We start from the raw sequence: 259,022 nt of genomic DNA, 5'->3' as shown, positions 1-259,022 counted from the left end.
TTATTACATCTCAGGACAACATGATGGCGCAATGGTTAGCACTGCTGCCTCACGGCACCTAAGTCCCAGGTTCGATCCCGGCTCTGGGTCACTGTCCGTGTGGAATTTGCACATTCTCCCTGTGTTTGCGTGGGTTTCGCTCCCACAACCCAAAGATGTGCAGGGATAGGTGGATTGGCCACGCTAAATTGCCCCTTAATTGGAAAAAATGAATTGTGTGCTCTAAATTTATTTTAAAAATATTATTACATCTCAGTATAACACAACCACTGCCGGGCACCACTGGAACCCACTATAAATACAAGCACCTAGAGGATCTTGGTCACTCTTCCTACCAGGAATGACTAGACAGCAGAGTGTATGAGAGATAGATCACAGCATAGTTAGCATGTGTAGTTTGAATTAGTCAATACTTTAATATTAATTACTTGATCACCAGTTATAGTTCTGTGGAGTGTGTAAACTCAGTATTAATCAATTGTTGCAGTCATCCGCAAACACCCCCACTTCTGACCTTGATGGAGGAGCTGAAGATGGTTGGGTGTAGAATATTCCCTTCAGGAACTCCGGCAAAGGTTTCCTGGAGCTGATATCATAGATTATCATAGAATTTACAGTGCAGAAGGAGGCCATTCGGCCCATCGAGACTGCACCGGCTCTTGGAAAGAGCACCCTACCCAAGGTCAACACCTCCACCCTATCCCCATAACCCAGTAACCTCACCCAACACTAAGGGCAATTTTGGACACTAAGGGCAATTTATCATGGCCAATCCACCTAACCTGCACATCTTTGGACTGTGGGAGGAAACCGGAGCACCCGGAGGAAACCCACGTACACACGGGGAGGATGTGCAGACTCCGCACAGACAGTGACCCAAGCCGGAATCGAACCTGGGACCCTGGAACTGTGAAGCAATTGTGCTATCCACAATGCTACCGTGCTGCCCTCCAGCAACCTGGAGCCCTCCAGCAACCAGTATGACTGACCTCCAGCAACCTGGACCATCTTCCTTTGTGTTAGGCATGACTTTGTCCAGCAGAGAGTTTTCCCCTGATTCCCATTCACGCTAGTTGTGATAGGGCTCAGGGTGCCATACTCAGTCAAACGCTGCCAAATGATGTAAAGGGCTTCTCATCTCACCTTTACCGTTCAGCTTTTTTGTCCATGTTTGTAATGAGACCAGGAGCTGAGAGGCCCTGGCAGAACCCAAACTGGGTGTCAGTGAGTAGGTTATTGCTCAGCAAGTGGTGCTTGATGGCACTGTTAATGATCCCTTCCATCATTTTACTGGTGATCGAGCGTAGACTGATGATGCGCTAATTAGCCAGGTTGGATTTGTCCTGCTGTTTGTGTACAGGACCTACCAAGGCAATTTGTTTACATTGCTGGGTAGATGCCATTGTTGTAGCTGTACTGAAACAGCTTGGTTAGGGGTGCGACAAGTTCTGGAGCACAAGACTTCAGTACTATTGAATATTGTCAGGGCCCACAGCCTTTGCAGCATCCAGTGCCTTCAGCTTTTCCTTGATATCATATGGAGTGAATCGAATAGGCTGAAGACTGGCATCTGTGATGCTGGGAATTCCAGAGTGGGCCACTATGCACTTCTGGCTTCTGGTTGAAGATTGTGGCAAATGCCTCAGCGTCATCTTTTGCACTGATGTTCCGGCTCCCCTTCATTGAGGATGGAGATAGTTGTGGAACCTTCTCCTCCAGTTCATTGTTTAATTCTCCACCGCCATTCACGACTGGATGTGGCAAGACTGCAGAGCTTAAATCTGATCCATTAGTTGTGGGATTGGTTAGCTCTGTCTATCATTTGCTGCTTATGTTATTTGGCATGTAAGTAGTCCTGTGTTGTAGCTCCACCAGTTTCCCGTCTCATTTTTAGGTATGTTTGGTGCTGCTCCCAGCATGCCCTACCCCACTCTTCGTCGAACCAGGGTTGATCCACTGGCTGAAGGATAATGGTAGAGTGGGGGATGTGCTGGGCCGTGAGATTATAGATTGTGGTTGAGTACAATTCTGCTGCTGCTGCTGATGGTCCACAGTGCCTCATGGTTGCCCAGTCTGAAGTTGCTGGATCTGTTTGAAATCTATCCCATTTAGCACATTGGTAGTGCCACACTACACGATGGAGGGTTTCCTCAAAATGAAGACAGGACTTTGTCGCTCAAGAAAAATAAAATGCTCACAGTGCAGAAGGAGGCCATTCAGCCCATCGCTTATGTACCGACCCTCCAAAACAGCACTCTACCCAGGTCCATTCCCACCCTATCCTCATAATCTAACCTGCATAGCTCTGGACACGGAGGGTAATTTAACATGCCCATTCCAGCTAACTTGCACATCTTTGGAGTCCTACCAATTCTGTCATGGACAGATGTATTTGCGACAGCCAGGTTGGTGAGGATGAGTTCAAGTATGTTTTTCTCTCTTGATGGTTACCTCACCACAAACCGCAGACTCAGTCAAGCAGCTATGCCCTTTAGGACTCGGACAGCCTTGTCAGTAGTAGTGGTACTGAGCCACTCTTGATGGTGTTCCAAATAGAGAAGTATATGCATCCGCTGAGGGAGGGTGGTACATGGTAATCAGCAAGAAGTTTCCTTGCACATCTTTGAGCAGATGTCATAAAACATCATGGGATCTGGAGTCAACGTTGAGGACTCCCAGGGCAACTCCCTCCTGACATTATACCATTGTGTCGCCCACCTCTGCTGGTGATGGTGATGTCTGGTGATGGTGAGTCCATGATTATGTCAGGCTGTTGCTTGACTCGTCTGTGAGACACCTCCCCCAATTTTGGGAACTATCACCCAGATGTCAGTAAGGAGGGCTTTGCAGGGTCGTTAGGGCGGAGTTTGCCGTTGTCGTTTCCTGTGCCTTGGTTGATGTCAGGTAGTCCGTCAGATTTCATTCCTTTCAATTTTTCCCACAGTTTAATACAACGGAGTGCCTTGCTGGGTGATTTCGGAGGGCATTTAGGGGTCCACCATATTGATGCAGGTCTGTAGTCACATGTAGGTAGGAAGGCCCATTTCCTTCCCAAATGGGCATTAGAAAACAGATAGATTTTATGACAATCGTCAACGGTTTCATTGTCATCATTAGATACTGAACTCCAGAGTTTTTTTATTCGTCTGCCATAGTGGGATTCAAACCCGGGTCACCAGAGCATTATCCTGGTTCTCTGGATTCCTGGTCCAATGGCAACACTGCACAACTGCCTACCCTATGCTGCGAGAGCTGCTCAGTATTTCCAGCATTTGCTGTTTTTATTTCTGGCTGCCATTGCCTAGTAAGATATAATTGTCAACTCAGTCCAGTCACCGACATTACAGTTACCCAGCACATGAGCAGCAATATTATAACCTCAATTCTTTTGCTGTTTTTGACAGATTATCAGAATCACAATATTACCAACTTTAGATGGGTCGTTTTTGTCCAATGTGTGCAGGAGGGTTTCCTGACACAGTATGTAGATAGGCCAACGAGAGGCGAGGCCATTTTAGATTTGGTACTGGGTAATGAACCAGGACAGGTGTTAGATTTGGAGGTAGGTGAGCACTTTGGTGATAGTGAGCACAATTCGATTACGTTTACTTTAGTGATGGAAAGGGATAGGTATATACCGCAGGGCAAGAGTTATATCTGGGGGAAAGGCAATTATGATGCGATGAGTCAAGACTTAGGATGCATCGGATGGAGAGGAAAACTGCAGGGGATGGGCACAATGGAAATGTGGAGCTTGTTCAAGGAACAGCTACTGCGTGTCCTTGATAAGTATGTACCTGTCAGGCAGGGAGGAAGTGGTTGAGCAAGGAAACCGTGGTTTACAAAAGCAGTCGAAACACTTGTCAAGAGGAAGGAGGAGGCTTATGTAAAGATGAGACATGAAGGTTCAGTTAGGGCGCTCGAGAGTTACAAGTTAGCTAGGAAGGACCTAAAGAGAGAGCTAAGAAGAGCCAGGAGGGGACATGAGAAGTCCTTGGCAGGCAGGATCAAGGAAAACCCTAAAGCTTTCTATAGATATGTCAGGAATAAAAGAATGACTAGGGTAAGAGTAGGGCCAGTCAAGGACAGTAGTGGGAAGTTGTGCTTGGAGTCCGAGGAGATAGGAGAGGTGCTAAATGAATATTTTTCGCCAGTATTCACACAGGAAAAAGATAATGTTGTCGAGGAGAATACTTAGATTCAGGCTACTAGACTAGAAGGGCTTGAGGTTCATAAGGAGGAGGTGTTAGCAATTCTGGAAAGTGTGAAAATAGATAAGTCCCCTGGGCCGGATGGGATTTATCCTCGGATTCTCTGGGAAGCTAGGGAGGAGATTGCTGAGCCTTTGGCTTTGATCTTTAAGTCACCTTTGTCTACAGGAATAGTGCCAGAAGACTGGAGGATAGCAAATGTTGTCCCCTTGTTCAAGAAGGGAAGTAGAGACAACCCCGGTAACTATAGACCAGTGAGCCTTACTTCTGTTGTGGGCAAAATCTTGGAAACGTTTATAAGAGATAGGATGTATAATCATCTGGAAAGGAATAATTTGATTAGAGATAGTCAACACGGTTTTGTGAAGGGTAGGTCGTGCCTCACAAACCTGATTGAGTTCTTTGAGAAAGTGACCAAACAGGTGGATGAGGGTAAAGCAGTTGATGTGGTGTATATGGATTTCAGTAAAGCGTTTGATAAGGTTCCCCACGGTAGGCTACTGCAGAAAATACGGAGGCATGGGATTCAGGGTGATTTAGCAGTTTGGATCAGAAATTGGCTAGCTGGAAGAAGACAAAGGGTGGTGGTTGATGGAAAATGTTCAGACTGGAGTCCAGTTACTAGTGGTGTACCACAAGGATCTGTTTTGGGGCCACTGCTGTTTGTAATTTTTATAAATGACCTGGAGGAGGGCGTAGAAGGAGGGGTGAGTAAATTTGCAGATGACACGAAAGTCGGTGGAGTTGTGGACAGTGCGGATGGATGTTACAAGTTACAGAGGGACATAGATAAGCTGTAGCGCTGGGCTGAGAGGTGGCAAATGGAGTTTAATGCAGAAAAGTGTGAGGTGATTCATTTTGGAAGGAATAACAGGAAGACAGAGTACTGGGCTAATGGTAAGATTCTTGGCAGTGTGGAGGAGCAGAGAGATCTCGGTGTCCATGTACATAAATCCCTGAAAGTTGCCACCCAGGTTGAGAGGGTTGTTAAGAAGGCGTATGGTGTGTTAGCTTTTATTGGTAGAGGGTTTGAGTTTCGGAGCCATGAGGTCATGTTGCAGCTGTACAAAACTCTGGTGCGGCCACATTTGGAGTATTGCGTGCAATTCTGGTCGCCGCATTATAGGAAGGATGTGGAAGCATTGGAAAGGGTGCAGAGGAGATTTACCAGAATGTTGCCTGGTATGGAGGGAAGATCTTATGAGGAAAAGCTGAGGGATTTGAGGCTGTTTCCGTTAGAGAGAAGGTTAAGAGGTGACTTAATTGAGGCATGCAAGATGATCAGAGGATTGGATAGGGTGGAGAGTGAGAGCCTTTTTCCTCGGATGGTGATGTCTAGCACGAGGGGACATAGCTTTAAATTGAGGGGAGATAGATATAGGACAGATGTCAGAGGTAGGTTCTTTACTCAGAGAGTAGTAAGGGCGTGGAATGCCCTGCCTGCAACAGTAGTGGACTTGCCAACTCTAAGGGCATTCAAATGGTCATTGGATAGACATATGGATGATAAGGGAATAGTGTAGATGGGCTTTAGAGTGGTTTCACAGGTCGGCGCAACATCGAGGGCCGAAGGGCCTGTACTGCACTGTAATGTTCTATGTTAGACCATAAGACCATAAGACATAGGACCGGAAGTAAGGCCATTCGGCTCATCGAGTCCACTCCACCATTCAATCATGGCTGATTTCAACTCCATTTACCCGCTCTCTCTCCATAGCCCTTAATTCCTCGAGAAATCAAGAATTTATCAACTTCTGTCTTAAAGACACTCAACGTCCTGGCCTCCACCGCCCTCTGTGGCAATGAATTCCACAGACCCATCACTCTCTGGCTGAAGAAATTTCTCCTCATCTCTGTTCTAAAGTGACTCCCTTTTATTCTAAGGCTGTGCCCCCGGGTCCTAGTCTCCCCTGCTAATGGAAACAACTTCCCTACATCCACCCTATCTAAGCCATTCATTATCTTGTAAGTTTCTATTAGATCTCCCCTCAACCTCCTAAACTCCAATGAATATAATCCCAGGATCCTCAGACGTTCATCGTATGTTAGGCCTACCATTCCTGGGATCATCCGTGTGAATCTCCGCTGGACCCACTCCAGTGCCAGTATGTCCTTCCTGAGGTGTGGGGCCCAAAATTGCTCACAGTATTCTAAATGGGGCCTAACTAATGCTTTATAAAGCTTCAGAAGTACATCCCTGCTTTTATATTCCAAGCCTCTTGAGATAAATGACAACATTGCATTTGCTTTCTTAATTACGGACTCAACCTGCAAGTTTACCTTTAGAGAATCCTGGACTAGGACTCCCAAGTCCCTTTGTACTTCAGCATTATGAATTTTGTCACCGTTTAGAAAATAGTCCATGCCTCTCTTCTTTTTTCCAAAGTGCAAGACCTCGCACTTGCCCACGTTGAATTTCATCAGCCATTTCTTGGACCACTCTCCTAAACTGTCTAAATCTTTCTGCAGCCTCCCCACCTCCTCAATACTACCTGCCCCTCCTCCTATCTTTGTATCATCGGCAAACCTAGCCAGAATGCCCCCAGTCCCGTCATCTAGATCGTCAATATATAAAGAGAACAGCTGTGGCCCCAACACTGAACCCTGCGGGACACCACTCGTCACCGGTTGCCATTCCGAAAAAGAACCTTTTATCCCAACTCTCTGCCTTCTGCCTGACAGCCAATCGTCAATCCATGTTAGTACCTTGCCTCGAATACCATGGGCCCTTATTTTACTCAGCAGTCTCCCATGAGGCACCTTATCAAAGGCCTTTTGGAAGTCAAGATAGATAACATCCATTGGCTCTCCTTGGTCTAACCTATTTGTTATCTCTTCAAAGAACTCTAACAGGTTTGTCAGACACGACCTCCCCTTACTAAATCCATGCTGACTTGTCCTAATCCGACCCTGCACTTCCAAGAATTTAGAAATCTCATCCTTAACAATGGATTCTAGAATCTTGCCAACAACCGAGGTTAGGCTAATTGGCCTATAATTTTCCATCTTTTTCCTTGTTCCCTTCTTGAACAGGGGGGTCACAACAGCGATTTTCCAATCCTCTGGGACTTTCCCTGACTCCAGTGACTTTTGAAAGATCATAACTAACGCCTCCACTATTTCTTCAGCTATCTCCTTTAGAATTCTAGGATGTAGTCCATCTGGGCCCGGAGATTTATCAATTTTTAGACCTCTTAGTTTCTCTAGCATTTTTTCCTTTGTGATGGCTACCATATTCAACTCTGCCCCCTGACTCTCCGGAATTGTTGGGATATTACTCATGTCTTCTACTGTGAAGACTGACGCAAAGTACTTATTTAGTTCCTCAACTATTTCCTTGTCTCCCATCACAAAATTACCAGCGTCATTTTGGAGCGGCCCAATGTCAACTTTTGCCTCCCGTTTGTTTTTAATGTATTTAAAGAAACTTTTACTATCATTCCTAATGTTACTGGCTAGCCTACCTTCATATTTGATCCTCTCTCTCCTTATTTCTCTCTTTGTTATCCTCTGTTTGTTTTTGTAGCCTTCCCAATCTTCTGAATTCCCACTACTCTTTGCCACATTATAGGCTTTCTCTTTTGCTTTGATGCATTCCCTAACTTCCTTTGTCAGCCATGGCTGCCTAATCCCCCCTCTGATAACCTTTCTTTTCTTTGGGATGAACCTCTGTACTGTGTCCTCAATTACTCCCAGAAACTCCTGCCATTGCTGTTCTCCTGTCTTTCCCACTAGGCTCTGCTCCCAGTCGATTTTCGTCAGTTCCTCCCTCATGCCCCTATAGTTACCTTTATTTAACTGTAACACCTTTACATCTGATTCTACCTTCTTTCTTTCAAATTGGAGATTGAATTCTACCATATTATGATCACTGCCTCCTAAGTGCTCCCTTACTTTAAGATCTTTAATCAAGTCTGGCTCATTACATAACACTAAGTCCAGAATGGCCTGTTCCCTCGTGGGCTCCATCTCAAGCTGTTCCAAAAAGCCCTCCTGTAAACATTCAATGAATTCCCTTTCCTTGGGTCCACTGGCAGCATTATTTACCCAATCCACCTGCATATTGAAGTCCCCCATGATCACTGTGACCTTGCCTTTCTGACATGCACTTTCTATTTCGTGGTACATTTTGTGCCCCCGGTCCTGACCACTGTTAGGAGGCCTGTACATAACTCCCATTATGTTTTTTTTGCCTTTGTGGTTCCTCAACTCTACCCACACAGACTCCACATCATCTGACCCTATGTCATTTAGTGCTATTGATTTAATTTCATTCCTAGTTAACAAGGCAACCCCGCCCCCTCTGCCCACCTCCCTGTCTTTTCGATAGGTTGTGAATCCCTGGATGTTTAAATGCCAGTCCTGAACCCCCTGCAACCATGTCTCTGTGATGCCTACCACATCATACCTGCCAGTCACAATCTGGGCCACAAGCTCATCTACCTTGTTCCGTACACTGCGCGCATTTAAATATAGCACCTTTATTCTCTATTGATCATCCCTTTTTGTTTTCTTAGTGTGGTGGACCTTGGTTTACTGAGCCTTTCCATACACTTTTGTGGAATGGGGACTATCGTAACCTCTCCTGAGTTTTGTCTTTTCGTGCTTTTTTGTATTCCTAAGCAGCTACGCTTCCCATTGATTACTTCACCTCTTGGTTCCCTGACTTTCCCTTCCCCCCCAATCTTTAGTTTAAAGTCCTATTGACCACCCTATTTATTCTTTTCGCCAGAACACTGGTCCCAGCTCGGTTCAGGTGGAGACCATCCCAACGGTATAGGTCCCCCCTGTCCCAAAACTGATGCCAGTGTCCCATGAAAAGGAACTCCTCTTTCCCACACCACTCTGTTCTATGATTCCATCAGCTACAATGATAAATGAGTGAATGCAGTTGCTTTCAGTAGCCTTAAAGATTTTAGGTACAGTGCAGTGTCCTTGTAGAAGATTGCGATGAGATCATTACTGGAAAACTTCCTGTCACTATGGTGTAGTATGTGTGTTGGCAAGGAGCCTCAATTGTAATTGAGTGTTAAATCAGCAGAAATTGTTCAGTTGCCTGCCAAACACCTCCACCGTTATTTTTTCAACTAATCAATCAAGCAAAACACTTCAAATTGCAAACCCAAGTCTTTGCTCCCATTATACACGTCTTCTGCAGTTTTGCTGGCATCCACTTTTACATGCCAATTTGCTGCATGAGTAGAAATAGAACACCGCTGAACATAGGACTTTATTGGAATAAATTTAAAAATAAGAGAGAAAAATACTTCCAGGGTGTAAATTTGTTGAGACATGCAAGCAATCCTGCAGATCATTTTTATTCTATATATTTTCTCAAGGGGGAGTTAATCTTTTAAAATTTCAGTTAATATTTTTATTGCACCACACTGGGCCATAACTTCCTTTCGGGTCCCCGACTTAATGCGCAGCGCGACGACCTGGAAGTGCGGACGCATGGGCACGCGTGCTGGAAGTGCGCGGTGTTCAAACTCCCAGCCCCCTTTTTCTTTTACAATATTGAACTCATGCACTACGCTGGACCTGCTGAATTAAAAATCCAGGGACAGCACCAACTTGGTCGACCTGCCCTAATGTTAGGTACGTTTTTACATCTTTTTATTTGCCCTTTTTTTTCCTCAGTCCAGGATCATTGAGCAGAGGCAGGAAACATTTGTTTGGTTGGTTGAAGTTTTATATTGTTAGTGTTTAGCATTTATAAATATGTTTAAAATGCAAAGAAAGTGAAAGGAAGATAGATTTTTAATTTTTTTAATTTTGGTTTATCATGAGGCTGTTAATTCCATGAAAAAAGTACTTTACTGTACGAAGTGAGTTTGGAGTCATAGAAAGTGAAAGAAAGATTTTTTTTACTTTGGTTTGTCATGAGGATGTTATTCGTTTAAAGGAACTATAACAGAGGGGCGGCACGGTGGCGCAGTGGTTAACATTGCAGCCTACGGTGCTGAGGACCCGGGTTCAATCCCGGTCTGTGTGAAGTTTGCACATTCTCCTCGTGTCTGCGTGGCTTTCACCCCCACAACCCAAAGATGTGCAGGTTAGGTGAATTGACAATGCGAAAATTGCCCCTTAAATAGAAAAAAATAATTTGTTACTCTAAATTATAAAAAAAATAAAGGAACTATAACGGCTCGAATGGGTTGATCACTTACTAGCGAGTATGCTTGTCCACTTAAGATACTCTGTATTACTGGTCATGGGTTCAGTGGGTCCTTGCGTGGCTGATGTGCCCGATCCTAGAACCGTATCTTCAATCACTCACTTGGCAGGAGTTTCCAAAAGGTGGGATTGAACCTTGGACTCTAGGTCGTGGGTATTCCTTTCTCAGGCTCATTTTTGGGCCCTCCTCTTGCCCTTGTATTTTCTCGAAGAATTGAGTCCCTTCGATCAAAAGGTGGGATGGATTGGATTGGATTTGTTTATTGTCACGTGTACCGAGGTACAGTGAAAAGTATCTTTCTGCGAGCAGCTCAACAGGTCATTAAGTACATGAGAAGAAAAGGGAATAAAAGAAAATACATAATAGGGCAACACAAGGTACACAATGTAAATACATAACCACCGGCATCAGATAAAGCATACAGGGTGTAGTGTTAATGAGGTCAGTCCATAAGAGGGTCATTTAGGAGTCTGGTAACAGCGGGGAAGAAGCTGTTTTTGAGTCTGTTCGTGCGTGTTCTCAGACTTCTGTATCTCCTGCCCGATGGAAGAAGTTGGAAGAGTGAGTAAACCGGGTGGGAGGGGTCTTTGATTATACTGCCCGCTTTCCCCAGGCAGCGGGAGGTGTAGATGGAGTCAGTGGATGGGAGGCAGGTTCGTGTGATGGACTGGGCGGTGTTCACAACTCTGAAGTTTCTTGCGGTCCTGGGCCGAGCAGTTGCCATACCAGACTGTGATGCAGGCAGATAGGATGCTTTCTATGGTGCATCTATAAATGTTGGTATGGGTTAATGTGGACATGCTGAATTTCCTTAGTTTCCTGAGGAAGGATAGGCGCTGTTGTGCTTTCTTGGTGGTAGCGTCGACGTGGGTGGACCAGGACAGATTTTTGCAGATGTGCACCCCTAGGAATTTGAAACTGCTAACCATCTCCACCTTGGCCCCGTTGATGCTGACAGGGGTGTGTACAGTACTTTGCTTCCTGAAGTCAATGACCAGCCCTTTAGTTTTGCTGGCTTTGAGGGAGAGATTGTTGTCGCTGCACCACTCCACTAGGTTCTCAATCTTCCTCCTGTATTCTGACTCATCGTTATTCTTTTATTCGTGATCCGGCCCACTATGGTCGTATCGTCAGCAAACTTGTAGATGGAGTTGGAACCTTGAACTCTCAGTTGCCGGTATTCCCTTCTCGGGATCCTTTGCATCCCCCCCCCAAGCATGTACAGTCAAAGGACATCGTATGAAATGATGTCAGAGGAGATGTGTACCAGCTGACTGTGCTTCAGCAAGGCAGCAATAGGACACCTTTATGAAATGTTGAAAGAAGACCTGAAGCCAAAGTCTAACTGTCGCACTGTCTTAATAGTGGAAATTAAACTCACAACATCGCTGAATGTTTTTGCATCTGGGTCCTCTCAACTTGCCATTAGTGACACATGTAACATTTCACAGATAACTGCGAGGACTTGTATTCGCCAGGTAATGAATGCAATTTATCGTAAGGCGTTGGAGTTTATTATTTTTGACACATCCCCTATGAAGATGCAGGAGAGGTCCATCGCGTTGTACAGGATAAAAGCAAATTGCTGCGGATGCTGGAATATGAAACAAAAACAGAAAATACTGGACAATCTGAACAGGTCTAGCAGCTAACGTTTCAAGTCCAGGTGGCTCTTTGTTTTTCTACAGGATTGTTGGTTTCCCAAAAGTAATCGGGACAGTGGATGGAACACATATTGCATTGAAGGCATCAAGAAATTACATTGTTTCATTGATCAAATGTGATGATAGTGTGTGATGCACACATGAGGATCCTCAGTGTAAATGCAAACAACCGGGAAGTGCCCATGACTCATTTGTCTTTGAAAGCTCAATGTTACACTGGTTCATGACCATACGATGAGGAATTAAAGGATGGTTACCGGGTGATGAGATATACCTATTGAATACATGGCTCATGACACCATTCCGGAGGACCAACAATGAAGCACAGGAGTGATACAACTGTGCAAGTAGTGGAGAGGACAATGAATGTTTTGAAATCACGTTTCCGATGTCTGGACAGGTCAGGGTGTGTTACAGTATGCACCGGAGATAGTCTCAAACATTGTTATGATGTGTTGTGCATTGCACAACTTTGCCATTCAGCATGGACTGAGATTTCACCTGGAAGATGTCTTGCCAACAGAAATGGACGAGCTGGAGGAAGGTAATATGAAACCTGATGCAGGCATGCCTCCTGGTGCAGATGTACAAGCCCAAGCTCCAGGTGACACAAGGGCCATTCGAGATCGCCTGGCAGCTGCTGCTTTCAGACATAGAGCTTGTAAAATTAACAATTGATATGTCAAAACCCTCCCTCCCCTTTCCCCCACTTCCCTTCTCTTTACAAAAAGACAGAACTGTTTTATTGTCATGATAGGGAGGTGTTAGGAACTTGGGTTCGGAAATGGGGTCCAGGTTATGGAAGATATTAGGAAATGGGGTCCAAGATGTAGCAGGCAATTTAGGGTTACAACAGACTGAAAAGAAAAAATGACTGCAAGCAGCAGAATCAAAGGGATTTGCCCAAACCTGGCTGAGCCACATGGACGCATTCAGAATGGAACTCGTTCGGGAATGCATAAGATGATTCACTTGAGATCCATTGTCAAGGGGCTGGTTTAGCACAGGGCTAAATAGCTGGCTTTTAAAGCAGACCAAGGCATGCCAGCAGCACGGTTCAATTCGTCCCCGAACAGGCGCCGGAATGTGGCGACTAGGGGCATTTCACAGTAACTTAATTTGAAGCCTACTAGTGACAATAAGCGATTTTCATTTCATTTGGGACAACCTTGTTTGACATTATCCCATTATAGAGTCTGACAACCCATTTGTCAGTCAATAGAAGACTAGGTGCATGTGAGCTCTGGTCTCTTGTGTAAATGGGAGTGGGCTATCAAGCCCACATTACAATTGAGTTCCAGTCTGGACATCTCAGAAAAGGACCTTTGTTTGAAGGGTTGGGCAGAGAGAGGGAGAGAATCAATTTGGAACAGAGAGAAGGATGTGAGCAGCCTTGGAGGAGGTCATGAAAAAGCCACAGAGAAAGTTTTGGACAAGGGTTCTGAATGGATGTCCCCAAGAGAAGAAAATTGCTTTCAAAATGCAGTGTTGCCTTTGCCTGTTCATGTAAATAGAACAAGAGCTGTATTTGCATGCAAAGCATTGTTTTAATGGGAACTAGTGTTACGCTCAAGAAACTGCATGTAATCTGTTAGTGTTAGAACTGTGAAATAAAAGTTTAAATATTGTTTTATTTTAATAAAGTTTTGTGAATAAAAAAACCAAGCCCTAATTTTTATATTATCACTGGAATGAATCAGTCTTTCTGCACAGTCTGAAACTGAAAAAATGTTACACATCTGATTCAGTATCTTAGCCATTGTTGAGGGCTGACCAGGCTTCTGTAATATTATGCGGAAACATATTTTATTGACCGTTGTGTTTAAGTGAGAAAATACATCTTACTGCAAGGAAGTTGTAAAAGTCGAGGTAGTTTTAGGTCATTGTTCAGCTGATAAATTTAAACATGTTAAATGTTAATTAGTTTCAAAGTTTTGTACTTCTAAAATAATTTTTGTTAAATGTTTTCCATTGAAATTTACAAGCTTCTACAAATGTCTTATTAAAACATCAAAACAGAACATTTAATTATGAGATAATTATAAATGAATAATTGAAGTAAAGAAGGCAGAGACAAAATAACACAGGTGCCATTTGGAAATTGGAGCACCCAGAGGAAACCCATGCAGACACGGGGAGAACGTACAAACTCCACACAGTCGCCCAAGGCCGGAATTGAACCACGCCGGTTGGGAGAATCGCCTGGGCCACCAAAATTTCCGGGGACGCCGGTCTGACGCCCTCCCGCGATTCTCCCAAGCGGCGGGAACGGCCCGGTCGAGTTTCGCGGGTCGCAGGCCGGAGAATCGCCAGAGACACCGAAAATGGCGATTCTCCGGCACATCCGCTATTCTGAGGCCCGGATGGGCTGAGCGGCCAGGCCAAAACGGCGGGATCCCCCCGGCGCCGTCCACACCTGGTCGCTGCAGTCGTCAGCGGTGCGTGAACGCTGGGGTGGACGAGGGGGGATCCTGCACCGGGCTTTCCCTGAAATGTGGGGTGGCCCGCCGATCGTCAGGCCGCCTTCTCTGAAGGAGGACCTCCTTCCTTCCGCGGCCCCGCAAGATCCGTCTGCTATCTTCTTGCGGGGCGGACTTAGAGAGGACGGCAACCACGCATGCACAGGTTGGTGCCGGCCAACCTGCGCATGCGCGGATGACGCCCGTTATGCGGCGCCGGCCGCGTCATTTATGCGGCGCCGCTTTTACGCGGGCAACAAGGCCTGGCGCGTGTAGATGACGCGGCCCCAATCCTGGCCCATTGTCAGGGCCTGAATCGGTCGGGACCGGGGCCGTTCCGCGCCGTCGTGAACCTCGACGGCGTTCACGACGGCACGGCCACTTCGGCGTGGGAGTGGAGAATCCCGCCCCTGATATATCGGGCTATTCACCACCACAGAACATCCCAAAGCACGTAACAGCCAATTAAGTATTTTTGAAGTATTGGCACTGTTGTGGTGTTGGAAACATGGCAGCTAATTTGAGTATGGCAAGCCCCCATAGGCAGCAATGTGATAATGACCAGATTATGTTTTTTGATGTCAATTGAAAGATAAATATAATTACTCTGCACTTCTTTGAAATAATGCCAAAGGTTCTTTTACAGTTCTGCACTGGAGTCTGAGCTTTGATCTTTCGCAAGTCCTGGCATGGGAGTTAAACCCACAATCTTCCAACACAAAGGAGAATTCTATCAATTAAGCCATAGCTGACACACATACTTTGGTATTTAAGACAGTGGTGATGTATGAGAACTGGGATTTTGACTGCCTTCATATATTTCTCTTATAACTAGCTATCAGATAAGAGGCAACTGTTATCCCAACCAGTTGGGATGATTTAAGGTTCCAGACACGAACAGTTCTTTCAAAGCAGGAATGGTGCAAATCTGTCAACGATTACTAATTTTCTCAAGAGCACTGGAAACGTTTTTTTTTGGAGCACAATGCAAATACTGCTAAATTTCTAACAGCCACTTTACAGCTGGTGAATAGCAATTGCACAAGAACTACAAATCGCGAAGAGGCGTGTGCTTCAATCTCTCACCATCATGGTTATCCAACATTCGCTTTTCCTTCCTGGGAGAGCTGTGAATGAGAACATGCTGTGGGAGTTCAACAGCTTCACCAAAGAATATAGATGTGTGTTTCAACGCTTTGCACTTTTTCTGCTGTTACAGCATTTTGCTGGAGCTCGGAGAATTGAAACTAAATTTGTTTAGCATCTGCCAAAAGGTAATTTGAATACATGGTTCTGGACCAAACCGTATCTGTATTAACATTATGCTGATCCTGTTGAAGAAGAAACTCCATAAATGTAACTGCATTTTAGAATTAAACATGCACAAGTTAATATATATATATATATATACTGGATATTTTTTCATGACCACTGCACCCAAGTCAGTGAACTGGTGCCCCTTTGCAGCTTGCTAGTGAAAAACTAGCCAACTTAGATCCCACGCCTGTGTGCAGTTGAGTTTGGGAATGAAGATGAGGGGAGGGGTGGGGTGGTGGTCCAAGCTAGAGTGATCAAAGCTTGGGACTGCTGTTAAGTGGAATGAAAATCATTGTTTATTTAAAATTCAATTCTGGGATACGAATGGTGCAAAACCAGAATATGGTGCTAATCCCTACCATCCTCGAGGGGGTGGTAGTGGACCTCCTTATTGAAACATTGCAGGTACGAATGGGTCACTTGTCTGTGTGGAGTTTGCACATTCTCCCCGTGTTTGTGTGGGTTTCGGCCCCACAATCCAAAGATGTGCAGGCTAGGTTAATTGGCCACATTAAACTGTCCCTCAATTGGAAAAAAAAGAATTGGGTACTCTAAACATTTATTTTTAAAAAAAAGAATAATTGTAGCTGCCCTGGTTCCATTTGTCTGCCACACTAGTAAAACCGATAACCCAAATAAACACACTTATTGCAGCCTTGAGGAACTGAACTTTTTTTTTCTTCCTTTTTAAAATAAATTTAGTGTACCCAATCAATAATCTGGGTCACTGTCCGTGTGGAGTTTGCACATTCTCCCCATGTTTGCGTGGGTTTCGTCCCCACAACTCAAAAAAAGATGTACTGGATAGGTGCCCGTTAATTAGAAAGAAAAAATAATAAAATGAATTGGGTACTCTAAATTTATTTTTAAAAAGTGTATTGATATACTGGTCCACATGGACTTAAAACTTGAGATTTCCTTGGTATCACACGGAGTCAAGTGGTGCGATGTTAAGGTCAGTCACTCTTACCTCAGCCTTGGAATTCAGCCGGTATCCTTTTTAGACCATGGCTGTAATGTGCTCTGGAGTAATCCTGGTAGTGCCCAAACTGATCATTAGGATTACAGAGTTTTGCCAAGTATGTGCCACTTGATAGCATTGTTTATTATTGGCTTATGAGTCACAGAGTGGTAACTGGTCCAGTTAGTTTTGTCCTTTTTTGTCAACAGGGCATACTTTAGCAAGTTTCATGTCAGCAGGCAGATGTCTGTGTTGTAGCTGTAGTGGAATAGCATGGCCAAAGATGAAGGTATTTCTGGAGCAAGGGTCTTCAGCATTGTGAGAAGAATGTTATCAGGTCCACAACTAGTGCACTCAGATTTCTTGATATCATACGGGTTGAAGATGGACATCTGTAGGGCATGAACTGGTACACTACAACATTCCATCAATCCCACACATCTGAAAGCTATTAAGAATTCATCTCAATGTCTTTTGCAGTTGAACCAATATTTTGCAGATTTATTTTTACCCCAATAGTTAAGTGGAAATTATGGAATTATAAATATTGAGAGCATGTACAGTTAGATAAATGATTCAGTTCACATGAACTTTCATCTATACAGTGCCTGTCATATAACAAACCATCTTCATTCAGAAATTAATGTCAGAAAATATAGCTTATTCAACTCCGAAGAAAGGTCAGAAAACACAATCACTACTGTATCAGGTTGTTTGTGCTAAGTTGAAAGATTGAAAATACTAGATGCCTCATGACATTAATCTATAATCCACTCCAGGCAACACAATGGCTAGCACAACTGCCTCATTGTGCGGAGGACCTGGGTTCAATCCAGGACCTGGGTCACTGTCCATGTGGAGCTTGCACATTCTCCCCGTCTGCGTTGCGCGCCCCCCCACCCCCACAACCAAAGATGTGCAGGGTAGATGGATTGGCCATACTAAATTGCCCCTTAAATGGAAATTAAAAAAAAAATCTACAGTCCACGCACAAGAAAATGTAAATAAAGCTGCATTTGCTCAATTTTAAACTCAGTGCTGTTAACAGTGTGGAAATACGTGGCAGCATGGTGGCGCTGTGGGTTAGCCCTGTTGCCTCACGGCACCGAGGTCCAAGGTTCGATCCCGGCTCTGGGTTACAGTCCGTGTGGAGTTTGCACATTCTCCCTGTGTTTGCGTGGGTTTCGCCCCCACAACCCAAAGATGTGCAGGCAAGGTGGATTGGCCACGCTTAATTGGAAAAATGAATTGGGTACTCTAAATTTTTTTTTTTTTTTAAAACAGTGTGAAAATACACAGGTTCTAACTCGGGTTTACTGGAACAAAACAGAAAGGAATTCATTTATTTTTGTTCGGTGCAAAAATTGCCCGTCACTAAAAAATATATACTAGGTCGCTGATAATATAGAGTACCTTTTTAATGTCTTCCTTTACAGTATAAAATGTGGCTCAATTAAAAATATAAATTCACATTTCATTAATACCCAATTAAACTAAAACATTTGGTGAAAAGGCAATATAGAAGAATCAATGGACAGATAGTTGAACCAGAACAAAATACAGTGAAATGAGTGCGTCATGATGAATGGAACATCCAGTACAGAGCATCCCACTTACCAAGAGAACAGAGCAAAATGCTATATTGACGAGGAAATAAAATAAATAAAATATGTGCGGTAACTGAAGGCTTGATACTATTTAGAATATTTCTATTAAAAATAATCACATGGACACTAATTGCTTTGGAAACATTCACCACCAACTTGGGACATCTGGAATGATTCCAAGTTAGCAATTTAGCCTCAAGTAAACAAAAACAGAAGGAAATAAATTACACACGTCACTTGGTCATTTAATTCATTTATTTAAATTATGGTAATTTTGTTTTTCCGAGAGGTCAAGGGTCACTCTACATTCTTGCTCTCTTACCTTAAAAAGGATTTATTATATTGCCTAAATATTTTTGACTGTACAAGGAAACTGTACAGTACCTCTTTGGCACAAAGCAGTCTGAAGAGGTGAAAGGTCAAATAAGTTATCCCTAATGTTCATTTAAACAAAAACTCAAATTAGAAAGGAAGAATCTAAAAATTAAATATTCATAAGATAAATTACTCATTGTAATATGGAATAAAATAAAGGCATACAGTTAGACACTATGCAATAACATAGTATTAGTATCCTGCTTTTAAGCTGTTCTCTGGATTTTTGGTTGACTTTCTTCTTCAGAGTCCTCTTCAGATATGCGTTTCCCAGTGGAAAGTTCAACATGATCATTGATTTCTGTGACAGGATATAGATGTACATGTGTTGGGGAAGATGACTCAATATTTGAAATGGCTGACTCACTGTCCAAATGGACCTCCACAATTTCAAGTGTTGTCAAACCTGCAGATCCATTTGATGAATTATCATTAGGCTCAATGAAGGATATGACATTCCCAGAAGTGAGGTCCATTTCAGATGCTGCAATCACATCTTGTGATGTTGACATAATCTCATGCTCAGAGTTCATGATTTCATGTGCTGATGTCACTATACTGGTGGGTATGGTCAGTCTAATGCTGTGAGTTTTGGGGGACATATTTGTAGTGCCTACTAATGCCCGTTCAGTTGTACACTCCGTTCCATCCATGCAATCATCTTTAGAGTCTTCAATAGAATCGGAGCTATCGTTAACTTGTTGATTTAACTTGTTATACTCCTTCCTTAGTAGCTCCACCTGCATTTGTAAGAGTTCCTTGTGCTGCATCTCCATCCGTTCAATCTGAAAACATAATGGCAAATTACTTTGTCTTAATTTTTTTTTGCTGTACAAATTGCTCAGTGTATCTAATCAGTCATCTTTTATTGCAATAATCACACAAATAATTTAAGCCTTCAATCTCATTTAGGCTTTTGTAATTAAAAATATACTATTGTTCTGATGTGGTAATTCTGTCCATTACTAAGTGTTTCAATGTACATCTGCTCCAAAATTATTTGCATTTTAAATTGATACAAAAGCATACAGTAAAAGCAAAATTACATTTCAATAGTGAATATCTAGAAGAGATTTAAAAGATAGTAAAACCATTCACAGCATTAAATATTTTTCAGATTTTTATACTTAATATTATCCCGCAAACTCAGACAGGCATCATGTGATTTAAACGCATGGTAAAACTGCCTGTTCAAAAAATGATTTATGGTATCATTGTAAGTGTAAGTCATTCAAACCTGTCACATACCACCTCAAAGTTACTCGAAATGAGCATTGGAAAGGCTAATGAGTAGGTTCAATTGCTAGTTGGAGAATGACTTATTATAGCAACAGGAAGAAAGGAGAGGAGAGAAATGCCTGAACATCTTTAAAATCATTGATGAGGTACCTCCCTTTAGCATTCAGCCATCGACAGCAGCTGGCTAACTCGCTGCTTCGACTGATTTTTACTCTAAATGCTGGCTATTTTCTTGTGTCAATATTTTGTCTGGTCAATCCAATGAAGTTAAATTACAATGCTTAGTTACCTGATTGGCCAACAAGTGGGTTTTGGAGACATTGGCCAATTAGAGGTGCATTCGGAGCTGGAGAAGCTGTTTCAAGAAGAATGGAGGAGTCACAGTAAGAAGAGCAACCAGTTCAGAAAAAAGTTAAAATAGAATACATCAGATCACAAAATTCAGGATTCAAAAGTGATAAGAGAAGATCGTAAGCAGCAACAGAAAATACCTAAACAGCATTGTAAATATAAGTCTGAGTTTTTTGTTAAATAAGGAGTTAGCAGGGCTAAAATCTCTTCCAAAACAGTTATGCATTGCTACTTTCCAGGAAAGGGGAGGGGGGGGGGGGGGGGGGGGGGGGAAGAGAGAGAGTGAGAGCGCCAGAGTGAGTGTGTGGGTGAGTGAGAGAGAGAGTACAAGAGCGAGAGAGAGAGAGAGAGAGATAACTCAAAACACACGTAGGATTGCCTTTGTCTAAAGGGTGTTGGACAGATTTTTTTTTCCTTTAAAAATAAATTTAGAGTACCCAATTCAGTTTTTTTTCCAATTAAGTGGCCAATCCACCTACCCTGCAGATCTTTGGGTTGTGGGGGCGAGACCCATGCAGACACGGGGAGAATGTGCAAACTCCACACAGACGGTGATCCGGAGGCCGGGACTGAACCCAGATCATCGGCGCTGCGAGGCAGCAGTGCTAACTTCTGTGCCACCGTGCTGCCCTGGCAGGACAGATTTCTGTTGTATGATACAAGCTCAAAACATATTCAACTTTTTTTCTTTCAGTACATACTAAAATAAATTTGGTGAACAATGTTCTAGACATCCTGGCTCCGTGGTATGACTCAGAAAATATTTAAAGTTGTTATGAAATATAATGGCCTGTAACCTCCTCAGAGTGGCAATCTCCAGCAACGCTTGATGGACTTGCCTTCACTGGGATTCCAAAGCCCCCGTCTCACCCAACCTTACTCACTCAGGCCGGGTGAGACAGAAGCAGTGAAGTACAGCCCTGGCTGCATTGGCATGGAGTAAATGGGTAGCAGAGATGACGGGGGAGGGGCTTGCGAGGCATGGTCCGGGTTTAAAAAATATAATTACTCTGGAGTTAGAAGTGATTTTTTTTCCCTCTAACTCTTTCAGAGTAACTATCAGGGTAAAACTGGCAGAACCATCTGAAGTTAGTGATATAAATCGCTTTTGTCAAATGGTCCCCAGCCCAGCACAATTGTCCAGAGCAAGTTAGCACTTCTGGACAATGGCAAGATAAATGTGTGACCTTATGTGTGACCTTCGTATTATTGGGGTGCCCCTAAATGTGACACTGAGGAACCAGAAAGGTTTGGGCCAATAAATTCCACCATTTTGGGCCTCCAAACACTCATGTTGGCACTTTGGTTTAGCACAAGGCTAAATCGCTGGCTTTGAAAGCAGACCAAGGCAGGCCAGCAGCACGGTTCAATTCCCATACCAGCCTCCCCGAACAGGCGCCGGAATGTGGCGACTAGGGCTTTTTACAGTAACGTCATTTGAAGCCTACTTGTGACAATAAGCGATTTTCATTTTATTTCATTTATAAATTCATTATGACATTCCAATGAAACAGCTGCTGTACACAATCATGAATAGATGTTGCATTAGTCTTCCATCTTTACCTTTAATATTTTTATTGGATTTTTCCTGTTTCAGAACAGAGCAGTCTGGTTGATTACTTTGATCTACTTGATAAAATGCATGCCATGCAAGCACCCATAATGACAATTTAATTTTCTTATCTAACAGCAGTGTGAGTACCTACACCACCTTCATTGATTCAAGAAGATGGCTCATCATCACCTGCTCAAGAGCAAATGGCAATGGGCAATAAATGCTGATCTTGGAAGTGACGTTAAGATTCCACGAACAAAGAAAAAGTTAAATATGATGTCTTTGCAATGAGCAACAAAGGACCAGTTTTTCAAGTATATATCAAATTTCTGTTTGAAAATGTTGATGCTTTCACCTTTTCAGGCAGTGCATTCCTAACCAGAACAACTTGCTATGCAAAAACCTCTCATCTCCTAACTATTTTTCTGCCAAATATCTTAAATCTGTGCCGTTTCATTACCCTTTCTCCTGATGAGATCTCCCAAAAAGTGGGTGCCTCAATAGGTGATGGAAATACCATTACCACAGTAAGTGATAGTCCAGAACATGCAGGGGCAGGTCAGTCAGATTATTTAGAGTTGGAGACACAATTAGTATAATGCACAAATTACAATTCCCTGCGCCTGTACATAATGTTTCAGAAACTCCGGGGAAAGTTCAGCTGCAAGCGTTTCAAAGAGTTTTACAACTGCTACCAAGATGATCATAGTACGAAGTCTTACAACACCAGGTTAAAGTCCAACAGGTTTGTTTCGATGTCACTAGCTTTCGGAGCGCTGCTCCTTCCTCAGGTGAATGAAGAGGTCTGTTCCAGAAACACATAAAGAGACAAATTCAAAGATGCCAAACAATGCTTGGAATGCGAGCATTAGCAGGTGATTAAATCTTTACAGATCCAGAGATGGGGTAACCCCAGGTTAAAGAGGTGTGAATTGTCTCAAGCCAGGACAGTTGGTAGGATTTCGCAGGCCAGATGGTGGGGGATGAATGTAATGTGACATGAATCCCAGGTCCCGGTTGAGGCCGCACTCATGTGTGCGGAACTTGGCTATAAGTTTCTGCTCGGCGATTCTGCGTTGTCGCGGGTCCTGAAGGCCGCCTTGGAGAACGCTTACCCGGAGATCAGAGGCTGAATGCCCTTGACTGCTGAAGTGTTCCCCGACTGGAAGGGAACATTCCTGCCTGGTGATTGTTGCGCGATGTCCGTTCATTCGTTGTCGCAGCATCTGCATGGTCTCGCCAATGTACCACGCTTCGGGACATCCTTTCCTGCAGCGTATGAGGTAGACAACGTTGACCGAGTCGCACGAGTATGTACCGCGTACCTGGTGGGTGGTGTTCTCACGTGTAATAGTGGTATCCATGTCGATGATCTGGCACGTCTTGCAGAGATTGCCATGACAGGGTTGTGTGGTGTCGTGGTCACTGTTCTGAAGACTGGGTAGTTTGCTGCAAACAATGGTTCGTTTGAGGTTGCGCGGTTGTTTGAAGGCAAGTAGTGGGGGTGTGGGGATGACCTTGGCAAGATGTTCATCGTCATCAATGACGTGTTGAAGGCTGTGAAGAAGATGACGTAGTTTCTCCGCTCCGGGGAAGTACTGGACGACGATGGGTATTCTGTCGGTTGTGTCCCATGTTTGTCTTCTGAGGAGGTCGGTCCGGTTTTTCGCTGTGGCGCGTTGGAACTGTCGATCGATGAGTCGAGTGCCATATCCCGTTCGTACGAGGGCATCTTTCAACGTCTGTAGATGTCTGTTACGCTCCTCCTCGTCTGAGCATATCCTGTGTATACGGAGCGCTTGTCCATAGGGGATGGCTTCTTTAATGTGTTTAGGGTGGATGCTGGAGAAGTGGAGCATCATGAGGTTATCCGTGGGTTTGCGGTAAAGCGAAGTGCTGAGGTGACCGTCCTTGATGGAGACGAGTGTGTCCAAGAATGCAACTGATTTTGGAGAGTAGTCCATGGTGAGTCTGATGGTTGGATGGAACTTATTAATGTCATCGTGTAGTCGCTTCAGTGATTCTTCGCCGTGGGTCCAAAGGAAAAAAATGTCATCGATGTATCTGGTGTATAACATCGGTTGAAGGTCCTGTGCGGTGAGTAGGTCCTGTTCAAACTTGTGCATGAAGATGTTGGCGTATTGGGGTGCGAATTTGGTCCCCATGGCTGTTCCGTGCGTCTGGATGAAGAACTTGTTGTCGAAGGTGAAGACGTTGTGATCCAGAATGAAGCGGATGAGTTGCAGAATTGCGTCTGGAGATTGGCAGTTGTCGGTGTTGAGTACTGAGGCTGTTGCAGCAATGCCGTCGTCATGGGGGATGCTGGTGTAGAGTGCCGAGACGTCCATTGTGACGAGGAATGTTCCTGGTTCAACTGGTCCATGGGTGCTGAGTTTCTGTAGGAAGTCCGTTGTGTCGCGACAGAAGCTGGGTGTACCTTGTACGATGGGTTTCAAGATGCCCTCGATGTAGCCAGAGAGGTTCTCACACAGGGTCCCATTGCCTGAAACGATTGGGCGGCCTGGTGTGTTGGCCTTATGTATTTTTGGGAGGCAGTAGAGATCTCCAATGCGGGGAGTACGTGGGATGAGAGCACGTAGGGTGCTCTGAAGATCTGGATCCAAGGTCTTGATCAGTCTGTTAAGTTGGCGGATGTGTTCCTTGGTCGGATCTGCGGGTAACTGTCTGTAGTGTTCTTGGTTGTTCAGTTATCGGTATACTTCTTTGCAGTAGTCCGTTCTGTTCAGTACGACAGTGGCCCCCCCTTTGCCTGCTGGTTTGATGACGATGCTGTGGTTGGTCTTGAGAGCGCGGATGGCATTGCGTTGTACTTGGGTGACGTTCGGGGTTGTCTTGTGAATGCGACTGATGAATCTGGCATTGACGCGACTCCTGACGGCTTGAGCATACATGTCGAGTCTAAGGCAGCGGCCTTCCAGAGGGGTCCAATTCGACTCTTTCCTCTTCGGTTGCCGCACCGCAGATCTCTCGGTCTGCTGTTCCGGTTCATTGGTAGTCTGCTTGGGTTCTCTGTTGGCCTCTTGGGGTCTGTGGAAGAATTCCCGGAGCCTCATTCGCCTGATGAATTCCTGAGTGTCTGCCGCGAGACTGATGGGGTCCATTTTGGTGGTGGTGCAGAAATTAAGCCCTCTGCTGAGGACTTCGATTTCGTCTGGTTGAAGGGTGTAGTCTGACAAGTTGACAATAGATTTCCCTGTATTGTTTTCTACTGTGACACCGGGGGTGGCTTGGTTGCTGCCGGTGGTGATGCCAAGTTTCTCAAGCTTTCTGTTCTTGGTATGCATATAGGTGGCATAGTATTGTTGTCTCATCTGTTTGGCGGTGTGCCGCAGCTGGTCTGCTGCATCCTGAGCGCAAGTTGAGAATATGGCCTCTATCTTGGTTTCCAGGTGATCATGGAATCGATAATCCCCAAGATTCAAGAATATTGTGCTTAAACCCAGAATTACAGAGGGTGTAAAGTTTGACATGACTTAAGCCAGAATGAGAGTCTGGTGGCGACATGTAGGTGGGGTCGAACTTTTATATAAGCTGTCTTCAGTAAGGTTGCGGGAAGTAGAGGATGTCAAAATTCCAATGCAAGAATACGGCATAACGAGCGCTAGTCTGCCTGCCAAAGTACAGGACCTGGAGAACAGGTCGTGGCGGCAGAATCTTCGGATTGTGGAACTGCCCGAGGGTCTGGAGGGGCCGGGCCGATGGAGAACTTTTCGGGAATGTTCACAAAGTTGTTGGGGGAGGAGGAGAACACCTCCCTCTTTAAGCTGGATAGGGCTTATTGGTCGCTCCGGCTGAAGCCAAAGGCAAATGATCCACCAAGTCTGTTTTCACAGCTATCAGATGAAGGAGAAGGTCTTGAGATGGGCCATACAAAATCAGGAAGTGAGGTGGGAAGTCAGTAGTATTTGAATATACCAGGACGTCACATTGGCAGGAAAGTGGGTGGCCTTTAACAGGGTAAAAGCAGAGCTTTACAAGAGTCGTGTGTTGTTCGGGGTGGTCTACCTGGCGAAGTGGAGAGTTACAAATGAAATTAAATGAAAAACCCCAAGGACTATTTTTTTGAGACAGCGGAGGAGGCGTTCGTGAGGGCTGAAGAACTGGGACTAAACGAAGTTTGGATTCTGATTTCTTCTGTTGTGGCTGAGAGGGGATGGTTTGGGAAGGTAGGTTAATGGGTCAGGGGTTTTCCGCTTTGTTTGGTGTTTAGCGTGTTTGGTTGTTTAGAAGGGCTGTGTGTGGGAGGATATCTCTGTTGGTTTTGTGTTAGTTATGTGGGGGGGGGGGGTGGAAGGGGCTCTGGTGGGGGTCACCTCGCTGGCAAACTGGCTAGTGAATGGGAGCAAGGTGGGGGGAGAGGCCGTGGCCGGCTATGCCTGTGTGGACAGATTTTGACGGGCCTAGGAGGTGCGAATGGTGGGAGGATGGGGAGTATGCAGAGAGAAGCGGTTTCGAGAGGAAGTGGTTGGGGGGTTTCTGGGATGGTGGGGGGTGCGGAAGGAGGGGTAGTTGGTTGATGGTTACTAGATGTGGAGATGCCGGCGTTGGACTGGGGTGAGCACAGTACGAAGTCTTACAACACCAGGTTAAAGTCCAACAGGTTTGTTTCGATGTCACTAGCTTTCGGAGCGCTGCTCCTTCCTCAGGTGAATGAAGAGGTATGTTCCAGAAACACATATATAGACAAATTCAAAGATGCCAAACAATGCTTGGAATGCGACCATCACCTGCTAATGCTCGCATTCCAAGCATTGTTTGGCATCTTTGAATTTGTCTATATATGTGTTTCTGGAACATACCTCTTAGACCATAAGAGCATAAGACATAGGAGCGGAAGTAAGGCCATTCGGCCCATCGAGTCCACTCCGCCATTCAATCATGGCTGATTTCAACTCCATTTACCCGCTCTCTCTCCATAGCCCTTAATTCCTCGAGAAATCAAGAATTTATCAACTTCTGTCTTAAAGACACTCAACGTCCCGGCCTCCACCGTCCTCTGTGGCAATGAATTCCACAGACCCACCACTCTCTGGCTGAAGAAATTTCTCCTCATCTCTGTTCTAAAGTGACTCCCTTTTATTCTAAGGCTGTGCCCCCGGGTCCTAGTCTCCCCTGCTAATGGAAACAACTTCCCTACATCCACCCTATCTAAGCCATTCATTATCTTGTAAGTTTCTATTAGATCTCCCCTCAACCTCATAAACTCCAATGAATATAATCCCAGGATCCTCAGACGTTCATCGTATGTTAGGCCTACGATTCCTGGGATCATCCGTGTGAATCGCCGCTGGACCCGCTCCAGTGCCAGTATGTCCTTCCTGAGGTGTGGGGCCCAAAATTGCTCACAGTATTCTAAATGGGGCCTAACTAATGCTTTATAAAGCTTCAGAAGTACATCCCTGCTTTTATATTCCAAGCCTCTTGAGATGAATGACAACATTGCATTTGCTTTCTTAATTACGGACTCAACCTGCAAGTTTACCTTTAGAGAATCCTGGACTAGGACTCCCAAGTCCCTTTGCACTTCAGCATTATGAATTTTGTCACCGTTGAGAAAATAGTCCATGCCTCTATTCTTTTTTCCAAAGTGCAAACCTCGCACTTGCCCACGTTGAATTTCATCAGCCATTTCTTGGACCACTCTCCTAAACTGTCTAAATCTTTCTGCAGCCTCCCCACCTCCTCAATACTACCTGCCCCTCCACCTATCTTTGTATCATCGGCAAACTTAGCCAGAATGCCCCCAGTCCCGTCATCTAGATCGTTAATATATAAAGAGAACAGCTGTGTCCCCAACACTGAACCCTGCGGGACACCACTCGTCACCGGTTGCCATTCCGAAAAAGAACCTTTCATCCCAACTCTCTGCCTTCTGCCTAACAGCCAATCGTCAATCCATGTTAGTACCTTGCCTCGAATACCATGGGCCCTTATTTTACTCAGCAGTCTCCCGTGAGGCACCTTATCAAAGGCCTTTTGGAAGTCAAGATAGATAACATCCATTGGCTCTCCTTGGTCTAACCTATTTGTTATCTCTTCAAAGAACTCTAACAGGTTTGTCAGGCACGACCTCCCCTTACTAAATCCATGCTGACTTGTCCTAATCTGACCCTGCACTTCCAAGAATTTAGAAATCTCATCCTTAACAATGGATTCTAGAATCTTGCCAACAACCGAGGTTAGGCTAATTGGCCTATAATTTTCCATCTTTTTCCTTGTTCCCTTCTTGAACAGGGGGGTTACAACAGCGATTTTCCAATCCTCTGGGACTTTCCCTGACTCCAGTGACTTTTGAAAGATCATAACTAACGCCTCCACTATTTCTTCAGCTATCTCCTTTAGAACTCTAGGATGTAGTCCATCTGGGCCCGGAGATGTATCAATTTTTAGACCTCTTAGTTTCTCTAGCACTTTCTCCTTTGTGATGGCTACCATATTCAACTCTGCCCCCTGACTCTCCGGAATTGTTGGGATATTACTCATGTCTTCTACTGTGAAGACTGATGCAAAGTACTTATTTAGTTCCTCAGCTATTTCCTTGTCTCCCATCACAAAATTACCAGCGTCATTTTGGAGCGGCCCAATGTCAACTTTTGCCTCCCGTTTGTTTTTAATGTATTTAAAGAAACTTTCACTATCATTCCTAGTGTTACTGGCTAGCCTACCTTCATATTTGATCCTCTCTTTCCTTATTTCTCTCTTTGTTATCCTCTGTTTGTTTTTGTAGCCTTCCCAATCTTCTGACTTCCCACTACTCTTTGCCACATTATAGGCTTTCTCTTTTGCTTTGATGCATTCCCTAACTTCCTTTGTCAGCCATGGCTGCCTAATCCCCCCTCTGATAACCTTTCTTTTCTTTGGGATGAACCTCTGTACTGTGTCCTCAATTACTCCCAGAAACTCCTGCCATTGCTGTTCTACTGTCTTTCCCACTAGGCTCTGCTCCCAGTCGATTTTCGTCAGTTCCTCCCTCATGCCCCTGTAGTTACCTTTATTTAACTGTAACACCTTTACATCTGATTCTACCTTCTTTCTTTCAAATTGGAGATTGAATTCTACCATATTATGATCACTGCCTCCTAAGTGCTCCCTTACTTTAAGATCTTTAATCAAGTCTGGCTCATTACATAACACTAAGTCCAGAATGGCCTGTTCCCTCGTGGGCTCCATCACAAGCTGTTCCAAAAAGCCCTCCTTGAGGTAAACATTCAATGAATTCCCTTTCCTTGGGTCCACTGGCAGCATTATTTACCCAATCCACCTGCATATTGAAGTCCCCCATGATCACTGTGACCTTGCCTTTCTGACATGCACTTTCTATTTCGTGGTACATTTTGTGCCCCCGGTCCTGACCACTGTTAGGAGGCCTGTACATAACTCCCATTATGTTTTTTTTGCCTTTGTGGTTCCTCAACTCTACCCACACAGACTCCACATCATCTGACCCTATGTCATTTAGTGCTATTGATTTAATTTCATTCCTAGTTAACAAGGCAACCCCGCCCCCTCTGCCCACCTCCCTGTCTTTTCGATAGGTTGTGAATCCCTGGATGTTTAAATGTCAGTCCTGGACCCCCTGCAACCATGTCTCTGTGATGCCTACCACATCATACCTGCCAGTCACAATCTGGGCCACAAGCTCATCTACCTTGTTCCGTACACTGCGCGCATTTAAATATAGCACCTTTAATTCTCTATTGACCATCCCTTTTTGTTTTCTTAGTGTGGTGGACCTTGGTTTACTGAGCCTTTCCATACACTGTCATTTTTTGTGGGATGCGGACTATTGTAACCTCTTCTGAGTTTTGTCTTTTCGTGCTTTTTTGTATTCCTAAGCAGCTACGCTTCCCACTGATTACTTCACCTCTTGGTTCCCTGACTTTCCCTTCCCCCCCAATCTTTAGTTTAAAGTCCTATTGACCACCCTATTTATTCTTTTCGCCAGAACACTGGTCCCAGCTCGGTTCAGGTGGAGACCATCCCAACGGTATAGGTCCCCCTTGTCCCAAAACTGATGCCAGTGTCCCATGAAAAGGAACCCCTCTTTCCCACACCACTCTTTCAGCCACGTGTTAACTTCCCTGATTCTTGCCTCCCTATGCCAATTTGCACGTGGCTCGAGCAGTAATCCGGAGATTATGACCCTTGAGGACCTGTTTTTTAATTTGAATCCTAGCTCTTTATAATCTCTAAACAGGTCCTCTTTCCTAGACTTGCCTATGTTGTTGGTACCGACATGGACCACAACAACTGGATCCTCCCCCTCCCTCTCCAGTATCCTTTCAAGCCGGTCAGAGATGTCCCGCACCCTAGCACCGGGCAGGCAACATACCATGCGGGACTCTTTATCCTGCTCACAAAGGATACTATCTATCCCCCTGATAATAGAATCCCCTACAACTACAACTTGCCTATTTACTCCCTCCCCTTGAATGGCCTGCTGAACCATGGTGCCTTGGTCAGCTGACTCATCCTTCCTGCAGCCCTGTTCGCCATCCACACAGGGAGCAAGTGCCTCATACCTGTTGGACAGAGTCAAGGGCTGAGGATCCTGAGTTCCTGACTGCTGGTTCCCTTTACCTGCCTGACTTGCAGTCACACCCTGCTGTCCCTGGCCACTGGCAGGATTTAAACTACTTACTCTGACAGGTGTGACTGCCTCCTGAAACACAGTGTCCAGGTAAGTCTCCCCCTCCCGGATGTGCCTCAGTGTTTGAAGCTCAGACTCCAGCTCATCAACTCCGGAGCTCTTCGAGCAGCCAACACTTACTGCAGATGTGGTCGCTGCAGCTCGCAATGGGATCTGCCAGCTCCCACATCAAGCAGCTCAAGCACATCACCTGACCAGCCATCACTAATTAATTAGTTTAATTTAAGTTTATGAGTTTAGCTGTGTTTTTTTAAAAATTTGGGGCAGATTTGCTATCAACCACTCAGATCACAGCTTCCCTCTGACGTCACTTTTGGGGAAAAAACTGGAAAACAGGACGTTTCCGTTAGGTTTTTATACTCACAGAGACTGCTCCTCCTCCTCCGAACGGCTCCCGAAATTAGGCCCGAAGAAAGAGAGAGAACAAAACAGTAGGGAAAAAGCACCTTCTCCCACTCTTCACCGAATTACCTCACTGCACCAAATTACCAAATTCTCACTCGGTCTGTATCTCTCTCACTCAGGCTGTGTGTCCTTGACCTGCGCAATGCTTCACCTGAGGAAGGAGCAGCGCTCCGAAAGCTAGTAACATCGAAACAAACCTGTTGGACTTTAACCTGGTGTTGTAAGACTTCGTACTATGGTTACTAGAGGCAGGGCTTGGTCTCATTCATGGGGTGGGGACGGGGAGGGGCAGGTACAGTTATGGTGGATAGAAGGGGGAGGGGGGGTTATTCTTTGAGTTATATGTGGGTTGGTTGGTAGAGTGGAGGTGGTTCTTCTGTTATTCTTTTCACTCTGTGTTGTTTTGTTTTATGTCTATAATGTTAAAAACAGAAAAAAACTATTTTAAAATAAAATAAGCCAGTGACTGGAAGATGTCCAGAAATAAATCGCTACCAAAGGTCATAGCCAAAGCCGCTAAATGTTGCTCAATTCAGAAGGAATTTTGCTAGGATATTCAACAGCATTAACAACTTGAAATTTGTATGGTGCCTCTATCAGAATAAAACGTCCCAGGGTACTATTCGCAGCTTGGAGCAGTATAGCTTGGAGCAGTATACTGATGAGTCAATTACGTAATGGCAAACATAAAGATGCCATAATTAAATAAAAGTCACTTTTCTACATCATTGGTGCCATGAAATTCAATGAGAACTAACCAACAGGAAAATGTTATCCCTATCTGAGCATATACTTCTGTAGGTCTACAATGTTTTGCTAGTCTCCTGGACATACTGTACATAATGCTCAAAAACAGCGCCATCCTGAACCACCTTTCATGCATGGTCTTAACCGTTTCACGAGCTTCAATGGGACAGGAGGTTAGAAACTTCTTTGCCAACTACTGTTGACCCTTGATTGTCCACTGCAACAGAAGTTAATTGCTAGAAAATGTTTTCATTAAAACTTTTATCATAACGGCAGGAAAGAGTAATGCAATTTTAGGACATAACACCATCGGCTCACACTGTAACATTAACACACTATAAAGTTATATCAAGATTTGAAGATGTACTATCTCTCTTGTTGCTTCAATTCTGATATAGGATTATTAATATGTACTTGTACAATGAATGGACAAATAAAAATTATGGAATACTTATGCTCAAAATCTAAATAAATTTTTGAATTTCTAACCTTGTAATTATTATGCTGCTTTTGCATCAATGCAAAGTAATTTTCTGTGTACATATAAGTTATTCTAACACTTATCCATTAGAGCCTAAACCAGGAAGTGCAAGTTAAAACTATTTAATTCAATGTAAAATCATGTACAGAAAGCAAATTTCAGAGAGCAAAAAAGATGTGTTGAGAGATTGATGAGAGACAATAAAATTTAAAAAAAAATTATTTTAAGTCTCTAAAGTAGTTAAAATCTGCAGGAATAATGTTACCTTTCAGCCCCAAAGGTTAAAATTCATCACACCATTCAAAATCATTCATATTTCAATAGATAGCCTTTCCTGGTGTGTTTAGTGGATGTCTATTAATAAGTACTGCAGCCTCATGCCTTTCATGCATTTGAGTGGCAAGTCTTTTGGCGAAGTACCAGTATAATGCAGTTTGAACAAGAGCAGGGCAAATCAACTGCAGCTTGCTGGTTGTCACATTTAACTGCGTATGTATAGACAGTAGACATAGACGTCCCATTTTACACCATAATAACAATGAATAGTGATTCCTATTGCAAATTCAGCCAATATTAAAAATTAAGTATGAGGGACCTATTACAGAAATTCTTTTGGAATATCAATGTGACCCAGAGTGGGTAATAAAACTCTGTTGGGCCGACTGATTGATTTTCACAAATATTGGTTTAACAACAACAGCAGCAGTTGAAGTAAAACCTTGGGTGATACAATTTGAACCTGACTTTCTTCTCAGCAACGAAGGAACAGCACATTCCATTTATCTTGCTGACAGCAGCTGCACATAAGCTTGTCAGCAGAGATTTTCTCTAACGCAGTGTCTTTTCCACCGTCATGGCCTCTATAGGGGATCGGTGCTGTGAGTTAGCAGAGCAAGTAACAGCAAGGCTCATCAACCTTATCAAGGCATACCTAGCTGAGACAAAGTTCAAACCAATACCAATTTGCAATTATGTTTCACCTTTAACATCGTGAAATATTCCAAGATGTTTCCTAGGAATTCTATCAAGTCAAATAGCTACAAAAGGATATATTAGAATAAGTTCCCAAATTTTAGCAAAGTGATGTTTTTTTTTAAGGAATGTCTTAAAGGAGAGGGAGTCGTTCAGAGGCAGAGACATTTACTGAGGAAATTCCAGCACTCAAGGCTGTAAGAGGGAAGACACAACTTCCAATCATGGAGCAATTAAAATCAGGGATACTCAAGAGATGAAAAATGGAAATGCACAGACATTTCAAAGGGTTGTGGGGCTGGAGGAGATTATAGAAAAGGAGCGAAAGGTCATGGATAGATTTTGAAAACAAGAATGAAGATTTTAAGATAAAGGGGTGTTGGATCAACAGAGTTAGGACACAGGAAGCAGAGTTTTAGATTCTCTCAAATTTATGAAAGGTAGAATGTTGGAGGTCAACCAGATTTGTGTTGGAATGAATTAGATTTAAATCATGTACAGAAAGTGAAAGAAAGATTAGGAAATACAGATTGGGTTAAAAAAAGAAATAAAAGAAACAAAGAAAAAGGTAAAGATTTTTTTTCTCCAAATCTTCAGCACTAATTTCCTGCTAAGGGAATGATACTCCACATTTGTGAAATTAATCTTTCAGCGCTAGAAAGGTTGTTCAGTCCAATTATCAGGTTGCTAAAAATGTATTTATTCTTGAATGCACCAGCCCCACTTTTTCTGAGGTTTTGTGGAGAACCTATGGGCAAGTTCAAATCAGTACATTTCTTCATTGCAGCCTTTGGGGACAGCAATTTCTAGGTTTGGTCATTTAACTGTACTTGTGCATACTCCAGAAGTTGCTATCAGATGTGTACTGAAAGGCTCACTAATATTCGTATTACAAATTTTAGGCTACATGTACAGTAATGTGCATAGATAATGCAAACACAAAAAGATTAAATATTTCATAATCACCATTTGATTTATTTTGTTCTCAATATCTTCGGAACATTTATATTGCTTTAGTTCTTCGGCCATTTGCCAATTGGCCTCTGAAAGACCTGCAATCTAAAGCAATTTATATGAACAGCTTCTCAGAAAGTTACAGGAATCTTTTTCAGTAAAAGAAATAAATGGGAAACTAACTTAAGTCACATTGGTCATTTTTAAAAATGTATAAACTAAAACTAGCTAAGCTGAAAAAGGAAGCATACATAAGATCTAGGCGACTTAAAACTGATGAAGCTTTGAAGGAATATCGGGAAAGTAGGACAAATCTCAAACGTGCAATAAAGAGGGCGAAACGGGGTCATAAAATATCTTTGGCTAACAGGGTTAAGGAAAATCCCAAAGCCTTTTATTCGTATAAGGAGCAAGAGGGTAACTAGAGAAAGGATTGGCCCACTCAAAGACAAGAGAGAGAATTTATGCGTGGAGTCAGAGGAAATGGGTGAGATTCGTAATGAGTACTTTGCATCGGTATTCACCAAGGAGAGGGACATGACGGACGTTGAGGGAAGGGATGGATGTTCAAATACTCTAGGTCAAGTCGGCATAAGGAAGGGGGAAGTTTTGGGAATTCTAAAAGGCATTAAGGTGGACAAGTCCTCAGGTCCGGATGGGATCTATCCCAGGTTACTGAGGGAAGCGAGGGATGAAATGGCTGGGGCCGAAACAGATATCTTTGCAGCATCCTTGAGCATGGGTGAGGTCCCGGAGGACTGGAGAATTGCTAATGTTGTCCCTTTGTTTAAGAAGGGTAGCAGGGACAATCCAGGGAATTATAGACCTGTGAGCTTGACGTCAGTGGTAGGCAAACTGTTGGAGAAGATACTGAGGGATAGGATCTATTCACATTTGGAAGAAAATAGACTTATCAGTGATAGGCAGCATGGTTTTGTGCAGGGAAGGTCATGTCTTGCAAACCTAATAGAATTCTTTGAGGAAGTGAAAAAGTTAATTGATGAGGGAAGTGCTGTAGATGTCATATACATGGACTTCAGTAAGGCGTTTGATAAAGTTTCTCATGGCAGGTTGATGGAAAAAGTGAAGTCGTATGGGGTTCAGGGTGTACTAGCTAGATGGATAAAGAACTGGCTGGGCAACAGGAGACAGAGAGTAGTGGTGGAAGGGAGAGTCTCAAAATGGATTAAGGTGACTAGTGGTGTTCCACAGGGATCCGTGCTCGGACCACTGTTGTTTGTGATATACATAAATGATCTGGACGAAAGTATAGGTGGTCTGATTAGCAAGTTTGCAGATGATATTAAGATTGGTGGAGTTGCAGATAGCGAGGAGGACTGTCAGAGAATACAGCAAAATATAGATAGATTGGAGAGTTGGGCAGAGAAATGGCAGATGGAGTTCAATCCAGGCAAATGCGAGGTGATGCATTTTGGAAGATCTAGTTCAAGAGCGGACTATACGGTCAATGGAAGAGTCCTGGGGAAAATTGATGTACAGAGAGATCTGGGAGTTCAGGTCCATTGTACCCTGAAAGTGGCAACGCAGGTCGATAGAATGGTCAAGAAGGCATACAGCATGCTTGCCTTCATCGGACGGGGTATTGAGTACAAGAGTCGGCAGGTCATGTTACATTGGAAAGGACTTTGGTTAGGCCACATTTGGAATACTGCGTGCAGTTCTGTTCGCCACATTACCAGAAGGATGTGGATGCTTTACAGAGGGTGCAGAGGAGGTTCACCAGGATGTTGCCTGGTATGGACGGTGCTAGCTATGAAGAAAGGTTCAGTAGATTAGGATCGTTTTCGTTGGAAAGACGGAGGTTGAGGGGGGACGTGATCGAGGTCTACAAAATGATGAGAGGTATGGACAGAGTGGATGGCAACAAGCTTTTTCCTAGAGTGGGGGTGTCAATTACAAGGGGTCACGATTTCAAGGTGAGAGGGGGAAAGTTTAAGGGAGATGTGCGTGGAAAGTTTTTTACGCAGAGGGTGGTGGGTGCCTGGAACGCCTTGCCAACGGAGGTGGTAGAGGCACGCACGATAGCATCATTCAAGATGCATCTAGACAGACATGTGAATGGGCGGGGAACAGAGGGAAGTAGATCCTTGGAAAATAGATGACAGGTTTAGATAAAGGATCTGGATTGGCGCAGGCTGGGAGGGCCGAAGGGCCTGTTCCTGTGCTGTAATTTTCTTTGTTCTTATTGGCAACTGACACTAGAAGAGAGCACAGAGAACAAAGAAATGGGTGCAATCATAAATGTATAAAGGATAATGTTTGTTTTTGTCATTAATGACTTATTAACAATCATCACAGCCAATTTGCAGTTTGACTATTTTTTTAATAAACAGCTAGTTATAAGGAGATCAAGTTTTGCGTTTTGAAGCTTGCAAAATTTCTAAACATTTTGTGCTTCCTCAATTCGCCTCCTTTGTGTTCTTCTGTTCTCAGTTTACATAATGCCTGTAGTACTGCTGATCAATTTGATCCACATTTTCGGTTTCTAATTTCCAAAAGTTGTCATCTTTCTTTTATACATTGTACATGGAGAATAGCCAACGTTGTTCCTTTGTTTAAGAAGGGTAGCAAGGATAATCCAGGGAACTACAGGCCGGTGAGCCTTACGTCAGTGGTAGGGAAATTACTGGAGAGAATTCTTCGAGACAGGATCTACTCCCATTTGGAAGCAAATGGACGTATTAGTGAGAGGCAGCATGGTTTTGTGAAGGGGAGGTCGTGTCTCACTAACTTGATAGAGTTTTTCCGAAGAGGTCACAAAGATGATTGATGCAGGTAGGGCAGTGGTGTGGTGTTCCGCAGGGATCAGTGCTGGGACCTTTGCTGTTCGTAGTATATATAAATGATTTGGAGGAAATTGTAACTGGTCTGATTAGTAAGTTTGCAGACGACACAAAGGTTGGTGGAATTGCGGATAGCGATGAGGACTGTCAGAGGATACAGCAGCATTTAGATCGTTTGGAGACTTGGGCGGAGAGATGGCAGATGGAGTTTAATCCGGACAAATGTGAGGTAATGCATTTTGGAAGGTCTAATGCAGATAGGGAATAGACAGTGAATGGTCGAACCCTCAAGAGTATTGAAAGGCAGAGAGATATAGGTGTATAGGTCCACAGATCACTGAAAGGGGCAACACAGGTGGAGAAGGTAGTCAAGAAGGCATACGGCATGCTTGCCTTCATTGGCCGGGGCATTGAGTATAAGAATTGGCAAGTCAGGTTGCAGCTGTATAGAACCTTAGTTAGGCCACACTTGGAGTATAGTGTTCAATTCTGGTCTCCACACTACCAGAAGGATGTGGAGGCTTTAGAGAGGGTGCAGAAGAGATTTACCAGGATGGTGCCTGGTATGGAGGGCATTAGCTATGAGGAACGGTTGAATAAACTCGGTTTGTTCTCACTGGAACGACGGAGGTTGAGGGGCGACCTGATAGTGGTCTACAAAATTGAGGGGCATAGACAGAGTGGATAGTCAGAGGCTTTTCCCCAGGGTAGAGGCGTCAATTACTGGGGGGCATAGGTTTAAGGTGCGACGGGAAAGGTTTAGAGTAGATGTACGAGGCAAGTTTTTTTTACACAAGAGGGTAGTGGGTGTCTGGAACTCGCTGCTGGAGGAGGTGGTGGAAGCAGGGACGATAGTGACATTTAAGGGGCATCTTGACAAATACATGAACAGGATGGGAATAGAGGGATACGGACCCAGGAAGTGTAGAAGATTGTAGTTTAGTCGGGCAGCATGGTCGGCACGGGCTTGGAGGGCCAAAGGACCTGTTCCTGTGCTGTACTTTTCTTTGTTCTTTGTATAAAGAAAGGAACAAATGCAGATAATTTACAGAAACTGCCCCAGACCCGTGACACCCTAGACAGTTAAATACGATCAGTAAGATTTGCTTTGTGTCTGAGCATTGCCAACATTTCTGAGGCACATCATATGAGAAAGAGGTTAGCACTCACTGTTGGTCATTGTTTTACACACCTGGTCCTTTAACTGTTGAATTTCCATTTGGAGCCTGCGTTCAGTGTCTGCTTTCTCCACTCGAAGCTGATGATTCTGCTGGTGCAGTTCCAATAGTTGTTTTTCGATTAGCAGATTTTGACCCAAAGCTTCATCACTCTGAAATATTTATAGAAATATATGCTTATATCCAAGTTGCAAAAAGTACATAATAATGAAGGCTGGAAGAAAGTTGTGACCTTGGATTTTGTGACGAACAAAATTTGAAAGGATCTTTCCAGATTAGATTTTGGTAGAATACCAGCAAAAGCCAGCATGCAAATACTAGAATACTTGCCCTCCCCACTCACACGTTAATATATTCAAGTTAAAAAAAAGTTGTATGCTCTGCTCACAGACTGATTCAGGGATTGCTACCTTCAGAATAGCTCATAGAAAATGCTGGTATTCCTTCAATTGTGAAAGATGCCTGGAGTATGGCTGTAGTTCTGTCTCACTTGAACATTTATAAAACAAAGCAGCTGACATGGGCAATTTTATGACAGTCATTTTGCAGAATTTGCTGCAAGGATAATGCCATGTGCATGGTGGACACCATTGCTAACGTCTTGAAGAAAAAACAATTTGTGAAGGAGAGATTTGGCATGAGTTGGGGTCACAAGTTGCTGAAGGATTTGCACCTCTCCCATGTTTACAACCTTCATCTGTCTGAGGAGAACTGCCCACAACTTCCAGAGAGAGGTTCAAGAACAGTTGATGCGCAGCAAAAAGGAGTTAAACTTGATGTGGGCTGCTATTTCACAGTACAAGGACCCGTTAAGAGCATAGTTCATGCTTCCAAAAGCTTCCCACCACTTTGAAGCCAATAATTAAGTAATGCTAATTGTTCTGCCACATAAAGCATGCAACCTGGATGCAAGTTAAAATGGAGAGATTATACACGGAAGTAAATTCTTCACAGGGAAACCAAATGCATTAGGGAATGCAACTATTTGATAGAATGGAAAGGAAACAAAAAAAGTACAGATTGCCAAGAGCTAATTGAGAACATATGGGCTTGTGACTCGCTGGTAAAACAAGGAGTGTTACTGGCAAGCAGAGGCGAAGATTATGAAATTTGATTTGTTACATATACACATACAGCAGCTGGAGGATTTTATATTTAATTAATTAATCAATCTGGAATAAAAGGTTAAAATCAGTAATGATGGGTGGAATCTAATGCTCTACTCTGTGGTTGGTTTGGCCAGCAACTCTTGGCAGTGGTCCTTGGTCCCAGGGAAGGGCTGCCAGTGGCCTGTCAAGTGCCCGAGTGGAACTTGATGTGATGGATCTTCCCTAAATTGAGGCAATTAGGGCCCTAAGACGCTGTTCAGCCAGTGAGACCCCTGTCGCATCTATTAAATGGGCGGCATGGTAGCACAGTGGTTAGCACTGTTGCTTCACAGCACCAGAGGCACAGGTTCGATTCCCGGCTTGGGCCACTGTCAGTGCGGAGTCTGCGCATTCTCCCCGTTGTAGCCATCTGGGATGGCCACGTCTCGATTACAAAATGGACACTCGCAAAGAGTGCAGGGAAAATTTGACAATACTAAGAAACAAGCAGGTGCAAGGTCGGTCTGTTGATTAGAACCGTAAGCTCTCAGACAGGACAGAAACTGCTAAGCAATCTACATACTAATGAGCCATTTCTGGGGACAAAGGGGAAACATTTAGATACACAATGTTAAGGCAGACACCCCGGCGCCAGAAGAGACTAAAACAAAGCAGACCAACGGTCACCTAGGACACGCCCAAAAATCAGGGAACCACCCCTCTATTGGAGGAAGAGCGATACGAATGATTGGGAAAGGCCCAATTAATTGAGGCCAAGTTCAAGGCCGCCCAAAAGCACGCGAAGCCCTTTTTAGTATAAAAGGTATTCCCCAAGGTAGAATCTTTCTTCTTTGGTTTTGGCTCTCAGCGAAGAGAGAGACCAGCCTAGCAGCTACACCAGACCAAGTAAGTTCCAAGTCAACGCACGCTAAGAGATAGACGTTCCTAGTTGCTACCCTGTAAACAGCTCAAACCAGCAGCCTCAGAACCGGGCAACGGCCATTGTTCCTCTGACTGAGTGGGCACTCGAAGCTAAGTATAGGCTTTAGTAATAGTGGTAGTTTAGTTTGTAGAGTCTATGCATGAGTAGATTTGACTGTGTGTAAATAAATGAGCATTGCTTTTGAACTTACTAACTGGTGTATCGAGTCATTGATCAGTATTCGGTTCTGAACCTTGTGGTGGTGTCGAAAGATACCTGGCGACTCTTGAGCAAACGTAATTAAACAGAGCCAAATAAAAAAACACAGCCAAAGTTAGCAACATTTACTGCCGACATCTGGCGGGACTCGATTTAGAAGTGGCCTAACCACTCCGAGAGAACCCAAAATTTGAATTAAGAATCCAATTGGAAACAGAAAGAAAAACCACAAGCGTTAAAACAGTATTGATCAAGCCTCTGAGATTAGGAAGTGTGTTAATGCATGCGTACTAACAGGGATATAAGGTAAACCTGAGTAAAACTGTCGGGAGCTTTGTAGGCCGTAAATTAGCGTAAGCCGTACCTTTGTTTACATCACTACTTTATCACCCCTATTCCAAATTCAGTAGAGAACCTAGATAGAGAAAATGTCAATGAAGGCAATGGAACGCCTTATGAACCCCCAGGAATTTGAGGTCGCAGCAACCAGTAGAGTAGGACAGTGTCCCGTTTGGGAAGATGAGATCAGGAAATATCTCAAAGGGAAACGATGGCCCCTTTGGAGTGAATTCTGCGATAATGAGGAAACAGGTCCCGGGAGTATAGGACATACTTGGTGGGAGAACCTGTCAGAGATCCACAAGAAGAGCTTAGGGAAAGCTCGCAAGCCGATGGCAATCGTGTCCTGCTTGGCACAATTGCGAGGCACAAAGGAGATCATTAGAACGCTCCGTGGAGAGATAGAGGAAAGAGACAGAACCAGTGAGGTAGACGTGAGTGAGGTAGAGAAGGAGAATCAAGATTTAAAAGAGCAGTTAGCAGCAAGGGACAGAAAGGTGGATGATGACAAGAGGGCACATCAGTCTTGTCTCGCGCATTTGAACAGTTTTCAGACGCAAAATGATAAGGCCTACCAGGACACGCAACGTGCGGTCTTGTTAAGACAAGAGACAGAACAGCAAGTTGAGAAATTGCAGAGCTGCAATGATTTAAAAGCAGCCCTACGAGCACTCCATACTTCCACGACGGAACAAAGGCAGAGCTCCAGTAGACCACGCAAAGTGCCGGAAGCAAATTGCAGAATTGCAAACTCTGCTTTCCGTTCAAAATGGATTTCAAAGTACATTCGGACCCCAATTAGATCAGGAAAACGGCCCCGATTGGCAGGAATTGAACGAGACTGCCCATAGATACGTACATGGGACATGTACGCAGGAAAAACCCCAGAAAAGGAAAGCGCCCAACCGAACAGGCAGAACCCACCCCCCATGAACCCTGTAACCACACTCCGCAGGGCCACAGCAGAAGGAGAAGCAAATTTCTTTTACACAACCCCGTTAACCGTGACCCAATTACAGGACGCGTGTGGAAAAATTACACCGTTCCTTCCCACATCAGACCCCCACCAATTTTTCGCGAAAGTCAAACAACAGGTTACCATGTACAGCCTTGGACGAAAAGGAGCAAGTGAAGCTCACAGTTTTAAGCCTCGACCCTTCAGTCGTAGCAGCCCTTCCGGCCCACAGAATGTAGGAGGAGGCACAGTCCAAGAGATGCACACAGCGATCCTTGATGCGATCGGCTTTAACAGAGGAGACCCCGTAGAAGGCCTAAATAAGTGTAGGCAAAAGAAGACAGAGCACCCCACAGCGTTTGCTGGACGCTTGTGGATTCACTTCACCGCAGTTTTTGGAGAGTTAGCCCGCGCCCATTTGTCCACAGATAATATGGACCCGAATTCTAGTCTCCCACGCCACAGAAGCAGGACGAAAAGCTTGCGCAAATTATGACCCCTCAGATGGGGCCCACAATGAAAAATGGGTTTTTAAGAGATTGTTCCGTGCTTGGGAGCAATCAATTGCAGGCAAAACCGCATTTATAATACCCGATGAAGAGCAGGCAGAGATGAACCCAGTTAAAGCACACCAGAACCCCGCATGGGTAAATGAGGGCAGGAACAGCCAACCCCAGCCCAAAACTCAGGAATGTTACAACTGTTGACAGCTAGGACACTTTGCACAAGAGTGCAACGCGTCCCAAAAGCAGCAGAGAAGCCAACAGACAGGCACCCTAAATAGGAATAGGGCAAAGCCGATCCATAGCGTTAGCGCCCGTTCAGAGAATGCAGACATGAACGGCACCGACTGACGGAGTTCGGGCTCCCCAACTTGGGTCTGCGACACCCTTTGGGACAAGTCCGGTAGACCGGTAGTAGTAGGCAAAGTCCGGGGACAACCTGTAGAATTTCTTTGGGACACAGGAGGGTCCCGCACCACACTCAATTCCTCCACGATGTTTCAGCGAGACACGTGGCTCACAACAGACACCATAACACTCAGCGGTTTTACAGGCCATTTACAACAGGGACACATGACAGTCCCTGTAGCAATACAGATAGGGAACATCACGATGAAACGTGATGTAGTTTTAGTTGATCTGCCCCAGACAGCAGAACATATCCTTGGGATCGATTTCATGAGCTCCCATAACCTTTCTTTTGACCCAGTTAACAAGTGAGTTTGAAAAATGGCAAAGGCAGCACAAGCCCCCGCCACGCTCACAGTAGGAGAATACGTAAACAGGATTAGCTCAGTAGGAGACTTCTGGTTCGACCCTCGAACTATTAGTGCAGACAAACAGATTAGGGCAGTCCTGCAGGAACATAAAGCAGCATTTGCACAGCACAAGCATGACTGTGGCAATTTGGCTGACTTTGTGAACATTACAGGTCCGGACCCTGAACCCCAGAAGCAGGACGGATTTCCCCAGGAAGCAGAAGGAGAAATCTCCAAAGTAATAGAGAGTTTGTTGGATCAAGGCGTACTCAGATCAGTAGCCTCCACAAACAACAAAAGGACATAGAACAAAGAAATGTACAGCACAGGAACAGGCCCTTCGGCCCTCCAAGCCCGTGCCGACCATGCTGCCCGACTAAACTACAATCTTCTACACTTCCTGGGTCCGTATCCCTCTATTCCCATCCTATTCATGTATTTGTCAAGATGCCCCTTGAATGTCACTATCGTCCCTGCTTCCACCACCTCCTCCGGTAGCGAGTTCCAGGCACCCACTACCCTCTGCGTAAAAAACTTGCCTCGTACATCTACTCTAAACCTTGCCCCTCTCACCTTAAACCTATGCCCCCTAGTAATTGACCCCTCTACCCCGGGGAAAAGCCTCTGACTATCCACTCTGTCTATGCCCCTCATAAATTTGTAGAACTCGATCAGGTCGCCCCTCAACCTCCTTTGTTCCAGTGAGAACAAACCGAGTTTATTCAACCGCTCCTCATAGCTAATGCCCTCCATACCAGGCAACATTCTGGTAAATCTCTTCTGCACCCTCTCTAAAGCCTCCACATCCTTCTGGTAGTGTGGTGACCAGGATTGAACACAGAATTGACCTTCTCAAGAAGCAGGCACCTTGGGAATGGCTTCCACAGCATACAGATGCTGTGGACGCTTTAAAAAGAGGACTCAGCACAGCCCCCGCTCTACAGGTCCCAGGTCCACTTTCCCCATACGCAATTGAAGTTGCAAGCACTGACCGAACCCTTTCGGCCGTGCTCCTCCAGGAACGCCATGACCAATTACGCCCCGTAACAACGCACCAATTTGGCCCGTCAGGAAACCGGATGGATCATGGCGACTGACCATTGATTACCGGGAGCTGAACAAAGTAACCCCAGCAGCTGCCCTCACCGTAGCCACGAGTCCCGAGACCATGCTCAAACAGGGACTCCAGTCAAAATCTTTTCGGTTTTGGACATTAATAATGGCTTTTGGTCCATTCCATTGGCTAAAGCGTGCCAGTACAAATTCACCGTTACATTCTAAGGGCAACAGCACACGTGGACGTGCCTTCCACAAGGCTTCCACAACTCCCCCTCCATTTTCCACCGACAGCTGGCAAATGGTTTAGCAAAGTTTTCCCGCCCCGATTGTCTGGTCCAGTACGTAGACGACTTGTTTCTACAGACAGACACAAAGGGAGAGCACATTTCACTTCTCGCCGAACTCCTAGCACTCCTAAGAGAAATTGGTTGTAAAGTCAACCCCAAGAAGGCCTAGATTCTGAAAGAAAAAGTGATTTACTGGGAACGGTGATCACTCATGGTAAACTCGAGATCGAGCAAAAGAGAATTGACTCGATCGTCAAATTGCCCCTTCCCCACAATATGTCAGCCCTCCGATCATTTTTAGGACTGGTTGGCTACTGCCGAAACCATATTGACGGTTTCGCCACTAAAACAGCACCCCTATCCGACCTTCTCAAGAAGCAGGCACCTTGGGAATGGCTTCCACAGCATACAGATGCCGTGGACGCTTTAAAAAGAGCACTCAGCACAGCCCCCGCTCTACAGGTCCCAGGTCCACTTTCCCCATACGCAATCGAAGTTGCAAGCACTGACCGAACCCTTTCGGCCGTGCTCCTCCAGGAACGCCATGACCAATTACGCCCCGTACCATACGCCTCACGCGTGTTAGACCCCGTAGAGCAAAGATTTTCTGCCTGTGAAAGGCACCTGCTCGCAGTTTTTTGGGCAGTACAATACTTCGCCTACATTACAGTATTCAACCCCATCACCATCCTCACAGAACACATCCTGACACAACTATTGTTAGACGGCCGACTTAAAGATGCTACAGTCAGCCACATCCGCGCAGCCCGTTGGGCCCTTCTTTTACAGGGACGGGACATCACAGTAAAAAAAACCAAGACCCACACCTTCCGTGCTGATAATTTGCAGTATGCAGGCACCCCTCATGAATGTGAGATCATCACCACGAAACAGAACACAGGCCCATTTATTCCCAAAACACCTCCCAGGAAAACAGGTACTACACCCCAGAGACCCCAGCCCACAGACACGTGCGCTCCCCTGAAGATTTATGTGGATGGCTCCTCCACAGTGTTAAATGGAAAGAGAATTACCGGTTGCGGTATTTACGTAGAGGACGTGCAGGGACGCGCCCTAGATGAAATTTCATTAAAGTCGCAAGGACACTTAGGCTCGCAGACAGCAGAACTGGCAGCAATTGCATATATTGTAGACCATCCAGACTCGTCCCGACTCCAGCAGACATCTATTCAAACAGCTTGTATGTCTGTAATAGTTTGACAGAATTCCTACCCCTGTGGGAAACAAGAGGATTTGTTTCCGCGGATGGTAAACCCCTACCCACAGCCCCATTACTCCCCATATCTTAGAGACAGCGAAGGATAGGAAATACGGAATAATTAAGGTTCGCAGTCATCACCGTTCTTCCCCCCTGGTAACATTAAAGCAGACGCCCTAGCGAAGGCAGGCTCCAGGCATGGTTATTTTTGGAATCCCCCGAAAGCACCCCAGTACACGCAGTTCAGGTCTCACAGACCAACATTCAGGATCTAGCGTCATTGGCTCATTTCGGTCAGAAAGAGGACGAGAAACTTAGGGAAGTTTTAAAGGGAACCTTCCCAGCCCCATATGATAAATACAAAAACGCAATCACCATACACAACGGTGTGATTTTAAAGGATGGCATTTATATAGTTCCCAGCCAGGACAGGAACCCGATCATTTGTCAGTTCCATGACAATCATGGACACCAAGGAATTGAACCCACCCTAGCCCACCTCAGACCACTCTGCTGGTGGCCTGATTTAAAAACCGATGTAACACACTACATTGAGAATTGCTTAATCTGTGCCCAGAACAATCCGGACAGATATGGGTGGAAGCATTTCCATCGCGAACTAATACGGCCAAGACAACGGCTAAAATATTAACACACCACATCTTTACAAGATAGGGCCTCCCACGCAGTATAGAGTCCGATCAAGGCTCCCATTTCACCGGACATGTAATGAAAAACATCCTCACGATTTTTGGCATCAGACAAAAGTTCCATATCGCATACCACCCCCAGTCAAGTGGTGTTATAGAATGAATGAATAGGACATTGAAAGCCACCCTCAGGAAAATGGTACAGCAGAATAACAGCACCTGGGATTCAGTACTCCCATTTGCTTTGATGTTTTGAAGAAACACGGTATCCACGTCCACAGGATATACCCCCCACACCCTCATGACCGGACGCCCCATGAAAGGCACTGAGTATTTATTGGGACTGGATTTGGCCAACCCCGCAGTTACAGCCCTCAATCATGGAAATGTGATTAAACAACTGATACAGAACATAAAGGCAGCCCAACTCGCAACAGCAGTGAGACTTGGAACCAGGAAGAAACAGAGCAAGGCTTGTTTCGACAAAACAGTACACGCCACTGAGTTTACAGTAGGGCAACAAGTTATGCTTTCCCTTTACAACCCCAGTTCATTCCTTTCCTCCAAATTTTCCGGACCGTACTCCATTTCGGACAAAGTCAGCCCCTCAGTATACAAAATAACCTATCCCAATGGCAAGTCTGCGTGGTTTCATATAAACCAGCTCAAGGCTTACGGCTCACAGAATAACCACACACACCACAACCTGCTCGCAGCAGCAGACGACAATGCCCCACCCACAGAAGACGTATTCCTACCCTCCCCCACCCAGTCCCGCCCGCCCTCAGACATGACTTCAACTCCGCCCCCAGAGGCACGAGTCCGCCTCATCCTTCCCTCAACCAGCAGCGACAGCGATCATGATGATGATAGCCACAGCACACCATGTTACGACTATACCCCTGCATCAGGCCCCACTCCCAGCGAATCCGAGCAGGATTCTACTGACCCATTTGTATCACTTATATCAAAGCCCCTGACCCAGACACACCGCCTGACGATTACGGACTGAGGCATAGTAGCTCCAACCTCGACACACGATTCTGGCACCGAGACAATTTGTTCAGGCTCATCCGGAATGATGAGATGGACCCCAATTCGCCCCAAGCAGCTTTAGCACGGTTACTACAGTAAAGAGTTTGGCAGCCTGGAGAAGATGATGACTTAGAGTCTGACTCCCACCAAACAAAACCCTTTGCGACCCTGTTCGCTATTGACCAGTGAGGTGTCCAGATGATGGAATAAAAAGGAACCGCTGGAGAGATACGGTGTCCTTTCTGATGGAACCGGCACCATTTTCGTTGTAGGTTTGTTCGTTAGTGTTAACATTAAGTGTTGTTCGTAAACCCGAAAGTTTTCACGGCCCCACGTCACCACTCCTTTGTCGCCCAACGCCTGTTAATGGAACAAGTTTGTCCCCAGACAACAGTTCAGAGGAACTAGTTTGTCGACAGACAGACTCATAGTTACTCTCCTGATTCGAAAGGAAGCCCCCACGACGACCACATTCTTACCCGCTCTTGCCGGTTGCTCAGGCAGTGGAGAAACGGCATTGATCCCCGCCCTGCCTGAGGACCCCCCTCTGTCAGCTACGCTCGGGTAGAGCACATACGGCATTGATCACCGTCCTACCCGGGGATTCCACCCATTTCTTACCCGACGCGGCCCATATGCACCCCATTTTGGCTCATTACGTTCGAAATTCTTTTGTTTGGTTTTGGCAACCCTTAGGTTGCTTCCCTATGCTATTTACATCCTCAAACACTGGGATGGTAAATCACACAGGCTGCGAGACGGCTCGCAGTACGGCAGTATTTTTCTTAGATGTCTAGTCCAAATATTCGGTTTTTAAAAAAAGTGAGGGAGTCACAGATGGTGACCAATTATAAAGGGAAATTGGCAATAAAGGACAGACAGACAGACATATGAGATCTTAAGCAAGATAATAACAGAAATTATGCATGTGTTCACAGAACTCCGGAAACCCAGGAACCCCAGAAGAAGACAAAGAAGAAGACCGACAAAGATGAAGAGAGCCTTCGTGTTCACATGGATCTTAGCGGGATCTCTTCAGTTGCGCGTGGACGCTACCCCCCTGACCCCTACCACACAAACCGTAAATGATTCCCACCCCTGCAATACACGGAACCCCGAGATAATTGGCCCCGCGACAGCTAGCAATACCCCAACCTGGTGTGATAAGTTTATCACTTGGTACTCACTCTCATATGTAGTCAAAGCACTCTTAGTGCTGGCGATACTTTGCAGTGTTGTACAAACATTTAGAGTTAGGAAATGGCGAAAGAGAGCATATTGCTCTCGCACCCCGGTATACAGGTTTAGGTCCCCCATTTTCGGATTTCACCAGACCCCCGAACCCATTGGGACGGATTAAAGAGCATCCATTTTTCTTTATGTATTCTGTGGAATAAAGAGAATACTGTGTCTGACTGCCAGGCCAGAGAAATTTGTGTGCTGCTATTTTGTACAGTTTAAGATATATAGATTATTTTTGGATTGTTTGTATTTTTGGATTGTTTGAGTAAGGATAGTTTATTGAGAATAGTTAGCAGTTCCAGTTTAAAAAATTTTTTTTTAATGCATGTCATAGCGCCCCGTAGAGTTTTATGATAATGAATTTATTTAAAATGGTTTAGGTAAAATTGTGTTGCATAGGATAGGACAGTGTAGAGCCCAGGTATGGGTGCCCCGGTTGGTCAGAAGATGAAGACAACGTAATAGTGTGATCCTTCACGCTTCGCGTGGACCATCACAAGGGGGGAGTGTAGCCATCTGGGATGGCCACATCTCGATTACAAAATGGACACTCGCAAAGAATGCAGGGAAAATTTGACAATACTAAGAAACAAGCAGGTGCAAGGTCTGTCTGTTGATTAGAACCTTAAGCTCTCAGACAGGACAGAAACTGCTAAGCAATCTACATACTAATGAGCCATCTCCGGGGACAAAAGGGAAACATTTAGATACACAATGTTAAGGCAGACACCCCGGCGCCAGAAGAGACTAAAACAAAGCAGACCAACAGTCACCTAGGACACGCCCAGCAATCAGGGAACCACCCCTCTATTGGAGGAAGATGGATGCGAATGATTGGGAAAGACCCAATTAATTGAGGCCAAGTTCAAGGCCCGCCCAAAAGTGCGCAAAGTCCTCTTTAGTATAAAAGGTATTCCCCAAGGGAGAATTTTTCTCCTTTGGCTTTGGCTCTCAGCGAAGAGAGAGACCAGCCTAGCAGCTACACCAGACCAAGTAAGTTCCAAGTCAACGCACACTACGAGATAGACGCTCCTAGTTGCTACCCTGTAAACAGCTCAATCCCAACAGCTCAACCCAGCAGCCTCAGAACCGAGCAACAGCCATTGTTCCTCTGAATGATTGGGCACCCGAAGCTAAGTATAGGCTTTAGTAATAGTGGTAGTTTAGTTTGTAGAGTTTATGCATGAGTAGATTTGACTGTGTGTAAATAAATGAGCATTGCTTTTGAACTTACTAACTGGTGTATCGAGTCATTGATCAGTATTCGGTTCTGAACCTTGTGGCAGTGTCGAAAGATACCTGGCGACTCTTGAGCAAACGTAATTAAACAGAGCCAAATTAAGAAACACAGCCAAAGTTAGCAACACCGTGTCTGCATGGGTTTCCTCCTGGTGCTCCGGCTTCCTCACGTAAAGTCCCAAAAGATGTGCTTAAGTAAATTGGACATTCTGAATTCTCCCTCAGTGTGCTGGAACAGGCGCCGGAGTGTGGCGACTAGGGGATTTTTACAGTACTTCAGTTTTAAAAAAAATTTCCCATACTCTTCAGCTCCAATTAATTTAAGCTGCAAATTGCAGAAAGTTTGAATTAATAACAGTGTGAGGTCAACAAGGACCTTGGTGAATGACAAGACCAATAGTCTAGTTTTAGTCAATGAAATTTAAAGATTTGAATTTTTATCAAAGCTTCAAAGTTGTGACTTGGCCACCTGATTTTATAAACAAAATGGATTAAAAGATCACTGAATTAAGAAGTTGTGAAGTTCTACCTTTTTTGCAGTAACATGAGACAAAAATAAAGGAGCATCCAAACACATTTTGCTTAAAAAGAGTTACAGCCACCTGCACAAGGTTTGGATTAATTTTAATTAATGAAATTTAAGTACCAAAGATGACATACGAGGGCTATTGTTCATGTGATGTGGGCATTACCAACAAGGTCAGTATATACTGCCCAACGCTAACAACCCCGGAGAGGTTGATGGTGAGCCGGCTCCTTAGGTCCTGCAGTCCATTGCTGTGTAAGTACACCGACAATACTTATTCAACTGCAGCAGTTTGTGAGGACCGAGCAGCTTGCTAGGCTGCTTCAGAGAGTAGTTAAGAATCAACCACATTGATGTGGGTGTGGAGACACATGTAGACCGGATTGGGTGAAGGTGGCATATTTGCTTCTGTGAGGGTCATTTGGGATTTCACAGCAGTTCGGTAGTGCCAACAAAGGAACATTAATTGTGGGGTTGGGGGGCACATGGTAGAATTAATATTGATATCATAGGTTCTGTGGTCTGCTAGGAATAGGATGCATGTATGCATCTGTGAATATTCATTGAGTTCCAGATTTCAACCACGCTGTACAAATTCCTGCTGGAAAATATCCATTCTATTTCTCCTGGTTACCAAACAGAATGCATTTTATCTGGGCATGGATTGTGGTGGGAGTGCCGCTTTAAAGGCAGAGGGGTTTGGACTGCTGTGTTGGGTTAATGCATTGAAGCAAAGCATGATATCAATGTATCATCTCAATCTACACATTAAAATAGCCATAACCTACAGGGAAATGCTGCAGCAGTCTAGACTGCTGCACTCATATTCCATTTAATCCAGGTCTGCTCTTACTGAACAATGGAAATCTATCTATCTTAAATAATGCCTGCTGACTCATTGCTGTTTTAAACCAGGCAGTGAGTGAATGTCAAAGTCTTACATCAGAAGGTGACTGATTATGTCTCGTATTGGTGGAATTGTTCCAGAAAAGCATTCAGAACATTACTGTAAATATAGAAGGATCCAAACACACTTCTTAAAATTACAGGTGGCAGAAGTGAGGCATTTTACATTTTCCTTTACCATTCCCCACTTAGAATTTAGAGGAATTTCCATAATTTCAAAGGGAGTCCAGTTAATTAACCACTCTACAAGTTTGAAAACGATAAACATCACTGTAGAACATTCATTGCAACTTAGCTGCCCAAACCAAAAGCAAGGCAATTCTGAGGGTAGAAAACCAGGAACATAACTTACAGCACATAGTTCAATTACTCTCAAGGACGAGAGATAAGTACTTCAGTATTTTAAATATAATATTGCTAACCATCTACTCTTACTGCAGATGACGAGTCTTTTTATGGAATTGGCTTTTCTGGCTCATTTGGGGGGACTCATTTTACCAGTCTTCTGTATAAATATGACAATTACTGAATTGGAAGTTTCATCTTGTTCCAGTTCCCCCAACCCCCTTCCACGGAGTCCTAATTGGTCCCAATACAGTAGCCAGCTCCGTTTCTCTGTAGCAACGCTAGGATACAGTGAAGTCACCAAGCCAGAAGCTATTCTGCATAGGTTGAGGGTGGGAGGGTGATGCCTTGGAGTGTGGGGTGGCACAGTTGCAGAGAGAATCTGGAAAGCGTGAGGAAATCCCATGCTGCTTGAAGCAGCGCTTGGAAGAATTCCCATTCCAGGAAACTCTCCAGCCAACAAGAAAGTTAGGCATATCTAATGTTGCCAGGTCAGCTAAAATCAGCATGCACAGCAAGCTGGAGATCAAGCATGGGTCCTTTCTGGTTTACATGGCTCTTCTACTCATGGAGACTTGAAGAGAGAATCAAAATAAATGTGAAGACCAACTTTAACAATCCCACTGAAAATTTTTTCTACTTAGTAAACTACACCAAATGCATTAAACGTTTACCTGATCTGTAATTAGGTTTGCAGTGTCATTGTACGCAAGCTCTCCATTTTCCCCATCCGGGTCCATAAGTACCAGAGTCTGATGTCCCACAGATGAAGTAGAACCCATAGTCTCTTCTGCACCAACTGTGATCCCATTGGTCAGACTGCTATCCTTTTGAAAAAGATGATAAACAGCACATATTTTGAATGATGTTGTTTTAAATAAGGTTAATATGTTAAGCTTTTTATTTAAATATCTACTTTGGGAATTTGATGTTTTAGTCATTTAATTTTTAGCTGAAATTCACCAGGAGTGTTGTAGAACTTCCATCATGAGATCTAATATTTCTAGTCAGTCAATCTAACAGCTGAAAAATTGAAATATTTAAAAGTAAAACGTGACATTATAATGTCCAACAACCAGATTTAATGATTTTAATACGGTTTCATCATTGTCAATGACCACCCTATTTTTAATAATAACTTTGCTTTCACTTTCATTTTATTCCACTTGCTTGTGCAGCCATTAGTAAAACAGTTTTAAAAAAATGAACGCCACATGAAAAAGCCATGACATTACAAATATGAAAAGTTAATAGGTCTTAGGTTTGGAAATTTAAATGTTTTGACGATCGAAGGAGAACCCCGTCTCTTTGGAGGTGTTTTTTCCCCCACCCCCCCTCGTCTCCTCCCGTGGGTCTTTATTGCTCTCTCTTTCCTGTAGTCTTTCTCCCCTTGGTCCCTCTTTTCTCTCCGTTTTCGTTGTTGTTTGCCTTGTGGGTCTCTTTCTCCATTTCTCGTTTTTTTCCCCCCTTCCTTTCTCTCCGGGGCTGGGGGATTGACAACCGCATTGTGGGTGGCCTCCCGCGCAGGTACCGGCACTTCGGGCGTATCAGCCCGATCTGTGTAAAACTCCATTTTGTTTTCTCCTCGCGGGGTGAAATTTTTTTTTTTTTTTTATAAACTCAATTTTGTTTTCTCGGTTCACTTCACCTTTTCGTTTTTTCTTGGGAGGGCTTTAAAATTTTTGCCTTCTGTTCTTCTCTCTCCCTGGGGAGTGCCCCCATTTTTCTCTTTTTCTCACTCTCCTCCCACAGAGCTGTGAAACGACCACCCGTTTGTTAAAAAAAAAAACTCGCAACAACTCCCACCGATCTGTACCCGAACGTGGAGAACACGGGAGATGAAAGAAGGAGAAATAAAATGACAGGAAAAGGCCAGGCCAGGGGCCGCATGGGGATCAGACGTGGAAAGGATCTGGAGCGGTGTCAATCGGATGAGTAGACCAGCGCACGAGGCAGCGCAGCGCAAGTCTTGCCGGAGCGTAAAGGGCAGAATAATGATTACAAATTCCTCCCTCACCGGGAGGGAACTGGATGACGGCATCCCTCTCAGAGGAACTGAAAGAGCACTGTCAAGAAACAAAAACAGGCATACAGGCTGCGATGAAAGATGCGTTTGCTGAAACCCTGGTGCAAATACAGATTGCTCTGAACAGGGCTGAAAAGAAACTGGAGGCCCAGGAGATCACCATCAAAGACCCTGAAACCCCTTCCACCCTACCGACCAGAGTGATCGTATAGTGGCACTGGAAAAGGAGGTGGAGAGACTGGTCGCGACGCAGGGTAAACTGAATGGGAAGGTCGAGGACCAGGAAAATCAGTCAAGGAGGCAGAACCTGCGGATCATGGGCCTCTCAGAAGGAACCGAAGGCAGAGACTCTGTGATGCTGACCCAAATGCTGAGCAACCTGATGGGAAGGGTGACCTTCCCTAACCCACCAGAAATAGATAGGGCTCACCGGTCACAGCGACCGAAATCCAAGGCTGGGGAACAACCAAGGACCATCATAGCTAAAGTACATCGATACCAGGACTGGGAAATAATCCTGTGCTGGGCCAGGCAGTCCAGGAACTGCAATTGGGAAGGACACAAACTCTGAATTTATCAGGACATTGGGGCGGACCTGGCCAAGCACAGGGCTGAATTTAACAGGGCAAAAGCAGCGCAGTATGAAAGCGATGTATGCTTCGGAATGTTTTACACAGCCAAGCTCTGGGTCACATACCAGGCCAAAGAACATTCTTTACAGCCCCAGCTGAAGCAGATAAATTTGTCGCAGAGTGTAGGCTGGGACAGCGACAACAGGAGAGGCGGGGAAGTGGCCAGGCAAAGAACGGAAGCAAACCAACAAGGGGGGGGGAAAGAAAAGAATCTCTCCCCCCACAACACAACTTGACTGATGAATTATGAGTCGCCACCCGAGTGACCGCCACAGGCGGAAGAAGGTGGCCCTATACATGCAGATGAGAGCAACAGCAGAGGGAAGGCGGAAGAACAAGTGTAGGGCAAGATGGGGAATAACAGAGAGAAACCACAGTGAGTGGGTGGGAGGACAGCGGGACAGTATGTCCCGGGTGGAAGGTCACCACATTAGCAGGAGAGCTAGCGGCGGGAGCATGAAGCAGATAGAAGCCGCGGCGGCCCCCCAACGGGGGGGGGGAATATCGCCTGGCAAGGGGGGGGTGGGACAAGCAGCGGGGGCGGAGAAGCAAAGAGTGAAAAGAGCTGGGAAAAAAGGGGATGGGAGGGGGAGGGGGAGGGAAAGGGGATGGGAGGGGGCTCATGGGGAAAGGGACAGCAACGGGACAAAACGGATAATATGGCTTCCTAGGGCCGCAAAAGAAGCATTACAGACAACCATCCAGTACAGTCTCTGGGCGAAGGGAGACCATGGAGTACAGGGGCCTACCTATCTGGCAGATGCAATGTTGGCGGCCGTGTTGGGTGCCCCCTGGACAAAGGAACCCAACCACATGGGGACAGTAGTGACAGCGGTCATCTTGGACGCCCCCCTAAAAAAGGGATGAGGGCCAGGGTGTAGAGATTCTGTTAAATAAGAGGATGATGTTTAAGGCGACGAAGGCGGTAACGGACCCAGGGGGATGGTACGTCATGATCAGCGGTGCCCTGGATGGGGCAGCGGTAGTACTTGTCAACACGTACGCGCCCAACTGGGACGATGCAAAATTCATTAACAAGGCCATGGCGGAAATCCCCGACATAGCAACACACCGACTGATCATGGGGGCTGTGTACATGACCCACGGACAGACAGGTCGAACCCCAGAATGGGGAAGGCCTCGAACATGGCAAAGGAACTTGGTTGCTTCATGGGGCAGTGGACCCATGGAGGTTCACCCACCCAGGGTGGGGGGGGAAGGATTTCTCCTCCTTCTCCCCAGTCCACAACATATACTCGAGGAGTGACTTCTTTGTGGTTGGAAAATCAGTGCTCTCAGGGCTGGTCCGGAGTACTCTGCAATCGTAATCTCCGACCACGCTCCACATTATATGGATGTGAGGTTGTAGACAGGCAGTACCCAACAGCCCATATGGAGGTTGGACACCGCCCTACTGGCTGACGAGGCTTTCAGTGAGAGGGTATCAGAGGCCATAGTGGAGTACACGACAAACAACCAAAACCGGGAGGTCTCACCCTCCACGTTCTGGGAGGCGCTAAAGGCTGTGATTAGAGGGGAAATAAACGCATTTAAAGCGTGAAGTGATAGAGAGGAGAGGTGGCTAGGCAGCAGCTAGTTGCCTCCATTCTGGAGGTAGACTGTAAACACTCCGAGACCCCGACCGCAGAGCTCTTGGCGGAGAGGAAAGGACTTTGACCTGCTCTCCAGGAGGAAAACAGTGCCCCAACTCCGCCAGGCACGGGGGACCCTATACGAACAGGGGGACAAAGCCAGCCGCCTGTTGACGCATCTGCTGAGAAAGCAGGCAACCACCAGAGAGATTGCACAAATTAGAGACAACAGAGGTATGCTAGAAAAGGACCCAGACAAGGTTATCAAGACCTTTGAGGACTTTTACCGGGGGCTGTACACCTCAGAGCCCCAACAAGGGACACGGGGATGAAACAGATCCTCGATGGACTGGACATGCCAGTCGTGGGGGGGGGACAAAAAACGGGGCCTGGGAGCACCACTAGAACTGGGAGAGATCATGGAGTGTATAAGCTCCATGCAGGCGGGGAATGCGCCGATACCAGAAGGGTTCCCGGCGAACTTCTACAAAACATTCACGACAGCACTGGCCCCGCACCTGTGGGAGATGTTCACAGACTCGTTGGCAAGGGGCACACTGCCACCTACGCTGGCACAAGCCTCAATCTTGCTAAGAAAGACAAAAACTTGAATGCATGTGGTTCATACAGACCTATCTCGCGACTAAACGTCATTGCCAAAATACTGGCCAAGATCCTAGCCAAAAGGCTAGAAGACTGAATACCTGAGGTGGTGGCAGAGGATCTAACAGGTTTTGTCAAAGGTAGACAGCTAACATCGAACATCAGGCGCCTGCTGAATGTGATCATGACCCCATCCGAGGACAGAACACCTGAGGTAATCGTCTCCCTGGTCGCAGAAAAGGCCTTCGACAGAGTTGAGTGGAAGTACCTTATAGAGGTGCTGGAGCGGTTCGGGCTCAGAAAAAGGATTCACCTCAGGGGTGAAACTCCTGTACAATGCTCCCATAGCAAGTGTACGGACAAACAACACCAGCTCCCAGTACTTCCAGCTGCACAGGGGCACCAAGCAGGGATGCCCGCTGTCGCCGCTGCTGTTCGCCCTAGCGATCGAACCATTAGCGATCGCACTCAGAACAGCAAAGAACTGGAGGGGGATCCAAAGAGGAGGCAGAAAGCATAATAGCCTCTCTCTACGTGGATGACCTGCTCCTCTGCATCTCGGACCCACAAGGCAGCATGGAAGGAATCATCGCGCTCCTGAAAGAGTTTGGTGCCTTCTCGGGCTACAAACCCAACATGAGCAAAAGTGAGATTTTCCCGGTGAACCCGCAAGGGGAGGGCGGCACTGCTGGGACTGCTGTTTAAACAAGCCCAACACAAATTCCGCTACCTGCGGATCCAAATCGCTCATGACTGGACAGGGATCCACAAATGGAACCTGACCAGTCTGACAGAGGAAGTCAAAAAGGACCTGCAGAGATGGAACACACTTCCACTCTCCTTGGTAGGGAGAGTACAGACGATCAAAATGAAGGTACTGCCCAGGTACATCTTCCTACTAAGATCCATCCCAATGTATATCCCCAACGCTTTCTTTAACTCACTGGACAAATTAATCATGCCGTTTGTATGGGGGGGGGGGGGGGGGGTGGGGGTGAGGGGGGAGAATGCTAGGATCACAAAGAAAGTTCTACAGAAAACAAAATCCAGGGGAGGACTAGCCCCCCCAAACCTACAATTCTACCAATGGTCAGCGACAGCGGAAACTGTGATGGGATGGACAAAGGAGCCAGAAGACAAGCGGGTGCGCGCGGAGGAGGCCTTCTGCAAGGGGACCTCTCTCCGGGCCCTCGCCATGGCGGCACTCCCATCCCCGCCCAAGAAACACTCCAGCAGCCAGTGGTGATAGCCACCCTCCAAACGTGGTACCAACTATGGCAGCAGTTCGGACTGACCAAAATGTCCGAAAAGCCTCCATTTGCAATAACCACAGGTTTACACCAGCACTCACTGACGCTACCTTCAAAAAAGTGGAGACAGGACGGGGAGACATTGACAGTCAGGTCACTGACGGTAGGGTCACAACATTGGAAGAACTGACGCAGAGATTCCAACTAGCTAAAGGCAACAAACTCAGATACCTGCAGCTTGAAAACTTCCTAGAAGAGACAAGGACATTGCCACGACCACCACGACAGACACGATTAGATGAGCTACTGGACGCAGACATCCTAGGCAGAGGGAACTGTAGTGACATGTACAAACGACTGCTAGAGAGGGCCGACACTGAACTGGACATGACAAGGAGGAAATGGGAGGAAGACTTGTTTCAAAATAGGGTGGGGATTCTGGATCGAAGCACTGCACAGGGTCAACTCTGTTATACGTTTTAGTTACTGTTGTATGAAGAGTCAAAAGTCCTGTTCCTTTTCACCAAACAACTTGGGCGGGATTCTCCACTCCTGTGCCGAAGTGCCCACGCCATCATGAACGTCGTCGAGGTTCACGACGGCGCGAAGCGGCCCCTATCCCAACCGATTCAAGGCCCGATAATGGGCTAGGATCGGGGCCGCGTCATCTACACGCGCCAGGCCTTGTCGCCGCGTAAAGGCGGCGCCGCATACATGACGTGGCCGGCGCCGCATAACTGGCGTCACCCGCGCATGCGTGGTTGTCGTCCTCTCCAAGTCCGCCCCGCAAGAAGATGGCGGACGGATCTTGCGGGGCAGTGGAAGGAAGTAGGTCCTCCTTCAGAGAGGACAGCCCGACAATCGGTGGGCACCGATCGCGGGCCATCCCACATTTGAGGTACCCCCCGGTGCAGGATCCCCCCCCCCACCCCCCGCAGGCCGACCCCCCCAGCGTTCCCGCGCTGTTCCCGACGGCAGCGACCAGGTGTGGACAGCGCCGGGGGGAACCTGCCGTTTTGGCCTGGCCGCTCGGCCCATCCGGGCCTGAGAATAGCGGGGGTGCTGGAGAATCGCCATTTTGGGTGTCTCTGGCGATTCTCTGGCCTGCGGCCCGCGGAACTCGACGGGGCCGTTCCCGCCGCTTGGGAGAATCACAGGAGGATGTCGGACTGGCGTCCCGGGTAATCTTGGCGGCCCAGGTGATTCTCCCAACCGGCGCGGGAGTGGAGAATCTCGTCCCTTTTATTTCACTTACACAGCCTCTGCACAACACACCACCTGACACAAGGGCCACCTGAAGCCCCTTTACATATCAGTGTCAACCATTGGATACTTAACATAAATGAGACAACTAATTGCAATGTCTCTGAATGCATTACTTAACTCTTAACCCATTGCTTAACAAACTCTAGCTCCACATGCGGAGGCTCAACCTAACGCAGCTAACAGTGGTACATAGAGCCCACTTGACCAGAACCCGAATGAGCAGGTTCTTCCCAGAGTTGGAGGATAGATGTGAACGGTGGCAAGGAGGCCCGGTCAACCACGCCCGTATGTTCTGGTCTTGCCCCAGACTTGCTGGGTACTGGCCAGCCTTCTTCGAGGCAATGTCCAAAGTGGTGGGGATGAGGGTGGAGTCTTGCCCAAAAGTGGCGGTCTTCGGGGTATCAGACCAGCCAGATCTCTTCATGGGGAGGATGGCAGACGCCCTTGCTTTTGCCTCCCTGACCATCCGCCGTAGAATCCTGCTCGGTTGGCGATCAGCAGCACTACCTAAAGCTGCAGACTTGCTGTCTGACCTATCGGAATTTCTCCAAAAGGAGAAAATCAAATTCACCATCTGTGGGTCGGAAGAGGGTTTCCACAAAACATGGGAGCCATTCACCCGAATGTTCCGAGACCTGTTTGTGGCCAACACATAAATAAATAAATAGCCAGTAGCCAGGGAAAAATAGACAAGACAGAAAGAGGAAAGCGAGGGAGGACGGGGGGCAGCAGTGAACGTGGGAGGGAAGGGAGGGGGGTGGGGGAGATCAGGGAAAGGGGAGCTGGAGGGGCGGGGAGGATTGTATGCTGAGTCAGACCAGACTGTAATTAGAGAAACCTAAGAAGAAGCCTTTGGGTACTGTACAATAAGTGAAAATGAATGGTAATGTAGATAATTTTGAAAATGCCAATATAAAGATTTTTAAAAAATGTTTTGACAGAGTAAACATCCTTTGACGACGCAGTTCTAGGACAATTCATTGTAATAAAAAAAGGTAAACAAGATAAAAATATCAAAAAATGAAAACTGGTGCAAGCCATTAAAAAGTAGTATACTATACTTAGTTAATTAGTGTGCTATACTTATCACAAAAGGGTTAAATAAACATGTACAACTATCAGGTATATGTGATATAGGAATCCTTTATGAGTACCAAATCTCATTCAATTTCAGATGTAGAATGCAAACTAGAATTTTTTCAGAGGCGTAGCCTCAAATTTATTTCTGCAAGTTACTGTTAATCATATAAAAAGTTATTTTCAACCAGAATCCAATAACTTGGTGAAATTTAGAGATTTAATTTAATGCTTTGACGTTTCTAGTTTATTTTACTGTATCTGTTTGACTATTAGGTAGGTATTAGTCATAGTGAACAATCAAGCAACCAATTGGTTTTCCCATTTTGGAGAAAGAAGATGAAGACAGCATTTACATAATTGCATAACAGCAGTCCGTTTTGGCTCATTAAAAATTGAACAGCTCATTAATACTTTCTTCCACTTAGGGATTGTGTGTGACTCTCATTCAAGAAATGAAATAACAACAAATTTTAAAAATCACATGTGTGTAAACTTGTGCAAAACTACTTGTGCACAAACAAACTTTGAACAAAATCCTTGCACATGTTCATCTAATTACTTGAACAACTTTTCCAGTTTGTACAAGTCACTTGTCTCCTCTCACTTTGCCATTAATTTAGCCACAGCCCCTGGTGATCAGCTTTCCGTGCGAGTGGGAAGGACATGACAATGAAGAACAACAGCTGGGTGATGCGCTGGACTTGCATGATAAATTATCTGATTTTGGATGTGCAAAATTTATGTGTTTTGTTGACATACCTTTCCAGCAATATTATCACTTCTCTCTGTGGTTGACGTGTCAATGGCTACTTCTGTCACAACAGGACTAATTGATGTGATATCTACTGCCCCACCAGAGGTCACCTGGCTGCCTCCATAAGCTTTATGGTGAGCTTCTGCACTCTGTTCATAATACTGTCGACTATTTACCTCCTAAAAAAAGTTTAAAAAAAATTATTGCACAAAACATATCACATTGAAATTAGTCATTATTTTTAAAATGCAATCTTTAATTACAAATCAATTGGCAAGTTGAATAAATGTTTAAGAAGAGTTTATTTAAGTAACGCCCATAAATATGTAGAATCACCTACCTTTGAATGATTCAAGTTTCAGCTCGGGCAACATTGGATCTGCTCATTTTCCACCCTTACCGAATAACCATTACATTAATCTACATTATTCTGGTTTTTTTTTTTACTTCATATGTTATATTGCATTATCTTGGTACTAAGTATCCTGTTGTTTATGTTAAATGTCTACTATTTCCTTGTACACAATTCCACTTTTTTGGCCAAGTATGTTCACATACCTTTAATTTATTTCTTCTTCAAACTGTGACAAACATAAGGAAGTTAAAAAAAGATCGACAGTGGTCTAAATGTCCAGCGAATTGCACAGCCTCAACCAGAGAAGATCACCCCCTACTGTCTCTTTGTGATAATCCATTTCTCATTCTGTGGGATTTCCAACATAATGGCTTTTTAAAAAAATGTTTTATTCTGTTCTTAAAGTTACAGAGCTAATTCACAGAGTGAATAGGGCAAGCCTACATCGCACTGCTTGCTCCAAAAACCAATTCAGATTGAATCCAATTCATCGTCTCCGCAAGCGAGACATACAAGATCCAAGATGACAAGAAAAGACAATTGCACCTCATTTTGGACTTGATCGGTCGTTTGATCTTAGCCAAAAGGCCGAGATTATCTTCCTTACATTTTTTTTATTTTTTATAAATTTAGAGTACCCAATTATATTTTTTTCCAAATTAAGGGGCAATTTAGTGTGGCCAATCCACCTTCACATCTTTTGGGTTGTGGGACTGAAACCCACGCAGACACGGAGAGAATGTGCAAATTCCACACAGACAGTGACTCAGGGCCAAGATCGAACCTGGGTCATCAGTGCTGAATGCAGCAGTGCTAACCACTGCACGACCACCCAGAGATTATCTTCCTTAAATAATTGGAAAGTGGAAAAAACTGCTCAAATTCTTCACATCTGATCCATACAGCTTGGACTGTATTCCAGATGTTAAGGAACAATATGATATTCACTGGCCCATTCTGCAACCTCAACTGGATTTTTTTTTACAACTCAACCGGGCATGGCAGAACATTCTGAGCTATCATATCTTCCCTTTCCAAACTGAACATCAGATGTAGAAAATGAGCACACAAAGGATCATGTACCTTGACCTAGTCGAGCTCATAGATCTATAAATGCAAATCAGCTATTTATTGGACCAGAATTTTGCTGGAGGAATTAGGGTGTGGTTATCATCACTCAACATTATGAAGAAGTAAATTGCAGACAACTTTCCAATGTTCACACATGTGCAGTTAAACATGGAAATCGGAACTTTGGTGTTCAGTTTTGCCCAATGCACTACAGGCTTTGCAACACCGGGACTTCACTGGGAAACTCTGCATTGAAACATATGAGGGGTGCGAAGTTATGATGCTCACCCAGATGATGCCCCATTTATCGCATTAAAGTTAGGGCCTGTCCAGTAGAAATGAATTTCTAACAGGGTGATAAGTCATAATTAATACGGAACACTTTACTTTTTACAAGTATGGAATTGTATATCTTCAGATTTAAATTATTGTTGGATGATCAAAATTTAAATAACTTTTTCTGTTTATCTTTCTTTTTTAAAAAAAATATTTATTTACCGCCCCATATTTTTGTTTCTATAAATTACTTGACATTTAAATAGATCTTTTTACCTTACACTTCCTGGTTTACATTGTGTGCAACAGTGGCGATTCTCCAATCTGATTTGTTGAAGAGACATGCTATTGCTTTTCCGATTGTTCCAGGTCCCCTATACAAGGCACCAAGCTGAAATGGCACTCTAATTATTGCAAGTTGCCATGCAAAAATCTAATAAAAGCCTACGGGCAATCTTTAAGTGCAATAAACAGCAAGCAATGTTCCTTGACCATTAACTACAAAATCCAGATCATTATGCTTACTGTATTATTACAAATTTTTGTTTTAAAGAAATGCATTGTCTGCTTTTCCCCTTTCTTTCCTTCATACTTTCATGGCTTCCCTCTCTCTGTAAATCACCAGTTGTGACACTCTGCAATAAACCAGTCCATAGTGCAGTTTGTCACTCTAATGACAGTAACAATTTGCATTGATAAAGTGCTCTTAACAAAATGTCCTAAGGCATCATAGGAGTGTTAACGAGCATAATTTGACTCCGAGCCAGATAATGAGGGATTCGAGCAGGTAACCAAATTCTTTGTCAAAGTGATAGATTTTAAGGAATGTCTTAAAGGTGGAAAGAGAGGGATAGGTGGGGAAAGATGTAGGGAGACTATTCCATAGCTTAAGGCCTTGGTGACTGAAAGCACAGCTACCAATGGTGGACGATTAAAATTGTTTTGCACAAGAGGCTAGAACCGGAGGAGCACCAGTATCTCGGAGGGTTGGAGGAGGCTAGAGATGGGGAGAGGTAAAGCCATGGAAGAATTTGAAAACAGGGACGAGAAATTTTAAATGAGGTATTTCTTAATTAGGCGCCATGTAGAGCAGTGCACACAGGGATGACGGTTGAACTGGATTTGATGCGAGTTAGGATAAAGGCACCAGAGGACTCCAGAGTGATCTCCTCTTTGCGCCTTGTTGGAGGGAAAAGGGTTACGAAGACAGATGAGATAAATGGGGTTTTTAGGGAATTCTAGGAGGGATTATAAAAGTCTGAGCAACCTGGTGGCGAGTTGGCAATTATGGAGCATTTCTTCGCTTCCCTGAAGCGTAGAAAGCCAATTTGGAGCTCTTAATGTTCCTCTTTCTCGGGAGGAGGTATTGAAGGCCATTACGGAGCTTTGGCCGGGTAAGGCACCTGGACCGTATGGCTTTGAGTTTTATAGGGAGTTTAAGGATTTGTTATTAACCCCATTGGTGGATACGTACTGTCATTCCTTGAGTCTGGGATGGTGCCATCAACTCCAAGTCACCAAGAAAGCACAATAGCGCCTATACTTCCTCAGGAAACTAAGGAAATTCGGCATGTCCACATTAACCCTTACCAACTTTTACAGATGCACCATAGAAAGCATCCTATCCGGCTGCATCACAGCCTGGTATGGCAACTGTTCGGCCCAGGACCACAAGAAACTTCAGAGAGTCGTGAGCACCGCCCAGTCCATCACACAAACCTGCCTCCCATCCATTGACTCCATCTACACCTCCCGTTGCCTGGGGAAAGCAGGCAGCATAATCAAAGATCCCTCCCACCCGGCTTACTCACTCTTCCAACTTCTTCCATCAGGCAGGAGATACAGAAGTCTGAGAACACGCATGAACAGACTCAAGAACAGCTTCTTCCCCACTGTCACCAGACTCCTAAATGACCCTCTTATGGACTGACCTCATTAACTACACCCTGGATGCTTCATCCGATGCCAGTGCTTATGTAGTTACATTGTATAGGTTGTGTTGCCCTATTGTGTATTTTCTTCCCTTTTCTTCCCATGTACTTAATGATCTGTTGAGCTGCTCGCAGAAAAATACTTTTCACTGTACCGCGGTACACGTGACAATAAACAAATCCAATCCAATCCAATCCAATCCAAGTGAGGCTAATATTTATTTGATTCTGAAGGCCACCAAGGACCCAGAGGAGTGTGATTCCTATAGGCCAATATCTCCTCTGAATGTTGACTTGAAACAGTTATCGAAGGTTCTAGTCAAAGGCTGGAAGACATCCTGCTGAAATTCATGCAGGAGAACCAGACTGGGTTTATTAGGGGAAGATTTTAAGTAATAACATTAGAAGGCTTCCAAATGTGATCAGGCTTTTCAGAAGCATGCACAGGATGGGCTGGTTATTTCCCTAGATGCAGAAATGAAATGAAAATTGCTTGTCACAAGTAGGCTTCAAACAAAGTTACTGTGAAAAGCCCCTAGTCACCACATTCCGGCGCCTGTTCGGGGAGGCTGGTACAGAGAAAGCATTTCATAGAATCATAGAGTTTACAGTGCAGAAGGAGGCCATTCAGCCCATCAAGTCTGCACCGGCCCTTGGAAAGAGCACCCCACTTAAGCCCCACGCCTCCACCCTATCCCCTTTATCCCCGTAACCCCACCTAATCTTTTTGGACACTAAGAGCAATTTAGAATGGCCAATCCACCTAACCTGCACATCTTTGGACTGTGGGAGGAAACCGGAGCACCCGGAGGAAACCCACGCACACACGGGGATAACGTGCTGACCCCACACGACAGTGACCCAAGCCGGGAATCGAACCTGGGACCCTGGAGCTGTGAAGCAACAATGCTGCCCACTGTACTACCCCTTGGCCGAGTTGAGTGGAATTACCTGGTTTATAAATTGCGAGGTTTTGAATTGGGGGAGAATTATATTAAGTGGATTCAAATACTGTATCGTAGACCCATGGCAGCAGTGCTCACGAACGGTTTAAGGTCGTCGGACTTTGGGCTTCAGAGAGGGACTAGGCAGGGTTATCATCTGTACTCCTTGTTGTTTACGCTGGCCATTGAGTCACTGGCGGAGACCATTAGATTAGATCCCTTGATATCGGGGTTGGAATGTGGGATGAAGCAGCACAAGATCACGATTTATGGGGATGATGCGCTGCTGTCCGTGTCAAATCCTGGTGTTTCGATCCCTTCCATTATTGGAGTGGTGGATAATTTTAGTGCACTTTCTGGTTACAAGATCAACTTTACTAAGCCAGAGGCGAGGGGTAAACCAGGATGCCTTGCTAATTTCCCCTTTAGATGGTCCCACAAGGGATTTAAATATTTTGGGGATTTCCATTACCCCTTACTTTACACAGCTATATGGGGCCAACTTCCCCCAGTTGAGTGCGGCATTAGATGGGACCTTGCTCAGTAGTCTGCACTCCCGGTTTCATGGCTTGGATGTTGACCAAGCAACCTGACAATTTCAGGACAGTGGAGGGATAGATACAAATACATCATGTCGCTATGAAATAGGAGGGGGCCAAGGATAGATCTGGGGACTACAAAGTAAAAGGTGGGAAGAGAAGCCATTTTTTGTGAGGGCCACGAAGAATCCAACACGAGTTTCAAGGACACAAGAAATAACATTTATTTACAATAACATATATATACATAACAGCAGCAACCTCACTTGCTGCTTACTCCTTCCTGCTAGTTCCAAACTGGCCAGCCTTATTTATACAGGGAGTCTGCTAATGATTTCTCCGCCCCCGTCATTGGGGAAGTTCATACTCCCACAGGATTGTGGGATTGTCATTAGTCCCCAGCCAATGGTAAGCAGGCAGGTTATAACATTCTTCCCCCCCGAAATCCAAGGAACCCACCGAAGACCCTGACCAAGGAGGGCGTCGGACTCGTTTTGCCGCAGGCCGGACACCATTTGCACGAGGCGTTGGATCGGGCGGCGTGTAACGAGACGGAGACTGGCGCTTCCGCGATGAATGGCGTAACGGTTGTACATCCACTGCCCGTGGGCCCGAGGATTCCCCCTCTGATGCGTCCTGTGTCTCCATCTCGGAGTCAGAGTCTGCTGCCTCTGTCATCTCAGCGTCTCTATCTCCGCGCGGTTCTGTAACGACCTGCGCAGGCTTTGAGTGAGGCACCAGAGGAAGATTGCGAGGACTACTTCCCATTGTCTCTGGTCTCAGCGGCTGTAGAAATTAGCTCCGGGGGCGGGGAATCTTTGGAAAGGATAGCCTTCTGGACCGAACGTGGTCTACATGTTTGCGCTGGAGACGACCCTGGGCTTGCACCTGGTAAGATATAGGGCCCATTTGGCGACAGATTACGCAAGGGGCCCACTGGGCACCACCTGCAAAATTTCGAACGAACACTGGATCACCGGGCGCAAACTGCCAAATTGGCCGATGCAGAGAAAAACCCTGTCCCTGCCGTTCTTGTGTGCGGCGTACCTTTGCACCAATGTCCGGGAAAACCATTCTAAGGTGGGTGCAAAGTCTCCGGCCCATTAGGAGTTCTGCAGAAGCTACCCCAGTCACCGCATGGGGGATGGTTCTATATGAAAACAAAAAGCAAGCCAGTCTCGTGTCCATTGACCCGGAAGACTGCTTTTTTAGGCCTCGTTTTCTCCGCTGCAGTCAATGTGCAGGAGGCGAAAGCTATCGGCCGCTCGCCCCCGTTCTGCATCTTGTGGGACTGGACTGCCCCAATACCATAAGGGGATGCATCACATGTGACGAGCAAAGGCTTTCCAGGATCATAGTGGGTTAGTAACCCAGACGACGACAATTGTTGCTTTACCCGCCGGAAAGCGGTTTCTTGAGGCTTACCCCAAACCCAGGTGTGATTTTTCTTTAGCAGAAGGTGCAACGGGGCCAGCGTAGTTGCCAGATTGGGGAGGAACTTCCCGTAATAGTTTATGAGACCGAGAAAAGAACGAAGATGCGAAGTGTCAAGCAGGGCGGCGGCCTGTTGAATCGCGCGCACCTTCTCTGCGACGGGGTGCAAACCTTCACGGTCCACCCGATAACCCAGGTAGACTACATCCTTCGCCTGAAAGACGCACTTTGTGCGACGTAAACGGACTCCAGCCTCCGAAAAGTGTCTAAGGACAGCCTCCAGATTTTCCAAATGTTCCTGCTCTGACGTCCCTGTGATCAAAACGTCATCTAAGTAGACAGCGACACGCGGTAAACCTCTCAAAATGCCCTCCATAACGCGTTGAAAAATAGCGCAGGCAGAGGATACTCCAAAGGGCAACCGTGTATATTCATACAGGCCCCGGTGTGTATTAATCGTTACATATGGTCGGGAGACAGGGTCAAGCTCCAACTGTAGGTAGACGTGACTCATATCTAATTTTGTGAATGAGAGTCCACCTGCAAGCTTTGCGTAGAGATCCTCTATGCGAGGCATTGGATATCGGTCGAGTTGGGAAGCCGTATTCACTGTAAGTTTATAGTCGCCGCACAAGCGAACAGTGGCATCTGGCTTCATTACAGGTACAATTGGTGCTGCCCAGTCAGCGAAACGGACGGGCCTGATAATACCCAAAGTTTCCAAACGAGTGAGCTCCCCTTCTACCTTCTCGAGCAAGGCCTGGAAATAGCGCGGCGTGGCTCCTGGTTCGACTTGGATATGGGCTACGGCCCCTTTTATTTTCCCCAAACCGGGCTGAAATACATCCGGGTATCATCCCAGCACCAATCATCAGTCAACCCTCCAGAAACTGTTTGGAGGATGTGCTGCCACTGCAAGCACAAATGGCGCAACCAGTCCCGACCCAACAGGCTGGGCCCATGGCCGCGCACCACGATAAGTGGGAAACACCCCTCCTGGCGTCCATAAACAACAGGGACCATCGTAGCTCCTGCGATGTACAATGGTTCCTCCGTGTAGGTGGCCAACCTGGCCTGTGTGTCGGTTAATGTAATGGTCTGTATACCCTGCTTGATGCGGTCGAATGTCCTCTGGGCGATCACGGAGACCGCTGCGCCAGTGTCCAACTCCATCTCGAGCGGGTGACCATTGACCCGTACTGTCACCTTAATGGGGGCCACACGGGGAGCTGCCACACCATGCAGCTGCAGGCAGTCTTCCTCTGTCTCCGCGTCCTCAGGAGTAGTCGCCGCAGGTTCATCCACATGATAGGTACGGCCCCTGGGCTGGTCCCAGTTTCGGTCAGAATGACGGCGCTTCTGGCGACCCCATGACCGGCGTCCATGACGGGGTCAGCGCCTACAAGTCTGACATGGACATGGCTCCTCATCCATTGGTTCTGGAGAAGGCTCCCTTCGGGGAGGAATGTCCGACGGCCACTGGCATCGATCCGGACGTCGTCTCGCCCAAGGTACCGCAGGAGTGCGGGGGGACATTTTCGGACGGAAGGGGTTGTGCCCCAAGGCATGCACTTCCATTCCCTGTATCTTCTGCACTCCTCGTTCTGCACTCTCTCGGGACAATACTATTTGAATGGCCTGTTGAAAAGTCAATGTTGGCTGAGCTAACAACTTTCTCTGGGTGGCCGCATTGTTAATACCGCAAACCAAACGGTCGCGTAACATTTCTGACAAGGTCTCACCATAGTCACAGTACTCCACAACCCTGCGTAGCCTGGATAGAAAATCGGCAAGGGATTGTCCTGGGGTCCTCTCAGCGGTATTAAACCGGTAACGTTGGACTATCGTGGACGGGGATGGGTTAAAATGCTGCCCCACTAAATTCGCAAGTTCCTCAAACATTTTGGTGTCCGGCGCAGCTGGGTACATAAGGCTCCTAATCACCCCAAACGTATGCGGGCTGCAGGCGGTGAGCAATATGACCATCTGGCGCTCGTTTTCAGTGATATTGGTTCCCCGGAAATAGTAACGCATCCATTGTGCATACTGGTTCCAGCTTTCCAGCGCAGCATCAAAAACATCTAAACGTCCGTACAGAGGCATGGTGTAATAGAAAACAACTTCCAACCTGTATCCAACAAAATTCCAGGGAGGTGGCTTCAGCAGTGTATACAGCTATTCACTTTAACCCTCGTCGCTAGTTTTGTGAGGGCCACGAAGAATCCATCACGAGTTTCAAGGACACAAGAAATAACATTTATTTACAATAACATATATATACATAACAGCAGCAACCTCACTTGCTGCTTACTCCTTCCTGCTAGTTCCAAACTGGCCAGCTTTATTTATACAAGGTGTCTGCTAATGATTTCTCCACCCCCCTTATTGGGGAAGCTCATACTCCCACAGGATTGTGGGATTGTCATTAGTCCCCAGCCAATGGTAAGCAGGCAAGTTATAACACCATTCCAGCTGATTCTCTGGTTCCGACTCGAACTGGAATAAGGATGCGAGTGGAGTCCACCCAGCTGGATGACATCGATGCGGTGTTGCTGAAGGATGGTTTGGTCAATTATGTCAAAAGCTACAGTCGGGTTGAAAAAGAAAGGAGGGATAGTTTATCGTAATCACATAGGATGTAAATTGTGACTTTAATGTTTTGTTACTGTGGCAGAGTAAAAACGTGATAGAAATAATTCAAACATATATTCAAATTAATTACACATTTTTAATCTACAGAATGCGGCATTGCAACAAACCCCAGTTTTGACACCTATGAAATATTAAACTCTCAAGTTTTTATAGATAAATGGCAATAAATATTCGCACCATACAAGTGCCTGGCAATGACCATCTCCCCTTGTTAGATTCTCTCATGACATTCAATGGCATGACCATCAATGAAACCCCCACCATTAAACTTTGGACCAGAAACTGAACTGAACCAGCTACACAAATATTGCAGCTCCAAGAACATGTCAGAAATTGTGAATTCTGTACCAAGTACCTCCTTACTGTGCGTGGTTGCCTGGGTGAGTGCAGCCCCAAGAAGCTTGACACCATCCAAGATAAAGCAGCCCGCTTGATCAGTACTCCATCAAGTAACTTAAACATTCATTCCCTCCACCACGGGTACACAGTAGCAGCAGTGTGTATCATAAATAAAATGCACCACAGCAACTCGCCAATCCTACTTTGAGAGCACCTTCCAAACCTGTGACCTCTACCGCCTGGAAGGACACAAGGGTAGCAGAAGCATAGGATCAACATCACTTGCAAGGCCACCTTCAAATCTCACATCATTCTGACTTGGAACTGTGTCATTGTTCCAAGGTCAAAATCCTGAAACTTTCTCCCTAATAGTACTGTGTATGAGTACAACACATAGACTCCAGTAGCTTCAGAAGGCAGCTACAGCACCGCTCAAGGGCAATTAGGGATAGTCAATAAATGCAAGCAAGGCCAACAACATGAGAAATAGAAAAGTGACAATGTTCACCGCTCTTTCTCCTTCCCAACCAACATTTGGCAAAAACTAATTGATCAAAAGAGCACAGGTCTAGATGTATGCAGTTATGGGACTCAATCTGAATCTCCACTGACATTCATCAAATTTATTTGCTAGTCACTTAAGTTCTGTCAATAGGGGCTGCTAAAAAGGGAATATTTCATTGAAATTATTTTTTTAAGTCCATTTGCAACTTGCATTTTCTTGAAAAATAAAACTACATGAACGAAAAGTCTTTTTTTTTTTTTAAAATGTCACCATAATATATTTAAGTATTGATTCTCTCTTCAATAACCATTTTAATTACTCTGCAACATCATTGCCAATAAATGTACTTTACTCCAAAACATCAATGACTTGCAGAAGATCTAATATCACTTAAGGTAAATAAAGTATAACTGTACTCAAAATGTATTAATTGCAGAAGGATTTAATTTCTATAGTTGCTATGAAAGGGAGCCACACATTATTATGCATGATTGCATAAAAAGTAGATTAATGGAAGTTATCCATATTTCAATTCTGTTATTAGTTATTATCACGCATCTTTAAAAGAAATGCAACAGCTAACTTGTCATTTAAATTAATTGAGAAAGCTCAAAGATTTATTTTTCTCTTGACGTTTGCAGGATCCCTTAGAGAAAAATCAAGGGGATATACCTTTTTGCTAAAAAATGGAATAGAACGTTTAACTTACAAAAATGTAGTGTTATGCTTGTGGTCATACTTAACGTTAAACGGGCAGCGCAGTGGCACAGTGGTAGCACTGCAGTCTCACGGCGCCGAGGTCCCAGGTTCGATCCCGGCTCTGGGTCACGGTCCGTGTGGAGTTTGCACATTCTCCCCGTGTTTGCGTGGATTTCGCCCCCACAGCCCAAAGATGGATTGAACACGCTAAATTGCCCCTTAATTGGAAAAAATTAATTGGGTACTCTGAATTTCCCTCTGTACCAGGCAACATCCTGGTAAATCTCCTCTGCACCCGCTCCAAAGCCTCCACGTCCTTCCTATAATGCGGTGACCAGAACTGTACGCAATACTCCAAATGCGGCCGTACCAGAGTTCTGTACAGCTGCAACATGACCTCCTGACTCTGGAACTCAATCCCTCTACCAATAAAGGCCAACACTCCATAGGCCTTCTTCACAACCCTATCAACCTGGGTGGCAACTTTCAGGGATCTATGTACATGGACACCTAGATCCCTCTGCTCATCCACACTTCCAAGAACTTTACCATTAGCCAAACATTCCGCATTCCTGTTATTCCTTCCAAAGTGAATCACCTCACACTTCTCTACATTAAACTACATTTGCCACCTCTCAGCCCAGCTCTGCAGCTTATCTATATCCCTCTGTAACCTGCTACATCCTTCCACACTATCGACAACACCACCGATGTTAGTATCGTCTGCAAATTTACTCACCCACCCTTCTGCACCTTCCTCTAGGTCATTGATAAAAATGACAAACAGCAACGGACCCAGAACAGATCCTTGTGGTACTCCACTTGTAACTGAACTCCATTCTGAACATTTCCCATCAACCACCACCCTCTGTCTTCTTTCAGCTAGCCAATTTCTGATCCACATCTCTAAATCACCCTCAATCCCCAGCCTCCGTATTTTCTGCAATAGCCTACCGTGGGGAACCTTATCAAACGCTTTGCTGAAATCCATATACACCACATCAACTGCTCTACCCTCGTCTACCTGTTCAGTCACCTTCTCAAAGAACTCAACAAGGTTTGTGAGGCATGACCTACCCTTCACAAAGCCATGCTGACTATCCCTGATCATATTATTCCTATCTAGATGATTATAAATCTTGTCTCTTATAATCCCCTCCAAGACTTTACCCACTACAGACGTGAGGCTCACCGGTCTATAGTTGCCGGGGTTGTCTCTGCTCCCCTTTTTGAACAAAGGGTCCACATTCTCCAGTCCTCTGGCACTATTCCTGTAGCCAATGATGACATAAAAATCAAAGCCAAAGGTCCAGCAATCTCTTCCCTGGCCTCCCAGAGAATCCTAGGATAAATCCCATCAGGACCCCGGGACTTATCTATTTTCAGCCTGTCCAGAATTGCCAACACCTCTTCCCTACGTACCTCAATGCCATCTATTCTATTAGCCTGGGTCTCAGCATTCTCCTCCACAACATTATCTTTTTCCTGAGTGAATACTGACGAAAAATATTCATTTAGTATCTCGCCTATCTCTTCAGACTCCACACACAACTTCCCATCCCTGCCCTTGACTGGTCCTACCCTTTCCCTAGTCATTCGCTTATTCCTGACATACCTATAGAAAGCTTATGGGTTTTCCTTGATCCTACCTGCCAAATACTTCTCATGTCCCCTCCTTGCTCGTCTTAGCTCTCTCTTTAGATCCTTCCTCGCTACCTTGTAACTATCCATCGCCCCAACTGAAACTTCACACCTCATCTTCACATAGGCCTCCTTCTTCCTCTTAACAAGAGATTCCACTTCTTTGGTAAACCACGGTTCCCTCGCTCGCGCCTTCCTCCCTGCCTGACCGGTACATACTTATCAAGAACACGCAGTAGCTGATCCTTGAACAAGCTCCACTGATCCAGTGTGCCCAACACTTCCAGCCTACTTCTCCACCTTATCCCCCCCAAGTCACGTCTAATGGCATCATAATTGCCCTTCCCCCAGCTATAACTCTTGCCCTGCGGTGTATACTTATCCCTTTCCATCATTAACGTAAACGTCACCGAATTGTGGTCACTGTCCCCAAAGTGCTCTCCTACATCCAAATCCAACACCTGACCTGGTTCATTACCCAAAACCAAATCCAACGTGGCCTCGCCTCTTGTTGGCCTGTCAACATATTGTGTCAGGAAACCCTCCTGCACACACTGTACAAAAAACGACCCATCTAATGTACTCGAACTATATCTTTTCCAGTCAATATTTGGAAAGTTAAAGTCTCCCATAATAACTACCCTGTTACTTTCGCTCTTATCCAGGATCATCCTCGCCATCCTTTCCTCTACATCCCTAGAACTATTTGGAGGCCTATAGAAAACTCCCAACAGGGTGACCTCTCCTTTCCTGTTTCTAACTTCAGCCCATACTACCTCGGAAGAAGAGTCCCCATCTAGCATCCTCTCCGCCACCGTAATACTGCTCTTGACTAGCAGCGCCACACCTCCCCCTCTTTTGCCTCCTTCTCTGAGCTTACTAAAACACCTAAACCCCGGAACCTGCAACATCCATTCCTGTCCCTGCTCTATCCATGTCTCCGAAATGGCCACAACGTTGAAGTCCCAGGTACCAACCCATGCTGCCAGTTCCCCTACCTTATTTCGTATACTCCTGGCATTGAAGAAAATCGAACCAAGTGATTGGGACAAAGTCCAATCACTTGGAACCAGGTACAGGACCCGCCCTGAAAGGCGGGAAGCCCCTGGGGACTATAAGAATTGAGCCCCAAGTTCAAGGCGCTCTCTCTTCACTCGCTCTTCACTCTTGAACAGCCGCTCAAAACTGTAAGTCTTACTTCAACGCTCACTACGAGATAGGCGCTCCTAGCTACCAATCTGTACCAACTTCGAATCCCGCAGGCTCAGAACCCGAACAAAAGGCCATTTGTTTCCCTGACCTGGTGGGCCAGTTCCAAGTTAGGTATTGGCCTGTTAGCTGTAGAAGTAGCTTAGACGTAGAATTTGTACATGAGTAGTGATTACTGTGTATAATAAACGTGCTTTGATTTAAATCTTACAAAGCGGTGTATTGGATGATTGATCATTACTCTGACTTGAACCACGTGGCGGTATCATAAAGGTACCTGACGACTCAAGAGCAAAGGTGATAAAACAGAGCAATTAAACTAAGGCAAAGTTAGCAACACATGTAAATATACTGTAGAATAAATGGCAAATGTAAACTAGAAGTTTACAAATTGCTGCCACAATGTGAAAAACTATTTAAAATGCAATTTTAACAAGAAAATTGATTTATTTTTTGTAACTATCAATTGAAAAAATTTGTTAACTCAAAGTCAATTGAACCAGTCAATTTGATTGAAAATGGGAAATTGAAATTGCAAGTTAGTAGCAAGTAAGATAAGCTGCATTCTTTATCATCCATTTATTATTTGTTAACAAATGTGTTGACTATATTATAGCAGTAGCAGTTTGAAACAATTCAAAATCTCAATTAGCGCAGCAAAACATACAGCAGTATGATTGTCAACAAATTTCATCATTGTCCTTCTTGTGACTTTGTCCCCACGTCCTCTAACTTCTGCCATCAGCCTCTTCACATTGACACTTCCCTCGCTGCCTTAAAAGCCTCCTATAAATCGGCTAACAGCGGTGCTTTAGCTCCTTCCAAATGCCTTGTTCTGCCCCTTCACCGTCCTGCTCTGCCTCCATCAATCGAAGACTATATAGCTATATATTCAAGGAGAATTACACAAATATATGCTGCAACTATGATTGTATCTCAGCTCAATTAAAGGATGAAATTCAATGTTTGAATGGATGAATTATTAGATTCAACTTTTGTGGAAGTTTTCTTTTATACGTTTTTGCCTACTGGATATTGTGATAATTAAAATATGTAATTTTCCCACAACATTTATTGTGAAAAAGGGTGGCAAGGTGGCGCAGTGGTTAGCACTGCTGTCTCGCGGCACCGGGGACCCGAGTTCAATTCGGGCCCCGGGTCATTGATGGATGGAGGTTGCACATTGTCCCCGTGTCTGGGTGGGTTTCACACTCAGAACCCAATGATGTGCAGTGTAGGTGGATTGGCCACACTAAATTGCTGTTTAATTGGCAAAAAGAATTGGGCACTTTAAATTTAAAAAAAAACATTTATTGTGAAACTGTTTAAAAATGTACAACGTTTCTCAAAAATATCAAAACAAAGGCAAAATCTCAGAAGTGGGGATACTGTGAAACTACTGTGTAAACTGAAATTAATCTATATACCTTTAATTCTACATATAGAAGATTGATATAATTCTGTCTGCAGGTTTGGGTGTGATTTCAGGTTCATCAAGTAACAAGGTTTACACATAACAATGGGCAAATTCAAAGAAACCCCCCCTGAAATTGCTAAAAAAAATTGCTCTGCACCTGCAGATCCAAGCCTTACAAACAAAACAAAGAGGCAGCAGATTCGAAATACACATTATAGGGTACAATTACACATTGTGTACAATTGAATTCTCAACTGGTCGACCCATGAATGGAGTCAGCCCCCTACGAACAGACAGCTGTGATTTTGATATCCAGGTCTCATTTGATTGCAAGTGGCAAACTGTGGACAGACCTGAGGTAGTTCGGCAGATTTCGGCCATGAACATGTCAGATGGCTGGGATTCCAGCAGCAACTGCAGTTAGGTCCCAGGAGAGCATTGGGGAGGCAAGGATGAGGGAGGTGAGTGGTGTTTTTACTTACATTTCCAGTGGCTCTATGAGTCTATCCTCAGTGAATTTCCTGGGACCCTGTCAATTGCTTCACTGGCTCAGGAGGAAACTGGTGCTCTGCACTACCAGTCCTGCCAAAAGTGGATAAGAGCTGCATGGCAGGCACTGACAATGTGGCCATGGTGGCCCAGAATGCCTGCCAGAACAAACAATATTTGCTATTCTACTGCTGACCCTATAAACTCCAGTAAAGTCAGTGATCGAAGGCACTAATTGACACAATTATATTACTATGGATTTCTGGGACCTATATAATCAAAAATCGCAATTTAATAATGGACAGTAAATAACTTTCATTTGCACCTTTCATGTCCTTGAGATATTTGCAAGCATTTGACAGCCAATAAATATATTTGAAATGCACTGGGGAAACAAGGCAGCCATGAGTTGTATGATTGGAGAATGAGTTTTTGGCAGTGCACCTGTTCTTCTTTGAATCATGTCAAGAAGTCTTTTATGTTCAGCCAAAAGATCATAAAGTCTAGTCTGAAAGACAACACATCCCAATAGCGCAATACACCTTCAATATTGCATTGCAACGTCAGCCTAAATTGTGTGTTCAAGTCTGTGGAGTGGAGAGGATCTTGTGCGACTCAGAAGCAAGAGTGGAGCCATTCAGCCAATGTTGACACCTATTTGAAATGTACTTAACTATTTGTGCTGGGATCAAAAAAAACATTTGTTCAAGTTTTCACTGGCTTTTTGAGCAATGAGATCATACTGTACTCACCTGTGTAATTTGAATTTGGAAAGTGGTATGAGGATTACGGAAATGAGTCTTGTAATGCTTAATAGCTTCATCACGCCTATTGAAACCGTTTCGACAGCGGTAGCAGTGCCAGTGCGCTCCTTTAAATTTTTTTTCTCCTTTGATAGTTCCAACGATGTCACAGTGGTTACAGCAGCGAATTATCTTCAAACCTAGTAAATATGAAAAAGGAACCCTTTAAGCACCTATTAGGAAGTGTTACATAAATTTCAGTAAAATTCAAAGTGAATCATTAAGTTAGGTGCAAACTTGTAAATAAATGAAACAGTCCGTCTTCCCATAATTTTGCCCGTAAAAACCTTCTCATGTTAAGTGAGTTTGATTACTCTTTAGCTAGTTCCTAATGAGGGGGTGGAAGGCAACACAACTACACATTTATTTGCAATTCAACCAGAGAGCAATCTCACTGAATAATATGTTAAGTTTGAGAAATGAAAGCATTCTGTTATCGCAAATTTAATCTAATATTGGGGGTTTAAGTACATTGTTGAGTTGACCATAAGAAGCTTTATTCTAAATGTGTCAAATACTGTAATCAACTCAGGAATGCCTCGGGCAGATTAGATGCAAAAATATTCAGTTCCTCAGTAAGGGATCACATCATTTTGAATATCATTTTGCAGCTGTATATTGAGCACTATTAATGTTTATTCCTTTCCCAGTAGTATTTTTAAAAAAATGTATTTTATTACACACATGTATCAAAACAGGTTACAACAAATAAACACACAGGAAACATACTTCCCAGCAATTAAGTGCAGAGGATACTGGAAGTCTGCAGAGGGATTCAGATAGGTTAAGTGAATGGGCTAGGGTCTGGCAGATGGAATACAATGTTGACAAATGTGAGGTTATCCATTTTGGTAGGAATAACAGCAAAAGGGATTATTATTTAAATGATAAAATATTAAAACATGCTGCTGTGCAGAGAGACCTGGGTGTGCTAGTGCATGAGTCACAGAAGGTTGGTTTTCAGGTGCAACAGGTGATTAAGAAGGCAAATGGAATTTTGTCCTTCATTGCTAGAGGGATGGAGTTTAAGACTAGGGAGGTTCTGCTGCAATTGTATAAGGTGTTAGTGAGGCCACACCTGGAGTATTGTGTTCAGTTTTGGTCTCCTTACTTGAGAAAGGACGTACTGGCACTGGAGGGTGTGCAGAGGAGATTCACTAGGTTAATCCCAGAGCTGAAGGGGTTGGATTACGAGGAGAGGTTGAGTAGACTGGGACTGTACTCGTTGGAATTTAGAAAGATGAGGGGGGATCTTATAGAAACATATAAGATTATGAAGGGAATAGATAGGATAGATGCGGGCAGGCTGTTTCCACTGGTGGGTGAAAGCAGAACTAGGGGACACAGCCTCAAAATAAGGGGAAGTAGATTTAGGACTGAGTTTAGGAGGAACTTCTTCACCCAAAGGGTTGTGAATTCCTTGCCCAGTGAAGCAGTAGAGGCTCCTTCATTAAATGTTTTTAAGATAAAGATAGATAGTTTTTTGAAGAATAAAGGGATTAAGGGTTATGGTGTTCGGGGCGGAAAGTGGAGCTGAGTCCACAAAAGATCAGCCATGATCTCATTGAATGGTGGAGCAGGCTCGAGGGGCCAGATGGCCTACCCCTGCTCCTAGTTCTTATGTTCTTATGTTCAATCAACTATACAGACTGTACAAATTTGTTCCCCTTTATCACCCTCCCCCTGCGACGAACAGCTCCTCAAACACAGTAACAAACATCCCCCAACAGGAAGTTGTACAGGTCACCCAACCAAGCCGCTACCTCCGGTGGCGATGCCGACCGCCACTCAAGTAAAATTCGCCGCCATGCAATCAGGGAGGCGAAGGCCATGACATCGGCCTTCCTCCTTTCCATGAGCACCGGCTTCTCTGAAACCCCAAATATCGCCAGTAAAGGGTCTGGGCCCACCTCCTCCTCCATTATCCTGGCTAAGACCGTGAACACTCCCGCCCAGAATCTTCCCAATTTTTCGCAACCCCAAAGCATTTGCGCGTGATTCACTGGCCCCCGCCCACACCACTCACACACATCTGCTACCCCTTGAAAGAACCCACTCATCCTCGCCTGAGTCATATGCACCATCTTAAACTGTATCAGGCTCATCCTTGCACAGGAGGTCCTGTTTACCCTACGGAGTGCCTCACTCCATACTACCCCAATTGATCTCCCCACCCAACTCCCCTTCCCATTTCTCCTTGATCTTCATCACCCGCTCGCCTCCCTGCTCCCCCAGCCACTTGTATGAATCCCCAATTGTTCCCTCCCCTTCCACTTCTGGAATCTGCAGTCGCTCCAGCAGGCTGTATCCCGGCAACCTAGGGAACCTCCTCCAGACCTTTCACGCAAAGTCCTTAACCTGCAGATACCTGAACTCACTCCACTTCGGCACCTCTACCATCTCCCTTAGCTCCTTCAGACTGATAAACTGTTCCTCCAAATATAGATCCTTCACCTTGGCCAGCCCCACTTCTCTCCATCTCCTGTGTACACTATCCAACACCCCCAGCTCAAACCAATGATTCTTGCACTGCGGTATTAGCACCAACATCCCTTCCACCCTAAAATGACTCAACTGATTCCATATCTTCACCATGGACTGCACCACCGGGCCCCTTGAATGCCTACTCGAAGCCATTGGCAACGCTGCCGTCACCATAGCCCTCAAACTAGATCCCTTACAAGATTCCTCCCCACCCTCGGCACCTTCCCTGCCCATACAAAGTCCAAAATGATTGTGTTCAATTTCCGAAAGAAGGCCTTTGGTATAAAGATCGGGAGAGCTTGAAAAATAAACAAGAACCTCGGCAGAATATTGGTTTTCACCACTTGGACTCACCCCGCCAACGTCAAGTGCAGTGTATCTTTAAGATCCTCCCTGGCTTCCTCCACCAGCTTCATTAAGTTCCACTGATGGAGCCCCGTCAATTCCCTTGCTACCCGAATCCCCAAATACCTAAACCTATCCCTCGATACCTCCTAAAATGTCATTAGTACTATGACAACCCCTTGAGGAACATTTTATCATGTGTATCATCTTACTAACATTGTCTTTTCGAAGATTGCTTTTGCTGTATCCTTAAACCCAATACTCGTTTGTGAATTTGAATCATTTCACAAATTACACAACTTCTACCTATAGTTATTTTAGGAACAGCATGAAATGACTACTTAATGCTAATCAAACAGGAGAACATGCAAAGCAAAACTGCATGCAAATTTCACACTGAAGCAGAGTTACTCTCATCTCTGGAAAATTTTAAAATATGCAGCTATGTGGCTAACTTAAAAGTCCATTTTGATGTCCATGTGTGCACAATATGCAGTGATGTGCTCATAAAGTGCTCTATTGGCAAGTAGTCAGAGAGCAATTTAAGATCTGAAGTTCTGGAAGATCAATGCATTTTAGTAGTATCATCTGCGACTTGGGACATATATTTTGCGCATTCAAGACCAGAATGAGCTGTGACAGGACTAAATATTGTACCATTTGGCTATGTATCTATTCAATCCCCAACACAAACAACATTCCTTCTCCTTGGTCACTGTCTGAATATGAATGAAATTGGATTGGATTGGATTGGATTTGTTTATTGTCACGTGTACCGAGGTACAGTGAAAAGTATTTTTCTGCGAGCAGATCAACAGATCATTAAGTACATGCGAAGAAAAGGGAATAAAAGAAAATACATAATAGGGCAACACAACATATACAATAGTTCACAACCTTCATGCCCTATCTGATCCCAAGATGAGCTTCCAACTACATATCTGTTCCATCAAAGACTTCTTGCTTCCTCCTCTGTAAAATGATCTCTGCTTCTACGTCCTGTGGTAAATCATTCTACCCTTTCAGAAATGTCTCATAATTTCTCCTCACTCTGTGGTAATTCTAAATTGATGCTGCCTTTGTAGACGACACTCCAATCAGGAAAGAATCAGACCATAAGACACAGGAACAGAATTAGGCCACTCAGCCCATCGAGCCTGCTTCACCATTCAATCATGGCTGATATTTTTCTCATCCCCATTCTGCTGCTTTCTCCCCATAACCTCTGATCCCCTTATTAAGTCAGCTTATCAGCACCACTGCTCATTTTTACAACCTCCATTAAGTTTTTTCTCAACCCTCTCTACTCCATTGAATATAGTCTCTATACCTTGAGCTTTAACTCATAACTACAGTTTTTCATTCCTGGTTTCATCTGTCTGTTAAGGCTTTAGTGCCCTTAAGGAACAGAAACTGCACAGTGTTTACCCAATAACCTAATCAGTGTCTGCACAAACATGTCATAAACGTTATGCCCTTGTGCTCCGATGTTACTATTGGTGAAATCCAAAATGCAATTACTCTTTCAAGGAACTGGGTTTATGAAGTTGGGCATTTCAGTTACTCCACACCATTCAGCATCTTTAAATTCAATGTACACTCCCATTCTTTCTATTACCAATATCTTCTCAACCTTGATTTGCATCTGTCACTTGCATGATCAGTCACTAGTGCTTTCCTAATGTTTTCAGTAGTATCAATTTTATCATGTGTTACATTTTAAGTTTGTTTAATTTAAATTTCTCTACTTTATATGGAACCCTATACTTACATGCATCTTCTTTTTGCCTGAAGGATCAGGTGTGGCCATTCAGCTCTCTACAAACTACAGCAATGAGTGTTTGTCAACAAAGACCTCTGCAAGTCAAAAGTCCTAGTTAGTTTGTGACCAAAAGTCCTAGTGTACGGGAAGTTGTCGTTGCCACACTCCTATGCTGCGTGAAACCTGCACTGTATATCAACAGCACATATAGGAACTGGAGAAATTCCATCAAATACACCTCCACCACATACTCAAAATTCAATAGGCAGAATATCAACAAACGCTACTATCCTATTGGGAGCATGGGAACTCTTCAGCAAATCCCACTTGATGAAGAATCTTTGAACCTCACCATATTTGTATTTCGGGTAGGCAGATATAGTTGCCTCCATATGCCCGATGGGATCTCCACTGGCAATGAGGTCTTCCAACATTGTATGGAGCAACTCTCTACAGGACAACCCTGCGGAATCATCAATGACACAGAGTTGTACTATGCAAGAACATGATGCAGGCCTTTGTATTAGGGGAGATGATGGCGCAGTGGTATTACCGCTTAACTAGTAATCCAGAGATCCAGGGTAATGCTCTGGGGACCCAGATTCAAATCCCACGGCAGTTGGTGGAAACCACTGTCGATTGTCATAATAACCCAATGCCCTTTAGGGAAGACTCACAGCAATGTGGTACACTCGGAGTTGTACTCAACTGCTACAAAAAGAAAGAAACCGGATGGACCACCCGGGATTGACCGCCGCACCAAAACGACAAGAGCAAACCCAGCCCGGTCAACCCTGCAAAGTCCTCCTTGCGAACATCTGGGAGCTTGTTCCAGCTTGTGCCATGCAACAGTTTGTTGCAACAGACTTGTCAAGCAACAGTTCGACTTAGTCATACTCAGGGAATCAAACCTTACAGTAGATGACCCAGACACCTTCACCATTCCTGGGTATATCCTGTGCCACTGACATACAGACCTAGCAGAAGTGAAAACAGAGTGCCATAGAGTGAGGAGGAAGCTGCCCAGGGAGTCCTAAACATCGCCTCTGGATCCCATGAAATCTCTTGACACCAGGTTAAACATGGGCATGGAAACCTCCTGCTGATTACCACATAACAACCACCTCAGCTGATGAATCAGTACTCCTCCATGTTGAACACTACACTAGGTTGCAAATGTACTCTTGGGTGGGGGACTTCAATGTCCATCACCAAGAGTGGCTCGGTAATACCATCAGAGACTGAGCTGGCTGGGACCTAAAGGACATAACAGCACGTGGTGAGGGAATCAACAAGAGTGAAACATACTTGATCGCATCCTCACCAACCTACCTGCTGCAGATGCATCTGTCCATGATAGCATCTCTAAGAGTGACCACAGAATTTGTGGAGATGAAGTCCTGTCTTCACATTGAGGATACCCTCTATCGTGTTGTGTGGTAAATGGGATAGACTGAAAGCAGATCTAGCAGCTCAAAACCAGCCATCCATGACGTGCTGTGAATCATCATCAGCAGCAGAATTGCACTCAACCACAATCTGTAAGCTCATGGCCTGGGATATCCCCCATCTACCATGGCCACCAAGCCAGGGGATCATCCTTGGTCCAATGAGGAGTACAGGAAGGCATGCAAGGAGCAACACCAGGCATACTTAAAAATGAGGTGTCAACCTGGTGAAGCTTCAAAATAGGACTATGTGCATGCCAAATCAACAAGCAACAAGTAATAGAAAGAGCCAAGTGATCCCACAACCAACAGATCAGATATAAGCTCTGCAGTTCTGCCACATCCAGCTGTGAATGGTGGTGGACAATTAAACTCACTGGAGGAGGAGGCTCCTCAAATATCCCCATCCTCAATGAAGGAGGAACCCAGTACATAAATTTTAGATTTAGATTTGTCGCGTGTACTGAGGTACAGTGAAAAGTATAGTTCCGCCTGACGGAAGGATCTGGAAGAGGGCAAAGCCTCGGTGTGAGGGGTCTCTGACAATGCGGTCTGGCTTCCTGAGGTAGACAGAATCAATGGGAGGGTGGCAAGCTTGTGTGATGCACTGGGCTGAGTTCAACACACTCTGCAGTTTCTTGCGATCTTGGGCCGAGCAGTTGCCATGTCAAGCTGTGATGCAGCCGGATAGGATGCTCTCTATGGCACATCTGTAGAGGTTTGTGAGAGTCGATGCAGACATGCCGAATTCCTTTAGCTTCCATAGGAAGTAGAGACGTTGTTGGGCTTTCTTGACATGAGTGGACCAGGACAGACTGTTGAGATGGTGACCCCCAGGAACTTATAGCTATCGACGATCTCCACTTTGGAGCCATTTCTGTAGATGGGGGAGTGTCGTACTACCCTTCCTGAAGTCAATGATCAGTTCCTTGGTTTTGCTGACATTTAGAGAGAGGTTGTTTTGGTACACCATGCAACCAAGTGATCTATCTTGTTTCTGTAGTCTGATTCGTCATTGTTTGAGATACGACTCACCACAGTCGTGTCATCCGCAAACTTATAGATTGAGCGGAGTTAAATCTTGCCACAGTCGTATGTGTATAGGGAGTACAGTAGAGGACTGAGCACAAAGCCTTGCGGGGCCCTGGTGTTTAGGACTATTGTGGAGGGGGTGCTGTTACCTATCCTGACAGTTTGCGGTCTGTTGGTGAAGAAGTCAAGGATCAGCTGCACAGGGGGGGTCAAGTCCAAGATTGCAGAGTTTGTTTATTAGTCTTGTCGGGATAATGGTGTTGAAGGCGGAGCTGTAGCCTAGAACAGTAGTCTGACGTAGGTGTCCTTTTTGTCAAGGTGTTCGGGTGTTTATTGTAGGACCAGGGAGATAGCATCTGCAGTGGACCTGTTGTGGCGATAGGCGAACTGCAATGGATCAAGACTGTCTGGGAGGCTGGCGTTGATCCGTCTCATGACTAGCCGCTCAAAACATTTCATGATGACAGATGTCAGGGCCACCGGTTGGTAGTCGTTGAGGCACGCTACCTTGTTCTTCTTTGGTACTGGTATCATGGTGGTCTTCGCAAAGGAGGTAGGAACCTCAGAGTAGAGAGGTGAGGTGCTGAAGATGTCTGCGAATACACTGGTCAGCTGGTCTGCATTAAATTGTTAAAATAATGACCTAGACCCTCAAAATGGGGTTATTCAGATGTCCTCAAAATTGTTGCGTTCATTGCGAAAATTTGTGTGTCCACTGAAGGTTCATATCATACTGTTAGGACAAGGTTTTTTAATATAACTTTCAAAAGGTTATCAACCTCAAAGTGTAAGTCAGTTTCTCTCTGCAAAGATACTGCCTTCCAGTGTTTCCCACGTTCTTTGATTCTATTTCAGATTTCCGACAACTAATGCTTATCAATGTTTTCTGAAATTTATCATCATTTAAAACTCATTTGGTAACTTCTTTTCAATGATCGTACAATGTTTTTATATAGCTTTACTTTCAGAAAATAAACAGTAAGATAATATCCCTGGGAAAACTGAACAAATTAGGTACTGTAGTTAAAGTGATAGAGTCAGCAAATTTGTAACACTCTGCTTGACAACCTGCTTTTGAACTTGCTCTTCCACCACTACAATAGGTCTTGCGAGTTCATTTGTCTTATTTCTTCTCAGAATTCTTCCTAGACCAGGCATTACTCCTGGGCCGTGATTCCAAGCTTGCTTTGGACGATGTAGCAACAATCAGCACTTTAGGCTCATTTCATTCTCCTTCTGAACTCGAATTGTGTCTGAAGAGAGTGTTTGATCTCTAACATTAGATCAAAGCACTTGGTGGTATCGATGGTTACGTATAGCTCATTGGCTTCAATATGTAAATGAACCTGGTGACAACCTGACCCTGCGCCAATTCTCCAAAAGGCAGTCACCATTACAATCATTTTCTAATGCCTCTTAAATTCTGTGGTCCAATTTTTCAGCTGCCATTTTATCGTTCCTATAAACAAGCTGAAAATTATGTGCAGCCAAGAAGGCAGGTGACCTTCTCAAAGTCTGCTACAAATATCACTCTCCAAGTTGGCTATGATCCAGAGGAAGGTGGCTGACCTCTGCTAGACAGTTTCCTACCAGCTCAGCTGAAAATAGGAACTGAACTGTGTGGGAGAAATAAAAAGTGCATCACTGTCACTCTATTGGTACTGTGCAATCATGCTCTCTCAAACTTCAAGAATTATCAGAAAATCATACACAAGATTATAGATTTTAAAAGTTCCAGAAAATTAGTAGTACAATTGTGTGTTCCATAATGGGTTGGAACAATATCCTCAAATCACCGGTTGTGAAGCACAAATTCCTATTAAAAGCGATAAATTAGTTGCAGTTGACAATGAAAACACTCCCGGCGGACTTGTACAAAACATTTGCGACAGCACTGGCCCCGCACCTGCAGGAGATGTTCACAGACTCGCTAGCGAGGGGCACACTGCCACCTACGCTCGCACAGGCCTCAATCTCACTGATACCCAAGAAAGATGAAGACCCAACGGAATGTGGGTCATACAGACCCATCTCACGGCTGAATGCAGACGCCAAAATACTGGCCAAAATCCTAGCCAAAAGGCTAGAAGACTGCGTACCAGAAGTGGTCGCAGAGGACCAGATGGGTTTTGACAAAGGTAGGCAGCTAATCTCGAACATCAGACGCCTGCTAAACGTGATAATGACCTCATCCGGGGAGAGAACTCGAGAGATGATCGTCTCCCCAGACGCAGAAAAGGCCTTCGACAGGGTCGAATGGAAATACCTCACAGAGGTGCTGGAGCGGTTCGGGCTTGGAACAGGGTTCACCTCCTGGGTAAAACTCCTATACAACGCTCCCATGGCAAGCGTACCGACCAACAACACCAACTCCCGATACTTCCAGCTGCACAGGGGCACCAGACAAGGATGCCCACTGACCCCGCTGATGTTCGCTCTAATGATCAAACCATTAGCAATTACTCTCAGAGCAGCAAAAAGCTGGGGGGGGGGATCCAAAGGGGCGGCAGAGAGCACAGAGTCTCACTCTATGAAGATGACCTGCTCCTCTAAATATCGGACCCACAAAGCAGCGTGGACGGAATCATCACGCTCCTGAAAGAGTTTGACGCCTTCTCGGGCTACAAACTCTACATGAGCAAAAGCGAGATCTTCCCGGTACCCCCACAAGGAGGGGGGGCAGCACTAACGGGACTGCCGTTTAAACAAGCCCGACACAAATTCCGCTACCTGGGGATCCAAATAGCCCATGACTGGCAAGAGATCCACAAATGGAACCTCACCAGTCTGACAGAGGAAGTCAAAAAGGACCTGCAAAGATGGAACACACTCCCACTGTCCCTCGCGGGGAGAGTCCAGACGATCAAAATGAACATGCTGCCCAAGTACCTCTTCCTACTTAGATCCATCCCGATCTACATCCCCAAGGCCTTTTTCAAAGCACCAGACAAACTAATCATAGCGTTCATATGGGAGGGGAAGAATGCTAGGATCCCAAAGAAGGTCCTACAAAAAACAAAGTCCGGGGGGATGGGGGGGGGGGGGGGGGGGGGGCTAGCTCTCCCAAACCTACAATTCTACCACTGGGCGGCGACGGCTGAGCGAATAAGGGGATGGATCAAGGAGCTAGAAGACAAGCGGGTGCGCGCGGAGGAGGCCTTAGTGTTGGGTGGGGTTACTGGGTTATGGGGATTGGGTGGAGGTGTTGACCTTGGGTAGGGTGCTCTTTCCAAGAGCTGGTGCAGACTCGATGGGCCGAATGGCCTCCTTCTGCACTGTACATTCTATGAAGCCCGTATGAGTAGGTTCTTCCCGGAGGTGCAGGTTAGATGTGAACAGTGCCAAGGAGGCCTGGCCAACCACGTCCACATGTTCTGGTCTTGCCCCAGGCTTTGGGGGGGGGGGGGTACTGGACAGCCTTCTTCGAGGCAATGTCCAAAGTGGTGGGGATGAAGGTGGAGCCATGCCTGAAAGTAGCGGTCCTGGGGGTTTCGGACCAGCCAGATCGATTCCTGGGAGGAGGGCGGACGCCCTTGCCTTTGCCTACCTGATCGCCCGCCGTAGAATCCTGTTCTGCTGCCAGTCAGCAGCACCACCCAAAGCTGCAGACTGGCTGTCCGACCTCAGAATCTCTCCAAATGGATCTCTCCAAATGGAGAAAATCAAATTCGCCATCCGAGGATCAGACAACGGCTTCCACAGAATGTGGAAGCCATTCACCCAACTGTTCCGGGACCAGTTTGTGGCCATTGAACAAGCAGAAGAATAACCTGGCAGCCATGAATCAGGGGAAAGTAGCCAAAGCACGAGAGGGAGAGATAGGCCGGGAAGGGGAGGGGGGAGACAGCTACACCCAAGAGGGAAGAAAGGCGAACCACGAGGGGTGAGGGGGGGGGGGGGGAAGCGCGAGACGACAACGGCAGCGAAATCCATCCGGGAGAAGCAAGTGACCCATTTGAGTATTGCCCTCTGTAATTTTTTCTCCGGCACCCAAATGTATATCTACCTCCCCAGTCTCCACCCCCCCGCCCCCCCACAAACAGATGCCTACTTATGTGTTGCCAATGGTACAGAATTGCTGCTGTTGAGCTGGTGCATAAAACCTTACCAGTTACTTTATTTTATTATTTATTTCTTTTTTATTATTACTTTTGTTTTGGTATGTTTGTGTGTGCCCTTCTCTTCTATATACATATAATATACAAATATATATATATATATATATATGTACATAACGGTAAATATACTTTGTTCAAAAACCCAATAAAAAACATTTATACAAAAAAAATAGGGGTATGGACTATTGACAGTTTTGCTGTACAAGTTCCTGGAACTATTTTACTTCATTAATTTCTTAGATATCTTAATAAACATCCCACTGCTGTTGTTGAGACATATCATGAGTTGAAAAAAGTGCTGTTTACAATTTGAATAACTAATGTGGCAAAAAGAATTCTAGCCAGATGCTTAGACCTTGGTATTTATGTGAGGGAGGGAGTAGGGGCACATGTTTGCAGGTGGAAATGCTTAATGCTGGGAATACATAGGTCCTCCGAATTTAACAGCAAGACCTCTGATGCTCGATCAATGACTCCAGAAGTGAGACTGGAAGACAATTGAAGGCTTTATTGAACTAGATGTTTCCCCCAGCAGCACAGGTACAGAATGCAGCTGCTAGGGAGACATAGACTCTTGCACTCCGCCTTACTGGGCGGAACCAACAGGCAGGCTGCACCAGTGATCTTCCTGTCTCAGGTACCTCCCACACCAATGATCTTACAGCCTCAACCTAGGTACCGTAATACCCCTAATACCGACTACCACATTCACCCCCGTTTTAAAAAAAGAGAGAGTCCGGCGGGGATGGTGGTCTTGCGTCATACAGTGGTAGAGGTTATGGCGGTACAGTGTTTTGCCTTATTACATGTCACAACTATTTACAGTATTTATTTTACATGTACATCAGAATGAAGCAATTAGTTGATCGGGGGCCCTGGTCGTCCTCTGTGATCGTCGCAGTTTCGGCGGTGGTGCAGGCGCCGGCTCGGGCATCCGTGTCTCCGGGAGCGTGACTTTGGCTTCTTCGGTAGCTTCATCACCCCTGGGTGGGACCAGTGGAAGAACCGATCCACCTGGAAAGGGGGCAGCCGTGGGGTGCGCCGGTGGGAGGGAGGGTGGGGATCCAGTGGGCACCAGGTCCCGTAGGGAGACCGTATCCTGCCGGCCGTCGGGGTACGCCACGTAGGCATACTGAGGGTTAGCGTGAAGGAGATGGACCCTCTCTACCAATGGGTCCGACTTGTGCACCCGCACGTCTTTGCGGAGCAGAATGGGTCCAGGAGCTGCCAGCCAGGTTGGGAGCGAGGTCCCGGAGGAGAACTTCCTAGGGAAGACAAGGAGACGTTCATGAGGTGTTTCGTTTGTCGTGGTACACAGCAGTGATTGGATGGAGTGGCGTGCATCGGGAAGGACCTCCTGCCAGCGGGAGACTGGGAGATCCTGGACCGTAGGGCCAGTAGGACAGTCTTCCAGACTGTTCCGTTCTCCCTCTCTACCTGTCCGTTTCCCCAGGGGTTATAACTGGTCGTCCTGCTCGAGGCGATGCCCTTGCTGAGCAGGAATTGACGTAGTTCGTCGCTTATGAAGGAGGACCCCCTATCGCTGTGTATGTAGGCGGGGAAACCGAACAGGGTAAAGATACTGTGGAGGGCTTTTATGACGGTGGCTGCGGTCAATCGGGGCAGGGGATGGCAAATGGGAACTGGGAGTACTCGTCAATCACGTTCAGGAAGTACGTGTTGCGGTCGGTGGATGGGAGGGGGCCTTTGAAGTCCATATTGAGGCGTTCAAAGGGACGGGAAGCCTTTATCAGGTGCGCTTTCCCTGGCCTGTAGAAGTGCGGTTTGCACTCCGCGCAGATTTGGCAGTTCCTGGTGGCGGTCCTGAACTCCTCGAGGGAGTAGGGCAGGTTGCGGGACTTGATAAAATGGAAGAATCAAGTGACCCCCAGGTGGCAGAGGTCCTCATGGAGGGCCCGGAGTCAGTCCATTTGTGCGTTGGCACATGTGCCGCGGGATAGGGTATCAGGAGGCTCGTTTAGCTTCCCGGGACGGTACAAGATCTCATAGTTGTCGGTAGAGAGCTCGATCCTCCACCGTAAGATCTTATCGTTCTTTATCTTGCCCCGCTGCGCATTATCGAACATGAAAGCTACCGACTGTTGGTCAGTGAGGAGCGTGAATCTCCTGCCGGCCAGGTAATGCCTCCAGTGCCGCACAGCTTCTACTATGGCCTGGGCCTCCTTTTCAACGGAGGAATGACGGATTTCTGAAGCATGGAGGGTGCGCGAAAAGGCGGCCACGGGTCTGCCCGCTTGGTTGAGGGTGGCCGCCAGAGCTACGTCGGACGCGTCGCTCTCGACTTGCAAGGGAAGGGATTCATCGATTGCGTGCATCGTAGCCTTTGCGATGTCCGCCTTTATGCGGCTGAAGGCCTGGCGGGCCTCTGCGACAGGGGGAAAACCGAGGATTGGATTAGTGGGCGGGCCTTGTCCGCATAATTGGGGACCCACTGGGCGTAATATGAAAAAAAATCCCAGGCAGCTTTTCAGGGCCATGGAGCAGTGGGGAAGGGGAAACTCCTTGAGGAGGTGCTTGCGTTCGGTATCTGGGCCTATGACTCCATCATGCACTACGTAGCTGAGGATGGCTAGACGGTTGGTGCTAAACACGCATTTGTCCTTGTTGTAGGTTAAGGGTTTTTTGCGGTATGGAGGAATTTGCGGAGGTTGGTGTCATGGTCCTTCTGGTCGTGGCCGCAGATGGTGATATTGGCGAGGTACGGAAACGTGGCCCGCAAACCGTACCGGTCAACCATTCGGTCCATCTCCCGTTGGAAGACAGAGACTCCATTTGTGACACCGAAGGGAACCCTTAAGAAGTGGTAGAGCCGCCCATCTGCTTCGAATGCAGTGTACTGGCGGTCGCCCGGGCGGATGTGGAACTGGTGGTAGACGGATTTGAGGTCCACCATGGAAAAGGCCTTGGATTGTGCAATCTGATTGACCAGATCAGATATACGTGAGGGTACGCGTCGAGCTGCGTATACCTGTTGATGGTCTGACTATAATCGATGACCATCCTGTGCTTCTCCCCGGTCTTTACAACCACTACTTGAGCTCTCCAGGAGCTGTTGCTAGCCTCGATAATACCTTCCTTCAGTAGCCGCTGGACTTCCGACCTATGAAGGTCCAGTCCTGGGCACTGTACCGTCTGCTCCTGGTGCCGACGGGTTTGCAATCCGGGGTGAGGTTCGCAAAAAGGGAAGGCGGGTCGACCTGGAGGGTCGCGAGGCTGCAGACAGTGACGGGGGGTATGGGGCTGCCGAATTTAAAGGTTAAGCTCTGGAGGTTGCATTGGAAGTCCAATCCCAGGAGCGTGGCAGCGCAGAGGTGAGGGAGGACGTAGAGTTGGTAATTTTTAAATTCTCTTCCCTGGACCGTGAGGTTCGCAACGCAGAACCCCTTGATCTCTACAGAGTGAGACCGGAGGCCAGGGAGATTCTTTGGTTAACTGGGTGTATGGGAAGGGAACAGCGCCTTACCGTGTTGGGGTGTAGGGAGCTCTCTGTGCTCCCAGAGTCGATCAGGCAGGATGTTTTGCGCCCGTTGATGAGCACGGTCGTCGTCGCGGTCGACAGTGTTCGGGGCCGAGACTGGTCCAGGGTCACTGAAGCGAGTAGTGGTAAAAGTTGAGGATTTTCCTCGGGCGCTGTGTGGTCATCTGAATCGGGGTCCTGAGACTCCAGCCAAGATGGCGGCACCCACAGGTCACACAAGTCTGGGGGTGGGCAAGATGGCGGCGCCCACGCATCGCACGTGGTCCCGGGGGAACAAGATGGCGGCGCCCGGGGCCCGCACGTGGCTCGGGGAAATGAAGATGGCGGCGCCCGCGGCCGGCACATGGCCCGTGGAGTGAATTGTGCTGGCGGCCCCGGTTCACCCCCGGAGACAGTGGCGACCGCCCGGGCCTGGCATATCGCCACGAAATGGCCCTTTTTGCCACAACCTTTGCAGGTGGAGGAGCGGGCCGGGCAGCGCTGTCGGGGGTGCTTGGCTTCCCCGCAAAAATAACAGCGGGGCCCCCCAGAGTTGTCTGGTAGCCGCGCGGCACAAGCTTGTGGGGGGATGGGGGATGCATCGGGGTCAGCCGCGGGTGGGTTCCACGCTGCCCAAGGGGCCGCGCGGTCGGGGATGTACGGGCGGGTGTTTCGGGAGGCCACATCCAGGGAGCTAGCAAGGGCCCATGCCTCCTTGAGGCCTCGTGTCTCTTTCTCCAGCAGCCGTTGACAGATTTGGGAGGACAGCATACCTGCAACAAATGCGTCCCGGATTAAAGGTTCTGTGTGGTCGCTGGCTGAAACTTGCGGGCAGTCACAGTTCCTACCTAGAACCAGGAGCGCGCGGTAGGATTCATCCAGTGATTCTCCCGGGATTTGTCCCCTTGTCACTTGCAGATGTCGGGCGTAAACCTGGTTTACTGGGCGAATGTAGTGTCCTTTCAACAGGGCCATCACGGCCTCGAAATCGTCCGCATCCTCGATGAGGGTGATCTCTGGGCTCACCCTCGAGTGGAGAACTTGCATCTTCTGGTCCTCCGTGGGTGCAGTCGTGGCCGTCCTGAGGTACCCGTTGAAGCACGCCAGCCAGTGTTTGAAGGTTGCCGCTGAGTTTGCCGCGTTGACGAATGTGATATAAAATAGTTACTTTAGAGATACTAGTTAATGTAATGTAGAAATAAGCCACTTTGATTCTGGCAGATAGAGACAAAGGGATTGAGACCGCATGGAAAAAGCAGGAAGAGGTGTGTCTATGAGAGTGATGCTGCATTGATAGGGGCCAGAGAAAGGGATTGGAAGTGAGCCAATCAGAATAGATCAAACAGGTCAGGAGGGATATAGGCTGACCTATGGGCGTCGAGTATGTGAAACTTGATACCATTTGAATTGATTTGCAGAGATCCCTTTGTTCATTCGCTTTCTGGAGTGTCGGAGACTGGATGTCTCTTATGTTTCTGTAAGATGAATCAAGCTTGCAAGCTAAATAAATAACTTCTTTTTATGTGCAAATCCATCTCAACTTTTATTGAGGCCAGACTGACGGAGAAAGAAATTTGGGAATCAACAGCGTGGGGGCTGAGTTGCAGATACTCCGGCTTGATTCGGGGTTCTATTCTTGAAAATCTAGCCCAATAAATTGATGCTCATTCAATGACTCCAGAAGCGAGATTGGATGACAATTGAAGGCTTTATTGGACTAAATGTTTCCCCCAGCAGCACAGGTACTGAATGCAGCTGCTAGGGAGACATAGACTCTTGCACTCCGCCTTACTGGGCGGAACCAACAGGCAGGCTTCACCAATGATCTTCCTGTCTCAGGTACCTCTCACACCAATGATCTTACAGCCTCAACCTAGGTACCGTAATACCCCTAATACCGACTACCACAACCTCATTCACTTTTTTTTTTAAAACCCGCTCACTTGTCTGGCAATACATCAGCATTAGTAGGCCAAAGCGGAAGGGAATGGTTTCTGGCAATCTGAGAAGATCCAGGTATGGTGGAGAAGGAAGTAAAGGTTAGGTAACATGAGGCGGCTCGGAGTGGAGAGAAAGGCAGAGAAAAGAGCAGGGAAAGGAGAGATTGCAGGGGCTCGGGGGTTATAGGAGGAGGGTGAAATCATGGTAGATGATTTGCAGAGGGAAGCATGTGCTCCTCTTGCTATCAGTTTTCCTAAACCCTGAGAAACTCGGCCCACAGCTCATTGTTCCCAGAATTTGAGGAATCAAGACTCATTGGTATATTCTAATCACCAACCTTCACGTATGAAGTCAAATTTCACATTGTTACTGATTTTAACATCCCCTCCCCTGCACCCATCCAGTTTGATTTGTTTGTAGGGGTGGGGAAAGAGGATCTAATTCCCCCCCATTTTGTTCCAATTGTAAATTTTCTTCAATTAAATGTTGCAACCAAAATTTCCAAACTGAATTGCAAAATAAAGAAATTAATCTATAAAATAGCTTCACTTTTCATCCCTTGTGTCATATGGCCTATTAGGGGTTAAATATTTTCACTCATGCAAGGAAGTTGCTCTAGGTGTTCCTGGGTTATGGAGGCTATGAATTCATGGTAGTTACTGGTTTTATTTGTTATTCTAGAGAACTTGTGCGGGATATGATTGAGGACAGAATCGGACTCTGCTGTGATGTCTTGTACGTTGACTTTTTTGCCAAACCTCACAACCAGAGCTCAGGTTTGGAGATTGGCCATTTAAGCAAATACCCGTCAAGTGCTGGAAATTGGATTAGAATAGATAGATAATGATGGTCAGCACAGACACGATGGGATGAAGGGTCTCTTTTTGTGGTGTAAAATTCTATGACTCTAGTTAGTATGTAGAAACAGCAAGTGATTAGGAAGGCAAATGAAACGCTGTCATTTACTGCAGAGAAATGGAGTATAAAAGTAGGGATGTTATGCTACAGTTCTACAGGATGTTGTGAGAGTGCACATCTAGAGTGCTGCATCTCGTTTGTCTCCTTATTTTTATTAGAGCTTTTCCCATCTTTACAAATAACGCAACAGCTCCTCGAAACTGGTATAGTACAGCGTGAATGCTTCTGCACACACGAATACAGAAAAAGACAGGAGAACACCAACACAGTTGGTTCAGCTTAATCATTAAACTTGGTACCTCCGTGATTAAGGAAAGACAGTGAATGGATAAACTAGAGAATGAGAGAGAAGAGGGTAAAACCATGCAAATATGGTGCACACCTTCACGTGTAGCACTTGGTCAGACAGCCAACGAAAATATAGCAGATGATTTTCGCGCCACATTCTCCAACCAAACTCGCCCAACTCCAATTACAGCAGAGGCACCAATAACACATTATAATGTATTTTTCTCGGATAGGAGATCTGCCTGTACCTTTGCAGGAGCCAATTAACAATTATTTTACCGCAAAATAAAGAAGAAATATCAAAGAATTTTGTGAAGACATTAGTTCCAAGAGAGTATTTTACATAAGACCACAAGACATAGAAGCAGAATTAGGCCACTCGACCCATCGAGTCTGCTCCACCATTTAATCATGGCTGATATTTTTCTCATTCCTATTCTCCTGCCTTCTCCCCATATCCCTGACCCCCTTATTAATCAAGAACCTATCTATCTCGGTCTTAAAGACACTCAGTGATTTGGCCTCCACAGCCTTCTGCGGCAAAGAGTTCCACAGATTCGCCACCCTCTGGCTGAAGAAATTCCTCCTCATCTCAGTTTTAAAGGATCGTCCTTTTGAGACGGTGTCCTCGGCTTCTAGTTTTTCTTACAAGTGGAAACATCCTCTCCACGTCCACTCTCTCCAGGCCTCGCAGTATCCTGTAAGTTTCAATCCCTCATCCTTCTAAACTCCAACGAGTACAGACCCAGAGTCCTCAACCAATCCTCATATGACAAGCTGTTCATTCCAGGGACCATTCTTGTGAACCTCCTCCAGACCCTTTCCAAGGCCAGCACATCTTTCCATAGATACGGGGCCCAAAACTGCTCACAATACTCCAAACGGGGTCTGACCAGAGCCTTATAGAATTTACAGTGCAGAAGGAGGCCATTCGGCCCATTGTGTCTGCACCGGCTCTTGGAAAGAGCACCCTACCCAACCACACACCTCCACCCTATCCCCATAACCCAGTAACCCCATCCAACACTAAGGACAATTTTGGACACTAAGGGCAATTTATCATGGCCAATCCACCTAACCTGCACATCTTTGGACGGTGGGAGGAAACCGGAGCACCCGGAGGAAACCCACGCACACACGGGGAGGATGTGCAGACTCCGCACAGACAGTGACCCAAGCTGGGAATTGAACCTGGGACCCTGGAGCTGTGAAGCAATTGTGCTAACCACAATGCTACCATGCTGCCCCTCTGCCTCAGAAGTACATCCCTGGTCTTGTATTCTCGCACTCTTGATATGAATGCTAACATTGCATTTGTCTTCCCAACTGCCGACTGAACCTGCACGTTAACCTGAAGAGAATCGTGAACAAGGACTCCCAAATCCCTATGTGCTTCTGATTTCCTAAGCATTTCCCCATTTTGAAAATAAGTCGATGCGTAAATTCCTCCTTCCAAAGTGCATAACCTCACACTTTTCCACATTGTTTTTCATCTGCCACTTCATTACCTACTCTCCTAGCCTGTCCAAATCCTTCTGCAGCCCCCTTGCTTCCTCAATGCTACCTGTCCCTCTACAGACCTTTGGATCATATAACCACATGATGCAAAAATTCAAGTACAGTACAGAGTGGCCATTATTCCACATATTTATACAAAGACCAGCAAATATTCATACAATTGGTTCAGATTGCAAACATTGCGGTCGGCGTCTCCCTTCACACTGAAAGTGGCAGGATAAAAAGATACTGCAAAGAGCACAGAATCTCAGGATAACAGGATACGGCAATGAGCACATGGCCCTATGGTACAGGCCCTCCTCCAGATAACAAAAAAGAGAAAGCTGCACATTCGAAACCTAACAGGGAAAAACAGGATACCGCCCTCAGTACAAGACATGGCTTGGCAGTGTACACTCCTGTATACAGAAGCCAGTAAATCAAGGATGCTTACACCATGCCAAGACTCGCTATGCAAAAAACCTCATTCCTCTCCAGCCAAATCAGAGGCACCACTCAGACCCTGCCAACACTGGAAAACTCAGGCAGCACAGTGGTTAGCACTGCTACCCCACGCCGGCAAGATCTCAGGTTCAATCCTGGCTCTGGGTCACTGTCCGTGTGGAGTTTGCACATCTCCCCCTGTTTGCGTGGGTTTCTCCCCCACAACCCAAAGATGGGCATGGTAGGTGGATTGGCCATACTAAATTGCCCCTTAATTGGAAAAAATGAATTGGGTATTCTAAATTTTTTTTAAAAACACTGGAAAACTTAAACCACCCTCCACCGAGGAAGCCCCACCAACAAGGAGAAGAGGAATTGTCAAGATGCCTGTCAAGAGGTGTCCTGGGAAGGGATAGAACTCTCCCCCCACCAATACGATAAGGAAAACCCGCTAAAATTAAACATCACAAATCGGAGTCTGTATCAGCATTTCACCTATCCTGATAAAGAAAGGAAATCCCAGAAAGAGGGAAACACCAGGATCAGCCAATAAACGGCAGGCATAGTCCAGCAACGTAAACCTTTGCAAAAAGGATATCAGGAATAAGAAACAGGATATATCCTCCTAGGGAAAGCTGGAGCCTCAAGGATGATGACAGTCTGGAAGTCTCTGTATAAGATCACCTGAACGAGGGCGTCTTCCTCTTCCACCCAACCGAAGAAAGAGCTGCTCGCTCCTCAGTGACCTAGCTCCAACTGCTTTGGCTTCCAGTTAAAACAAAGAAAAGCCTTTCCTCTGAAAGTGGCCTACTGATGCTAAGCACTGACTTATGTCTATTTATTCTTCACACCGTAGCCCTCTCTAAGCACATTCAAGACACAGTTGGAACTGTACCAACCCCCACACATACAAACACCTTAATACTATAAGTTTTACCCTTCCAGGCACTGAAACATTAAATTAAACACATTTAATACTATCTTATTTCTAATAGGGGCTGGTTGAGCACAGTGGATTAAACAGCTGGCTTGTAATGCAGAACAAGGCCAGCAGCGCGGGTTCAATTCCCGTACCGGCCTCCCCGAACAGGCGCCGGAATATAGCGACTAGGGGCTTTTCACAGTAACATCATTGAAGCCTACTTGTGACAATAAGCGATTATTATTATATTTACCAATACAAATGTAAATCACTTAAAACAAACTTTGTTTTTCCTTGCATCAGAGCAGAATAAACACAACAAAATATTACCTTGAAATGAACTTGGTTATGAATATTTCCCTAGGCCTCAGCAGTTTTTGCAACATCTCAGCTAGCACCATAAATATAGGTAAAATGCACCTCCATTCAAGATCGCAACGCAAACAGCTTTTAAAATGATGAACATCATAAGCATAAGAAACTTCTTGGCAATCAAGGGGTATACTAATAGTTAATCCACTTACTAGTGAGTGCAAAGGAGAAGAGGAATTGTCAAGATGCCTGTCAAGAGGTGTCCTGGGAAGGGATAGAACTCTCCCCCCACCAATACGATAAGGAAAACCCGCTAAAATTAAACATCACAAATCGGAGTCTGTATCAGCATTTCACCTATCCTGATAAAGAAAGGAAATCCCAGAAAGAGGGAAACACCAGGATCAGCCAATAAATGGCAGGCATAGTCCAGCAACGTAAACCTTTGCAAAAAGGATATCAGGAATAAGAAACAGGATATATCCTCCTAGGGAAAGCTGGAGCCTCAAGGATGATGACAGTCTGGAAGTCTCTGTATAAGATCACCTGAACGAGGGCGTCTTCCTCTTCCACCCAACCGAAGAAAGAGCTGCTCGCTCCTCAGTGACCTAGCTCCAACTGCTTTGGCTTCCAGTTAAAACAAAGAAAAGCCTTTCCTCTGAAAGTGGCCTACTGATGCTAAGCACTGACTTATGTCTATTTATTCTTCACACCGTAGCCCTCTCTAAGCACATTCAAGACACAGTTGGAACTGTACCAACCCCCACACATACAAACACCTTAATACTATAAGTTTTACCCTTCCAGGCACTGAAACATTAAATTAAACACATTTAATACTATCTTATTTCTAATAGGGGCTGGTTGAGCACAGTGGATTAAACAGCTGGCTTGTAATGCAGAACAAGGCCAGCAGCGCGGGTTCAATTCCCGTACCGGCCTCCCCGAACAGGCGCCGGAATATAGCGACTAGGGGCTTTTCACAGTAACATCATTGAAGCCTACTTGTGACAATAAGCGATTATTATTATATTTACCAATACAAATGTAAATCACTTAAAACAAACTTTGTTTTTCCTTGCATCAGAGCAGAATAAACACAACAAAATATTACCTTGAAATGAACTTGGTTATGAATATTTCCCTAGGCCTCAGCAGTTTTTGCAACATCTCAGCTAGCACCATAAATATAGGTAAAATGCACCTCCATTCAAGATCGCAACGCAAACAGCTTTTAAAATGATGAACATCATAAGCATAAGAAACTTCTTGGCAATCAAGGGGTATACTAATAGTTAATCCACTTACTAGTGAGTGCAAAGGAGTTCAGCATGACTGTCTCCTGCTGTACTTGTGGATTTAGACTGACAGCAAGGTCACAGGCAATATGTTTGCAACAACATTTTGGGATAGAAATCATGTCTGGATTTGAAAGATCATACTACTAAACAAAACAAAGCATAATGGAACTGAACACAAAATTCTCAACCAGTCTTAATGTGAATATTATTTATCCTTCTGGATTTAGTTTAATGCTACACAGCTTTCTTTAAAACTCTGTTTGAACCTTTAATCTCAATTGAAATTAAAGCTGGAATTCTCTGTTCCCGCCAGCTGTGCACCCCCACCCTTCGGTTTCCCAGCGGTGTGGGGGTAATTTCAATGGAAAATCCCATTGACAAGTGGTGGGAGTAGAGAATCCCGCTGCCAGTGATCGGTGAGCCGCCGGGAAACCACGGCTGGGGGACCGGAGAATCCAGTCCATAACTTCTTTTTTTTTTTTTAATTTAGAGTACCAATTCTTTTTTTTCCCAATTAAGGGTCAATTTAGCACGGCCAATCTATCTAACCTGCACATCTTTGGGTTATGGGGGTGAGACTGAAGCAAACACGGGGAGAACGTGCAAACTCCACACGGACAGTGACCCGGGGCCGGATCGAACCCAGGTCCCCCGCGCCGTGAGGCAGCAGTGCTAACCACTGCACCATTGTGCCGCCCTTCAGTTCCTAATTTCAAGCTGTTGTAGTTTGCGCTTCATCCCACAGTTGTTTTATTTTTTAAAAATATATTTTATTAAAGTTTTTCGATCAAACAAAAATTTCCCATTTTACAACTTTGTAATAATATATACATTGATCGTTTTAAAAATAAATAATATGCTAACTAACGGCAACTGCCAACAACAAAATATGAAAAAACAGAAATAATAACTAAAATAGTAACTTTGTGAAATCAAATATAAATAACTAATATATAAACACACACATAAAACCCCTGAAGACCCAAATGCCCCCCCCCCCCTCGGAAGGACCACCATTTTAACCGCCTGCACCCTGCCCGCCAATGACAGGGGCGCCAAGTCCCACCTCCTAAAGTCCTCTTCCATCTGCTCTACCAGTCGTGCCAAGTTAAGCTTATGCAAGGTTCCCCAGTTCCTGGCCACCTGGATCCCTAAATACCGGAAATCTCTTATTACCCTCCTATACGATAAATCGTCTATTCCCCTGCCCTGTTCCCCGGGGTGCATCACAAACAGTTCACTCTTCCCCATATTCAATTTATATCCTGAAAATTCTCCAAACTCCCTGAGTGTCTGCATTATCTCAGGCATCCCCTCCACTGGGTCCGTGACATAATACAACAAATCATCCGCGTATAATGACACCCGATGCTCTTCTCCTCCTCTAAGTACCCCCCTCCACTTCCTAGAGCCCCTCAGCGCTATGGCCAATGGCTCAATTGCCAACGCAAACAGTAACGGGGACAGGGGACATCCCTGTCTTGTACCCCTATATAGTCGGAAGTGGTCAGATCGTTGCCTATTTGTAATCACACTTGCCACCGGGGCCCTGTACAGGAGCTGAACCCATCTAATGAACCCCTCTCCAAATCTCCTCAGTACTTCCCACAGGTAGTCCCACTCCACTCTATCAAATGCTTTCTCTGCATCCATCGCCACCACTATTTCCGCCTCCCCCCTCCGGCGAGGGCATCATCATCACCCCCAACAGCCTTCGTATATTAGCATTCAATTGCCTCCCTTTAACAAACCCAGTTTGATCATCATGCACCACCCCAGGGACACAGTCCTCTATCCTCGTCGCCATCACCCTGGCCAAAAGCTTGGCATCTACGTTCAAGAGGAAAATGGGCCTGTATGACCCGCACTGCAGCGGGTCTTTGTCTCTCTTCAGGATCAGCGATATCGTCGCCTCCGACATCGTCGGGGGTAGTGTCCCCCTTTCCCTAGCCTCATTAAAGGTTCTCGTCAGTAGTGGGGCCAGCAGGTCCACATATCTCCTATAGAACTCCACCGGGAACCCATCCGGTCCCGGGGCCTTCCCTGCCTGCATGTTCCCAATTCCTTTTACCACCTCCTCCACCTCAATCTGCGCTCCCAGTCCTGTCATCTCCTGTTCCTCAACCTTCGGGAACTCCAGCTGGTCTAGGAAACGCATCATTCCCTCTTTCCCCTCCGGGGGTTGAGCCTTATATAGCCTCTCGTAAAATACCTTAAACTACCCGTTCACCCTCTCCGCTCCCCGTTCCATCTTTCCCTCCTCGTCTCTAACCCCTCCGATCTCTCTCGCCGCCCCCCTCTTCCTAAGTTGTTGGGCCAGCAGCCGGCTCGTCTTCTCTCCATATTCATACTGCACTCCCTGTGCCTTCCTCCATTGTGCCTCCGCCTTACCCGTGGTCAACAAGTCAAAGTCCGTGTGCAATCTCCGTCTTTCCCTGTATAACCCTTCATCTGGAGCCTCCGCATATTGCCTATCCACCCTCAAAATCTCCCCCAACAATCTCTCCCTTTCTTTACCCTCTTGTTTCCCCTATGGGCCCTTATGGAGATCAGCTCCCCTCTAACCACCGCCTTCAGCGCCTCCCAGACCACTCCCACCTGGACCTCTCCGTCATCATGGATCTCTAGGTACCTTTCAATACATCCCCTCACCCTTACACATACTCCCTCATCCGCCAACAGTCCCATATCTAATCTCCAGAGTGGTCGCTGCTCCTTTTCCTCTCCTACTTCCAGATCTACCCAATGCGGGGCATGATCTGAAATGGCTATAGCCGAATACTCCGTTCCTGCCACCTTCGGGATCAGCGCCCTTCCCAGGACAAAGAAGTCTATCCGGGAGTACACTTTGTGGACATGGGAGAATAAGGAAAGCTCTTTACTCCTTGGTTTAGTAAATCTCCAGGGATCCACTCCTCCCATCTGCACAATAAAGCCCTTAAGCGCCTTGGCCGCTGCCGGCCTCCTCCCGGAGCTAGATCTGGATCGGTCCAGCCCTGGGTCCAGCACCATGTTGAAGTCCCCCCCATTACCAACTTTCCCATCTCCAGGCCCGGGATGCGCCCTAACATACGCTTCATAAAGTTTGCATCAATCCAGTTCGGGGCATATACGTTCACCAGCACCACCGCCTCACCTTGCAATCTGCCACTCACCATCACGTATCTACCCCCACTGTCCGCCACTATGGTCTTCGCCTCAAACAATACCCGTTTCCCCACCAGTGTTGCCACCCCTCTATTTTTCGCATCCAAGCCCGAGTGGAATACCTGTCCCACCCATCCTTTTCTTAATCTGATCTGATCCGCCAGTTTCAGGTGCGTCTCCTGAAGCATGACCACGTCTACCTTTAGCTTCTTTTGGTGCGCAAGTACCCTTGCCCTCTTAAACGGCCCATTCAACCTTCTCACGTTCCACGTGATCAACCGGGTTGGGGGGGCTCTTTATATAGCCCCCCCCCCCCCCCCCCCCCCCCGTCGACTAGCCATCCCCTTTTTTAGACCAGCTCCTCACCCGGATCCCACGCACCCACTTATCCCCCGGACGGTGCCCTCCCGTCTCGACCATCCCATCCCGTAACAGCTCCCCCTTCCCCTTAGCAGCAGCAACCCAGTTAACCCCCCCCCCCCCCGCTAGATCCCTCTCTTGCTTAGTTGCTCCCCCCCATATTGCTTCCGGAAGTCAGCAAATTCTGGCTGACCTCGGCTTCCCCCGTTTATCCTTAGCCTCCCATTATGTGAGGCCCCCTCCTTCCTGCGCCCCCTTTTCCCGCCACAATTTCCATAGCGCGGGAACAAAGCCCGCGCTTCCCTCTCGGCCCCGCCCCTGATGGCGCAGCTCCCTCGCTCCTTCCCCCTCCCCTTCCCCACTGGCGCCCACATTTCTTCGTGTGTCCCCCCCCCTTCGAGGGGAAAGAAAATTTTCCCCCATCTGATTCACAGTCCCTTGCCACCACCTCGCTACTTCATTTCGAACACTCTTTCTCAAATCTAGTCCAACTTCTCCTCTTCAATAAATGTCCACGCCTCCTCTGCCGTCTCGAAGTAGTGGTGTTTGCCCTGGTGTGTAACCCACAGTCTTGCCGGCTGCAACATTCCGAATTTTACTTTCCTCTTGTGGAGCACCGCCTTGGCCCGATTGAAACTCGCCCTCCTTCTCGCCACCTCCGCACTCCAATCCTGATACACGCGGATCACCGCGTTCTCCCACCTGCTGCTCTGTGTCTTTTTCGCCCATCTCAGGACCATCTCCCTGTCCTTGTAGCGGTGGAACCTCACCACTATTGCTCGAGGTATTTCTCCTGCCTTTGGTCTTCTCACGAGGACTCGGTACGCTCCCTCCACTTCCAGGGGGCCCGTCGGGGCCTCAGCTCCCATTAAGGTATGGAGCATCGTGCTCACATACGCCCCAACGTCCGCTCCCTCTGTCCCTTCGGGAAGCCCCAAGATTCTTAAGTTCTTCCTCCTCGAGCTATTTTCCAGGGCTTCCAGTCTCTCCATACACCTCTTATGCAGTGCCTCGTGCGTCTCCGTCTTCACCGCCAAGCCCTGTATCTCGTCCTCATTTTCGGCAGCTTTTGCCTTCACTCCACGGAGCTCCATCTCTTGGGTCTTCTGCGCCTCCTTTAACCCCTCAATCGCCTGCAGCATCGGCGCCAGCACCTCCTTCTTGAGCTCCTCCACACATCGCCGGAGGAACTCCTGCTGTTCCAGGCCCCATACCAACTGGCCTCCCTCCGCCGCCATCTTGCTTCTCACTTCCCTTCTTTGCCGCTGCTCCAGAGGATCCTCCGCAATCTGGCCGCTATTATCCCTTCTATCCATTCACATCCGGGGGGGACTCCCTTCTGTGTCGCCTCACAGTGGGTTTAGCCTTCGAAAATTGCCGTTGGGGCTCCCGATAAGAGCCCAAAAGTCCGATAAAACGGGAGGTGCCGAAACGTGCGACTTAGCTGGTCATCGCCGCACCCGGAAGTCCCACAGTTGTTTTATTACGCAACAGTCTATACATCCAACAATGGACCAGCAACTAGAATGTTAAAAAATTAAATAAGAACTTCTGATTTCTAGACTATGCAGAGGACATATTGGCACTGGATGCGATACATAAAAGATTTATTAGAATAATAGAGGTTATAAAACTAAGATGTTATACCTATCAGGAAAATCTGAACAGGCGAGAAAAGATACGTCTTTAATATTTGAAAGTGTTTGATATGATGTATGGGGATACCACTTCCAAGAGAGACCATAACTAGCAGCTATAAATAAGAAAATCATTAATAAATCCAATAGGGAATTCAGAAGAACCTCTTTACCAGAGAATGGTTAGATGTGGAACTCACCACAAGGAGTAATTGAGGCCATCAGCATAGATGCATACAAAGAGAAACTAAAAAAAAAAACCAGACAAATGCGGGAGAATGGAATAGAATATGTTGATGGGATTAATGAAGGATGGGCGGAATCTCATTTGTGAATATAAACACCTGCAGGTTATCAAATGGCCCATTTCTGTGTTGTTAATACTATGTAATTTTGCAGAGAGATCTCAATACCGAAAGTTACTTATGAAAAATTTGTACAATATTTTATTTGAACTGCTGATGCTCTACTGTGAGATATACATAAACTGATGGCTTTTGGTGTTTATAAGTCACAGTGCCAACAGTAAGTTGCAGCAGCAGCATGGCAGGCATTGATGTAAGCATTGGTTTCAACAACAAAAAATACCTTCAGTGGCCTTCTTTAAATAAAGGCCAACTAAGTTTTTGCAACCACAAATGTTATTTGATTAATTGAAAAAAAAACTGGCTTTGAGAGGTGCCGAGCCTTATAGAGGAAAAGGAACAGATTTAAACACATATAACTGCACTGTTGTCACCAGGTCAGATCTGGCATCTTATATATATATATGTCTATACATTGGAGAGAACATATTTAAACCAATCTCTTGTTAAATGTTCAGTTCATCACCTGGAATTCCATCTATTAGTATTAATAATTTGTCTCAGTGTTATACAACTCAAAAATTCTCCCTGCAAACATAAACCAACATAAACAATTTGATTGCTGGCTGTTTTTTTTTTTTCCATAGTTCAAATGAAATAGTACAATAATTTATTGCTTTCCTAACAGAAAAACAAGATGCATCTTTGGTCACACACGAACAACGCAGAACGCAGCATTCGGGCATGTTTCTGAACAAGCACACTTAGAAGATCAATTGGGAATCTCAGCTGTCAAAATCATTGATCGGAATTCTCCAGTCATTGTGATACAATTTTCCTGCCGGCAGCAATCCCCTCAGTGGGTTTCATGGCGGAGTTGGGTAGTTACAATGGGAAATCCCATTGACTGACGGCAGGAAGATAAGAATCCCGCCGCCAGTAAGCGGTGAGCGGCTGAGAAATACATGGCTGGCGGACTGGAGAATCCCGCCCATTGACAGACAATTTCTGTCTTATAACCAGCCTGGGTTACGGTTGCTGTTAAATTTACTGTAAACAACATTGTAATTCATCAAAAGGTGTGATTGAAGCAATTAAAAGCTTTACACACACTATTGGTGAATAGTGTCATTATATCCAATTATTCCGTGAAATGGACAGGGCTGTTGAAGCATTGAAAGTTTTGCTACAGGAATGATGGTTGAGACAGAGAGCTTTGTATCTTTTAAAGGAAAATTGGCTAAATATTTAAAGCAGAGGAAAGAGGAGAGGAGACAGGACACTAGAGAATATGTGGTCCAGTAAGTGGCACACTGTAAGCATTTCCTTCATGTAATCACCATCTTTAGAAACAATTCAGATGCTTTGTCAGAACAGTGAAAACAAATTTATTCTAGGGCTAGAATAAATTTCTAGTCAGGGGGTTCAACCCAGTTTCACACAACATTTACAGTAGTTATTATCCAGAATGCTCGGAAATTACCTCCAGAGAAGTACGAGATATAGTTTGGTAAGAAAAATGTGAAGAGACAATACAAAATAAGGGGTAAAATTCTTAAAGGCGTCAGGAGCAGAGGGACCTGGGAATATATTTGCACAGATCATTGAAGGTGCCATGACCAGTTGAGAGAGCAGTTAATAAAGCATATAGTATTCTGGGCTTTATTAATAGGGGCACAGAGCACAAGCGTAAGGAGGTTTGTGAACCTATACAAGACACTAGTTAGGCCTCAGCTGGAATATTGTGTACAGTTCTGGATGGCCCACTACAGGAAGAATGTGAACGCATTGAAGAGAGTGCAGAGAAGGTTGACAAGAATGGTTCCAGGGATGAGAAACTTCAGTTAGGTTGGACAGGTTGGGACTGTTCTGAGAAGCAGGCAGCATGGCGTCACATTGGTTAGCACTGCTGCCTCACAGCGCCAGGGACCCAGGTTCCATTCCGACATGGGTGACTGTGCTGAGTTTGCACTCTTGCCCAGTACCTGTGTGCGTTTACTCTGGGTGCTCTGGTTTCGCTCCACAGTCCAAAGATGTGCAGGTTAGATGAATTGGCCATGCTAAATTGTCCCTTAGTGTCCAAAAGATGTGCAGGTTAGAAGGGATTATGGGGATATGGTGGGGAGTGGACCTAAGTAGGGTGCACTTTTAGATGGTTAGTGCAGACTCAATGGGCCGAATAGCCTACTTCTGCACTGTAGGAATTCTATAGAAGGATAAGAGGAGTTTTGATAGAGATTGGACAGAAGAGATAGGGAGAAACTGGTTCCGCCTCGTAAAAGGATCAAGAACGAGAGGGTATAGATTTAAAGTGATTTGCAAAAGAAGCAAATGTGATTGCCTGGAAGTGTGTTTGAGGCAGGTTCAATGGTCATTCAAGAGGGCCTTAGACGATTATTTGAATAGAAACAATGTGTAGCGGTATGGTGAAAAAGCAGGTGACTGGGAAAATTCACGATGCTCATTTGGAGAGCAGGGGTAGGCATGATGGGCCAAATGGCCTCCTTCTGCACCGTAACAATTCTGTGATTTGGGGAGGGCGAACAAGGCAAGGAATAATTAATAAACGGAAGGATATTGAGGGGGGTAGAGGAAGTGAGTCACTTTTGAGTACATGTCCACAGGTCCCTGAAGATGGTAGGACAGTGAATAAGTGCTTTCCTTTATTGGATGAGGTATTGAATCCAAAAGAAAAATAGGGATATAACCCTGGAACTGCATAAAATGCTGGTTATGCCACAACTGGAATTGTGTGTGTAATTCTAGTCATCATGTTACAGGATGGGCATAATCGCTCTGCAGAGAGTACAGAGGAGATTAACAAAAATGTTGCAAGGACTTGAAAATTGCTGCTATGAGGAAAGATCGGCCGGGCTGTGGTTGTTTTCCTTAGAACAGGGGAGGCTAAGGCGTGACCTAATTGTGGTTTCAGAATTATGAGGGACCGAGATAGGGTGGACAGGAAAAACTATTTTCCCCTAGCCGAGAGGTCAATTCCAGGGGAGCATAGATTTAAGGTAATTAATGGAAGGATTCGTGGGACAGGAGGAAAAACGTTTTCACCCAGAGGATGGTGGGCATCTGGAATTCACTGCCAAAACTGGTGGTTGAGGCTGAAACATTCAAGTAATTTAAAAGGGATCTCCAGCTGAAGTGCTGTAACCTGTGCTGCTAGACTAGGGGCGGGATTCTCCACTCCCGCGCCGAAGTGGCCGCGCCGTCGTGAATGCCGTCAAGGTTCACGACGGCGCGAAACAGCCCCGATCCCGACCGATTCCGGCCCTGACAATGGGCCTTGTCGCCCGCGTAAAGGCGGCGCCGCATAGATGACGCAGCCGGCGCCGCATACCTGCCGTCATCCGCGCATGCGCGTGGTTGCCATCCTCTCCAAGTCCGCCCCGCAAGAAGATGGCGGACCGGTCTTGCGGGGCCACGGAAGGAAGGCGGTCCTCCTTCAGAGAGGACGGCCCGACGATCGGTGGGAACCGATCGCGGGCCATGCCACATTTAAGGTACCCCCCGGTGCAGGATCCCCCCTCCCCCCCCCCCCCCACCCCGCCCGCAGGCCGCCTCCCAGCGTTCACGACGGCAGCGACCAGGTGTGGACGGCGCCGGGGGGAACCCGCCGTTTTGGCCTGGCCGCTCGGCCCATCCGGGCCTGAGAATACCGGGGATGCTGGAGAATCGCCATTTTGGGTTTCTCCGGCCTGTGGCCCACGGAACTCGACGGGGCCGTTCCCGCCGCTTGGGAGAATCGCGGGAGGGCGTCGGACCGGCGTCCCGGGAAATTTTGGCAGCCCAGGCGATTCTCCCAACCGGTGAGGTAGTGGAGAATCTCGCCGTAGGTGCTGGAAAGTGGGATCAAAATGAGTGACTGAGTTTTGTTTTTTTTCTCTTTCTTTGGCCAGTGAAATCACGATGGGCGAAATGGCCTTTTTCTGTGCTGCACCCTTTCATTGGTTCCACGGTACATCCCATGTTAATAACTTGACCACTGCTCATCAGAAGTCTAAACAGTACCTGTTGGAGGGCAATAATAGATTGATAAACACGGTTCATCTTTTTCAGCTAGGGAAGCAGTAAACTTGCGTGGCAATTTATTTCCAATCAGAAAACTGTAACAACAAAGAGCGTTGTTTTTGTTTATCCAGTGGATCATTAGGGCATGTATTTGAAGCACCATATTATTTTTAAATGACTAGCAGGAAATCATCAATATAAGTTTTAGAGTTACTGACCCCAGGGAACACAGCTAAAACCCTAGGAGTTTACAGCTCTCCTGCCTGAAAAGTATCTTTTAAATATATTCTTTTATATATTTCAGCCAATTTATTATCCATGCTGTCACATTCACTTTGCACAGGAAGCATGTTGATAAAACAGTGGTGTACAGGTCTGCTCCATACAGATTGTTGACTGCAATGGGGTGAAGTACTATAATTATCTTCAGCACTTCAGGGCAAAGTTAAAAACAAATCTGCTGGGTTGATCAATTCTAAAAGGGCTTTTAAGTTGAAACTTCTAACAATGGGAGGATATTGATCAGCAGTAAGAAGCTGAAATGGTTTGAATGGAGTTGAATTATAAAGTTGGTCCAAAATTGATCCTTGACATATTAGCGTTGTTTGATTGCTTTACTGAATGAGGAAAAAAATGTTCAGTATTTTCCCAAATCAGCCAACTTTTAAAAACTTTCCCATGATATTTTGTGATTAAGATCTATGAGGTTTCACTCGTGCGCACGCTCTTTTCTCACTTTAAAAAAAAGTATATACGTAGCATATAATTCTGCATCTGCATCTTCCCAATTGCCGACTTTATCTCCTCTACTCCCACCGACTCCTCCAGCCCCACCTTCTCTATTTCACCCATCCATGGGCACTCTAATCTCTCCCAAAACTCCCTCATCTTCGGCTCATCCTTCGGTGGTTCTAACTTATACAAATCCCTATGAAGCTCATCAAACACCTTACTAATCTGCTCTGGGGTAACCACCAGCTCACCTGCCCTAGCCCAAACCCGAACCATCTCCCTCACCGCAGCTTACCTGCAGAGCTGACCTGCCAACATACGACCTGCCTTCTCCCCATACTCATAGACAGCCCCCTTCGCCTTTCTCAGCTGACGCACCGCTTTCCCTGTGGACAGCAGATCAAACCTCACCTGCAACTCCTTCCTCTTCACCAGGAGCCCCAGGTCAGTGTTCCCCATGTACCTCCCGTCCACTTTCAAGATCTCATATATATATATATATATATATCGTTGGCGTTTCTCCCTCTCCTCCTCAGCCTTAAAATAAATTACCTCCTCTCTCACCACTGCTTTCAGAGCCTCCCAAACCACCAACGGCAAGACCTCCCCAGAGCATACTCCTCAATCACCTTCCCCATCATATCACAGAAACCTCTGGTCCGCCAACAATCCCACATCCAGCCTCCACCCCGGCTTCTAGGCCAACCACTTTTCCTGGACCACATCCATCCAATGTGGGACATGATCCGAAATCCCAATTGCCGAATACTCTGCCTCTTAACTCCAGCAAACAACGCCTTCCCCACCACAAACAAGTCAATACTAGAGAACATCTTGTGCATCGCGGGGAAAAAAACAAGTACTCTTAGTCCCTCGGGTGTAATAACCTCCACAGGTTAACCATCTCTTTGATAAGTCCAGCAAACGCCTTTGCACCCCCCCCCCCCCGACGGGGTCAGTGAGCACGGCTGGGACATGACCACCCTTGCTTCGAGCACTGTGTTCCATGTTCCAATCCCCTCCTTCCCCAAAATCAACACATAGGTATCCAGATTCGGAATGGCAGCCATCGTTTTCTTCATGAACCCGCGTCATCCCAATTGGGGCATATACACTGGCCAACGCTAACCATCTCCCCTCTAGCTCACCCGTTACGATCACGCCACCTTCTCCATCTGAAACCTCACCTGCTTGCCCACCGGAATCGTCACCCCACGGGCCATACTATCAAATCCCGAATGAATCACCTAACTCATCCAACCCTTCCTGAGCCTCATCTGGTCCTTCACCCTCAGATGCGTCTCTTGCAGCATCATCACATCAGCTTTTAAACTCTTTAAGTGCACAAAAAGTCCCGCTCTTTTCACCGGTCCCCCAACCCCCCTCACATTCCACATCACCATTCTGACTGGGGGTCTTTTAGCAGAGCCGCCCCCCCTCTTCCCCCCCCCCCCCCCCCCCACCCACCCACCCCGCCCCTCCTATCCACTAGCACCAATATCCTAGGCCCCGCCCATCCGGGCAGACGCACCCAATAGTGAAAGAAAACTCTGGCCCTCTTCACTAGTCTCCCCAGCGGCCTCACGTTCCACGTCACCATTCTGACCGGGGGCTTCTCACCATCCACCCGTTCCCCTTCTATCCGTCATCCCCACTACCGCAGACCCCATTCATTTCGCAAGACCCCGCTGTTCTTTAGTCACCATCAACCCTCACCACCCATCCCAGAATCCTCCCCATCCACTTTCTCTTGTAAACACCTTACCCAGTAGCGATCCCTTCCCCCCCACCATTCACACCTCCAAGGCCCATCGAAACCTGCCCAACCAATGACTGCTGCCCCTCCCCCACCACACACCCGTTCACTAGCCAACCTTCCTTTGCTAGCACAGTGATCCCTGCCGGAACCCCCTCGTCCTCCCTACCACACCCTCAGCAACCTGCACCGCGCCCCCCCCCCCATGACCAGGACCCTCCAATCCCCCCCCACCCCACATTTCCACCAAAAGTCAACTTCAACCTCCCAGCCATAGTCAGCGGGGAGCTTACATCCACAGAACAAAAGAGAAACATGCCAAAAAGAAACCACAAAAACCATGTGGAAACAAAAAGAAAAGAAAAAGGATCAAAGAAAAATTATCCCAGTCCACACCGACCAAGTCCAAATCCCAAAACGCATCTCAGTCCCAGTCCTTCAGCCCTCACAAACGCCTCCGCCTCCTCCACTGTCTCAAAATAGAAGTCCATTGAATTGTGAGTCGCTCTCAGCTTTGCTGCGTAGACCACTCCAAATCTCGCCCCACTGCTGTAAATGCTACCTTCACCCCAAAGGCCTCCCACACTCTCACCAACTCCGCCATAAGATCTTGGTGGATAGCACAATTGCTTCACAGCTCCAGGGTTCCAGTTTAGATTCTGGCTTGGGTCACTGTCTGTGCAGAGTCTGCACATCCTCCCCGTGTGTGCGTGGGTTTCCTCCAGGTGCTCCGGTTTCCTCCCACAGTCCAAAGATGTGCAGGTTAGGTGGATTGGCCATGATAAATTGCCCTCAGTGTCCAAAATTGCCCTTAGTATTGGGTGGGGTTACTGGGTTATGGGGATAGGGTGGAGGTGTTGACCTTGGATAGGATGCTCGTTCCAAGAGCCGGTGCAGACTCAATGGCCGAATGGCCTCCTTCTGCACTGTAAATTCTATGATAATCTATGATACATATATCAACACCTTCCCACTTCACGTCTCGCTTCTGCTTCGCCCAACTCAAAGCGTTTTCCTTCACATGATAACTGTGGAAGCAGGCTATGACCGCCTTGGTGGCTCATTTGCTTTAGGCTTCAGCCAGAGTGACTGATGAGCCCTGTCCAGCTCATACAGGTAGGGCTTTTCCCCCTCCCCCATCAATTTGGCGAACATATCCACATAGTACTCAGTCCCCACCCCCTCGGGCAAGCTCACGATCCTCAAATGTTGTCTCCTCTACCCGTTTTTCAGGTCCTCCACTTTAGCTCTTAGCCCTTTATTGACCTCCGCAGCTTCTCACCCATCGAGGTGAACTGGACGCTATTGCGTCAGTGCCCCCTCCACTCCACTCCTTGCTTCCGCACCTCAATCGACGTCTTCGTCAATGTAGCCTTTATAAGGGTAAGCATCTGCTCCACCCAACCTTTGAACGAGGTCATCATCTGCCTCCGATGCACATCTAAATGCTTGGTGAACAGCCTTTCAAACGCCCCAATACCACCTCAAGTCAGAGTTTCAACCATAATGGGAGCGGCCCCACCTGATCAACCAACACCCGACATCTTTCCTCCTATTGGACTCACAACAGTCGGCTGATGTTCACTCGTCCCCTTCTTTCCCTGACCTTTCTTCTGGAACTTCGACATTCCACCGATTCCTTAGAACTTCCCACACCAGCTCATCCAAAAGGTACCCAAGACTGGGCATAAAGATCCGAAAAACAAAGACTCTGCAGGATTTGGATTTGTCAGGTTTACCGAGGCAGTGAAAAGTATTGTTCTGCGTACATGGAACATACAGTGCAGAATGAGGCCATTCAGCCCATCGTGTCTGCAGCGACCCACTTAAGCCCTCACTTCCACCCTAACCTAATAACCCCTCCTAATCTTTTTTGGACACTAAGGGCAATTTAGCATGGTCAATCCACCTAATCTGTACATCTTTGGACTGTGGGAGGAAACCGGAGCACCCAGAGGAAACCCACGCAGCCACGGGGAGAACGTGCAGACTCCGCACAGACAGTGACCCAGCGGGGAATCGAACCTGGGACCCTGGCGCTGTGAAGCCACAGTGCTAACAGATTGTTCAATACATGAAGAACATAGGATATATGATAAATACACAATATAGACACAATATAACATGGACACAGGCATCAGGTGAAGCAGACAGAGTGTAGTGCTACTTAGTAGAGAAACTGTGTGGAGAGACCAGTTCAGTACCTAAGAGGGTCATTCAGGAGTCTGGTAACAGCAAGGAGGGAGCTGTTTTTGAATCTGTTGGTGTGTGTTCTCAGACTTTTGCATCGCCTGCCCGATGGAAGAGGTTGGAAGAGAGAATAACCCAGGCGACAGAGGTCTTTGATTATGCTGCCTGCTTTCCCAAGGCAGTGGGCGCTGAAGACAGAGACACCCAACATGCGACCTCCACCTATATGTGTCTAGCGGAAGAGGCCTCAGGTATTTTAAAATAAAAACTCATTTCAACAGTGTTGCGATTCTGGGTCAAGTGGGGTTGGAATTGATCCTGCACTGCCCCAGGGTGTCGTAATAATAGTCATGCATTAGGTTATATTTAAAGCATATTTAAATTAAAATGTCAATGATAGTGCTGTGAATTTAGATGTAAACGTTTATATCAACACTGCAGTGTGACAGCTAACATTAAAATTTTATATTAAATTCACTTTTGTAGTAATGTTACAAAACCATGGTTGTATATCAAAAAGGACTGCATTTACTGGCTGAAAACCACTGATATTTAAAATACTGAAACAGCATTCCAATTACTTGAAACAGTAGTTTTTAAGATGACTGAATATTTGCATGACTGCACCTTACACATTCCATATCCATTGAAACAGAGTCAGCCTTTCTAGAAAACCTCACTAGAAAAAAATTACCCTGTAGGATTTTAGAACAAAGACAAAGAACAAAGGAAAGTACAGCACAGGAACAGGCCCTTCGGCCCTCCAGGCCCGCGCCGACGTTGCTGCCCGTCTAAACCAAAATCTTCTACACTTCCGGGGTCCGTATCCCTCTATTCCCATCCTATTCATGTGTTTGTAAAGATGCCCCTTAATCGTCACTATCGTCCCTGCTTCCACCACCTCCACCGGCAGCGAGTTGCAGGCACACTCTACCCTCCGTGTTAAAAAACGTGCTTCGTACATCTCCTCTAATCCTTGCCCCTCGCACCTTAAACCTATGCCCCCTAGTAATTGACCCCTCTACCCTGGGAAAAAGTCTCTGACTATCCACTCTGTCTATGCCCCTTATAATTTTGTTCTATCAGGTCGCCCCTCAACCTCCATCGTTCCAGTGAGAACAAACCGGGAGTTTATTCTTTTTAAAAAAAAATGTTTTTATTAAGAATTTTTCAATAACAATATTTTCTACCTTACAAACAAACCCCCCCCCCCCCAACCCGGTAACAAAAAAAAAGAAAAAAGAACTCGCGTGGCAAGACATGAACATGGCAAGTCAATAAGATACAAAACTTTGTACAGTGGATTCTTCCCGTACATGTCAGTTTCCGGATCTTACCATGTGTTTTCTTGCTCAAATGCCCCCCAGAAAACCCCCCCTTCCCCCCCTCCCTCCCCTCCCCCGTCCCCCCTCCCCCTCCTCAACCGCTGTCCCCCCCCAGGTTGCTGTTGCTGCTGTCCGACCTTTCTCTAACGCTCTGCGAGATGGTCTAGGAACGGTTGTCACCGCCTGTAGAACCCCTGCGCAGACCCTCTCAAGGCAAACTTTATCCTTTCCAACTTGATAAACCCAGCCATATCATTTATCCAGGCCTCCACGCTGGGGGGCTTTGCCTCCTTCCACATTAACAAGATCCTTCGCCGGGCTACTGGGGACGCAAAGGCCAGAATGCCGGCCTCTTTCGCCTCCTGCACTCCCGGCTCGTCCACTACTCCAAATATTGCTAGCCCCCAGCTTGGCTTGACCTGGACTTTCAGCACCTTAGATACAGTTCCCGCAACTCCCCTCCAGAACCCCTCCAGTGCCGGGCATGACCAAAACATATGGACATGGTTCGCCGGACTTCCTGAGCACCTCCCACATCTGTCCTCCACCCCAAAGAACCTGCTCAACCTCGCCCCCGTCATATGTGCTCTATGAACCACCTTAAATTGTATCAGGCTAAGCCTGGCACACGAGGAAGAGGAATTAACCCTACTTAGGGCATCGGCCCATAGCCCCTCCTCAATCTCCTCCCCCAACTCCTCCTCCCATTTACCCTTCAGCTCCTCTACCAAAGCCTCCCCCTCTTCTTTCATCTCCTGGTATATCGCCGACACCTTGCCCTCCCCGACCCTGTGCCGGGAGTAGCGGAAATTCCCTCACCTGCCGCCTCACAAACGCCCTCACTTGCATGGACCTGAAGGCGTTTCCTGGGGGTAGCCCAAAATTCTCCTCCAGCGCCCCTAAGCTCGCAAACGTCCCGTCAATGAACAGGTCCCCCATTCTTCTAATCCCTGCCCGATGCCAGCTCTGAAACCCCCCGTCAATCCTTCCTGGGACAAACCGATGGTTGTCTCTAATCGGGGACCACACCGAGGCTCCCGTCGCACCCCTATGCCGTCTCCACTGCCCCCAGATCCTTAACGTTGCAGCCACCACCGGGCTCGTGGTATACCTTGTCGGCGAGAGCGGCAGCGCTGCCGTCACCAGCGCCCCCAGGCTTGTTCCTTTGCAGGCTGCCATCTCCAACCTCTTCCACGCTGCCCCCTCTCCCTCCATCACCCACTTACGGATCATTACCACGTTGGCTGCCCAATAGTAACCATCCAAATTTGGCAACGCCAGCCCTCCTCTGTCTCTGCTACGCTCCAAGAACCCCCTCCTTACTCTCGGGGTCTTGCTTGCCCACACAAATGCTGTAATGCTCCTGCTTACCCTCTTAAAAAAGGCCTTAGTGATCACAATTGGGAGGCATTGGAATACAAAAAGAAATCTCGGGAGGACCACCATTTTAACCAATTGTACCATACCCGCCAGCGAGAGTGGCAACATGTCCCACCTTTTAAATTCCTCCTCCATCTGTTCCACCAACCGTGACAAATTAAGTTTGTGCAGTGCCCCCCAGCTCCTAGCTACCTGGATCCCCAAGTATCGAAAGCTCCTTTCCGCCCTCCTCAACAGTAGGTCGTCTATCCCTCTTCCCTGGTCCCCCGGATGGATCACAAAGAGCTCACTCTTTCCCACATTGAGCTTATAGCCCGAAAAGTCTCCAAACTCCCGTAGGATCTGCATAACCTCAACCATCCCCTCCACTGGATCCGTCACATACAGCAACAGGTCGTCTGCGTACAGCGACACTCGATGTTCCTCTCCCCCGCGAACCACCCCCTTCCATTTCCCCGACTCCCTTAACGCCATGGCCAAAGGTTCAATTGCTAATGCGAACAGCAGAGGGGACAGGGGGCACCCCTGCCTCGTCCCTCGATACAGCCGGAAATACTCCGACCTCCGCCGGTTCGTGACCACACTCGCCACCAGGGCTTTATACAGGAGCTTAACCCAACTGATAAACCCTCCCCCGAACCCAAACCTCCTCAACACTTCCCAGAGATACTCCCACTCTACCCTTCTCCGCGTCCATGGCTGTCACTATCTCTGCTTCTCCCTCCACCGATGGCACCATTATCACATTTCGGAGCCTTCGCACATTAGTATTTAAATGCCTACCCTTTACGAATCCTGTCTGGTCCTCATGAATCACCCCCGGGACACAGTCCTCAATCCTCATGGCCAACATTTTTGCCAGCAACTTAGCGTCTACATTAAGGAGCGAGATCGGTCTATATGACCCACATTGCAGTGAGTCCTTATCCCGCTTCAAGATCAAAGAGATCGTCGCCTCCGACATTGTCGGGGGCAAGGTCCCCCCCCTCCCTTGATTCATTGAAGGTCCTTACCAGCAACAGGGCTAACAGGTCTACATATTTCCTGTAGAACTCCACCGGGAACCCATCCGGCCCCGGGGCCTTCCCTGCCTGCATGCTCCCCAGTCCTTTAACCAGCTCCTCCACCCCAATTGGCGCCCCCAAACCAGCCACCTCCTGTACCTCCACCCTTGGGAACCTCAACTGATCCAAGAATCGCCGCATCCCCTCTTTTCCCCCTGGGGGCTGGGACCTATACAGTTCCTCATAAAAGGCCTTAAAAGCCTCATTCACTTTCCCTGCCCTCCGCACCGTAGTTCCCCTGCCAGCTTGGACTCCACCTGTTTCCCTCGCTGCCATCCTCTTACGGAGCTGGTGTGCCAGCATCCGGCTTGCCTTCTCCCCATATTCGTATATCGCCCCCTGTGCCTTCCTCCACTGTGCCTCTGCCTTCCCTGTAGTCAACAGGTCGAACTCCGTCTGGAGACTTTGTCTCTCCCTGAGTAGTCCCTCATCCGGAGCCTCTGCATATCTCCTGTCCACCCTTAAAATCTCCCCCACCAACCTCGCCCTCTCCCTGCCCTCTCTCGTCTCCCTGTGGGCCCTGATGGAGATGAACTCTCCCCTGAGCACTGCCTTCAGCGCCTCCCATACTACTCCCACCTGCACCTCCCCTTTGTCGTTAGCCTCCAGATACCTTTCAATACACCCCCGCACCCTCCCGCACACTTCCTCGTCTGCCAGCAGTCCCACATCCAACCTCCACAACGGGCGTTGGTCCCTCTCCTCCCCCAACTCCAGCTCCACCCAGTGCGGGGCATGGTCTGAAACGGCAATGCCGAATACTCCGTTCACTCCACCTTCGGAGTCAATGCCCTGCCCAGAACAAAAAAATCTATCCAGGAGTAGGCCTTATGAACGTGGGAGAAAAAAGAAAATTCTCTGGCCAAAGGCCTGGCAAATCTCCATGGATCTACTCTTCCCATCTGATCCATAAACCCCCTAAGCACCTTGGCCGCAGCCGGCCTCTTCCCCGTCCTAGATCTGGAACAATCTAATGCTGGGTCCAGCACCGTGTTAAAATCCCCACCCATTATCAAGCTCCCTACCTCCAGATCCGGAATACGCCCCAACATCCGTTTCATGAATCCAGCATCGTCCCAGTTTGGGGCATATACATTCACCAGTACCACCTCCGTCCCCTGCAACCTACCACTCACCATCACGTATCGACCTCCCTTGTCCGCTACTATGTTCTTGGCCACAAACGACACCCCCTTTCCCACCAGTATTGCCACCCCTCTATTCTTCGCATCCAGCCCCGAATGGAACACCTGTCCCACCCATCCCTTCCTTAACCTGACCTGATCTGCCACCTTCAGATGTGTCTCCTGAAGCATGACCCCATCTGCCTTTAGGTGCGCAAACACTCGGGCCCTCTTAACCAGCCCATTTAGGCCTCTCACATTCCACGTGATCAGCCGGATTGGGGGGTTACCCCCCCCACCAACCGACTAGCCATCTCCTATCTTAGGCCACTCCCGTGCCCACGCCTCCCTCACCCTCCAGTCCCCCAGGCGGGGGACCCCCGCCCCGACCACCTCTTCCATTTTCAGTTCCCCCACGGACAGTGCCGCAGCAACCCTAAACTCTTCTCCCCCCCCCCCCCCCCCCCGCTAGATCCACATCTAGCTCTTTTGCTCCCCCATATTACTTCCGTGAGTCAGCGGACTTCTGCTGACCCCGGCTTCCCCCGCCTTCCCGTTGATCTCCCCGTGTGGGAGTCTCTCCTCTTCCTAAGCTGCCACCATTCCCCCCCCCGCCTTTTGGCGCGGGAAAAAACCCGTACTTTCCTGAGCCAGCCCCGCCCCCTATGGCGCAGCTCCTATTGTGGCCATTATCCCAGTTCCCTCATCCCCAAGTCTCACCTCCCTCCAGCACCGACGCCCACATTCCCCATCATCATCATCTTGTCTACAGAAAAGAAAAAAGGAAATTTTAGGAATTTTAACTAGGACTCTACCCACATCCCCATCCATCATCCCACCCATGCAATATTCTTTACCCATATTTACAACCCCCTGTACAACCACATCTCCTCAGTTCGAGTCCAGTTTTTCCATCTGAATAAAGGTCCAAGCCTCTTCTGGCGTTTCAAAATAATGGTGTCGGTCCTGATAAGTAACCCACAGTCGCGCAGGCTGCAGCATGCCGAACCTGACTCTTTTTTTATGCAGCACTGCCTTGGCCCGGTTGAAGCCAGCTCTCCTCTTTGCCACCTCCGCGCTCCAATCCTGGTATACTCGGATCACCGCGTTCTCCCATCTACTGCTCCGCACCTTCTTGGCCCATCTCAGCACACTTTCTTTGTCCGCGAAGCGGTGGAACCTTGCCACTATCGCCCTTGGCGGCTTATCTGCCTTGGGTCTCCTCACCAGGACCTGATGAGCTCCTTCCAGCTCCTGGGGGGGTCGGAGAGGCCTCCGCACCCATCAGCGAATGGAACATCGTACTCACGTACGCCCCGGCATCAGCTCCCTCCACTCCTTCGGGAAGACCCAGAATCCGGAGGTTGTTCCTTCTCGACCTGTTCTCCAGGACCTCAATTCTCTCGGCCCACCTCCTGTGCACCGCCTCGTGCGCCTCCATTTTTAACGCCAGGCCCAGGATCTCGTCCTCGTTGGTATTCACTTTCTCATTCACCATACGAAGCTCCACCGCCTGGGTCTTCAGGGTCTCTTTCAGCCCCTCGATCGCCAACAGCATCGGCGCCAGCACCTCCTTTTTCAGCTCCTCCACACATCGCTTGAGGAACTCCTGCTGGTCTGGCCCCCATGCTGCTTGCTCTCCGCCCTCCGCCATCTTGTTTCTTTCCCCTCGTTTTGGTCTCTGCTCCAGGGCCTCTTTCCTTGTCGCTCCACCGCTGATCTCTGCCATATATTGTGAGGGGGGACCTCACTGCACCTTCCCACACGGGATTAAATCAAAACAGCTCCGTTGGGGCTCCTCTGGAGAGCCCGAAAGTCCGTAGTCGCGGGAGCTGCCGAAACGCGCGGTTTAGCTCCGCATCGCCGCAACCGGAAGTCCGGGAGTTTATTCAACCACTCCTCATAACTAATGCCCTCCATACCAGGCAACATCCTGGTAAATCTCTTCTGCACCCTCTCTAAAGCCTCCACATCCTTCTGGTAGTGTGGCGACCAGACTTGAATACTATACTCCAAGTGTGGCCTAACTAAGGTTCTATACAGAATTTTGAATTGGATCATCTCCAAACGCGTTCACAAAGTACCTGGACAATCACCTCGGCACTCAACTGCGTGGGCCTAACCATTAGACATAATCACCTCAGACGATGAATTCTAGTTGAGAAATAAAGTAATTCAGCCGTAATTTCATGATCTAAGGCATGGGCCTGGAATCCACTATTTATGACCATGTTTACGTTACTAGTCAGTGGAGAGGACCATGTGACAAGCCAAGCAACTCTCTTTTGTGTTTAAGGAACTGCTTTTTTCCAGGCCAGGAAGAGACGCCACAGAGGCAGGACCCAAGTGGGACACTGTTGCTCTCTCTCTCTCTATCAAGTCTGCAAGTTTGAGCCATATCTGCTGATTGACCATCCACCTGCACCTGCTGCAGCAAGTATGTTAAGAAGTAGCTCAAGCATCTGCTGACTCCAGAAGATCAGGCAGAAATTGCCAGCATATCGGGACGCTAGCAGTGGTTAGCACAGTGGTCTGTGCAGGGTCTGCACATTCTCCCCGTGTCTGCATGGATTTCCTCCAGGTGCTTCAGTTTTTTTTCTCCCACAATCCAAAGATGTGCATGTTAGGTGGATTGGCCATGCTAAATTGCCCCTCAGTGTCCAAAACGTTTGGGTGGAGTTACTGGGTTACAGGCCTAGGGTGGAGATGTGGACTTAGATAGGGTGCTCTTTCCAAGGGCAGGTGCAGACTCGATGGGCCGATTGGCCTCCTTCTGCACTGTAAATTCTATGATTCACAGCGTCAGGGTCCCAGGTTCAATTCCTGGCTTGGCTCACTGTCTGTGCGAAGTCTGCACGTCCTCCCTGTGTGTGCGTGGGTTTCCTCCGGGCGCTCCAGTTCCCTCCCACAAGTCCCAAAAGACATGCTTGTTAGGTGAATTGGACATTCTGAATTCTCCCTCTGTGTACCTCAACAGACGCCGGAATATGGCAACTAGGGGCTTTTCACTGTAATTTCATTGCAGTGTTAATGTAAGCCTACTTGTGACAATAAAGATTATTATTATAATTGTCTCGACTTTGAATCCAGATAGACCATCAATCTCAGACTGAAAACATTTCAGCCATCAATCTATAAGATCCATATTAATTTTACACTTTCATTGTATTCTAAAAAGGCTGCTTAATCTATCCCCCCACTCTATGTCATTTGTGTGTGTGAACCTTGAGTGCATGTGTGCAAGTCAGAGTGCTTTTATTATTTTTATTAGACTGAACAAAAAATACAATTTGCTTGTTTTAACAAACGTATAAGGAAGCTATGTGTGTGTGTGTGTGTCTTTAAAGTGACAGCACACAAACAGTTAAATACTCACTGAATTAGCAAGCATATTGTTTTAGAAATACCTGTTGTCAAAAGAGTAGTGGGGAAAAAGGGAAGCCATTGCACCCTCCTCACCTGATCAAAACACTAAACTTAGTTCTGGCTTTAAGGGGAAATAATCTGGACAAATGTACACAAGATTATAATCACCTATATAATTTAAACAGAGATCTGAACAGCTTTGAATTTTCAAAATGTGGAAATTGGTACTATATAGTTTCTTTCACAGTAGAACTGCATATTACTGACTGAAACAAACCTCTCTGTACATTCACCTCCTCCCCAACATCCAAGGTTCCACCGTACATTTTTAAAATTTACCTATTATCAATATTTTACACGGTGGTCTGCATGAGCATTTAATTGCATGTAGTCACTTCCGTAGATCTAATACAAGCATGTTTTGACCCTGTTTTTATTACCTGTTCCTTTTGACCAGCAAGGCCCGACTCCAGCCATACCTCTGGATCAGACCTGACTCTAGCAAAACCAAAACTAGCAAATATATCAGAAATGGGCACAAAGTCCCACTGAAATGAACATTCTGCTGCGTTTCACTGATGAATGTCAATAAAGTGAAACAAAAAGAATACAAGAAACTATAAAACATTGCACTGTAATTATTTTTATATCTGCTAACTTTACATTGTGCCATATCATATACTATTCCTGGTCAAAGTAAATAAGCAAATTGCTGCCAGGTCTCAGCCAATTATACTTTTTAATTGAAAAGAACAATCAGAGTGATTCTATACTGATCAATACTTGGGTATAATGGGTATAAATGCTTGGGTCAGTCTGAAGCTACAAGATACAATGTAATGGTGAGTTGCCCACAACACACATGCATCACAGCAGCATAAGAGGTCTGCTATTAAGTAACATCAGATTCCCTTGGATTTGCTGCACCTCTCCACTGGCATAGTTAGTAGCTTCAGATTCTCACACAAACTTATTACTTGTCTTCAATTAAAACCATTTTGCTCAACAAAACTCCCTTCAGAAATCCAAATCTTTGTAATGTGCTGAGTCTGGAAGCACTAATTGCTCCACAAGCGTCAATTGAAAAACAGACTAGATTGTTTGTGGGGCAGACCATAGCTCCCAAAATGTTGATACATAACTATCAGGATCAATGTGCAATAATCTGTTTTAATTTACAACAATATTCAGAGGAAGTAATAATAGAGTAGTCTGAGGGGCCTATTAGGTCAATGTGGAGGTCATATGTCTTACCTGCAAAATCAAGCCCTTTATCAACATGTTTAACTCTGTAATGTGCTCTCAAGATGACAGGGTCCTGGTAGGCTTCAGTCACACTACAAAAGGGACAGTGCATGTGGCTACCTTTAGAATTAGAAGAACATTTCTCATCCTGGCAGAGAACTGGATTGTAGTTATGCTCTGTTCCTTTAACCCTCACTGATGGATGAGTCTGCACACAAAATCAAGGTAGAAAACATTATTAGACAAATTTAAACTAAATACCCTCGCTAATGAACTATTTACCTACTAATTGATTGCCAGTAGACATTTAATAAAGTGCCACATCAAAGGTTATTGCAGAAAATAAAAGCTCATGGGAAAGGGGTAATGTATTGGATGGCTAACAGGAAGCAGAGAGTAGGCATAAAAAATGACTTGGATGAAGGGATGGTTGTCAAATTTGCTGTTGACGCAGATAGGTAAGAAAGTAAGTTGTGAAGAGGACATAAGAAGGTTACAAAAAGATATAGATAGGTTACGTGAGTGCTCAAACAATCCGGCAAATAGAGTATAATGTGGGAAAATGTGAATTTGTCAATTTTGGCGGAAAAATAAAATAGAAGCATATCAACCAAATGGTGAAAGGATGCAGAGGGATGTCTCAATGCATTAATTGCAAAAGGAGAGTATGCGGGTACAGTAAGTAATTAGGAAAACTAATAGAATGTTATCATTTAGTACGAGCACAAATTGAACACAAAAGTAGGAAATTACGTTTCAGTTTTACAGAGCACTGGTGTGACCACATTTCGGGTACAGTCTATGGTATCGGTCACCTTATTTAAGAAAGGATGTAAATGCATTGGAAACACTTCAGAGAAGGTTTATCAGACTAATAATACCTGGTATGGGCAGGTTGCTTTGAGGAAAGGTTGGACAGGCTAAGCTTGTATTCACTGGAGTTTAGAAGAGTAAGAGGCAACTTTTTTTAAAAATTCCTTTACGGGACGTGGGCTTCGCTGGTTAGACCAGCATTCATTGCCCATCCTTAACTGTCCTTGATAAGATGGCGGTGAACTGCCTTCTTGAACCACTGCAGTCCAGTCCATGAAGTATAGGCACACCCACCATGCTGTTAGGGAGGGAGTTCCAGGATTTTGACTGAGCAACAGTGAAGGAACAGTGATATATTTCCAAGTCAGGATATTGAGTGGCTTGGAGAGGAACCCCCAAGTTGTGGTGTTTTGTCCTTCTAGATGTTAGTGGTTGTGGGTTTGGAAGGTGCTGTCTAAAGGACCTTTGGCGAATTCCTGCAGTGCATCTTGTAGGTGGTACATACGGCTGCTGCACGTCAGTCTTGGAAGGAATGAATGTTTGTGGAAGTGATGCCAATTAAGCTCGCTGCTTTGTCCTGGATGGTGTCAAGCTTCTTCAATGTTATTTGAGCTGCACTCATCCAGGCAAGTGAAAGGTATTCCATCACACTCTGGACCTCTGCCTTGTAGATTGTGAGCAGGCTTTGGGGAGGGAGTCAGGAGGAGAGTTACTTGCTGCAGGATTCCTAGCCTCTGACCTGCTATTGTAGCCATAGTATTTATATGGCTAGTCCAGTTCAGTTTCTGGTCAATAGTAACCACTACCCCCAAAAATGTTGATAGTGATGGATTCAGTGATGGCAATACCATTGAATGTGAAGGGGCGATGGTTAAGATTCTCTCTTGTTGGAGATGGCCATTGCCTGACCCTTGTGGTGCAAATGTTATTTACAATTTTTCAGCCCAAGCCTGGATATTGTCCAAGTTTTTCTGCACTTGGCCATAAACTGCTTCAGTATCTGGACTCACGAATGGTGCTGAATATTGTATAAACATCAGCGAACATTCGCACTTCTGATCTCCTGATGGAAGGGAGGTCATTGATGAAATAGCTGAAGATGGTTGGGCCTAGGGTACTGCCCTGAGGAACTCTGCAATGATTTCTTGGACTTGAGATGACTGATCTCCAACAACCATCTTCCTTTGTGCTAGGTATGACTCCAACCAGTGAAGAGTTTTCCCCGATTCCCTTTCACTCCAATTGTGATAGTGCTCCAAGATACCAAACTCGGTAAATGTGGCCTTGATATCAAGGGCAGTCACTCTCACATCACCTCAGACGTTCAGCTCTTCTGTCCATGCTTGAAACAAGGTTGCAATAAGATCAGGAGATGTGTGGCCTTAGCGGAACACAAACTGAACCCCAGTGAGCAGGTTATTGCTAAGAAAGTGCCACCTGATTGCACAGTTGATGACCACTTCCATCATTTTATTGATGATTACAAGTAGACTGATGGGACGGTAATGGGCTGCATTGGATTTATCCTGCTTTTTGTGTACAGAACATACCTGGGCAATTTTCCACATTGCCGGATAGATGCTAGTGTTTGTAGCTGTACTGGAACAGCTTGGCGAGGGGCATGGCAAGTTCTGGAGCACAGGTCTTCAGTACTATTGCTGGAATATTGTCTGGGCCTTTGCAGTATCCAGAGCTCACAGTCGTTTCTTGACAGAAACGTGGAATCAAATTGGCTGAAGACTGCCATCCATGATGCTCAGGACCCTCCAGAGGAGGCTGTTGGATCCACTTGACACTTCTGACGAAAGATTGCTGTGTGTTTCAGCCTCATCTTTTACACTGATGTGCTGGGCCCTGCCATCGTTGAGGAAGGGAATATTTGTTCCTCCTCCTTCAGTAAGTTGTTTAATTGTCTACCACCAATGATGTCTCGGATCGTGTTTTCCGGGTCCTTAGGGGGGAGGGGGAGCAGCCCCAAGTCGTGGTCCACATTGGCACTAACGACATAGGTAGGAAAGGGGACAAGGATGTCAGGCAGGCTTTCAGGGAGCTAGGATGGAAGCTCAGAACTAGAACAAACAGAGTTGTTATCTCTGGGTTGTTGCCCGTGCCACGTGATAGTGAGATGAGGAATAGGGAGAGAGAGCATTTAAACACGTGGCTACAGGGATGGTGCAGGCGGGAGGGATTCAGATTTTTGGATAACTGGGGCTCTTTCTGGGGAAGGTGGGACCTCTACAGACAGGATGGTCTACATCTGAACCTGAGGGGCACAAATATCCTGGGGGGGAGATTTGTTAGTGCTCTTTGGGGGGGGGTTTAAACTAATGCAGCAGGGGCATGGGAACCTGGATTGTAGTTTTAGGGTAAGTGAGAATGAGAGTATAGAGGTCAGGAGCACAGATTTGACGTCGCAGGAGGTGGCCAGTGTTCAGGTAGGTGGTTTGAAGTGTGTCTACTTCAATGCCAGGAGTATACGAAACAAGGTAGGGGAACTGGCAGCATGGGTTGGTACCTGGGACTTCGATGTTGTGGCCATTTCGGAGACATGGATAGAGCAGGGACAGGAATGGATGTTGCAGGTTCCGGGGTTTAGGTGTTTTAGTAAGCTCAGAGAAGGAGGCAAAAGAGGGGGAGGTGTGGCGCTGCTAGTCAAGAGCAGTATTACGGTGGCGGAGAGGATGCTAGATGGGGACTCTTCTTCCGAGGTAGTATGGGCTGAAGTTAGAAACAGGAAAGGAGAGGTCACCCTGTTGGGAGTTTTTTTTATAGGCCTCCTAATAGTTCTAGGGATGTAGAGGAAAGGATGGCGAAGATGATTCTGGATATGAGCGAAAGTAACAGGGTAGTAATTATGGGAGACTTGAACTTTCCAAATATTGACTGGAAAAGATATAGTTCGAGTACATTAGATGGGTCGTTTTTTGTACAGTGTGTGCAGGAGGGTTTCCTGACACAATATGTTGACAGGCCAACAAGAGGCGAGGCCACGTTGGATTTGGTTTTGGGTAATGAACCAGGCCAGGTGTTGGATTTGGAGGTAGGAGAGCACTTTGGGGACAGTGACCACAATTCGGTGACGTTTACGTTAATGATGGAAAGGGATAAGTATACACCGCAGGGCAAGAGTTATAGCTGGGGGAAGGGCAATTATGATGCCATTAGACGTGACTTGGGGGGGATAAGGTGGAGAAGTAGGCTGCAAGTGTTGGGCACACTGGATAAGTGGGGCTTGTTCAAGGATCAGCTACTGCGTGTTCTTGATAAGTATGTACCGGTCAGACAGGGAGGAAGGCGTCGAGCGAGGGAACCGTGGTTTACCAAGGAAGTGGAATCTCTTGTTAAGAGGAAGAAGGAGGCCTATGTGAAGATGAGGTGTGAAGTTTCAGTTGGGGCGATGGATAGATACAAGGTATCGAGGAAGGATCTAAAGAGAGAGCTAAGACGAGCAAGGAGGGGACATGAGAAGTATTTGGCAGGAAGGATCAAGGAAAACCCAGAAGCTTTCTATAGGTATGTCAGGAATAAGCGAATGCCTAGGGAAAGAGTAGGACCAGTCAAGGACAGGGATGGGAAATTGTGTGTGGAGTCTGAAGAGATAGGCGAGATACTAAATGAATATTTTTCGTCAGTATTCACTCAGGAAAAAGATAATGTTGTGGAGGAGAATGCTGAGCCCCAGGCTAATAGAATAGATGGCATTGAGGTACGTAGGGAAGAGGTGTTGGCAATTCTGGACAGGCTGAAAATAGATAAGTCCCCGGGACCTGATGGGATTTATCCTAGGATTCTCTGGGAGGCCAGGGAAGAGATTGCTGGACCTTTGGCTTTGATTTTTATGTCATCATTGGCTACAGGAATAGTGCCAGAGGACTGGAGGACAGCAAATGTGGTCCCTTTGTTCAAAAAGGGGAGCAGAGACAACCCCGGCAACTATAGACCGGTGAGCTTCACGTCTGTAGTGGGTAAAGTCTTGGAGGGGATTATAAGAGACAAGATTTATAATCATCTAGATAGGAATAATATGATCAGGGATAGTCAGCATGGCTTTGTGAAGGGTAGGTCATGCTTCACAAACCTTATTGAGTTCTTTGAGAAGGTGACTGAACAGGTAGACGAGGGTAGAGCAGTTGATGTGGTGTATATGGATTTCAGCAAAGCATTTGATAAGGTTCCCCACGGTAGGCTATTGCAAAAAATACGGAGGCTGGGGATTGAGGGTGATTTAGACATGTGGATCAGAAATTGGCTAGCTGAAAGAAGACAGAGGGTGGTGGTTGATCGGAAATGTTCAGAATGGAGTACAGTCACAAGTGGAGTACCACAAGGATCTGTTCTGGGGCCGTTGCTGTTTGTCATTTTTATCAATGACCTAGAGGAAGGCGCAGAAGGGTGGGTGAGTAAATTTGCAGACGATACTAAAGTCAGTGGTGTTGTCGATAGTGTGGAAGGATGTAGCAGGTTACAGAGGGATATAGATAAGCTGCAGAGCTGGGCTGAGAGGTGGCAAATGGAGTTTAATGTAGAGAAGTGTGAGGTGATTCACTTTGGAAGGAATAACAGGAATGCAGAATATTTGGCTAATGGTAAAGTTCTTGAAAGTGTGGATGAGCAGAGGGATCTAGGTGTCCATGTACATAGATCCCTGAAAGTTGCCACCCAGGTTGATAGGGTTGTGAAGAAGGCCTATGGAGTGTTGGCCTTTATTGGTAGAGGGATTGAGTTCCGGAGTCGGGAGGTCATGTTGCAGCTGTACAGAACTCTGGTACGGCCGCATTTGGAGTATTGCATACAGTTCTGGTCACCGCATTATAGGAAGGACGTGGAGGCTTTGGAGCGGGTGCAGAGGAGATTTACCAGGATGTTGCCTGGTATGGACGGAAAATCTTATGAGGAAAGGCTGATGGACTTGAGGTTGTTTTCGTTGGAGAGAAGAAGGTTAAGAGGAGACTTAATAGAGGCATACAAAATGATCAGGGGGTTGGATAGGGTGGACAGTGAGAGCCTTCTCCCGCGGATGGATATGGCTGGCACGAGGGGACATAGCTTTAAACTGAGGGGTAATAGATATAGGACAGAGGTCAGAGGTAGGTTCTTTACGCAAAGAGTAGTGAGGCCGTGGAATGCCCTACCTGCTACAGTAGTGAACTCGCCAACATTGAGGGCATTTAAAAGTTTATTAGATAAACATATGGATGATAATGGCATAGTGTAGGTTAGATGGCTTTTGTTTCGGTGCAACATCGTGGGCCGAAGGGCCTGTACTGCGCTGTATTGTTCTATCTTCTATGTTCTATGACTGGATGTGGCTGGGATTGCAGAGCTTAGATCAAATAAATCCTTGGTTGGGGAATTACTTATCACTTGTTGCTTGGCACGTAAATAGCCCTGTGTTGTAGTTTTACCCAGTTGACATCGAATTCTCAATTATGCCTGGTGCTGTTCCTGACATGCTCTCTTGCAAATCTTCATTGAATTGACTTAATCGAAACATACAAGGCTAAGGGGTCTTGATAGGGTGGAAAAGGAGGGGATGTTGCCTCTTGTGGGAGAATCTGGAATTAGTGGTGACTGTTGAAAAATTAGAGGGTTTGCCCATTTAAAACGGAGATGAAGGGAAAAAGAAATTTCTCTCAGAGGGGCATGAGTCTTTGGAACTCTCTTCCTGCAAAGGCAGTGGCAGCAGAGTCTTTGAATATTTTTAAGTCAAAAGATGGATAGATTCTTGGTAAGCAAGGGGGTAATAGGTTATCAGGGGTAGGCGGGATGCAGATTTGAGGTTACTATCAGAAGAGACATGACCTTATTAAATGGCGGAGTAGGCTTGAAGGGCAGAATAGCCTACTCCGTTCGTAATATAACCTCTTACGTTTAGAATCAAGCTTGTTCAACACATGTGAATCTAAATCTGTAAGCTTTATGGAGGTTGGGTGAAGACAGTACATTTACAGAAAGTGAACATTATACTGCACATTATAGCATAATTAAACTGCAAAACATTGGTCGGTTTATGATCACAATCCTCTAAGTAACTGAATTCTCAGTCGCATTACTCAGTTAGAGAGATAAAATTGGATCGCAGTGATTATATGAAGTCACAAGCATGGCATATGGCTCAATAACAGAATTAGCCAAAACCTTAGGAGCTAGTCACATTGTCAGATGTGTGGGGCAGAATTAGTACGGGCTGTATTTTCTTCTACAGGTCAATTTTTACAATACAGTCATAAATGAACGGGTAAGGATGGCCTATAAAACGGACAATGCATTTTTTCCTTATTACTATTGTTCCACATCTTCACAACTCCGTAGTGACAGAAGGAAAACAAAACTAGTAAGAACTGTCAAAACTGCATTCAATTCCATTCAAACCAAAATCATGCAGTTTTACAAAGCTGGGAAGGGGGGGAAATACAAGCAGAGGAATTTAAATGAAAACTGCACCTACAACTCCCAGTTGGAATGGGAATTAATCAGACAAAGGAAAGGTCAAGTTCACCATAGCTTATTTATAAATAATTAGTGGAAGAGACTGCTGCTTCCCTTTATTAAGCCGATAAAATTGAGCTGCCTCAAGGACAGTTGGATCTATTTAGTATGTATGGAAATTCACACATTCCTCAGTGCCGGACATGGCGCTATGTCCCCATATGATCATCACTTTTAAAAGGGAAGGCTAGTGGAGAAAATTGCAAGAGAAAACAGGCTTCATTGTAATCTCAGCATTCATTAAAAAGTAATTTGCATTTACATCGCACCGTTAACTTATGTTACAACTGGACAGTTAGGTCCTAGATCCCAATTTATATGTTTTGTTTACTGACATGGATGAACAGTCACAGGATTGCAATTAACTTTTAACAAAAGATTAAAACACTAAACAGGAAAATATCAGCTTAATACCACTCCTTCACCCCAGCTATACCTTTATTTACCAGATTTACAAGGATAACACAGCTTCCAAACTTCGGGTGGGATTTTCCAGTCCTTCCCCAACCCCCTGACAGGTTGAATGGCAACAGGACTGAACAAAATACCTTTATCTTTTACACAGTCTATGTAAACCAATAGGCAAAATGTGGTCAGACACATCACACTCTGAAACGAAGCGACAGATGACACCAAAAACAACATCTGTGGATTTTTCATCAAATCCCCCAGAGGTTGTTACACTGTGAGCCAACTGGCCTCACTGGAACTCCGATTCCGACATGAATGTTTCCAAACTCTACTCTCGAAGAACACACCTTGAAATCTTCTCTCATGGAAATCTTTCTCGGATGCCTTCACCAAGGATCCACATCCAGGATTTCAACTTCTCCTTTCAGTACTACTCTGTCCTGATACACCACGTACATTCAAACTTCCACACAATCTCTCAGGTACCGACCCATGGCAACAGAAAACCACTGCTTCACAGACTGGATTAAGGAATCACCAACTTTATGAGCATCTCAGATATCTGGCTCTCGCTAGCCGCTGTCTCCAGGACTGTACCTTGGAACTGTACCTCAGTCTTTAACTCAATCCTGTCTTTAACTGGGAATGTCCCTCTGTTCCTGACTGCACTGAAAAGAACGCTTTTCCAGATTTCCGTTTTTTGTTCCTTTAACATCTTTAGCTTCTGGGACTTGCTTTCTGTCCCTCTGTCTTGTCCTGCCTGCATTAGCAGTTTCTGTGAGGAGTTACTTTTTTCTTTGTTATCTGGTTCCAACTGAACTCCAATGCTTCTGTTTTTCAGTGTGGGCCTCTGGTTGCTAAGAAACAACTTAGTTTTTTAAAAAAGCTTGGAATTGCTTTTACATCATAAAGCATCAATTACAATGCAAGCAAAGTTTAAAATGAAATTAAAACTGCAGGCATCTTTGTTTAACATGAAGTTTTAACTCTTTCTTAGCACACATATACAGAAACACAAATTTAACTTGAAACTTATTCCTAATACTCACAAATACAATTCTATAAGCGTCACGGTGGCACAGTGGTTAGCACAGCTGCCTCATGGCGCTTAAGTCCTGGGTTCAATCCCGGGTCACTGTCCGTGTGGAGTTTGCACATTCTCCAGTGTCTGCGTGGGTCTCACCCCCACAACTCAGAAGATATGCAGGGTAGGTGGTTTGGCCACGCTAAATTGCCCCTTAATTGGAATTAGGTTTTAAAAAAACCCAAATACAAATCATTTAAAATATCCCTATTTCCGAACACACAGATTAACACTCCCCAGGTACTACACAGAAGTGGAGAAACATTTCGGAAAAGAACTTCAGAGTTAATGTCCTACACAGCTGAAAACACAGCCATCATTGCTTAGAGACAAGGGAGTAAGGGGGTTCAAAAGATTCCAGATTTGGAGGAACACAGAGTTCAGAGGGTTAAGGGCAGAGTAGAGATCAGAAATAGTGAAATCATGAAAGTATTTGAGGATAAGAATTTTAAAGTGGAAGATTTAGGAGACCTAAAGCTAGTCAGTGAGCACAGGAATGATGGGCTAGTCTCTCTTTTCTCATGTCACTAACCGTCCCTGGTACCTGTTCTATGCAGGCTCTGGCTTAAGAGTTGAAGGCCTTGAGATCTTCAGGGCTGCATCACTCTGGTAGCTGAGGGCATTCTAGAAGATGCTTCACCCTTTGGGATGCCTCTCAAGGTCACAGTCAACTGAATTGGTTTGGCTGCACAAGGGCTTTGAACATAGAACATACAGAACAGGAGGCCATTCGGCCAATCAAGTCTGCACCCTATCACGTCCACCCTATCCCCGTAACTCAATAAGCCCTCCTAACCTTTTTGGACACCGAGGACAATTTAGCATGGCCAATCCACCTAACCCGCACATCTTTGGACTGTGGGAGGAAACCGGAGCACCCGGAGGAAACCCACGCAGACACGGGGAGAACGTGCAGACTCCGCACAGACAGTGACCCAGCGGGGAATCAAACCTGGGACCCTGGCGCTGTGAAGCCACAGTGCTATCCACTTGTGCTACCGTGCACGGAGTATAACAGGTTAAACAGATGAACTTAAAGCCTTAATTCATGCGCAAAACTTGGATGTGGTTGCTGTAACGGAGACTTGATTTAAAATAGGGCACACGTGGCTAGCACTGTGGCTTCACAGCACCAGGGTCCCAGGTTCAATTCCCTGCTGGGCCACTGTCTGTGCGGAGTCTGCACGTTCTCCCCGTGTCTGCGTGGGTTTCCTCCGGGTGCTCCGGTTTCCTCCCACAGTCCAAAGACGTGCAGGTTAGATGGATTGGCTATGCTAAATTGTCCTTAGTGTCCAAAAGGGTTAGGAGGGGTTATTGGGGATAGGGTGGAAGTGAGGGCTTTAGTGGGTCGGTGCAGACCGAATGGCCTCCTTCTGCACTGTATGTTCTATGTATCTATGTAGAACTGGCAGCTAAATATTCCAGGATATAGGCGAGACAGGGAGGAAGGTAAAAGAGGTGGGGGAGTTGCAATACTGGTTAGAGAACTCATTACAGCTATACAGAGGGAGGACACAGTGGAAGAATCAAGTAACGAGGCACTGTGGGTAGAACTCAAAAACAGGAAGGGGCAGCCACTATGATGGAGGTGTACTACAGGCCTCCCAACAGCCCACGGGAAGCTGAAGAACAGATATGTAAGCAGATTCTGGATAGATGTAGAAATAATAGGGTTGTTGTAGTGGGAGACTTTAATTTTCCTCATATTGACCCCTTAGGGCTAGGGGTCTGGATGGTGAGGAATTTGTTGTGTGTCCAAGAAGGTTTTTTGGAACAATATGTGGATAGTCTGACTAGAGAGGGGCTATATTGGACCTCATACTAGGGAACGAGACCGGCCAGGTCATCAAAGTTGCAGTGGGAGAACATGTTACGAGCATTGACAATTCCGTAAGCTTTCAGACACTCATGGAAAAGGATGAGTGTTGTCCTAGGGTTAAGGTGCTAAATTGGGGGAAGGCTAATACAACCAGATTAGACATGATTTGGAGGCTGTTTGAGGGCAAATCCACATTTGGCAAGTGGGAGTCTTTTAAGGAGCAGTTGATGGGAGTGGAGGACAGGCATGTGCCGGTAAAAAGGATAGGAAAGGCAGGATTCAGGAACCATGGATGACCAGGGAAATTGAGAATCTTGTCAAAAAGAAAAAAGATGCATACGTGAGGTACAGGCAGCTAAAAACAGATGAAGCACTTGAGGAATACAAGGAAAGTAGAAAAGAGCTCAAACAGGGAGTTAGGAGAGCAAAAAGGGTCACAAAATGTCCTTGGCAGACAGAATTAAGGAGAATCCCAAGGCATTTTATACGTATATTAGGATCAAAAGGGTAGCTAGAGAAAGAGTTGGTCCACTCAAGGACAAAGGAGGGAAATTGTGTAGAACCAGAGGAAGTAGGTGAGGTCCTTAATGATTATTTTTGCATCGGTATTCACAAAGGAGAGGGACACGTTGATTGGTGGCATCTCAGAGGGATGTGTAAACACTTTAGAACAGGTTGTTATTACGAGGGAGGAAATGTTAGGTGTGTTAAAGAGCATTAAGGTAGACAAATCACCAGGGCCAGGTGGCACCTATCCCAGATTACTGAGGGAGAGAAGAGATGAAACTGCTGGACCTCTAACAGAATCTTTGTGTCCTCGTTGGCCATAGAGATCCCAGAGGATTGGAGGATACACAATGTTGTACCTTTATTTAAGAGGGGTTTGTAAGGGTAATCCGGGTAATTAGAGGCCCGTGAGCTTGACGTCAGTGATAGTGAAATTGTTGGAAAAGATTCTCAAAGATAGGATCTATGCACATTTGGAAGTGAATGGTCTTATTAGCGACAGACATCATAGTTTTGTACGAGGGAGGTCATGTCTCACTAATTTATTTGAAAATTTTGAGCTAACAAAAATGATTGACGAGGGAAGGGCTGTGGATGTTGTCTACGTGGACTTTAGTAAAGCATTGATAAGGACCCTCATGGCAGGCTGCTGCAAAAGATTAAATCACATGGAGTCAGGAGTGAACTAGCTGAATGGATTCAGAACTGGCTTGGCCATAGAAGACAGAGGGTAGAAGTGGTTTTCCGATTGGAGGTCTGTAACTAGTGGTGTTCCGCAGGAATCAGTACTGGGACCTCTGCTCTTTGTAATATATATATATATATATATATATATATAACGACTTGGAAGCAAACGTAGCGGGTCTGATTAGCAAGTTGGCGGATGATACTAAGATAGCAGGAGTTGCGGATAGTGATGAAGATTGTCAGAGAATACAACAGGATATAGATAGGCTGCAAATTTGGGCAGAGAAATGGCAGATGGAATTTAACCTAGACAAATGAGAGGTGATGCATTTTGGTAGATCCAATTCAGGCTTAAAAGGGGCAGCACAGGTGGAAACGGTGGTAAAGAAAGCAAATGGCATGCTTGCCTTCATAGGACAGGGTATTGAGTATAAAAGCTCGAAAATGATGTTACAGTTATACAGAATGTTGATTAGGCCACATTTGGAATACTGTGTCCAATTCTGGTCACTGCACTACCAGAAGGACATGGAGGCTTTGGACAGAGTACAGAAGAGGTTTATCAAATGTTGCCTGGTATGGAGGGTATTAGCTATGAGGACAGATTGAACAAACTGGGATTGTTCTCCCTCGAGAGACGGAGGCTGAGGGGCGAACGGATGGAAGTTTATAAAATTCTTAGGTGTATAGATAGGGTTAACAGTTGGAGGCTTTTTCCCCAGGGCAGAAATTCCAAGGAGGTCAGGTTCAAGGTGAGGGGGGAAAGGTTCAGTAGAGATGTGCGGGGCAATTAAAAAAAATTTTTTTTTTTTTTTTTTTAAAAACACAGAGGGTGGTGGTGGCCTGCAAGAGAGGTGGTTGAGGCAGATAAGTTAGCAACCTTTAAGACTTATCTGGATAAGCACATGAACAGACGGGGTACAGAAGGATACAGGCGGTTGGTCTAGATAGGACACGTGGTCGGCGCAGGCATGGAGGGCCGATGGGCCTGATCCTGTGCTGTATTGTTCTTTGTTCTATAGCCAGGTAGACCATGTTTCACTAGTTCCTGATGGGAGGGATTCCTTTTGGGTTATTAGACAATCCATGTGCCTTTGTCTCTAGATGTGTTGACCAATCAGCTGGAGGGTTTACAGTCTAAGGACTGGAGAATGTAAGAAGCTGGCCCTGGCTTGAGCTTATTTATTGCTGGCTCTTTCTGGAACAGAGCATTGTCCATTCTATTCCTGATGTAACTTGCCTCCTTATGCCGGGTGAGCAACAGCAGCAAGCAGGTACAGATTGTTCAGCTTAGTAGGTTTCAGGCAGCCTGCAATAGCTTTGTGAGCCATATGAAGGATGGTTTCCATTTTCTTGACATGGGGCAGCATTCCCAGACCAGGTAAATACATTCAGCTGCTGGATAGCACAGGGCAAGTGCATTTATTTGCAATGTTTGCAAAAGAGCTTCCCATTCAGAGTTGACCAACTTGCTTAAGATATTATTTCTGGCAAACATTTTCATCTTTACCTTGATGATATGATTTTTGATGCTCGGAGTGCAATCCAACATAACTTTATAGCAATATACCTTGGGAGTCATAGAACATAGAAAATACAGCACAGAACAGGCCCTTCGGCCCACGATGTTGTGCCGAACCTTTGTCCTAGATTAATCATAGATTATCATTGAATTTACAGTGCAGAAGGAGGCCATTCGGCCCTTTGAGTCTGCACCGGCTCTTGGAAAGAGCACCATACCCAAACTCAACACCTCCACCCAACGCCAAGGGCAAGCATGTGCCAGTGTTCTCCCATACCATGTACATTAACAGAGATGCAAAGAACTAATGTGCATTTTTTCAAGGTTGGCTACAGGTGGGAGTGAATTAAAGAACTTCACAGCAAATGTATTCTACTCAGGGCTATCTGATTCAGCATGCCTATGCACTTCTTTGGAATAGCTACCTTGTAGGTCACACTCCTGCCTCTTGGCACTGCAAATTCACAGAACCATACAGTGGTATCTGTTGCTGTTGGAATACAGGCTAGCTTTAGACGCTCTGGCACTGATATTTGGTAGAGGATGGATAGCATGATCATAAGAGCATTGAAATAGTCAATATGGATGGGGTATGACAGAGATAGAAGTACTCAGTCTTTGTGATTGGGCAGTGTATGGTTAGAAACTCAGGTTTTTGTCTGGGGGGGGGGGGGGAGAGAGAGAGAGAGAGAGAGAGAGAAGCAAGGTGAGGTAGCAAAACCCAGCAAGAGAGAATGGGGGGCAGCAATGAAGAAGGTGGGAAGTGAGTGGTGGGAAGGGGGGGCGAAGAACAAAAAACGGGAGCCAGAACGGGACACAGATAAGAGAACAAAAACAGGGGGGAGGGGGAAGCACAGGGAAGACAACAGTGGCAGCAACCGCACAGCGAGAGAACGAGAGGAGAAACAGGAAGGGGAAATGAGCAATGGCCCAGTTAGATGATCGGTAAAAAGGAAAGAATAGAAGAGAAGGGAGGAAAGACCCCTCCTATCTGGGTACTATTTCCTAGGGCCTATGTGTTTTCCTTTACAAGGGATTTACCTGTATCCATAACTTGTGCAAAACTGTATTTTAAAACATTTATATAAAAAAAAGGGAGGGCATCAGGGGTGGGGGGGGGGAAAAGAGTGGGGGGTGGGGTGGGGCTGGGGGTTAGGGAGAGGGGAGCTGGAGGGGGGGTAGAGAGGATTGTACGCTGAGTCAGGCGGCGACAGACTGTAAATAGAGAAACCCAAGAAGAAGCCTTTTTATACTGTTCAATAAATGAAAACAAACGGCAATGTATATAATTTTGAAAATGCCAACAAAAAGATTTTTAAAAAAAAGAAACTCAGTTTTGTGTCAGATTGGATGGCGAGGTGACGAACAGTCATCTTCAACCCGAGTGTTATAACCTGCCTGCTTACCATTGGCTGGGGACTAATGACAATCCCACAATCCTGTGGGAGTATGAGCTTCCCCAATGAGGGGGGGCGGAGAAACCATTAGTAAACTCCATGTATAAATAAAGCTGGCCAGTTTGGAACCAGCAGGAAGAAGTGTGCAGCAAGGGAAGTTGTTGCTGATATATATATATATATATATGTTATTGTAAATAAATGTTATTACTTTGTATCCTTAAAACTCGTGCTGGATTCTTCGTGGCCCTCACAAAACCGAGCAACAGATGATGACAGAAAATTTGAAAAAAGAGGTGACAGTACCCAAGGAGAGGAAATCATTTAACATTGTCAATGAGTATGGAGGTTGGGAAGGGAAATTGTGTGATCAGCAGTTCAGAGTGCAACAAGTGGGCCTCATGGAAAAGATCAGCTTGAAAAGGACATGAGGCCAACAGGGAGAGCTAAAGAAAGATGTAGATTCAAGCCTAAGGCAGACAACAATTGGAGGTAGATTTGAGACAGTTAATCAGATGGTCTAAATCTTAGTGCCAAAAAAGTCCATGAGCACTTGGATTTTGATTTGAGGTGAGAATAGAGGAGGGAGATAATTCTAAAAGAAATCTAATTTAATTGTGGTAGCTTAAAATATAAAAAAATCAGGAAACACTGCTTATTTTGAAAACACTGACTTGGACAACAAATTAAAAGCATTGATGCAATGTACTGGAGGTGTAACTATTGCCTGGCTATGTTCCAGATCGACTTAGTCAATAGCACTTCTACTGCCGAGTGAGAAGTTTGTTGGTTGAAGCCAACATTCCTCGTTCAATCAAAACTATTAACAGATTAACTGTTCATTGGCCTTATTTTCTGTTTTAAGAGATTCTGCGGCAACTAATATTTTCTTCCATTCCTTCAGAAGTAATTCATTGGTTGTGAAGTACCTGAGAAGTCCTGGGGACAGAATGTAAAGCAATGTAAGTGCACCATTTTTCCCTTTCTGGTACAAAACTCCCATTTCTCGTAACAACAGCTGTTGCTATTTTTAAGCTTGCCTGGTCAAGTCTCCCAGGCTAAAAACTACAGTAAGATGATATTGCTGAACAAATGCGAATTATGCCTTGCTATTCTTTCAAATATTCCATGAACTGACACAAAATCATACAGATTTCTCACATATAAACATTTTAAAAATGTACAAATCTGCCATTTCTAACAGATACTGCCACGCATTACAAATTGTGTACCATATCCATGTACTGAAAGTCAGTACATGGAACTGACTTTCAAAAACTTCATTCACAGGGCGGCACGGTGGCCCAGTGGTTAGCACTGGGACTGCGGCGCTGAAGACCCGGGTTCGAATCCCGGCCTTGGGTCACTGTCCATGTGGAGTTTTCACATTTTCCCCGTGTCTCCGTGGGTTTCACCCCCACAACCCAAAGATGTGCAGGTTAGGTGTATTGGCCACGCTAAATTGCCCTTTAATTGGAAAAAATAAATTGGGTACTCTGAATTAAAAAAACAACTTCATTCACATTAAATTTTATAGACTGCATCAGATAAATTCATATCCAACGAAGATAACATATAAGCTGTAAACATCTATTTTAACTTTTATTACAGCTTTGCAAATTTGTCAGTTTTAAAACGTGAAAGTATCTCAGGCTTGCTGCTGTCAGACCATATTAAAATTAAAATGGCATCCTAGCCATATATGGATATGCACTCTTCACAGTGAATTTTTCAGTCAATCATATAGAGATAAAAATAAAACCTCCTTGTTTTGTGAAATAATTAAAACAAAAAAAATTGCTGGGAATGTGAAGGGGAGGCAAAGAAAAGGGGCATAAATTTAGGTGATAGGTTAGGTTATTGTGATTGAAACATTCAGGTAATATTGCTGTTGTGATTCAAACAGTCACTTATCAAGGGCTGATAATTTCAGAGTAAATAAAGTAAATCAGTGATGGTATCACAGCTTGTGAATTCAAATGGATGCTCGCTGTGAAAAATATATATATATTTTTGAAAACATTTTAAGGCATTTATGATTTTACAACAACAAATACAAATGTAAACATAACTCAATAAAAAGCACCCCTCCCAACCAACAACCATACCCAGCCAATATGGCTTATACACACACAATTTCCCGGTCCTACCACCTCTTCTCGCTGATCCCGCCCAAACTACACTAATTCTCCTTTACCACCCCCCTCCCTGTTCCCTAACACCTATTGTATCAGCTAACAGTTTAGTTTTCCCGAAGAAGCTGATAAATGGCTGCCACATCCAGAAGAACCCCAACATTGATCCTCTTCGAGCGAACTTAATTTTCTCAAGCCTGAGAAACCCAGCCATGTCGCTAACCCATGCCCCCGATTTCGGGGGCTCCAAGTCCCTCCACGCGAACAGGATACGTCTCTGGGCTACCAAGGAGGCAAAGGCCAAACCGTCAGCCTCTCTCGCCTCTTGGACTCCCGGGTCTTCCGACACTCAAAAAATAGTCACCTCTGGACTCGGCGCCACACTCGCTTTTAGCATAGTGGACAGGAGATCCGCAAATCCCTGCCAAAATCCCTGAAGCTTTGGTCATGCCCAAAACATGTACACATGATTCGCGGGCCCTCCCACATATCTCCCACACCTGTCCAATACCCCTTCAAAAAATCTAAAATCTAATACAACCTAAATTGTATCAGGCTGAGCCTGGCACATGAGGACGTGTTGCCCCTACTCAGGGATTCTCCCACAGACCAGCTTCCAGCTCCTTACCTAACTCATCTTCCCACTTTCGCTTTACCTCCCCGATCTGGGTTCCCTTCCACTCCATGAGCTCTTTATAAATTTCTGAGACCTTCTCTTCCCCCCACTCCCGTTTTTGAAACTACCTCATCCTGTATCCCCTGTGGCGGTAGAAGCGGAAAGGTCGAAACCTGCCTTTGTACAAAATCTCTCACCTGCAGATAGCAAAACCCGTTCCCACCCGGCAGTTCAAACTCCTCCTCCAAACAAGGAAAGCTCCCATCGATAAACAGATCCCCCAACCTCTCAGTCCCTGCTCTCTGCCACATCCGAAACCCCCTATCCAAACTCCCTGGTACAAACCGATGGTTCCCACACTGCTTTGGGGGTCCACACCGACACTCCCTCCACTCCCATATGCTTCCGCCACTGCCCCCATACCCTCAGAGCCACCACCACCACTTGCGGAGCACCGAGCCAGCAAGAACAGCAAAGGTGCCGTTACCAGTGCTACTAAGCTTGTGCCCCTACATGACGCTGCCTTCACCTTCTCCCACACCGACCCCTCCCCCACTACCCACTTCCTAATCATGGCTATATTTGCCAGCCAGTAATAATTTCTAAAGTCCGGTAAAGCTCTGCCTTGTCCCCCGGTTCAGTCTAAAATAGTCCGAACTCACTCAGTTTGTCTGCACACTCGCCACTGGTGCCTGGTACTGCAATCGGCCCCAGTTTACAAAGCCCTGCCCAAACCCAAACCGCCCCAGGACCTCCCACAAATACTTCCACTCCACCCGATCAAAGGCCTTCTCCGCATCCATAGTGACCACTACCTCCACTTCCCTACCTTTGGAGGACATCATGATAACATTCAATAGCCTTCTAACTTTGGCCGTTAACTGCCTTCCTTTGACAAATCCTGTCTGGTCCTCCCCTATCACCTCCGGAGCACAATCCTCTATTCTGGAGGTCAAAATCTTGGCCAGCAATTTGGCATCTACATTCAGTAAGGAGATTGGCCTGTACGACCCGCATTGTTCTGGGTCCTTCTCCCACGTCAGAATCAATGAGATCGAAGCCTGTGACATTGTTGGCGGAAGAACACCTCGCTCCCTAGCCTCGTTAAATGCCCTCACCAGCAACAGACCCAGCACCCCAGGAAACCTCTTCTAAAATTCCATTGGGTATCTGTCTGGCCCCGGGCCTTGCCAGACTGCATGGCCTCCAATCTCTCCACTACTTCAACGAGCCTGATCAGGGCTCCCAGAGCCTCCACCAACCCTTCCTCCACCTTCGGAAACTCTAAACCCTCCAAGAATCGCCTCATCCCCTCCACCCCAGCTGGGGGCTCCAACACGTACAGCCGACTATAAAATTCCTTGAACACCCCGTTCACCCCTGCTGGGTCCAAGATTGTGTTCCCCATCTCTATCCTTTACTCTTTCTATCTCCATGACAGCCTCCCGTTTCCTGAGCTGGTGTGCTAACATCCTACTGGCCTTCTCCCCATATTCATACAGCTCCCCTCTCAACTTCCTCAAGTGCCCCACCGCCTTCCCTGTGGATAGCAGACCAAACTCCATCTGCAACTTCTGCCGTTCTTTAAACAACCCCGCCTCCGGGGCCTCCAAGTACTTCCTGGAGAATCTCCCTAACCAGCTTGTCCATCTCTGCCCGCTCCACCTTCTCCCTATGGACAGAAATCAACTCCCCCCAACTACTGCCTTCAGTGCCTCTCATACAGTTGCTGCCGAAACCTCCCGTGTCATTTATCTGAATGGCCTCCCTCATCCGCTAACAGTCCTACATCCAATCTCCAGTGCGGGTGCTAGCCCCCCTCCTTGCACACCCGTAAATCCACCCAGTGGGGCATGGTGCGACACACCAATCGGCGAGTACTCGGCTTCTTCCACCCCCGCCAGGAAAGGCCTATCCAGAACGAAAAAGTTGATCCGGATGTACGCTTTGTGCACAGGGGAGAAAAAAGAAAACTCCTTCGATCTCGGCCTCCAAACCTCAACGGATCTACCCCTCCCATCTGATCCATAAACCACTTTAGCCCCTTCGCACGGCTGGCACCCACCCTGTCCTCGAACTCGACCGATCTAACCTCAGATCTATAACCGTATTAAAGTCCCCCCCCCACCCCCCCTCCCATGATCAGTCTATGCAAGTCCAGGTCCGGAATTGTCCCCAACACCCACCTCAAACTCCGCATCGTCCCAGTTTGGTGCATAGATGTTCACTAATACCATCGGCATCCCCTCCAGCTTCCCTCTCACCATACCCTTCCCCCGCCTCCCGCCCGATGTCTGCCACTAGGCTCCCCATTTATTAATCAGAATCGCAACCACCCTAGTTTTAGAGTCTACTCCACAATGAAAAACTTGCCCCAGCCACCCCTTCCTCAGCCTAGTCTCATCCACCACCCTCAGATGCGTTTCCTGTAGCAATGTAGTGTGGCAACCAGAATTGTGCACAATATTCCAAGTGCGGCCATACCAAGGTTCTATACAACTGTAACATCACTTGCCAGTTTTTATACTCGATGCCCCGCCCAATGAAGGCAAGCATTCCGGATGCCTTCTTTACTACCTTGTCCACTTGTGTTGCCACCTTCAAAGATCTGTGGACATGTGCGCCCAGATCACTCTGACTTCCTATATTCCTAAGAGTCAGATCTCTCTGACTTTCTATATTCCTAAGAGTTTTGCCATTTATGGTATATTTCCCCTCTATGCTAGACCTACCAAAATGCATTACCTCACATTTGTCTGGATTAAACTCAATTTGCCATTTCTCTGTCTAAGTCTCCAACCTATGTCCTGCTATATCTTCTGACAATCCTCAACACTATCTGCCACTCCACCAACCTTAGTGGCATCCACAAACTTACTAATCAGACTGGCTACATTTTCCTCCAAATCGTTTATAAACACTACAAACAACAGAGGCCCAAGCACAGATTCCTGTGGAACACCACTAGTCACAACCTTCCATTCATAAAACACCCTTCTACTACTACCCTTTGTCTTCTGTAACCGAGCCAGTTCTGTATCATCTTACCACCTCTGATCCCATGTGACTTCACCTTTTGTACCAATCTGCCATGAGGCACCTTGTCAAAGGCTTTACTGTAAACATGTAAACAACATCCACCGCCCTCCCCTCATCAATCATCTTTGTTACCTCCTCAAAAAACTCGATCAAGTTAGTGAGGCACGACCTCCCCTTCACAAAACCATGCTGTCTATCGCTGATGAGTCCATTTGTTTCCAAATGGGTATGAATCCTGTCCCTGAAAATTCTCCAATAATTTACCTATTACCGACATGAGTCTCACTGGCCTATAGTTTCCAGGATTATCCCTGCTACCTTTCTTAAACAGCGATACCTCATTATCTATTCTCCAGTCCTCTGGGATCTCACCTGTAGCCAATGAGGATACAAAGTTGTCAGTCAAGGCCCCCGCAATTTCCTCCCTTGCTTCCCTCAGTATTCTGGGGTAAATCCCATCTGGCCCAGGAGACTTATCGACCGTAATATATTTTAAAAGATCCATTACCTCCTCCTTTTTGATGTTAACATGATCCAGACTGTCCACATACCCTACCCAAGAATCATCTTCCACAAAGTCCCTTTCTTTGGTGAACACTGATGCAAAATACTCATTTAGTACCTCGTCCATTTCCTCTGGCTCAACACAGATTCCCCCCCCCCACTGTCCTCAAGTGGTCCAATCCTTTCCCTGGGCACCCTCTTGCTTTTTACATATGACTTTGAGTAAATTTGAGGAGATAGACATTAATAGGTTGAAGGGTTATGGAGAACAGGCAGGAAAGCGAAGCTGAGGCCGACAGGTGATCAGCCATGATTGTATTAAATAGCTGAACGGGCTGGAGGGACTGAATTTCCTACTCCTAGTACTTATGGTGTTGGAGCTAGTATATTGCCATGGATAGAGAATTGGCTAATGGGCAGGAAACAGCAAGTGGGGAGAGGGGTTATTTTTTAAGTTTGTGACCTGTAACCAATGAGTTATGAGTTTCCACAAGGATCAATGCTGGGACCGCAAATGTTTAAAATATATATTCATGATTTTGAGGAAGGAAACAAATGTACTTAGCCAAATTTGCAATGACACTAAAATAGGTGGAAAGACAAGTTGGGAGAGGGATACAAACAGTTTGCAGAGAGATATTGATAGGTTAAGTAAGTGGGCAAAAAGGTGGCAAATGGATAATAATGTGAAGTTATTCATTTTGGAAGGGAGAATAAAACAACAGAATATTATTTAAATGGAGAAATACTGTAGAAAGCTACAACACAGGGACTTGGGGGTTCTTGTGCATGAAACACAGAAAGCTAGCACACAGGTGCAGCAAATAATCAGGAAGGATAATGGAATGCTGGTCCTTATTTCAAGGGGGTTGGAGAATAAGAGTCCGGAAGTCTTGCTGCAACTGTACAAGGTACTGGTGAGACTGCATCCGGCGTATTCGGAGCCGTTTTGGTCCCCTTATTTAAGGAAAGATATTTCATTGGAGATGGTTCAGAGAATGTTCACCGGTATGAAGGGATTAAACGGGTTGGGACTCTACTCATTGGAATTTAGCTGAATGAGAGGTGATCTCATTGAAACATATGGGATTCTTAAGTGGCTTGACAGGGTAAATGCTGAGGGGATATTTCCCCTCAAGGAAGAAGCTTGGACCAGAGGACACTGTCTCAGAATAAGGGAGCGTCAATTCTGACTGAGATGAGGAGGCATTTCTTCTCTCAGAGGTCGAGTCTTTGGAACTCGTTGCCACGAGAGAGCTGTGGAGGCAGAGTCCTTGTGTATATTTAAGACTGCGATAGATAGATTCTCGATCAGTAAGGGTATCAAGGGTTATGGGGAAAGGGCAGGAGAGTGGACGTGAAGAATGTCGGATCAATCATGGTCCTATTGAATGTCAGAGCAGGCTTGAGGGGCCGAACTGCCTATTCCTGTTCCTATTTCTTACGGTCTTATGCTCAGTACCATTCATAGAGATTGCAACTTAACCCCATCTCTTTCAAAGCATTGCTTTAAATTTTCTTTTCTATAATGTTCCCAATATTTTCTTACTCTATTTAATACTCTAACAGTTCATGTTAATCACCTCCGTCCAAGGTTTCTGTCGGGAATTGTTTTCAGAATGATCACAGAAAAAGTTTCTTCCCCAACCAAAAATAACCTTCAAGCAAAATAAATTGAGAAAACAATAACTTGTTTTCAAGAAGACAAAAGCATTAGTCTGCATACCATAGGTATTAGATAAATAAAATTAAACAGTTAGACACGTGATGTAGCAAACTAACCTGCTACAGTACATTGGTTTCTTCATTCATATTAATCTTTTGAATGGATTAATAGGAAATAATCTGATCCATCTTCACTGATCTATCCAGAGAAAACCTGCACCATCTAACTGCTTAAAAGATTTTTGTCTTCATCATCGTAACCGAAAACTGTGGAAAAGAATGGGAGCCCTAAATTTGATTTTCAGCAATTGGCCCTGTCTCGCTTGAAATATTGCTTCAAATTTACTTTTTCAAGAATGTAAAAGTACCAGAACAATGTACAGTTGTAGCATGAAACTTTCCAATTCTGCTCTACTCATGTTAACTATAAAGTTCAGCATTCAATCTTTCGTTCTTCTCAGTTAACATGTCTTCGGTCTCAATGACATGGTAATATCAGTGATCTGAACTCTTATTTTGTACCTCTGGTGCAATACTATGGGCCCAAAAAAGCAGAGATTAACAGGTGTACAAGAAATTATAAGAGACAGATAAGAGTCCAAAAAGAAAAGGAATACCATGGTGGAAGCACTTGTAACTTCTCTCAACTGTGCCATTGCAGTGGCTGCAAGGGCAGCAGGCAGCAATTAAGTGGACGTGGAGCAGGTTGGCCATCATTTGTGAGGCTTGCTAATGACTCAGAAGGTAGTTATACTGCTGAATTAGGAATTTCCTGCCAGCTGACACAGTGCCAGCACGCTATGAACAAGAAATTGAGGAACAAGTATTAGCAAACCTAGCTTGATACAGATTTAAGAAATGTCTTCAGCCTTGAGTGTCACAAAGCAAAATGCTGCAGTTCAACACTGTTATATTTCAGACAGTGAGTTCCTGATACCAGTCATCGAATGTTTATTCTGCCTGCACGTCCTAAATTGAATTTCCTCAAGAGAAGAATACCTAGAGAAGGGGCGAAACTGAGAGAAAATGAAAAGAAGACGGCACTCTAAATATGAAAAGTAAGCTACGGAATGCAATCTACAAAGCTATATTTTGCTTGATAAATTGCATAATTAACTAGCTTTAAAGGTTTTTGGCTACTGAATTTAATGCCTAGAGCATATGGTCAAATAACTGAATTTCATAAACTGGAGAGCATATGATCGAATAAGCAAGATTTCCAACAGATGTATTTATGAATTTAAAAGGACAAATTCAATTTGTATTTCTAATTTGTGCTACTGATCCTTGGGTGTTCCTCTTCATTATGTTCTGCCCTAGTTTTCAAAACATGGTAATACATGGACAAACAGAAAACCTAAACGCCATGTGGCTATCAATTCTAAAGGTTTCTCTTTGTCACTCTACTAAGAAATTGTTCACTTTTGAATCCACTGTCAATTCCAATATTCCTCAGTAATAGCTTGAAAATATTAAGGTAGAATTTTGAGAGCTGAAACAAAGTGGGGTTTAGTTTTTTTAAGATTGTTTCATTAAAACTGTGTGTACTTGAGGTGACCCTTCTAAATCTGCAAACTTATGTTGCTTTTGGAATAAAAAAGTTTTCAGAAAAGCTTACCTTCATCGATTATCTACCATCGATTTATCTCTACTCTCCACGACAGCTGAAAAAACCACAGGTAACTGAATCAGAGCACTACACTGGCTGCATTAAGGTTCAACTAAGGACAGTCAGTTTAGTTATTCATGAGGCTGCATGTTTTCACATCTTAATTTTGCTTAGGGAAAGGGTGACCTTTCCGCGTGTAAACCGAGAAAGGAAGAATTTTATTTAAATGGCGCCTATATGATGTTGTACAGTATTTTTACAGCCAAAGCGTAGTCTAATAACTGTTACCTTGTAGGCAAATGCCGCAGCCAAATTAGCATACAGCAGGGTCCCACAACCTGCAAACAAATGAATGATTAGATAATCTGTCTGACGTGATATTGGTTGAAGGATAAACATTGAGCAGGACATTGGGGGAAACTCTTCTGCTCTTCTTCAAATAGCATCATGGGATCATTTACTAATCAGGGATCCTCAGGCGCAAAGGTACTACCTACCACTGGACGAAGGCTCAATTAAATTCGTGGACATACTGCAAAATTTTCCATTTACATATTTACTTTTGATGCTTTATGTGCTTGTTGTTATTATGGTACCTTGATATCTGACATGTTGAAGTCCCTAGTTTTTCAATGATTTTTAAAATAGTAGGATAAAAATCAATTATATTTTGTTAGATCATTTAAAGTTAAACCCTGATAATTATCTGGAAATGCTTGTTTTGAGAACCAATATCCTCATGACTTAAAATTGAAAACAATGCTTTCAGGAGATCAATAGAATACGGTTTCTAGTCTGCCCTTTATTTCAATCTCTGCTAGAAAAAAAATCAATACACAAATCATCTATCATAGTCCTCACACTGTTGGTGCTTAGTACAGCAGTTAAATAGTCAAATAAAGCAAATAAAACTATTACAAATTCATAGCATGCACTTTGAAAATCTGTGTCTGGCACACCCTTCAAGAGCTTTTACTGAGAACACTGCACTGTGATTAAGGTTGCAAAATCCACTACTGCAGCAAACATTTACTGCATCAGCAACGGTGCAAATGATCGATAGCATATTCCCAAGATACGTACAGTGTGCTGTCGGAACTAGAAAAGATGCAGGCAATGCACAAAATGCAATAATCAAGTGAGATTTGATATTTCCTTCGGTCATCTTAGCACACTGAACAAAATTATCATCCAACGAGGTTTTCTACGTTGCTAGCTTTGACCTTGACGGCTAAACATCATTTGTTACTTTCCTACTGCATACATTATGTAAGACAATTAAATTTAGGCAGCTAAATTTAACAACTTGCATTTAAATAGTGCCTTTAACATCCTGTTACCAATCACAATTTGACACCAAACCACAAAAGGAAATATTATGACCAGCGATCTAAGCCTTGGTCAAAGAGGAGTTTTAGGGGGCACCTTAAAACCAGAGCGAGACAGACAGGTTAAGGAAGGCAATTCCAGAAGTTATGCAGTCCTGGTTGCCAATGATCGAGTAATGAAATATGCAAAAGACTAGAATTGGAGGAACACAGACATTTTGGTGCAATAGAGGTTACAGAAATAGGGGTGGAAAGGGTAGAAAACAAGGATAAGTTTAAAATCAAGGCATTGCCAGACCGAGGATAAATTTGGGTCAGACAGCACGGGGTAATAGGTGAATCAGACTTGGTGCAAATTAAAACATGGACAGTAGGGTATTAGATGAGGTTACAAAGGGTGCAAGGTGGAATGCCAGACAAGTGAACATTGGACAGTCAAGTCTTGAGGGAGAAAAAAAACATGGATGAAGGTTTCAGCAACAGATCAGTTTTTCTTGTTTGTTTTATATTAAAAAATTTAGAGTACCCAATTCATTTTTTCCAATTAAGGGGCAATTTAGCATGGCCAATTCACCTACTCTGTATATCTTTGGGTTGAGGGGGTGAGACCCACACAGACATGGGGAGAATGTGCAAATTCCACATGGACAGTAACCCGGGGCCAGGATCGAACTTGGGTCCTCAGTTCTTGTTTGTTTTTACAATGTGAGAGTCGTTGGCAAGCCAACATTTGATGTTCATCCCTAATGGACCTCAAGAAGATGTTTTTTCCTGGATAGTGTCAAGCTTCTTGAATGTTGATGGAGCTGCATTCATCCAAGCAAGTGAGAGCATTCCATCACTCACCTAGCTTGTGCCTTGGGACAGGCTTTGGGAAGCCACGAAGTGAGTTACATCATACAGAATACCCAGCCTCTGACATGCTCTTGTTGCCATAGTTTTTATGTGGTTGATTCAGTTCCGTTTTTAATCAATGGAATCCCACAGGATACTGTTGGTGGGGGATTCAGCGATGGTAATGCTATTGAACGGCAAGGGGAGATGCTAAAAGAACTTGTTGGAAATTATCATTGCCTGACAAATGCCACTTGCCATTTATCAGTCCAAGCCTGAATGTTGTTTAGGTCTTTCCACATTGGGTACGCACTGCTTCAGTATCTGAGGAGTTGAATGGGCTGAGACAGGAGTGGGATTGGTCTTTCTGATATCGGAATATCAGTGTGAGAAATCAGAGATTGTAAAGTGGTCCAGAGAGGAGGAGGTGGTAGGGAGGTTGAGCTGGGCACTGTCAAGATACATGTGGTATCTGTCAGGTGGTTACAGTTTATTAATTTAGAAACTAAGTTTGGCAAGCTATTCTCTTAATCGAGAACGCTTACATTGTATTTTGGAAAATATGGCGACAAGAGAAATGTAAAACTGAAAATATCAGTGGATGTCAGATGCCAAAACATGAATGTTACAATTTGGCTTATTCAAATACAGCTATGGAGAACCAGTTATCCAAGCATCATTTGTAGTTTTCTCACCCTTTTCTGGATTCTTAAATTCTTTATAAAAGTAAAGTTTGTCTTATCTAATTTTTCATCTATCATAAGTTTCTTCTTTCTTTTCTTTTTAACATTCTCACTTAACAACAGATACAAAATCCTAAGCCACAGTCCAGAAATCTGCACTGCCCAGTGCTTCAGATGAAATCTGCCATTCACAATGTGGAGAATGCCTGGTCAGCATTCATAGATTATCATAGAATTTAGTGCAGAAGGAGGCCATTCGGCCCATCGAGTCTGCACCGGCTCTTGGAAAGAGCACCCTACCCAAGGTCACACCTCCACCCTATCCCCATAACCCAGTAACCCCACCCAACACTAAGGGCAATTTTGGACACTAAGGGCAATTTATCATGGCCAATCCACCTAACCTGCACATCTTTGGACTGTGGGAGGAAACCGGAGCACCCAGGGGAAACCCACGCACACACAGGGAGGTTTCAAGTGGGTTTCCCAGTGTTTTGTTGAAAAAACACATCCAACTACAACAGGTTTGCAACAGAACAGGCTGTGGATAACAACCAAGATGCAAAAGTTTGGAAAGATTGGGGGAGGAAAGGGAGAGGGCATATGGAGAAAATATGGGTATTGAAATCATAAGTAAGATAGTCATGTCTTAAAGTAGACAATTTATATTTATGTGCAGAGTATTAAATTACAAATTAAAGCTGCCCATCCCCAGAACCATTTCAAAACTAACTGCCCAGCTCCAGAATCCAAGACCAGAGTTTGGTGTAAATCCACAACTAAGCAGAAAGAGGTTACCCTTTCCTGACTAGAGCCGCGTGACTCAGTGATGTCTGCTGCACTTGACATTGATGGAATCACTAAAAGCACAAATTCCTTATTCTGTCGCACAAAAAATGTGTAACCAGAATAGAGCCTTCACATTTCACATACCTAAATGAAAGAGATGTCTAAAATATTTATGGGCATGTACACCAACAATTGTCATGTCACCAGCGATTTCCAACCTTAGCCCTCATCACTAACTTCTAGCTCCAACCACAAGTCCTAACATCCACTAACCCTAAACCCACTAATCCTAAACCACTAACACTAAACCTAAACCAAAAAATGACCAATTTCAATAGACTCTCCACACATTTAAAAACCAGCTGAGGTGAAGGTGTTGAGCTAATACTCCCTAACTTGTATTTTCTGCATTTGGATTACTGCACACATTGGATTCCAGAACTCTTGGCAGTTATGTTTGTTACTGTGGATGAAGGAAGTCATTATGACAGAACAGTCATTAACTGTAACTGAGAAATTTAAAAAATAATTACAAATCAAATTTCTTCTTACTTTAATCAACATGTCGTATATTAAACTACAAATTTGGAACCCTGAAGTATTTATATCAAAATGAATTTTACACAGCCCTTGAAGGCATTCATTCAGCAATACAGGGTAAATTGGGTTTTACACTCTACTACTCCGATTTCTACATTTAAACAGCTTAATTTTAGATTCATTTCAATTTATTTGCTACAAATTCAAAAATGTTCAGCTTAGAGGACACAAACTAAACCTATGAATCCAACTTTTTAAAAAAACTTTTCATAAAGTTCTTTGTAAGCAGTTCACAAATTAATCTAAAATAGCCACAGGGTATTGTACAGTTTGAAGGGTTATGTTGATATCTAACAGTTTTATGTATGACTAATAAGCGTCTTAACTGGCACAAAAATAGTGTGGTTAAACATAAAAGCCACCGGTGTTAATATCGTGAGTTAAGAATACAGAAGGGCTTGGGGAATTTGCACTGGGAGCCTAGTCAGACCGATGTCTCAAAACACACGTCAAAAACTCTAGAAAACGGTTTGCTATTATGCACAACTAGTAAAATCTCCTTCCACAATCGAGTATTTTTTTTTTTCATTTATGGTCTTACAGAAGGAAAATATGATGCGTGCACAACAGAGAAAAAGTTTCCCTCTTGTGATGATGAAAATGCGCAAGAATCTAACTCGTCATTGCCCTTTGGATTTGACAAGAGGATTGCAGAGGTCTTATATTGTCCGCCTCCCTCCCCTTGTATTAAATGCAATATTTTAAACAAACAAAAAAACTGTCGTCTGTTGAGGTCGGCTGGTCAACGACTCAGCACGAAACGAGGAGCCTGATGTGAAGCACAACGCTGCGCTTTCAATCTTTTAACCAACACCCCCCACCCCACCCAAGGAAGGCAGGCAGCTTAACAGGTGCCACACCGGGGTCAGAAAACATGGTCTCTCTTCGCAGCATCATCGTTGACAGAACGGCTGAGCGTGAACCGCTTTACATTTTAAAATATATTTAAGTGTGTATTGCTGTAAATATAACAAACGCACTGGGAGTGGAAGGGGCGACCGCCATTTTAGGAAGGCCGCTCAAAGCGCCGGCACTGTCAGCCTGCGGCAGGCGGGCGGGCACACAGTACTCACAATGAAGGCTGTCATATCGCTCTTCAAATTCTAGCCGCCCCCCCCCCTTCGACCATTTGGCGGTTTATTGGTTAAAATGCTAGCATCACATCCACCGGCTTGGAGGACGTTGTTGTTTTGTGTGTTGCTCGTCATCAATTTCAACCGGATGGCGAAGGCTGAACACGTCACCTTCGGGACACGAAGCGACTCGGCATCGCGCGGCGGCGGAAAGTACCGAATGCCGCGTTCGGCTCGCTCGGAAACACCACAAAAGGTGGGCTCTATCTGTCGCCCGGTGGGTGCAACGCGCCGGCTACACTTCCACGTCCGAGGAGAGAGCGGCTGCAACTTCAGAGCAGAATCCATTTTTGTTCACCGGCCAGGGTTTATACTTTGAAGGCACTAACACACCCATATAGATATTGCTAAATGCCTGTAAGGGTTCTAAACCCATCAGGGTACATGCCCAGGTATTATGCAGTTATTGTACAAACAATTGTATTGAAATGCTGCCACATTAAAGATTAAGTGACCTGTTTCTGTGGTGGAAGAGAGGAGAAATCAAACCATTTTATTGTGTACAATTTTAACAGTTTCATTAGATTGATATCTAATGAATAAAAAACATTATCTTTCACAAGTTCCTTAATATTGTAGCTGCCACAAGACCGGAATTTGCTATTTTTAAATGAAGTATGGGGATCAGAAATAATGTCTCATCAAGCATTTGCCATCGTCCGTGCTTAACTTAATTTAAAATTCCATTAACCTTGAAATGAATAAAAGAGAATCTGATACTTCAGTCTGAAGATTCTTGTGTTTGAAGGGTTGTAAATTTAAATAGGTAAGAATGTTACATTCAAGGGGTTTGTATCTTTTAATGAGATTTCTAAAACCTCAATATTCTATCTGACTGTTTAGACATGACTAAACAACCAGTTTTCCGCTCGGTTAAATATTATCGGTCTTTAAAACAGGATAATTTATTAAAATTATTTTAACGAGCTAAATTACATGTCGGTGCTTAAGTTTTGAGCATGGCATCTAACGAAATGAGACGATAGAAGTAAGTTAGAGGAAGGTCTTTCGTTTTCGTCGCTATATCCCTACATTTATTAACGTTTACAATGATATATTCGGAGCTACAAGCTCTGCTAAAATGAATTGGATATTGATGGGGAGTCTGCAACCAGCGACCTGATTTGCGGTTGATATGGAATCATTGTTTTTTTTGAGCTATTAAAGAACATAGAACAGTACAGGCCCTTCAGCCCACGATGCTGTGCCGACCATTTATCCTAATCTAAGATCAACCTAACCTACACCCCTTCAATTTACCGCTGTCCATGTGCCTGTCTAAGAGTCGCTTAAATGTCCCTAATGACTCTGTAGAAGAAAAAAAAATTAAATAAAAATTCTGAGGGGAGGGGGGGGGGGGGGGGGGGCTCAAATCTAGAACCTAAGGGGTACCAAGTCGACAATCAATGAAGATCGGGTTGTTCAGTGCAATGCCCTTTTATATCGAATATTTTCTCCTGCATCAACGAATTCATATATTTAATCAATCCACTAAAATGAAAGCAAAATACTGTGGATGCTGGAAATCTGAAACAAAAACTGACAATGCTGGACCTGTTGGGTCCCACCCCCCGTGGACCTGTTGGGTCCCCCCCCCACCCACCCCATACCCTCCGTTTTTGTTCAATCAATCCTGACCGATTTTATTGAACGGAAATGGTTTGGTAAAAGAGCTCTTTTATTTCCAGATGAATTAAAACGCACAGAACTATCACTAAAGAAGTATAGAAAAAATGGAACATAGATAACATTACTCGTGGAACTCATTGATTGATTCGTGAATTTTTAACTAAATCCTGACTGTTTTCAATCGACAACAGGTTCACCAAAAGACACTAGGGGCAAACCATTTATTGGACGTCTTCAAGATATCGATGCTTTCTGAACTGTACACTATTATTATTGTTTTGTGAACTCGTGCAGACAGACCGTCTCCAGCATATTATAGGAAAATTAACTGGAATATCTGTGATAGTGCGGTAGTATAATAAAAGCGTTTTGCACGCACTTCCTCATAACACAGAAACTACCCTGGAGCCTGTGCCGTCATTCATAAGACCATGGCTGGTTTCTTACCTAAATCCATACATCAGCCTTTCCCCCATTCTAAAACTTTGGATAACAAAACTTCCTGTAACAAAAATCAGTCAATCTCAAATCTAAAACCAACTGTCTGTTGCAGGACAGAGTGCTGTTTGTTACGCTCCTTTTCGTGTAGACGTGTTTCCTAATTGCATTCCTGAAAGGCTCAGTTCTACATTTTAGGCTATGTCCCCTCGGCCTAGACAGCCGAAACCCGTGGAAATAGTTTATATCTAACCTATCAGTTCCCATTATTAACTTCAATCGAACCACCCCTCATCTTCTGAATTCCAGGCAAACAAGCCCTAGTTTGTGTGGTTTCTACTCAGCTAACATTTTTGGGTTTACGTATCATTTTGGTAAATCTATGCCGTGTTCCCTCCAAGGTCAACATATTATTTCTAAAATATGAAGCCCAGGACCGCTAACAGCACTCCAGGTGCGGTCCAACCAGGGTCTTGCACATCTGCAGCTTGACTTTAGTCCTCTTTGTGTTCTAGTCCTCTAGATTGTAAACCCAGCATTCTATTAACCTTTTTGATTATTTCTGGTCCTTGTCTATGACATTTTAATGATCAATTCATATGCAATTTAAGTCTTTGGACCACCATTGTCTTTAGTTTACTGTTTATAAATCCTTATGCTCGCCATCCTATTTCACATTTTATGTCATCAATTTTTCCATTACGATTTCTTATGAATTGTTATGATCCACTTAAATACTGGTAACATTTAAAGTGAAATTCCAGTTGACAGCTGAAAAATGACATTTGGGCAAATGACTATAAGCATAATTGATTAAACACTATTTACTTTTTTGGAAAATTATACTTTGAACTATAGAAATAAACGATTCCTTTTTACTTATCACACATTTCACTTTCCACAGAATTACAGTTCTTATCGGAGACAGTTCACAGGTGCTCCCAGTTTCCAGGTTGTTTTCTTTGACTTTTCCAGCCAGTTTATCTCTAATCCCAAAACTATCTCTCATTATGAGGGTTACACTGTAGATGTTTTCTTGTAGTTCCAATGTAGGCAAGTCTTAATTCTTCATGAACTTGGTCTTCAATCTGAGCACGAGTTCCCACCCATGTTCGCATGGTGAAAGTGTTATCATCATTTTCTTTGTTTACAGTGCAGACCTGGCAGCTGTTATTGTTGCTGCTTTCTCTACTGTACTCAGATGGTCTACAAGACCAACCTGCAACTTCTGCCTGTCTGTGAAATGCATGAGTTTATAGGGAAACCTGTAATGATCTCAAAATAGTTTAATTCACCCACTTCTCCAGAGCAACAGGAAACATATTAGCTTTGTATCCCAGTAGAAATGTTAATCCATTATCTTTGATCCCAACTTCCTTTCAACTGTCCTACATTTAAAGCTACCATCCCAAAATATAGAAATTTTATAAACCAATTCTAAAACACAATAATCCTAAAAAAAACTCAGTATTGTAACAAAAAAAAGGCTTATGTACTATTATCACACACCCTGATGTCACTGGTGGTGCCTTTGTGACTCGGTTTTGCCTCTTCAAGCTTTAGAACCTCCTATATTCCAACTAACTGTGCAGTTGGAGGCATAAACCATGAATGGTGTAAGTACAGCACATCACAAAGTAGGTCCAAGAAGACAGAGATAAAACAAAATAAGGACAATTAATGCAACGTGAATTATAGATACCAATTGGAGAATGATTTAGCAATCTTTAAGAGTGGTATGGATAAGAATTGAGAACCATATCTCACACTGGTTGTGCCCAAACTAGTTACGCAACAGACATGAAAATAAGGTTTCAAGTTAATGAGTGTACTTGCCTGGGAGAAAAATATACATCAACGATTTGGAATAAAATACCAAAAAACCACTACAACACTGAAGTAGCATCGAGGATTTTGGAAATGGGGGCATAGAGTACAAACCAAAGAGGCAAAGGTAAATGTGTACACATTTAGAGTATTGTATGTAGTTTTAGGTGCTCTATCAGAGAAAGGATATTAAACAATCATCAGCACCATTTCACCAGAATCTTAACAGGATTGGAAAACTAAAATTACGATTTAAGTCAAGATACCGGAGCTATTTTCATTGGAGCAGATGAAACTACAATTTAATTGGGGTTTTGAAAATTCTGAACATTTTTCATAGGGTGGTATTGAAAGACTTTCCTTTAGTTTAGGAGATGGCGATGAGGAGTCATCAATTTAAAATTATCACTAAAAGAATAGAGAAAGAGGTTAGGAGAAACTGCTTGACACAACAAATTGTTACAACATGACTTTAACATATAGACTTATTGAGGTAGCGATCATTGTGCCTCATGGTGAAAGTAGATAATAATTTGAAGTTGAAGGACATTTGGGGCTAGTGAGATAGCAGGGCAGTGGGAGTATTTTCTGGATTAAAATAAAAGCAAAATACTGTGGATGCTGGAAATCTGAAATAAAAACGGAAAACGCTGCATAAACTCAGCAGGCCTGGCAGCATCCGTGGAGAGAGAAACACAGTTAATGTTTCAAGTCCACGTGATTCGTCTTCAGAGCCTTGAAGAAGTTAACTCTTTTCCTCCACAGATGCTGCCAGACATGCTGAATTTATATAGTGTTTTCTGTCTTGATTACTTTATTACTAGATTGTTCTAGCAAAGGACTAACACATTTACAGTGAGCCAAACGGAAATATTCTTCTCGGTAATGTCCTGTGGTTCAATGTAATATAAACCATAATATACCCATTGCCAAGATGGAGCTTTTTCTGAGGTCAATTGGAGGACAGTGTCTTTTTTCTGTATGTTTATTTTAGAAATACAATGTAAATACGTTTGTTGTAAAGCAGTAGTAACGTTATTACTATTGGGTATATCACTCTTGTGTGGAGTGAATGGGGTGGGGGCGGGGAACTAACTATTCAGCTTACTCAGTGGCTGTTCTGTTCAGTTTTGCACAATAAATCCATTGCAGTGTTAATTAAGCCTACTTGTGACAATAAAGATTATTATACTGCGCAGGTGTGGACAGACATGATGCTACCACCCAGAATGAATAACCTGTCAGTAACCACTTTAAAACTCACACATGAAATATTAAGATGTTTTTCCTACTCTCTGCTTCTTTGGTCCTGCGTCCATCTTTTCCTGGTCTCTACTTGAAGCGTCTTGAGATGCTTTCTCCCTCAAATACGTTCTACCAATGCAGATTGTCGACATGCAGATCGAATAATAGTATGCTCCTGTACAAAACTAAAGGAAAACGCCTCACCAGCAAATGATAGTTAAAGCTTATTTTGTTCTCAGTGGATTGGAGAATTGACTTCTCATTCTGCAGTGAAGTGAACGATTTTCATCCTGTTAAATTAATCTACCAGCTCGTTTAACAATATTTACTGGTAGCTTCATACTGCCTGAAAATTAATTGCATTCCTAAACTAGATTTATATCAAACATAAAGGTTTAACGTTACGTTGCCCGTTTCTAAAATTGAATTCGCTTTTTTAAGTGTTACTTCCCAGTCCACTGATATGATTTATTGCAGAATTACGGTGCCTGCTGTGTTACGGGATCCTGCCCGTTTCTGATCCATTTGCAATTTAAAAAATAAAACTGCAATGTACATTCATTTTTTTTTTGTTTTAAAAGTGCTTGCTATATTCAACGGGAACGCGTTAGACCGCCCTACGATAGTTCTCATTTTGCAATAAAGGCCACACCTTTGTAAAATACGACACTGCGGAAGGCGCTGTCTGGGAAGTATAGTGCTGAAAACATGCTCCGTTTGCAAGCATATAAATCCAAACCTTTCACGTGTGTGTGTGCATGTCCGGGGGCCTTATTTTTTTTTACATGTGTATGGTTAGCAGGAAAATAACCAAAACACAATATCCCCCCCCCCCCCACCCCCTCCCCACCATCGCAGTTGGCATAACATGAGGAAGAAACTTGAGATCTTCTAGCTGAGTAACGTAAACTTTTTACACGCACTAAAGAACTCATGTACATTTCGTGACAACATGCAAGCTATCTTACAACGGCTTAAACTTATTAGACTCCGTGCAAGAATTCGTTTTTAAAACCTGAATAATTAATGACGATGCGGATCGTAATTAAACATCTGGGCAAAACGCAAGACATCAGGAATCATCTCACCAGCAAAGTGCCGCGAAATCTGCCCCAGTTTGACTGGCCACGTTTTTCATAATAGCACATTTATTTAAATAGAAAACAACGAACAAAACGTTGCCAGATGCAATTCCTCTCTTAATTGTATGCAAAAAAAGGAATTGTGTGCAAAGAGAATTTAACTCAAAATGCGATCGCTTGTTTTATTTAAGGACCGTCATCTGCATTTATCTGTAACCTGATCTGGTTAAAATAGTTTCTTTTTCCACATGCAAGTGGGGGGGGGGGGGGGGGGGGAGGGGTGGAAAGAGACATCTTCAGCAGATTGGTGAGTGAGACGTCGCTTGACTAAGGTTCCTGCCAAGTTCGCACATTCTGCGGTGTATAAAAGGAGGCGCCTCCTCCCTTCGCCACTGCAGTGGTGCTCTCTTTCCCCCTCTCCTCTCCGCACGATGAGCTACAGTCTGGATACAATGCTGGGCGGCAGCTCTTACCGCAGGGTTTTTGGGGAGTCGCCCCGGACCGCGTCCCGCTCTGCGAGCTCCTTGGCCAGCAGCGGCTTCCACTCGCAGACGTGGTCCCGTGGCCCCGGCACGCAGGTGGCCTCGTACAAGCGGCTGGCGGCCAGCTACGGCTCCCAGCTCACCGCCTCGTCGACCGAGAGCCTGGACTCGGGGCTGCTGAATGGCGACGCGCGCTCCTCCTCCTCCCGCAACGAGAAGGAGCTGCTGCAGACGCTGAACGACCGCTTCGCCACCTACATCGACAAGGTGCGGAGCCTGGAGCTGCAGAACGGCAACTTGGAGGCGGAGGCTGCGTCGCTGCGGCAGCAGCAGGCGGGCAGGTCGGCCATCGGCGAGCTGTACGAGCGGGAGATCAGGGACCTCCGCAGCGTGGCGGTGCAGCTGGGCAGCGACAAGGCGCAGCTGCAGCTGGAGCAGGAACACCTGGAGGAGGACATTCAGCACCTCCGGCAGAGGCACGACGACGAGAACCGGCTGCGGGAGGAGATCGAGGCCAGCGTGCGAGCCCTCAGCAAGTACGCGGAGGACGCCAGCCTGTCCAAGCTGGAGCTGGAGAAGAAGCTGCAGTTCCTCACGGACGAGGCGTCCGCCATGAAGGCCAACCACGACGACGAAGTGCGCGACCTGCTGGACCAAATCCAGGGCTCCCAGATCACCCTGGAGGTGAGGGACTCGCTCAAGTCCGACATTACGGCCGCGCTCCGAGAAATCCGGGCCCAGATGGACGGCCACGCCATCAAGACCAGCAGCCGGACCGAGGAGGTGTTCAAAGTCAAGTTCGAAAAGCTGAACCAGGCCGCCAAGGTCAACACGGACGCCATCCACGCAGCTCAGGATGAAATCCTGGAGTATCGCAGGAATCTGCAGTGCAAGAACACAGAGCTGGAGACGCTGACTGGGACCAAGGACTCACTGGAGAGGCAAATGTTTGAGATGGAGGACAGGCACAATGCAGACCTTTCCAGCTACCAGGTCCTTTTGATATATTTATCTTAGTGACTCAACTATTTTAAAACAATCGGTAAAATAAGCAGTTGAGGGAAAATAAGCTTTTTAAAATTTTTGTTTTAAAAATCGTTTAACTTCTAAAACTGACACTGAGAATGTAATTCATTGGTTTTATACGTTTAACCTCAAGGTTACAAGTTAGTCTGATTAAGTTCAATATCTTAAGAGAGGGATCCGAGTTTTTTTTTGTGAAATTTCCAATTGCACATGTTAATATACTAACAAAGTCTGATCCTGAATTTGTCATAATTGAAAGGTTTTGATGTGCATACATACCCACTTATTTCTGGAACATGTTTCCTGTTACAGGAAGCGGCTCAGCAGCTAGAAAACGATTTGAGAAACATCAAATGGGAAATGGCTTCGCAACTCAGGGAATACCAAGATTTACTCAATGTTAAAATGGCTTTGGATATTGAAATTGCGGCTTACAGGTAATGGTGCGGAGGTCAAGTGCAAAGCGCGTTGTGCTGCGTGAGTGAGTTTGCGGGCGTCCGGTCTAAATGTCAGAGGAAAGGGTGCACAAGGCAATAGCTCATATGTAATGGTTATAGTGGCGTTGTGATAAGAAGACAGACATGAAAAACAGATGTTGCAGAATGGTTGGTAGTTTTGAGTTTTGGGAAACATAAACCATCGTAAAAGAAGGGAAGCAAATCACCGAATTGGAATTTAGACAATTGATCGCACAGAATTAAACAAAAAAAGCTAGAAATGAGAATGAGGTGCGTAAGTGGGCAGTACCGTAGCACACTGGTTAGCACTATTGCTTCACAGGGCCAGGATACTCCCCAGCTGTAGTGCTGATGAATTGGGCTCATAACTAGCCCTCCATGCAAGCTTTACTTGTATGTATATAACTCTACCAAAAAGAGAAATTGTCCAGGTATGTGCTGTCCACAAAAAAAGGACAAAGCTAATCTGACCTATTATCATTCTGTCAGTTGGGACGGCACGGTAGCACAGTTACTTCACAGCACAAGGGTCCTGGGTTTGATTCCGCTTGGATCACTGTCTGTGCCAAGTCTGCATGTTCTCTCCATGCCTGCGTGGGTTTCCTCCGGGTGCTCCGGTTTCCTCCCACAAGTCTCGAAAGACATGCTTGTTAAGTAAATTGGACATTCTGAATTCTCCCTCAGTGTACCCGAACAGGCGTCGGAGTGTGGCGACTAGGGAATTTTCACAGTCTGCCTACTTGTGGCACTAAAAAAAATTATTATTATAAGGAAGATGGGGCGAACTTCTTAATTCCAGCTCCATTTCTGTTTCAGATGCTGACCATCTACCCTATGTTTCTAGCATTTTCCAGTTGCCAGCTGTGCAGTACTCCTTGTCTTTCATTTAACTCTAATGAGTAAATGGTGATTTTGTTAAAAGGACGTAACAGATTTTATGACAACTGTTATTATTGTTAATAATAATCATTATTATTACTTTCTTTTGGAAAGGAAACTACTGGAGGGTGAAGAGTCAAGGTTTATTGGGGCATCTCCCTATGCTTACATAGAAGGCTATCCTAAAGTCCCCACACTACCAAACCATATTAAAACCAAGACTGAAGAAAAAGCCAAACCAGCTGACAAGGAGAAAGAGAGTACAGAAAAGACCATTGCCACAGAAGAAACCGAAGAGACAGAAGAAGAAAACAAAGAGGAGAAGGCCGAAAAGGAAGATGAAAAGGCAGAAGCTGAAGAAGCAGCAGAGGAAGAGACTGAAGAAGCAGAGAAAGGTGACCAAGAGACAAAGTCCGATGAAGAAGCTGCAAAAGAGGAAGACACAAAGACTGAAACAGCCGAGGAAGAAGATAAAGCAAAGTCAGCTGTCGATGAGAAAGCTGAAGAAAAAGTAGAAGTAGAGGAAGAGAAGGTGAAAAAGGAGCAACCAAAAGAAAAGCCAGAAAAAGAATCCACCAAAGACCAAAATGAACCAATCGGCACGGTGGATGAAGTAAAACCGGCTGAACCGAAAACCAAAGGTAAGGCAACAGAGGAGAAAGGAGAAGCAGAAAAGGAGCCAGAAAGTAAAGAAACAGCAAAAGTAGAAAAGAAAAAGGAGCCAGAGAAACCCTCTAAACCAGATGAAGATGAAAAAGAATCAAAAACAACAGCCAAAGCTGAAGAAAAGAAAGACACAAAACCTGAGCCCAAAGGGGAGGAAAAAAAAGACACAAAACCTGAGCCCAAAGCGGAGGAAAAAAAAGACACAAAACCTGAGCCCAAAACTGAAGACAAGGAAGATGCCAAATCAGCGCCTAAAACTGAAGACAAGGAAGATGCCAAATCAGCGCCTAAAGCTGAAGACAAGGAAGATGCCAAATCAGCGCCTAAAACTGAAGACAAGGAAGATGCCAAACCAGCGCCTAAAACTGAAGACAAGGAAGATGCCAAATCAGCGCCTAAAACTGAAGACAAGGAAGATGCCAAACCAGCGCCTAAAACTGAAGACAAGGAAGATGCCAAATCAGCGCCTAAAACTGAAGACAAGGAAGATGCCAAATCAGCGCCTAAAACTGAAGACAAGGAAGATGCCAAATCAGCGCCTAAAACTGAAGACAAGGAAGATGCCAAACCAGCGCCTAAAACTGAAGACAAGGAAGATGCCAAATCAGCGCCCAAAGAGGAACCTAAAGAAAAGAAAGGCTCTTCTATACCCGAGCCTACGCCTCAAGTGAAGATCGAAAAAACAGAACCATCAAAAGAAGAATCAAAAAGTACAAAGATAGAACCAACGACACCAGATCCCACAATAATAGTGAAGGAATCTGAAAAACCAGATGTTAAAGACAAAGTAACAGATAAGGAAAGTAAAAAGGAAACAAAGGATGAGGTAACCGAGACAGTGAAAAAATCAGAAATAATTAAACCTGCCCCAGAATCGACGAAAGATCAACAGGAAAAGGAAGCAGAAAAAGGACAAATTAGCAAGGAGCCCATAAAGGCAAAAGCGTCTGAAGTTAAAGATGAAACTCAAGCTAAGGATGATAAAGAGGGGAAATCAGAGAAGTCTTCCAGTACTAAAGAAGAGGCAAAGACAACAGACAAAACTAAAAAAGCAGATGAATAAAAGGCAGAACGAATGATTTTGTGGAAAGAAAAAAAAATCACCAAAGAAATACTGGCTCAAGGAACAAAGTGAATAATGTAGAAAAAACTGCCACGATAATACTGTACCTTGTTATGAGACAAGGGTTTGGTAAGCAATAGGTGTTCACAAAAGAGGCAGACAAAAGCATTATGGTAACTTATGTAGCAGAATGTGATGTATGCAGAATGCTTACACTTGAAGAGTGTGAATCATTAACCTGCCTCCTTAATAAGTGCATTTAAAATGACTGATAATATGAGGTATATCACCTAAAGATAAAGAGTATTTGCTGACTTATATTAATCAAATAACAGATCAGTCATGAAATGAAGGTAAAAAGCCACATCCTCAATTTAAAATCTGCACCCGAACAAATACTGTTAATTATCACAATGTGCAATATATAAATAAAGAGCTTAACAGATACAATGTGCCTCTGAAGTATGTATCAATAATAATGCTTAGAATATATGTATAATGATTGCACTTTCTTTGAATAAAATGGCAACTTTGTTATAGGAACATCATATTTTCTTAAAATCTGTCATTTGTTTCAATGCTTGTGCGCAGTTCATGCTTTTGTAAGGAACAATTCTTTTTTGCAACAATATTAGGCAAAACATCAAAGTATCACCTGGGGATCAGATTAATCATAGAACAAATTGGTGCCTGCTATAGAGAGGTGGGCGGAGAGAAGAGACTGCGACGGGCAGTACATATAAAATACAGTAATATATTAAAAAGTGTAAGGGCAGCATGGTGGCGCAGTGGGTAGCACTGCTGTCTCACGGCGCCGAGGTCCCAGGTTCGATCCCGGCCCTGGGTCACTGTCCGTGTGGAGTTTGCCTGGGTTTTGCCCCCACAACCCAAAGATGTGCAGGGTAGGTGGATTGGCCACGCTAAATTGCCCCTTAATTGGAAAAAATGAATTGGGTACTCTAAATTTATAAAAAAATATATATTAAGAAGTGAGAAACTCTGAGAATTTATGAGCAAATAATCACCTTTGTTGGGGTGAATATACAATATATTATAATCTTGAGTTGGTATGTTTTTGCACTCCAGTTCATTTGTTATTTTGAATTTTTTTTCAAATTTTTCCAATTAAGGGGCAATTTGGCATGGCCAATACACCTACCTTGCACATCTTTGGGGGTTGTGGGAGTGAGACCCACACAGACACGGGGAGAATGTGCAAACTCCACACGGACAGTGACCCAGGGCCGGGATCGAACCTGTGTCCTTGGTGCAGTGAGGCAGCAGTGCTAATCACTGCGCCACCATGCCGCCCCAGTTCCTTTAAGTGAATGGGTAACCTCAATAGAAACGGTCATGCCTCTAGTACAGCAGACTCTATCGAAACAAGAATCGTATGATGAGAAGGCCTGTAATTTTAATCTAGTCCAGCAGCAGTGTAACCTGTAGAACAAAGCCAGTTGATGGACATAGCATTTACTCTGATTAACCTGGAGTAAGATTAATAGGAGAGTTACTGGTTTATTAAATAATGAAGCAAAATATTAGTTTTCTTGTCAGTTTCACAGATTTAAAAGCAGCAACTCTTTCCAGGTTAATTGTCCAACGAAAGAGCAATGATGAAGTAAATTGACTGAACTGACATTTTGAATATGTCAATCAATATGTGAAGTTTGATTGTCGCAACTGTCTGAATCAAATAAATATAATGGAGATAAGGCCATGTTTGGACATTGAGGAAGCTATTAAGTAACAATATCTCAGCCACAGAAATAAAATGTGCTGCCTGTGTTCCAAGAGGATCAGTGGATAAGTACATTGTGACGTGGCATGTATACAAACAAAGATTCCAGGTTTGAAGTCTATTCCATATTAAGTTTGTCTTGGAGTGTTATAATTAGCCCCAGTGGTCATTGGATAAGGAAAAATAACAGGTTACAGTTCCATCCTCCCAATTGCTATTCATATACCCCTAATCTGAGTGAATGATGATGGCTGAGGCCAGGACTTGATTGAGTTGTGATGGATCACTGTTGAATATCTGCCAATGGTCACTATTCAGGCTCATATTTGGGAAATAACATCTTAGGCAAAATCCGAAATTCTTTTGGTACTTACTGGACTATATCACAGAAAGACGTGCTGCTCTTACAGCTGCAAAACTGATGAAAAAACTAATATTTTCAAGATAAGTAGGATTTAAAATACCAAATATAATTGACGAAACTATGCGTCAAACATCATTACAATGCAAGAATAGTAGGCTGAAGGACAGAGATGAACTAAAAAGGACTAGATTAATATCAAGAAATATAGCTTCAGACTTCAACAGATTACTGAAATACTGATCTAAACTGGGGGACAATGTGGATGTATTGTGATTCATATATACATTTGAAAATTAAATCAATGAGCATGAGGTTTTGAATAATCCCTTTGCCAATTTTCTCCCCTCTATTTTTGTGAAGGGGTTAATTCATTGCTGGGATATTGGTCTACAGGCATTAGCACACTTGACAACTGAACCAAAGGGCCATTATTCATGCATGGATCTTGATAGTGACTACCATAGCCTACACAATCCACTCTACACTGCAGCCCTGGGTGAGATTCTAAAACTCAGCAAATATCAGATTTGAAATTTGTCTGTTTGGCTCTTTCAATATATAAATAAATTGAGCACCATGAGATGAGTGATAATTAGTATCAATATATAGAATACTTCTCCATTTCAGACAACAAAATCTTTCCAGGTCAACATTAGCACAGGGAAATAATGTATTCAGTCCGTTCCATCATGATTTCAAACATAAAGGACTGCCTTCTACCAGACCATTTTCTCATACCCATAATGTGTTTGCTTTTCTGAGGTGTCTAACTTGTACCCAACCTTCTGATGTTGTTATCTGTCCTTCCTACTCAAAGGACGTAGAGACCTGTAAAACACATACAGCCCCTAAAAGTCCAGATTTTAGCAATGATATAAAAGTAGGTGGTTAGCACTGCTGCTTCGCAGCTTCAGGGACCCGGGTTCAATTCCAGCTTCGGGTGACTGTGTAGAGTTTGCACTTTCTCCCCATGTCTGTGTGGGTTCTCTCCAGGTGCTCTGGTTTCCTCCCACAGTCCAAAGATGTGCAGGTTAAGGTTAGGTGGATAGGCAATGCAAAACTGCCCCTTAGTGTTCAAAAGATTAGCTAGGGTTGCGGGGTTAGGGTGAAGGTGTAGGCTTGAGTAGGGTGCTCTTTCCAAGGGCTGGTGCAGACTCGATGGACCAAATGACCTCCTGTACTGTCTAGATTCTATGATTCCATGTTCAGAAACTGGACTAATTTTGTAAAAAAAATCAACCTCATCAGCATTGCAAACTCAATATCTGACTCAAATGGCTTAATGATAATAGCAAGGTTTGTATATTGATTGAAAAATCCACAAGAATGTAGTTAGCTCCAATACTGTTGACAACACAGTAGTTACTGATTTTCCATAAAATGTCAAATTTTCAGATTGTTTCCCTTAGGATATAAGTAGAAACAAAATAAAGCAATGATTAAGTATATTGTGATGGGCCAGGATTTAGAGAACACCAAAGTATATCATGGAGTTCACCTGACCCACAACTTTTTATAGATTTTGGTTATGGGGAGCACAAGGGCCCACTTTACAGGTGTGATGCAACAGAGAACTAAAAGTATTTTAAAATAAAAACAATGTTTATTCTATGAATCCAGTTAACATTTCATAAACACACAGTGAAGATTTTATCAACTACCAACCCTGATAACACCCCAAAAAGATACAGTACTCTATAGGTAACCCGTAGTAACTTCCCTGACAAAATCCATCAGCCAAAAACACTTTTAAAGAAAGACAATAGGTTTGCATTCCTTACCGAAACAGGTATTACTTGAAGTCATCAAGTGATCTGGAGACATTCTTTATCATGCAGAGAGAGAGACCAAACATACATCTGCTTTGTTTGAATGCAGCTCTCCAACTGAAAGCAAAACTAAAACACAGAGCCAAAAAGAGCTTCCAGCTCAAAACGAGAGCAGAGGCAGTGTTCAGCTCCACCCACACAATGACATCACCGCAGCCCCTTGAGAAGACAAACATTTCTTAAAGTGACATTCACATGACAATATACAATACCCCTTACCAACAATTCATAATCAAATAGGACAAGAATAGAAAATTTAGCAGTATTAACCTATATTTAGTTCAGAGATGATGCAGCTCTTTACATTCTGACCATATCAAAGTGTTCTGAAAATAATAGATAACTCATTTTCCCAAATCTCATTTTCTTAAAGGCCCAGTCTGAGAACACCATGGAAATGCATTCAAAAGGAACTGGGTTCAGACGATAAAACCAATTTTTGTTTGCACATCTATAGCCAGTAAAGAAGATGAGCTTTCATCTCATTCGTCAGGGTGATTTCAAGGCAATATTCCAGAAGTGTAAAAACATTGCCCTAAGTCATCGCTCTTTCCAATCCCTTGGATGGTAACTTCAGGCTCATTTGTGTACAAGACGACTAAAACACAAGAAGTATAATTCCATTAAACCAAGAAAAGAATACATCTAGAAATAATTAAGTAAGAATTATAGGATGATTCTAAATGAGCTATTGTCATGAGGTTCCATCTTTCAGATGTAATTAGGTCTTATTGGAGTGCATGAAAATCCAAACTATTCCTGTACTTGCACATCAGTAAAAATAAAATGAATATATATCCAAAAACTACCAAGATGCAATGATCCTGCTACCAGACATATTCCAGGCACAATATAACACATGACGTTGACAAGAAGGTGGATCTAGAATAAAGAACAAAGAAAAGTACAGCACAGGAACAGGCCTTTCAACCCTCCAAGCCTGTGCCGACCATGCTGCCCATCGGAACTAAAATCTTCTACACTTCAGGGGTCCCTATCCCTCTATTCCCATCCTATTCATGTATTTGTCAAGATGCCCCTTAAACGTCACTATCGTCTCTGCTTCCACCACCTCTTCCAGCAGCGAGGTCCAGGCAGCCACTACGCGCTGTGTAAAAAACCTGCCTCGTAGATCTCTAAACCTTGCCACTCGCACCATAAACCTATGCCCCCTAGTAATTGACCCCTCTACCCTGGGAAAAGGTCTCTGACTATCCACTCTGTCTATGCCCCCCATAATTTTGTAGACCTCTATAGGTCGCCCCTCAACCTCCTTCGTTCCAGTGAGAACAAACCAAGTGTATTCAACCTCTCCTCATAGTTAATGCCCTCCATACCAGGCAACATCCTGGTAAATCTCTTCTGCATCTTCTCTAAAGCCTCTGCATCCTTCTGGTAGTGTGGCAACCAGAATTGAACACTATACTCCAAGTGTGGCCTAACTAAGGTTCTATACAGCTGCAACATGACTTGACAATTTTTATACTCAATGCCCCAGCCAATGAAGGCAAGCATGCCATATGCCTTCTTGACTACCTTCTCCACCTGTGTTGCCTCTTTCATTGACCTGTGGATCTGTGCACCTAGATCTCTCTGACTGTCAGTACTCGAGGGTTCTGCAATTCACTGTATACTCCCTACATGTATTAGACTTTCCAAAATGCATTACCCCACATTTGCCCGGATTAAACGCCATCTGCCATTTCTCCACCCAAGTCTCCAAACGATCTAAATCCTGCTGTATCCTCTGACAGTCCTCATCGCTATCCACAATTCCACCAACCTTTGTGTCGTCTGCAAACTTACTAATCAGACCAGTTACACTTTCCTCCAAATCATTTATATACACTACGAACAGCAAAGGTCCTAGTAGTGAACACCACTAGTCACAGCCCTCCAATCAGAAACGCACCCTTCCATTGATACTCTCTGCCTTCTATGACCTAGCCAGTTCTGTATCCATCTTGCCAGCTCACCTCTGATCCAGTGTGACTTCACCTTTTGTACTAGTCTGCCATGAGGGACCTTGTCAAAGGCCTTACTGAAGTCCATATAGAAAACATCCACTGCCCTACCTGCATCAATCATCTTTCTGACCTATTCGAAAAACTCTATCAAGTTAGTGAGACACGACCTCCCCTTCACAAAACTGTGCTGCCTCTCGCTAATACGTCCACTTGCTTCCAAATGGGAGTATGTCCTATATCGAAGAATTCTCTCCAGTAATTTCCCTGCCACTGACGTAAGGCTCACCAGCCTGTAGTTCCCTGGATTATCCTTGCTACCCTTCTTAAACAATCTAATCTTTTAAAGTCTGTAAGCTCCCACTTAAATATACTGAACTCCGAAGCAGCAACCTGTATCTTCCTCTACAGAAACACGGGTGTATATCCTAGTTTGAGTACAACAAATTTCTTTGTCCTTGCTTTTAACTTCAGTGGTTCAATTTTAATAATCAACCCACCTCTATAAGATTAGATACGCAACAGACTTTTACAGGTTAACCAATTGCTTGATTTGTGATCATTGAAAGCTGCTATGACAATCATGATATTCAATATGGATTGTTTCTTCAGCAATAAGCAACGCTGGTCAGGTCATATTTATTTTGTGTTTCTAGTTGCTTTGAAAAGCTGGTTGATGGCCTTATATTTCCACATTAGGCCGAGTGGGTTGCTCCCATAATGGTGTCAGATAGGAAACTCCAAAATTTTGATAATCTACTGATGAAAGAATGATGCATCTCTGCAAGTTGGATTGATGTGCGATTTCGAGAGAAGTTCGGAGAGGGTGGTATTCCGTTACATCACTGTTCTGGTCATTCTTGGCAGCAGATGTGTCATGTAAGAGTACCTTTGAGAAATGGATGTTTAAGCAATGTACCTTTAAGAAATGGAGCTGATCATATTACTGAAATGATGTCAGAGGGTGAGGGGAGCTGAGCTCACTTCTGCTTTTTTGAGTTTCAGTTTGAGAATGCAGCTGGGACTGTCTGTGTGTTTTGCTGTGAGCTGCAGGAAGAAACACAGAGCTGGTCTGTTGATTTCTGCAATCCAATGACGATGAATATATTGAATGTAACCTAATGTGCTCCTATTTTTGAAGGTTTGAAGTTTTTTTGGATGTTTAAAGGAACAGTTTGAAGGATTATTTAGTGTTGTAGTCTTTTGGGGTTATCTTTGAAGTAATGGGTGTTAAGATATTCAATGTTTGTTTTAAAAGGGTTCACTTGAGTTCATAGAATAAACATTGTTTTGTTTTTAAAACCACTTGTCGATTTCTGCTGTATCACACCTGGAGAGTACGCTGTGTGCTCCCCACACCACAATCTAGTAAAAGTTGTGGGTCGGTTGAACTCCATGAAACACTTTGGGGTTCTGTAAACCCGGACCCATAACAATTGGGGGTTCGAGGGGGATAAAAGTCTATCAATTGGATTGGCTTAACAAAATTAAAGACAGTGAGGGGTGAGCATATTGTGGTTGCTTTTCAGGTGTGGTATTTTAGTTTAAGTGGGGAGTGTGTTGTGGACAATGGCTCTTTCAGAGGCTCAGAATTTTTGGGGGGTGGACACGGTAACATGCAATACCGTACGGGCAGAGACTAAAAGCAGACTGTGAGATTTGGCAAAAAGCATTGCAGTTAACATTGCCTGGCAAAATACGAAAAGATGAGGTACTTACCGCGGTAGCTGAGCATTTAAATTTGCCTGAGATACATTCTGACTCATTAGAAATGGCAAAGCTCCAGTTGCAGATTAAGCAATTTGAACAGGAAAAATAATTAAAGCAGCTTGAATATGCAATGAGAGAAAAAGAAAAGGAGAGAGAAGAAAGAAACAAAGAAAGAGATAGAGATAGAGAGGAAAAAGAAAAGGAGAGAGAAGACAGAAACAAAGAAAGAGATAGAGAGGAAAGGGAAAGAGAGAGAGAGTTTGAACTTCATAAAATGGCTATGAAACATGAAAATCAGTTAAAATTGGCAGACGCAAAGGGAAACATACAGTTAGATGAGATTGATGAGGATAATGAGACAGTGTCATTGTCGAAGACATGCTGGGGATCTATTTAAATATGTCCAAGCATTGCCAAGGTTTGATGAGAAGATAGCTAAACAAATAAAATGGCCACAGGACATGTGAGTATTACTGATTCAAACAAAGCTGGTAGGTAAAGCTAGTGAAGTGTTTGCATCACTACCGGAGGAGGTATCTGAAACGTATGAAGAGCTGAAAAAAATCCATCTTAACTGCATATGAGCTAGTGCCTGAAGCTTACAGACAAAGGTTTAGAAATTTAAGGAAAGAATTTGGTCAAACATACATGGAGTTTGAAAGGCTCAAACAGAGTAATTATGATAGGTGGATAAGGGCTTTGAAAATAGACCAAACGTATGAAGCTCTCAGAGAAATTATACTTTTGGAGGAGTTTAAAAATTCAATTCTTGATGTAGTGAGAACTCACATGGAAGAGCAGAGGGTTAAAACTGTGAGATTAGCAGCAGAAATGGCAGATGATTCTGAATTAGTTCATAAATCAAAGCTTGGTTTCCAACATCAGTTTCAGCCGGTGAGGGATAGAAAATGGGGACATGAGAAATACTCAAGTGGTAAAGGTAAAGGTGATCTGATGGGAGATAATAAAGAGAGTGTACCTCAGATTAAAAAAGAAATCCAGGAGGGTGGAAGAGAAATGAAAAGTTTCAAATGTTTTCACTGTAATAAACTAGGCCATGTAAAGTCACAGTGTTGGTGGTTGAAGAAAAACACTGGGAAGGCTGATGCGGTAAAACAGGATAAGACAGTGGAGTTTGTCAGAATGGTGAAGGAAAGCCCAAGGGAAGTGAAGGAGGTGCAAACGATTGTACAGCCTGTTCAAGAAGTAATTGATAAGAAGGTGCCAGATGTCTTTAAAGAATTTATTTGTGTGGGTAAAGTTTACTCATGTGTATCAGAAGGAGCAGGTAAAGAAGTCACAATTTTAAGAGATACAGGAGCTAGTCAATCTTTAATGGTAAGAGATGAGGAATTATGTAGTTTGGGAAGAATGTTGCCAGAAAAGGTGGCAATATGTGGAATGCAGGGTGAGAGGAGTAGCGTTCCATTATGTAAGGTAAGGTTGGAAAGTCCAGTGAAGAGTGGTGAAGTGGTAGTAGGAGTTATTGAGAAACTATCTTGTCCAGGAATACAGTTTATCTTGGGTAATGATATAGCTGGGTCGCAGGTAGGAGTGATGCCTACTGTGGTTGATAAGCCAGTGGAAAATCAGACAACTGAAGTGTTGAAGGACGAATATCCTGGGATTTTTCCGGATTGTGTAGTAACAAGGTCGCAAAGTCACAGGTTAAGACAAGAGGAGAAATCAAAGAGTGAAGATGAAGTTGAAGTGCAATTATCAGAAACGATTTTTGATCAGATAGTTGAAAAAGAACAAGAACAGGTGGAGGATGAGGCGGATATTTTTAGTTCAGGAAAATTGGTGGAGTTACAACAGAGACATGTAGAAATAAAACAGATATATCAGAAAGCATATACGGAAGAGGAATCTGAGAGTATACCAGAGTGTTATTACCGTAAAAGTGATGTCTTGATGAGAAAATGGAGACCTGTACATATGCAGGCGGATGAAAAGTGGGCAGAAGTTCATCAAGTAGTATTGCCGGTAGGGTATAGAAAGGAGGTGTTGCGAGTGGCACATGAGGTACCAGTGGGAGGGCATTTGGGGATAAGGAAAACTCAAGCTAAAATCCAGAAACATTTTTATTGGCCTGGACTACATAAAGATGTAGTTAAATTTTGTCAATCATGTCACACATGTCAAGTGATAGGGAAACCTCAAGCAGTGATAAAACCAGCGCCCTTAATACCCATTCCAGCATTTGAGGAACCTTTTACAAGTGTCCTAATTGATTGTGTAGGACCGCTTCCAAAAACAAAAAGTGGGAATCAATATCTTTTGACTATAATGGATGTGTCTACTAGGTTTCCAGAGGCCATTCCAGTACGTAATATTACAGCTAAAAAGATTGTGGAGGAGTTACTTAAATTCTTTACTAGATATGGACTACCCACAGAAATACAATCGGATCAAGGATCAAATTTTACCTCAAAGTTATTCAAAGAAGTTATGGATAGCTTAGGAATAAAACAATTTAAATCTACTGCATACCATCCAGAATCGCAGGGAGCATTAGAAATGTGGGGCGAGATTCTCCAACCCCTGCCGGGTCGGAGAATCGCCGGGGGCTGGCGTGAATCCCGCCCCCGCCGGTTGCCGAATTCTCTGGCACCAGATATTCGGTGGGGTCGGGAATCACGCCGCGCTGGTTGGCGGGCCGCCCCCCGCGATTCTCCGGCCCAGATGGGCTGAAGTCCCGCTGCTAAAATGCCTGTCCCGCCGGCGTAGATTAAACCACTTACCTTACCGGCGGGACAAGGCGGCGCGGGCGGGCTCCGGGGTCCTGGGGGGGGGGACGCGGGGCAATCTGGCCCCGGTGGGTGCCCCCACGGTGGCCTGGCCCGTGATCGGGGCCCACCGATCCGCGGGCGGGCCTGTGCCGTGGCGGCACTCTTTTCCTTCCGCCTTCGCCACGGTCTCCACCATGGCGGAGGTGGAAGAGACTCCCTCCACTGCGCATGTGCGGGAATGCCATCAGCGGCCGCTAACGCTCCCACGCATGCGCCGCCCGGAGATGTCATTTCCGCGCCAGCTGGCGGGGCACCAAAGGCCTTTTCCGCCAGCTGGCGGGGCGGAAATTCGTCAAGCGCGGGCCTAGCCCCTTAAGGTTGGGACTCGGCCCCCCAAGATGCGGAGCATTCCGCACCTTTGGGGCGGCGTGATGCCCGACTAATTTGCGCCATTTTGAGCGCCGGTCGGCGGACATCGCGCCGATACCGGAGAATTTCGCCCGTGGCATCAGACATTAAAGACAATGTCGGGGGCTTATTGTCAAGATTATCCAGAGGATTGGGATAAAGGAATTCCGTTCGTACTGTTTGTAATTAGGGATGCACCTAATGAGTCAACCAAATTTAGTCCTTTTGAACTAATTTTTGGTCATGAGGTAAGAGGGCCATTTAAATTGATTAAAGAAAAATTGGTGGGTGAGAAATTACCCTATTGGATTACATGTCAAATTTTAGGGAACGATTAAATCGAGCAGGTGAATTGGCTAGACATTTGAAAGTTGTACAAAATGTGATGAAACGGGTAGCGGACAAGAAATCCAAAGTTCGTAGTTTTGCCAGTGTAGATAAAGTTTTAGTGTTGTTATCAGTGGTAGGGGAGCCTTTGTGGACCGTATCAGATTGAAAGGAAATTAAGTGAGGTGAATTATGTGGTTAAAAACACCAGATAGAAGGAAGAATCACCGAGTGTGTCATGTGAATATGCTTAAAAGGTACTTTGAAAGGGAAGGAGAGAAAGAAGAGGTTTTAATGATTCTAACTCAAAGTGAACCAAATCCAGATGACTGTGAATTTGACATACCTCAAATTAAATTGGAAAATGAGGATGTTCTTAAAAATTGGGATGAATTGTTAAGTTACCTTCCAGAGGAAAAACGAACTGACCTGAAAGAGTTATTGATATCACATGGGCAAGTTTGTAGAGAAAAATTGGGAAGTACTAAAATGGCTATACATGATGTAGATGTGGGAAATGCTGTTCCTATCAAACAACATCCATATAGACTCAATCCTTTAAAATTGGCACAGGTTAACACAGAGATTGAGAGTGTGCTTAAAAATGGCATAATTGAAGTGGGTTGCAGCCAATGGAGCTCACCCATAGTGATGGTACCTAAACCAGTCGGTACCCAATGGTTCTGCGTGGACTATAGAAAGGTGAATGCAGTTACAAGAATGGACTCTTATCCTATCCCACGTTTGGAGGATTGCATTGAGAAAGTGGGACAATCCGCTTTTATTTCCAAATTGGATTTACTTAAAGGTTACTGGCAGGTACCTTTATCCGAAAGGGCGAAGGAGATTTCAGCTTTTGTGACTCCAGATGGTATATACCAATTCAAAGTTATGCTATTTGGCATGTAAAATGCGCCAGCCACATTTCAACAGTTAACTAATACAGTCGTTTCAGGATTACCCAATTGTGCGGTATATATCGACAATCTGGTAGTTTTCAGCCAGACATGGAAAGAACATTTAAAACATCTTATGGAGTTATTCGATCGACTTCAGGAGGCGGGTTTGGTGATAAACCTCGCCAAAAGTGAATTTGGAAAAGCCCAAGTCACTTTCCTTGGCCATACAATCGGACAGGGTCGATTGGTCCCACGGGATGTGAAAACGAAAGTTATTGGAGAGTTTCTGATACCCTCGACTCGATGGGAAATAATGCGATTTCTTGGTATGAGTGGATTTTACCAGAAATTTGTACCAAATTTTAGCAGTGTGGTTGCTCCACTGACGGACTTGCTCAAGAAGCGTAACAGATTCCCGTGGACAGCGGAGTGTCAACAGGCATTTGACGGCCTGAAGGCTGTGTTAACCACTGCTCCTGTGTTAGTCATACCAAATTATACCAAACCATTCAAAATGGCGGTTGATGCGAGTGATGTGAGTATAGGTGCAGTGCTTCTACAAGACGACGACGAAGGGCTAGAGCGGCCTGTTGGTTATTTTTCAAAGAAATGGAATTCTCACCAGAAAAAGTATTCGATGATTGAGAATGAGACTTTGAGTTTGGTGCTGGCTTTGCAACATTGTCACATTTATGTGACCAGCAATCCGTCTGACACCATTACATATACTGATCATAATCCGTTGACGTTTTTGGAGCGATTCCGGAATAACAATGCGAGGCTGTTTCGCTGGAGTTTATTGTTACAGCCATTTCATTTTAAAATAGTACATGTGGCAGGACGGGAAAACGTGATAGCCGATGCTTTGTCACAAATGTGATGAACGGAAGGATTTCGGTTGTAGGAAGAACGCAAAAAAAAAGCACTATATTATTATACCTGTTTGCGTGTTGTTGTTTTTTGAACCGGTAAAGTGTTTTTACTGTGTGCATTTCTTAATTGATGGTGCAAAGGTGAAAAATGAAACCATCTTGAAGTTGATGGTTTTTTTTTCTTGGGGGGAGGTGTCATGTGAGAGTACCTTTAAGAAATGGATGTTTAAGCAATGTACCTTTAAGAAATGGAGCTGATCATATTACTGAAGTGATGTCAGAGGGTGGGGGGAGCTGAGCTCGTTTCTGCTTTTTATGAGTTTCAGTTTGAGAACGCAACTGGGAGTGTCTGTGTGTTTTGCTGTGCGCCGCAGGAAGAAACACAGAGCTGGTCTGTTGATTTCTGCAATCCAAAGACTATAAATATATTGAATGTAATCTAATGTGCTCCTATTTTTGAAGGTTTGAAGTCTTTTGGATGTTTAAAGGAACAATTTGAAGGATTATTTAGTGTTGTAGTCTTTTGGGGTTATCCTTGAAGTAATGAGTGTTAAGATATTCAATGTTTGTTTTAAAAGGGTTAACTTGAGTTCATAGAATAAACATTGTTTTGTTTTAATAACCACGTGTCCATTTCTGCTGTATCACACCTGGAGAGTACGCCGTGTACTTCCACAATCCATTAAAAGTTATGGGTCGGTTGAACGCCATGAAACACTTTGGGGTTCTGTAAACCCGGACCCATAACAGATGTCACAGGCTGGAAAGTGCTGTTAAGATAGGCGTGTTGAATGCTGCAGTTTATCCTGTGGCTAGTACGTGCTATAATACAGTGGTGAAAGGGGTAGACATTGAGTTCAATGACAGGAGTGCCCAATCATGTAGAGTCTTGGATGGTGTCACACTTGATTGTAGCTGCACACTGCAGCTGCAATATCTGGGTGAATGGTCAGGAAATCATCATACTCATAACTTGACCCTTACTGATAGTGGTGGGGCATCAGCGGAACAGGGGGTGAGCACTAGTCATAGAGTACTCAGCTTCTGTTCTTGTAGTTAGATTATTGATATGGCCAGTCCAGTTGAGTTTATGGTCAGTGGTGGCGTCACAGTGGTGCAGTGGTTAGCACTGCTGCCTCACAGTGCTGAGGTCCTGGGTTTGAACCTGGCCCCAGGTCACCGTCTGTGTGGAGTTTGCACATTCTCCCCGTGTCTGCATGGATCTCACCCCCACAACCCAAAGATGTGCAGGATAGGTGGATTGGCCACGCTAAATTGCCCCTTAATTGGAAAAAAAAGTTTATATTCAGTGGTAATAGCTGGGATGTTTGTGGTTGAGGTCTCAATAATTATGCCATTGTAGATCAGCTGGTGTTGATTATACCTTTTTTGCTGGAGATATAAATCCTGTATCGTATATATTAGATATAGAAAAATCATAGATGGAGGTAGTTGTGGAGCCAGCATGATTCTTCTCAATTGCAGTTTGTCATAAAACTCTCAACAGACTTTAATTACTTTTCACAAAGATTGCTAAGTGTACCAGAGGCAGAGATTTACATTTTATATAAGCATTATACTTGAATCGAAACAAGTGAATAAAAGAAAGAAAAAGCTGGCATTTTTCCTCCTCTTGATAACTTGTTCTTTCCAAGTGTAGAAGTAAGATTTGCAAACAATGCACACTTATATAACATACATCTGGTACGCCTGTCTGTACAAAGGAAACCTCCAAGGATAGAAAGTTCCTGAGGCTGAGTGTACGTTGACTCTGAATTGTCCATGTGGGTGCGGAGGCACAGCGCAGTGGAGGAAAGCGCAGGGGGCGACCTACGAGTATGGGGAAAAGGCTAGTTGGATGCTGGCACACCAGCTCCGTAAGAGGATGGCAGCGAGGGAAATAGGGGGAGTCAAAGATGGAAGGGGAGCCACGGTTCAGAGTGTGATGAAAATAAACGAGGTATTCAAGGCCTTTTATGAAGAGCTGTACAGATCCCAGCCCCCAGCGGGGGAAGAGGGAATGAGACGATTCCTAGATCAGCTGAGATTCCCGAGGGTGGAGGAGCAAGAGGTGGCTGGTTTGGGGGCACCAATTGGGTTGGAGGAGCTGAGCAAGGGTTTGGGGAGCATGCAGGCGGGGAAGGCCCCGGAACCGGACGGATTCCAGGTGGAGTTCTACAGGAAGTACGCAGCCCTGTTGGCCCCGCTACTGGTGAGGACCTTTAATGAGGCAAGAGAGGAGGGGACCCTGCCCCCGACAAGGTCGGAAGCGACAATTTCTTTGATCCTAAAGCGGGACAAGGACCCACTGCAATGTGGATCGTACTGGCCGATCTCGCTCCTCAATGTGGATGCAAAGTTGCTGTCAAAAGTGCTGGCCACGAGGATCGAGGACTGTGTCCCGGGGGTAATCCACGAGGACCAGACGGGATTTGTAAAGGGCAGGCAACTAAACACCAATGTGCGGCGGCTCTTAAACGTGATAATGATGCCATCGGAGGAGGGAGAGGCGGCGATAGTGGCAACTATGGACGCGGAGAAGGCCTTTGACCGAGTAGAGTGGGAGTACCTCTGGGAGGTGCTGCGTAGGTTTGGGTTCGGGGTAGGGTTTATCAATTGGGTTAAGCTCCTTTACAGAGCCCCGATGGCGAGTGTAGTGACGAACCGGCGGAGGTCGGAGTATTTTGACTGTACCGAGGGACGAGGCAGGGGTGCCCCCGTCCCCCCTGTTGTTCGCATTGGTGATCGACCCATTGGCCATGTCATTGAGGGAGTCTAATAAATGGCGGGGGGTGGTCCGAGGGGGAGAAGAGCATCGGGTGTCGCTATATGCGGATGACCTGTTGCTGTACGTGGCGGATCCAATGGAGGGGATGGTGGAGGTCATGCAGACTCTTAGGGAGTTTGGGGAGTTTTCGGGCTATAAGCTCAATGTAGGGAAGAGTGAGCTTTTTGTATTATAGGCGGGGGACCAAGAAAGAGAGATAGGGGACCTACCGCTGAGGAGGGCGGAGGGGAGCATTCGGTATCTGGGGATCCAGATAGCCAGGAGTTGGGGGACCCTACATAAACTGAATCTGACGAGGTTGGTGGAGCAAATGGAGGAGGATTTCAAAAGATGGGACATGTTACCGCTCTCGCTGGCAGGTAGAGTGCAGTCGGTCAAAATGGTGGTCCTTCCGAGGTTTCTGTTTGTGTTTCAGTGCCTTCCCATCGTGATCACTAAGGCCTTTTTTAAGAGAGTAGGCAGGAGTATTATGGGGTTTGTGTGGGCGAATAAGACCCCGAGAGTAAGGAGAGGGTTCCTGGAACGCAGTAGGGACCGAGGAGGGTTGGCGCTGGCAAACCTGGGGAGCTACTACTGGGCAGCAAATGTGGCGATGATCTGCAAGTGGGTTATGGAGGGAGAGGGGGCAGCATGGAAGAGGATGGAGATGGCGTCCTGTAAAGGAACGGGCCTGGGGGCGTTGGTGACGGCACCGCTGCCGCTCTCGCCGACAAAGTATACCACGAGCCCGGTGGTGGCGGCAACGCTAAGGATCTGGGGCCAGTGGAGACGGCACCGGGGTGCAATGGGAGCATCGGTGTGGTCCCCGATCAGGGGTAACCACCGGTTTGTCCCGGGGAAGATGGACGGGGGGTTCCAGAGCTGGCATCGGGCGGGGATTGGAAGAATGGGGGACCTGTTCATCGACGGGACGTTTGCGAGCCTAGGGGCACTGGAGGAGAAGTTTGAGTTACCCTCGGGAAATGCCTTTAGATATATGCAGGTGAGGGCTTTTGTGAGGCGACAGGTGAGGGAACTCCCGTTGCTCCCGGCACAAGAAGCTCAAGATAGGGTGATCTCGGGTGTATGGGTCGGGGAGGGCAAGGTGTCGGAAATACACCAGGAGTTGAAAGAAGAGGGGGAAGCGCTGGTAGAAGAGTTGAAGGGTAAATGGGAGGAGGAGCTGGGGGAGGAGATCGAGGAAGGTCTGTGGGTTGATGCCCTAGGTAGGGTTAATTCCTCCTCCTCGTGTGCCAGGCTCAGCCTGATACAATTTAAGGTGGTCCACAGAGCGCACTTGACGGGGGCAAGGTTGAGTAGGTTCTTTGGGGTAGAGGACAGATGTGGAAGGTGCTCAGGGAGCCCGGCGAACCATGTCCATATGTTTTGGTCATGCCCGGCACTGGAGGGGTTCTGGAGAGGAGTGGCGGGAGCAATATCTCAGGTGGTGAAAGTCCTGGTCAAGCCAAGCTGGTTCGCCTTGAGAGGGTCTGCGCAGGGGTTCTACAGGCGGTGGCAACCGTTCCTAGACTATCTCGCGGAGCGTTAGAGGAAGGTCGGTCAGCAGCAGCAGCAACCTTGGGGGGGGGGGGGGGCGTCCTGGGAGGGGGGGGGGGGGGTGGGGGGACTGCCTGGGAGGGAGGATGAGCAAGAGATAACATGAAGGATTGGGGAAACTGGCACGTACGGGTGAGGGCCAGTGTACAAAGCTGTGTAAATATATCATTTTGCCATGTATATATCTTGCTCTGCGCGATTTCTCGGGTTTTTTTGTTACGGGGGGTTATTGTTTGTAAGGGAGAAAAATTGTGTTAAAAAACTTTAATAAATATTTTTTTTTTAAAATTGTCCATGTGGGTCATGTTTAAAAAAGGCAATGCCAGCGTTCTGCCCTTGATCTGAATAACAGTTGATCTCTGAATGAATACATCCAGTGTTTATTAAATGATTACACGTTGTGGCCTTAAAGGGACGCGACCTCACCTTAGTAACAAAATAATATTTTGTGCATTAAATGGCATTTAATGCTTGTTTATACAAATCAGCATATTGCCTGATTTACCACGAGCAACACCCACCTTGAAGCAGTGAAAATAGTATTTATTTTAGTAGAAATCATAACTGCAAGGTAAAACATGAATTTCTTTCCTGCGGTAATTGTGACAAAGCAAAAATTATTAATGTCACAGAATTCTTTCTTATACATAAAAGCCTTAGAGACATTCATTGTATTGAGACTTCTTTGTGTTTACTGCAAAGGGAGTGTAGATTTATCTCTAACCATAATGTAACCATAGTAACTATTTGAAGGGACAAGATAGATTGATATGCTAATGACTCGGCATTCCATAAATTTTAATCAGAAGCCTTCCTGTAAATTTGCTTGCTTTGTCACGAAAATAATCAATTAAAAGTGCTTGGAAATACAAGAGAATGGAATTGCACTAGCATTATTAGGTGCACAAAACCCATCACTTTAATTTGATAACTTTGTTAACTTGCACCTGACATTTGTCAGGGTGGCACGATGGCACAGTGGTTAGCACTGCTGCCTCACAGAGCCAGGGACTCGGGTTCAATTCCGACCTTGGGTTGTGTGGGTTTCCTCCGGGTGCTCCAGTTTCCTCCCACAGTCCAAAGATGTGTAGGTTTGGTGGATCGGCCATGCTAAACTCACCCTTAGTGTACCAAGGGTAGGTGGGGTTACTGGGATAGGGCAGGGGAGTGGGCCTATGCAGCGTGCTTCAGAGGGTCGGTGCAGACTCGATGGGTCGAATCGCCTCCTTCTACACTGTGCTCTACTCTGAGATCCAAAATGGCAAGCGATCACCAGGGCAGAGGAAATGCTACAAAGACACTCTAAAAGCCTCCCTAAATAAATGCAACATCACCACTGACAGGTGGGAATCGCTTGCCTTAGAACGCACAAGCTGGAGACAAAGCATCCTCGGAGACCCCAATCACTTCGAGCGTCGTAGGGTGGAGAACGCAGGGGCCAAGCGTAATCAGTGGAAAGATAGTGCAGAATCTAGAGTGCCCCACCCACCTACCTCATCAAACACCATCTGTCAAACCTGTGGCAGAGTCTGCGGATCCAGGATCGGACTATTCAGCTACCGCAGCACCCACCTCCCCAGAGTGGAAGCGAGTCATCCTCGATGCTGAATCCCCAAGAAGATGACAATTGGTCGGCCCGAGAACACTACCTCGAGGAACTCCTGCAGAGAAGTTCTGGGGCTGATATGCTTGGGTCCCAACATCAATAACCATCTGATTAGGTTTGTCCTTTTTTTTGTGGACAGGACATTACTGGACAAATTCTCTTTTTGGCAGTGTTATATCCGTACAGGTAAAGCTTGGCTGGAGGGCAAGATATGAGCACAAGTCATCAGCACTACAGCTGGGGAATACCACATTGACTACAGTAGCTCACAAAGATGATTCACCACAGACTTCTCAAGGAAAGCTAAGAATTGGCAATAAATGTTGGCCTTACCAATGAAGCCCACAGCTCATGAATAAATTTTTAAAAAAATGTTGTCAGTCCCCATAGCCTTTGCTGTACATTTCTTTTTTTTTCTAAATATTTTTAGGAGGGTCTTAACATTTCATAACATACTTTACACAACTAGACAAGACCAAGACATATATTTTCAAGAATTTTACAACCACTATAGTTTTAACCATTGTCATGTCGACCCACGGGGCAGTCATACAAAGTTCAGACGTCGAGGTCGCAAGGTGATCGAGACAAATACCGAAAGAAGAGGCTTACACAGGGAGAAAAACTGCTGTTGATCATTGGGTGGGCCAGGCAATGACCTGGAGTACTTTCACTCGGTCATGGATTGCACGTTCTCCCAGTGTCTGTGTGGGTTTCCTCCGGGTGCTCCGGTTTCCTCTCACAGTCCAAAGATGTGCAGGTTAGGTAGATTGGCCATGCTGAATTACCCCATCGAGTCCAAAAGGTTAGGTTGGGTTACAGGGATAGGGTGGAGGCGTGGGTTTAAGTAGGGTGCTCTTTCCAAGAGCCAGTGCAGACTCGATGGGCCGAATGGCCTCCTTCTGCATTGTAGATTCTATGGGGGAGAGGGGGGTGAGAAGCCTCCATGCAGCCAATGGGGGGAGGCTCCCCGTGTGGGAGCCCCCGGTGGTCAGCCGTTGCCGCACTGCGGCCTGCCACTCGCCCTGTTGCCTCCTGGCACTTATCCGTGCTAGAGGTGGGAGGGGGGGGGTGGGTTGTACGCTAGGTACGCTCTATCCTTTGTTGCCCTTTTTCCCCTGTGGTTCTCTCCTTTCCTACTTGCCGTACATTTTCCGTTGATGCTTTAACCCCCCCCCCCTTGCTCTTTCTCCCTCCCTTTCTTGTGACCTGGTCTGTGTACCGGCCACACCTCCCTCCTTGCTTTACAGTGCGCTGATTATGAACAGGTCTTGGAACAAGTTGGTGAACAGTCTACACACTTTGTGAAAGCCTTCCTCCGATGGCTTACTTTATCTTTTCTAACCTGAGAAATTCTGCCAGGTCAGACAGCCAGTCTGCAGCCTTGGGTGGTGCTGCCGATCGCCAGGCGAGCAGGAGTCACCAGTGTGCAATTAGGGAGGCAAAGGCCAGGGCGTCCGCCTCTCTCCCCATGAAGAGCTCTGACTGTTCTGATACCCTGAAGACCACGGCCAGCGGGAAAGGCTCCATCCTCAACCCCACAACCCTGGAATTGTTACTCAGCATTTCTTGATATGGGGAATAAATTAAATTGGTTGAAGATTGGCTTCTATGATGGTGGGGAACTCAGGAAGAGGCTGAGATGGATTATCCACTCGGTACTTCTGGTTAAAGATGGTTGCAAATGCTTCAGCATTCTTTTTTCACTCGCATGTTGCAGTCCCCAGCATTGAAGATGTGTACTCTTTATGGAACCTTCCCTCCGTAATTGTCCACCACCATTCACGTTTGGATATGACAGGACTGCTGAGGTTTGACCGGTTGTGGGGATTACTTAGCTTTATCTACAGCATGTTGTTTCAGCTGTATAGCATAGACCTGTGTATAGATTCACCAAATTTTTAGGTAAACCTCACGCAGTTCCTGGCAGTCCCTCATTTGCTCCTCATTGAACCAAGATTGGTCCTCTTATGCCGATAATGGGAGTGAAGATTATGGCAGATCAAGAGGTTATAGATTGCGGTGGTATAAAATTTTCTTGCTGCTGATGGCCCACCGTGCCTGCTGGGTGACTCATTTTGCCCTGCTGTATCTGTTCTGAATTCAAGCCATTTAGCAATGTGGTAATGCCACACAACAATGGAGGCTGTTCTTAGCATGAAGATGATACTTTATCTCCAGAAGAACTGCACGATAACTTTATCTCCAGAAGAACTGCACGATAGCACATGTGGCTAACACTGTGGCTTTACAGCGCCAGGGTCCCAGGTTCGATTCCCCACTGGGTCACTGTCTGTGCGGAGTCTGCACGTTCTCCCCATGTCTGCGTGGGTTTCCTCCAGGTGCTCCGGTTTCCTCCCACAGTCCAAAGATGTGCAGGTTAGGTGATTGGCCATGATAAATTGCCGTTAGTGTCCAAAAAGGTTAGGGGGGGTTATGGGGATAGGGTGGAAGTGAGGGCTTAAGTGGGTCGGTGCAGACTCAATGGGCTGAATGGCCTCCTTCTGCACTGTATGTTCTATGTCTATGTCTAACTGCATGGTGGTCACTCCTATGAATAATGTTATGGGCAAGTACATCTGCAACATGTAGATTGATCAAGATGTGTTTCCTCATCAACAGCTGTAAACCCAGTGTGTCAGTTTATACATTTCAGTACTTAACCAGTTTGGTTAGTAGTGGTGCTACTGAGGCCTGTTAATGATGGACATTGAAATATCCGTCCATGAGTACACTCTGTACCTTAATTGGTTTTCTGTGTATATTAAAGATATGCAGCACTTTAAAAGGAACTGAACAAGGGGGAGAGAGAAATGCAATACAGCCATAAACACGGGAAGATCGTTCCATCTTGGCAATCCTGGTTCATTGCTGGTTTCCAAACATAAGCCAATGAACACGCAATTACTCAAAATTACACTTTGTGCCTACTGTAATATGAGTGGTTACTAAATATATTTGTCACTGCAGAATTAAAATACAACCATTATAATGAAAAGATTTCCTAGATTGTTAGAGTTAACATTTATCAACATTATTGTAAGATTGGTGATTTGCATACTCCTCCGGCTGAATTTCACCAGGGGTGCGGGGAGCTATTGCTTGCATTCCCTGTTGCAAAATTCAGATGCCAGCTGGCCTATCTAAAAAAAAAAATTACCCCCTCCCCTCAGAGATGACATGCTGCCAGTGGGTTAAATGAACAGAGATGTGGTTTCCACCCCTCAGTGGGGGAGGAAGTCCCACCCTTGAGAGCTGCCAGTCAATCTGATTGGCTGTCAGCTCTAGCAGTCCCAGCACCACTAGAACTGAGCCATGGGTACTGCTGGGACTGTAAGTAGGCTCCAGGATGAAGACAGCCATGGCTGTCCCAGACTCTGGCTCTACTAAAACACAATATATATGCTGCCTAATAGATCCGTACCAGGTTCCTGTCCTGGTCAGTGCCTTACTGGCTGACCTTTTATACAAAGGTTAATAGGGGCAGGGGAGCTTGTACTCTGCAAGGACCATGGGGAAGATTGTTCCCACTCCATATGTCTCATGCATCTTGCATTCCTTCCCCCGAAAGTCTGAAGACCCCCTCGAAGACCAATGCGGTGGAAAAGGAGGAGCAGGCGCAGGACATTGGATTATTTTTGACTCGTCATGTAGTTGATGCGCCGCATCGGATGGCGATCTGGGGCCGGAACATTGTGGTGGACGATCGGTGGGAGGCGGCTGATCAGCGTCCGAGAGGTTTGCGTCTCCATTTTAGAATCGGAAGATACGACGTTGGGCATGTCGACGATAATACTAGAAGCTTCACAGTAAGCTGGTTTGGCAATGGAGCCAGAGAATCCAGGACAGAGGAACCTCACGAGGGAGTAACCTCCGTGAGTGAATATGATCCAAATAACCATCGGATCAGTTGCCCCCGGACCCAAAATTGGTAAGAGACCGGTCCTGTTTGGCAGACAAGAGAGCACCACCGTTGAAGTTACGAACATCATGTCAACAGGTGCGAAGAGTTGACGACGTCGATGTTGAACTGGGCAACGCCCTTGCAAATCTTGGTTATGGCGCACCTTTGCACCGATATCCTGGATAATCAAACTCAGTTGTGCACGAAGACTATGACCCATTAACATGTCAGTAGGGGCCACCCCAGTTACGGTGTGCGATGTGGTCCTGTATGAAAAAAAAACAAACATGCTAGCCTGGTGTCCATTGAGCTCGAAGTCTGTTTCTTTAGCTCATGTTTAACCGTCTGCACATCCCTCTCTGCCAAGCCATTCGATGCCGGATGGTATGGAGCATTGCCGACATGGCGAATCCCATTGTTTTTCACAAAAGCGGCAAACTCTTCACTCGTGAAAGAGGCCCCGTTATCTGTCACGAGCACCTCAGGGATTCCATGGGCGGAAAAATAAATGCGCAATCGCTTGATGGTTGCCCGGGAGGTGATCGTCGCCATCTTGTGGACCTCCAGCCACGTTGAGTGGGTGTCCACCAGGATGAGTAACATTGAACCCAGGAATGGACAGGAGAAATCGGGGCCTATGAGCGCCCTGGTCTCTCCCAAGGGTGTAGGGATGTCACCGCGGAGAACTTCTGGTGCTCCTGAGAGATGGAGCACTGTTGAGCCAACGTCTCGATATCCGTATCCAAACCCAGTCACCAGTCCCAGCTTTTCGGCAGCATCTGCATTTTGGCACACTGGGGTGCGTGTTGTGAAGGTCCTTCAGTACGATTCCTTCTCTGGAACAACAACTCTCGTGCTCCACAGGAGGATACCATTTTCCACAGTCAGCTCTGAGCACTTGGAGGAGAACGCCTTCAACTCCCCTGGTAGCTGTCGATTCTGGCCACTGTCGTGCACCAGATACCGCACCAAGACATGGAAGGGGTTGATTTGTGTCCTGTCCAGTCATAAATGCATTATGCAGTGACGGGCAAAGAGTCCATAAAATTCTGGACAAGGACCACTTCATCCACCGTAGGGGAGTTTGCGGAATTGGTCTGCGGGGAAGATGGCTCAAAGCATTGGCATGTGCAATCTGGGCCCCTTAGCAGTGCTCGAAAGTGTATTTGTAAGGAGCCAATAACAAGGTCCAACGCTGAAACCTCGCAGACCCAATTGGCTTGATCACTTTGTCTTCACGGAAGAGGCCCAGCAGCAGCTTGTGATCTGTGACAATAAAGAAATGGCGGCTATGGACAGATGAAACTGCTTTACAGCAAATGCGACTGCCAGACCTTATTTCTCGATTTGGGCATAATTGCTCTCAGCCACAGCCATCATCCGGGAGGCAAAGGCGGTTGGACTTTTGTGGCCATCACTCATCCAATGAGACAGCACTGCCCCAACCCCATACGGCGAAGCATCACACATGCCGGACAATGGTTTTCAAGGATCAAAATGCATCAACACCCCGAAGAGGACAACTGCCGTTTCACCTTCTTAAATCCCTCATCCAGGGCCTTGCTCCATTCCCAAGGCTGGTGTTTCTTGAGGAACAAGTGAAGGGGGTGGCCAGATTTGGAATAAATCGCCCATAGTAATTTACTAGTCCAAGAAAAGAGTGAAGCTCAGTGGTATATTGCGAGTCAGGACCATTTTGATGGCTCTCACTTTCTTTGCGCCGGTACTCCAAATATACTACATTACTTCTTTTGCACCAAATACGCACTCCGCACAGCACAGGCAGACCCATATTCTGAAAAATGTTTCAACACAGCCTCGAGGTTCTGCAAATGTTTTTGGTCTGTGATATCTGTGACTAGCATGTTGTCTAAGAGTAAACAGCACGCGCAGGATGTTCTCCATGACGCGCTGGAAGACTGCACATGCCAAGGATGCCTAGAACGGGGGCTAAGTGTACTCGTACAGTCCCTTGTGCATATTGATTGTGACGTATGTCCGTGGTGATTTATCAAGGACCACCGGTGCTGTCCAATCGGCAAAGCACATTGGCCTAATGATGCTCAAACTCTTCAAACGATGAAGTTCGGTCGTGACTTTCTCCACTAAAGTGTAAGGAATTGGGTGGGTGTGAAAATATTGTTGTTGGGCCTCCAGGTCCGCCTGTATCTTGGTCACAGCCCCTTTAATGGTACCCAAGCCAAGCTGGAAAACCTTGGGGACGTTATTCCATACTGCACATGGGCCACCAAATCCCACTTGGAGAATATGTTGCCAATCCAACCATAGCTAGTGTAGACAATCGCGGCCCAACAGGCTAGGGCCGCTTCCTTGCACAATGAGGGGATGGTGAACAGATTGGTGCCATAAACTACCGGAGTCAAGGTGGCCCCACAATATTAAGTCTTTCCCCCATATAAGTGGCCAAAAGAGCCGCCATGACAGCCAAAATCAAAGTATGCACACATTGTTTTATAAGATCAAAAGTGCTGTGTGCCACCACAGGAACAGCAGCTCCCCTATCCAACTCCATTCGGAGCATATGGCCATTCACCTGTATCGGAACCATGAATAGGGGGCACACGCGGTGATGCCAAACAGTGAGCTGCATCTCAACCTCATCCTCTTCTGGATCATATAGATGCGAGGCCTGGCCCCGCCTATCTCGACCAGGGCGCCTGGAGCACTGGCCATCCTACTGCCTGCGAGTACACCTAGACTGGTGCTTACATGTTGCACATGGGCCAGAATGGTCTTCATCGACTCTAGTGTGGTGGGCTACCCAGCCATCATATTTTATGTGCCCTTTCCCACCCCAACTGAAAACACACCTGCCTGGTGCATCCAGCCCTCATGTTTCCTTCAAAATCCAGCCCTTCATGTTTAAGTTCCACATTAGCAATCACAATTTACATCACAAGAAGCTGCCATTGATTGCCTGGCCCCAAAATCATCCATCTGGGTTACTAGATTTTAATCAAATCTGCAAGGTTGTCAAATGCTTAAACATGGTTGGAGTTGGGCAGTGTTGTGGAGATGTAAATGGGCAGTCTCAGTGATATATGATCAGAGCTACTCTTAATGGTTACATACAGCACCAAGGTTGTGAATAACCGACAACTGCTGGTGAGAGGGATGGGCTAGCTGGTTAGGAAACAGAATTTGTTGCCCGGGGTGGGGTTGTGATTTCTGCTCGTCCGATTCTGGATGTTAGGCAAACAGTGTGACATTTTACTCAAAGGAGGGGTTGAGAAATCCTGAAATAGAAATCTTTCTAATTAGAACTAAATAGAATTGAAAAGAATAATAATGGCCTTTACGTCTTCTACAATCTGTATTTGTACAGTGCTGCAGTTTGTACCAGAGGAAATAATCAGCACCAGAACTTGGATTTCAATACTCATTTGGAATATAGTTAGTTTCTGCTTAGTCAGTTGGCATCCTACCAAGGTATGCAAATGAGGTATATTTTTGCTGCAGTGCAGATATCACTAATGGCTATTTTTACTCGAGGGTTATATCCCTGGAGAAAGAAATAAAGTGAGTGCAGCAAAATACAATGATAAATGTGCCAGAAGGTACACAGAACTAAAGAAGTGTCCTCTCTGAATTTGTGACTTCCCTTGGGTCAGGCATATTGTCTTAAATCCAAGTTAATGCTACTTGTCCAAAATATATTAATACAAATTATAGAACATTCTAGAAGAGAAGCAATTTTGGAATTCCAGCACGACTGAATTTCCCTAGGGGACCCTTAAAAAGGTTCATTATTAAAATTTCAGTAAATTATGAGGCTTGAATTGTTCATCTAAATATGTCACTATTCATGTCTCAGTACTTATGAAAAATTACTACAAATGCTTCTGAAGACATTTTTGTTGCCAATTTGTGTGCAATCCCTAGGTATTGCAACCTTTATAAGAACGAATAGGCATGTCTGAGCCTTGACAGCGAGTGTCATTTGGCCATTAAATTGTGGAGGCTATCAGAGATAAACTTAATTATTTCTCCCCCAGTTCCTTCACACATACATATTTTTATCAAGGGATGTTGATTAGTGTGGAAACCCTATCTGAGCTTCCTCTCCCTAACTTCCAATGCTGAGGCCAATTGCAGTATTTCTATTAAATCTCCTATTGTTATCCATCTAACTCAGCATAAACCAGGCACCCTTTCAGTTTATAAGAGCAGAAAATGCTGGAAATACTCAGCAAGTCTGGCAACATCTGTGGAGAGTAAACAGAGTTAACATTCCAGGTTGATGAACTTCTCAGTTTTTCAACATTTTCTGTTTTTATTTTAGATTTTCAGCTTCTGCAGTATTTTACTCTTGACCTTTCTGAGCTGCCTGGCCCAGCTAAATACTCCTCAAAAGCACAGAACCATCAGAGGTGTAATGCATTACTTATATATCAGTCAAGTGTTAATTATTATCAAATGATGATATGAGCTGGGGAACATTTGTACTCACATATATCATATATACATATATATAGGAGCAGATTGAAGGCTTTTTTGTTGGATGTGCATGGTATGCAATGTGTATCGCTGTAAATAAAACCTTGTAAATGAATAAAGATTAGACTCCAGTGTTTTATCCTCCACCACCTGGCTAAATGAATTTCTGACTCCATGTTGAATTTTTGAAGCTTTTTCATGCATTGGTCACACAATGCAGAAAACACTGCATTTAAAGTAAGCTAAAGAAGAACAGTCTAATCACTTAAGGCCTAATAACTGGGTCAAATAACTAGCTGGCATAGTGATATTGGTGCCTCATCTAACAATGCCAGGCGACATATATATTATATAGGCAGATGTGGAGTGATGCTCTTTATCACGGTTTTACTTCATGCATAAAAATGTCCACTTTGTGAAGTGCTGAAGGAACAGCACCCCAGCACTATTCAAATAGCATCAGGGCAAACGGGGAGAATAGTGGGGAGGGAAAATTGAAAATAAAACCACATCGAGGCTTTGAGATTTTGTACTTTGATAAATATACAGGCTACACTTTCCTAGTTTACATAATTATATTGATCATTTTAAGTTAAAAAGTTGCCTATAACAGAAAGGTTGCAAATGCCTCCAAAGCAGAGTTAATAATCACTTACAGAACTGTGACAATAGTGGTGAAAATTGCTTGTCACAAGTAGGCTTCAAATGAAGTTACTGTGAAAAGCCCCTAGTCGCCACATTCTGCACCTGTTCGGGGAGGCTGGTATGGGAGTTGAACCATGCTGCTGGCCTGCCTTGGTCTGCTTTCAAAGCCAGTGATTTAGCTCTGTGCTAAACCAGCCCCGTGCTAAACCAGCCCCTTTTAGTAGTGTTAAGGATTACGTGGAATACGAACAAATGTGGCATTACACAATAGGAGTTTGATGAATTGTGCTAACCAAATTGACATCCAGGCTACAAACCGAAGCAGATTCAGATGAATAATGTTGAGTGTAATAGTGATAGAATTTGCAATGGCCTATAAAATTGATGAGCATCTACTGATCAGATCACGCCTAGTTTTGTGGCCTAGTTACTCCACATTTTTAAAATTCATTTGTGGGATGTGGGCATCACTGAAAGCTAGCATTTATTATCATCACTAATTGTCCTCGAGAAGGTTATGGTGGGCGAATATTCCATTTCACTCCAGACTTGTGTCTTTTAGATGGTGAACAGGCTTTGACAAGTAAGCAAGTGAATTACTTGCCACAAAATTCTAAGACAATGACCTGCTCTTTTAGTCACAGTAGTTATATGGCTGGTCCAGCTCAGTTTCTGGTCAATAGTTATCTTCTCTAGGATGTTGATGATGCGAGATTCAGGGATTGCAGTGCTATTGTATGTCAAGAGGAGACAATTCAATTCTCTCTTGTTGGATATTGTCATTGTCTGGCACTTGCATGGCACAAAGGTTACTTGCTACTTATCATGTACCTTGGGATTTAGATCAGCACGGATCTGGACAGGAAGAGGAACCTGGGCAGTACGTTCATCTTGATTGTCTGCACTCCGCAACCCCAAGGGAGAGTGGGAGCATGTCCCACCTCTGTAGGTACTTCTTCACGTCCTCCACCAGACTTATCAGGGTCCATTTGTGGATCCGTGTCCAGTCCTGGGCAATTAGATCCCCAGGTAACGGAATTTGTTCTGGACTTTTTTTAAAATGGCAGTTCCTCCAGCTTTGCCCCTCTCCCTTGCGGGTTCACTGGGAAGGTTTCACTTTTGTTCAGGTTGAGAAGGCTCCAAACTCTTTCAGGAGCTTCATGATCCCCTCCATGCTGCTTTGGGGTCCAAGATGTAGCTGAGCAGGTCATCCGCATAGAGTGAAACTGTCCCCTCTCTGGATCCCATTCCAATTTTTCAGTTCTGAGGGCGCTCGCAAGAGGTTTGATTGCCAGGGGATTTGGGAGTGAGGACAGCAGGCATCCCTGGAAGTATTTAGAGCTGGTGGTGTTGGTCCGCATTCAGTCGGGTCTTTGCCTTTCTTGGGCATCAGCAAGATTGAGGCCTGTGCTAGCGTTGGAGGCAGGATTCCTCTTGCTAGCGAGTCTGTGAACATCTCCCACAGGTGCGGGGCCAGTGCTGCCGCAAATTTCTTATAGGGTCAGCCTGGTCCCGGGGCCTTCCCCGCCTGCGCGGAGTGCCCCTGTTTTCTGATCTCCCCAACTGGCATGTCGAGTCCTTCAAGGAACTGCTTCATCCTCGAGTCCCCTTCAGGGAGGGGCCACGGAGGTGTGAAGGTCTCGAATGCTTCGCTGACCTTTTGCGGCTTGGTTATTAGTCTGCCGTTGTTGTCCCGAATCAGTGCTATTTTCACCTAACTATTCTAATCACATTTTCCAACACTTGGTCTATAGCCTTGTATACTATGGTATTTGAAGTGCTCATCTAAATACTTGGGTTCCCACCTCTACCACCCTTTCAGGCAGTGAGTTCCAGATTCCAAACACCCTCTGGGTGAAAAAGTTTTTCCTCACATCTCCTCTAAACCTCCTTCCCCTTACTGTAAACCTATGCCCCCTGGTTATTGACCCCTCCACTAAAGGGAAAAGTACCTTCCTGTCCACCCTATCTATGTCTCTTAGAGTTTTATACACCTCACTCAGTGTGGTAATACCAGGTATTGCGGTACCCGAGAGGTGGATGACCATTGGTTAGACCCAGGAGTCTACCATTGGCTGATGTACATAGCTCCGCCCTGAGAGGCGGAGTATAAGAAACAATGCCGTCCCAGCAGCCTTCACTTTCTGTATCGAAGCTGCTGGGGAACAGTTCTAGCAGATTAAAGCCTATTAGTTATGCCTCACCTTGTCTCGAGAGTAATTGATTGCGCATCAATTTAATCTGCTACAACTTCAGTTGAAAAGATGGATCTCCGTATCAAACCGGAGTGCCTTCAGCTCAACTCCCACCCAGACAACTCTGCTGCTATCTTCAAACATTGGCTGGCGTACTTTAAGGGCTACCTCGACACGGCTGCCGACACCCCCACGGAAGGACAAAAGATGCACCTTCTATGCTCACGGGTCAGCCCTGGTATCTACCCTCTTATCGAGGAGGCGGAGAATTATGCTGCGGATTGCGGTACCTGAGAAGTGGATGACCATTGGTTAGACCCAGGTGTCTACCATTGGCTGATGTACATAGCTCCGCCCTGAGAGGCGGAGTATAAGAACCGATGCCATCCCAGCAGCCTTCACTTTCTGTATCGAAGCTGTTGGGGAACAGTTCTAGCAGATTAAAGCCTATTAGTTATGCCTCACCTTGTCTCGAGAGTAATTGATTGCGCATCACTCAGGTCCCCTCCTCTCATCCTTCTCTGCTCCAGGGAAAACAGCCCCAGCCTATCCAGTCTCTTTTGATAGCTGAAATTATCCTGCCCAGGCAACATCCTGGTGAATCTCCTCTGCACCCTTTCCAGTGCAATCACTTCCTTTCTATAGTATGGTGACCAGACATGCACACACTACTACAGCTGGGGCCTAACTAGCATTTTATACAGCTCCATCGTAACCTCCCTTCTTTTATATTCAATGCCTCGGTTAATAAAGGCAAGAATCCCATATGCCTTTTTAACCACCGTATCTACCTGTCCTGCTGACTTCAGAAATCTGTGAACATGGTCTCTTTGAACCAAGGTCTCTTTGATCCTCTGTACTTCCTCGGGTCCGACCATTCATTGTATGTTCCCTTGCCTTGTTAGACCTTCCAAAATGCAATACCTCTCACTTTTCATGGTTAAATTCCATTTGCCACTCTTCTGCCAATCTAACCAGCCAATCTATATTGTCCTGTAATCTTGTTCCTCACTATTTACCACAGCACCAATTTAGGTGTCACCTACAAACTTATCATACCTCCTACATTCACATCCAGATCATGAACGTATACTACAAACAAGAGACCAATCACCGATCATGCGGAACACCACTGGACACAGGCATCTAGTCACAAAAACAAACTTCAACCATCACCCTCTGCCTCCTACCACTAAGCCAGTTTTGGATCCAGTTTGCCAAATTGCCTTGGATTCCATAGACTCTTACCTTCTTCATCAGCCTCCCATGTAGGACCTTGTCAAAAACCTTACTAAAGTCCATATAGATTGCATCAACTGCACGACCCTCATCCGCACACCTAGTCACCTTCTCAAAAATTTCAATCAGGTTTGTCAGACATGATCTCCCTTTGACAAAACCATGCTGTCTATCCTTGATCAATCTTTGCCACTCCAAGTGGAGATTAACTCTGTCCCTCAGGAGGGCAGCACTGTGGCGCAGTGGTAGCATTGCAGTTTCATGGCGCCGAGGTCCCAGGTTCGATCCCGGCTCTGGGTCACTGTCCGTGTGGAGTTTGCACATTCTCCCCGTGTTTGCGTGGGTTTCGCCCCCACAACCCAAAGATGTGAAAGGTAGGTGGATTGAACACACTAAATTGCCGCTTAATTGGCAAAAATGAATTGGATATTCTAAATTTTAAAAAGAAAACTCTGTCCCTCAGAATTTTTCCCCCCATCACTGTCGCTGGGGTCACATCCTGGAACTCCATCCCTAACATCACAGTGGGTGCCCCAACACCTCAAGGACTAAAGGGGTTCAAGAAAGCAACTCACCACCACCTTCTGAAGGGCAACGAGGGGTGGTAATAAATTCTGACCTAACCAGCGACGCCCTCATACCTTAAATGTATTTTAAAAAGTTTTCCTACCACTGAAATTAGACTCACGGGCCTGTAATTTCCGGGTTTGTCCCTACTTCCCTTATTGAACAATGGCACATCAGCTGTTCTCCAGTCCTCTGGCACCTCTCCTGGGGCCAGAGGCTTGGACATTTTTGTCAGAGCAGCTGCAATCTCCTCCCTTGCCCCCCACAGCAACTTGGTATACAGCTCACCTGGCCACCTTCTCCACTTATAGGCCCATTAAAACTGTTAATACCTCCTCCCTCTCAGTGTGAAAAAAATGCAAAGTCCTTAGTGAACACAGCTGCAAAGTGAACTGGGATATGTGATTGGAGTGTGACCACCACCTTTTTATGGCTGGAATCACAATCACTTTGCTACAGTACCCCTTGATTGGTAAAATTTATTTGGTAAGTGGGCACTGCATTTTCATACTTGTTGACATTCAACTCTGTCAACAACTGAAAGGAAGCAAATTATTGAGACTATATTAATCCACGTCAATTAATTTATGCAAAATTTCTTGTTTAAAGCTTATTTGCTGCCAAAACTCGAGTTATATCTTTGTTGGTCAAAGTATGCCAAAATCAAAGTTAATTACACCGCAGAGTAAAATCACATCACTGCAGGAGTTCCTCAGGGTAGTGTCCTAGGCCCAACCATCTTCAGCAGCTTAATCAATGACAAAGGATGGCACAGTAGTTAGCACTGCTGCCTCATAGCGCTAGGCCTTGGGTGATTGTCTGTGTGGAGCTTGTACATTCTCCCTGTGTCTGTTTGGCTTGCCTCCGAGCTTCTCCGGTTTCCTCCCACAGTCGAAAGATGTGCAGGTTAGGTGGCTTGGCCACACTAAATTGCTCCTTAGCGTCCAAAAGAGATGGGGTTATGAGGATAGAGGATAGGGTGGGGGAGTGGACCTAGGTAGGGTGCTCTTGGGCAGCACAGTGGCGCAGTAGTTAGCACTGCTGCCTCACAGCGCTGAGGAACCCCATTCAATCCCGGCCCATGTGGAGTTTGCACATTCGCCCCATGTCTGCGTGGGTCTCATCCCCACAACCCAAAGATGTTCAGGATAGGTGGATTGTCCCGCTTAATTAGGAAAAAAAAGTAGGGTGCTGTTTCAGAGGGTCGGTGCAGGCCTGATGGACTAAATGGCTTCCGTCAGCATTGTAGGAATTCTATGGACTTCCAGTCCATCATTAGGTCAGATGTGGGGATGTTCACTGATGACTGCACAATGTTCAGTATCATTCATGACGCCTCAGAAACTGAAGCAGCCCATATCCAAATGCAGCAAGACCTGGACAATATCCAGGATTGGGCTGAGAAGTCTTTTTCTTTATTCTTTCATGGGATGTGGGTGTCGCTGGCAAGGCCATCCCTAATTGCCCTTGAATTGAGTAGCCATTTTGACAGTAAACTACACGGTTGTGGACCTGAAATCACACGTAAGCCAGGCCAGGTAAAGACCACAGATTTTGTTCTCTAAAGGATATTGGTGAACCACATGGATTTTTAACTGACAATTGAATTTATGGTCATCACTTAATTTTTAATTCAAATTCCACCATCTGCCTTGATAGAATTTGAAACCATGTTCCCAGAGCATTACCCTGGGTTTCTGGATGACTAGTCCAGTGACAATGCCACCACACCATCGCCTCCCCAACAAATGCCAGGCAATGACTATCTCCAACAAGAAACTAACCATCGTCCCTGTCATTCAATGACATTACCATCACTGAATCCCCCACTATCAGCATCCTGGGGGGAGGGTTACCATTGACCAGAAACTTTACTGGACTAGTCACATAAATATTGTGGTTAGAAGAGCTAGGAATACTGCGATGAATAGCTCACCTTCTGGCTCTCGAAAGCCTGTCCACAATCTATAAGACTGAAGTCAGGAGTGTGCTGGAATACTCTCCCTTACCTGGATGAGTGCAGCCTCAATAACACTCAAGAAGCCTGACACCACCTGGAACAGCCCCTTGCTTGGCACCCCCTCCGCAAACATTCACTCCCTCTATCACCAATGCAGAGTAGCAGCAGTATGTACCATCTAGAAGATGCACGACAGGAACTCACCAAGGCTCCTTAGAAAGCATCTTCTAAGTCAACAACCATTACCATCTAAAAGACCGGGACAGCCGATACCTGGGGACAGCCGATACCTGGGAACATGACCATCTGGAAGTTATTCTTCACTCCACTCACCGTCATGACTTGGAAGTATATCACCATTCCTTTACTATAACTGGGTCAAAATTCTGTAACTTCCTTTCAAACAGTAGTGTGGGCTGCAGCAGTTCCAGGTGGCAGATCACCACAACTTTCTCCAGGGCAATTAAGGAAGGGAATAAGTGTTGGCCTTGCCAGTAAAGTCCACATACGTTGCTGAATAAAAATTTAGTTTTAGGATGATATGTGACAGCTTTGATTCAGAAGCAGTACAGTAACTGTCAGGAAAATTTATAGTTACTTAATGTTTGGGGATCCCTAATTGAACAAAGAACAAAACAGCACAGGAACAGTACCTTCGGCCCTCCAAGCTCGTGCCGGCCATGCTGCCCGACTAAACTACAATCTTCTACACTTCCTGGGTCCGTATCCCTCTATTCCCATACTATTCATGTATTTGTCAAGATGCCCCTTAAATGTCACTATCGTCCCTGCTTCCACCACCTCCTCCAGCAGCGAGTTCCAGGCACCCACTACGCTCTGTGTAAAAAACTTGCCTCGTACATCTACTCTAAACCTTGCCCCTCGCACCTTAAACCTATGCCCCCTAGTAATTGACCCCTCTACCCTGGGGAATAACCTCTGACTATCCACTCTGTCTATGCCCCTCATAATTTTGTAGACCTCTATCAGATCACCCCTCAACCTCCATCGTTCCATTGAGAACAAACCGAGTTTAATCAACTGCTCCTCAGAGCTAATGCCCTCCATACCAGGCAACATTCTGGTAAATCTCTTCTGCGCCCTCTCTAAAGCCTCCACATCCTTCTGGTAGTGTGGCGACCAGAATTGAACACTATACTCCAAGTGTGGCCTAACTAAGGTTCTATACAGCTGCAACATGACTTGTCAATTCTTATACTCAATGCCCCGGCCAATGAAGGCAAGCATGCCGAATGCCTTCTTGACTACCTTCTCCACCTGTGTTGCCCCTTTCAGTGACCTGTGGACCTGTACTCCTAGATCTCTTTGACTTTCAATACTTTTGAGGGTTCTACCATTCACTGTATATTCCCTACCTGCATTTGACCTTCCAAAATGCATTACCTCACATTTGTCCGGATTAAACTCCATCTGCCATCTCTTCGCCCAAGTCTCCAAACAATCTAAATCCTGCTGTATCCTCTGACAGTCCTCATCGCTATCCGCAATTCCACCAACCTTTGTGACGTCTGCAAACTTACTAATCAGACCAGTTACATTTTCCTCCAAATCATTTATATATACTACAAACAGCAACGGTCCCAGCACTGATCCCTTCGGAACACCACTGGTCACAGCCCTCCAATTAGAAAAGCATCCTTCCATTGCTACTCTCTGCCTTCTATGACCTAGCCAGTTCTGTATCCACCTTGCCAGCTCACCCCTGATCCCGTGTGACTTCACCTTTTGTACTAGTCTACCATGAGGGGCCTTGTCAAAGGGCCTTACTGAAGTCCATATAGACAACTTCCACTGCCCTACCTGCATCAATCATCTTTGTGACCTCTTCGAAAATATCTATCAAATTAGTGTGACACGACCTCCACTTCACAAAACCATGCTGCCTCTCACTAATACGTCCATTTGCTTCCAAATGGGAGTAGATCTTGTCTCAAAGAATTCTCTCCAGTAATTTCCCTACCACTGACGTAAGGGTCACCGGCCTGTAGTTTCCTGGATTATCCTTGCTATCCTTCCTAAACAGAGGAACAACATTGGCTATTCTCCAGTCCTCCGGGACATCACCTGAAGACAGTGAGGATCCAAAGATTTCTGTCAAGGCCTCAGCAATGACCTCTCTAGCCTCCTTCAGTATTCTGGCGAAGATCCCATCAGGCCCTGGGGACTTATCTACCGTAATATTTTTCAAGACGCCCAACACCTCGTCTTTTAGAATCTCAATGTGACCCAGGCTATCTACACACCCTTCTCCAGACACAACATCCACCAATTCCTTCTCTTTGGTGAATACTGATGCAAAGTATTCATTTAGTACCTCGCCCATTTCCACTGGCTCCACACATAGATTCCCTTGCCTATCCTTCAGTGGACCAACACTTTCCCTGGCTACCCTCTTGCTTTTTATGTACGTGTAAAAAGCCTTGGGATTTTCCTTAACCCTATTTGCCAATGACTTTTCGTGACCCCTTCTAACCCTCCTGACTCCTTGCTTAAGTTCCTTCCTACTTTCCTTATATTCCACACAGGTTTTGTCTATTCCCAGCCTTTTAGCCCTGACAAATTCCTCCTTTTTCTTTTTGAAGAGGCCTACAATATTTCTCGTTATCCAAGGTTCCCGAAAATTGCCGTATTTATCCTTCTTCCTCACAGGAACATGCCGGTCCTGAATTCCTTTCAACTGACACTTGAAAGCCTCCCACATGTCAGATGTTGATTTACCCTCAAAAATCCACCCCCAATCTAGGTTCTTCAGTTCCCGCCTAATATTGTTATAATTAGCCTTCCCCCAATTTAGCACATTCACCCTAGGACCACTCTTATCCTTGTCCACCAGCACTTTAAAACTTACTGAATTGTGGTCACTGTTCCCGAAATGTTCCCCTACTGAAACCTCTACCACCTGGCCGGGCTCATTCCCCAATACCAGGTCCAGTACCGCCCCTTCCTTTGTTGGACTGTCAACATATTGTTTTAAGAAGCCCTCCTGAATGCTCCTTACAAACTCTGCCTCGTCCACGCCCCTGGCACTAAGTGAGTCCCAGTCAATATTGGGGAAGTTGAAGTCTCCCATCACCGCAGCCCTGTTGTTTTTACTCTTTTCCAAAATCTGTCTACCTATCTGCTCCTCTATCTCCCGCTGGCTGTTGGGGGGCCTGTAGTTAACCCCCAACATTGTGACTGCACCCTTCTTATTCCTGATCTCTACCCATATAGCCTCACTGCCCTCTGAGGTGTCCTCCCATAGTACAGCTGTGATATTCTCCCTAACCAGTAGCGCAACTCCGCCACCTCTCTTACATTCCCCTCTATCCCACCTGAAACATCTAAATCCTGGAACGTTTAGCTGCCAATCCTGCCCTTCCCTCAACCAGGTCTCTGTAATGACAACAACATCATAGTTCCAAGTACTAATCCAAGCTCTAAGTTCATCTGCCTTACCCGTAATACTTCTTGCATTAAAACATATGCACTTCAGGCCACCAGACCTGCTGTGTTCAGCAACTTCTCCCTGTCTGCTCTGCCTCAGAGCCATACTGGCCCTATTCCCTAGTTATCCCTCAATGCTCTCACCTTCTGACCTATTGCTCCCTTGCCCACCCCCCTGCCATACTAGTTTAAACCCTCCCGTGTGACACTAGCAAACCTCGCGGCCAGGATATTTATGCCTCTCCAGTTTAGATGCAACCCTTCTTCTATAGGTCCCACCTGCCCCGGAAGAGCTCCCAGTGGTCCAGATAACGGAAACCCTCCCTCCTACACCAGCTGTTTAGCCACGTGTTTAGCTGCTCTATCTTCCTATTTCTAGCCTCACTGGCACGTGGCACAGGGAGTAATCCCGAGATTACAACCCTAGAGGTCCCGTCTTTTAACTTTTTGCCTATCTCCCTGAACTCCTGTTGCAGGACGTCATGCCCCTTCCTGCCTATGTCGTTAGTACCAATATGTACAACCTCTGCCTGTTTGCCCTCCCCCTTCAGGATGCCCGCTACCCGTTCAGAGACATCCTGGACCCTGGCACCAGGAAGGCAACATACCATCCTGGAGTCTCTTTCATGTCCACAGATGCGCCTATCTGTGCACCTGACTATAGAGTCCCTGATGACTATTGCTCTTCTGCGTTTTGACCCTCCTTTCTGAACATCAGAGCCAGCCGCGGTGCCACTGCTCTGGCTGCTGCTGTGTTCCCCTGATAGGCTATCCCCCCCGACAGTATCCAAAGGGTTATACCTGTTCGAGAGGGGGACAACCACAGGTGATTCCTGCACTGACTGCCTGGCCTTTCTGGTGGTCACCCATTTCTCTGCCTGCACCTTGGGTGTGACCACATTTATATAACTGCTATCTATGACGCTTTCCGCCACCTGCATGCTCCTAAGTGCATCCAACTGCTGCTCCAACCGAACCATGCAGTCTGTGAGGAGCTCCAGTTGGGTGCACTTTCTGTAGATTCAGTCATCCGGGACGCTGGAAGCCTCCCGGACCTGCCACATCGCACAGTCAGAGCACTGCACCCCTCTAATTGACATTGCGTCAATTAATTAGTAAATTAAATTTAAAAGTTAAGAAAAAAAGTTACTGTTAACTATATGTTTCCTCGCACTAGATTTCTACTATAAATGTGAAAGCTAAATACAGTACTCGCCGATCTCTGGCTTAGATGCCCCTCTAAATTATAATTAAGTAATTATGTTTAATTAGTTTGCCAATGCTTAATTTTTGAAATTTAGTGTAGATTCCCAACCAGCCAATCAGGTCACAGCCTTTCTGTGATGTCATTTCAGTTTCCCTCCCACACACAATTTGAAAAGATAACAAAAGTAAAAATGAGTAAAAATCACTTACTTACCTTCCGAGAGTCTCAGATGTTCTCTGGTTCTCTCCCTGCAGATTAAAAGTTACAGGCCAGAAGAAAGAGAACAAAACAGTAGGGAAAAAGCACCTTCTCCCACTCTGCACCGAATTACCTCACTGCACCAAATTACCAAGTTCCAAATTCCCACTCTGGATGTGTCCCACTCAGGCTGTGGCTCTTTGACCTGCGCAAAGCTAATTGCTTTAAAATGTTTGAAAAGTGTGTTCCTTGGTACATGTGACAGTAAATCTAAATACTTAAGAGTTTTTATCGCTTGTAAAAGGATCAATTGTAATTTTTGGTTAATACGAAATACTGTACCATGTGACCCGGTGGCCCTTGACATGGAAGCAGTATCAACAGGAAGGAAGTTAAAATATGGAGACTGTGTGGCACACAGACATTGAGAAAAGGGGACAGCTGCTGAGAGAAGGTGGTTCTAGTAGATCTACACTACCATGACTTACTGGAGCTGAGTGTTAAGGTTTTGTATAGAAGCATGCGGTATAAGCAAGATTGCATAGGTGGAACCTTATTTACACAGAAGCTTTGCCTGTGGAGAATTGGCTAAGTCCTTGAAGGAAAGAGACTGGAATTTTGTTTCGAAGAACTGTGTGGCTGAAACTGGGACCATACAGAGTGAACAGTCTACTAACTCAGTCTCTGTTGTATCTGTTATTCCCTATGTAATACATAGTTCACACTGACCATGATTTGCCTGTTAATTTATGTTAATTCTGGCATGCATTACAGTGAAAGTAGCAAAAAGTGAAATCTTGTCCGGTAATTTCTTCATTTGTTTGGTAAATCTGATACATCTAAGCAGCCTATAGCTAGATGTTATTCTTCAAAATCAAGCAGAGCAAAAACTTGATAAAGTAAAATGTTTATATAAGCCCAATAACATTTAACATCTTTTGGGCAGCAAGGTGGCAGTGGTTAGCACTGCTGCCTCATGGCGCCAAGGAACTGGGTTCGATCCCGGCCCCAGGTCACTGTCCATGTGGAGTTTGTACATGCTCCCCATGTCTGCGTGGGTCTCAGCCCCACAACCCAAAGATGTGCAGGGTAGATGGGTACTCTATAAATTTATTTTTTAAAAAACATCTAACGGGCGGGATTCTCCGACCTGCAGCCGTGTTGGAGAATCACCGGTGGGCGGCGCAAATTCCGCCCCGCCGCTGGCTGTCGTATTCTCCGGCGCCAGCTTTCGGATGGGGTCGGGGTTCACGCCATGCTGGTTGGGGGCTGTTGGCAGCGCCCCCTCCGGCAATTCTCCGGGCCCCGATGGGTTGAGCGGCCGTCCGTTTCTGGCCAGACCTGCCGGCATGGATTAGACATGGTCCCACACGGCGGCACCTGGCAGGTAAGTCGGCTGGGTCGGCGGGGGAATCTGACCATTGGGGGGGGGGGGGCAACGGGGGCCTGGCCTGCGATTGGGGCCCACCGATCTGCAGGCGGGCCTCTGCCGTGGGGGTACTTCTTCCTTCCACGCTGGCCCCTGTAGGGCTCCGCCATAGCCTGCGTGGAGAAGACACCCCCCTGCACATGCGCGGGATCACGCCGGCCCTTTGGCGCAGACTCATGCAGTCCCTTCGGTGCCAGCTGGCACGGCGCCAACCGCTCCGGCGTCCACCTAGCCCCGGAACTGCGGAGGATTCCGCTACTTCCGGTCGGCCTGACGGTGGAGTGGTTCGCGCCGTTTTTGACGCCGGCGTTGGGCCACCGCGCCGATTTCAGAGAATCCCAGTGAACATCTTTGAGACTTGAATATAACATTGGTATGCAAGTTAAATCAGTTCTCTGTTCAAGTGTTGTTCTGATTGTCAAATCTTTCTACATTACATCAGACTAAAAACTCACCTAAAGCTACTAATACACATCAGATGCTGTCAGACCTGCTGAGATTGTCCAGTACTTTCTGTTTTTGATTCAGATTCCAGTATGAACTGTAATTTGCTTTTAGCCACTGTCAGTCCCCTCCTTGGCCTTAATCACCTCCATTTAATTTATTTTGTCTTTGTCCTCGACATCTTTGTCAATCTCCAACCATTGCTGGCCCCCTATCCAGCCCCACGCCTAGCAAATGATTCAGTTCAAGGGCAATTAGGGTTGGGCAAGAAATGCTGAACCAACCAGCGACACCCACATCTCCTGATTGAATATTTTAAAAATCCGATGACACAGTGGGCAAATGTAGTACACCAAGACGCATTGAATGCCTGGTTTGTACTAAGTTAGCTGTTTCTTACCTGGAGCACAGAGAATAACATTGAAATCAGCATTCCTGGGCAAAGGAAGAAAATCAAGACAGCTGATGTCTGTTCTAATGTTGAAATACATTTTCCTGAATGTATGCATACAGGCCGTCATTGTATTTATCACTGCTGACATGAGACTGGTGAATTATTTTGTAGCCGGCTGAAAAATAAAGCATCATTGACATTGATTTTTGCAGTATTTCTCACGAGGATGCTTTGGCTGATTTGATAAATTATTCCAATATTTAACTTTTGGAAAGTTAGCAAAATGAATTAAGATTCCATAATGATGCAAATAAGATTGTAATTGAGGATGGATTTAAAATAGTTAACAATAAAATACGTCAAAAATATTTATCGGAGGTACTAAATTTACAACTTCGGCACAGCTTGCAAAAGAGATCTTAAGCAGGTCGAGGACAGCTGAATGATTGATGAATTTGAGAAATATCCCAGTGGACGGAGTCAAACTACTCAAAGTGACACATCCAAGTTAAAGTTACTCTAAAATCAGTAAACAGCAAAATAATAATTAGGAACAAACTTGAGGATTACCCGTATGAAAATAACCTGGTAAATGACAGCTTTCAGTTCTACAAAAGGCTGGTGTTACCTTTCTTTTCTTTCAAGTAGACACTGCAAAGTTCTACAATGTAATGCAACAAAAAAGCCTTTGAATAAGTTCTACAAGGCAGAGAGTTCTTTTTTTATCTGGAGGTTAATAAAGAATTAATGGATAGGTGAAGCAGCATGTAAAAGCTAGTGGAGTGATGTTGGGACTGTGGCAATATAGTGAATGGGGTTGTATAGGGATTGATATGGTTTCTAATTTAAATAAACAATCAGGATTTAGAAACTCAATGAAAAGTAGTCAAATTTGTAAACAATACTAAACTTGGGGGATCAATAAAAGCACTGAAGCAGGACTTTAAAAAATTGCAAATGAACAGAACTTTAGATAAATTTCAATAGGGTGAAGTTAAAGGTACTACAAAATAAGAAAATACAAAATCGTGCTGCTGCATCGTCCTATAACAGTGACTGCACGCTAAAAGCTTTCAATGGCTGCGAAGTGCTTTGGGATATCTTGAGGATGTGAAAAGGAATATATGAGGGCAAGCTGTTTCTTTCACCCTGTTAAGGGCTACGTCCAGAGTGTTAACTTGTCTTTTCTCCCAGATGCCCATTAGCCTATTGTGTATTTCCAACATTTCTTGCTTTTACTTCAGGCTTGCATTAGTTCCAGTTTCTTTATTTGTACTCCCATTACTCTGTTCCCATCTCTGGAGATGGGGAGGTGTAAAGTTGACCAGGGGCTGAGGAAAGATTAGATATCTCCATTCAACCTTACATTTGATCAGATTTGACCTTCAAAACACCAAATAGGATCAACAGGTCAATCTGAACAAATAAAGATTAACTACATTAGACAGGAAGCTACGACAATGATTCGTGAAGCTATTTTTTGTCTTTTCTTAAATAATGATTTAATCAATAATAATAATAAAAATAAATAAATGATTTCTAGGCTTCAAATTAAAGATTTTAAATCCATGGAATGTGTGATTTTTGACCATAAAATTGTAGTTGTACAAGGTAAATGGCATACAGGCCTTAGCTCACTCCAGAGTTTAAATTGAAACAAATGGGAATGCTTTCAGTCAAAGTACACTGTTAAAATAAGTTTCTCACTGCACTTAAAAGTTGTGGGAATATAATTATTTTACTAAAACATTTCAGCCCTAAGTTACAAGACAAAAGGCTAATTGTTTTGCTCGTTGTGTGACAAAGTGAAATTCAATGCTGTACAGATTTTTACTCTTCAATGGTAAAAGTCCAAATTAAAAATATCATTTCAAAACTGTAATTTGCAATTTAGTCTCAAACATGTTGACTTGAATTCAGTTTCAATGACAAATGTACAAAAAATGCCAATGTATCCTCAAAAATAGCTCATACCAAAATTAAGTTGTAAACATATTCAATCTTGGGAGACAAAAAAGAGATTCTGCAACAAAATATGGTATTTACCCCCCTTAGTTTTATTGACCAATGCACAAATTTCAGAGCTGTAATACTGATGTTTGTAGTTTTTTTCTTGCACACCTAAATTCTAACTCAAATTACTGTGAAAGACAGAAATTAACAGGTGCACCAGACTGCCGCACGCAGGAGCTCCATTCAAGTTCTGCTGCTTCATCGATGTGTGAAGAATCCCTGTGGATGATTGTATTTGAAAGGCTTGATTCGATTAGGACCTCTAAAGGGGAGAGAAGGAGTCAAAATATGAGGGTTTCAGAGTGCTTGTGACATCAAAACTAGATTCAGTTTGAAGGGAAATGGGTAAATTAAATGTAATTCAACACTTCTGCATTCCATTGCTTCTCCCTCTTTCACTAATGATTGAATGCTTTTGGTATTTCTAAAGGCGTTTCTTCTACCTGCCCCTCCAACCCACCCACCTCTTCAATCTTCCCCTTTTTTCCCTGAAGATCCTGACCTACAATCATCTGCTCCCTCATTTAGGCAGCCACATTCTTTCTTATGTGATCTTAAGAATTACGTGCCAGCAGATTATTCAATTGTGGAGAGCATCACAGCACAGCCTGTTGTCATATGCATTGCAGCAGAGTTACTAATGAGGAATGGAAACATCCTATATGTTTCCCTTCTGAGCTAAAGTGGCTGAGACTAACCGAGTCCTAAATGTTTCTCCAGCTGAGATTGACAAAATTTGGCTGCAAGTCAAATCCAGGTCTTTCAAGGTGTACGGTAAGTAACATAATGGTTACAACACTGGACGAGTCAACCAGAGACAAGTTCAAATCCCACCACATCAGCCGGAGAGCATAAATTCAATTAATTAAAAATTAAGTAATCTGGAATTAAAAAGCTAATATCTGTAATGGTGACCACAAAACCACTTGAATGTCATGAAAACTAATTTAATTCACTAATGCCGTTTAGGGAAGGAAATGTATTGTTCTTACCCAGTGCAGCCTCTATGTGACTCCAGACCCATAGTAATGAGGTTGATTCCTAATTGCCCTCGAAATGGTCTAGCAAGCCAGTCGTATTCAAGAAGATGGTTCACCATGACCGTCTCAAGGGCAATTAGGGATGGACAATAAATTTTGCGAATGAATAAAACTAAATTGTTTAGTACCGCAGATTAAGCGTTTATCCAATAAGTAAACAGTTTAGTTTTCGCCTGACAGCTCAGGTTTGATATTGCAAACTTTGCAAAAACACATTGCAGCAACATTAACTAGCACAAGCAATGACATGACTAAAATAAATATGCGACTGTAAAATATAGAGTGTTCGACAACAATCTAACAAATATAACTAAACGTTCTCGCCCGTGATTACTTGAAATTTACTTTCTAAGCTACTACAATATTAACTTCTTTGCATTGCAATCAGTCAATATTTAACGGATTCACAAAGTGATTTGATAAGCAATACAGACTAGATAGCATCCAAATTGAATCCTCAGTCTGTGCTGAGTGTGCTAATTTCAGCTCGGGTAACAGTCAGGGGCTAGAATTGCACTCCACGACTCTGGGTTAAGGAGACAAAAATCAGTTAAGTTCCTGTTCCGGACTATTATTTAGCGGCCTTGCTGGGTGCATGCACATGTAGACACAGGTGAGGACAAGAATAAACTTGGCTATTGTGCACCCAGTTTTTAAATAGACTTGTCAATTTGGGCTCAGACACATTAACCACTTGAGTGTGGTAACGGGCTGATAAACACTTGTGATTTCTTTTAAAGTGAGAGTCAATGCCTTTATAACAGGAGCAAGCAAAATGATGTCCTTCACAGATGTGCTAATCAGATATCTGCCGGAGGATATTGTTTTACACAAGATACTTGAAAAATAAAAATCACCTAACAAGGCGCAGGCACATCTTCTCTCGTGGGAATTCCTTCGGTCCTTCCACACTGTTATCATGAGTCTCTGTTTCCAGATATACATCCAGACACATGCATAAACGTTGGATCTGATTTGTCAGCAGCTGATGCCCTGGCTTGGGGCCTAGCAATTCCTTGAAACATACATTAACTTCACTTTCTATAGTCTGAAAGAAACAATCCACACAGATGGTCAAGTTGTATACACTCATAGTAACCCTCCACAAGTTTTAGATAGTGATCACAAATACATGCATGAACATCTGACACTAGGCAAGCCACAGCTGCTTTCATTCATTGCGTTCAATAAACATTCTTAGATCTGGTTACAAGAGGCAGTAACTCGTTCTGATGAAAACCTACACCCAGAATATTTTCTTCCCGTCAGGTGCCGGCAGAAATACCATGGGCGGGATTCTCCGCCCTGCTGCGCCACATTTCTGCCCTGACCGGCCGGCGGGATTCTCCGTTACGCCAGCCAGTCAGTGGGCTTTCCCATTGTGGGGCAGCCCCATGCCGTCAGGAAACCCCTGGGCGCCTGCATAACGGAGAATCACCCCGGCGGAGAATCCCGGCCCATGTATTTGTATCCCTCCCTGTTTTTACTACTGTGACGAGCTGGCCTCATCATCATCATCACAGAGATACCTTGTTTACTACATCTGCTGCCAGCTGTGCTCCTTGTACTGTATTAATGGCTCACTAAAAAAAGGCACAGCTCAATTGTGGACCAATTCTTCCCTCTGCGTGCATGCACACACACGCCCCCACCCCTCAATCCCGCAGAAACACAGTAACAACCTTTTCTTTGCTCTAGTTATTGAATAACAGCAGAGCCATTTCAGAAATGTGCAGCTGCCGCAAATCTTAGTGATGATGCAGAATTTTAGTTTCAGGAAACTCCTGTCGGCAAAATCAAAACTGCAGTACCATATCTGTACCAAATTTCAGCTGCATAGTTTTATATTTCTTCCTTCATGAGGTTCACCAATATATATTGGGATTTCAAAAAATTTGAACTGAAAGAATTTGAGAACAGCAAGGAGGATAAAATATCAGATTTCCTGTGGATTGCTCATGGCAAATTGAAAGGATATGCAGCGGGATTCTCTGTTGGGCCAGCTTCGCATCACCTTGGGGTTTCCCGGCGCCGTGGTGTGGCCACAATGGGAAATTCCATTGGCAGGTGGCAGGAATTGAGAATCCCACTGACGGCGAGGGCACACTGCCCAGGAAAACGCGGCTGGCGGACCGGAGATTCCCTCTGATCATGTTTTTCAATTATTAAAATCATGTTGCACGGATCGTAAAAGGCATTCATATGTATAAAACACAATCATAAATCTGTGGGATTGCTCTTCAACAATAATGAAATATCTTCCAGAAACACATTCTTTCTTTATTCATATTCAAATTCTTTCTCAAGTCTTCACTTCTCTCCATGCTTCCCTCCTTCCCCATTACTACACACCATTCATGCCTCATTCGTCTCTTTCCATTCTATGTCTCTCACATATTTTCTCGGTCTTTTTTCTGCATGTTTCAACGACAACTTACATCTATATAGCACATTTAACATCAGAAAAATGTCTTCCGGCACGTCACATAATAATAATATTCTTTATTGTCACAAGTAGGCTTACATTAACACTGCAATGAAGTTACTGTGAAAAGCCCCTAGTCGCCACATTCCGGCGCTGTTTGGGTACATAGAGGGACAATTCAGAATATCCAAGTCACCTAATGGGACTTGTGGGCAGCACGGTAGCATAGTGGTTAGCACAGTTGCTTCACAGCTCCAGGGTTCCAGGTTTGAATCCCAGCTGGGTCACTGACTGCACGTTCTCCCCGTGTCTGCGTGGGTTTCCTCCGGTGCTCCGGTTTCCTCCCACAGTCGAAAGATGTGCGGGTTAGGTGGATTGGCCACGCTAAATTGCTCTTAGTGTCAAAAAAATGTTACGTGGGGTTACTGGGATAGGGTAGGTACGTAGGCTTCAGTAGGGTGCTGTTTGTAAGGGCCGGTGCAGACACGATGGGCCAAATGGCCTCCTTCTGCACTGAAAATTCCATGAAACCGGAGCATCCAGAGGAAATCCCACATTGGGAGTAATCAGGCAAAAAAAGGGACACTGAGCCAAAGAAAGTCACTGGCAGTGCTGACCAAAAGAATATTTAATGAGGATTAAAGTAAGAAAGGGAGATGGGCGGCACGGTGGCACAGTGGTTAGCACTGCTGCCTCAACTGTCTGTGTGGAGTTTGTACTTTCTCCTGTGTTTCCTCCCACTGTCCAAAGATGTGCAGGTTAGGTGGATTGGCCATTCTAAATGACCCCTTAGTGTCCAAAGGTTCGGTGGGGTTACTGGGTTATAGGGATAGGGTGGAGGCGTGGGCTTAAGCTAAAGTAGGGTCTTCTTTCCAAGGGCCGGTGCAGACTCGATGGACCAAATGGCCTCCTTCTGCGCAGCAAATTCAATGATTCTGTGATGGAAGGCAAAGTAGTTTAAGGGCAGTGCACGGGACAATTGATTGAAGTTATGACTGCCAATGTTAAAATAGTGGTGGTGGTGGTGGGGGGGAGAGGGAGAGAGGAGGAGGAGGGGGTTTTGCAGGTGGCTGGAGACATGGAATGGAGAGTTACAAAGAATTTGCAAGGCTGGAGGGCATTACAGAGATATAAAGAAAGGCCATGGAGCGATTTGAACACAAGAATGCGAGCTTTAAAATTGAGGTGTTGGTGGACTGGAAGTTAACTGAGTTCGTGGAGCATAGGGGTGATGGGGTGAGTGGGACCTGGTGTAGGAAAGGTAAGAATAGTGGAGATTAGAATCAACTGTGGCTTAGAGGGAGTGCGCGCATTTTATTTTGAGAGGGAGGCATTGAGCGTAGCTTTGAAAGGGAGGCGGACAGTTTCTGAATGGGGAGACCTATTTCTAATATCAACCATCACAGGTGTCAGGAAGAAATTGGGTTGTCTGCAGTGTTGTGACGATGAGCAAAAGAAAGTAAGAAGATGGGCCATAATCAAGGTGAGCTTAGAGAGAACAATAGATCTGGACTAGGCGAGGGGCAGGGAAGTGTAGAACTACCTTGCAGTTGGTGATAGAGGCAAGGATGGAGGGGGTAGGACTTTAAAGAGATAGCTGGTAGTTGAGAAAAGAGGTGAAGGGTTATCTTTTCCCCCTTGACTTAATTTCAAAAATAGGTTTGGGTTGCTTAAACTCCCAGCCACATAAATTACACCTTTCCGCAGATTGCCACTCAGGAATTACATCCTTACAGTCCTGAAATATTAGCAGGAAAGTTCAGCTGAACACTGCTGACACTGGGAACTCCAGTCCCAGGCGCTGTGCAGAGAAAAACAGTTAGAGATTGCTACATAAAATATTCATGCTCTTGACTCAGATCAGCTATTTCTTGAAAAGTTATTTGTGATGTAAATTTTATATGATTCAGTGGTATGAAAGGCAACATTGTAAGAGTTAGCAAAATAGTTTGAGGTGTTTGGCAGTTTTGTAGTACTTGCTGGTTTGTAAACATAATGGCGATTTATGTGGTTTGGTTGCCTAGTTTTAAGCCCTTGGTGAGGATTGACAGTCCTGGGGCTGGATTCTCCGGTTCCCCAGCGACGTGTTTCTCGGCGGCGCACCATTCGCTGGCGGCAGGGATAGTGAATCGCAACAACCGGAGAATTCCGACCCTGGTTTCCTGTCTGCCATACAAGTGTGCTTTTAACATAGAACATACAGTGCAGAAGGAGGCCATTTGGCCCATCGAGTCTGCACCAACCCACTTAAGCCCTCACTTCCACCCTATCCCCGTAACCCAATAACCCCATCTAACCTTTTTTTGGACACTAAGGGCAATTTAGCATGGCCAATCCACCTAACCTGCGCAGACACTGGGAGAACGTGCAGATTCTGCACAGACAGTGACCCAGCGGGGAATCGAACCTGGGACCCTGGCGCTGTGAAGCCACAGTGCTATCCACTTGTGCTACCGTGTTGCCCAATTAATTAGCTAAATTACCCAATGGACTAAAGTTGAGCTACTCTGCAGGTTTAATAAACAGTGGCTATGTGAGTAAATCGCCATTGTTTTGCCCCACAAAATGCTTTAGAGACATAACAGAGGCGAGGTAGGCTTTGAATTTATAGATATGCCTCTGATAATAAATTACTGCATTTTTATGCTCATATTTTCTAGCTCTTTGTGCTACCAATACGCTGACCACTGAATGATGCAGTTTTGAAAATGTACAATGACCTTGTAGAATGGTACCAAATGACTAGAGAAATGCCACAAACGTAAAATAGTTATTAAGTAGCAATAATGGAACAAGAAGTCAACTAATTTCAGGAACACAGAGTAAAAGAGTGAAAGTAAAGAAAATATACATTCAGAATTTTGTGTGGTACAGTATTCAGGTATCATACGAACTCCACATAGTGTACGCTCTTAAGATTTTGACAGCCTGCTAATCGCAAAATAACAGTTAGCAGTTTAACACTTTACCATTAGATTATCATCATTACGGCTTGATTTCTCTCCCTTCCAATTTAAACAGATGCTGAAGATAGGGGGGATGGTAGAATAACCAGGATTCAACACGATTGCCACATGGAGCTTAGCTAAGTGTAAAGAATGAACATTTAAATTAAATAAACACAGAAGATGTTTTAATCAAAGGCAAAGTCACTCTCTGCTGTAACTTGCAATCTGTTACTCTTGCACTTTACAGTGCTCGTGTTACATTTGTCATCTGTTACAAGTGAAGTGTTCTTAATATTTTAACAGTGGTTCTTGTATTGGCCGATGCCACGGAACAGAAGCTGGTCTTACAGTCTTAATAAAGGTAAGTAACCCAAGTATTAATATGTAAGCAATTTGCAGCAATTTCAACAGCACGTACCAAATATTTTGAGACTTGTTAGATATTTAAAACAGGATATCTATTTATGTTAAATAATGAAACAAAGTACAAATAGTTGGCAATATCTTTCAACTCAACTCACACAATAAGAAATATCCACATTGTCTGAATTACTTTTCAGAATCAGTTTTGAAGAAATAAGTTTCTGATGGTGCACTCAATAAAACCCTGCTTTCAGAGCAAAAGTGAAACAGATTAAATTCTAAATTATTTGGGGTAAGGAGTCGCAGAGGATGACACTTTGTAAAGACAACTGAAATGTCATTCTCTCTGAAATTATTCGTTTGATTAACCATTTTAAAATTATTTTATGGGATGTGGGCATCATCTGCTAGATCAGCATTTATTACCCATTCCTAATTGCCCTTGAGAAGGCAGTGGAGGGCTGCAGTCCATGTAATTCCGCAGTGCTGCTGGGAAAGAAATTACTTTATAGTGGTTTGATACAACTGAGTGGCTTGCTAGGCCAGTTCAGAGGGCATTTAAAAGTCAACCACACTGCTGTGGGTCTGGAGTCTCATGTAGGCCAGACCTGGTAAGGATGGCAGATTTCCTTCCCTAATGAACACTAGTGAAGCAGATGGGTTTTTAAGACAATCAACAAGGGTTTCATGGTCACTATTACGGAGATTAGCTTTCAATTCCAGATTTAACTAATTTAATTTTAAATCAGCCAACTGTCCCCACAGCATTAGTCTGGGTCTCTGGATTACTAGCCCAGCGGCAATACCACTACACCACCGCCTTCCATTAGATCTTAAACCTAAACCTCTCGGATTTATTTTTGACCCAAAAAGGTGTACATTTGTTTGTGTTAACCTAAACCAGATGTAGTGATACAGTTCAATGTAGGACTGAAGTTTCCTTGATAACTGTGAAGCAATTGTGAGGCTATGGCAAAGTGACATGATCCCCAAGAAATAGCCTATATAACAGGTTATTTTTGAATTCCAAAACAGAATGACTGAAAATTGCCAAATTATACAAGATTATTCAAACGGTATCCATGGTTTCAAAACTTGTATTTTTTGGGTCAGAACCTAACTGAAAGGGACAGCAAAATCTTGCGGTTTCTGAGGAACAGAAACATAATGTTCCTGGGGAAGCTGAGGCTGGTTGAAACCAGAGAAAAGGTACAGGGCCATCCAAGGTCAGATTACTCAAGTGGTGCAGGGTAGGCAAGTTGAAGAAAATGAAGGCTGAATCAGGTGCTGGCAAGGGGCAAATACAAAGTGGTTGCAGCTATTTCTGACAAAAAGTTATTGAATGACCTGACCAAACAGAGCACAGGGTGGACCCACACCATCAAGACGGTCTTGAGCAAAGCAGAGGTAGATCATAGATCATAAAATTTACAGTGCAGAAGGAGGCCATTCGGCCCATCGAGTCTGCACCGGCTCTTGGAAAGAGCACCCTACCCAAGGTCAACACCTCCACCCTCGCCCCATTACCCAGTAACCCCACCCAACACTAAGGGCAATTTTGGACACTATGGGCAATTTACCATGGCCAATCCACCTAACCTGCACATCTTTGGACTGCGGGAGGAAACCGGAGCACCTGGAGGAAACCCACGCACACACGGGGAGGATGTGCAGACTCCCCAGAGATCTGGACAAATGCGGCATTTTGGTGAAGACCAAACTGGAGTGCTTGGGAGCTGCTGTCGGATCAGAATCAGTGGCCAAAACCCTGAAGAAAAGGAGCTGGAATTCTGCGGAGGAAGAGCCCTGAACACTCTTTGGCTGAAATCAGTGTCATATTTGTTTAGTGGATAGTTTAGTAAATCCGTGAGATCTATCTTTGCTGTATCTGCTTTTTAATGCATCATTTATAGTTTATATTGACCACAATTCGCTCGTTAAATCTTGCTTAATTTTTTGTTGATTTTGGTTGATAAAGTAAAAGTTATAAAACATGAAACCTTTCCCATTCATTTTCGTGTTGGGGGTCATTTAGTAAATTTGGTTCCTTTGGTTTGTTGATCTCCATGGGGATCATAAAATATATAAAACTGTGCTACAAATATACTCATTGTGTATTTGGTCAAAAGTTTAAAAAGCTGCTACAATAAATGATTAATATCTGCAGATATAGGAATTTTTAAAGGAACTTGTCTCCTACCTGTTCCTCGTTCTATAAAAGCTGAAAAGAAGAGATCAGTCTCTTGAGCCATGTCTGCTTCTATGACATGCTTGGTGAAAGGCAGAGCCTAAGAGGGAAATGAAGAGTTGAATTCTTCAGCTTCTAATCTCAAAAGAACAGATTCAATATACAATACTTGCATACAACATGACTCCTAAAATTGTGCAGTAATAAAAGAATTATATAAGAGATTACAGCACAGTAATCGACCATGCGGTCTGAGCCAATGCTTATACTCCATTTGAGCCTCTATCCATCTTAATACAACTCATCCAAATTCTGAAATGAAAGCAGTTGACGACTGCTTTCAAGGAATCCTAGTAAAATTGGGGGGGGAAATTCTTTACTGGCTGAAGTCATGTCTAATACAAAGGATGTGGTGGTTACAGACTAATCATCCCAGCCCCAGAAATCAAGAAAATGTGCTAGACCCAATCATCTTCAGCTGCTTCCTTAATGGCTTTACCGCCATCAAAAGTGGGTATGTTTGCTGATGACTGATCAGCATTCATTTCCATTCTCAGCTCCTTAGACAATGAAGCAAGCAGTTCCCGGATGCAGCAAGCTCTGGACAACATCAAAAAGTGGGCCAAAAAGTGACAAGTAACATTCATATCAGACAACTGGCAAGCAATATTTTATTTATTATTGTTTTTAAAAAATCCAATTAAGGGGCAATTTTAGCATGGCCAATTCACCTACTCTGCACATCTTTAGTTGTGGGGGTGAGACCCACGCAGGCACGGGGAGAATGTGCAAACTCCACACGGACAGTGACCCGGGGCCGGGATCGAACCCAGGTCCTCGGTGCCACCCGGACAACTGCCAAGCAATGACCAACTCCAGTGAAAGGGTAACCATCTCGTCTTGACATTCAACAGCATTGCCATTGCTGAATCTGACACATCCCACATCCTGGAAATCACCATTGACCAGAAACCTATTGGACCATCAGTTATTGTGTGGTGGGTAACTCGCCTCCTGACTTATTACCACCTGCAAGACACAAGTCAGGAGTGTGATGGAACATTCTCCACTTAACAGAATCACGACAGTGCAAAAGGAGGCCATTTGGTCCATCAAGTCTGTACCAACCCTCTGAAAGAGCACCCTATCTAGGCCAACTCCCCCACGCTATCCCCATTACCTCATCACCCAACCTAACCGTTCGACACTAAGGGTCAATTTAGCATGACCAATCCACCTAACCCGTACATCTGTGGACTGTAGGAGAAAACCGGACCGGCACCCGGAGGAAACCCACACAGACACGGAGAGAAAGTGCAAACTCCACCCAGTCACCCAAGGTCAGAATTGATCCTGGGTCGCTGGCACTATGAGGCAGCAGTGCTAACCACTGTGTCACCATGCTTCCCACCTGCCTGGATGAATGCAACATCATTAAAAGTCAAGAAGCCTCACACCATCTCGGTGAAAACAGCCGGGCAGCTTGACTGGCACCTCATTCATTACATTAAAGATTCACTCCCTCCAGCTCTGGTCCACTTTGGCTGCAGTGTGTGCCATCTACAAGATACTCTGCAGTAACACACCAAGTTTTCTTCAGCAACATCTTCCAAACCTGCCTAGAAGAACAAAGGCATCCAGCACATGGGGACACCACCACCTTCAAGACCCCCCCCACAAGTCACACACCATCCTGACTTGGTAATATATCACTGTATCTTCGCCCTTGCTGGGTCACAATCCAGCCAAGGGACAGGGGGGGGGGGGGGAACTGCCAGGGGGCCAGGCGGGGGGCCCACTGCTGGGGGCGTGGCGTACTGCCAGGGTGTCTGGAGGGGGAGGCGCACTGCCAGGGTACCCAGGGGGGGCGCACTGCCAGGGTGCCCAGGGCCACGTTGGCACTGCCAGAGGCCTTGCTAAGTAGAGGGGGTTTCCTAGGGGACTACGGTTGGGAGGTGGCAAATCAAAATTTCAGTATTGCCGGAGAAACGGCATCCTGATCTGGGAGGAGCCTTTCATCAGCAGGAAATTGCTCCAAGTGGGGCCTTGGCAGAGAGAATCTCTTGGAGGTCAAAAAAGGACAAATTACTGTTGGATAGCAGGATGTTTCCGCTGTATGTGCCCTTCAGCGGTCTGCTAAATCTCACCCTCCATCTGTTTTCTAATTCATTGGGACATGAGCGTTGCAGGCTTTGCCAGCATTTATTGCCCATGCCTAATTTCACGCAAGGGGGTAGGTGAGAGTCAACCACATTGCTGTGGGTCTGCAGTGACATGTAGGCCAGATATATCCTTTCCCAAAGGGCTTTAGTCCACCAGATGGGTTTGAACGACAATCAACAATGGTTCCATTGTCATCATTAGACATTCAATTCCAGATATTTTATTGAGTTTAAATTCCATTACCTGCCATGCTGAGATTCGAACCTGGGTCCCCAGATCATGGGCGAAATTCTCCCAAACGGCGCGATGTCCGCCGACTGGCGCCCAAAACGGCGCCAATCAGACGGGCATCACGCCGCCCCAAAGGTGTGGAATGCTCCGCATCTTTGGGGGCCGAGCCCCAACATTGAGGGGCTAGGCCGACGGCGGAGGAATTTCCGCCCCGCCAGCTGGCGGAAACGGCCTTTGTTGCCCCGCCAGCTGGCGCGGAAATGACATCTCCGGGCGGCGCATGCGCGGGAGCTTCAGCGGCCGCTGACAGTTTCCCACGCATGCGCAGTGGAGGGAGTCTCTTCCGCCTCCGCCTTGGTGGAGACCGTGGCGGAGGCAGAAGGGAAAGAGTGCCCCCACGGCACAGGCCCGCCCGCGGATCGGTGGGCCCCGATCGCAGGCCAGGCCACTGTGGGGGCACCCCCGGGGCCAGATCGCCTCGCGCCCCCCCCAGGACCCCGCCCACGCCGCCTTGTCCCGCCGTTCAAAAGGTGGTTTAATCCACGCCGGCGGGACAGGCAATTTATCGGCGGGACTTTGGCCCATCCGGGCCGGAGAATCGAGCGGGGGGGCCCGCCAACCGGCGCGGCCTGATTCCCACCCCCCACCGAATATCCGGTACCGTAGACTTCGGCAACCGGCGGGGGCGGGATTCACGGCAGCCCCCGGCGATTCTCCAACCCGGCGGGGGGTCGGAGAATGACGCCCAATTATTCTGGATCTCTGTCCAGTGACAATACCACTATGCTTTCGCTTCCCCTCTATTGCCTTAGTTCCATAACATCCAACATCCTTCCGTAAAATTAGTCTCCAAGTTAGAATGGCTAATGCCAAACTTCATTTTTTTTTAATAAAAAGGCATAGACCATGAGCTACAGAATAATAATAAGAATCTTTTATTGTCACAAGTAGGCTTATATTAACACTGCAATAAAGTTACTGTGAAAAGCCCCTAGTCGCCACATTCCAGCACCTATTCGGGCTGCTAGCCTTGTTCTGCATTACAAGCCAGCTGTCTGGCCCACTGAGCTAAACCAGCCTCTGCACCATATGCTACAGGTCATACTGATTCAGTCACAGAATAATACAGTGAAGAAGAGGCCCTTTGGTCCATCGAGTCTGCACCGATGCATGAAAAACACCTGACCAGTCCTTAGGTCATATTTTGGGGTTTCTGACTGTTTCACGATGGAAGCGTCTTGGCACTCATATTAATTATGTAGAACACGAATGTGAAAACACAGATGGACCGAAGTTAAAAATTAATGCTTTGAAAATGACAGTATATCAGGCCATTCCTTCTTTGATCTTTAAACCTGTTATTAACCATTAAAGGAAAATGAAGAGTAAGAGTTGTGTTCCTAGACCTCTGCTTTTGCAACCCTTATGTCAACTGTTTGGGTGTACTCAATTACCAGCTATCAAAAATAACACGGAAGTCAATGTGACAGATCAGACTGATGTATGAATATTGTAAACTAATAACTCTGACCAAATAACTCTGAAGGAACAGCATTGCACTTAATGGTGATATTGATCAGTTAAGTCTCGAGCCAATAACTCTGACCATTACAGCTCTATCAATAAGGGAAAATCATGACAAAAATAAAAGAATATCAAGAGGAGATGGCGGAAACAATGTTGGTAAAAAACGCACACATACCACATAGTCTTCGTATGAAATGGCACACCATTTGATCAATCTAGATAAGATCTTCACTGGGAAAAGATGCAGACACTCACTGGATATTGGCACAATACTGTGTTCTGTAAAAGACCAATAATTCATCAGCAGCCAAAAATACAAAATAGGAAAATCTGAATCACAATACACATGTCAATCAATGAAATAAAATAAAACAAGGAAAGTATTGAATCGTCTTTTCAGCTTTTCTTAAAATCTTCAATAACGATTAACTTAGTTGACTTTTATATATTTGGATTCGAGTAGGAAAACAACATCGATGCCGTTGATATTTATTAATCTAACATTCAAGGCATAAACTGAAATACAAGGGAACAAAAGATTTTCAAATCATTTATGGCATCTTTATAGCCATGAGACAGTCAATTTGGAACTGTAGAAAATGGTTTGAGTGTCAGTTCTAGCTGGTTTTTGCTACTCTACAATTCATATTTCCATCAAAACAGTTCATGACAAGAGTTCTCAAGTGGACCAGGGGATATGTAAATGTGACCTGACACACACCTACCCAGATTGGTTCACTAGGGGCTGGTTTAGCACACTGGGCTAAATCGCTGGCTTTTAAAGCAGATCAAGGCAGGCCAGCAGCACGGTTCAATTCCCGTACCAGCCTCCCCGAACAGGCGCCGGAACGTGGCGACAGGGGGCTTTTCAGAGTAACTTCATTTGAAGCCTACTTGTGACAATAAGCGATTTTCATTTCATTCACATTCTCAATTTATCAATAAATCAAAAATATCGTTACAGTCCAGGAAAATCAGAGAAAGCAGCAATAGGAAATTGAATCTGAACAGAGGGATCCGCTGAGAAAAAAGTTTGTGGTAACAAGAACAAGCATTGTACACTGGTGAGGACCATGTTACTGTGGTGAAGTGCTGAACAGAAGCAACACACTAATACAACTCATACAACTAACCAGGAAATAACAGAGAAAAATATGCCCTGAGGTTCACATGTCGCTTGCAGGTTGTCCCAGAATGGCAACGCCAGAGGTCAGTGAGCAGGACACCCACTCAGAATGCAGGCTATGTGCAATCGGAGAACCAGGAAAAAAACAGAAATTACTACCCTCCCAAAAACAACAGTTTTCTCGTGGCATTTGTCGTGGTATTACACTCCCCTGATCATAATTTCTAGGAGCTTGGAAAGGAAACTGTTTACTGATACTCACCAAGTGAAGCAAACTGCTTCTGCAGAGCCAGTCGAGACTGCAACCTGACACGCAGCAGTTTTATTGTAGTTTCCATGTGACTGGCACTCAAAGAATTGTCGGCCATCACAAATTTCTGTTGGAAGGGCAGAAATAAAATACAAAGACTTGAGCAGAACAGTCTTGGAATCTCTTCCAAATATATATAATTTTGCAGAGTTATTTCTAACATCCTCCAAATCCTCTGTCAAAGGTGATTTACAACTGAAGCACAACTTCCTCCCCTTTATATTTCAGTTCCTTGGAGATAAATGCCACCATTCCAGGACCCTTTGTGATTACATTCTGTTCTTGCACTTTTGGTACAGGCTTTTAATGTTTTCTTAATATGTAGACATCAAAATCCCCATTGCTCCTCCAGAGTTTCTAGTCTCATCCAGTTAAGATCTAACCTGACCATGTCCCTTTGTAACTTTCACCTCCCACCTGCACAACTTGCTGTGCCTCCTAACTAGGTGTAATCTGGAAGCTTGCAATTTCCAAGTTGTATGAACTGGCAATTCATTGACACAAATGGTGAAAAGCTGGAGCCTCAATTCAGATCACTGGGGAACATTACCTGACACATCCCTCCAGTCAGGGTACATTTCCTTTATCCCTACGATGTTTCTGACTTCCCAGCACATACATAAATGAATTATTTCAACAAAATAATTTGTTGGACAAGAATTTATATTTCAGTTCCTTGGAGATAAATGCCACCATTCCAGGACCCTTTGTGATTACATTCTGTTCTTGCACTTTTGGTACAGGCTTTTAATGTTTTCTTAATATGTAGACATCAAAATCCCCATTGCTCCTCCAGAGTTTCTAGTCTCATCCAGTTAAGATCTAACCTGACCATGTCCCTTTGTAACTTTCACCTCCCACCTGCACAACTTGCTGTGCCTCCTAACTAGGTGTAATCTGGAAGCTTGCAATTTCCAAGTTGTATGAACTGGCAATTCATTGACACAAATGGTGAAAAGCTGGAGCCTCAATTCAGATCACTGGGGAACATTACCTGACACATCCCTCCAGTCAGGGTACATTTCCTTTATCCCTACGATGTTTCTGACTTCCCAGCACATACATAAATGAATTATTTCAACAAAATAATTTGTTGGACAAGAAAAGAACATTTTACTCTGTACAACTGTTTTATTAGTGTGGCAATACCCTTCAACAATGTTCCAGTCATCCCGGGAATACCTACCTGCATATAATTTATGTTAGCAGATGCATTTTGATCGCTAACTATTATACACCTCTGCTTCATTTAACCATTGTGAATTTGGTTAACTGTTTAATTGTTGAATTTGCAATACTTACTGCCCAAATCAAATGGCATAATAAAAAGCCAAACGCCAAGATCCACTGTACCTGATAGCAGGGATGATGGCTTAATGTTTGATTGTTACCTAATGCAGTTGGTACAACACCCTATTGACAAAGGGTCAACTGGATTCAAAACGTTAGCTCTTTTCTCTCCCTACAGATGCTGCCAGACCTGCTGAGATTTTCCAGCAATTTCTCTTTGGTACAACACCCTATTGGCTGTGACTAAAAGTTTTAATATAAAATTGCTTGACGGCAGATAGGGCACAGGTTGTTTACTGTTTTTTAAGTGAATCCACAGGAAAAAACCCATCTCTTCACAATAATTCTATCATTAGATAGGGCATTGTCTTTCTGCTTGGAGTCTCTTCCCTTCCACCTGATTCAACGTTTTAAAAATAAATTTAGAGCACCCAATTATTTTATTTCCAATTAAGGGGCAATTTAGCATGGCCAATTCACCTACACTGCATATCTTTTTTTTCGATTGTGGAGGTGAGACCCACGCAGACACGGGGCGAATGTGCAAACTCCATATGGACAGTGATTCGGGGCCGGGATTGAACCCGGGTCCTGGGGTCCGTGAACCAGCAGTGCAAGCCACTGCCCCACCGTGCTGCCCCATCACAATTCACTTAACTCAAGTAAAATTTTTGAATGTTGCTCACTTGATGCCGCTTCCATTTTAACGAACACCTCACTGAATTGCAAAGACTCACCTGTGGCTGGTCTTTTGGAAAATGCAGTCCTCCGAGCTTCTGAACCCAAACATAGGGATGTCCCAGCTCGCCAATATAGTCACTGAAAGTTAAGATTCTAGAGAAAACATTTTGAGATTAATTCATAGAGCTGAAACGTTTGCATGTTTGGACTCTCTAATTTCTGTTCTTAGGTCAGATCTGGCTTGCCAAAAAAACAGGTTATGAGAACTAGAAGCAAACAGTCTTTTGATCTCTGGAATCTGACTTCAATCAAGTGCAGACTGGTGGGATGAATGTCCACCTCTGCTATCTGAACAGTTCAAAAACAAGGCAGATGAGGAAAGTCCATTCAGCCTATTTTTTCTCATGCGCTTAGAAAAAACAATGAACGAATCCTGACACAGCATCACAAACGCAATCACAAAGCAAAGTATTTCATAACACAAAAGGTCAATATTTATTATATTGTCTCCAACAAATTTGTAACATGAAATTGTAATGATCTTAGAATCCCTACATTGAAGAAGGAGGCCATTCGGCCCATTGAGTCAGCACAGACCCTGCGAAAGACCACCCTAATTAAGCCCAATCCCCTGTAACCGCACCTAACCTTTTGGACATTTTGGGGCAATTGAGCATGGCCAATCCACCTAATCTGCACATCTTTGGGCTGAGCGAGGAATCCGGAGCACCCGGAGGATACACATGCAGACACAGGGAGAATGTGCAAACCCCACACAGACCTGGACAAGACCCCCAAATATTTGGGGGTGCTCCAAATACTGGTTAGGGACCAGTAACTTTCTGCATAAAGTAGACAAAATGTGAGATCCCAGGTACTTGTTCAGATAATAAAGACACAAGATTCCAGTTTTTGAACCAACAAAATAAATGTTACTATACAAAGTCAGAGAAGTAAAATAATTTACAATATCCAGCTTAGACTCTAAAATTCAGAATGAAGATGAGGTACATGTGAATTAACAGGCAAACTAACACACCACAATAAATGGAAGATGTGACCAAGACAGTTCCCATGGATTTGTAAGCAACCCACCCCATCAGTGCTCACTGTAATTACACAATCTTGTTAACACTCTGTCTCCTTTTTGAGGGGTTGAAAGTATTCACCGTTGAAGATCTAGCCTCTGAATTCCCTCCAAAGATCGCTCTGACATGGACTACATTAATGCCACCTCCCAGGGTTTCAATCTCCACTCCCAAGACTACTTTCCCCAGGATTCCTGAGTCTGTACTCCAGCAGCACCAACTCAACAACATAACTCCATCTCTTCAGCAACGCAAAGCAGATCGCCACTATTCCAAAGGTTTACCTTTGTCCCACCGGACCGCTGAACAGACACTAACATTTCCCTTCCCTTTCAGATTATCCAGGGCTTTTCCCAAACCCTCTCTACTTAGAGCGTGCCAACCCAGCTCCTCAGAGCTTATAGCAGCACTTTAGCTGCATGGACCTTCTTTGCTTGCTTCTGACTCTCTCCCTGACTAAAACTGACTGACCTTTGAACTGCTCTTTGCCAACCACTGAACTAATTTGGGTGACTTATCAAAACACTCCAAAAGGGTCTATCTTTCTTATTAGGCAGGATCAAATGCAACAAGTATTGGAAGATAAAAATAAGCAAAAGACTGTGGATTCTGGAATCTGAAACAAGAACAGCAAATGCTGGAAAAGCTCAGTGGTCTGGCAACATCTTTAGGGAGAGAAAACAGAGTAAACATTTCTAGTCTGTTTAACTCTTCATCAGAACTAAAGAGTGGGAGAAATGTGTTAAGATATTAAACTGTAGCTGGGAGAGATTGCAACAAGATGTAGCAACCTAAAGAACAAGAGACAGATGGCCTGGTATGGGAATGAGAGCGGGGCGGGGGGTGAAGAGAGAGAAGAAAGAGAGAGAGAGAGCGAGCGAGCGAGGTTTTTGCAGAGACAATAAAGATATGGGATATTTTTAAAAAAGGTTTAAGATTGAGGTCACAATCTAAAGTTGTTGGACACAATGTTGAGGGCTGTAATGTGCTTAATTGGAAGATGAGAGGTTTCTTCTCTAGTTTGCTTTTAGCTTCATTGGAACATTGCAGCAGGTCAAGAACGGACATGTGGGCATGAGAGCAAGGTTCTGAGTTAAAATGGCACACAACAGGAAGGTCGGAGTTTCGCTTGCGGACTGAGCAAAGGTGCTCCGCAAAGCGGTCATCCAGACAGTGATTAGTCTCTCCAAAGGAGAGGAGGTTGCATTAGGAAGAGCAAATGCAGTAGATGACAGTATTGAAACATCTTGCGCCCTGAATACAACAATCTCCGCAGGTGTGGCTTACAAAGTACCCAGTGGCAAAATAAAAACAGTTCATGACAAGATGCAGTTTAACGGATATACTGCAGCATATGGCAGTGAAATCTAATGAAAGACCACTTACCCAACTTTATCAAACTGATAGTGATTCGCAGGATTTGGAGTCTTCTTGCCATGGTCTCCTGGGTACAGACAACTCAGTAATGAGGCTGGAGATAACAGATCTCTGCATGTGCAAAAGATTTCAAAGAAAACACAAAGAGCATGGAGCTATCACAAAAATGATGAGAAAAAAAATGAACAGTAATTAATATCTTTATCTAAAATATATATATTATTTCAACTGGGACTTAGATCCAAGAGAAGCCAGATACTCCCATTTATCGTAAAAGCCTTTGAGAATTAAATCAGAGAAATGGTCAGATTTTATTAATTGTGCAACCTCTCTTGTAAACGCTCAAACCCAAATGCGTCAAATGATCAATCAGTGACTATTTTCCTCAAGGGACAGTAATTGGAGTCTCTTCCAGGCTGAGTTAGTTCCAAGATAACATGCATGACAAGACTGGAGCTGATTTGAACCCGCGTGACAAACTCAGTAATCGCGGTGTACAGTTCCCATCCATAAATACAACAGTGAGAGATTCTGCTGGTTAGTTACACCAATTTTCTTAGGTTCACTGATGGGCATGTCTTTGAAGGGTTCTTTTCCAGATCAAAAATATTTAATTTAGCAAGGAAACGGCTCTTGTACACCAATTAATGTGATACAGTAATTGGCTCAGTCCATTAAAAAAAAAAGCAATTCCCATGATGTTAAATCAGGTTATTCACAGGTTGGGAACTGGACACTTATTAAAATGTTCAGTTTCTGTGCTAAACATATTTTCAGCTGCGTTAATAAAATTGGATCAGGTTAACAACATTGAAAACATAACTGAATACTTAGCAAGGATAGAGGATTGGTTAGTTAACATGAAACAGAGAGTAGGCATAAATGGGTCATTCACTGGTTGGCAACATGTAACGAGTAGCGTGCCACAGGGGACAGTGCTGGGGACTCAGCTATTTACAATCTATATTACAACTTAGATGCCAGGACCCAATACATAGTTAGATTTGCTGATGACACAAAGATGGGTAGGAAAGCAAGCTGTGAAGAAAACATAAGGAGTCTTGCAAAGGGATATAGATAAATGAGGGGGCAATCATTTAGTACATGAAGTATAATATGGATAAATGTAAACGTGCCCACTTTGCAGGAAGAAGCATATTATTTAATTGGGGTGAGACTGCAGACCTCGGAGGTACAGAGGGATCTGGATGTCTGGTATACAAATTAGGATAAGTTAGTATGCAGGTATAGCAAGTGATTCGGAAGGCAAATGGAATGTTGTTATTTACTGCAAGGGGAAAGGAATATAATAGCAGAGATGTTTCGCTACAGTTGTATAGGGTATTGGTGAGACCATATCTAGAGTATTATGTACAGCTTTGGTCCCCTGATTTAAGTAAGGACATAATTGCATTCGCAGTTCAGAGAAGGTTCACCCAACTGATAACTGGAATGGGAGGGGGGTTATCCTATGTTGAAAGGTTGGACATCTTGGGCCTGTGTCCACTGGAAATCTTATTGAGACATACATGATTTTAAGGGGACTTGACAGGGTGAATGCTGAAAGAACGTTTCCCCTTGTGGGAATGACTAGAACTCAGAGACACAATATATAAATAAGGGGTCTCCTACTTAAAAATGAGGTGCATTTGTTTCTCTCACAGGGTCATGAATCTTTGGAACTCTCTTCCCAGACACCGATGGAATCAAGGTCATTGAATATTTTTAAGGCTGAGTTGATTGACAAGGGATCGAAGTGTATCGGGGGTAGGCTGGATGTGGGCTTGAAGCCACAATCAGATCAGCCATAATATCATTGAATGGCAGAGCAGGCTCAAGAGGCTGAATGGCCAATTTCCTGTTCCTAATTCATACGTTTGTATGAATTCCTACCACTTGGCTCCAAATCTTCATGCAAAGGACAAAAGATCAAAAAAAAGTACAGCACAGGAACAGGCCCTTCGGCCCTCCAAGCCTGCGCCGACCATGCTGCCCGTCTAAACTAAAATCTACTACAATTCCGGTGTCCGTATCCCTCTATTCCCATCCTATTCATGTATTTGTCAAGATGCCTCTTAAACAGCACTATCGACCCTGCTTCCACTACCTCCTCCGGCAATGAGTTCCAGGTACCTACTACCCTCTGTGTAAAAAAAACTTGCCTCGTACATCTCCTCTAAACCTTGCCCCTCGCATCTTAAATCTATGCCCCCTAGTAATTGACCCCTCTACCTTGGGAAAAAGTCTCTGGCTATCTATGCCCCTCTTATTTTGTAGACTTCTATCAGGTCACCCCTCAACCTCCTTCGTTCCAGTGAGAACATGCCAAGTTTATTCAACCTCTCCTCATAGCTAATGCCCTCCAAACCAGGCAACATTCTGGTAAATCTCTTCTGCACCCTCTCCAAAGCCTCCACATCCTTCTGGTGGTGTGGCGACCAGAATTGAACACTATACTCCAAGTGTGGCCTAACTAAGGTTCTATACAACTGTAACATGACTTGCCAATTTTTATACTTGATGCCCTGGCCAATGAAGGCAAGCATGCCGTTTTCCTTCTTGACTACCTTCTCCACCTGTGTTGCCCCTTTCAGTGACCTGTGGACTTGTACACCTAGATCTTTTCTGACTGTCAATACTCTTGAGGGTTCTACCATTCCCTTTATATTCCCTACCTATATTAGACCTTCTAAAATGGATCACCTCACATTTGTCCGGATTAAATTCCATCTGCCATCGCTCCACCCAAGTCTTCAAACGATGTAAATCCTGCTGTATCCTCTGACAGTCCTCATCGCTATCCGCAATCCCACCAACCTTTGTGTCGTCCGCAAACTTACTAATCAGACCAATTACATTTTCCTCCAAATCATTTAAATATACTACGAACAGCAAAGGTCCCAGCACTGAACCCTGCGGAACATCACTAGTCACAGCCCTCCAATCAGTAAAGCACCCTTCCATTGCTACTCTCTGCCTTCTATGACCTAGCCAGTTCTTTACCCATCTTGCCAGCTTACCTCTGATCCCGTGTGACTTCACCTTTTGTACCAGTCTGCCATGGTGGACCTTGTCAAAGGCCTTACTGAAGTCCATATAGACAACATCCACTGCCCTACCTGCATCAATCAACTTTGTGACCACCTCGAAAAACTCTATCAAGTTAGTGAGACATGACCTCCCCTTCACAAAACCGTGCTGCCTCTTGCTAATACGTCCACTTGCTTCCAAATGGGAGTAGATCCTGTCTCGAAGAATTCTCTCCACTAATTTCCCTACCACTGACGTCAGGCTCACCAGCCTGTAGTCCCCTGGATTATCTTTGGTACCCTTCTTAAACAAAGAAACGACATTGGCTATTCTCCAGTCCTCCGGGACATCACCTGAAGACAGTGAGCATCCAAAGATTTCTGTCAAGGCCTCAGCAATTTCCTCTCTTGCCTCCTTCAGTGTTCTGGGGTAGATCCCATCAGGCCCTGGGGACTTATCCACCTTAATATTTTTCAAGACGCCCAACACCTCGTCTTTTTGGATCTCAATGTGACCCAGGCTATCTACACACCCTTCTCTAGACTCAACATCCACCAATTCCTTCTCTTTGGTGAATACTGATGCAAAGTATTCATTTAGTGCCTCGCCCATTTCCTCTGGCTCCACACATAGATTCCCTCCCCTGTCCTTCAGTGGGCCAACCCTTTCCCTGGCTACCCACTTGCTTCTTATGTACGTGTAAAAAGCCTTGGGATTTTCCTTAACCCTATTTGCCAATGACTTTTCGTGGCTCCTTTTAGCCCTCCTGACTCCTTGCTTAAGTTCCTTCCTACTTTCCTTATATTCCACACAGGCTTCGTCTGTTCCCAGCCTTCTCGCCATGACAAATGCCACCTTTTTCTTTTTGGCGAGGCCTACAATATCTCTCGTTATCCTTCCAGAAATTTGCCATATTTATCCTTCTTCCTCACAGGAACATGCCGGTCCGGAATTCCTTTCAACTGACATTTGAAAGCCTCCCACATGTCAGATGTCGATTTACCCTCAAACATCCGCCCCCAATCTAGGTTCTTCAGTTCCCGCCTAATATTCTTATAATTAGCCTTCCCCCAATTTAGTACATTCACCCGAGGACCACTCTTATCCTTGTCCACCAGCACTTTAAAACTTACTGAATTGTGGTCACTGTTCCCGAAATGCTCCCCTACTGAAACTTCTACCCCCTGGCCGGGCTCATTCCGCAATACCAGGTCCAGCACAGCCCCTTCCCTAGTTGACGCTGTTTTCAGCAACATCTCCCTGTCTGCTCTTCCTCAGAACCATGCTGGCCCTATTTCCTAGTTCTCCCTCAATTTTTTCACCTTCTGACCTATTGCTCCGGTACCCACCCCCCACCATACTAGTTAATGCCGTAACCAGAGGATTTAATTCAACACAAGCATAATATTTAGATTTCACTCCCTTTAGGCCTTACCCTGCACTGATAGCTATGGACATTTCAGTGGCTGTGGTTGCTTTAGTCTTGACAGTCATTATATTGAGGTTCATCAAATAGTAGAAATAAAGGTGAAGGACACTGCCATCTGCCAAAAGAGAAAGATAACTGTAAATTAGAAACAAACAATAAATCTGATCAATGCATCCTTCAATATACATTTGCTGAAAGCAGGAATGCTTTAAAAAATAAAAGAACATGTCGGGCCGAGAATTTCCAGCCCCCCCCAGCAGCGTGTTTTCTGCTGGCTGAGGCGGCTCGCCACTGGTGGAATCTTCCGGTCCTGCCGAGGACTATGGCGTTTTGTATGATTTTTCCATCCCACCACTGGGGAACTCGCCATGGGTGGGAAGATCGGAATATCCCGCCCTAGGTGATTCATTGAAGACTTTTATTCCAGAAACAAGCAATCTCTAGGCATATGTTAAGATGCTAAACTACAAATCATTACAAATTCCACTAATAATGCAAAACCTACAAAGATTTTCTAAAAATGTTTGATTTGTAATATACTGTGCTAATTTCAATATGACACCAGACATCCAAAAAAATTATAGCTAATGCGACAGCACTTCTTACCTTCTGCACACAGTATTTATCCAGCATATAAAACTTTCTATCCTTACAACACAGACACGGTGACATACAGAGACAGACACCCTCCTGTTTGAAGGTAGTAGCACACTAGAAAACTATGGAGATAGTATATTGAAGAGAAACCAGCAGTTTGTATTTTACATAACATTTTGCCTTTGGCATGTGCATAACTGGTTTCAGCGACTTCAGATAATATGAAGGGAATGAAGGTCTTGTAGCTCGTAATTCTGTGTTTGACGTTGAGGGCGGGGATGAGGGTATGCAAGGGGTCAATGCTAACCTTTGTATTTCAGGTCTAAAGTGACGGACAACGGGTGCCGTTTTAACATTTCTCTGCGTTTATCATCCAGCTGTAGGCCAAGAGTTGGGCGGCGACGTTTCTGGAAAACAGATCAATAGTTTAGCCAACGTTGGCTAGTGCATTAAAGAAATTAAATATTTCAGCAATTAAGGAATTTGTTCACTGACTCCAGGAGCAACTCAAGACTTAAGTGTCATACAACTCCAACAAAGGGTAGCATGGTGGCGCAGTGGGTTAGCCTTGCTGCCACATGGCGCCGAGGTCCCAGGTTCGATCCCGGCTCTGGGTCACTGAATGTGGAGTTTGCACATTCTCCCCGTGTTTGCATGGGTTTCACCCCCACAACCCAAAGATGTGCAGCGTAGGTGGATTGACCACACTAAATTGCTTAATTTACACACTTAATTGGAAAAAATGAATTGGGTTCTCCAAATTTAAAAAAATAAATAAATAAAACTCCAACAAAATGCATTACTGGACATAAGAAAAATAGCCAATCATATTGTATTATCTCCTTGTACATACTCTTGGTTAAATCATATGAGCCGTTACCACTACCTGGGTGTTTACTAAGAGTTAGTTGTAACTTGGATCTGGTGTTGTGCAGTTTAAAATTCACGGAGAGAAGGCAGCCAAGGTAAGTGATAATTAGGTGGACCTCCAGTGCAAGTGCAGTAAAACACTAACTCCGTCATTAACTGTGTTGCATGCAGGTAGGGCTTAATCTCAATTTGAGGGAGTAGAAGATGGAAGATTGCTTAGTTTGAAATTAGTGGGAGAATCTACAGTGGCCCTTCACAAACTCTTGCACCAAAGAAAGCAGCAAGCAGGTTCATTTGGAAGTGTTTGATGTAAATAAAACATTAAAAAATGCAATCAGAAGAAAGGACTGAGGTATCCAGTCAACACAGGGTAAATGACAATTGTACCTTTGAGAATAGCTGGAGCTGAGGCGAATTAAAGACAGTTTCCTGGGAATTGTGGGATACTTATGTGTGGTCTTAAAATAACCTTTAAGATCGATGTGTCTTAAAAGAGAATTCTTGGGAGAAGTAGGTAGTAAAATGGAATACATAAAATATATATTTGTAAAGCAACAATGTTAACCATATTTTCTTTACGTACAATAAAGTTTGTTTTGTTAAAACAAGTGAAATTTTGTGGCATATATTGGTTAAAACGAGATATTCGGATTTATTTTTAAATGTTAACGATTCCTAACCAGATCATAACAACGATCACATTGCGTTTTGTGCTGTGCACATATTGGCTGCTGCCTTTCCTACTTTACAATAATGATGACACCTCAAAAAGTACTTGAGGCATCTGGCGGTTTTGTAAAGCTTTATACAAATTACAAGTCTTTATTTTTATTAAAGTAATTATAGGCATATTAATTTGTTGTAAAACTTACACTCAACTATGTAACTAAAATCTCAGTTAACCTTTAAGAAAATGTGGCAAAATACATTTGGACATATCCGTTGGATCTTAGCATTGTATTTTTGTACTATTAAAGTTCAAGCTCCTAATCAAGAATAAAGGTTGCCACTTGAACCAGTATTCTCTTTTTTACTTTATGATACTAAACAACATATTTTGCATTTCCACCAATTTTGGTTTAGTCATTGCTGATCAATACAGCAAGATTTTAGATTTTGTTCAAGAATGTACTAACGCGACCAAACATCCACTGAACAGGTCAAATTCAGCTAAAGTGATAGTTACTTACAGTTGTTGTCTGCTCTTCCTCGGCATCTGAGTCACTTTCATCATCTGTAGAAAAAGACAAAGAAACTAAGAACCAAGGCACAAGAAAAGTGACTTGATGTTTGTAAAGTCCTGATTTTCCGAAATATTGTACATGGACTCTGACAGATCACTCCCGCACTTCAATCTGAGCCACTGAAGCCAATTACAGTGTCAGGAACCTTCCTGGTCTGTACATCTTAGTTAATGACCATTTCCAGCATTTTAATGATTTTAATTAACAGATAATTTTGCCGAGTCATTGGGAAAAAGTGTTTGGTTGCTAATTAAAGCAAAAATGAATTTCCAAGTAAAGTTGCAAATAGCCCCAATTTCCACCATTAGATGATCACCTTGAGAATCCTCTGGTGGTCTTGCAAGTGCCTTGGCTTCTTCCACATCCCCATCAATAGCGACTGTAAGATTCTTATCTGGCAAAAGAAAAATATGAACTTGATTTATATGATCACATAATGCCAATACCAGAAAACAAAGATGGTTAAATACGTTTGACCATTATGGGCAACTGGCAACTTTCATTTATGGTGTAACAGTCAAATTAGTTGGGAAGGAACATGATTCATATTTCCCTTATGACATTATTTTACAAGGAGCACTCCTTATGCAACGAAGAGCTGGCCTGTCAGATTTCTATTTAAAATTTAATCCAAGATTAGCAGAGCACAAGGAGACTGCACCAACTGTGTTCCATAAGTAGTATGAATATCAAATGTTCGTCCCCATATAGTTCTATTATGTGGAAAAAAATTAATATTTACAGATATCTGGCTTGTAGTCCGAAGCTATCAACATTGTCAATAAGCCGGGCAGCACGGCAGTGCAGTGGTTAGCACTGCTGCTTCACGGCCCCGAGGACCCGGGTTTGATCCCGGCGCCGGGTCACCGTCCGTGTGGTGTTTGCATATTCTTCCTGTGTTTGCTTGGGTCTTACCCCTACAACACAAAGATATGCAGGCTAGGTAGATTGGCTACACTAAATTGCCTCTTAATTGGAAAAAAAAATTGGGGTATTCTAAATTTATTTAAAAAAAACATTGCCAATAAGCCATATTACATTTGATCGGATGACACTCCATAAATTGCTCATATTTGCTTATATAAACACCAACTTATTACTACTTTAACCTCTCAGTAATAGTCAGAACTGTTATTGTACTTCTAGGGCAGGAAAACATTGCAAGTATAGCAATATAATATTTACTTACACATGGTGATAAGGTATCACTGTGGTATGCTGTTACTGAAGACAAAAGATTAAGAATCTTTGGCAATAACCAACTTTAGCCAAACTTGGGTCAGGTAATGGCTGAATTGTTGTGTTGACAATATCGCAAAGGCAGTGTACCCAGATACTCTTTTTAAACTTTACTTTCTAGAACAATAGCGTTTACGTCCTGCACAGATTCAATTCATGGTACGTACTACCAGAAAATTTCACCTCATCACATTACAGAATGGGCAGGACGGTAGCACAAGTGGCTAGCACTATGGCTTCACAGTGCCAGGATCCCAGGTTCGATTCCCCGCTGGGTCACTGTCTGTGTGGAGTCTGCACGTTCTCCCCGTGTCTGCGTGGGTTTCCTCTGGGTGCTCCGGTTTACTCCCACAGTCCGAAGACGTGCAGGTCAGGTGGATTGGCCATGCTAAATTGCCCTTAGTGTCCAAAAAGGTTAGGAGGAGTTATTGGGTTATGGGGATAGGGTGGAAGTGAGGGCTTAAGTGGATCGGTGCAGACCCGAAGGGCCGAATGGCCTCGTCTGCACTGTATGTTCTATGTTCTAGAATGCAACTAGAAAGCCTACTCCAATTGGTTCCCCAATAATTACAATCTGTACATTGCAACTTAGGATAGACCAATCCACCGTGACCTTTAGATGGTGTTGGTCAATTACTGTATATCCACAAATTTTATTTCTCTCTTAAATTGAGTAAGAACCAAAAATTAAAGAACTTCAGAGATACTAAAAATCATTTAGCCCCTGAATTAGATAGAAATTGAAATTTCTATCTAAATGCTTGGGAATAAAATTACTTATTCGTCATAATAATAATCTTTATTGTCACAAGTAGGCATACATTAACACTGCAATGAAGTTACTGTGAAAAGCCCCTCGTTGCCACATTCCGGCGCCTGTTCAGGTACATAGAGGGAGAATTCAGAATGTCCAAATTACCTAACATCACGTCTTTCGGGACTTGTGGGAGGAAACCGGAGCCACCGGAGGAAACCCACACAGACATAAGAAGAAATTGCAGACTCCGCACAGACAGTGACGCAAGCTGGGAATCCAACCTGGGACCCTTGAGCTGTGAAGCAATAGTGCGACCCACAGTGCTACTGTGTTCTCTGTCATTATTCCACTGAAATTGATAGTAACTTTGGGTGTCCTCACATGTTCAGAGTAACACTGATATTCAGAAGATGCTACCAATAATTTAATACTCTGCTCGATGAGCGGTTTAGATTCCTGGACTGCAGCCCCTAAGGAACCAGCAAACTGAAGGAACCATCCAGTTTTATGCTACGCGTGTCACTGTAAAAACCCTTGGAAAAGGTCACATACCTTGTTGAAGGTGGTGTCATTGGGTTTTCAACATTGTACAAACTTCATAATTACTGCTAAACTGGGCAAACACTGGGCATGAAAGCTATTTCAATATTTGGGGAATGTCCAATTTATCCATCATGATATAATATTTGATATTAATTTTGTTTTAAAATTTGTGTAGAATATTTTAACTTCATCATTAATCGTAATTCATCTATCTGAAAATTGAAAATAAAAGAGCGGAGGCTTTCAGTGATCTAATATTTTGCTTTCATACCTGTGGGAATACTTCAATTTGATTAGTTGCTTACCCTGTTTGCTAACATCACTACTGCTGAACACCTGTAAATCCCTTGGCTTAGTACCAGATTTGGACTGCTGTCAGGGAAGGGTCAGCACAAGGCATATTCTTCTGGTGCAGCAGTGAGTGCCTTTGCCTTGCTGCTGATTGCAAGGTTTCGACCTAGATTTCTACCATGAAGATGAAAACACTTTGACACTGCAAAAAAGCCTGTTTTCTCCCATATCTGATTACACACATGCTCTGCTCACCATCTGTACTAACAGGTAATTGATCGAGCTAGTGCAATGTAGAGGTATGAGGAAGAACATTTTTAAAAACACTATCTAGGTAGCTGTGCAGCAGCATTGCAAACTTGTGAAAAATATTTTTAATCACCATGTAAATTTGGTTAAAATCAAATTCTTATGTTTTTTTCAAAGGATGAGTTGCTGACAATAACTAGGTTATCAGGTGCAATATCAAGTGACGATAAGGAGTCCAAGCATCAGGAAGATAAAACACATCTTCACCTATAATCTGAGTTTAGCATACTTAAAAATGGCACTGAATTCATTGTGATCATCTATCCGCATTCAAAATGAAATAAAGTAAAGGCTCATCAGAATCAAAACAGAACACTATTAAATCTGTCACTCTGATTGTGTGGAATGAACATTCTATGCATGATGCTTAATGAAAGATGTCAGATTCTTACACCTCCAAGAAAGTGATCAAAGAAAATATAAACTTTTAATTTCTGTGAAAATTTTTTGTTTTAATTTCTGTGCTAGCTGGCTACATGATGGTTTAAACACTACACTACAAAGAGCAGAAATATAGTCCACTGATACTAATCTATTCTACACATTCAGCTCTAGTTGGGCAGTCCAAGCCAAAGGAAATGAAAAGCAAATCTTTAAAAAAAATAAATTTAGAATACCCCATTCATTTTTTTCCAATTAAGGGCAATTTAGCGTGGCCAAGCCCCCTACCCTGCACATCTTTTTGGCTTGTGAGGGTGAAACCCACGCAAACATGGGGAGAATGTGCAAACTCCACACGGACAGTGGCCAGAGCCAGGATCAAACCTGGGACCTTGGCGCCGTGAGGCTGCAGTGCTAACCAGTGTGCTAACCAGTGTGCCACCGTGCTGCCCTAATGAAAAGCAAATCTATAGATGGGTTTGATACTTTATATTTCCATGAATGGGGCAGTCATCTCATATTTCCAGTATGATAATTGAATTCGAATATTGTGTACTTTCCCTTTCATTTAAAGACTGCATATGCCTTTGAAATCTTTTCACATTTTGCTTGAAATTTGTATCAACTGTTCCAGAAATTTCAACATTACTAAACTGGGGACTTGGTTATACAAAACTAGATCCAATTCACATCTCAGTAGAAGTACTTTCTAGTTATTCATCCTACCACTGCAAGAACTTAAAACATTAGAATATTAGCAGAAAAATAGGAGATTGTAAATCGGCAGCAGTACATTTAAAAAAAAAAGGTTGATGCAATAATTGAGTAAGATGCAAATCTGCTTGGGTGCAGTTATTAAGCATTTCACTCTGAGAGCTAGGAATGAAGTTAAAACACACGCAGACAGGTGGTAGAACAGCATACCTAAATATAAATCGATATGCGCAAACAGAAATTCTCACAGTCTAAGTGAAATATTGCAGCTTCTTTCCTAGAGAAATATCTCCACATCAATTACGCAACACTTGTGCAATATAGTCAAGTTGTTTTCCTTAGATTGGCTAATATAAAGCCTTTGTAGAAAAATGGACATGCAGACATGCATTATAGATCATAAAACTATGAATAAATGAAGACAAACTGCCTTAATCCTACAGGATACCATTATAATTAAGATTCATCACGGAAGAGATTCTCTTTGTATTTTAAGAATATAGTGAAAATTTAAAAACAGGTACCTTTTGTAAAATCACCAATTTAGGAAGAATTGGCTAAATCCACGCCTGTAATTTGTGTTCTTAAAAATCTTAATCCAGATTTAAAATGTCACGTTTTTATGAGTGGTACCTCGGTTGGAAGTTATAAGATACAAGCAGCACAGTACTAAATGAAATATTGAAAGCTCAATAAATAATATTCAAGTCCCAATACTCACCCCTCCCATAGGGCTGGGAGGCCTTGTTCATCTGAGCTAATGGGGCATCCACCACCACAGCCAGAAGAGGGTTACAAAAAAGGATTGCGAAAGAGAGGAATGGTGTCAGTAAAAGAAAACAAAGCAGCAACAAAGCTGAGCTTAATCCAGTAATTAATCTTGCATGCTGAATTAAAAACCAAACAAAAGTAACTATTCGTTAATAGACAGATTAAGAAACCAGCAGTAAAGATTTAAAGCTACTACATACGACTTGTGTGTCACTTTCCTCCCACACAAATGACGCCCACAGTAAACACGATTAAATTATACAAGGGACGTAGTAGGAAAGCACAACAAATTAGGCCACATCTGCCAAACTGTTCCTTATTTCAAACAGTTTAAAAAAAAATCTGGCAACAAAATACAGCACAAAAATAAAAGGCTAAAAAAATAGTAACTAAAATAGTAAAATAGGGCAGCACGGTAGCCTTGTGGATAGCACAATTGCTTCACAGCTCCAGGGTCCCAGGTTCGATTCCAGCTTGGGTCACTGTCTGTGCGGAGTCTGCACATCCTCCCCGTGTGTGCGTGGGTTTCCTCCGGGTGCTCCGGTTTCCTCCCACAGTCCAAAGATGTGCAGGTTAGGTGGATTGGCCATGATAAATTGCCCTTAGTGTTAAAAATTGCCCTTAGTGTTGGGTGGGGTTACTGGGTTATGGGGATAGGGTGGCGGTGTTGACCTTGGGTAGGGTGCTCTTTCCAAGAGCCGGTGCAGACTCGATGGGCCGAATGGCCTCCTTCTGCACTGTAAATTCTATGATTCTATGATTCGGCAATACAAAATACCATGAAGAAACATGGAAGATTAATACTGCGAACCATTTCAACTGTCAAATAATTAAAATATATTTTATATATACATTTGCTAAAGCAACAATTGCATTCAGAGCAAAGTTTAAAGTTTTCAACTCAATATGGATAAAAGTTGTATGCAATCATTTTAACAAGCTTATAGAAACATTGATGGAAATGAAAACAAGTGCATTGCTATTGTGAACTTTGTGCATGCCAAATCGCTCAGCCATTGTGCATTTGACTTACCACAAGCTTGCCCATAAGAATTTGCCTGCACGTACAGCACATATAATGGAGGAGGCAGGTGTCTCGCGATTTCATATTGTTTATGAGCTTGGTCAAAGGGCATAGAAAGATACTCCTGCACTGGTAAAGATGCCTAAAAAAAGCAGTAAATTAATAGGCAATGGTCTTCCAAATGTTGCACCAGGATAAGAGCAAAACACACATCATTTATTCATAGCATTGGTCATACGGCCATTTAAAATTGACCTTGTTTTAAACTCATTCTGAAGACATAGAACATATATTTCAATTATGCGCGCCCTATACCCCAATGATTCAGCAGCATAAATACACCGTGCAGTAATGCACTAATCGACATAGTACAAGGTGGCTTCTTTGTTATCAGTGATCTGTGCCAATGTGCATAACAGTTAGTTATAGTGCCCAGGCTCAGAAATTCTATGGACACCAATTGGAGAGGATCAGCAGCCTCCAGTCCCTGCTCCCACTTGAGAAAAATAGCACTGCTGACTGAGGGATAGGACAGGGTGAGAAGATGTATTTAAAGTGAGATTAAGTTCATGTGGAGTATAAACACTAGCATAGACCAGTTGGGCCAAATGACCTGTTTCTGTGAGGGAGATTCTGTGTAATTCTATGTTCTTATAAAATTGGTGAGTATACCTTTTTGTCACACGCCTGGCTGATATTGTTGAGCCTTGGCATAAGGCTGTTTAAGTATCCCTTTCTGATTTTTATTTTCTCTTGGTTATCTAGCAACTCTTAAAATAGTTTGTGGATAATCACTGTTTAGACTTAAACATGAACATTGGTCAAAGGCTGCACACCTCAACAAAACCATAACCCTGTGTGAGTTACAATCTTTAGAAGAGCGTGAAAATCCCTGCGCGAGTTACCATCTTCAGAAGAGCGAGAAAATCCCTGCGTGAGTTACTATCTTCAGAAGATCGAAGAGATTGAAGAACACAATCTAATGTTGGAAAAGTGTGTATAATGAAGTACGAGAGTAACTGGGGTAGCTGCCACATTATGAATAAAATGAGGACGGTCCTTTGCTGGAAGACTGGCTGTATTATGTGCACAGGTGCCATATGTAAATATCAGCATAGAAGGTACAGAATCTATATCAAATAAATAGTGATATACATGTTTGAATATTCTAGTATGACTAATATTCAAATAAATAACACAAGAAAGGCTGAATAATTTAGAAGATATTCTCAACCAGAATTTGTCAAAGCTTGTTTTATTCATGGGGAGTTTTGTCAACTTTGGTCAGAGTATTGGAGGGAACACGAATGGGGGGTGGGGCAAGTAGTTTCTTTCTTAGATCAGGGGAGGGATAAAGTGGAAGAAGTGACAGAGACAGACACACACAATTAGCTGGGCAGATGTGTGTTAATGCCAAATAAAAAAAGCTCCACAAATTTTACTTAAGCAGGGTTCTACTTTATTATGAACATGTAACTGCAAGTTTTGGGGAAATATATTTCAGTTTGGCAAAGATTCTTTATGTAGACAACTCCATGCACCAACTCTGGATTTAACGTTCAGTCTGTCGAGAGCTTGTGATTTAATCAAATCTTGTGCTAAAATTTCAAAGGGACTAGCTGATAGTTTGTTAGCACATAGCATCTGAGACCTGGATTAAACCCAGCCTTGACTGAAAGGATAAAAGTCTCCTTGGGTAGGTGTTATAACCTGCCTACTGATGATTGGCTGGGGACTAATGACTATCCCACAATCCTATGGGAGTATGAACTTCCCCAATGAGGGGGGCGGAGAAACTCCTACTATAAATAAGCTGGCCAGTCCAGGAACCAAGAGGAAGGAGAAGGTAGCAAGGGAAGTTACTGTTATGTACATATTGTTATAGTAAATAAACGTTATTATTTTGTATCCTTAAAACTCGTGCTGGATTCTTCGGGGCCCTTACAAAACTGACGACGAAGGTAAAAGTGAATAGCTGTCTACACTGCTGAAGCCACCTCCCTGGATTTTTGTTGGATACAGGTTGGAAGTTGTTTTCTATTATACCATGCCTCTGTACGGACGTTTGGATGTTTTTGATGCTGCGCTGGAAAGCTGGAACCAGTACACACAACGGATGCGTTACTATTTCTGGGCAAACAATATCACTGAAAACGAGCGCCAGGTGGTCATATTGCTCACCGCCTGCGGGCCGTATATGTTTGGGGTGATTAGAAGCCTTACGTACCCAGCTGCGCCGGACACCAAAACGTTTGACGAACTTGTGAATATAGTGGGGCAACACTTTAACCCAACCCCGTCCATGATAGTCCAGCGTTACCGGTTTAATACCGCTGAGAGGACCCCTGGAGAATCCCTTGCCGATTTTTTTATCCAGGCTACGCGGGATTGCGGAATACTGTGACTATGGTGAGACCTTGTCAGAAATGTTACGCGACCGTTTGGTTTGCGGTATTAACAATGCGGCCACCCAGAGAAAGTTGTTAGCGGAGCCAACATTGACTTTTCAACAGGCAATACAAATAGTCTTGTCCCGAGAGAGCGAGGAGTACAGGAGCTACAGGGAATGTAAGTGCATGCCTTGGGCGCAACCCTTTCCGCCCAAAAACGTCCCCCCGCACTCCTGCGGTACCTTGGGCGAGGCAACGACCAGACCGACGTCAGTGGCCATCGGACATTCCTCCCTGAAGGGAGCCTTCTCCAGAGCCAATGGATGAGGAGCCATGTCCGTGTCAGACTTGTAGGCGCCGACCCAGTCGCGGACGGCAGTCCTGGGGACACCAGAGGCGCCGTCGTTCCAACCGAAACTGGGACCAGCCCAGGGGCCGTACCTTCCATGTGGATGAACCTGCGGCGACCACTCCTGAGGACGTGGAGACGGAGGATGACTGCCTGCAGCTGCATTGTGTGGCAGCTCCCCGTGTGGCCCCCATTAAGGTGACAGTATGGGTCAATGGCCACCCGCTGGAGATGGAGTTGGATACTGGCGCAGCGGTCTCCGAGATCGCCCAGAGGACATTCGACCGCATCAAGCAGGGTATACAGACCCTTACATTAACCGACTCACAGGCCAGGTTGGCCACCTACACGGGGGAACCACTGGACATTGCAGGAACTACAATGACCCCTGTTGTCTATGGACGCCAGGAGGGGCGTTTCCCACTTATCGTAGTGCATGGCCATGGGCCCAGCCTGTTGGGTCGGGACAGGTTGCGCCATTTGCGGTTGCAATGGCAGCACATCCTCCAAACAGTTTCTGGAGGGTTGACTGAGGTGCTAGGACGATACCCAGAGGTATTCCAGCCTGGTTTGGGGAAAATAAAAGGGGCCGTAGCCCGTATCCAAGTTGAACCAGGAGCCACGCCGCGCTATTTCCGGGTGCGCCCAGTGCCTTACGCTTTGCTCGAGAAGGTAGAAGGGGAGCTCATTCGTTTGGAGAGTTTGGGTATTATCAGGCCCGTCCGATTTGCTGACTGGGCAGCACCAATTGTACCAGTAATGAAGCCAGATGCCACTCCATTCACAAGTTCGCTTGTGTGGCGACTATAAACTTACAGTGAATACAGTTTCCCGACTCGACCGATACCCAATGCCTCGCATAGAGGATCTCTACGTGAAACTTGCAGGCGGACTCTCATTCACAAAATTAGATATGAGTCACGCCTACCTGCAGTTGGAGCTGGACCCTGCCTCGCGACCATATGTAACAATTAACACACACCGGGGCCTGTATGAATATACACGGTTGCCCTTTGGAGTATCCTCTGCCTGCGCAATTTTTCAACGTGTTATGGAGGGCATTTTGAGAGGTTTACCAGGTGTGGCTGTCTACCTAGATGACGTGTTGATTACAGGGACGTCGGAGCAAGAGCATTTGGAAAATCTGGAGGCTGTCCTTAGACGCCTTTCGGAGGCTGGAGTCCGTTTACGTCACAGTGCGTATTTCAGGCAAAAGAAGTAGTCTACCTAGGTTATCGGGTGGACCGCGAGGGTCTGCACCCCGTCGCAGAGAAGGTGCGTGCAATTCAACGTGCCCCCAACCCGACTGACACTTCGCATCTTCGTTCCTTTCTCGGTCTCGTAAACTATTACGGGAAGTTCCTTCCCAATCTGGCAACTACGCTGGCCCCCTTGCACCTGCTGCTAAAGAAAAATCACACCTGGGTTTGGGGTCAGCCGCAAGAAACCGCTTTCCGGCGGGTAAAGCAACAATTGTCGTCGTCTGGGTTACTAACCCACTATGATCAGGGAAAGCCTTTGCTCGTCACATGCGATGCATCCCCGTATGGTATTGGGGCTGTCCTGTCCCACAAGATGGAGAACGGGGCCGAGCGACCGATAGCTTTCGCCTCCCGCACATTGACTGCAGCGGAGAAAAAGTACGCGCAGATCGAGAAGGAGGGCCTGGCAGTGGTTTTCGCGGTGAAACGCTTCCACCAGTATGTGTACGGCCGCCATTTCACTATCGTGACTGATCATAAGCCCCTGCTGGGACTCTTCAGAGAGGATAAGCCAATACCGCCCATTGCTTCTGCACGGATCCAGCGCTGGGCTTTGTTGCTTGCTGCATATGAGTATTCTCTGGAGCACAAACCAGGGACGCAGATAGCAAATGCCGACGCACTGAGCCGATTGCCTTTATCGACCGGCCCCATGTCGACCCCCACGACCGGTGAGGTGGTCGCAACCCTAAATTTTATGGACACCTTGCCTGTCACGGCATCACAGATCCGTGAGTGGACCCAGACGGAGCCAGTCTTGTCAAAGGTTCGGCACATAGTCCTGTATGGTGGGCAGCATAGACCGCTCCCAGGCGAGTTGCGGGCATTTTCCTCCAAGCTGTCAGAGTTCAGCGTGGAAGACGGCATCCTCTTGTGGGGGACGCGTGTGATTGTCCCGGAAAAAGGCCAGGAGCTGATATTATCAGACTTGCACAATGGGCATCCGGGCGTGACCAAGATGAAAATGTTGGCCCGGAGTTATGTCTGGTGGCCAGGCCTCGACACCGACATTGATTAAGGTGGCCCAAAACTGCTCCATTTGCCAGGAGCATCAGAAGCTTCCGCCAGCCGCGCCCCTACATCACTGGGAATGGCCAGGGCGGCCTTGGGCACGCTTACATGCAGATTTCGCAGGCCCTTTTCAGGGATCCATGTTCCTTCTACTAATTGACGCCCAGTCCAAATGGCTGGAGGTGCATAAGATGCAGGGGACAACGTCCTGCGCAACAATTGAAAAGATGCGTTTATCATTTTTAGTACGCATGGCCTCCCCGAGGTGCTGGTCACGGATAATGGCACTCCATTCACGAGTGAGGAGTTTGCTAGGTTTACAAAGATGAACGGCATCCGCCATATCCGCACTGCCCCTTACCACCCGGCTTCAAATGGGTTGGCAGAGCGTGCAGTGCAAACATTCAAAAGAGGCCTAAAGAAGCAGTCTTCCGGATCAATGGACACGAGACTGGCTCGGTTTTTGTTTACTTACAGGACCACCCCCCATACAGTGACTGGGGTAGCTCCCGCAGAACTCCTAATGGGCCGGAGACTTCACACCCGCCTTAGTATGGTCTTCCCGGACATTGGCGCAAAAGTACGCCGCACACAAGAACGGCAGGGACCGGGATTGTCTCGGCATCGTCCGATTCGGCAGTTTGCGCCCGGTGACCCAGTATTAGTGCGAAATTTTGCTGGTGGTGCCCAATGGGTTCCTGGTGTAATCTTTCGCCAAACGGGCCCTATATCGTACCAAGTGCAAGCCCAGGGTCGTCTCCAGCGAAAACACGTAGACCACGTCCGGTCCAGAAGATCATCCCCGCAAAAGATTCCCCGCCCCCGGAGCTCAGTTCAACAGCGGCAAAGACCAGAAACAAGGGAAGGTAGTCCTCACAATCTTCCACTGGTGCCTCACTCTAAGCCTGCGCAGGTCGTTACGGGACCGAATGGGGATAGAGACGCTGACATGACGGAGGCAGCAGACTCTGACTCCGAGATGGAGACACAGGATGAATCAGAGGGGGAATCCTCAAGTAAATAGGCCGTGGATGTACAACCGCGCCGTTCATCACGGAAGCGCCGGTCTCCGTCTCGTTATACGCCGCCTGATCCAGCGCCGCGTGCAAATGGCGTCCGGCCTGCGGCCAAACGAGTTCAACGCCTTCCTTCGCGAGGGCCTACGGTGGATTCCTTGGACTTTGGGGGGGGAGGGATGTTATAACCTGCCTACTGATGATTGGCTGGGGACTAATGACTATCCCACAATCCTATGGGAGTATGAACTTCCCCAATGAGGGGGGCGGAGGAACTCCTACTATAAATAAGCTGGCCAGTCCAGGAACCAAGAGGAAGGAGAAGGTAGCAAGGGAAGTTACTGCTACTGTTATAGTAAATAAACGTTATTATTTTGTATCCTTAAAACTCGTGCTGGATTCTTCGGGGCCCTTACAAAAGTAGGCAAAGAAGTTAAATGTGAAATAACTCTACAGTCATGTTACACCAGGGCTTGTTGGCATATATTTGTAAAGCAAAAACTGACCCACAATTTGACATTTAAATCCCATTTAAATTTAGATGCGGCTGGGTTGGCACTCAACTCCAATGAGCACACAAATTCCCATAAAATGTTTTAAGCTCTAAAAATTACAAACATACTAAATACCATTTTGATTTTTAGGCTGGATGGTGCTTGCAGTGATCACATGAGTAGCACTGGAGATGTCATGATATGTACCAAGTGACCGTTTCCAACTATTAGTTTTAAAGGGTTTCAAACATTTTGTCTCATTAGGGGTAAAAACGGTACCTGGAGTGAACTGTGCAAGACTGCATTATGATCGAAAAAGCTTCATCATGCAGTGAAAAATACTAAAACTTAAAACGTTGAAATGCATTGTCCTGCATACCTGCATAATAGTGTTGAGTCGTGGCTGAAGACTGCTTAAATATTCCTTTTTGATTTCAATGTCTTTTAGAATTTTCTCTTTGTTTGCTAATGATTCTTTATATTTTTCGGCCAACCTACAAATAAAAATGAATAGGTTTCAGAAAGCTTTTACCACAGAGACAGAAAACAATACAACTTATCGGCACAGGCTTGGAGGGCCGAAGGGCCTGTTCTTATGCCGTACTTTGCTTTGTTCGTAAGTACAGGGGAGAATTAAAAACAGAAATAAGAAAGGCAAAGAGAGTGTTTGAGAACAGATTGCCGGGGAACATAAAGAGGAACCCAAAAGTCTTTATATAAACAGTAAAAGAGTGGTGCTGATTTGGAACCAAAAAAGATTGTCTTATGGGAAGCCAAGGGCAAGGGCTGAGGCACTAAATGAGTATATTGTCTTTACAAAAGAAAATGCAGTCAATGTTATAGTAAAGGGGGCAGTGGAGAAATTGGATAAGATAAAAAGATAACTAGCTACTTCACAGGTTGACTGAGTTTGAAATAGAAAAGTCACCTGGTTCAGATGGATAGCATCCTAAGTTGTTGAGGAACTTAATGATGGAAACTGTGAAGGTCCAGGCCATAATATTTTAAGTCTCCTTAGGTTCAGGGATGGTGTCAAGAGTATGGAGAATTGTTCAAAAGAGAAGGGAGCGATGGCCGGACAATTCAGGCCAACTTTTAGAGACACTAATTCGGCACAAAATTAGTTGACACTTGGAAACTGTGGCCAGAATTTTCCAGTCACTGCGATTCTATTTTCCTGCTGGCAGCACAGCCTTGCCAGGTTTCTCGGCGGCGTGAGATGGTTACAAAGGAAAATCGCATTGACAACGACATGCGGCTGAGAAACGTGTGGCTGGCGGACCAGAGAATCCCACTCTTGGGCTACTAAATGAAAACCGTCAGATTTATCAAAAGCCAATTGTGTTTGAATAACTTGCTTGATAAATTACCTTACAACAGTAGTGCAGTTAATGGGGCTTTTAAAAGGCATTTGATAAATTATCATAAGATATACTTGCTAGCAAAATATAAATGGCTCCATTGATAACCGTTGTTTTTCCGCCGGGAGTGAAGTGTATAGTGGTGTTCCCCAGGATCTTTGTTGGGGCCACTGCTCCTTTTTATATATATCATTGACCTGGATATCATAAAACTTGGAAACATTGGGAACAGTGAGGAAGGATACGTGTACAAATCATTGAAGTAGGCAGGAGATTGAGAAAGTGGTTAAAAAGGCATATTTTTTTCATAGAATTTACAGTGCAGAAGGAGGCCATTCGGCCCATCGAGTCTGCACCGGCTCTTGGAAAGAGCAACCTACCCAAGGTCAACACCTCCACCCTATCCCAGTAACCCCATCCAACACTAAGGGCAATTTATCATGGCCAATCCACCTAACCTGTACATCTTTGGACTATGGATCCCTAACCTTTATAAATAGAGGTTATGATGAACCTTCACAAAAAATGTTTCGGCCTCAGCTGGATTATTGTGTTCAATTCCGGACACTGCACTTTAGGAAGGATGTGAAGAATTTACAGAGATTGCAGAAAAAACTATGAGAATGGTTCATGGAAACAGACTTCAATAATGATGATAGATGGGAGAAGATGGGGTAGTTATGAACATAGATTATTGATAGGTGATTTAATAGAGATGTTCTAAAACCATGAATGGTCTGGACAGAAGGGAAGAGAGAAAGTGTTCCCACCGGCAGGAAACCGAAGCCATGGATTCAAGGAATTGGAAAGAGGCAAAAGGGTGACAAGGAAAAACACTTTACATAGCGAGTGATTAGGATGTGGAGTGCACAGCCCGATATTGTGGTGGAGGCAGATTCTAACTGTGAATCTCAAAAGGAATTGGATAAGCACCCGAAGAGAACAAAAATTAGGCTCTGGGGAAAGAGCAGGGGAATGGAACTAGCAGAATTCCTCTTGCAGGGAGATGGCACGGGCATGAATGGCCTCCTCTGCTGTAACCATTCTATGATTCTATGTATCACGTAACATCAAAGATCGTAGGTGACACGAAACCTGGAAATCTGGTAAACAGTGAAGTGGTTACTAACAGGCTGATGAAATGGGAAGAAATATAACACAGGGAAATGTGAAGTGATTCATTTTAGTAGGAAGAATAAAGAGAGGCAACAGAAATGAGCTGTTACACTTTTAAAGAGGCGCACAGTGCAGTTACAGAGATCTGGGGGATGGCAAGACAATTTTATCAGGCTGTTAAAAAGGCATAAGGATCCTTGGTTTTAAAAAGCATAGATAGGGCAGCACGGTGGCGCAGTGGTAGCACTGTAGCCTTATGACGCCAAGGTCCCAGGTTCCATCCCGGCTCTGGGTCACTGTCCGTGTGGAGTTTGCACATTCTCCCAGTGTTTGTGTGGGTTTTGCCCCCACAACCCAAAAGATGTGCAGAGTAGGTGGATTGGCCACTCAAAATTGCCCCTTAATTGGAAAAAATGAATTTGGTACTCTAAATTTATTTAAAAAAAATAAAAGGCACAGATTACAAAAGCTTTATAAAACACTGGTTAGGCCCCAGCTGAAGTACTGCGTTCAATTCTGAGCACCACACTATAGGAACCATGTGAAGGACTGGAAGAGAGTGCAGAAGCATTTACTAGCATGTTACCGGGGAATTTTGTGGAGGGACTGGAATTACTTCCCTAAAACTCAGAAGGTTATGAGGCAATCTGAAAGAGGTATCCAAAATCTTGAAAAGCTTCGGTAGAGTAAGGAGAAATTGCTTCCTACAGCAGGTAGGGTCAATAATCGGAGAAAAAATATTTTTACCCAACGAGTTATGATGATCTACCATGCACTGCATGGAACTCGGTTCAATAATAGCTTTCAAATGGGACTTGAATAAATCCTTGAAATGGAAAATTATTGCTCAGCTCTGTGGGGGAAAGAGCAGGAGAGTGGAACTAACTAGATAACTCTTTCAAAGAATTAAGAAAGGCTTGGTGAGCTGAACGGAGTCTCTTAATGTTGCATCATTCTGTGAACATCTTCATACCTTTTACGCTGTTCAAGTTCCCAGTCTAAACGAGACAGAGTTTGCTGATGTGGATCATTCATGGTGAACGCAGGCTTGCTAATTTCCAATGGGGCATCTTTATAGAACTCATCCACATTCACCAAGTCAATCTCTTCATGTTTAGATCTAAAATACAGCACAGAAGGAAAGAAATTACAAACACCCATCTGATATCATATCAAGATAGAAGATTTGTAAATCTGCAGTTTTACCTGAAATTAAATAGAGTTGGAATTAATTCAGGCATATGAAGAGCAAAGTTCAGTCCAGTATTTCAGCTGAGGGGTCCATTTGACATGAAATACAAGGGTGAAGGTAAAGTGGCTCGTGCTGCTCATCTACACCTTCAGGGTCTTGTATCCTTCCACCATCAGTGCATCGTGACTGCCGTGTGTATTAGCTACAGGCTGCACTGAGGCAAATTGCAGGAGCTTTTTTTGCTGCACCTATTAAACCCGTGATCTTTTCCACCCCGAGGACCAATTGTCGATGGCACTCGGACTATCACCTACAGATTCCTGCCCCATCAATCTGGCTTGGAAATATATTGTTCTTTCTTCACTGTCGCAGGGTCAAAATCCTGGAACTTCACCCACCAACAACACTGTGGGAGTACTTGAAACATTGTAGTATCTGTGCATTAAGAAGAATGCTGACTGCCACCTTCTCCAGGGCACGTAGGGATGGGCAATAAATGCTGGTCTTGCCAGTGAAACACAGATGAATTAAAGCATAGTGACATGCTTTTCTGAGTCACTGCTAATGCACAATACCAAGTTGTATAAATATATACCCTGCCTTCCAAACTTAAGGAGCACTTTAAAACATACAATACTGGGATGAAATATTGGTGGAAAAATTCGAGACAATGAACAATATGAAATAGGATTACCACAACATTGAAAAGATTTGACAAATGTCAATAAAACACACCTCTTGGCTGCAATAAAACCAAAGATGAGAACATGAAACAATTTGAAAACCTTTCCCATTGATAAGGGAGACTTACTTGAATTCTAAGCATTTAGTGATCTCCTTTTGAAGATGCATCACCTCATATAGAAGATTCTGAAGTTGAAGATGAAGAGCATCCACCTTCTGTTTGGCCTGAGAAACAACAGCTAGAGTCTTTAGTATCCAGTGTATAAACTGCATCAATTTGTTTACATTGCTACTTCAAAAAGTCAATTCTGAACAACGAGCTGGTTTAGCACATGGCTAAATCGCTGGCTTTGAAAGCAGACCAAGGCAGGCCAGCAGCACGGTTCAATTTCCGTACCAGCCTCCCCGAACAGGCACCGGAATGTGGCGACGAGGGGCTTTTCACAGTAACTTCATTTGAAGCCTACTTGTGACAATAAGCGATTTTCATTTCATTTCACATACAAAGTTGTCCAACATTGTTACAGTATTTCCAGAACTGTTTCATTCATGTCAATTAGGAACATACCAGTCACAGTTGACTGTAGCGCAACAACAATTGTAACTAATTGATTTATTAAAGGCCAATCTATAGGATTAATATTCTAGAATTAATTACTCCAATAATAATCACGTACTGTCACAAGTAGGCTTCAAATGAAGTTACTGTGAAAAGCCTCTAGTCGCCACATTCCGGCACCTGTTTGGGGAGGCCGGTACGGGAATTGAGCCCGCGTTGCTGCCTTGTACGGCATTACAACCAGCTATTTAGCCCAGTGTGCTAAACCAGTCCCTAAACCAATCACGTACAATTACACACAATAAATGGAGCAAAACCTCCCAAATCAATAATGCAGCTGAACAAATTTGAGAAAATCAAAGAAATTGGTCCTATTTTTATTCTATTTCTTTTGGAGTCAGTGGTGATGGAGTTGGGGATTGAAGTAGAAGTGTTTTTCTCAGACAGTAATCTCCCAAAGTGAAAATGGATTTTTCAACACCTCCCCACTTTTGATGCATAAAATATTTACCTCATGAGTTTGATCTCGACCCTTTTTTAACCTGATATGAGCCAAACGATTTAATTTCTTTAGAGTCATGAAGTGAATGCAGCTTTGGATCCGCCGCTCATCAATCTCTGCTGACTGTAAGAAGGGAAAGGCGAATTAGAAACTTCACAAATGTACCAAATGTAAAGCATGTACTTAGCATGTGGGAATGGTGAGATGTTACACCTGAACTTCTCCTACTCTACGTAAACTACTGTCAGCTTTGGTTCTTTTGCCTTTGTGTTAGTCGGTCGTGTGTACAAGAACAAACTCTGGAGAATTGAGCACCTAATCTAAGCTGACGCCTCAGTGCAGGATGGGGGGAGTACTGCACTGTCAGAGATACAGTTTATCAGGTAAGAGGTTAAACCGAGGCAGTCTTCCATCATGTGGACATAAAAGATCTTTCAAAAAACAGAATAGGTTTTATCCTGTAGTTCTGACCGATATTTACCTTCCAACGGATATCATTGAAACAAATCATCTGTCCATATTTCATTGTTCTCTGTGGGACTGTACTGGGTGCATATTGGCTGCCAGGATTTTAGATTACAATGCTGACTATATTTCAAACGTACTTAATTAATTGTAAAGCACTTTGGGAGGTTGCGAAAGATGTTATAAGTTGTTGTTCTTAATTAATTTCTTTTGCTTAGTGTCTGAAAGGAAGAAAGCACCGGTATGACTGAAGTGCCTTCGTAAAACAATATTTGTACATCAACTTTTCCATTGCACAGAGAGAAATATCCAATTTATACAAAAGCTGCCCGCAAGTTCAGTTTCTGATAATCTAAGCTTAAATCAATGATCCTCAATATTTAATTCAGTACCCACATTCCCTTTCCTTTGTTTAATCTGCTACTCATGTCAAGTTTTAAGTGGAGGCTTTCTATTACCTACTCAGCAAGATCTTAGTTTTCTTTACCTTCATCTTTCAGAGCCTGCCATTGGTATTATGACAAATGAAGTACATAATGACAAGAGAATTCAACAATACATAGCAATAAACCCCCAAAACTACATCTCTTAAAAGAGATAAGCAAAGCGGAGGATGAAATAAAACACCTTGGCACACTTTAGCTCATTCTTCTCTCAACATGGCATCCAATGACACTGTGAACCAACCCAATTGTTTTGGTCCCTACTAACCTGCCCAGCACAAATTGTATTAAGAAGTTCTTGTTACTTATTTGAAATGATATTTGATCCAATTTTCATTTACATCCTCAGTAATAGTTTCTCAAGGCCTAAACTTTGCACAATTATCTCCATTCTTTCCTCTGTGTCAAAGATTTGCAGGTTACGAACATCCTGATCAGAAACTGAACTGGACTAGCCATATAAATTCAATGCTGCAAGAGCAGGTCAGAGGCTGGGAATTCAGTAGAGACCAACACAACTCTCCAAAGCCTGCCCACCATCTACAAGACACAAGTGATGGGATACGTACCACTTGCCTGGATGAGTTTGGCTCCAACGACACTCAAGAAGCTGCACATCATCCAGGACATGGCAGCCTGTCTGATTGCAACCCCATCCATCAACTTAAATATTCACTCCCTTCACCACCAGTTCACAGTAGCAGCAATGTGTACCAAATACACGATGCACTGCAGCCACTCACCAGGCTCCTCCGACAGCCAAACCCACAACCTCCAACACCTATAAGGACAAGGGAAGCAGTTGCATGGGAACGTCACCAACTGAAAGCTTTTCCAAGTCACATACCATCCTCAATTGGAACTATATCCCTGTTCCTTCACTGCCGCTAGATCAAAATCCTGGAATTCCCTCCTTAACAGCACTGTGGATATGCATGAATCAGATGGACTGCAGTGGTTCAAGAAGGCAGCTCTTTGCTACCTTCTCAAGGGGAATTTGGGATAGCAATTGTCAACCACACCCACAGCCCATGAAAACAAAACAAACACCACTCTAGGGCTGGAGCACCTAATTAAAGATCAAATGGGATTATTTGATGAGTGGAGCGTTGCTTCGTGGTTTGGCCAACATTCCTCCCTCTCATCAAGTAATTTTACTTTCTGTTGTGTTTGGGTTAGTTAACTCAGATCTAATAATTAGTCACTAGAAAATACCCAATATATATGTTAGAATTCCCTATCTCTTCAGATAGCAGAATGCATCACACTGCCAAATTATTCAAATTTGCTTCAAATAAAATACACTGTACTAAATTGTGTTATATTCAATCTCACGATACTTATAAGACTGTTTTACAGCAAGTCCCCAGTTTTACCAATTTCTCTCAGGCTCTTAGAAAAAGTGCCTGGGCTATTTATTCTATACCCAATCCCTTTATTTTCCTGCTTTATGTTTAGAGCTAATCCAGTCTGAACACGCCTGGCCAGTTGGAAATTATTCTACCAAGATTAATTCATATTAAGCTTTTTCAATAAATCTGGAATTTGATGTGTGGTTTATTGCTCTTGATTTCACAGCTGTTCCCATGGCGAAGCAGGAACCTCATTAATGTAAATAAAAATAGAAAATGCAGGATATACTTAGCAGGTCATGCAGCCTCAGTGGTGAAACAGAGTTAATGGCATCAGCCTCTGATGAAAGATTATCGGACTGAAATGTTGGGACGGCACAGTGGTTAGTGCCTCACAGCCCGGGAACCTGGGTTCAATTTTGACCTGACTGACTGCCTGTGTAGTGTTAGTACATTCTCCCCATGGCTGTGTGGGTTTCTTCGGGGTGCTCCGATTTCCTCCCACAGTCCAAAGATGTGCGGATTAGGTGGATTGACCACGGCAAATTGCCCCTTAGTATCCAGGATGTGCAAGTTCGGTTAAGGGTTTACAGGGATGGGGGAGTGGTCATGGGTAGAAGTGCTCATTTGAAGGGTCGTGCAGACTCGATGGGCCGAATAGCCTCCTTCTGCGCTGTCGGAATTCTATGATTAACTCCCGTCTTCCACAGGTGCTGCCAGAGCTGCTGAACATTTCCAACATTTTCAGTTTCTGCAACTCAAATTTCCAGCATCCAGAACGTTTACGTGAATGGAGTTCGACCTACCGCATCTTTTCCCCCTTTACTCTTCAGTTCATGAATCTCAGCCATCAACCTTTGAAGATCCTCACAGGTTTTCTTGTACAGATCGTAATCCTTAGCAGGGTCTCGTGCGTCTACTTCTGCTTCTTCGCTGTAAGTTTTAGTCTCCTGAAACAAGCACGTATTTTACCATTCGATACACATCGACAACTATGAGGCCAGTGATAACCACTGCTATGTTCATCTGCAAAAGTTGCCTTACAGGAATGAAGGTGAAAGGACTAGATTAACATGGGGGGGGGGGGGGGGGGGGGGGGGAAGAGAGAGAAAGAGGTGCTTCAGCTCAAATACTGAGCCAACTTTAAACCTGATGATGATACCGACACTCTGGAGACTGAAAATACTAAAATTTACAAATAAAATACTGGATGTGGGGATTTATCTTTAACTTCACCTTTTTAAAAGAACACAAGATGCTGAAATGCTCCATAAACAGTTTCAACAGCAATTTCCAGATAAAACTCCAATGAATTGAAATGTTGGCTTTTCTTTGAATCCTGTTAGGCTTGAGCACAAGGTAATCTGTGAGGAGGAATTAGATCCTCCTGTGCTTGTGGTATGTTCAGCAGCTCAGTGTTTTTGTCGGGCCGGCCCAGGCCTCGGCGCCCAGCCTCGCACCAACCCCACCCGCATTCAGCCAGCCACCCACCTGGTCGGCGTCCCCCCGAGCCTTCCTAGTCTCCTTCTCCACCGCCCCGCCATCGCTGCGAATCACTTTGGTCTTTCTCTTCTTCGCCGACTCCGTAGACATCGCAGCTTCCGGCTCCGCCAACTGGAGCAAGTGACCCGCACGCTCTTCCGACTCAGGCGGCAGGAGGAGGGGGAGAAGGACAACACCTCCCTGCCTGCGGGCGGCGCTGTCGCCGCACCAAAGGGACGGGCTTGGCTCCTCCCGGCCTGCGGGCGGCACTGTCGCCGCACCAAAGGGGTGGGGTTTGCTCCCCCCCCCCCCCCCCCGCCTTGCGGGTGGCGCTGTCGCAGCACCAAAGGGACAGTGTTTGCTCCTCCCCGCCTGCGGGCGGCGCTGTCGCCGCACCAAAAGGGGCGGGGTTTACTCCTCCGGCCTGCGGGCGGCGCTGTCGCCGCACCAAAGGGGCGGGGTTTGCTCCTCCCCGGCAATATCGGCGCACTAAAGGGACGTCTTATTCCTCTCGCAGTTTACACCTCCCCAACTGTACGATGCGCTATCACCACACAAACGGGCGGAATTTGCTCCTCCGCACCATAGGGGGCACCGTTTCCGCAGTGGGAAGGAGTCTTCCTTGCCTTTTGGAGGCGTTTGAGATAAAAACAAGTTTTGAAAAATTAAATATTAGGATTCTTTTTGGTACTTGTGGACAGTTGCAGAAACGGCATGTCCTTTTTGTGCTGAGCACCAATGGATTTTTTACTGTGACAAATTGGGGTTATGTAGTTACAGCCTTTGGATCATCCTGGGAGCAGGAGTTACATTTAGGCTACAAGCAAAAATAACCACTGGAACTAATTTTAATTAACTGCCTTAATCTTTGAATTGGGACATTTTTCCAATAGCAGTCCAAACTTGGAAAGTAGAATATACATGCTATTTATTTGCAAACAAGCTAACTACAGAGGCTTATTTAGATTTGATGCTAAATGAGTTAAAAGCCATTGTGATGACATACTTCTTTGCCATCCAAATGTGTCTTTGCTGGGGCTCCTTGATGTTACTCCGACATGGTAGTTGGAAGGGGGCCATGGACTACAAATCATTTGTGATTCTGAAGTACTGTGAAGCAATGTTAATTTTACTTGCAACACCAACAACTTATATTTATAATAAAATATCCAAGAACCCTTCACAGGAGCATTATAAAACAAAATATGAGCCCCAACTAACCACGTAAGGCGATTTTAGGTCAGGTGACCAAAAGCTTGGTCAAAGAACTAGGTTGTATGGACTATCTGAAAGGTGGAAAGGGAGGTACAGAGGTGGAGATAGGAATTCCAGAGTTCAGGGGCGAAATTCTCCGTTATCGGCGGAAAGTCCGCTGATCGGCGCAAAAAATGGCGCAAATCCGACTTGCGTCACGTCGGAAAAATGGGTCAAAAGTCTCCAGCCTGAAATGGGCTAGCAGCGACGTAGCGGGATCCGCGCTTGCGCACGTGGTTCACGCCGTGCAGCATCATACGCGCCGCACGGCGTGACGGCTCATAAGGCCGCGCTGCTCCCCCCCACCCGACCGGAACACCCGACCGGAACACCCGATTGGATGGCTGGCCGCCGCTCAGCCCTGAGGTTTGAGTCACGGGGTGTGGAGGCGCTCCTGGATGCGGTGGAGCAGAGGAGGAACGCCCTGTATCCCGGGCACGGCCGCAGAGTTGCCCCACGCCACAGCCGGCGTCTGTGGAGGGAAGTGGCAGAGGCCGTCACCGCTGTGGCCCTGACACCACGGACAGGCACCCAGTGCCACAAGAAGGTGAACGACCCCCGTCAGAGCAGACAGGGTGAGCCTCCCCCATATCCCCCCTCCCCCATATCTCCCCTCCCCATATCCCCCCTCCACCATATCCCCCCCTCCCCCATATCCCACCTCCCCATATCCCCCCTCCCCCATATCCCCCCTCCCCCATATCCCCCATAATCCCCCTCCCCATATCCCCCATATCCCCCCTCCCCATATCCCCATATCCCCCTCCCCCATATCCCCCCTCCCCCATATCCCCCCTCCCCCATATCCCCACTCCCCCATATCCCCCCCATATCCCCCCTCCCCATATCCCCCATATCCCCCCTCCCCCATATCCCTCTCCCCCATATCCCCCTCCCCCATATCCCCCATATCCCCCCTCCCCCATATCCCCCATATCCCTGCCCCCATATCCCCCCTCCCCATATCCCCCTCCCCATATCCCCCACCCCCATAACCCCCTCCCCATATCCCCTACCCCATATCCCCCATATCCCCCCACCCCCATATCCCCCTCCCCATATCCCCCCTCCCCCATATCCCCCTCCCCCATATCCCCATATCACCCCTCCCCCATATCCCCCATATCCCCCCTCCCCATATCCCCCATATCCCCCCTCCCCATATCCCCCCTCCCCATATCCCCCCTCCCCCATATCCCCCATATCCCCCATATCCCCTCCCCATATCCCCCCTCCCCCATATCCCCCATATTCCCCCCTCCCCCATATCCCCCATATTCCCCCCCCCGCCCATATCCCCCCCTCCCCCATATCCCCCTCCCCCATTACCCCATATCCCCAAGTGAATCCAGCCCTAACCTTAACCGCTGCAATGCACGCGCAACCGATGGCGTGCATTCATATACCTGCCTAACAGTGTTGCCTTTTACCCCTGCCACCCCTCCCCCCCCAACAGGAGAAGCGCGCACACAACAATAGGGAGCATGTGAGGACTGGAGGAGGCCCCGCTGATGAGAGGCCACTGACCGAACACGAGGAAAGGGCCCTGGAACTGGCTGGCGGACCTGAGGACCGGGAGGTTGCTGATGCAGAGGTCGGGGGCGTACTAGCAAGTGAGCCACCGACAGCCCGTCCCCATATCCCCCCTCCCCTATATCCCCCTCCCCCATATCACCTGATCACTGCCTGATGTCTAATCATGCATGCTTCATTGTGTATCGCAGGACCAAACGTCCAGGCACCCATCCCCGCAGATGCAGATCGCCCGCAGGATGCCCCTCGGAGGCCACGGGAGACAGAGAGACCCGGACCCTCCAGCATGCGACGTCCGCAGGATGCCCCTCGGAGGCCACGGGAGACCGAGAGACCCGGACCCTCCAGCATGCGACGCCCGCAGGATGCCCCTCGGAGGTCACGGGAGACAGAGAGACCCGGACCTTCCAGCATGCGACGTCCGCAGGATGCCCCTCGGAGGCACGGGAGACAGAGAGACCCGGACCCTCCAGCATGCGTCGTCCGCAGGATGCTCCTCGGAGGCCACGGGAGACAGAGAGACCCGGACCCTCCAGCATGCGACGTCCGCAGGATGCCCCTCGGAGACCACGGGAGACGGAGAGACCCGGACCCTCCAGCATGCGACGCCCGCAGGATGCCCCTCGCACACCACGGGAGACGGAGAGACCTGGAGCAACAGGGAGACGACACCCCCGTCACGTGCGGGAGCAACCACCCAGCGACGAGGGGGGCAGCCACAGGCCCCCGTCACATCCGAGCCAGGACACCACTACCCAGGACACCACTACCCAGGACACCACTACCCAGGACACCACTACCCAGGACACCACTACCCAGGACACCACTACCCGGGACAGCACTGCCCAGGACACCCCTACCCGGGACAGCACTACCCAGGAAGACGAAATACCGGACAGTGACTCAGAGTGGATGGGTGGAGACGAACCCCCACCCCAAAGTGCCATGGACTCAGAGTGGGACGAAGAGAACAACACAACGCCACTGCTGTCACCAACACCCTCCATCATCGCAGAAACACTCACCTCGGTTGGGCACTTTAGTGCTGAGGCGTCTGCTACACTCACTGGTGCGCACAACACAGCCGTCCCGGTACAGCAGGTGGAGGTAGGAGCAGCAGAGGGGCCGGGCGGTCGGAGTGCAGCCCAGCCCAAGCGAACATCTGCCGCCCAGATGGATCCCGGGTTCCTGGAGTTACCACACCCACACATAGATCCGATGCAACCACCGACCCGGAGACGAGCGAAGAGGGTGACGGCCGGCTTGCGGCGGCTGCAGTCGCAGGTGGAGGAGTCCACCCGCGTCCAGGAGCTGGGAGTGGTGCCGGTCATGCGTGCCACCCAGGCCGACACCGCACGGGTAGCGTCCGCGGTGGAGGCAATGGGTGCGACGGTGTCAGACATGGGGAACGGTTTGCGAGGCCTGGGGCTTTCCGTGCAGGCGGCGTCTATGGCCCAGGACATGGCTGCCCTCTCACAGGAGGCCATGAGCCAGTGCCAGCGCCAGATGGCAGAGGCGCTCAACGCCATAGCCCAGTCTCTGCAGGCCATGGCCCAGTCTCAGCAGGCCATGGCCCAGTCTCTGCAGGCCATGGCCCAGTCTCAGCAGGCCATCGCTGAGGGCATCGGCGCCAGTGGCCATGTGCGAGCCGGCGTCGCACTGTCACAGACAGGGCTTGCCAAACCCCTGGGCTCCATGGCTGCAAACCTGCAGACCCCTGTCGATACCAGCACGGGCCTCCAGAACTGGCAGCGCCAGATGCCGGGGGGGGCGTCGGATGGCCAGTCCGTTCGCATCCCCCACCCATGTAGAGGCCTGGGGGCCATCAGGCACCCCGAGGGAGGAGGAGGTGTTGTGGTCCGTCCCGGCTCCCCCTGTAGGGGAGGTCCGGGAACACCGCAACACCTTGGACTCCCCCCCCCCTTCTGTCCCAGGTGCATCGGGTGGGCAACGGGCAGGACAGGCTGGCAGCTCGCCATCCCAGTCGCCCGCGCCGCAGCCTGGCCCATCTAGGCCAGGACGCCCCAGGGAACGGCCGCCAAAGGGATCCAGTGTCAGAGGGCAGGAATCACAGGAGTCCACCTCCAGTTCTGCTGTACCGTCTGGGGAACCACGTAGACGTAGTCAAAGGGCCCGTAAGGCCAAACAATTAGACACTGAGTAAGTTGGCACGGGTGCAGGGCACAGATGAGTTTTCGGGGCTAGGGCACGTGCATGAACTCGTTTGGTTATTAAAGTCAATGTTACACCTACAGAAGATGCCTTTGTGCTCTGTCCAAAGCGTGCGGGGGTGTCATGTACGTTGAGCGCAAGTGTGTGTGTGAGGGGTGGTCTTACCTCAGCCCCAGGTGAGTCTGCCCCCTTCCCCCTGGGCCGCCATCAACATCCCCCGGGCAG

The 259,022-nt window shown here is 45.2% G+C and overlaps 3 protein-coding genes across 10 annotated transcripts; 1 reads left to right on the top strand and 2 right to left on the bottom strand.

Moving 5' to 3' along the window:
- Positions 1-18,634: 18,634 nt before the first annotated feature.
- On the bottom strand, positions 18,635-152,642 carry LOC140402449 (uncharacterized). 6 transcript variants are annotated; one of them, XM_072490367.1, is made up of 9 exons: positions 152,474-152,630; positions 147,176-147,221; positions 122,879-123,077; positions 76,878-77,068; positions 60,630-60,803; positions 52,096-52,248; positions 38,144-38,281; positions 34,160-34,252; positions 18,635-19,557 (listed from the first exon to the last, which is right to left on the bottom strand). In XM_072490367.1, the coding sequence occupies exons 2-9, from the start codon at positions 147,179-147,181 to the stop codon at positions 18,979-18,981; spliced, it is 1,533 nt and encodes a 510-aa protein (XP_072346468.1). In that variant the 5' UTR covers positions 147,182-147,221; positions 152,474-152,630; the 3' UTR covers positions 18,635-18,978. The 6 variants fall into 6 exon arrangements, with proteins under 6 accessions (XP_072346468.1, XP_072346587.1, XP_072346531.1 ...); XM_072490486.1 differs by having other exon boundaries at positions 122,990-123,077; XM_072490430.1 differs by lacking the exons at positions 147,176-147,221; positions 152,474-152,630 and adding exons at positions 145,675-145,824; positions 145,926-145,941.
- A 6,483-nt stretch (positions 152,643-159,125) lies between these two features.
- On the top strand, positions 159,126-163,876 carry LOC140402376 (uncharacterized). Its single transcript, XM_072490154.1, has 3 exons — positions 159,126-160,229; positions 160,575-160,699; positions 161,714-163,876. The coding sequence occupies exons 1-3, from the start codon at positions 159,186-159,188 to the stop codon at positions 163,326-163,328; spliced, it is 2,784 nt and encodes a 927-aa protein (XP_072346255.1). The 5' UTR covers positions 159,126-159,185; the 3' UTR covers positions 163,329-163,876.
- Positions 163,877-205,910: 42,034 nt separating this feature from the next.
- thoc5 (THO complex 5) lies at positions 205,911-254,038 on the bottom strand. 3 transcript variants are annotated; one of them, XM_072489865.1, is made up of 20 exons: positions 253,848-254,037; positions 253,163-253,306; positions 250,106-250,219; positions 249,163-249,260; positions 248,133-248,279; positions 245,062-245,176; positions 238,170-238,302; positions 237,087-237,122; positions 232,448-232,525; positions 232,078-232,121; positions 230,325-230,424; positions 229,427-229,535; positions 224,971-225,072; positions 222,553-222,649; positions 220,478-220,592; positions 219,265-219,368; positions 215,181-215,268; positions 212,639-212,754; positions 208,102-208,292; positions 205,911-206,466 (listed from the first exon to the last, which is right to left on the bottom strand). In XM_072489865.1, the coding sequence occupies exons 1-20, from the start codon at positions 253,947-253,949 to the stop codon at positions 206,403-206,405; spliced, it is 2,097 nt and encodes a 698-aa protein (XP_072345966.1). In that variant the 5' UTR covers positions 253,950-254,037; the 3' UTR covers positions 205,911-206,402. The 3 variants fall into 3 exon arrangements, with proteins under 3 accessions (XP_072345966.1, XP_072346135.1, XP_072346049.1); XM_072490034.1 differs by lacking the exon at positions 253,163-253,306 and having other exon boundaries at positions 253,848-254,038; XM_072489948.1 differs by lacking the exon at positions 237,087-237,122.
- Positions 254,039-259,022: the final 4,984 nt, after the last annotated feature.

The sequence above is a fragment of the Scyliorhinus torazame genome, chromosome 1 (genome assembly GCF_047496885.1).
Source record: "Scyliorhinus torazame isolate Kashiwa2021f chromosome 1, sScyTor2.1, whole genome shotgun sequence".
Taxonomy (NCBI): domain Eukaryota; kingdom Metazoa; phylum Chordata; class Chondrichthyes; order Carcharhiniformes; family Scyliorhinidae; genus Scyliorhinus; species Scyliorhinus torazame.
Note: the sequence above shows the minus strand (reverse complement) of the source record. Positions and strands in the feature narration are given on the sequence as shown.

Excerpts from the sequence above, each read along its gene's own strand:
- LOC140402376 (XM_072490154.1), top strand. The coding sequence starts at position 159,186 with ATGAGCTACAGTCTGGATACAATGCTGGGCGGCAGCTCTTACCGCAGG. Across the intron at positions 160,230-160,574 it reads CAGACCTTTCCAGCTACCAG|GAAGCGGCTCAGCAGCTAGA; the intron begins GTCCTTTTGATA and ends TTCCTGTTACAG. Across the intron at positions 160,700-161,713 it reads ATTGAAATTGCGGCTTACAG|GAAACTACTGGAGGGTGAAG; the intron begins GTAATGGTGCGG and ends TCTTTTGGAAAG.
- thoc5 (XM_072489865.1), bottom strand. The coding sequence starts at position 253,949 with ATGTCTACGGAGTCGGCGAAGAAGAGAAAGACCAAAGTGATTCGCAGC. Across the intron at positions 232,122-232,447 it reads ACCACCAGAGGATTCTCAAG|ATGATGAAAGTGACTCAGAT; the intron begins GTGATCATCTAA and ends CTTTTTCTACAG. Across the intron at positions 225,073-229,426 it reads TCCATAGCTATCAGTGCAGG|AGATCTGTTATCTCCAGCCT; the intron begins GTAAGGCCTAAA and ends TTGCACATGCAG.
- LOC140402449 (XM_072490284.1), bottom strand. Across the intron at positions 60,804-76,877 it reads TCCAAATTCAAATTACACAG|GAGGTAAATAGTCGACAGTA; the intron begins GTGAGTACAGTA and ends AACTTTTTTTAG. Across the intron at positions 34,253-38,143 it reads TTCAACAGTTAAAGGACCAG|ATTGCAGGTCTTTCAGAGGC; the intron begins GTGTGTAAAACA and ends AAATTGCTTTAG.